Raw genomic sequence first — 256,928 nt, 5'->3', positions numbered from 1 at the left:
ATTAAAAAAAAAAACAAATTGAGAAAGTCCTACATTTCGGGAACACCAAGATACTAATCCATGGAATAGGTGGTCAATGATCCGTACGATACCATACCATTTACGATACGATTCGCAAGGTGTCCATTCGCACGCTTCTCCAAACGTTGCTTTCCCGATGCGTTGGAGCACCATACAACAGCTTCCACTTCAAGTGAATCGGTTCGATTCTCCAGAACGGCTTCCCGGCTTGGCCACAACACCAGCTTGACCCGGATCCCCTATTATCCATGGAGGCCACCATGTTATTTGGGTCACCTGTGCGGGCTACGCCGGTTCGACGTTCTAGCTCTTGACAACTGATTACCTGAAATTTATTGACTTTTTAGGTAGATGTTTTTGAGAAACTGCGATACAGCAGAATTGGAGGCAAGCGTTATTTGAGTCAACCCTCGTTTTTTTTAAAGCCTGAGGCTCTTCCACCGCCTTGTACTTTGAGATACAAAAAGCTAAATTTTATATGGAAATGAGCAAATCGCTGCGAAATCGACGTATAGGGGGCAACACTGTCACTTTTCTAGCTTGGATAACACGCGGGCCGATGTTTGGAGTTTATGGTGGTTCTTCGTAATTCTCGTGTATATTCACCGGAAGATCACTTGTGCCGCGATGGTACGACACTGTTCGGTTCCCAATGTTCCACCTACTGCACTGAAGGCGGAATAAACGTGGAAAAGCAGACGACTCGTCCACACTACGGTAGTTCAACGTTTCTCCGCAGCGCGCCGACACCGTTCGATATCGGAGCGAATAACTACGCACTTCTCGGGCGCAGAAGCGGCATGACCTTTGGCCAATCTGGGCCGGAAAACTGCCATCAGATCAGGGCCTACACCAATCAGCTCCATTGCCACAAAACACTTGGTCTTCCTATGCGAACGGCCGTCGCTCCTTTTGCGCTTGGCGTGGGCGTGGTTTCGGGATCTGCTCATTTGCATAGCAAAATGCAGCTATTTATGTCTCAAAGTACGTGCTGGCTTTGAAATATTTATAACAAGAGGGTGGATTTAAATAATAACTGGCTCCCATTCTGCAATCTCACACTTCTTTGAAAACGTTTAGTTAAACAGTTTAATGAATTCTAGGTAACTGGTCGTCCAGTAGTTGTATACAGTTTCCGACAGCCTGTCCGCCTACCTGCATAACACGCCTGTGAAAACCTCCTCTAGGTAGATCTCATGGGTTTATTATAAAAACTTGATAAAGCATAGAAAAAAATTAAAAAAAAACTGCGCCCGGTATATAGAGAATAGAATACCTGAATGGAACACAGAGCCGGAAGTACGTCTAACTGTGGTGTTAAATTAGTAATTCTATGTCACTAGACATCTTATTCAACCTTAAGGTGTTAGATACAGATCTCCAAAAGCTAGCCTATGAAAATATTACTTAAAGGTATACACCATTGAGTGGGAGATAGTTCTCACTTTGTTTGAGCATAATATGTTTTATTAAATGCATGCTAAAATGTATGCAAACCCAGCAGCTACAAGACAAATGGAAACATGGAAAGCCTCTGCCTTTGTAAAGAGAAAATGCTGCAGACAGAAATGTACACCTAATTTGGCAGATACACGTGAGAAGGGCAGCCGCCCCGGGCGTCTTCCCTGAGGGGTGCCGGACGGCAAGTCTGGTCAGCACGGTGGGCAATAAAGCGACAGCCGGCATTGTCACCCGCACCTCCCCAAAAATGGGTTCAGTGTTCCTCCTATAGACTCTTTTCGTCTGACGTCACTGTCGCAGACGGCATAGCCTTTCCCAGTGCTTGTGGCAGCCATACTTTTGTGCATGCTACCAGCATTAACTGTGGCGCGAGCACGTGCGAACACAAAAGTATGGCGGACGGGATGAGGTCAGTGAAAAGGGTCTATAAACTACAAAAAAAAAAAAAAAAAAAAGAACAATGAAAAGAAGAAGAAAGGAGACTACCTTTCTGGCACGCGACTGCGACGCACGCGACATCGGCGACGGTTTAGCCTCTGTCAACTGCCTCCTCATCCGTCTTCACCTCAGAACACCATTCTGTCTCAAGCTGAAAGGCGTGGGGGGAAAGGGGGGGGGGGGCGCTTCAGGTTTATCGTGCTCCAGGTGGACTTTGACATTGCGACGGCTCTGGTCACGAGTATCGCAGGGGGAGATCGTGCGTCCCGAGCCGACTTTGCAGGGAACTGTGCCGCCATTTGTCTTAGAGCGTCTGAGGAAAATCCAGGGAGGACGCCCAGACGGATCGTTCTCGCTAGCAGACGATTCTAGGCAGCCAATAAAAAGGACTCCGCTGACCTGACGCCACCACAACCCGAGCGGTAGCTATGGGTGAAGTCGCGCCGCTGCGCGCATTCTTGTATACACTAATTTTCTTGGGAAAATCGCACTTCCTACAGGAAATAGTGACAGTTCCTGATGGTAGTGTGTTCATATCATGCGGTAGAATATACGTTCGAAATGCTTTCCATGCCCCTTTAATGGCCTCCTTTTCTTGGCAACTTAGGCGACTTAGACATCCTCACCCCAGAGTGGTGAAGACACGCTTGTCGCTTCCGTCGTTGCTGAGCGCGAGCGCTACGGTCAAGAGGGTATGTTTTTTTTTCTAGTTCGGTTTCAGCGCAGCGAAGCAACTGTGACTATGAGTAGCGTACAGACGAGGACAGATGGAGAGAGGACAGCAGGGAGGAGTCAGGGACAGGAGGGGGGGTAGTATACGTCCTGGACCGACTTCAAGGGCATCTGTGCCGACATTCGTCTCGAAAGAGTGCCGGAAAACCCTAGACTGCACAGCCGGTGCGGGTATTCGAACACGCGTCACCTCCCAGTCTCGGCGTTGAAAGCGGTCATCCTTGCCACTATCCACGGGAGCTGGTATTAATGAATTTCACGCATCTTTTAGTAGCATACTTTTTTTCGAGAGGATGTACGCCTTGCCGTAGAGCTGCAAAAACGACGTCTGTGCTGCTCTCATAGCTTTTTAATTAAAAAATATGTAAAAAAACACCCTGTGTGCACGCCACAGCTACAGAATGATGCTCCCGTAGCAGTTAACGGACGCCTCTCCACGCAGCAGATCCCAATCCCTCGGCTGATAAGGCCTGATCGCTTTTCGAACTTTCTGTGATATCCGGCATGTTACGTGTTATCAATTGCGATAACGCAGACACGCTGTATTGGGACGTAACCAGCGCCAGGAGCACGCGACGAATCCTGTGCACTACATAAGGAAGATGTACTTTTCTACTTGTTGATTAAACGCTTGTCTCTTGGAAGTGACGGTTGGTGTTCGGCTGCTTCTACAAGGTGTAACACTGGCTGCGACGGAGCTCCTTCAACCAGGAGTGTGTTACGGCAAAGGCATCAACGAATGCCGTTCCTTGGAACTCGAAGGAGTTACACATGTGGGCAGTTGGCAATCATCCTCGGGGCAGCCACGATGGAATATCACAGGCAAGCGTATAAGATAAGCGTGCGTATAAGAGGCACCGGCTTGTAGAACATGGCCACCTTAGGTCGCATAGGAGAATTTAATGACAAGGCAGAAACATTTGACTCGTACTTGGAACGTTTTGAGCACTTTTCTGATAGCAAATGAAATTGCCGTGGCGAAGAAAGTACCGTATCTGTCTTTTTGACTGTAGTGGGGCCCGGCCGCAGGGTGCCGGACATGCCTTGACCGGAAGACTTCAAGAGATAAAACGCTCTACATAAAGCTCTTGCGGGGTTTGTACAGCCCTAAAAAATATATAATTACGGAGCGCTGCAAATTCAACAGAAAAAGCAAGTTGGAACAGGAAATCATCTCTGATTTCATTGTAGAACTGAAGCGTTTGGCACGAAATTGCGATTTTGGCGCTTTCTTGAAGGAAGCATTGAGGCCCTGACGACACATAAAGTCCCAAGGATGTCCCGTTTCGGTCCCGTCCGCATCTCATGCGGGATAAATTTCGGATTACCAAGGACGTCCTTCACGGGACACGCTACGGCAACTGTCACGAGGATATCCGCAGGCTATCCCGCCGGCGGAGCAGTTTGACATCACGCCGTGCAGTGTCGCTTCAAACGGCGCGCAATATCGCGCCACCTTGTGATGGGGTTTCGTGTGTCCGTTTCCTGTCCCGGAAGGAAAGTTACGGGACGGGCTGCCCACGCAATCTTTCGTTTGTCCGCACATGACTTCCTTGTGATGTCTGCTCGGGACCGGGACCTTGATGATCTGTGTGGGAATTCTATGGGACGGCATGTTCTGTCTGGGGGATGAGCGCAATCTTTGAAAAAGGATAAAGTAAATGAGTGAAAAAAAGTCATGGCGAACCTTCTTTTTGATATCGCGGCTGGTAACAGACAACCTTGCTCGCTCGGACACCACTGTTATTCGAAAAGTTGTTTTAGTAGAGTGAAAGGTAGATTTCGCATTTATACCCCTCTCACGTCATATTTACTCCCTCATAGAAGGACACAGAGATATTTTCCCTTCATTTGAGAGGAAGGTGTATAGGAGGTGTACGAACCTCGTGGAGAAGTGGTAACGCGCGCATTTCCTGCTTACACCTTACACCTTCTCTCCTCGACCGCTCAGCCGCCGTGTACTTTCATCCGCGCATATAGCAGTTCCCGATATTTTTAAACATTTAAACACATTAAATATCAAATGTACATTTCCGTGATGATATAAAATGGTCGTCAGTCGTTACCAACGCAAGCAAATTATTTGTGAACATGTTTGATTCTGCCGCATTCCTTGTACCCGTACGCGATCTTTCACGTCGGCGTGGAGTGTGGCGAATGCAGGTTTGTGTGGTGCAAGGTTTTCACTGTGGCTGAGACTGTGTGATGCTGAGAGTTATCAAGGAACTGATACTTTTCGGAAGCGTTCTTCGGACTGTGAATGCACTCGGTAGTTGTCCACCCACAGAAGTGAGAGATGTTCTTGAACACGGTAAGGCTAACAAAACCATTTCGTAGTCATAACCTTTGTTCCAGGGAGTCAATGCAGCGAATTCTGTATCATTTATTCTTTCTTTATAATTTTCAGGTCGCATTCCAGCTTGACTAGTAATGAGACCTGTCACTGAAACACAGGTAAGGTCATGCTGCTTTACGGGTCCTTACATTGTTTTTGTGGTGAATCGCTTACGACGTAAGTCTCTTGTTTTGCAGTTTTATCGTACAAATTGGACTCTGGACGTTCGAACACTGGAAAAGATATGCTTTCGACGAAATGGTGCACAGAGGCGTCGTGGTGCTAATGTGTCGGAACTTGCTGTGGTTTCTGTAGGTACTGTGACTTTTCGGATCTGCATTTCGTTTTGCAGTGTGCGGTGCTCGATACTGGACACTTCGACACTAATGGTCAAGCCGGTTTGGATTCGAATTTGGACGCATTTCCTTCCATATTTGTACCTGTTTTGTGCCTCTATGGCTATAACGAATGCGTGTTACAGTTCACATTCGTCTTTCAGTGATGTCAAACTGGCGTGTTGCACTTCTCTCGTTCGGTATTTCGTATATGTCACTCGTCATTTGGTATATTATGTGGGCTAGCCTATCGAAGGAGTGTATCTCTTATATCGTGAATATCTACACAGTAAATCCAAAAACACCCTTTCTGGGTAACAAAAGGTGTTTTTAAGCAAATACACCTTTTTTAATTCCACAAAGATAACCAAAGGCCGAAAAAAGGGTGCTAAAAAAGGTGTATGAGAAAATACACTCTTTATTACACCAAGTGCTGTATCAAAAAGGGTGTTTTTATGCGTTTACACCTGTCTTTACACCCTTCAAGTAACACTGGTGTCGAAAAAGGTGTTTACGTTATATACACCCTTTCTACACTGGTGTTGAAAACGGTGTTTTCATTCGTGAGAGAAAAATTACATTGGCTTGACAGCTCCGCTCATTAGGTAATCACATTATAGACGATAGCTTGAGTTGAAAACACAATATTTGGCAGGGAGGGATGTCAGGAAGCTCGCTGATATCTTGACTCGTTACAGGCGTACGTGTTAATTGCAAAGACACATGTTCGTCACCGTTACAGACGAGTTTTACCGCACTAAGCTTAGCGAATATACTCCAACGAACTGCATTTCAGTATATGATCAATCTGGTACGCCAATTTAGGCTACAGACGAAGCTCGGAGCCGCGAGACTTTTCCGCCAGTGGCGGGCAAGACGTGCTCGTGAGAGCCGGGAGGAGATACAGCACCTCCAGCAAGTACTCTCTATCTTGCGTCACCCAGGTTCGAGGGGCTCTGGAAACGACGACGCTATTCAGGACGTACTCAGGAGGATCACCTCTTTGAAGTTACGTGCCTGGGACCAGTTCGCTGCTTCGCAGTCGGTCGAACGCTGGTCACGAGAAGCATGTTGCTCTCGTCTTCTTCTTGGCCGTTACTTTCGCCGCCCTCGAAACACTGTCGAGGAGCTACTGGCGAGTGATGGGTCAGTATTGACGGAGCCTGACTCCGTGCGGTCACTCTTTCGTGATCACTTTTCCGCCCTGTACGAGTTGGTGGTACCTCCTGATGCAGGACACCAGACTTTTTTGCCACAGCCCAAAGACTTCGTTCTGAGCACAGCCAGATTTACTCAGGATGAGTATACGGCAGCTGTTAAGGCTTTGCGAGCTGGTAGGTCTCCCGGCTCCGATGGTCTCCCTGCTGAATTTTATAAGTGTTTCTGGGGGGTACTTCGACGCCCCCTGACCGAGTTATTTAACAACTGCTTAGCTGCCGGCCTCCTCTGCCCTTCCATGAGGCAGAGTATAGTGTCTATGCTTTGCAAAGATCCCACACGGAGTCGTGACCCTAATGCCTACCGACCGGTATCTCTTGTAAATACAGATTACAAGATCATTTCTACCACAATTCTAAATCGAGTTTCTCCAGTCCTGGGTTCTGTCATCCCTGCTTCACAGGCCTGCGCTGTCCCTGGGCGGTCCCTTGTGCTTCACACTCAGGCTTTGCGAGACGCGATTTATTGGGCTCATAGTCGCCACCAGTCGGCAACGCTGGTGTCTTTTGACCAGAACAAAGCTTTTGACCGAGTGAACCACGAGTACATGTACCGGGTGTTGGGAGCTGTCGGTTTTGATCGCGCGGTGGTATCTTGGATAAGGGCTCTCTATGCTGAGGCCTTTGCCTGCATTGGAGTCAACGGGGGAATGTCTGATACCTTTTCCATCAAATCGGGGGTGCGACAAGGTTGTCCCTTATCTCCTGCTTTGTATGCCATGGTCTTTAGCCCGCTCTTGGAAGCGCTCGCAACCTCGCTTCGTACTCGCATGCTACAGCTGCCGGGTTCCGTAGCCCTGCCGTTGTTTGCATATGCAGATGACTTATCCTTAATCCTTAGCAGTGAGGACGCGATAGGTCAAGTGTTAGCCACCCTGGAGGCCTACGGTAGAGCATCGAACGCGCGGGTAAACAGGGATAAGAGTGCAGCGCTCTTTATCAATTCAGTCCCCTCCTGTGCGTCTCCATTCGGGATACCAGTAAAAACTGAATTACGCATACTGGGATACTATTTCAATAGTCGGGGAATCGCAGTATCATCGTGGATGCGCATTCACCAGCGTAGCATTCCCGTGCTCCGTGAATTGAAGGGTCTGGTTCTTCCACTTACTTGTAAGGCCCGGCTAGCGGCGTCGTGGTTCTTAAGCAAGTATTGGTACCATGGTACCATATCGCTTCCGCCACGCCAGATCTTTCTTACTGTGACCCGTATTGCTTTTCAGTTCGTATGGGGTAACAGTGTGGAATGGGTGTCGCGCGCGCGTCTGTACCAGTCGCGTGAGGTTGGTGGCTTGCGAGTGCCACATGTAAAAGTGAAGTGCCTTGCTTTAGGTATAAAGGCAATTTTTGATGCCCTGAGTGAGCCTAACCATCCCGCACACGACCTTTTGCACTACCTTCTTGGCCCGGAGATTCGTTTCTTTTGTTCCTTTCAGCAGAATAGGCCGCGCTCAGAGTTTACTGCTCCCCACTTAAAAGAGTACGTGTCATCAGTCCGTCGCCTCCGCGAGAGCCACGTGGACGCTGATCTTTCTACATGGTCAGTGAGGCGGTTCTATGTGTCCCTGCTGGGCTTACTTCCGGCACCCACGGGTGTACCGGAGCTATCTGTTCCGCGTCAGATCGCGTGGCGCTACGCTACTGCAGGATGGTTGGACTCTCGTCGTGCAAGTTTGCAGTGGAGACTTGCGCACGATGTCCTGCCGCTCAGGGATCGTTTGCATCGTTATGGTCTCACCTCGCCTCGATGTCCTTTCTGTTCTAGCCATGAAACTGCGCAGCACGCTTTTCATGAGTGTCTCGTTCCCGACGTTTTGTGGCACAGAGTTGAGGAGCTGTATGGGGTTCCACGGATTCGCTGGGGCACCATTCAAACGCTCCTTCAACCCCCCGTTCCAATCCGGGATAGACGACAGTTCATTCTCTTAGCCGTAGAGATAAATTACCAAGTGTGGATTGCGCGCTGCATAGCAGTACGCGGCGGTCGCGCTCGGGGGACGTCACACGTTCTAAGCCTCGTTCGAGCGGGTGTTCGCAGAGTCTTACAGAGGGAGAGAGCAGTCCTCGGTGCTATGGAGTTCGGAAGACGCTGGCTAACTTCGTCTGTGCTATTCGAAGAAACGCATGGAAGGTACGTTGTTCATTACTAAGCGTTACTTTCTTTCGTGCCGTTATCCCGTACGCAACTCTCCGCAGTCTTGGTCTGTTGCATGGCGACGACAAGCACGAACAGCAATCCTTAACGTGACGTGATTTCACAAGCAGGAGTTGGCATTGCACTAGTTCTAGTTTTAGTCCTAGCTTGTTGAGATAGTTATATGGGAGCCAGTCCTTGTGACTGGTCTTCCGCCTCGATGCCAATACACACACCGAGAGTGCTCGGGCTCATTACAGGCATCGTCTGAGGATGGCAGCATCGTAACGCCGCTCATTTCACGAGCACGGACGGCGTTACGATGTTGCGATCTTCACCTCTTCTCTTACATATGTTCAACTGTTTTTTTTTTCATTTTATTTGAATTGTTCTTTTTTTTTTTTGCTCACTCACAGTGTTGCTAGGACGATGAAGTTTGCCAGTGACGCGCTGCGCTCCAGTTTAGGTTCTGCTGTGGAACCACGGCTGGAACTGTGCCGTCGCTAGGGTGGTTGTTGCCATACAAGCAAAAACGTCGGACTGCATGGCTCGGCATGCTGCCGTGGGAGCTTACACCCTTTCCAAAGGGTGTAAGAGTGTTAAACACCCTCCTAAAAGGATGTTTAAACAGGTGTTTTTTGCACAATACACCTTTTTGAAAGGGTGTTACAGTTGATGCGGTGTAAAAAAGGGTGCCAGCCATAGGACAAAAAGGTGTAAGCGGTTTATACCCAAAAGGGTGTTTTTGAATTTACTGTGTAGAAGTGGTAAAACTCCGGAAGGGGGGGTATATGTTTATTCACACTCTGGAGGGATTCGCTATGGGACAAGCAGTTTACTCCCCTTCCTGAGTTAATGTGTATTTTTTTAGCATGCGCGCACGCATGTCCAATGTGTTTTATACTTTTGTGGTACTGTTGCAGTGTATGTTGAAATGAATAAATATTACAAGAGCACTTGGTATTTGATCGTTTTCTTGAGCGTGTACAAAAATAAAGAACCACATAGAATGGTACCAAACACGTCCGAGATATGAAATAAAGCGACTTCGCCAGGATTTCCCGCGGACAACCCGGGATGTGCCAATTGGACGTCTGATGCCATCCAAGAGACGTCACAGTTAGCTCCCCAGGATATCTCCAATGTCCCACGCAGGATACCCTTTGACGTCCGTGGGATGTGATTGTGTTGTCTGAGGGGACACACATAGTTGCGCGTCTCCGCAATGCAAGCAGTCAGCGGTTAGCAGCAGTCAGTAAGGTTATGCGGAGACTATAAGTTCACTAGTAATCCTGTTCTAAGAACGGAACATTACCCTCTACCTCACCCGGAAGAAGTGTTCGCGATTTTAGCTGGGAGTAAAATGTTTTGCGTCGTGGATTTAATGTCTGTGTATCAGCAAGTGAGCCCAGAGTCACGCAAATTGTTGACCGCGAACGCTCCCATGGGCTGGTATGAATACCAGAGGCTACCTTTTGGCATAACCAGTGCACCCGCAATTTGTCTCTATCGGATGGCGTACTGCAGGGCACATCTAAGGTAGCATATGTTAATCGACGATGTGATTGTTGCAGGCTCCACTGTAGACGACAGTGAAACGAACTTAGAAGTGATGTCTGAACGCCTGAAGGACCATAACATAACTATGGAGGAAGAAAAGTGCAAATTCTTCGCTGGTTTTGCAGTGTATTGGGTCATAAAGTTAGCGCTTATGGCATATCTACCAAACCTCAACGGCGCGCGAGCCGAAGAATGTTACAGAACTGAAATCATATTTGGGTCTACTTGACTTTTAAGCTCAGAAACGTGTCAACAGTGGTGAAGAAAGGCCAAAGGTCTAGCTGGTCCCAGGAATGCAAGAAAGCGCGAAGACACTTCTTGTAAATAGTAGTGTATCAACGTATTACGTCGTTAAGAAGCCCCTGGGATTTATGTGCGATGCTTCAGCGTATTGACTTGGAGTTATTTTTCATGTTACACTGGTTGGACAAGACTGCAGTTGCGTCTCGTAAGCTGACGCCTACAGATTATTCGCAGTGTGAAAAACAGGCGCTCCAAGGTGTCGAGGTAACAGTGAGACATCAATCTGTACCGTATGATACTTAAGTGAATACAATTGCTCATCCCCAAGTCGCACAGATAATTAGAAACTAATATTTTACTTTGAGTGATTAGGCGCTCATCCCCGGAAAAGCAGTCCAGCAACACTGGGGTTCACCTCACCGGTATTCCTCGTGTGCGGCTTCCTGTAGGTTTTGCTTTTACCGCTGCGCATAGTTTAGAACGAAATCGAGGAAGCAGATGACTGGTCATCCATGTGGCACGAAAAAGTTACAAAGCGCGTGCCCGAAAAACAGCCAGTGGCCCACACGAGACTACCTGTGACGTCACGCATGGTACCTTTAGAAGTTTCGGTTTCGTTTTGAGCTTCCCAGCTCTTCTGCCATAACTAACGAGTCCCCGACTGCCAAACCAACTTTATTTCTTATTTCGGAAGAACGTATTTACACACCATTAGAATAGTTTCGTACTGTCCCGGAGTCGAGTTTGAATAGAGCCTTCCTTTAAGGCAGACTCTCACAGGGTTCTCGTAAACCTCGATCAATTTATGCACGAAACAGGTACCGGCGTGTTTCTTTTATTTAGGGAATGATTAAAGTGCTACTCGGGACTCGGAAAACAGTGTTTATTTTATTTAGACCATGAAAATGTGCCTCCAGCGATCGATACGCGAAATTTCAACCTTGTTTACGAACGCTGTGCATTTCTGAATTTTTGAAGATTTGCTGAGCCTCCAAGTTTCGATGACTCGACGAGCGAGTGACGTAATAGCATGTTCTGGTGAGGGCACTCGTCTCCTAGCAACGACGCCGGCGTACGGTGAAAGTACGTCACGTGGTGAAGTCATGTGAGGCAACATCACCTAGATAACACAAGGCCTCTTCATGCACGCCGTGGCGTCACGCTAGTTCTCCCTCCGCTGCTTCCCTCTGATACTTGGACGGTCGCCAGAGCGTGCCTAAACAAGCGACGTCGCGCTCTCGTTGTTGAAAGCGATGTTTTAACGAAGGTAATGGAATTTAGCATTAACTCAAGAACAAGCCAACTGCTAAATGAAGCACTTCTAAGTTTATATATTTATCCGAACGTGAAAATACTACTTTACTCCTACGAACACTTAAATGTTACATAAAACCTTAAGTGCGATGATGGGTTGCTTTCAATGTGAGAAACATCACCAGAGGTGGGCGTTTGTCCTCACGAGCCTGGCCCTCACCCCAATTTTCTGGGAGAAAATTTTCCGCACCTCACCTCACCTCAGAAATTTTTTTAGAATTTTTCTTCACCTCACCTAAATTTTTTCAAGCTATTTGTGTATTCGACGTGACGTTTGCAGGGATTGAAGAATCTTCATAATTAAAGTCGCCTTGGCTTTGAGTGACTGCCAATGAACTCGTGAAATTGCTTAGTCAATGTAACGTTTTCTTTTCTTTTTTTTTTCTGGCAGATTTGGCCTAATCAATCACAGAAAACGCTTCGTGGAACGATTGTTATACCCGTAAAAGTTGCGCGTATTACCGGCGAGAGAGGAGGACAGTCCCCGCCCAGGTGAGAGACAGAAGCTGCAAAAAGAAGGAAAGATATCCCGTGTACGCGCGGAAAAAGTTTTCATCAAGTGCGCGTTCATAAAGTTTTCCTCACCTCACCTCAAAATGTTTCTTGAAAATTTTCCTCACCTCAAACATCACCAGAAAAATTGGCCCTCACCTCACCTCAAATATCGTGAGGGTGCCCACCTCTGAACATCACACACTTGTCGGTCACACTCATTGTCCAAAATTGGTGTTGCCTCCTAACTTGCTTTTTAAGCACCAAGTAAGTTGTCATACTTCATCATCCCCCTTCTCTTCTGGTTCCTAGTGAATTTTCTAGGGCTTTCTGAAGGGTAGTGTCGTTCATCCTGGCGCGTTTGGAGTTCCTGGATTCGCTACGAGCACGCGTAGATGACATGCAGGCAGGGCAGTTTGAATAACTGAAGGCACAGCACCTGGCACCAGTCGTAGTCGATCGCTTTCGATTTCAGTCGCCTTTCCAGTGGCCCAAGCGCTGTGCGTGAGTTTCGCCGCAATTCCGATTGCTGAAAATGCAGTTCGCAGACGTGCGAGAGAATGAGGACGACCGTATTACAATTAACATGTAACCAAGATCCCAGAGCGCATTCCAGCGGCAGGCTTACATACCTTCGAGCGAATGCTCGGTTTAAAATGTGCTCGTGGAATCGCCTTCAGCGATTCCAAAGAGGGGGAAAATGGGAGAGATGTCTACTCCCTCCTTTGTGTTTTCTCGAAGGTCGGATGATATGTCAGGTGGGGCTCCGCTAACGGAGTGCAAAAAGTGAGCCCCCCCCCCCCCCCCCCCGGAAGACTAGTAGGGCAACGACGTTGCCAGATGAGAGCCTGCGCTCCGTCGGAGCACAACAAGATAACACAACAAAACACAACACACATATCAAAACAAAATAAAAATTAATTTTCTCTAGCTTTTACGTCACGTAGCACCAAAAAATTTTGCAGGAATGCAAAGTGAGACAAGAAGGTTTCAGTAACATAATCTGGTAGGATTCTGAAGACACGAGATTTAGTCCGTAGTGCGTTAAGGCTTTTTATGCTCTAAGGGGGTTTTTAAGGTTTGAAGCGATTCAATGATTTTTGATGAATTAAAGTTTGTCAAATGTTTCTACATGGGAGTCTATGGGAAATGCAAAAAAAATCTCTTCTCTCGGTACGCACGGCCGCGATATCTGGAAGAAAACGATGTCATTCCCTACAGTAACTGTCTAGGAATTGATTGCAATCAACAAATTCGACACTTACTGCCAATTTCCAGATCCCTGCGTATGAAAATAGTGGTTTTCTCGTTTGCTAGCATGTTCTGCACGCTAGCGCCGATTACGTCACTTCCTTGGAGCGCAGGAGGAAAGCAAAACAAAGAAAACAATTTTCCGACGGTGCCGCCATCCCTCGCCGGAGCCGAACGTAAACTCGATCGCATGAGTCAGTCTTAAAATGATTTCATCGGTATTCATTCTGCCGAAACTTTTCGATTCACACTGCTCACCAACCATTGCTCGGAAAACTGGACCACAATGTGGTGTTTCTGCATTTGCGGTCGCTATAGCATCCGCCGGTGTCCGTAATCTTATCTAGCTATACGTTAAAATACCGCAGGGGCAGAGGCGGACCCAGGATTTTTCAGGGGGGGGGGGGTTCTTGCCTTGGACAACATGCTATTACACCACCAAGATCGATTGAAACGATTGAAAATCGATGGAATTGTAACGACTGAGATTGAGGGCGGTCAGAATACCTCCCTCACTCTCAAGAGGACCCCCCCCCCCCCGTCTAAATCCGCCCCTGCGCAGGGGTCGAAACGTGGAGGTCGCTGACGCCTTGTCGAGTCTTCCTTTAGCCAACAGTGAAAGTCACAAAAATCTTTAATGTCTAGCTGTTTTTGAGTGCTTACCTTTTACAGGTGATGGAACTGGTAAAAGTGACTAAATGGGGTCCTGTGTTGAGGAAAGCGTCGTATCACACGTTGAACGACTGGCCTATACTCAAGCACGCGAGGGCGACTTGGCACCCTATTTTGCCCGTCGGAATGAGCTTTCGCTTGAACAGGAGTGTCTGCCCTGGGGTTGAGAGTGATTCTACTCGCAAGGTTAAGGTTGCGTCATATGAAAATGCTCGCCCGGAGTTTTGTATCGTGGCCTTGCATGGATAAGGACAGAGTTGCATGTTCGTAATTGTTCTATATGTCGAAGTGTCCAATCAGCAGCTCAAAGTACCGCTTGAGCGGTAGGAGGACTCTGCCCATTGTTGGCAAGGAGTGTACAGCTTCGTCCGAACTTAACATGAACACAGCGCCGGCCCGCGGAGGAAGAGGGACAACACCCTAGCGGCTCTAACTGGAATTATCGGGAGGGAGCATTGAGGGCTGACCTACTCGCATCACGGGGGCGCCAGTCCGTAAACTGGTGCTCTGCTTCGAACGGGCGCTGACTTTTACGTGGATATTTGTTATCTACACATCGTTCCAGTCTGTTCTGGAGATTGCTGCGGGCGATTGAAATCTTCACCATCTGATCAGTGATTGTCCGCGCCGTTAGCAACCATGTCATTGGTATGCGTCATATTGCTGTAGTGGCGTCACATTGATTTTTTCATTTGATTGAGATTTTGATTGAGATATTTGGTTGATTGAGAATGAAAGCAATGAAATAATACACGTAAATGCATTGCGCTGGAAAAGATTGTTGCTTAAAGCACGGCAGAATAAAAGCGCTAAAACACGAGGACGACGGACACACAGTTAGCGCACTAATAACCTTTATTTTTCAACAACGACCGTTCCTTAAAAGAGCTCACAAATTCCCTTTCCTTCGTTGTCGCTTTCATGAAATGGAAATCAGCTTTAAGGCACAAGTGGACCCGGTTGATTTGCTTGTGGGGATCTGCGATAAAGTTCTGAAGTCCCGGGGGTCTGAGAGCCTGATGTTGAAAGAGTCTTTTTAAGATAGACTCATAAGAGAAAAGTTAAGCATGTTAACTAAATAATGTGGAGTAGACGGCGCTCTTATGAGTGCTACTTTTTATTTATTTCTTCAAACAACAACGAGGATGAGCAGCTTGCTATACGTCGAAATAATTTAGGGTAAAGAAAGCTTTGTAGAACGTCGTAAGAATGGAATTTTCCATGCGACATTACAATGTGGTTACTCGCTCGCATTATTCACATATTCACTGTCCATTCCCACTTCCATGCTGCTTCAAGAATAACTCGGGTTCGTTATGCGAGTGAAATTATCTTGTAGCGCTTAAACGCACAAAGCCTATCTCGCGCAGTTAATAGCAAGGAAACGGCAGTTTTGAAGCAACTGATGTTGCTTCACAGCTATCAGCGATATCTGCTTGGGAAACAAGCTGAAGCTTTGGATCTCCTATCATTGCCCATTCGAAGCGGAGCACCAGTGCTCAGACGGGTGTCCCCGTTATGCGAGTAGGACAGCCCTAAACGCTCTCTCCTGATAATTCCAGTTAGAGCCGCTAGGGTGTCGTCCCTCTTGTTCCGCAGGCCGGCGCCGTGTTCAAGTTAAGTTTGGACGAAGCTGTACATGGATTATATGCGAAGGACGAACTTCTTGGTGCTCGTCGATGCTTATTCGAAGCGGACTAAGCTTTTTTCCATGACTTCGTCACTGCAAACTATTGAAAGACAACCTGCTGTATTCGCGGCTTATGGTTTTCCGGAACAGTTAGCGACAGCGGCCCCCAATTCACGTGTGAGTTTACGCATTTTTTGAGAGAGTGCGATGTACGACACACGACCATTCTGCCTTATCATCCGGTTTCAAATGGAGCTGCAGTGCGGTTAGTACAGGCCGTAAAGAAAGCGCTTGATAAACAAGTAACATTGAAAAGGATTCTGCAGGAGAACTGTCACTGCAAGAACGCGTTGCTAATTTTTTATGGCATATCGTAATACGCAGAATACACAATACAGTGACATGAAAACACAATCGAAAGTATTTTTGAGGCGACGATCGCGAGTGAAGCTCTCCTTACTGAAACCGAGCTTCGCAGATAACATGGAGAGACGTGAACTGAAGTGTCGACGAGACACCAAGCGAGGGTGCGAACGTTACATATCTAATAAAAATTGGCGGCGCTGTTATACGGTTCATGCATGCGGACCAACTTCATACTTTACCGACTAGGTCTGGTTCTAGCAGTGCTCTGCCGAGGGACCTGCCCTTGCCTGTGGCTGAACTGGGCTCGACGAGCAACGATAACACCAGTGTGACGATCGCCAACGGTGACTCATCATCTTGGACTACACATCAACCACAACCGGGTGACGCAAGCCTCCTTTAGGAAGGCTGACCTTCCTACCCCGAACTAAGGAAGCATGGGGCAACACGAGACGTGGCCACCCACCCATCTTGCGCCGATGCCAGAGACAGTGCCGCCGCGTAGGAGTGAGCGTGTTCGTGTGCCTACAAAGAGATACGAGTCTGTGGACTTCAGAAACAAGTGATTTTCGGTGACCTGTTAATGCATGTCTTTTTCCTTATTTGATATTGTAATGCCTAATCTATCATAGAAATCTATTCTGTAAGAAATCTTCCGTTAACTATTGAGCACTGTGATGCACCGATACCTTGCTGCGTACCAAACTTAAGGGGGAAGGTGTGATATCGAGCATGTTGCGTGTTATCAAATGCGATAAAGCAGACCCGCTGTACGGGGGCCGTAACTGGCGCCAGGAGTCGTGACGAATCGTGTGCACTGCGTAAGTCCGTTTCACACTAACGTTTTTCTCGTCTGTGTTTTTCACGGAGCTAAAACGGACCCATGGACCCTACGGAGCTCTATTACCCGTAGGTTCTATTTTTGAAGCAAACTGACGACAAACACGGTAGTGTTAGACAGGCCTAAGGAAGATGTACTCGATTATTTCTTGATTAAACGCTTGTCTCTTGGAAGTGACGTTTGGTCTTTGGCCGCTTCTACAAGATGTAACACTTCCCATAATCCTAAGTAGTTCCAACCACCGCTATGCTTTCAGCGCTCATAGCGATGTCGGTGAGCCATCACCAGCCACTCGTAGCCACATATTTCTGCGTTCGTCTGTGGTGGAGGGCTGGATGACAACGCGGCTTTGTAGTCGAACCTCGTAAATACGGCTTCTCCCATTCATGACCCTTTTCCTCAGCTTGTGCCATAAAGCACCAAAACACCACTTTTTCCTAGGAAACCGTTCCCTCCCAATGGCCTCCTCATCTAACGCTTTTTCGTTAATGATATTCTCCGCACAACTAGGGGCGAACACGTTTGCTTTACTATACGCGTATACTATATATGCGTTACTATACCCTCGTTACTATACTATGACTGAACCAGCGGTTCTCCTAACCTACAACGGCCAAAACGTGGGCCCGCTTTCGGGGTGACTTATGATGCCCCCGTCTTGGTCATACTGTCTTAGTGACCTGCTGCAGTCATACGGCATTCATCGACCATGCGCACACGAACAGAGCTGACTGCCGGAACGAAGAAGCAGATATGAGTCAGATTCAAGGAGCGACCATGCTACCACGTGCCAGGATCTCCCCGACTGGGCAAAGAGAGTTAGTTATCTCTGGATATAGTACGATCTACAATGTCCATGATACAGCTTACGTAAAGGGTAGGTTATACGACTCGTAACACGTGGTGTTCGTTAATATGACAATTCGCTTTCGGACCGAAATCCGCGGGAACAGCGGTATTCACATTAACGAGTTTGGACTGTATACGCACAGAAGGGATATGAGAAGGTATGGAGTAGCCTTTCATCCAGGTGGCGCTGCCTCACTTCATAAAACATCAGAGAGATATAACATGAGAAGCCAACGCCACCTAGATATAGCAAGCCTGTTTTAATGACTCGTGCCTCCAGCAGCCAATAGGCTACAAGTGCATGCGTGTGCGGCTGGTAGCAGATCGTCTCCACATATAGCTACGCCCGCCCAAGCGCGGTCGTGATCGCGGACTTTTAGTGCCTTTACTGGCTTTTTCTAGGTGGTGCTGGACAAGCGCAATAATTTTGTACCGCTATGTTACACTTTTTCTGAGCCGGAAGGACGGGCTTTTTGTTGGGGGGGGGGGGGGGGGCGTTTTCTTTGTTCTTGTCGAAGTGCGTAGCGGGGGAGGGGAAACTTAACGTTTAAGGTAGCTAATTAGGAAGTAGTGAAGCGAGGACGACAGTGATGTGGATATTTCGTTTTATTGCTGAAGCACTGTGCGCAGGGTATTTCGTGTGTTGCAGGGCGCAAAGTCCAACTTCCTTAATGATGCAGCAGGAAGAAAAGCAATTAGCGTGACAGGTAATGCTGCTGACAATAACAATTGATATGTACATGTCAGGGGCGGTTCAACCCTACCTTTGCTGGTCTATTAGGGAGAGTGAAACAAAGAGTAATCTTCCTCCCCCATGCAAGGTCCCCATAGACCCCTCCCTCCCCCCGAAATAATTATCTGGCTACGAATCTGGTACACGTGGTAGTGCAGCACACAGGGGCGCAGCAGTGTTGCAGGTTGATGGGTGAGCCGGTTCCAGCGCAGGTGCCTTTATCGTGGGATGTGTGAGAGGGCAACAGACGCCGTTTCTGCGTCTGATAGACACGTTAGTGAGAACTTTCTTAGTCTCTCCTTTCTTCTTTTGCCGCTAAGTATTCCGTGCGGCGCAAGTGTCTTTCGCGTGTGCTTATCAGTGCGCGCTTTTTTTTGGGCACTACGCCGCGTGCAAGTGGAACACTGAAGGTAACAAAACTTGGGAAACGCGACGTATTTTTATTGACTCTTTCCTTGGATAAACATCACAAAAACGGCATCTGTGTGCATCAACAAAGGGGAACAGTAACAGCTCTCGCGCGAGAAACGTACCGAGCAAAACCTTGTGTGCAGTCACTTTTTTTTTCTTCCTCTTTCGTGTATTTTTGTAGGAGAAATAGCTTGATCTTGTGCGGCATACTTGAAACCTGCTGCGGTTCCATTTTGAAACACTGGTGCTCTTGGAGGCATGGTACCGTGTTCCGATACGGATGCTTATCTACATGTACAAAGGCTGGCACTTGATGCTGGCGACGGGTAGGTGAACAGCTCTTTGGGTTTCTGGCTAGCCCTTGTGGATTGAAGTCGCACGCAGAAGCAGACGGTCGGGAACTCAGGAAGGAAATATGACTCTGGACCAGAACTTCTCCTTCTTTTTGCCATCGTTCTTCTTCACTTCTTGTACTTGCGGAACTGCTGCTACGACAGGGATTACCTTGGAGTTCGAAGGGTGGCCCGGTTCCTCTGTCGTGGTCTTTGATCGAAATCTGAAGAAAGGGCATTGTAAGCGGGACGGCTTGGGTTCGGGACTCTCCTGCTGAAGTCGACTCAGTTCTAAAGAGGATTCGCGTGCCGATTGTGGTTCCGAGTCGGCGTTCTCGAAAGATCCGTTTTTCTTGTCATTCTTGCTTTTCTGGCGGGCGGCCTGCGATGCCCGCCATTTGACGTTGAGAAACGAGGCCTTTGTGGAGGCATGTTCCTGTTCTTCCGGCGAAGTGTTGTTGGTAGCGGCAAATTGCGCGGTGGCATCGATGGCGTTGCGGGGTTGGAACAGCGGCGAGCGGTCAGGTTCCTTCGGGAGTAAGGCTGCCTGGGTTGGGGCTTCGGCGTTGCCGCTGAACTCCTCTTCGATCTGAAATATACGAAACACAGTTTATCGGCAGACCTCAACCAACAAATGAAACAATGTTATTTATTTATTTACTTTAGTTATTTATTAATACGCTTTCTTATGGAGGCTGTTCAGGAAAACCATGTCTAGTACGGCGTCTAGTACCATCTATAGACGTGGTTGCGATTCTGTATAAACCTCTGTACGGCGTTGACTACTCATGATGTACAGAAACTAGCTTTCATGAAACCTTCATTACATAGTCTCGAAACAAGGAAACAATTAGAGTAACGCCAGGGAACAGGGAAACAAGGAAAGCGACGCACATGACACTGCATATACGGAGTAAGCAAAAATACGAAAAAAAAAAAGCAAAACACGAAAAGAGCTGAACAATAAAAAATCCGGGACATTTATCATCTTCGGGGAGCCCACGAAAAAAAGAGACGAGGAAAGACGCCATATGGATCGAATAGGTGCATGCTCGTTCCGACAATCGTTTATCGACTTTAATCCGCCCTATGCACCACTACGGTTTTAGAAAAGCCGTGATAGCATTAGACAACAAAATTTTTTTCAGACGTCATGCTTCAAAGATAAATGCGGTGTCCCTTACGGATGCCGAAGTGCTGAGAATGAACACTACAAAGGAAACACAAAATTGTCTACTGGTTCTCGAAAACTTTTTTATTATCAGTTTTATTATCTCTGGATTACCTGTTTTTTTGTCTATTTACTATATGCTTTTTAATGTTTATTGTCTATTTGACAAAAGGGATGGGTAATCATTGGAAGATTTATGTAGCAAAGGGCCACTTGCGAGATATTTCTGACGATGGGATCAACGTTTACTTCTTTGTTTAAAAACGTGCCCCAGAGGTCTACAAGGACTTCGTAGGGGGGTATGGCATAATGCGCACATTATAATAACCCGCGTCGCTACAAAATTATACCACACACACACACACACGTTGTACAAAAATGATAGAAAATTCGGAAAGCCTCTAAGGAATTGTTCAGGGAAGAGCCTTAGGACGAGAACCACCGATATTGGGGACAGAGGCTGCTCTTCTGGGCACCGTCCTCATCATTGACATGGGTATTATCACGGGTATTATAGATATGAACGCTTTAACACATCATCCCTAACCCACTAAGTATCATGCCAGTGATGGGGACGTTGCCCAGAACAACAACAGTCTCTGTTCGAAATATCGGGGTCCCTCTCTCGTCTTGAGGTTCTTCTAAACCTTTTTTGGTATACGTTTACGCACCAAGCGTTTCTGGAAAGTTTGGTAATCTATTTTGGCCAGCTCTAAGGGAAGACTATTTCAGTTCTCTTGCAAGAGACCTCTACCCGAGAAACGTCATCATGACGTTGGTAGACAAACTGAAACCGAAAGAAATCTGAAGGGGAGGGCTTCGTTCCACGAATGGACACTTATTCGCTGCCTCCTACTGAAAGAAAAGGAGGACCGGAGGTCGCGTCCCTTTCAGGAACCAGAGTAATCCCCTCAAGACCATGGCTTCCGGGCGCAACCTTGTTCGCCCCCTTAGCTTCGAACGTAGTTCAACTCTACCAAATTGGTGGCGCTGTCGAACACTAGGACATCACTTGTATACAAACAGGAAGAGGTCTATTTGTGCAGCACACAACAGGACGGTGTTGCACTGATTGCTAGTTCAAATGTGTGCCGTCAACCCGGTCAAATTTTCACGGTTGCCACAGCAGTCTCGCTGAAGAAAGGTCCAGAAAAGGCATCAGGTGGACATTCAGAACGGTTAACCTTGAACCGCGGTTGTCAAATATCAGAAAGGTGGTATGAACCCATCCATGAGAGAGGGTCAGTCTTGCAAACGGCACTTGCCTATAGGATGGGAAGCAGTATCTGTTTCTAAATTGATGTAACAAAGATGTAGCAATGGACCTCTCCCTGTTTGTAAACAAATGACGTCGTAGTGTTCGACAGCACCACCAATTTGGTTGAGTTGAACTAAGCTCGAAGCTAGGGGGTGAACAAGGTCGCACACGAAAGCCAAGGGCTTGAGGGGATTACGATGGTCCCTGAAAGGGACGCGACCTTCGGTCCTACTTTTCTTTCGATAGGACGCAACGTACAAGTGACCATTCGTGGAATCCAGCCCTCCCCTTTCGATTTGTTTCGGTTTCAGTCTGTCTACAAACGTCATGCTGACGTTTCTCCGGTAGAGGTCTATTGATGTACCTTACGTGTAAATCTACACCAATTACCTTATTGCTTTTTTATGTAACAAAGGAGTGCCTTAATCGGGTTACATTACGTTCCAAGATAATGCCATAGCTCCTGGTGCATGATGGGATCGAAGAGAATTTCAGAGTTGCCTACATCGATCACTACGGATCACACAGGTAATCCTGATAACGAGAGGAAATACACGTAACCATGTTTTATGCGTAGTAAGCCGTGGACCCGTGGTCGCGCGGCTGACCTCTCGAAACCCAATGGTCGTGGGTGAGACAAACTTCATGGCCTTGTCCTTGTTCAGCTCATTAAAATCACGAGGAACATAGGCCTCCTTCACTTGAGCAGTTTCATTGGTTGTCTTCGATGGTAATTGTGCGCACATCGTTGCGTCCGAAGCTATACATTACATGTAGAAAACAGCGTTGGGAACTGCAATGAATAAACTACACGACGGAAACCGATACAGGCCAACGCACATACAGTTCACGCTGTTTTCATCGACAGCTGGGGTTGTCTAAAGGTTATTAGGAAGGAGAAAGGCAGACCGAAAGGGTGTGCTCGTTCCAAAACTACGGGAGTGGCCGCTATACGCACGATGGATATACAGACGGGATGGCAGAGATGGTGGTGGGTCGGCAAAGTGACGAAGGCAGTGGTGGTAGATTCCGCTGGGCAGGCTAACCATATACCTGTCACGCACTCGACCGGGAATCATGAGGTTTGTGGTTCGATTGCCGCCATTGTCTGGCTTTTTCGACGGCTGCCATATTTCAATTGTTCACGTTCTCAGGAGGCTCGTGTTCTGTTCGTTTGTTGTGCGTTTCAGCCTCACAGCGGTTACTTTCCATCCCGTTCACCAGATGCCGCTGCCTCGTACTTGCGTTGTATGTATGTGAGTGTATGAGAAGAAATGTAGGAGAGTGTGTGAAGAGAGTTAGTGCGTGTCTTGTTAGTTGAATGAGGCCCCTTCCTTGGTAAGTCGTCGGAAAGTAGATACCAGGGTAGCGTAACTGGTTAGCGTACCAGATCGGCGATCGGGATCCACGCGCTCGTGCGTTATGCGGTTAAGTCTTGCGACGGAGGGAGTCCAAATATGAATATCACAGTTGTGCCTTCGCCTCCCGCCATGTCTAAGACGGTCAAACTTCTAGCGAAGTCTCGTATTTGTGTAAGTAGTTGCGTTTCTCCGCAACCATGCAGGGAGGTACAATGAAGTTCTCACTATCTTCAGTGCTGTTCAGGTTCGCAGCTAGCACGGAATTGACTGAAACTCTAGTCGGAGCTTTCTGGTCGGTTGGTAACACAATTAAATTCAATTAACGGGCCTTAGCGGCCCATATAGAAACACTTGTACTCTTACTTTACCACAGGATGTCCCTTCAGGTATTGCACACTCGACGTTCCATTACCATTCTAGTTAAAGTAGAAAACGAGACTATGCGCCGAGTTTGAGCGTCGAAAGGTGAGCCGATATTAGAGGAGGCGGAAGAAGGAAGCTTCCTGGAACATCCTGTACTTGTCAGCTGATTTTCTGGCTCGGTCAGGTGCGTGGTCTGGGACAGCTTGTGAGGCGTCCGTGAATGACTGATGAGTGACACCAGCCAGCTTCTGTGGAGGGGCGGGACGGTATAACATTGTTATAGAGGGGCACGTCTTTGTGGAGTGTACGCAGTGTTGAGGTGCACAGTACAGCGGCTCCTGCATTGACATATTGCGACCATTCGGCAAAGTTCTCGAACTGTGATTTGCAGCTACTACACGGCAGATGTAAGGGCAGTGATGGCTGGGTCTGGTACTGTTTGATGCATGTGGAGGAATGTCGTTAAACGGAACTGAAGCAGTGTATCGTATTTGGCCATGCCACAAGATATTGCGATAGCAGACGACAGGAAAAGACGCTGAGGGTGTCATCTGACCGGGTGGCTGGCTAGGCACGTCCGATGTCTAGTACTGTTGCCCCGGTGGCAGTGAGGATTAATACAAGTCTTTGCACAGTAGCCATCCCAGAAGGTGGAGCTCTCAACAGTGGTGCCGCCAATGGGCCGCCGCATCCACGTAAGGCTTGCCCACACCTGTTTAGTGATAAGAGTTGCTGAAACCAGTGTTATTCTGCTATCACCATATCATATTGGTTTTTAGCAGGTCGTATACTGTGCGTCAGCTGGAAGAGCAATAAGCTCCCGTACCTCGGAGGCTGCTTTTGGAGGTAACTGTACAGCGATGTAGGCGAATTGGGTGCTTTTGTAGGCGACCAGACGTCCAGCGATCCGAATCGCTACCTGGTCGAACGTACGAGGGGTGTTCAAGTCAAACCGGGACTGTCTGTCTCCTGAGTGTACATATGGCTCGCGCTACTTCTTTTTCGTCATTTTCACACGCGACAGGCCTCCGCATTCACCACGTGGGGGTCCAAAGTTTGTGCAAAACAGAAGACACGTGCTGGACAAGATGGCCGACAACGAGGTGAGCGCGCACATCGAACAGCGAATTGTCATGAAGTTTCTCGTGAATGAGGGCGTAAAGTCATCCGAAATTCACACAAGACCTCAGGCTCAGTATGGCCACGATACACTTAGCCGCAGCAAAGCGTTTGAGTGGCATAGCATTTCACTCCTGAGTCTAAACGCGCATCAAAACAGTGGAAGCATCCGGGCTCGCCAGCTCCCAAGAAGTTCCGAAGCACCCCGTCTGCGGGTAGGGTCATGACCACGGTTTTCTGGGACAAGGCTGGCGTTGTTCATGTTGATTTTCTGCCCAGTGGTACCACCATCAATAGTGCATATTACTGCCAGGTTCTCAGGGATGTACATAATGCACTGAAGCAAAAGCTGCCGGGACTCATCACCAAAGAAGTCCTCCTCCTACAGGACAATGCACGCCCGCATACCGCGCATCTCACGACACGCACCTTACAGGAACTTGGCTGGGAGTTGCTGCCACATCCCCCTTACACTCCAGACCTCGCCCCCAGCGATTTCCATCTCTTCGGGCCACCGAAGGCGTTCCTTGGGGGCCACCACTTCAGCTGCGACGACGAGGTCAAGAATGCGGTCCGATCATGGCTGCTGCGCGCCGGTGAGGATTTCCACCAGTTGTAACTATGGTTCAGAAGGTATGCACTGCGTGTTACGTCGAGCTGTTCAGTGCACGTAGAAATACAAGCGTGCTCACCCGCCGCGTGATCACGCACGCTCCTTGTTTTCATCGACAGCTAGTGTGATTGCCAATACCGCTGGAACTTGTTGCTACACACATAAACGGATTTCGCTGACAATACTTCCCACTTCGCTACAATCTTCTCAGACTTAAGCCCAAAGCAAGAACAAGCTGAGTGCGATGTTTAGTAGATTGAACCAGGTGTGTATGTGTGTGAGAGTCTAAGTAGGTATCCGAAAAATTGGGTGGTAAGGTTATACCACCGAATTAAGACACAATTGCGTTGCTGCACAAAGACCTCACCCTCTAATGTGCGAGTGTATCCCCCACGAACAACGCTGTCTACACTTTTGTGCGATTCCCTCAAAGCTCATACCGTTAAGAGCTCTAAAAATGACGAACACAGACGAAACACAACAACGAGCACCTACTGTCAACACTCCGGACTCAGAAAACAGCGTTTATTTTATTTAGTCCATGAAAAGAAGGCGCCTCAAGGATTCTATACGCGAGATTTCAATCCTGTTTACGAACATTGTGCACTTCTGTCAGTTTTTGAAGATCTGCTCCACAAGTTTCGATGACGCAACGAACGAGTGACGTAATCATAAGCCCACAAACTGCAATGATATCATGTTCTGGAGAGGGCATTCGTCTCCTTGCAGCGACACCGGCGTCCGGGGAGGGTCACGTGGTGGAGGAGTCATGTCAGGCTGGTCGAAAAAGGGGAAAATGGGAGAGATGTCTTCTCCAAGGTCGGAGCGGTTGGACGGTATGTCACCTGGGGCTCCGCTACTGGAGTGCAAAAAGTGAGCCCCCGGTACACTGGCTACCCCCAGAAGACTCGAAGAGCAACAACGTTGCCAGATGAGAGCCGGGCGCGCTGTCGGAGCATAACATGACGTCACAGTTATCAAAAATAAAAATTAAATTTCTCTAGCTTCCGCGTCACGTAGAGCCAAAATATTTTGCGGAATGTAAAGTGAGGCAGGAAGATTTCAATAACATCACTTTGGTGGGATTCTGAAGACGCGAGGTTTAGTCCGTAGTGTCACTTTAATGGACTGCCATACACACAATATACTTGTAACAGTACAGCAGGAATTCCCTTTCCATCTCTGATAACGCGATTTTTAGCCAGATTTTTAGTTTCAGTATGAGATCCGTGTACCAACAAGGCCAAATGGAGGTTCGAGTGAAAGGGTACGCTAGCCAATAACTAGCCAGACTTTTGAAGGTCTTTGTCTTTCAGATGGCACGTAGAATCAAACTATACAAAAAAAATGCAAGCAAGTCAAGGCATAATGTCCTACCTGAGGTTCAAATGAAGTGGAGGCACGGTTTGTATTCTTTCTCTCCGGCGACGAGGAAGGGGATAGGAGCATACTGTCTTCTTCGCTGGCTTTTGCAGTTTCTCTGAGGAGCGTCCTACCAACGAGCCTGTTATTTCTGCGGTCCGACACGATGTCCACCAGAAAGCATTTGTGCGGGAAGTCTCCTATGTCCAGGTTCTCTTCAAACGCATAGTCGTGCCTTATCAGGTGACTGAAATTGATGAGATGAACTTCAGCTGAGTGAGACACACACACACACAAAAAAAAAGTAGCGAAAGATTGCTTTCGAGTAGCAAACACACTGCTTTAAAACAGAACTTGACTGCATAGCATGCTCCTAGCGAACCATCATCCAGAATGGCGTCGTTCTCTCCTCTGATTTGTGGAAAACGGGAGGCGTGCGTCTTTTTGCGACATTTACCGTGTATTCACATGAGCGACATCCTCACAGAATATTCTAGTGGAACAAAAAATGAAAACACTTTTTACGGAGCCGAATTTCTGTCCCGTGTTATGTTGAGTATTCACACGGTGCCGGAATATCGGGAATGGCGTCACACTTAGCAGACGACACTTAGCAGATGTCACCGCAAGCGTCTTCTCCTGTCGTCTGCTACGGAATATCTTGTGGCTGTATCGCAGAATATTCCCCACGATTAGCGCTGTACGTGAAGACACGACGTTGAGCCAACACCACCTAGACAAAAGACCAGTTCCGCGTAACGTCATCCTACTCGGATGGGCGTCGGCCATTAGGGTTTATCCACATGACGTCATCCACAGGAGAGCGCCACTGTCGCTACCAGATTTGCCGCCATAATGTAGGTCCGTAGGTTGACTGTCCATGCCTTCAGCGACTTCGCATTCACAGTATATTTGGTGTTTCAAAGTCACTGTACTGTGTGAATATTATTTGTTCCACAATCCAAGCAATTTCCATGTTTGCCATCTAAAAAGTTCATGGCAGTAAACGAAAACTGGAACCAAACTTCGGGGGACCTACATCACGGCGGCGATTTCGCCTTTTCGAGGCTAGCGCCCTCTGGAGGAATGACGACAGTGAATAAACCCTATTACATGAAAACTGTGTTCAGGCGAAGCAGACGACACGCGCTTCATTGGAGAGAAACCATCCGAGTAGGTTGACGTATCGCGAGGGCGAGGGGATATTAGAGAGGCATTCTCTTCTATGTGGTGTTTGGTCAGCGCTCGCGATCACGTTACAGCAGAAAGCTATGACGTATTTCGCATCTTCCGCTGTAGCATTGTGGGGAATGTCGCTCATGTAAGTACACGGCCACGCTCTTGCGTTAATCGTCAGAAAAAGGCGGATGTCGCGCGGCTGCTACTGGTCGGGAGTGATAACGTCGCCATCCTGTGCAGTGATTGGCCTCCAGCATGTTGACGAGCAAGTCTCTGGTACACGATCATAAATTTTTAAGTTCTCCGTACATACACATACGGGGTACTTGCTAACGCGAATTGGAAAGATGTTTTGCATTAGTATACATGAGCAAGATGTTCTTAGCAGATGAGTGATTCCTTGAAGGGAAACATTTCTTTTTTTTTTGCGTATTAGCGCCGCGAAGCAACTGTGGTCATGAGCGGCGTGAAGAGAAATCTGGATGAAAATCAGCCTTAGTTCGCGTGGGACGTGCATGCTGAAAGATTTCTTGGATCATTCTGTGCCAGTCATGCAACGTTGTTAGGAAACGCGACAAGACAAACACACAAAACACTTAAACCTCACGGCGCTCAGCTGCGTATCACGACGGCATTAAATGAAAATGTGGTAATTCGTGACTTTACGTCTTGAGACAGCTATGATCATGCATGGCGTAGAAAGTACGCTTAACCCCTCAACAGGCTAGCAATTATTGCGCTGCCAAAGAAAGAAACGTTACGCTTGTGTATCTCATCTGTTCGTAGCTTTCATTACTTGTGTTGTTCCCGTTACGTTTCCAAATAAAAGTAACAACCCTCCTCGCTGCGTTGCTCTCATTTGAACAATTTTTCCACAAACTTTGAGCGCAACGGAAATGTGACGTGAGTAAATAGGTTCTTGCAATGCAAGGGTAATGAGTTGCGCTCGTTTTCTTCATACTATTTCTCTAATACATTTGGCCCTGAATCAAGAGTTTAGAAGATCAGTGGTCACCAATTTCCACGCAGCCGGCCTACAACCGTGCTCAGAGAATCTGCATTGCAACGTCATTATGCGAAATGTTTCGTCATGCACTCAGTCCATATTCCAGAGCATCTATGCAGACGCGCTGGTCACGGTTACGCTGCGCTCACTTTGGAAAATGCTTCAATACAGCCACACCGAAAAGGAGAACACTCCCGAACGAATTTAACGCTCAGAAGTGACGTTCGGACTACTGCGAAACCCTTAATGCCCCTAATTTTTGCGAACTTCGCGAATTTTAAGGGCGCGCGAAAATTTCTAGCAAGCCTTTTCGGCACTTCGAAATATTCCGGCCACACGTGCTCGAAAAATTACATTACGTGCTCAGTCCTTTACGCCTTAATGTCATCCGTGCGGTGCCACACGGGGATATTTAATGACAGTTCCTGCTCAATGAGATCACCACAACTCATTCGCCAATGAAATGCCTATACACTCTCGCTTCCATTGTCTGCGCAGAGTGACAGTTTTATTCTTGCATAAAACCACTTTGTACCGTGCAGGACAAATTAATCATTTCATAATTTGAGGTTACACGAGTATCCTTTGATGAAGGAAAAGGAGTTGTTTGAAATTTTTACCGACGAAAAAGAACGCATGCCGGCGCCAAAAGGGCGGCATCGGTATCGTGACGTTCAATGTCATTACAAACGGACGTGTGGCACGACATTAATGGATAATGCCATTCGGGACCCTAATGGCATTAGACGGTAACGTCACAGTGCTGCCCGTGCGGAACAGAAGACATTCCTTTCCACCGTTGAACGTGCTAGTTGGTGGTAATAATTTAAATTACCTTACAGCAACAAGCATGCATTGTCGCTGTTGTCAAATGCGATATGTGTAATCCCGGGCTTATCACTAAGTATAAGCAAATCGAGCCACAAATTTTAGCGTGCAGAATTCGCGATATTTATATGTGACCAGTGCCAGATTCGCGACGAGCTGAGGCTGAATGTGGAATTAAGGGGTCTTAGTTGTGTCTCCCCATCTCTCTCTCTCTTTGTTTCTTTCTTTCTTTTGCCTTTATAAATTTCAATATTCGGTTAGAGACAGAGACGTTTGCTCAGGGGAGCAACTGGGCCGCGAAATGACTTTTCCAGCTTCAGTTAGCTTTTATAGAGGACACATTCAAAAGAAAAGGAAAGAGAACACGTACGAGTACGTAAAAAATAAAATAAAAATAAAACGTTAGCTTGTTAATGAGCATGGTCTTAGCTAGAACAGTTATAGACAGGTCAGACGTACGCTATAACAGCTGACACTATACGGGAAGGAATTCCGCTATTGAGAACCAAGCTTTCCTTCCGGAAACAAGACAAAATTTTTCTTCGATATTGATTGTCTTCTTGAGCACCGACTTCGGAAATGGTTTTACTTCTTCTTTTTCCTTTCGCGCAACTAATGGAAGGCGGAAGAGGGAGAGCGATAGGAAAGGAGGGTGAGAGAAAACAATCGGAGAACACAAGACACACACAAGCACACATCCAGCGAAGCATCTTTACTAGAGAACATTTCGGAGACGGATTTTAATAATAAACAACTAGAAAGGAAACTGTAATAGAAAAAGAAAGCGGAGAGGAGAAATAAGAGGAGGAGTATAGAAATTGGTGATAACTGCTCCAAGGCGGCTGGGCATTGATTCATCACTGCAATTTTCCGGGCTTACGATTCGGGATTGGGGTTCGTACTTGAAAGGTGTTATACTTTGGAAGCTCCCGAATTCATTCCCGTCCTCGCGTTTGTTGCCTTTATGATGGATCGGTGAACATAGGAGAGGCGGGATACTTAAGATGGTGCTTTTTGTCGGATCCTGTAATGGTGCTATCTTGCACTGAATGCCGTGAGTGTTTGTCGTACGGATTCTGCGATGTATACGCGGAGTGAAATTGATTTCTTTTTGTCCAATTGGGAGTGTGCGTGGATATAAGTGTAATCATGTGACGCGGTGCGTGAGGTACGCTGTAAAAACCCTTTGCGTGCAAAACTAGAGTTTCTGGAGTGGAACTTCGTTCACGTCGTGTGCTCGAAGTAACGGACTTCAATGCCTGTCGTTGCCTGTATTTCTGTAAGCGGCTTTATGCTACCGCATTTATGCCTGGATGGACAAAATAAATGCGCGACAGGATGTTTGCTGTAGGCTATACACACACGCTTGTAACGCGAGGAGTCCAACCGCCCTTTCACTGAGTACACAGTGCATAAGAACCCGTAAGACGGTAAGAAATGCCAGCCAGTAATGATGTTTCCTTATCTATGCAAAGAGAAAACGTGACAAAGAGAAAACTCGAAGGCGGACGTGAGCAAACTGGGATATGATTAATAGGACAAGGCTAGAGGGTTCCGTGCTCATTCGGAATTTAATTTGCGGTAGGAATAAGGGAGATTGGTTTCGGATATATCTTGGAGTTGTTACCCTGGCGTTTGCCCTGTTGCGCATGAGGAATCTGAATATTACCACCAGACGGGTTTGGCCCGTAAGCTATTCGTGAGTTATCACTGTACAGTATATATTTCGTGCATTAAACAAATTTGACTTCCAGTTATTTTCCTTTTGTGACTTTTGAATCATTACATTCGAGGCACGTGCCCAAATCAAGTGGATGGAGAAGTAGGCAGAGTTATAATACGTTATATCTCCCCCTTCTTGTGTAACCGCATTACTCTGAAATATTTTGTTACTGGTTTGAACAGCGCTGTTGTGATATTGTGCTTAGTACGTTAACGTTCAAGGGCATAATTCTCCGCACGGTTGAAAGGTGAAAAATTATTTTATCACACATAATTTATCGCTGTGGTTGGGTGCCTTTTATATCTTGTTCGTACTTTGTTTCTGGTGGAATCGGCCTGCAGTACATTGTGCAACAAAAAGGGAAAGCGGTGGCCAACCTGAACCAGTTCCTCGTACTACTAATACGGCTACAGTCTACTACTACTACAACTGATAAGTTATTGTTAAGTTGATAACCTTGGCAATGGCTGCGCCCGCCATGTATAAATACAGACGCAATAAAGCTACAGTGAGTCTGCACCAAGAGACAATTCTTGCAGTTTCAACCAAAAGCACGCACTTGAAGCACGCACGCAAGAGCACGCACTTCTGAATGTATATTCAGAAGTGCGTGCTCCGTCACACCACGGATGGTCTTCGGCCGCCGGACGGGTTGGTTCTTTTCGGCAACGTATCTGAAAACTGGCGCAAGTTCAAGCAAAGTCTGCAAAGTCTGGAGTTATACCTGGAGGCAACGGAAACTGACAAGTACTGGACAGAGCAGCGAAAAGTGGCAGTACTTCTGCACGTTGCCGGGCTGGAAGCAGTTGAAGTTTACAACACCCTTACGATATCTGACGAGGAGAAAGCCATCTACACGGTCCTTGTTAGGTAAACTCGAGGAATACTGCACGCTCAAATGCAACGAGACGTACAGGTTGGGACAAACGTTTACGGAATACGCGGGCGGCGTACTTTTTCTTCGGTGCGACACCCTATAGCGGCGGTCGGAAGCGGGTGAGTTCACTGTTTTGGAGGGGTGGAATGGAAGGGTGCGCTATTAGCGACACACAGCGGTAGCTTCCCTTCCAGGCACACCCAAGCGACACCGGAACTACCATTGTGTGGCGCTAGCGGCGAGCACTTCCACCCCTCCGAAACAGTGAACTCTCCCGCTTCCGGCAGCCGCTAGGGCGTCGCACCGAAGAAAAAGTACAACCGCTTGCGTGTCCTGTAAACTTTTGTCCCAACCTGTAGGAGTGCTACATCTTCAGGTCACGGATGCAAGATGAAGGCCAGTCCTTTGAGTCTCTCCATCGCGACATCCAGTTTAAGACACACTACTGGAATTTTTCGACATTAACGAGTTTTTATTCGGGACCAAATCGTGTACGGCGTTTCTCACGAGAGTCAACGTGAAAGACTATTGCGTGAAGGAAAGGTAACGCTCGAAGGGGCGGTGCAGTTGTGTAACGCCTCTAAATTGACGGCGGAACACAGAAAAGTGTAGGGTATTCCAACAAAATCAGTGGAGCCCGTGTCTAAACAGAACCGGCGGAAAGCTAGTCAGGAGTGCTCGGACTAACATTTCATTTTTTTCTTTTACAAATCAATCAATCAATCAATCAATCAATCAGTGCAGCAAGTGTAATGGACGGCACGAGCAGAAAGGAGTGTCCAGCATACGGAAAAGTATTCCGAAAATGCGAAAATACGAATCATTTTGCAGCGTGTTGCAAGGCCAAAGTGTCTGACATGCTGTGGATGGAAAGAGGCAATGCAGACGACTTTGCGATTTTAGAAGTGAATGGCAGCACTAGGGAGGATTCAGTGGTAGTGGCGTCTGTGGCTGGAAGAGATGCGAAAATGAAGATCGACACAGGGCCAACAGGGCCGCAAGCTAACATTCTACCCTTATCACTCTTCCGGAAGGTAAAGGGAGGCACAGCAGATAGGGAACACGTTGCACAGTTCTTCGTAACTATATATACAGCGGAGGTGTTATTGCTCACGTAGGTACAGCAAAGCTGCGTACTACGACGCCAAAAAATCACGAACGCGGGGAGTTCATTCAAGACTTTTACGGCTTTCGGGACCCTTTCGTTCACACTATGCTTCGAACGCCGGGGATGCCGGCACAACCGGTCTCCGCCTCAAAAAAGAAAAAAAAAAGCTCATCCGGTTAATTCTTCGTTCTGTAATGAAGGTCCGCACGTGTGATACGTATAACGTCGCTGCGATAAATCCAGATAACAGTTGCAAAACTTATACGGTGCAGAATGTAAAACCCCGAGACTAGGGAACACGGAAGGACAGACACAACACGAAGTGTCATACTACATATCAGATATACATGTCGACATATTACACGACGGTTCAAAGCACATCACCTCACTTCCATATCTCCATTACGCTTGAACACTTTTGTCAAACTGTGCACACCTTTTAGTGACTTCTGTGATGTTGACTCTGGATGGCTTTGATAAGCTTTCCGTCTTGTTTGCCACTGTGACAGTGTTACCGAAGAGGCAGTATCGTGGCATCGTCATTCCCACGACTCCGGCTGTCACGTATCCCGTGTGGATTCCGATCCGCATCTACAATGAAAATGAACACAGTTGTTACTCTTAAACGGGTGTTGTTCAGTTGTAGACGGTGGTGGTGTCATCTCTATGTTGACATTAGAATGAGGTTTTTTTTTTGTCCTTTGTGAAATATTTTCTTCAAATCTGAGAAACTCGCGCAGAGGATTATAAAAAGTGAGAGGAGGGAAAAGGTGGGGGAGTGACATCTCTCTCAAGTCTACATCTGTGCCGTGATTAGACGAAGTACAGTCTGGACATGTCGTGTGAAGCAAACGGAAGAGCGTGCACTCACTGAAAAATCATTCCTGCTCATGCTGCTATAAAAAATAGCGATTGGGATGTGATTAGGAAAAAAAAAAAATAATAAATAAAAGGAAAACAAGTCCTGTGACTTTAAAATTCGGCGAGTATGTTGTCATGTTAGTGCCCCTTCCTATCTCAACACCACTTCCCCGAAAACTTACGAAAAAGAAAGATGTTTGCGCTTGGTCTGTCATCTCTCTTTTTTTTTTCGTGATTATTGTACGTGAACAACGGATGAATCTTGTTCCTTTTTTGTGTGTTCCTTTTATAGTGTTTTCAAGGTAACTCAGCACCCTTCATTCCGCGACTGGGAAGACATGTTTGCACTGTGCTCCTTTAATAAGATATACTCTTCCCAGGAAGCATCGCGGGGAAGCCCTCCGCGTTCCCTACATCCCTTTGAATTTTTAGAAATACACATCCCACCGCTCCCACAAAATTCAAGATCTAACCATAACATTACAACCGGGTAAATGAAGCATCGCCATTTCGATTCTATACAGGGCAAAAGACGTGCGACGAATAAATTGCTTTCCGTCCGTAATCCCGAAACTGACGAGAAAGTCCCTGGAAGGCCGTCTTTTCTACTTTCCACGAACTTCTTTTTCTGCACCGGGGAAGCCAATTTTGTTCGAACCAGCTTCCTCTCAGCCTAAGCCTCGCTTTCCGATCATTCGATACATGGAAGCGCCAGTGCGGAGATTTGCTCGAATGATTTAGAAATGAGTGGGACATAAAGCCCGTAGTTGAAGCAGAAATACTTTCTCGCTTTTTCTCCTGTACGACTCTCAGACCGTACAGCGGTGTTATCGAAATTGGTACGAAATAGCGTACAAGTTTCGTTTAAAGCGGGACAGGACTAACACATATACTCCCGGTATAAATGCGATAGAAGGAGGAATACGACAACAGATTTTTACGTAAGCTCTTTGACGCGTTAGACGGACTAAAGCCTGTAGGATGTTTTTGGAAAACAGTAGCACGACAGAACGCGTATAACGTCGAGGCGCGACTGTAACGGATTTGACGGAGGACGGTAGCAATGTGGGGGAGGTAACCATTGGTTCCAGCACCGCGCGTGTCGGAGATTTCCGGCGCGCGTGAAAAGAACCCCAGGTGGTCGAAATTATCCGTTGTCCTACCCTGCGGCACGTGCATGTCGCCACACTATATGGTGACACACCTTAGGTGTAAATCAACTCCAATTCTCGTCCTTCATTGAATAACCGAGAGGCGGACGAGGAAACAGACTTGTCACTTTTTTACTTCTCTACGTTTTAAAGTATAGGGGCACCAAAAATTTCATCGTTTCGTTGAAAGAGAACGGTTTAAAGTTTTCACAGTTGAAGTATGCAACTAGGCGTTGTGAGGCCTGTGTTATATTTGTCCTTTGTATTTGTCCTACGTTTAATTGCCTCTTCCACTACAACGCTATAACGAACAAGCGTTCGTTTACTTGTATGGTGTAGATAACGAAGTTCATAACGAGAAACACGTGAGCGAATTTTAGTAGATAGCACGGTGTGCACTGGGTGTGCGGTGAGCGGTGATGTTACAAGCACCTTGCCGTTGTTGGTCTCGCAGCTGTGGGCAGTGTCACGACTATAGCAGAACGTGGTGATGATAAAAGATGAGGGTGTGAAGTGAGCAAGATTTTTATTGTCCCGCACTAGAAGGTCGAAAAGCGAGTTGGACCTCAGACGCCATGGAGGCCTCCGAGGCAGCCTTGTTGCGCAAAGAAAGCGCCCTAAATTCTGGGCCACCGTGCGTCTCGCGGAGTGCGAGCCGCTGAGGTAGGCGGTGACCTTCAGGGTATCATTCTTGCAGTCTGCAAGAAATTTTTGGCACGCCCCTTCGCACGCGCGAAAGCATGTTGGCTTCAAACACGTGAAAATACAGTCACCTTATTCCTTAAAAGCGGTCGTCACGTTGCTGATCTTTGATTTGCAAACTTCCTTTATCGTATGTTTACGTAGAATGTTTTCCAACCAATTAAAGCTCCTTAATCACTATAATTACGTCCAACGTTTAGCGGGACCCACAGATGTCCGGGAAAGTTGATTTCGAATTTCGAGGCAAGCAGGACGTGACGGAAATTTAGATTCATATATTATCGCGTAGACACAGGCATACTGGTTGAGGAACTGCATATAGCGAAACTCTACAGTTGTGTTCGCGTGCTGTCTCTGCGTTTTTTTCCACACTCAGGCTTCCTCGCTATGAAGATATATAGCTACTTACTTTTATGGATCCTCCTGTCACAGGATTCTGTACCGTATCAGTAGCTGCCACCATGTCGAGGCCCATACTGATGAGTCTGTCTGCATGGTCATCCACGTGCTCTGGGACGCCGGCGACAACCACATACGCATCGCCGATGGTTTCCACCTGTTGCATGGAACCGAAAATTAGTAACTGTTTGTCACAAAAATTACTTATTGGTATTATCAGCATCCTCTTTTTCCGCAACGTCCAATAGAAATTTCTGAAACGGAATTTTTCTCAATAGAAAGTGCAGTGTAAAAGTACTCAAAGTAAGCTAGGCACTATTCCCTAACGCCGCGCGTTATAAAATAACACGCCAAGAAAAAAGAATAAAAAAGAAAACGAGACATTCGTTTGGTTGTTATTGTCGCACATCTGGTACATAGGGGAACGTGAGGCACAGTGAGACGAAAAAGTTAATCGATGTTTTGTATTTTTGTACAGGAAAGAAAACTTTGCATTTCTAACTCCACTGGCTAGAACAAATCTTGTTGTATACTGGTCATACAAAATAAACCTTACTTTTGAAGAGATACTCCGACAAATTGCGAAAATATGGACAGCTAACTCTGGTATCTGTGCCCCCAGGCTCGGGCAGAGTGTTACAACCAGTGGGAGAGTATGATACCAAGAGCGTGCAACAAATTAATTGATGCAAAGTCAAGTTCTAACGTGTATCAGGGCTCGAGGCGTCTGCTGGCGGGAGCGCACCGTGGTGTATAGGCAAGACGCCAACAACATCGCTCCCATTTAGCAGCGCCACATCAGGAGCGTCGGGATCGACAAACAAATTCGGTCTTTTCTTGCTCTGCCTCAGCAAAGGAAACTTCGTGTTCCCCCGCGGAATTCTCTCCTGTCAGAAATCCGACTTTATGTAGAAGCCGTACTATTCGCCAGCTTGGAATAATAACGGTACCGTTACACGCAAGGCTTGTCTGCGCAGTGTGGTGACATGTTGCACGTGTCGTAGGGTAGGACTGCGGATAATTTGGACCACCTGGGGTTCTTTTGACGTGCGCCGGAAATCTCCGACACACGGTGGTGGAAGCACCGTTTAATTTTGCGGGGCTGGAAGCACCGCAGCAATGTTTACCATCCCCACATTGCTGCCGCCCTCGGCCCTGGAGTACACTGCTTCAGTGTGCCCCCATATGCTCGTGCCAATGTGTGCCAGCTCGCATGACTGGGTGGCTAGCGTGCCTGCCATATCACGTTGAGACTGGGGGGTACCCGGGTTCGAATCCCTGGGGTTTTTCCTGGGTTTCTCTGGGTTTTTCTTCGGTTTTCTTCGGACGCTGTAAGACATGTTGGCACAGTTCCCTTGGAAGTCGGCTCAGAACGCACATTTTCCCCAGAGCGTTAGTCGTGACGTTGCCCACCTCTCTGAGGCTGACAACGGCGAGCTTTTTCAGCACTATCACCACCACCACAACACACGTGTTCCCGTAACACCGTGCCGCACCACCACGGAGCCCACCGCACAGCTATTGAGATGTGCGTATGAGCACGTGGCTGTACGCGAGCAAACAGCATGCCATCTTTTGGTTCCAATTCTGAGTGATTACGCTTTCATCTACTATACAGTCATAACGCGTAGGATTCAAGTCACTATTGTTGAATACCACAAAGAAATGCCATCAAAATATTTTTTTTTCCTCGTCGAAATACGTCCGCCAATACGATTTGCCTACCTGACAAAGGCTCCACCATTTGAACTGTGTACTGATGACGATGTCGCACTGTTTGACGGACAAAGTTACAGTTTCGCTTTTCTAAGGTTCCCCAATGAGACAGGCATCGGCAATGTGACACCCTGCCCCATGCCTCACTGTGCCTCACGTTCTCTAATACATGTGGTAGATTTAATGCTTCCTGGTTAATGTGATATTAATATCGGCCTACAGATAGAATACATGGTGTCTATAGACCTATAGGCGAGGAGTATTTGTACCTTGTAGACGCCGTGTATTCCACTGAGATGATCAAACTGCAAGTAGAGCTTGTTGAGGAGCCTGACGATGTCCATGGGGGCGCAGCTGCCACACATGTTGGTGAAGCCCACAATATCCGAAAAGAGGCAGGAAACAGTCTCGAATTTTTCTGCAGGCACAGGCAGGTTCTGACACAGCAGTTTGGCTACCTGAAAGAGGTTTCGTAACTTTGTCAGTGCAGCAGGTATGTTGTCAATATCCATACCAATAATATCAATACCCGCGTACCACGAACCGTAGAGGGGGAGCTTGAGGAGTTCAAGCTGGAGCTCGGGCTTGCGGAGCTCAAGCTCAAGTTCTGTATGAACGTTCACAAGGTCGCCGCCATTTTCCACCACGTCTCACATGCGCAGCGATAACTTTGTTTGCTGAAACTGTTACTGAGGGCGCCACTGTACTTAGCTCCAAGTTAAGACAGAGGACTAATTACAGGGTGCACAACAGAGCAATGTCAGATTTCGTTGTAAAGCAGGTCCTCTTCTTTAAATGTGTGCAGGGATTCTCCCAGAACCCCCTCACACACCACTAACTTCCAACACCCCCTTAAAGAGAAAATCCCGTGCAAGTCCCTGAATGAGTGGGTACGGTAGGGACCCAGGGGACGTCATTGCTCATAATTTGGACATTGCATTAGGATGATTTACAAGTATAACACCGTGGCGCGTGTCGTCCTGCACGGACAATTATGATCATTCATCAAAAATAATTCCCCCTAAATTAGCCCTCGTAAAGTGGGCCACTGGACGCATTTTTCCGCTTCATCATAACACCGTACCCAGGAAGAAAAAGAATCTGACAGCCTCTGGACCGACCTAAAGCCTTACATTAGGAACCGGCAGTACCGTTGGCAGCAGCGTTGGGATACATTACACTCGCTGCGAAAGATGACCAGTGTGTGTAAAACGCGTAAAATACTGCCCAAAACGAAAAATTGAAGGACAAGTTTCAGGGACGAAGGAGCCCTTAATAATGCCAGCTAATTCGCCGTTTGAAAAATGACCCAAGCAGGATAGTCGCGGTGCTTAATTTTGCACAACACGCAACCGCCTGGCTTTATTAGTCGCCGCATTTCTTTTCCCCCCTCGCAAGTCTGCGGGCAGGCCAAGTTTTTGAGTTTCAACGTCAACCAAGAAAAACAAAACGAAGCCATGACAAATATCGGCGCGCGATCAGAAAATTGATGGCAAGTTTGAACGTAATGGATGACGGCTTTAGAAAGTGCGTGTTTTAAGTTATGTCCAGACTCTCATCCAACCATACAACTCAGATGCAGGCAAAGATGAAAAAAAAAAAAAAAAGTAAATAGAAAGAGAAAAAAAAAAGATTAAGAAAGGAGCGACGGCCAGACAATTTAACGTTGTGGCCGTGACACTCTTTATTTTTTGTTCATGCGCAACGTTGGCCGGCAAATTGCTCGTTTGGCAACGTACGGGTACTAAGCTATAGCGCGCCTCGCGTGGCTCTGCTCATATTTTACGAGCAAGTGTTTCATCGCGGTCTAAACTTCTGCTCGGTGGCTTGACGTCGCGAGATAACTATGATAATGGGCGACGTCGTAGCTGTCGGCGGGCGTACGATTTATTTTGTTCGCATCGGAGTGCCTTCACAGTGCAGATCGTGTTTGATGTCCACCGCTGAGGACAACGTGCTTGAGTCTCGAGTACCATATCACGAAAATGACGGCGTAGTCAGCCAAGACGTCGTAGGAACGTCTCTATTCGGCTCTAATTGGAGACTGACTGATAGGGCCCTGCCCAGCAGCTGCGTGTGTCACATCGTCATCTACATTCTTCCCCTCAAATCTTGAGGTCGCACCGGGATGGACGTTTGCGCACTCTTCCTGGGGGGGGGGGGGGGGGGGGGGGGGGGGGGGGGCTACCATGGTGTTTGCAGCGGACCTTGTTGTTGGACGTACTGTTCTTACGAAGCCGATTAGTCTGTTTATGGAGGAAAAATGGTAGTTTGTTGCAGATTACGGATCAGATGACTCAGATAAATTCGTTGTAACCCTGGTCTTTATTTGATCGGCATGAACTCTTGTGGCATTGGCCATCGGCTGAGCGAACCTCGTCAATAACTCTGCCTTTTGGTAACGCTTCCTTCCGTCCAGTTCAGCCTGTCTTATCGGCAGTTCTGGAGGCATCTTCAAAATTTAATACTTCATTTCTGTGTCTTGCTGTCATGATTATTCTGCCTATTCCTAATCCCTTCCGCGTGCTAGTTTTGTCTAGCACCCGTCCTGTCTACTTCTCCGTCCTTGTGTTTTTTTTTAGCCCTGTTTTCGTCATGTTTCCACATAAAGGACACGCATGTACAGCGGCGTGCCGGCCTCACCTGCTTGTGCGATATAAAAAGTCAAATTGTCAACAGTGGCGTGTCGTATACTGTGGACACTACACCGTGAGTGTCCAAGAAACGAAGTTGTTTTTCCATCCGCGATACGCAAACACGTGCAACCTTTCACCTATAAAGCGACGGAGAATCGGCATGTCCTCGTAAACTCTGCATTTAGTTCCTCACTCGTAGGGCCGACTCTTAGTGACGCCACGTAAAACAGCAAGCCTCAGCCCTCAGTGCTCTGTCATGAGACTCTGAGACATTGTTAGTCACAACCTTTTTCGCATTTCTGCAGTTACACTTAGCCAAGTTTTTAAGCACACTGTTTTTTCCAGCTTGGCTATACAAAATACTAAAGCCGAGGCCGTGCGGCCGACTAACGGCGAGCTCTTTCTTTAGCACTACTGCTCTAGTCCACCCAAACTGCACACGTTGTAAGAAGTCCGAAGAGAAACGACCAAGACCACAACTTGCGAGGACCTTACACACTATACGTAGTTCTGTCATCTCATTCTGATGGAAGAGCCCGATTTCCCTTCCGCACGTGACACCTCTTCTTCTCTCTTTTTTTTTTTCTTCTCCACGCGTTGCGTGTCAGTCACCCATTAGTGGCCTTAACGGCTTCTCTTCGCCACGCTCTCTATGGCGTCCTAAGCGAGACGTTACTGCACGTCCAGTGAACGCTGCCGATCATACGCACGTTTCACGGCACAAATGTTCAGGGCGAGACCAGGATATGACGTATTCTTCCGGTCGCTTGGGTCTCTTAACGAGCCCCGCGATACGTCGGGCACGTTCACGAAGACTGAGGACGTGACATCTCGCTCGAGGGGGGCGACGTGATATTCTTTCCGGTATTCGCGGCCCTTACTATGGCGAGGTAATGGAATCCGCCTCAGTTTCTTCTTGGTTGCTCTTTGTAGATAACTTCACGTCTCGATGAGGGCCTTATTCGCGAAAAGAATGTACAGAAAAAAAAAAAAAAAAGAAAGCAAGGGGAAAAGACGGGACGAGAAGGTACGACTGGATCGGAAGGTTCCTTTTTTGTTCTTCACGGGTTACTGCTGTTTCGAGCTGATAGATAAATTGCACGTTGCATTCAGTTTCTTTCTAGTTTTATTGGTTATTTGCCCCAGTTCAACAACATGCTTCTGTACTGTGGATTCAGTTATCGTAGTACTTCTATATAGTCACGGCTTTGCGTGTGCTTCTGTACTTACTTTCATTGCCCTCCACTTTTCCCACGTGTAGTGTAAGTTTCCTTTAAGTGTGTAGTGACTATAACCAGATGCCAGTGACTTTGCACGGTTGTGTGCGCCGTTACACGTAAACATTTGGGCGCGGATCCCGCCTATCAGCTGTTTAGCCAGCGCATTGCCATGGTCCGCAGCTATTTTATTTTCATCATATACGGTTGTCTATGGCTACCATGTCGCATTTCACATTATGGTCTGGGTATCCATTTGTTTTGGATCATCACTCTTCTCCCCTTATAAAGCATAAGCAAGCAAGGCGTGTTTACGGTGTGTAATCATGAGATAGCGGAACTAATTATAGCCCTAAATGTTACGAATAATAACATACAAGTATGCAATAATTTCGTCCCCACTGGGAAGATGCATGATGTGTTTGTATCAAAGCGAAAGGCACTTTACAAACTTGACTTCAGAATTATCACTCTAAGGAAAAAAAAAAAAAAAGGAGTAATTTTACTCCTTCCGGGGACTAAATGCATTGCCACAAAAAATAGTCCCTTTCGGGAGTAAATGAATGTCACAGAGGGGGGTCTACAAGTATCCCAGGTACATAATTCATGTGCATGAATGAAAACACTTTGAACTAAACCGTCAACCGTGATATAGCCAGTGATGTAAAGCTTTGCGCTGTCACACATGTGCCGGCACAGTTCCATTAGAAGTCGGCCCAGGACGCACATTCCCCCAGAACGCGTTAGTCGCGGCGTTGCCCACATCTGTGAGGCCGACAACGGCGAGCTCTTTCAGCCGTACCACCTCTACCACCATGTGTGGCATATCATACCGTTGGTTTGAGTTGGAATAATCTCCGCATTGCTTTTTGTGTAACAGATTCTACGTGTACACTCCAAGAAAGGTTTCACTGAAAATGTACACCTAGATACCTGTATGAACTAACGCGGTTTAGTACCGCCTCGTTCATAGAACACCTATACAGGGCTTTTTTTTTTAGTTGCATAAAAAAAAAGAAAAAAAAAAAGAGGAATTGAATTAGGAAACTTTCAATTTTGTCATTAGCTTACCTGATTTGGCGGCCATTAGGAATAAGGTTGCTTGTGCAGTAAGGTGACTAATTAGCAGATATTTTAATTAACTTTTCAATTCGATGAAATGTAAGATAGCAGAATTGGAGGCATGCAGTCACTAAAAATACTGAAACTCACGCGCTCATTGTGATATTCATTGCCAAGTTTCGCTATGCAAATGAGCCGAAACCGAAAGAAAGCGCGTCTGAGCCACGAGGAGAGCAGTATTCATTAGACGTCGGAGGGTCACGTGCTTTGCAGAAGAGAAATTGATTGGGGTAGGCGCTGACCTGCCGGCCAGATAAACCGCTTGCCCAGATAAGCTCCCGTAGGCCAATGCCGGGTCTTTTCCTGTGCTTCTGATGTTCGTGGTTTCCGCTAAGGCACATTTGCATAGCAAAATTACCATTACATTACCATGCCATACCATTACCATGCCATTACCATTACATAGCCATCTCACTGCACAAGCAACCTTTTTCCTAATGGGTGCCAGGCCGGGCAAGCTGAATGTGTTCTAATGCAATTCTTCTTATTTGTTGTTATGGAAAGTTTGGAGCAGCTAAAAAATAATAATAATAATAGAAAAAAACACACCCTGTATAGTAAAGTGCTATATTTTCTTGGAAGAGTTGGCTCAGAAGCAAGCAAGCTGGTGAAGTTGATGCATAATGTAAAACCTCGAGACTAGGGAACACGAAGGGACAGACAGTTGACAGACGTGTTATGTCTGTCCCTTCGTGTTCGCTAGTCTCGGGGTTTTACGTTATGCATGCTTTCTTGTTACATGCAGTGTTATGACCACGTGACGGGTTGTTACGAGCTATGGCCACGGGACGGCCCTATAAAGTTACAGCATTTCAAGGCGTTTGGCACAATGGCCACTTTTTCCCTAACGTTTCATCTGACATTCACAGCTAACTATGGTCTAATGGGCTAGAGCGCAACAAAGTGTGTGTAGATGTGCAATAAATTTTCACAGAATAATTACTGATACGTCACCGCCAACTTATGTCACACACCAGAAGGCAAGAACACCAGCACCAGCATCGTACATAACCTCCTTGTCCTGCAGTAAACAAACGTGTAGACACGGATATCGACTTGCATGAGGCGAAGGCGGGAATGAAGTGCACAAGGGCGGAAAAAGAACGCTGTGAAGCGAGCCTCTTACTTAATTGGAGTCCCTTTTACCGCAATTAAGTGAACGCCGTTAAGCGGCTTCCCGCCCGGCAACTCATGCAAAATGCAGGTCCTCGGACGCGGCCACTGAGCCGTATACCTGTGCTCCAGGCCTAACGCGCAACAGTTACACGGTGGTGCCACCGCGTTCCTGACGAGCTCAGCAAACACACACGGTCGATGAGAACTCCGAGAACGAATGCTAAGCCGTTCTTAAGTAGCAAGTCGTTGCTGATGCTGTCTAGTTTCTAGAGACTCAGCAGAAAGATTACCGGGATCGGACCATGTGTTTCTTGAGTATAGGGTGTTTCTTTTGTTCTGCAGCAAATTTTCATAAAAATGGGAGTTGCCTTAGGACGCTTTTACTTTTGTCATTGGATTAGTCGACGGGGCTGCTACTAGGAAACCGTATTTTTTCTCGATAATGGGACTAATTAACAGAGCTATTCTAATCAACATTTTACTTATTGACTTTAGGGAACACATAATTGCGATATTAAAGCCTGATGTCCACATGATGCGCTCGAACCACTGATGAAGCACAAAAGTAATCACGTCGTCATCAGTAGACGTCGATATCTCGGTCCTCACTCCGACGTCCCTAAAATAAGTACGAGGGTGGTTCCATATGTTTCCGGCCCGAGGTAGAAAATACGCGCGAATTTGAAAATGCGAGTAAGGACGCGTGGCGCCATCTGTTGGAAAGTCGGAGCACCACATCTCAACCCTCTCCCTGGTTTTGTCGGTTGGAGAGAGGCATTTCAAACAGCCAGGGTGCACTATTCAGTTAAAATGGAAAAAATCGAGTACCGCGCTGTGATAAAATTCTTGACAAAAGAGGGACTTCCGCCTAAAGAAATTAAAGCGCGACTGGACAACGCGTACAGGGAAGCCTCTCCGTCGTAAACAACGGTAAAAGACTGGGCTAAGTAGTTTAGACTGGGGCGAGAGTCCGTTGAAGATGGTCCACGCGATGGTCATCCAGTGGAGGTGGTGACACAAGAAAGTTTGTCTCTTGTCGAGGAGGATGTGCTGAGCGACAGACGTCTGAAGGTGAAGGAAATCTCAGAAAGGCTGGGGCTTTCCAAAACAACCGTTTTTCGCATCATCGGCTACGGCCTTCACATGAAAAAGGTCAGTGCGAGATGGGTGCCACGACTTCTCCCGTCAGTTCAAAAGCAACAGCGCGTCGTCTGTGCCAAAGAGTTTTTGGAGCTCTGTCAAGAGAACGAAGAAGAAATATTGAAGTCAATTGTCACAGGGGATGAGACTATGGTGCTCTACTATGATCCCCTTTCGAAAAAGGAGTCCATGGAATGGCGCAAACCAGGAGAAGCACCCCCAAGAAAAGCCAAGGTCACACAATCCACAAAGAAGATCATGGCAACAATATTTTGGGATTGTCACGGGATCCTCCTCATCGACTTCAAAGAGAGGAACACCACAGTGAATGCGACTTATTATGCTTCACTCCTGCACCAACTGCGAGACGCCATCAAGGAAAAGAGGCGCGGCAGTTTGAGTCGAGGTGCCCGGTTGCTCCAGGACAATGCCCCTGTCCACACTGTTTCCGTTGCAAAGGCTGCACTGAATGAGTGCGGCTTCGAAGAAATCCACCACCCACCCTACAGTCCAGACTTGGCACCGAGTGACTACTTCCTGTTCTCAAACTTGAAGAGGGATCTCAGAGGACGGAGATTTCAAAACGATAGTGAGGTGCAAGAGGCAGTTTTAAATTTTGCGGACAAAACTTCGGACTATTTTTTCAAGGGTATAAGAATGCTGGTTGAAAGGTGTCAACGGTGCATCGAAGTTAAGGGTGGCTATGTCGAAAAGTGATACACTTGTTTCGTGTCTATGACTATTAAAAGTTGGTCGGGCCGGAAACTTATGGAACCACCCTCGTACATGTTTGATTTGAAGCCGTATCGTCATCACTGCACGAAACGCACCCATTATGTAAAGACATTACGAATAGTCTGCGTTCCGATTTCGGAAGTGCTTCCGAAACTGTGGGTCGTGACCCCCTCGAGGGGGGTCGCGCGGGGGGGGGGGTTCGCGACGCTATATAATCTATACATTTTATGGGTCGCAGGATAACAGAGTTCGGGAACCACTGGCCTACAGAGTCGGTGGTGAGAATTTTTATTGTTTTTGAAAGATTTTATTTGCGATCACCGCTGACTTATGGAAGTCTAGCAGGAAAGACTGGTGCACAGCGCGGTCAATAAGCCCTAGATCATTCCTTCCTATTTGACCTCCCATGCTCCATAGACCTTAATGTCTCTTTTAAAGCGATAGCTATAAAGGGTCAAGGGTCAACCACGGTGTAGAGTTGTCCGTAGCTTAATAGAGTCACGTGATCGCTGGAACTGCATAACCCCGACATGCCCTATAAACAGCGTCTGACTTTTTCGGGTTGAATGCTTTACCGGATTCGGGAGGGAAAAATCGGGTGCTATTTTTGAACCTGTAGTTCGGGGTTAAATCGGGTGCGACTGATACACCCCGGTGTTATAGAGTTCTTACGTTTTAATTTCTACCGAGCAAGCCATCCGCGGTAAAAGTGCATATATTCATCAACCATAGCTACCTCGCGACAGGCACCACATGTTGTAACTCCATACGGCTCTTGTCTTGGGCACATTAAGGTATAGCCTCCCTATCCAGCATGGAATCTGCCCTACCCAAAACCGAGAGCTTCTCAACCTTCGAGCCCACAGCCTCCGTGTCTGCCTAGGGGTCCCTCGGACAACGGAGACCTACTCTGTCCTCGCAGAAGCTAGAGAACACCCTATTCCTACGCTCCGGGACTCAACCACACTGCGCGTATACACCCGCTGTCTGACCCACCCTTCCCATCCCCTTCGTCAGATTGCAGAAAGCTGCCCTGCTTCCACCTTCAGTACTGCCATTGCACGCCTAAGGGATTATCTCCCGCCCACGACATCTACTCCCCCCTTTGCGCCAGCTATGTGGACCCTTGAGCGTCCCCTCCATTCAACCTGTAATCCCGGACCTTCCTCGAAAGCACGAACCTCCTCCAGTAGTAGCCCATCAGCTCTTTTTGGCACATATCAACTCTACCTACCCTTGCTGTCGTCAAATCTTCACAGATGCATCGGTGACGCGTGACACATCAGGGGCACCTTTTACGTCACAGATACGGACCACGAACAAGCCTACACGTTGCCCTATCCGGTGTCCTCTACTGAGGCGGCACTGCATGCCATTCTCGCAGCCCTAGAATACATTGCTGGCATGTCCAACTGAGAAGTCCTGGGTTGTCCTCACTGACAGCACGGCGCTCCCCCCCTTCTTTTGTTGTCTTCCGACCCCGCCATCATATGTGACGCGCCCAGCATGATCATCCAGGCATACAATCGGCTCTGTGCAAATGGTCCTTTCTCTGCAGTGGATTCCCGGTCATGTGGGCTTATACCGGTAACTCACGCGCAGATGCGGCTGCACGGCGTGCCGCAGAAGTTGTGACTCGTGCCCCTGTACATCTGTTCCTTACTGTTTGTGCCTGTCTATACGCGCCGGTGTGCTTCTCGCTCGTGCCCAAGCGTTCAGAGTTGAGGCTGCCTCATACAACAGTCACCTTCAATCAATCGACCCCCCAGTGGACTTCTTTATTACGTGTCGTTGCACTCGTCACGAGGAATCGCCCCTTCACCGCCTCCGTTTAAACGTCGCCCGCACACCGCTGCATGTGTCCAAGATGGGTCAATCTAGCACTCCCCTCTGCAGTTGCTGTGGTGTGGTGGGTGATATTCCCCACTGCATCCTACACTGCCGGCAACACCTTCTGCACCGTGACGCCCTCAGTCGTCGTCTTTCCCAACTTGGCTACGGCACTATGACTCGGGGGGGGGGGGATATACATTTATTAGAACGAAAGGTACCTATGACACTGGCTACCTTACTGGGTCCCGTTCTTCAGCCGACCCAGTGGGCCATCACCACTGCGCTCCTCCGCTTTCTCCACGCTTCGAACCTTGTCAAAGCCTTGTGATTGTGTGACCGTGTGTGTGATATTTCAGTTTTATTTTTGTGTTCTTCCTTTCCCTTTTCTTCTTTTCCTTTTTCCTTCTTTTTCTTTTCATTTCCTTTTCCTTTCTTCCCCCTTTTTTGGAATAGCAAGCCGACCTCAAGCCTGCTTTTTGTGTTCCTCCTTTTCCTTTTTTCCTTTTCCTTTCCTTTTCTTCTTTAACTTTTCCTTTTCCTTTCTTCTTTTGCTTTCCTTTTCTTTTCTTTCTTTTCTTCCCCCTTTTTTTGGAATAGCAGGCCGACCTCCGTCTGGCTGACCTTTCCTTTCTTTTTTCTTCATAAACATATCCGCCCTCAAATGTGCTTCGCATACTTATTGGCGCACTCAAATAATACATACACCACACAACAACAACAACAATTATACGAGGGGTGTTCAAGTCAAACCGGGACTTTCTGTCTCCTCAGTGTACAAATGGCTCGCACTACTTCTTTTTTGTCATTTTCACACGCGACAGGCCTCTGCATTCACCACGTGGTGGTTCAAAGTTTGTGCAAAACAGAAGACACGTGTTGGACGAGATGGCCGACAACGACGTGAGCGCGCAGTTCGAACAGCGAATTGTCACGAAGTTTCTCGTGAATGAAGGCGTAAAGTCATCTGAAATTCACAGAAGACTTCAGGCTCAGTATGGCCATAATAGACTTAGTCGCAAAGCGTTTGAGTGGTGCAAACGGTTCCGAGACGGCCGTACATCCGTGCAGGACGATCCCGGCCGGGGCGGCTCAGAGGCCAGTGTCAGTTCCTGAGAACATCCAATTTGTGGAGCGCATGATACTCAAGGACCGACGGATAACATGTCTCGAACTGGCTCTAAAGACGGACCTTTCTGTGGGAACATTGAAAACTATCATTCATGAACACCTCCAGTTTCGGAAAGTTGGGTCCCGAGGAAGCTCTCCGTGGTTGACCGGCAGAGAAGACTGGAAATCTCCCAAGAGCTAAGGTACCGTTTCGACACTGAAGGACAGCCGTTCCTTAATCGGATCATCACGTGCGATGAAACGTGGGTGCACCATTTCATTCCCGAGTCTAAACGCGCATCAAAACAGTGGAAGAGTACGAGCTCGCCAGCGCTCAAGAAGTTCCGAAGCACCCCGTCTGCGGGTAAGGTCGTGGCCACGGTTTTCTGGGACAAGGCTGGCATTGTTCATGTTGATTTTCTGTCCAGTGGTACCGCCATCAATAGTGCATATTACTGCCAGGTTCTGAGCGATGTGCATAAGGCGCTGAAGCAAAAGCGGCCGGAAGTCCTCCAATCACCAAAGGAGCCCTCCTCCTACAGGACCCGCATACCGCGCATCTCACGACACGCACCTTACAGGAACTTGGCTGGCAGTTGCTGCCACATCCCCCTTACAGTCCAGACCTCGCCTCCAGCGATTTCCATCTTTTCGTACCACTGAAGGCGTTCCTTGAGTTCCTTGTTCCACTTCAGCTGCGACGACGAGGTCAAGAATGCGGTCCGATCATGGCTGCTGTGCGTCGGTAAGGATTTCTACGCTGCTGGCATCCGAACCCTCGTGAAACGCTGAGACAAGTGCATTAGTGCAGCTGGAGATTACTTTGAAAAATAAAACTAATTTCTCGCCTGTAAGTTCATTTTACTTTTGCGAAAACTGAAACGTCCCGGTTTGACTTGAGCACCCCTCGTATTTTGACGATGAAGTGCGGAGGTTTCCACTCTAGGAGTGGAACGCTACCCCACAGCTAGGGCGTCTAATATGAGTGATGGCGATGATGATTGGAGTGGCGATGGCGATCATGATCGTGATGGTGGGAATGTGCGAGGGCGCTGTCGGGTCACAATGAGCCCCTTAGTGCACGTGACACGTGGTACAACCTGATACGTGAATGGAATCATCGGGAACAATCGGGCAGAATCGGGTTTAACCCCAAAAAGTCAGACCCTACCTATAAATGGTCCACTAAGCTCCCTCTAAATGCCTTTGGCGCAATGCTCAACGATGCAGTGAATTTTCTGTTTCAACAACTGCTAACGACTAACTATTTTTCTCTACTTGGCGTCGGCCACAGTGTTGTTACAGCTACTTGCGCATTCTCAACAACAACTAACTAACTTGTTTCATTGGATTTGCTGTTGCAAACCCGCACACGTAACATTTTGGTCCAGGCTGTGCCATCACCCTTCTTCCTTGGCCCGGACGATAAATGTTCGTTGTCCCTGCATGCGCGGCTTCCTGCGCGGGAAAATGGTATCTCCTAACACCGATGAGAGATGATATGCCAACGTGGTCGTCTCGGAGCCGCAGATTATACGGTCGGTTTTACGGCTCGTCCCAATTGCGGCTGTACAGCGTATTGCAGACGTGCATGCAACTCGTAAAATTCCGTTTTCCCCTATCCTTCGATAAGCAAACTGTATGGCTAGATAGCCGTAAAAATGTTAGATGGGCTCTGGGTTGCCCGGTCCGAAACGGAAATTTGTTTTCCTATCTCGTTTTCTAACGGTACTGTCCTATCTTGGTTCTATTCGAAGCAGTATTTTTCTGCTATTGTAAGATATTTATGTGGCTTTGCAACGATGTCAGCTACTTCAACTGCTCTGCTTGGCATGAGTAATGGTTTGTAGCCGCAGTCGATTTAGGTGATACGGTTCCATGCTTAATATTTTGATTTACAATGCAACCCTTCGTGCAGACTACTTTTTATGCCTTCTTTTTGTACAAACAAAAAAGGTAATCAGAAAACTGACAGGCACAACTATACCACCGGTATAGTTATGTCTGTAACTGAAGTTGTATTTGCTAGCGACTAGAATGTTAAATTTAGAATAGTCCCGTGGTTGACAGGATAAAGAAGAATGCTTCATGTTATTGATTACAGTCGTGTTCAACTTAAGGAAAATAAATCTAGTCCGTCAACTACATACGCCGTTGGAGATAAGGAGACAGAATAGCGTGCCAGGAGGGATACTGCAGCGCCATCATGCGCCATATCAGCCATCAGTCGGGGAGCGCACTTTCTGCCGCAGCGTATATATAGTGTCATGCGGCCTTCACAGCCAATACGGAAGCAGAGTGAGTACGATGGATTTGGAATCCATTATCTGGCGCAGGAGGGAGCGTGACTTCTCTGTGTTCAGCCATCCTATCTCCAGCGCAGTAATATTTTGAGAGCTGACAGACTAGATTTCTCCTCCTACAACACACATGCTGTTGCTAGGATCGATGTAGTTGCCAAAGAAAGATAGACAGATAGAGAAAAAGGACATAAGAAGCAGGGGCGAATTGAGACGGTGGGGTTTCTTTCTCGAAAACGCGTAGTAAGGGAGGGAGGTGGGAGACCTAATTTATAAACTCAGGCTTTGGGGGGGGGGGGGGATAGACCAAGCGCCTCCACTTCCCCTCGGATCCGCCAGTGATACGAACGGGCCTGACTTCCACGTTGATTTACTCAAACAAGAAACGCCAGCAGCGCTACTGAATCATCAAGGCTGACACGGACACCTGGTTTCATTTCACCCAGAGAGAAGCACCAAACACGCATATTTTCTTTGCCACCTCCGTCTTCTCATCCTGTACCTTCCTATTCCCGTTTCTATCCACTTTCACGATGCCATGGAGACCACCAGCGCCGGAAATTAAGGCTCTCCGCACATATTTATTCCACAAACCCTATCCACAAGATCCCCACCACGCGTGCCGACCCGGCAGATGTGCTTTCGATGTCGCATTCTCAGCCACCCTCTACTTCAAAAGGGAGCATCTCAACACTGATCTGTTTACACATGCCTCGCGCACCAAAACAGCGAGCCTTATTTTGATGGAATGCTCCTAGCATACTATCTAGAGTAACCGTAGGTGATCCATTTGGGGTGTGCTAAGCCTTTTATGTGCTTGGAAAGTTCGGTCACCTCCAAGCCCGTTATATTGAGCGCAGGATGGGGGACCAGGCTTGAGAGATTCAATATCCTAGTATTCTCGCCTTCTTTTTGTTTTCTTTCTATATTTTTCTTTCTCCCTTGTTGTTGTAAAATGTAAGTTTATGCGCGTGCACGTTTTTCTTCGAAAAGTTTTCGGGTGGCAGAGTCGCGTACTTGGGGAAGCAGTTTGTTTTGTCGGCCTCGTTTCAAGTTGTGTTTAGAAGGAGAGGCTTGAAATGAGGTTCGCCTTGGGAGTTTATGTGCGTGAATGTGACTTAGGAAACGTAGTATGTACGAAGAGACGTTGTGCAGTGTATAGTGGCGGCTGTCGCAATTTCGTTTATCGTCGTTTGGCACCGAATGGACCATTTTCCTCAGGATGCACAGCGCATGCATGCGCGGGTCTCGTTCTGGCAGAAAACTGGCGAAACCATTACTACGCTACAGGCTGAATCAATTATAACTTAATGCCGGTACGGGACTGCGCTGTGTGGGGTTTGTCCCTGGGTTTTCATAATAGACAGTTGAAAGGCAAATGTCGGTACAGTTTCCTGTGAAGTCTGCCCTTGACGCATGATTGCCACTGAACAGCAATACGCCATATCAGACAGGCAAACAATTCGGCAATAATGCCATCATCATCATCACCACCACCATCTACAATTCTGATATGCGGAAAGATGACAATGATGAACAGGGTGATGAACGTGATGATGTGCATCTAATGTATCGTGTTCTACCGCCGACTGACCGCCGAGCAGTTGCCAAGAAGTGGGAGCCACTGTACCACTACGCCACTAGCCAGTTACTACGCTTTCTACACGCAACTATTTCTCACCGACAGACAAATCCCCTTGATCACATTGTATTACACAATATGGTACAATGTGATGATAAATAAAGCCAAAAATAAAGTTGTTGTTGTTGTGGCATTGATACCCTGAATTTAGAATGTGTCTTCCGTTCGAAACCTCATGTCAACGATTTTTCAGCCGGAAACGCTTGCATTTGACAAGGCCTGGCATACCGCGCCATAGGAGTGCTAGAGGACACTGAACGCATACTGCTCAGCTGCGAGCAATTCACTGCAAGTCGAGAAGCTCTCCGGGATGCCTTGGTCAGACATGACAACAACTCCCTTGACCTCAAGAAGGTACTCGGTGACTGGCCAGCAGCCCATAGACATATTTCACACTCTGTGATCTCCTTCCTGAGGGCTGTTGTGGAACAAACATCCTTTTAGACTCCTTGATAGCCAGACCTCGCAACCATAAGCGTACATGAGTAGCCAGCCCAATGTAGAGTTTGGCCAACATCTCCATATTTTTCTTTTTTTAGCCAAACAACCGTGCCACAGAAATGACTTTCGAAAGGTTGCACTTTAGGGAACCAGGATCACTTCAGGGTTATCGTATGTAGGAAACATTTAGCTATGCACATGCAGAGGAACGTGCTCGACTGACACAAATCCCATCGTCGACGTCCAATCACTGCACTTGCCTCTTTGGCACGGATGCTGGAATGGGACGTCAAGTAATACCGTATTTACGTGCTTTTTGAACGCGTCCCGTGCAGCGTGCACAGTGTCTGAACACGCGTGCACAGAACGCACCCCCAACATGAGTGCACAAATTTTGGTAACTTTTGTAACCCGGGATACAGTTCCCCGGCTTTAGAGTGGCACGGCCATACTCGTATCGCGATACGTGAGGCAACGTAGCGAGCGCCCGCGCGACAGGAGGAATGAAGCAGAAAATGAGGAGCCGTAGAGGGGGGGGGGGGGGGGGGGCATTCCGTGATGTGTTCCCTCGTCGGTATTTTCTTTGTATGCTTAGCCTCTCCGAAAACAACCCCTGTCGTTTTGTCCTAGCGGTAGCGGCCTGCCACTGTATCTCCCGGTTGTCTCGTCTTCGTAGTTGACATAATCGATTCTCGGGCACTGTTTCCTCCTGTTTAGAGAAATACTCGCGCGAAATAAGCAGGCTGACCGCACCGCAGCAGCGGCTCTCTATTCAAGCCGACTCTAGTAGACGGACGAGTGTGGCAACTGCTGGCAGGTGACCGTCATTCCACTCTTCGACGCTTCGTGGAACCCGCGCCCTTGCACCAATGGGCAACTCGCGTTCCTTCCGCATCCATGCTTGCGATAGTTGATCCGTCCGACCATAGAGGAGGCTATGATCCAACGCTTGCTGCTCTCCGGATGCCACAAAACATCTCTCGTCAGCAAACTTGATTCACACTGCTGCGTTTACGGTTGCGCTTACGTGCGCTGACAGCGAACCATCGCAACGGAACATCCTTCCGGATGGAGCGAAGGTACACGTAAGATCTAGGTAACCGAGGTAACACGTAGGTAACCGAGAAGGTTACCTACGGGGGGGGGGGCGCTAACGGTGTACGCAGCCGTAAACGCAGTAATGCGAATCAACCTTTACTGCTTGGTTACGTTACCGTATCCGATAAGTAGATTCACCAAGCTGCAATCCAGAGCATCCTTCACCAATGCTTGCGCTACAAACATTTCAGGACTACACTTACGGTGTCTCTTAATCATCTAGATTCTCGCCCTCTAACTACGACGAAGTTGCTTGGTCCCTGGGCAAATCGAGCTCACCAACGCCTTTGCGCTAAGAGAACTGTTCACCCTCCCTGTACAATGTACAGTACTTCACTCCTCGCTGTGAGGTTTATCTTCACCATTTCCACCAAATTGCCTCGAGTGATGGGAAAAAGTACTGACCGTTGCAATGAAACAACCACATCATCATCATCATCATCATCATCACCACCGCTATCATCATCATCATGACAATCATCAAACTAAAATAAAGCGTTGTCGGCGTTAGGGAAAAAAAATGCCCTTAACTCTTGTTACTATCAGCATAGTTTTGTTTTCTATTCTTTGACTTCAAACACATGCATTGTGTACGAATATTGCATTCATGAGCCACGTGGTGTGCCCCACCGTATAAACAACAAGCCGCTCAGTCTTGCAGCAATCTTGGGTCCTTGTTCTAACCATGTGCACTCATTCTATCTGTTCTTCACGTCTACTAGCCTGCTTGAACTCCTGTGACCTCAGAGCTTTTGCCATGAATGCGGAGATGTGATCTTCACAGCACTACATCTCCGGTGGCCGACCGGATGAACTACTATCCCCATCAGTTACGACGCACCGACGAGTGTGTGATATCTCATTTGCGTGTGTCATGTCTGTGCGTGCGAGCGTGTATGCCCCATCTTTTCATCGTCATCCCACTCATATGTTAACCCACATGCACTGAGGTATGGTACCGCAATTGTTGCGGCGGATCACCTCATCACATCGTCATTCATGTAGTAGTAGTTGTTTTTGTACTCCACTGCTTAGGGTAAGAGCTTCATTCATTGAACGCACGTATTAGGCATACAGCAGGCTTACCTTCGAAGGAAGAATCGAATGGAGCAAGTCCTCCGTAATTTTCTTATCTTCATCCAGCTTCGATTGCAGCATCTTTAGACGATTGGTCGCTTCATCTAGCTTCTCCACCAATTCCCTTTCCCCTCTGTGGTGATGGGATCGCAGGAAAAGTTCCCTCGCCGGGTCGTGGATTGCGAGATCGCTGAAGTAAAGTCCGATCCTCTGCATGTCGTCAATATCCTTGACTCTCGGGGAGCACAGGAACAAAATGCAGTTGGTCTCGTCCACGGGAACCATTTGTCCCTTGAGTCGCAGGAGAGGAAGTCCAAGTTCCAGGTCCTGGACGCCGTTCGGGTGAGGTCCTTGTTCGGGCTGCAAGACGTTCTCTCTGGTTTGTATGACGAACACCTGCGAAAAGTACGGAATTGAAATTGAATTAAAGTAGAGACCTTTGTTCGCAGGAAATAGTTTATGCTTGTCATTACGCTCCAAAGTACTTGGCCCATGGAGCTCCCCTGCGCATCAGTGTCGGGCTCTTCGCTCCCTTTTTGCTTTCATGCAGGCCACTGGACTCCTCGAAGAGCTCTAAACAGAACTCCGACCTGCCGTCGCTTCGTTCTCACCATAATTCATCCTCTCATATTAACCACTGTGAAATCGGGTAGTGTCCTGTGGCTACCACGGGGAAACATCCCATGTCATCATCACTTCATTTATTGTTGTTGTCATTACGCGCCACGCGAGAGCAGGTCAACTGTCAGCGAAGCTCCGCAAGCGCGACTTCGTTCGTTGGACCTTCTCCCTAATGAGGGATACCGCGGGCCAAAGTGGGACGCATCAGGCCTTTCCTGTGAAGGGATTCCCGAAGCGCACCCTACGAGCATCACCTTATTGCTGCCCTGTGATTGGACAGAACCCTTGCCCAACGTCCCCTCTAACCCTTTGCACTCCCTTTGGACTCACGCACCCTCTTCGCATCTCCACCCTTCATTCTCCATCTTCTTTTTTTGTGCGTGTGCTATAGTCGTGACGATGCTCACTTCTGCGTGGCCAACAACGGCGAACCGGCTAAGACATTACCCTTCCCCCCTCTCGCACTTTGCCTCCTCTCATGTGCAGTGACACACAGTCACGGTGTATGGGCGTTCCTGGTATAAGCTTTCTGGATGCAGACACTCGTAGTTGTGCGACGCTACAACATGTTTCTTTTCCAGTTCGTTATACAAAGAAACGGTTCGTTTTATTTAGGCGAAGCAGAACACACGTAGTGCAACACTGGCTCTGTTTCCTGCCTTATTTGCGATGCGGGAACACATACGTCGCATTTCCTATTGAACTGTCAACGATACACCGCTTCTCGTGTCTCTGTCAGACGGCGCATGGCTAATCTGGGATGCTTTCTTCTTCTTTTTTGGCGACATTACTCGGCCCTATACGGCGGACCCCCCACAGAGGCATGGGACAAAAGCAGTCGACACGCATCGATACGCTCGTGTCGCATTTATGTGAACGCAGCTACATAACTTATGAATATAGCCTCTGAATAAGTGAACAGCATGAGTGACGAATTAGTCTGGATCAGTGACGAATCACTAGCGTCTTTTTCTTGCTTTCTTCTCATCTTTATCCCCTCTTTCAATTTCTTTCATTTCCTGATATTCTTTTTTCGATGGAAAGCAAGTCGACCTTGCGTTCGACTGACCTGTCCGCTTTTTTTGGTGGGTAAACATGCATCTCCGTCCACCACTGTTTCATAAAGTTTTAGCAAGGTAGACGTTGGGGACACTCTCGTGCGTGTAATGGTTTCAGCGCCGCCCAAACTAGAACAATGAAAGACGACCAGTATTTGTGAGTTGAATACCCTGTGCAGGTTCGATTATGTTGAGAGTAAAAACGCCTCAGGTTAGGTGTTTCATTTTCTTCGGCAGTCTGCGCCTTTATGCTTTACTTATCCGTCATGGCATACGAAAGCAAGCGGAACAAAGAAGGGCAGGAAAAAAAAAGAAAATGCTGTAGGCAAATTTCTAGGTTCATTAACGGTTAGTTAATGAAGCGGCCACGTAAAGTCATTCATGCAGCAAGAGTGAGAAAGGTAGAAAATTTAATAAACGTACATACAGCGACAGTACTGTATTATATGTGCTTTATAAAATGCAGAGACAGTTATCTATAATGAAAGAACTGCACATTTTATCCGGATCAGTCATGAGTATCGTGCATATTTTTAGTTTCATTTCAATTTAATTTATTTCATTTCTGTGCTTAGAGAAATGTCGTTTCTAGGTTGAAAACGCAGTGGTGGTCCCGACTAATACAAACATTGCAGTAACCATTGATGGCCCTTTCTTGCCTAATAAGACCAAAAATATGCCTTTTGATCAATTCTATTTATTTATTTAGGTATTTATTTCGTACACTGTAACCCTTTCGTGTCATTACGGGAGTAAAAAAAAAAAAAAAAGAGAATGCCTGACAAGTAGCACCGAGCACATAATTAGTACATAACATCAATCGCATCTCATTTTTGCAGTGAAGTCACAAGAGATACGATCCGCGATCAACAACAACAACAACAACAACAAATAAAGTATCTTGGCAGCCTGTTCCATTCTTGAATTGTTCCGAAGAAGAATGCGTATTTAAGGCTGTTCACACTAATCTAAACTTTCCTAAGTGGGTCATACGACAACTGTTCTCAGTACGACAACTCAGTTACTTATTATGTTGTCAAAGCTAAACATTGCATTGTTTACGAGCTCTATATAGAGGTATTTGCGGTATGAGAGATGCATCGTGAAACTCATTTTCGCATGGAGACCCTAATCACGCAGTTCTTCTGTTGCAAATAGCGCTGTGGAGGGTGAAGCCAACTTCGAAACCCGTTCTCTCCTTTGACAATAGGCGTCCATATGAAAAGACGGTGGTCAGAGGGAAAATGGAGCGCTTTATCGCTCCTTCGCAGTTCCTGGTCCCCATATTTCAATTCACTCAGCCGTATAGCGGTTCTTAATTAAGCTAGAGCTATTCCCCACTGCAACTTGTGTACGGGATGGCTGACTTCGGTCTCAGGCGAGCAAATTCTCGTTTTGCTGCAGAGTTTCTTTCTCTTTCTTTTTCGTCAGCGCCTTTGCTCATGACCATTGGCTAATCGAAAGAGGTGAGGGGATGGGGGTGAGGGGAAACGGAAGTTAAGATGTTTCTCTTGCACATTCGTGAGTGAGTGAGTGAGAGTGAAAAAGTAAACCATGGGGAAATTGGCACCACCAACGTGCACATCCATGGCTCGGTGTTCACTACTGGTTTTCTCAGTATAAGCAGTTATGGAATGAAACAGCGTGCAATTTTGAATTTAAAAAAGAAAGAGCATTTATGTTGGGGATATTTTGTATGCGGTAGCTTCTCAACGTCTTTTTTGGTTCCGTGTTAGCACCGCGAAGCAACTGTGGCTTTGAGCGGCGTACAGACATGGACAGATAGAGAGAGGACAGCAGGAAGGAGTGGGAGACAGGGAGGCGGCATTAGTGTGCAACCTGGGCCGACTTCAGGGGGAATTGTGATGACATGTGTCTGGAAAGTCTGCCGGAAAACTCAGAGAAGACCTCAAGCACAGCACAGCCGGTGGTAGAATTCGAACCCAGCACCTCCCAGTCCTCAGCATGACCTTGGGTACCACCCGCGGGCAGATGTCTTTACCTATTCGGTTTTACCCGTGCATGACGCTGGTTTGCATAGATGACAGCGTGGAAGGTTGGGATAGATAAAGTAGGAGGCGATTTCTTGTTCAAAAGTAAAAGGAACATATATATCATGAGCGAAGTTAGCAGTCGTTGAAACTGCTTTTTTTTATTATTCTTTTGTCAAATTAATGAATTAATCTGGCGCTCAAAAGCTAAGAGGTCTGATGTTTTCATCAGACCTCTTAGCTTTTGAGCGCCAGATTAATTCATTCCCCCTTCCCTTCCATAGTGGTCGTCTTGAGCATCGTCCGCACACTTCTTTATTTTCTTTGCTTGCCGGTCCTCGGACTGAACGGTGAAATGTCCAGCTCAGTCCATTTATCACGAAACTTTGGGGATGCATTCGGTAGCCACCACCGACAAAAACGGTACCGAGAGAAAACATAATGCTGACAACGGTGGAGGGCTACAAAAAACAAGAAGAAAGAGAGAAGGTAACTGATGTATGTCCGCCTGGAGGAATGACATGTGATTCCCCAGATATGCTTCACATATCGCGCCGTGTGGCAAACGATAACCGACGTGAACCCATCTAAACCTTAACCCAAAGTTGTCCACAGCGCAATGTGTCAACTTCCATGACCTAACGGGGGACGGTTGTAGCGCCTCTCGAGGAAGCTGGGGCTGTCGCAGGCGCTGAACATTGCGACGAAACGGTGTCGCTATACGCGGTGATGGTGTCTCCAAGAGGAAGTCCGTCCATGCTCAAAATGTCCGTCGAACGACAGTTCGGACAAACACAAACTGGAATACAACTGACTCGCATTTGCGGAAATGGAGCTGTGTCTGATATAAACTTGGGTTTTTACAGACCGCAACTCTTGCAAGGTCTACAAAGATTGACGAAAATCTGACTCCTGGAATGATGCCAATCCTCGCACGCTTTAATATCTGAACATCAGTGTGTTCATCGGATTCTTGCGCACTCGTTAAAGTTAAAGGTACTGTTAAGACATTTTTTCCCACAGATTGTGTGTCCGCGCCTATAGAATCTCACGGCATTCCCTATTCTGGACCGTTTTTGCGAATCAAACATGACAAATGACCGGATACGTGCAGTGTCCCTCAAATAAAATGAGCCCTATCGTACAGGAAAGCACGGCAACGATTACGCAGGTAACCTTGAAAGGTACGAATCTACTTATCTGTGCTTCGGCATCGTACAGTATTGGTACAAATTAAAAATAAATACGCAGATAACATAATCATAATAAAACAAGAAGTGCGTGGTGTTGGTGATAACTGGCATGAAGGTGAATACGCAGGGAAACACGGACGTGTATTCACACTAGTGACGCTCCCCAGAATACTCCATCGGAAGATGCGAAATACGTCATAGCTTTCTGCAGTCACGTGAGCGCGAGCGCTCAACCTCATGTCTTCACGTACACTGCTAACCGTGGTGAATATCCTGCGACACAGCCACAAGATATTCCGTAGCAGACGACAGGAAAAGACGCTGGCGGTGTCGTCTGCTAAGTGCTCAATACGCCACGCGCGATATTCCGGCACCGTGTGAATGCTTAACAAACGCGGGGCGGAACTTCTGCCCCGTGAGCAGGGTTTTCGCTATTTCTTCCACTACGATATTCCGCGAGGATGTTGTTCGTGTGAGTACACGGTGTCTCTCGTTTTGACCGTGCCACCCTGCGTTCATCATCATGTCCAGAACATAATCATCATTTTCGAATGCAGAATACATGCCTAGCCGCACAACAAGACGAGCTGCACTCTGGTGAGGTATTTTTTAAGTCTTCTTCTGCCAAGGCAGTGTTTTATAGTGAAGATATTTTACGAATTGGAACTGAAACGAAACACAGCACAGCATGTTTCGGATCTGAATTTTCCGTAACGGTCGCCCTATTTGTTTCGTCTTCGTTTCGTAATAATAGTGTTTTTCAACTAGCATCTGGAAAAATGAAAACTAGCACACACTATCATGTTTTGCGTAGCTCTTTCTAAAAGTATCAGCTGGGAAGCGCTAGACTCCGTAATACCTGGCTGCAAATCACCTACCTCCGATCTGCTATTACAAAATCTGGAAGCGGTTCCCGTGCTTTCGAGAAGGAAATACATAAACGTATTTATTTTGCGAAAGGAAAGAGAAATAAAAGCGGCGATTTTCTTCTGTAGAATCGATATAGGAAGCAGGTTGAAGAGCCAGGAGGTAAACTGTCTGGGTAGTTTATCGCTCTACCTCTCCTCGGTATGTTGTCAATATCCATTTGAGCACTTCCGTGTTTCACGATCTTTAAAACGAGGACTATATAAGATATTTTGAAAGTGTTTTGCGTTTGAATAAGAATAGTAAACGCTGTCGCTGATCTACAAGTTGTGAAACAGCAGTGTTACTCCGGTTAAATTTCGGTTAGGCTTGTATTTCCTCCATAACGTCGCACTGTCGCACGTCGCACTGTCTTCGTCAGTCCTGACGAAGACAGTGCCACTATCGAAACGTCGACAACCCTTTTAGCATTCCAAGTATCTTAAATGTAAATAAATTATCCCTTTTTTCTTACTTCCCGTACCTTCGTAGTCAGTGTTTCAATTTTCATTTCAGCTACATATATTCGCGGTCGTCCGAACCCCATTCACCAAGTATATATATATATATATACACAAAGGTGGAAGGCCGATTATTTATATACAAGGTGTTTGCTCTAACGTGTTCAGAAATTTTATTTAACGCGAGCGATAAAAGGGAAACGAGCGCTTCTTTTCGGCTACTTGACTAAGAAACAGGTGCTAATAGTGAAGCAGTACCTGTTTCTTACTCAAGTAGCAGAAAAGTACCACTTGCTTTTCTTTTATCTCTCGCTTTAAATATGATTTCTGGACACGTTAGAGCAAACACCCTGTGTATGTATGTATATATATATGTACACTCATGGAACTATGCGACAGCACCAGAGGACACGTGTTTCGCCGTGTTTGCAGCTCGTCAGCTCTGGGTAGCTGCGCATCGTTCGGAATTGGCAAACCAGGGGTCGCTCAGCGAGCGATATACACCAGGGAGGGTGACTGAGCACTCCTCAATCCCGCAAGAAATCCCACAGTGCAAGCCAGTGCATTATAATGAGGGGAAAAAGCCATTAAAGAAACAAGTAAATGACACTGCCAATTCAAGTGTCATTTACTTGTTTCTTTAATGGCTTTTTTCCCTCATTATATATATATATATATGTATGTATGTATATATATATATATATATATATATATATATATATATAAAAGTGAAATAATAAGACTTGGACTACAGATTACAGGAACGTTAACAAAAACTAATTTATTTAATGGGCATTTTAACACATAGATTAAAAAAAGAATCGTCGACGTTTCGACAGTGGCACTGTCTTCGTCCTGACGAAGACAGTGCCACTGTCGAAACGTCGACGATTCTTTTTTTAATCTATGTGTTAAAATGCCCATTAAATAAATTAGTTTTTGTTAACGTTCCTGTAATCTGTAGTCCAAGTCTTATTATTTCACTTTTATTCAACTTCGTAGCCGTCTGATATATTAACCTATTTGTTCTATATATATATATATATATATATATGTCTATAAGTCCCAAACGTCGCCACACCAGCATTGGACAGCTGTTTCGGCCTTATTGGGCCTTCATCAGCAATGCGTAGGTGGGCGACGTTTGAGCGAGCGGCGTCGGAAGGTCACGTGGAACGTGATGTCCTCCCGTCAGGGTGAGTGACTCACCTCTGAAAGCCCAGTGCGAAGCCAGTAAAGTATTAAATGACGAAAAATAGCATACGCTCTTTGGCTGCACGTTGAACATATGTCTATAAGTCCCAAACGTCGCCACACCAGCATTGGACAGCTGTTTCGGCCTTATTGGGCCTTCATCAGCAATGCGTAGGTGGGCGACGTTTGAGCGAGCGGCGTCGGAAGGTCACGTGGAACGTGATGTCCTCCCGTCAGGGTGAGTGACTTACCTCTGAAAGCCCAGTGCGAAGCCAGTAAAGTATTAAATGACGAAAAATAGCATACGCTCTTTGGCTGCACGTTGAACATATGTCTATAAGTCCCAAACGTCGCCACACCAGCATTGGACAGCTGTTTCGGCCTTATTGGGCCTTCATCAGCAATGCGTAGGTGGGCGACGTTTGAGCGAGCGGCGTCGGAAGGTCACGTGGAACGTGATGTCCTCCCGTCAGGGTGAGTGGCTCACCTCTGAAAGCCCAGTGCGAAGCCAGTAAAGTATTAAATGACGAAAAATAGCATACGCTCTTTGGCTGCACGTTGAACATATGTCTATAAGTCCCAAACGTCGCCACACCAGCATTGGACAGCTGTTTCGGCCTTATTGGGCCTTCATCAGCAATGCGTAGGTGGGCGACGTTTGAGCGAGCGGCGTCGGAAGGTCACGTGGAACGTGATGTCCTCCCGTCAGGGTGAGTGACTCACCTCTGAAAGCCCAGTGCGAAGCCAGTAAAGTATTAAATGACGAAAAATAGCATACGCTCTTTGGCTGCACGTTGAACATATGTCTATAAGTCCCAAACGTCGCCACACCAGCATTGGACAGCTGTTTCGGCCTTATTGGGCCTTCATCAGCAATGCGTAGGTGGGCGACGTTTGAGCGAGCGGCGTCGGAAGGTCACGTGGAACGTGATGTCCTCCCGTCAGGGTGAGTGGCTCACCTCTGAAAGCCCAGTGCGAAGCCAGTAAAGTATTAAATGACGAAAAATAGCATACGCTCTTTGGCTGCACGTTGAACATATGTCTATAAGTCCCAAACGTCGCCACACCAGCATTGCACAGCTGTTTCGGCCTTATTGGGCCTTCATCAGCAATGCGTAGGTGGGCGACGTTTGAGCGAGCGGCGTCGGAAGGTCACGTGGAACGTGATGTCCTCCCGTCAGGGTGAGTGACTCACCTCTGAAAGCCCAGTGCGAAGCCAGTAAAGTATTAAATGACGAAAAATAGCATACGCTCTTTGGCTGCACGTTGAACATATGTCTATAAGTCCCAAACGTCGCCACACCAGCATTGGACAGCTGTTTCGGCCTTATTGGGCCTTCATCAGCAATGCGTAGGTGGGCGACGTTTGAGCGAGCGGCGTCGGAAGGTCACGTGGAACGTGATGTCCTCCCGTCAGGGTGAGTGACTCACCTCTGAAAGCCCAGTGCGAAGCCAGTAAAGTATTAAATGACGAAAAATAGCATACGCTCTTTGGCTATATATAGGTATTCAATAAAGATCAGAAGTGGAGACGGTGCTTCTACAGGACAAGGAATAACAGGGGAACTTTATTAAAAACTAAGAGGGGGTATTCGACGTTTCGACAGCAGCGCTGTCTTCAACAGGAATGGGATATTATGGTGACGCAAGACAATTGCAAAGAATGAGAGGGGAATTATTCCCCTCTCATTCTGTATCACAGTATTTCGGAAGCCACGTTATCAACGGTCTACTAAAACACACTTATATTGCCCCCCATTTTCAGTGCATATTCCCTTTCCCCTCTTGTTTAAAGCAGTCGGAACCGTTTTCTTTTTGTTGTTTTTTTTTTAATCCACGCTTCCTTTCTTTTTTTACCTTCGACATATTTTGGAGTCTTTCGCGACGCAGACACCGAAAGTTATCCCACCCTTCTTTTTCCCTTTGTGCGCGTTTCATGTTTCTGACGTCGCGATCGAAGTCCCGCCGATAGAAAGCAAAGGGAAGAAGGCTCGTTTGCAAAGATTCCTTTTGTTCTCTGCCCCTTTTAGAGTCGCGGAAATAGAGGAAAGAACTCGTAAAATGACCACAGTAAACGTCCTTCTCTTGGAGCTTCAAAGAGTTCAAAACACCCTCTCTTTTTTCCCCCTTACTGTACGGGGAAGAAAGCGGTTGCATAACTTTTCAAGTGCTTCGCGTCGTCGGTCGCCAAATCAATTATTCCGGGCTCAAATTTTGTTTCCAGCTAACTCGTTTTTCATTCGCCGCTGACGAGGCCTCGTGTTTCCCCTGGCGTTACTTTTTTCCGTTTTTTGTCCATTAGGAGTCAGAGGTAGAACGCACATAATTCGATGAATCGCGTTGATGCTGATTTGCGAGATTGAATTTACGAGGATGCGAGCAGAGATTGCGAGTAAAAAGAAGGGATGCGAGCAAGGAAATGAGGATATTTCTTTTGAAGTTTCTGTTTTGGATAGAGTTGAGTGGGTATCGGTGCAGCGAAGCGAACTGGCGTAATTTATCAGAAAGTGGTTGAAAGAAAGGTTATATTCAATTTGTTTGTGCCGTCAGAATTTGAGCGTCAATGGGCCATGGTGTACACACACGCGCGCAAAAAGAAAATTGTGGAGGAATTGCAGCTTCTAGTCTCCTAGACTACACTTTCTCCCCATTTTAGTCCCCTGACCCTGTAATTTGCTCTCTTAATAGTCCCTAAACTTTACATAACTGCCGTGCATTACTCCCCCAAAGGACTAAAAGTTGTTTTTAGAGCGTGGGTTACGAAACGGTAAACTCCAAAAACTGTTGCTAGGGGTACAGTATAAAAAAAAACAAAACAAAAACAGATAACTGACTGTATTACTTCTGAGAGCTGAACAACTATTTGTGTTTGTACGGGGGGGATTGATTTTTATGGCTTCAGCCAACAGAAAGTTGGCTCCATTCAGGCCGCCCGAAAGCCTATGTAAGCATGTTGCGGTAAAGAGATCCAAGAGGGCTACTAAATTTCTTAACGCAAATGGCCCTCGTTATCGAGATGGTAATGTGACTCTGCGACACTGTTGCGCGCCTTCGCAAGATGAAACATTCGTGATGCGATTGCTCCATTTTGGGAAAAGTGAGAACTGCGTCTTCTCTAAATTCCCGTTCAGCGTGCGGATCAGGTGATCGAGGATGCGTGCATGGTGAAGAAGCTGGAACCACTGTGAAGAACCGTTGCCACTGTGAGGACCGTTCTGTGATCCTGAAATGGATCACGTGTGCGGTATATTCCACAGCATCGTTCTTGAAGGCCAGACTTCTCCGCCCTACAATCCTTGTTACGGATACTGGCTCCAGTTTCATCGGCGTATGCGACATGTCGTCACTTCGACGTGTCTTCGACTTCAACGTGACCGCTTCACGCAGTTCCGCAAGGTGGTGTGCATCGCCATATAGTGCGTATACTAGTGCGCTTTCACGCGCTTATTCCTGAACCCCAACAACACCGAATATCCTCTAGATGTACGAATAACGTCCTAACGAATTCGTACATCTAGAGGATATTCGGCGTTGTTGGGGAAGCCTACCGGAACTACAGCAAGGGACACCGCGTTCTAATGAGTGTCAGGTCAATCTAGGTATTCCTAGCAATGAGGAGGAAGACCAGGCGACATTAAGCGCTCTCCGCATTCATTGTCCCACCCCATCCTGTCGTCAAGAGGGGATCGCCGATCTTCAAGAAAATTCACAGGGAAGATGAGGACTCAGTAGCAGCATGACATCACGTCGCACTTCTTGTTATATATGCTCTGTAACAGTTACTTTCCCTGACGTTTCCCCACCGGTTGCCACATCCATTTGCGGTCATCTTTCGCATCATCTTTCGGTGAGCGTCGCTATTGTTGCGGTGAATCACCTCATCCCATCGCCATTCATGTAATTGTTGTTGTTGTTCCGCTCAACATGCGGCATGTCGTGCGACTTGCAGCATATGCTCATGGTGTGGCGTGTGTCCGTCTCCACAAAGAGCGCGAGGCCACGAGGACCAGCATGCACAAAGTCTATCACCGACCGTTCGCCCCTTTGCGAACTTCTGGACCGCATCTCATATACAGGGTCTCCGCCTCTTCTGGAACTTCTTCACGACGACCGAGCTTACGAGCGACCAGTGGTCGACTAATATAGTCTAGTCATAATCATGTCATCACTTCAGACGGCAGTGGGGCGGTGATGATGATCATCATCATGATCGCCTCTGTATGTGTGTTACACTTTCCGCAGGCAATTCTGACTAATCAACGTTGGAGGGGTAATGCATTAGACTCCGGCAGCCCATATAAAACCCGCAAACGCCAGATCGAGAAACAAACAAACAGCCCTTACCTTAAAACATGGAAGGTTGAAATATAACAGTCGTCGAGAAAGCCAGACAACCGCGCTTGCGTTGTGTTCATCTGGTTGTGCGTTCCTTCCTCAGAACATCTTCTTTCTATCAAGTCCTGTGTTTCTCATCTATAAGCGCTCACTGATACGTAAGATACCTGTAGCCACCCCGTGCACCTGTGCTCCGTATGTCGTCTGCCTGGGATGGGAGAGTTTGCATTCACGTAGGTTTCGAAATGCATGCAATACGTATCGTGAAGAGAGGAATTCCGAGAGTGGCTGAGCTAGAGTAGTGATGAGAGGACACAGTTCGGCATATTGCTACAAACAACGAAACGCAAAAAAAAAAGGCACTGCATTTAAATGCCGTAGCTGTATAGGGCCATCGTATGCGGTACATTTTCGGCCATACCCTTTCTTTTTTGTTTTTCTTTTGGTTATTTGTTTTCCTTTTCTTCGTTTTTCTTTTTGTTTGCCTTTATTTTTCCCCTTTTTTCCTGGGAATAGCAAGCTGCCATACCGGTGGCTAACCTTTCCCTCTTATTTTTATATATATATAATAAACATATTCCCCCCCCCCTTTCTCAAATGCTTTTCACTTTTGACTGAAAGCGTTTGAATGTGTTGTGGAACCGTTTAATTTTATTTCGTTGTTACTGTGGTGGGGTTACACGATTTCAGCGTATACCACAAACACGGTGTGGCGATCACGTGGTGGTGTCACGTGATCGCCACGGGCGTACGTACACGGCGGTTGGCCCTGTAAAGCTGTCGATTTGAAAGAAAACGAAACAAAAGGAATACAAAATTGGGGCATCGTAGGTTTCGAGGAAAACTCCGCAACTTGTTTTTTTCTCTTGAAATATACTGGCATCTCATTTCTTTTAAAAAACAAAATATTGTAGAGTGCACAAATAGTGCCAGCTTTCCAACGTCGCCCGCGTCTTTACTTTCTAACAAAAAGTAAGGAGAAAGAAAAACGTAAGACGAGAAAGTACGAGATTGTGGAGACAGAAAGATTTCTCTAAGCCTTTCGATACACGAGAGGCGACGGAAAGACGAAAAGAAAAAAAAGATAACACCGCTAAGCTGCTGCACTTAGAAAAAAAAAAAAAAAATCACGTCGTTCAGTTTCGATTCCTGCGTTCTTTTTTTTCTTCTTTTTACATTCTTGGCAAACTGGGACGAGGACCTCTCCATTCTCTGAGGCCGATAACATAAATCGACCTGTCTTCCTCCTCTCTGGCACGTTTTTCTACTAACGCTGTGTTGTGAACTGGCTATGCATGGTTCTATCTGCTCCTCCAACAGAAGCGCCGCTGTTCCTTTGAGCAACAGGGTTCTTTTAAAAGTACCGATTGGGCCTGATACTGTTTTACGATTTCGTTCACGTCGGAAAGGAAGCACCGAAGTGCACATGTGTCTCGCGCGGGTACTTTTATGTATGTCGGTGTCAGGATGCTCTCCTAGCAGATAAAAGGTAGATTTGGATGATTGCTTTTTTTTGCTGTTGTTGTTGTTGTTGCTTCCTTACGATAGAGTTTCAGTTTGCAGGAAAGCAATGGAAAGCGCGGTGAAAGGTAAAGCTGCATTGGTGAGCCACATATGCCTTACGAAAATCAGGAGTGGATAGTAATAGCTGTAGAACTGAGTAACTGAGCACTTCATTCTCATATCTCACATCACACATGTTTCGCGTGTAATGGGGTAGTGTACTGCTCTCCAGTGGTGAATCACCCCAGGTTATAGTCACGATTTATTTGTTTTTGTTGTTGTAGAACTGAGTGATACATAACGCAATAAAGTGGGATTGACTACACTCTGGCCTGTAATAAGTAAGAGGGAATGAGAATGACAGTGAAAGATGATGATGATAAGGTGATAAGTAAATTCTTAAAAAATACGGAGAAATTGAATTCGGCACCCGACCACCGACCAATTGTGCAACTGAACAAAAAAGTAAAAAGAAAAAGAAACATGATGACAGTTCAATCGACCAGTGGAGAGACCAGTGGAAATGACCAGTGGAGAGTACTTACTGACTGTCCGCATGCACTTAATGGGGGGGGGGGGGATATGTTTAAAAGAAAAGAAAGGTTAGCCTTGCAAAGAGCCGGCTTGCTATTCCAAAGAAAAAGAGGGAAACGAAGGAAAAAAAGAAGAGAGAGAAGGAGAAAAACGAAAAAAGAGAAGCATAACAACGGAAAACAAAAAATAACAGAAGAAATATAAGGACGTGACAAAGTCACATAACAACGTGCTATAACAACGTCACCAAGTCACATGTCGTTCATGAGTCCTGAGGCTCTGAGGAAACAGAGAAGAGCGGCAATGATGGCCCACTGGTTGGGGTGCAGGACGGGGCCAAGGAGAGTGCCCAAGGAAAAGTCATTACAGCTAATCTGGAGTAGACTGCAATGGAGGGTGTTCTGATGATGAAGGTGCTGTTGACAATACATACGATTGAACACTTCATGTTTGGCCGGATAAATGTGAAACATGATGACTTTCATTTCGAGTTTGACAGTGAAGGGGTTATAGAAAAAGGTGAACGCGGATAAGATTAACAGCTTGGAGGAGGTGGTATCCTTTTACATGAGTCCTGATCGCAAATGCTAGAATGTGCCGGATGCCCTGGGGTGGCTCTTGACCCGTGGCCTCACTCCAGGACTGCGACTCCAGAACTGAAGCTTCTTCTGGTGACGCGTGTCGGTAGCTGGGTGACTTTGTCGTTGTCCACGGGCCGCCACATCACTCCCCCCTTGAGACGGAAAGCGGCGACGATGATGAACAACAACCTCGTGTTAGCCGCAGGCGGTGAGCAAAGATGACCCAGGGCGATATGAGCTACCGATGTCGTATACAACATCACCGTATCGGCAACCTCTCGGAACCCGAGCATGTAAGATCCGCAACCGCGATAGTTGCAACAGCTGTTGCCGCAGGGCGGGAGAAAGCCGCTCCCACTTTCCGCCTTTCGTCGACGCTATTTTAGCGGCGTGCCGCACATTCTCGACCTGTCGGAGGCGGTTTAGCGGAGGCGGCATGGATGCGCGCGGCAAGCTGTGCAGGCACATCTTTACCGCATGTGTGCGCGCAAGGGATGGCACACTTCCACCCCATTTTGTATTCAATGCGTGCTCTTGGTTATGACTCCCCACAGGGGATATCGGCAGAAGTAATTTTGGGGGACAGAACGCGGATATCTACGCACACGGCGGAGGCGTATATAGTACCCGCGCGGATTTTTATATGTATCTACAAACAAAGGATGTCGCGCGATTAGCCGCCTCTGACGTCACGGGAGGCATATCAGTGAGTGAGACGACTGCGGGAGGTGTCGTGTGGTTGCGAGAGGCAATAGTAATGGCCGAGGTACTCGCTCCTCTGACGTCACAGCTTGACACCAGGGATTTCTATTATTATTAGGGTCTGGATTCTTATTATTATAGGCATTTCTACTACTACTATAGGCGTTTTATTACTAGGATTTCCTTTTTCTCGTTGCGAATAGATCTCTTGCGCTATTCTGCATTTAGATTGAGTCTTTCTGTAAAATGTCTGCATAAATCGCAGCCTAGAACTTTCGACATTCTCTTTCGACACTCTGACGTCAACGTCCCTACCTTTCCCCGTCAGTCGCATGCTATGTCCAACGTGTGACCTGCATTTGTAAGGCGTTGTTTTCGAACAAATTCTTTTTTTTTTCTTCAGACATTCAGAGGTATGTGCTAATTATTCAAGCAGCAAAGAAGTGTATATTTAACATCGCTCGAAACTTTGTTTCTTTCATCAAGCAGCCCATTAGGAGCCACTAAGCGCAATATTTCCGCTGTGCGGTGTATTGTCACCGACTATTCAAATTTACAAAAATGCCGCGAGAAAGCAATCATCGACCCGGCCCGATCTCTTTGCCTGACGTCAACAGGCCCTGCGTGGCACGAGGCTTGTGCTCTGCTCTCTGTGCATGAGCTCTCGTTGCTGCTGCTACGGCGCTTCACCCGCGCCGGACCAGACATCAGGAGCCACCTGATTCGTCCTCCCACCGGGACTGGGAACGTCACGAAGTGACGTCGACGTCCCTCTCCCACTTACACTTTCGTTGAAGGAGTGGTGCGTTTCCAAGGGGTGTTCAAATCAGAGGTCCCTATCATGCCGTACAGGTCAGCTGCGCTCGTCGTTCCTTCGCAAGAGCTCATGTTATTCGTTTATTTAATTCATTTATTTATTAATACTGTAAGTCTTCAAGGGCAAACGCGCGTTTCTTTGCGCAACACGCCGCATCCAAAGACGAAAAATTTATGGAGGTGCACTTCACTGCTCCTTTAATGATTGCACAGTCCACACGGAGCACAAAAAGAAAAGAAAAATGTATGTTTCGCAACGAAGTCTCTTTCATCGCAGCAAGGGTAATGGAAGAAAGGTTCATTAAAAGAAATGCAGTCGGCATGCACTTTGGTGTTTGTTGCTGTCATCTACATAAAAGTACCTGTGCAAGTAGATGTTTGTTTACGCGCGGCTAAGAGCACTTCCAGCTCTCATGCGTGCGTAATTACTGCCGTTTGGCCATTTGTGGCACGAAAGCAAAACCTTCAGTAATTCCGGCCGTGCATTGGGAGTACTCTCAGAAGTAGTATCCCTTTCCGGTAATGTATGTTTATGTTTATGCGACGCAAATCCGTATAGGCTTCACTCCAGACAGAAAGTACACAGCACTCAAACTACACTGACTACATGCACTTAAGTAAAGGGCACTCCAGGAGCGACCTCTAATGGTCTTTTTTTCGTTGTAAGCCACACGGCATTCAGTAATGAGCGTTTTAGGAAGGCACATATGTTGACTGAGAAGGCTGATTAATTATGATAAGATGCGTAGCGAATGATGTCTGATCTCATCGGGGCCAAAATGGTTAATGCATTCGTTTTAAGCAGCGTCTGCCGCGAATTATTAAGCGTGCTCTGTGTCCTCCGTAAATCATATCGGGTAATGATGGGTAACAAAAATGAGTTAGTGTTGTAAGCGGACGAAAGCAAGAGATAATTGCTTGGCGGTTAATTATCCGAGCTACGGCGGTTCTTTATTAATTGGTGCGGAGAAGAATGTGCCACTGCACGTTCGGTGGGCGAACGTCGTAAGTGCTCCTCCCTAAATAGGGTCAGTTTCGCGCGAAAATTGAACCGAATAGAGTATTATCTCACGGGTGGTTGTCACGGTAAAGACTGGGAGGGGGCAGGATGGGGTTCCACCAGTGGCTTGAGCACTAGAATGTGTTCTGTGCCGTCGTCTCCTTTTGCCTCTGCTATCAACTCAGCGGCTCCGTCGTCAAAGTCCCTCGTGCGGGATAAATGGGGAGGCGCGTGGTTTTAACAGGATTTTATCCGGACTTGATGCGGTTTTAACAGCATTTTATCACGATTTTATTCAGTTTTAAGAGCAGTTTATCACGATGTTATTCAGTTTTAAGAGCAGTTTATCACGATGTTATTCAGTTTTAAGAGCAGTTTATCAAGATGTTATCCAGTTTTAAGAGCATTTATCCCGATTTTATGCGGTTTTAACAGCATTCTAGCACGATTTTATTCAGTTTTAACAGCATTTTATCACGATTTGATCCGGTTTTAACAGCGTCTACCCGTATTTGAAAATGATATATTTCTACACGCAGACCAGGATGTCACGTGGATACCCGTGCCGAAACAACCCCACACACATGGACCTCTAGTCATAGTAGCAGGAGGACCACGCGGGTCGTCCTGTACTTTGTGGAATCGCATTTCAGCTATCACCCTAAGGGGAAAAAAGAAAATAATTTTACTCCTTTGGGGTCTAAATACACTGTCACAAAAATTAGTTCAATTCGGGAGTAAATGAATGCCACAGAGTGGGGACTGCTGTGTTCTAAAAGTCTCAGGTACATAATTCGGGTGGATGAATGAACATACTTCGAATCAAACCGTCAACCGTGATAAATATGTCGAGTGACATAAAATCTTGCGTCATGCATTGGGCACAATTTCGCGAGAAAGAAACGCGAACTATTTCCTCCTCCGCGTGGGAGGAAAATTGCCAAGTTATCTAAAACTTGCTATGTTGATCTCAGTCCATCAAATTCACGAACAGCACGTATTTACGTAGACTGTTGCCTTCAGAAGATCATTTGCGAAGGTCAGTGACCCTTTGGAGTTCTGGGGACTCAATTTCATGGTCAGGGGACTGAAATGGGTAGCAATCTAAGGGAAGTAAAAGCTGCATTTACCTAGTTCTGTTCTTTTAGAGTGTAGTTGGATGCACCGACAGAGAGCGTTTCATTTCTCGCCCATTTGGTCGCTTTGCGTCACACGCATTTTATAAACTGAATGTCATCGCGGGCACTTTACCTGATTGCAGTAACTTCTTATCGACTCGAAAGTGCAGTCGATGACTGGTCGCGTAATTTCGAACAGGTCGTTGAATTTGAGTGGTTTTCCTCTTTTCGCCTGCCTCCAGAGGTGACTGGTGATTCGTAGTAATCCTTTGCCGGCTTGAACGATGGAGAAGTTTTTCGTGAATACCACGTGGAAAGGGAAGGCAGCACACATCGTCTTCACACCGATGGGAAGGTCGTCGGGACGGTTGCTTAATGTGTCCGCTGCAGTGCTGGAAAGGAAGCGAGTAAGTAATGACAGGTGTGCAGCAATATATTTACAGTAATACACGGCTATACTAATTACTGTCAGAACGCGCAGTAATGATCTCGGGTGTGCCAACGGTATCTAGATAAAGGATGTCTCGGCGCTTAAACGACGTGACGTAATCATTAAAGGCGCGTTCCCAAGCACGTGATTTGCGAGAGCGACAGCAACAATTTTTTTTTTTTCAGTTCCGCGCAGGCGGTAGCGACAACAGGTTTCTCGCAACCGCATGGCTTGGTTGTCGCCATTGCTTCCGGTTCCAATCGTAATCGCATGTAAATCGTTCAACGAGAAGCCGAGGCAAGAAAAAAATTGTCGCTGTCACTCTCGCAAGTCGCGTGCTTGGGAACGCGACTTAAGAGTCCACCAATCACGGTCGTGCTTTCGGCGGTCGTAGCTGTGGAGACGAATCGCAATCAGCCGCATCGGCAGCCATTAGAAGCCACGGGAGGACAACGTTTGAAATCGTTTGTGGCGATTAAGTGCCGCACACGAGATATCGCGACAGGGTGTTACACGAGAGAGTGACCCCTAATTATTAAATAAAATAAAATAAAAATAAAACCTGCGTCAGATAAAAATGGGAACCCTTCTGAATGACACCTTGTGAAGGTTTTTGCCACATATACAGGCGGTTTCTATCAGTGTACGTTGCTAATTAGGCTTATTTGATTAATTCAACTCGAAAATTTGCCAAGAAAAGGTAACTTTTTTTGCGTTAATTAGAAAGTCCGTTGCCACCACATGCTAATGCTAAATGCTAATTTAAAGTTTCTTAAACTATTCCCTAATTATTTGACACCCGGAAACTTTCCATCCCTGCAAGCGCACTTTCGCATTGCGCAGCGCCCAGAGACACTTTCACTGCGCATGGAAACAGCATGAGAAAAACAGAAAAAAAAATGTAGGGCGAGGACCGGGTGCAATCACGCATTTTATCTTCGCAAGCTTATCTGTTCGCAGTCATCAGTTACTGATAACCACCGACATCGGATGTTGTTCTAAACGGAGGCGGCAAAAAGGGGATGGACCTGGCTTCTTACTGTCTTCTGCATTGTCCTTTGCTCCTCCCCATACTTTAGGGGGGGGGGGGGGGCAACTTGACCGAGAGCGCGCCTTGACGAGGACGGGCGACGGTTTTTCTGGCGGTTGTTACGTGTTTTCGCGTGTCAAATTTTTCTGGAAACGTTGTGAAAGATCCTGCATTTGTGACTGAAATTTTGTGTTGTGGCCACGGGCTTTCTAATTAACGCAAAAGAAGTTACCTTTCGTTCGCAAATTTTTGAGTTCAATCAAGCTAGTTAGACAAATTAATGAGGTACACTCATAGAAAACACCTGTTTGAGTAGCAAAAACCTTCACAAGTGTCGTGCAGAAGGTTTCCAACTTTTATCTCGCATAGATATTTGTTTTTCATAATTAGGGTTCACTCTCTCGTGCAACATCCTGTAGGTCCACGTGGGGAAGGGGTGAAAGGAGGCATTAAACAGGCCTCCTGTATCTAGGTGATGCTGGCAGGGCATAGTGTCCGGAGAATAACCTTACGCCTGCCAGGAGCATTAATTAGTTTCTGCCACTGGAGGCGACAACTAAAGAAAAACGGACCAGTGGCTGTGTGGTTAAGATAACCGCTGTCAGCTTCAAGACTGGAAGGTGACCAGGGTATGAATCCTCACACCGGCTGTGTGTGGGGGGGGGGAATATGTTTATTGCGAAAAAAAAGAGGCAGGTAAAAAGGAAAGGTCAGCCAGGCAGGAGCCGACTTGCTATTCCTTGTAAAAAGAAAAGAAAGAAAAGGAAAAAAAAACAGAAAGGGGGAAAGACGCAAGCGGCACATGGGCAGCAGAGGGGCATGAGTACACGACCGCTCAGAGGCAGTCCAGGAGCCCAGTGTCACCCAGGAAGCATATGAGCGCTCTGGTAACAGCCCATTGCTTCTGCCCTACGGGGCCCAGTAGGGTGGCCAAAGACAGGTCTCTGTGCCCCAGGGCAGATAGACGGTGCGTGAGTGCGGTCCGAGGAGCGGCATATCTTGGGCAGGTCATGAGTAAATGATGGGTGTCGGCGTCGGTGGAGCAGGAGGGGCACGCCGAAGAGGGACGCTGCTTGATCTTGAACAGGAACGATGGAGTACGGGCGACATTCAGGCGAAGACGATGCAGAGCCGACTCTTCCTTTCGAGACAGCCGTAGCGACACACTGAAGGCCATCTTCGGGTCAATGCGGTGGAGGAAGGTGTTGGCTGCGACAGTGTTTTCCATGAAGAGGTGGGTGTCGAAGGAAACGCGCCGGCGGATGTGTATGCGGCAGACGGATGGTGATAACGGGATGACAGTGTTGCACTCAGCTGCGCCATGAGCGCGCTTCGCTGCTGTGTCGGCACGTGTGTTTCCCGGCAAGCCAATGTGGCTTGGCACCCACTGAAACCACACGGAGTGGCCGGAGGTGACGAGGAGGTTGTGCACAACCAGGATCAGTGAGCGGATGTCAGAAACCACTTGCGAGCGAGGCGAAGACAGTGCCTCCAGCGCCGACTTGCTGTCTGTGAGGACTGTCCAGCTTCCAGGTGGACGAGCGGATACAAGCTTCAGTGCTTCGTGAATGGCTACAAGCTCCGCTTCGGTGGGCGACGTTTCGTGGGGAAGCTTGAAGGCTTGTTCGATGTTTTCGGAAGGGAGGAACAGTGCTGCTGTGGAGACGCCCGCGGAGACCGAGCCGTCGGTATATATCTGCAGTCGCTGGCTGTGTAGGGCGTCCAGGTGCTCCAGCACGAGGTACCGCAGGACAGGCGGGGGATGGTCGTTTTTGCTCGTGATGCCAGGGATATGTGTGTACACGGTGGGTGTGACCATCGACCACATTGGTGGGGTGTAAGACGAAGTAGACGCAGTTGATGGGACCGACACCTTCAGTCGCCGGACAGCGGCACCGAATGCCGACGCAGGGCAGTCATGGTCGATGTCCCGCAAGTGGTGGGCGGGATGACGAGTAAGGTATCGTGAGTAGGCGCGGAGGGTTTCCACGTCGCGCAGAATGTGTGCTGGAGACTCCTTGCCCTCTGCTAGAACCAGGTATGTGTCTGTCGTTTTGGGAACACCCAGGCAGACGCGCAGGCTGCGGGCCTGGATGTTGAGGAGCTCGCGTTCATTGGCTTTGCTTACGGCGTGGAGGACTGGGAGGCTGTACCTCAGGGTTCCGGTCACCAGGGAGGTGTGGACGAGCTTAAGGTCGGTGCAGGTAGGGCCCCATGACGTTCCAGAGATCCGTCGCAGGACATTGACGAGGACAGACAGCTGGGAGGACAGAGCTTTGATATGTTTGGACCAGGTGAGGCCCCAGTCGATGGTAATGCCCAGATACTTGTGGTGTGGCACGAACTCCACCGGCAAACCTGCAACCCGTAGCGGGAACTGGCGGAATGACCTGGGCGTAAACGCCATGGCGACCGTCTTGGATGGTGAAACAGACAATCCCCGGTCGGTTGCCGCTGTCTGTGCGCTTCTCTGAGTTTCCGTCGGAAGCTTTATGAAACATGGCAGCAGAGTTCCCTGTCAAGTCGGGAGGCGCTATTCCCGTCCCACCGAGCAGCATACCGTCGAAATTGCAGGCACGTCGCTGAGTAAAGGAACATCGAGAGAGAGAGAGAGAGAGAGAGAGAGAGAGAGAGAGAGAGAGGGAAGCTTGAGAGAGAAGAATACGGTCATGTGATATCCTTCGTGAGCTGTACAGAGAGGCCAGTTCATGTCTGTTCCTGTTGACAGATTTTCAGGACAAAGGTGCTCTAAGGGAAAAAAGGAGTACATTGGCGAGTAACTGCAGCTTCTAGGCCACTAGATTGCAATTATTCCTTATTTTAGTCCCTAACTCTGAAATAATTTACTCCCTAGCCCTGCTAAATGTCCCTAACCTTCTATGCATTTCGCAAGAAAAGGAGGGGATATGTTTATCAGAAGACAAGAGAAAATGGGAAAAAAAGAGAAGGAAAGGTCAGCCAAACGGTGTGTGAACTTGGTATTCCGCGAGTAAATAATTAGAACGAAAAAAAAAAAGAAAGGCGAAAGAAGGATGAGAGAGACGAACATTTCGTACAGCACAAAGAATACTTTCAAAGGCCAGCGTGCTTGAAAAAAAAGTCGTGGGGGACCGCTTAGTCGACCGCATTCGTTGTCGATGTGCCTCTTCAAAGAAGTGCAGCTCCGCGAAATCTTCCCTTTCCTACTATGTTACAATGGTTGTGAGAATTCTGTCACCTGTTCGGTCTTCTTGGAGCGCATTGTCGACCGAAGCGTCGAGACAATCCGCTAAGAAGTATTAACTCGGGCCGTTTTAATTCCCGCAAAGTTTATTTTCATTTCTAATGACTCTTTTTTTTTTGTTACTGCTACGAGGTTCTTCGGCGGTTAGACAGAACGCTACGGGAAATTGAATTTTCCCTCCAGGGACGATTCGCGGCTATCTAAACGAGGTTCTTGCCTTAGAAATAACGTCACTGTATACTTTGCCAGGCGCTGGTGAAGGAATAATAAGGTGAACGAATAATCCATCAGAGCTGTTTTTATGACGCAGTTTCCTGTCATGCGGCGGTAGGTATAGGCCGCCTTGACAGCTCTGTAGAACCGCATCTCCATACGCACAGGGTGTTCACGTTAACTATGGACACCGGCCTGGGCGGAACAGTTGGTGCAGCACCTTTCGTGCGAAAAAAAACGGCAGATTTGGTGGCCATTTTTGTTGTACCACCATAAACACGCTCTATATTAAACGAGTTATTTGCACGAAAATCCTCGCTCTACTAGAACCACCATTCGGAATGATATCGTTTCCGTTCCTAATTTGTTGAAAACTGGCCGCGTACGTCCTTTTGTGACGATTTGGATACGCGTTGATTGTCACAAAAAGGCGTTGATCCCGCTCTCCCTTAAAATCAGAACTGTATCATTCAGGCGCATTGGTTGGCGTGTTGTGCAGTGAAGCTCTGATTTTAGAGTCCATCATAACATTCCCTATTTCTGCTATAGAAGGTGTAGAGCATGCTGATCGTCATCATCTATTGTTGTTGTTATTGTTGTTGTAAAGCATGTATTTTAAAACTGATCGTGTTAGGGTGCACTGAATGCGAGAACTTGAACGTTGTCCGACGTGTCAGTCCCTCTTTTCAATGCGTTCTAGCATCATCAATTTCTGTTGTTCGCATCTCATTTATTTTGTACTGATGCAACAATATGCCTTTTTTTTTTACTTAGCGATTTTGTGGAGGTAAACACGGAGCGAATAATAACCCCCAAAATATTAGAAACCCAGAGCCACGCGCACAAAACAGAACAGGAACTCCGTTCGTCTCTTTAATGTAATTTCCCATTCAGTTATTCTCCAGCGAACGTGATTGATGCTTACCTGGGAAGCAAATTGCTCTTCCCCTCCTTATTGGCCTCCGTTATTTCCAGGATGACGTGCGCTCTGTCTCCGAATTCGGAGACCTCGGATATTTTTGCCGTCACTTCGGTGCCGAAGAACTCTTTTCCGACCACTTTGACAATTCCCAGCACGATGGGATGGAGAGCTGCGGAAGAAGCATTCATTATTCAAAGGAGGTAGAGTCAAACGTCTCGATGTCTGCCTGTTGCCGTATTACGAGTGTGGAATTTTATGGACGTTTACTAAAACGACAGTTTGTTTGTTTGTTTGCAAAGAAAAAAAAAAGAGGAGGAGAAATCCAACTTCTCAGGTGCTCTACTCGCAAGTTCGCTACCGACAGAGTATTTGGCCTGTAACGATACCCTTCAGCCTTTGCGGGATTCACCATGTATTTTTAAAATCATATAGCCCTTTGAGGAGTTGTTTGCATGAAATATATATTGGCTCGTATATGTCGCTGATCTCTAGTGCTCAATGAGGCTAGCTTTCTCGTTGTTGACTTTAGAAACTTTGCTACTGCGCTCGGGAGATGACAAAAGATCACATTTCGTACTTGACTCGCTTTTGTGATGACTGACAAAGTAAGGGTGCCTCGAACGAGAGTTCTAATCTAACGCTAGATTGCCTGATTGATTTGTAAAAGAAAGAAAAAAGGAGATGTTAGTCCCAAGCCAATCTCACGCTAGAAAAATATATCTTCGCGAACGAAACCGTTAGTTTATAGCTTCCCTCTTCTCTCCCTCTCAAGAACAGCGAAAATGCGGAGCGTCCTCCCGTTGGTTTCCTTAAACGATCTCCTGCGAGGATTGGACAAATCGTTTGAGGACACCAATAGGAGGTCGCCGTTGTAGCGTCTTTTTGAGGAGGAGAGACGAGGCAAAGCGCATGTTTACACATAAATCACGGACAACGCGACGAACGAATTCCGTTGCTTTTGTGTTGGTGTCAAGGTAACATAATCTTTGATTCCGCAAAAAAAAAAGAATGCACTTGAACTCCTTTCTAAGATATCGCAGATTATAAAAAAAACAACGCCAATACGCAATGCAGCCGCGCTGGAACCTGCCCGCGATTGCTATTTTTGTCTCACATTTCTTGAAAAGTGACTGCATTGCGATCACAGGGTTAAACGCTCTTACCATATATTTAGTTACCTGGGAGAAAAGTACATGGTCGAGTGAGTCGAGAGCGGAGGTACGGCATAATAAAGCGAAATGAAATGGAGTCATGCAAATTGAACTTGTGCTGTCCGACTGATCGAATACTTTATGTAAATTCCCTCGACGAAGCTGAATTGTAAACGTTTCGAGCGCATTACTTGCGCATTCTGCGTAGCTACGAGGCTTTTGATTTTTTGTATCGCTTTGAATGTTGAGGCGTGATTACTTGGTAGAATAATTACCCGTCCGTTCAACGAATGGGTGTCATTTGAGAAATTTGTTCCCGTTGGAATTTTGTTTCCGAACATTTTAGATTTGTTTCTGGAATAGGAAGGAATGAACGCAGGCAGATCGAACTTGCACCAGCTTGTATTATTTATGGTTACTCTGTGGAATGTAACGCGCGGTGAAAAGCTGAAGATCGAAAGGCTCGAGGGCAAAATGTAGCGAACTGCAAAGTGTAGGAAATTGAGAGATAGCCGTTGGAGAATGTTCAGGGGCAGGTACGCATAATTTTGATGAGTGAAAGTTTTGCTGTTGGCTGAAACGTTATTGCACTAATCGACATTTTGCGTCCACCTGTTTTACTGTTAAGTTTGTCCAGAATACTGTACGTAGCATCGTGCATCATTCACTTAGTCCGTCCCATCCCGGGCTTTCGTGAAGTACGTAAGTTACTCGGCGGCGAAGTACCCTTCCTTATAATCCATAAAAGCAGAAAAGTAAATGTGAAGTCATCTAAGCAGCACAGACTTACTGAAAGTTCAAGTGCTTAGGGGCTGGTAGTAGACCTACCACCAGACCCTGTGGATTAGGACTTCAGTGGATTAAAGGACACCCGTGTCATTTAATCGAGTGAATGAGGACAAGAAGACGAGGGACAAGAAGATGAAGACAGGTAGCACCAAGAATGAGGACAAGAATAATGGGGACCTGAGCTATCTGTCCTTTTCTATGTACTTGTGTTTTTAGTCCATTATGCAGCCTTGCACCTTTAGAAATTGCACGCAGCATGGTTTTTAACGATACCGTTGAGCGATGGTTCTTAATGAAACGACGTTTAGCACTGCTCGAAACCCTGGTTCACTCATCAAGTAATCCATCAGAAAACGCAGTGCAAAATATTTTGCACATATATACGGGCTCTGAAGGTTTTAACGGGGTTTTTATATTAGATTAGATATTTTTATTGCTTAGAAACAGTATAGTTCAAATACATGGAAAATTGGGCTGAGAGGGCAAGCCCTGTTTCTAGAGGGTGTGCAGATAAGTCTTCACTCTCACGCTAGGGGTTAGCTATGGTCGTCGTCGTTTCGCAAGAGCGCTAGAGTGCATGTTATTTCGTTGCTTCATCCGCCGTTATCGAAACAGAAAAATATGTAGTGCTCCTTTTAATGCATAATAGGACACTCACCTTTGCGATCGCTGTAGTAGTGAAGTAGAATTTCCCCGTTCGGGCCCGGCATCACTCGAAAAGATGGGGCCCGCATTCCCGGATAAGTTGAGGCTAAATGGTCGTGCAGGTTGTCCAGGTTGGTGAGAAAATCCGCCATGTTTGATCCCAAGACGCGCAAGATGTGGTCGTAGCCGTGTTGCTGGCAGAAGTACAGGAAATGCTCCCCGAATGCTTCGAGACAGGTATCCAGGTCCAGACCTTGACGGGAAAGGGGGGGGGGGAATATGTTTAATGCAAAGTAAGAAGGAAAGGGAAAGGTTAGCCACGGTGTGGGCTTGCTATTCCCTAATGCTTTCAAGCAAACAGAAGAAAACAGCTGGGGTACAGAAAATTATAAAAAAATACAGAAGTAACAGCTCCTTCACTAATCGTTGCGCATCAGAGAATGCCCAGGAGTTTAGATTCCCGAAGGAATCGTGTCAGCGCAGACGTGACTTCAGCGTGCTGGGTAGGGCCAAGTAGCACCGCGAGGGAAAGCTCTCGGTAGCCTAGATGAGCAAGGCGGCGCCGGAGACTCGATCGGTGGACTTCGTACAGCTGGCAGGCAATGAGAATGTGTGGCACATCGGCTTCTACGTTGCACGTTGGGCAAAGAGGTGATGGGTGCTGATTCATCTTAAATAGGAGGAGAGGAGTTCGGACCACATTCAGCCGCAGCCGATGAATCAGCGATTCCTCGATGCGCGGGATGCGGCCAGGCACAGCATATGTCATTAAAGGGTCAATGGATTTGAGGAAGGCATTGGTGCGTATAGCTTCTTGCTGAAAGAGCTGTGTGCGGTTGGCAGTGAAGCGGCGGATTTTCAGCTGGCACATAGAGTGCGCAAGGGGAAAGACAGTTGGTTGCTCAGCCTCGTGGGCTTGCCGAGCAAGAGCGTCAGCACGATCATTGCCTGAAATTCCGACATGGCTCGGGATCCATTGGAACACCACTTCGTGTCCCAGTGATACAAGTTCAGAGTGCAGGGCGATGATCGTGGTATAGGTGTCACTGATGACTGCGGCAGAGTAAGAGGCCAGCGCCTCCAGAGCCACTTTACTGTCAGTGAGGACCGACCAGGCCCTGGGCGCACACGAGGAGACATGTCTCAAAGCTGCCAGTAGTGCGAATGCCTCGGCCTCAGCAGATGACATCAGAGGGAGCTTGAAGCCGTGCTCAGCTCCATCCTCTGGGATGCAGAATGCAGCAGACGACCCAACTAGAGAGACTGAAGCATCGGTGCGTAAAACCTAGGGAAACCTCAGACAGCATAGCCGAGGAGGTACATGTTACACAGCAACCTATTGCACAAAAGAATCTCGTTTCTATTCACCCGTTTCAACAGACCCCTTTCAGGTATGTGTCAAATTCTTGTAGAAATCTTGTGAAAAACCCGTGATTTTGACTGGAATAGTGTGCTAAGATCTCTGCTTTGCTAACTTGCGAGTTCAATTAACAAAATTAGCCTAATTAATGCGTGACACCAATGCAAACGGCCTCAATCTGTGACAAAAGTATGTATGAGTGTATTCCAAGTAGTTTCATAATTTTCTGAAGTAAAACCTATTTTTAGGAATTTAATGACATCCTCTCATGGAACACCCTGTATAGTTTAAGCGACGTTATATTTGACTCCATGCTTACCTCTAATATCACCGTCATCATTATAGTCATCTAGGTGTATGAATCATAGGGTGAATCATAGGGTGAAGTTGTGTTCACCGCCGTCTCGCTGTACGTAGCTACGTAGGCTGTTCGCTGTTCAACGTTGTCATGGCCTCCCCAGCAGCTCACTTCCGAGGCAACGTCATGTCACCATCTACGCCGACGACATATGCCTGTGGACCTCCGGCACGCGCCGTGACGCGATTCAGCATCGCCTGCAAGGAGCCCTCGGTGATGTTGTCCTGTATATTTCCGACCGGGGACTGTCTGTTTCACCATCCAAGACGGTCGCCATGGCGTTTACGCCCCGATCATTCCGCCAGTTCCCGCTACGGGTTGCAGGTTTGCCGGTGGAGTTCGTGCCACACCACAAGTACCGGGGCATTACAATCGACTGGGGCCTCACATGGTCCAAACATATTAAAGCTCTCTCCTCACAGCTGTCTGTCCTCGTCAATGTCCTGCAACGGATCTCTGGAACGTCATCGGGCCCTACCTGCACCGGCCTTAAGCTCGTCCACACCTCCCTGGTGACCGGAACCCTGAGGTACAGCCTCCCAGTCCTCCACGCCGTAAGCAAAGCTAATGAACGCGAGCTTCTCAACATCCAGGCCCGCAGCCTGCGCGTCTGCCTGGGTGTTCCCAAAACGTCAGAGACATACCTGGTTCTAGCAGAGGGCAAGAAGTCTCCATCACACATTCTGCGCGACCTGGAAATCCTTCGCGCCTACTCACGATACCTTACTCGTCATCCCGCCCACCACTTGCGGGAAATCGACCATGACTGCCCTGCGTCGGCATTCGGTGCCGCTGTCCGGCGACTGAAGGTGTCGGTCCCATCAACTGCGTCTACTTCGCCTTACACCCCACCAATGTGGTCGATGGTCACACCCACTGTGTACACACATATCCCTGGCATCACGAGCAAAAACGACCATCCCCCGCCTGTCCTGCGCTACCTCGTGCTGGAGCACCTGGACGCCCTACACAGCCAGCGACTGCAAATATATACCGACAGCTCGGTCTCCGCGGGCGTCTCCACAGCAGCACTGTTCCTCCCTTCCGAAAACATCGAACAAGCCTTCAAGCTTCCCCACGAAACGTCGTCCACCGAAGCGGAGCATGTAGCCATTCACAAAGCACTGAAGCTTGTATCCTCTCGACCACCTGGAAGCTGGACAGTCCTCACAGACAGCAAGTCGGCGCTGGAGGCACTGTCTTCGCCTCGCTCGCAAGTTCTTTCTGACATCCGCTCACTGATCCTGACTGTGCACAACCTCCTCGTCACCTCCGCCCACTCCGTGTGGTTTCAATGGGTGCCAAGCCATATTGGCTTGCCGGGAAACACACGTGCCGACGCAGCAGCGAGGCGCGCTCATGGCGCAGCTGAGTGCAACACTGTCATCCCGTTATCACCCTCCGTCTGCCACATCCACATCCGCCGGCGCTTTTCCTTCGACACCCGCCTTTTCATGGAAAACACTGTCGCAGCCAACACTTTCCTCCACCGCATTGACCCGAAGATGGCCTTCACTGTGTCGCTACGGCTGTCTCGAAAGGAAGAGTCAGCTCTCCGTCGTCTTCGCCTGAATGTTGCCCGTACTCCACCGTTCCTGTTCAAGATCAAGCAGCGTCCCTCTTCGGCGTGCCCCTCCTGCCCCACAGACGCCGACACCCATCATTTACTCTTGACCTGTCCAAGATATGCCGCTCCTCGGACTGCACTCATGCACCGCCTATCTGCCCTGGGGCACAGAGACCTCTCTTTGGCCATCCTACTGGGCCGTGTAGGGCAGAAGCAATGGGCTGTTACCAGAGCGCTATTATGCTTCCTGGGTGACTCTGGGCTCCTAGACTGCCTCTGAACGATCGTGCACTCATGCCGCCCTGCTGCCCACGAGCCGCTTGCGTCGTTTTCCTTTTCTGTTTCTGTTTTTTCATTTTTTTTCAAGGAATAGCAAGTCGACTTTTGTCTGGCTGACCTTTCCTTTTTGCCTGCCTTTTTTTCTTTCTTTCGTAATAAACATATCCCCCCCCCCCCCATAGGGTTGCGGATACGGGGGTTATCCGTGTTTACTATTACAGTTTCAAATTCGTCCGCTGGGTCACTGGAGGATTGACCTCTTGCGGACAACACCCGCACCATCATCCGCGCACACGCGCGCATGCGTATATGATGGGGCAGGCAACCGACTAACCTAGACAACGTTACGACTGTATGTACATTGGAACCTCTGAATGTGACGCTCGGCTCTGTTACATTTCGAAGGCCTCTTCCCTTCCTTTGCTTACGTTTATAGTTAGACGATTCCGTTCAGATCGCAATTTTGATTTCAGAAAGAACCATTATTGTATATGCGCAACTATACTTTGTCAATCGTATTCTCAGAAACCCATAAACCACGCTGAGGTCACGTCTACGCTGAGACGATTCCTTCGGGAAGCTAAACTCTCGGGCACACACTAACACCTCCTATATGATTGGCTGCACAACGGTTAGTGAAGGAGCTGTATTTTCCTGTATTTCTTCTTAATTTTCAGTGTCTTTGCTGCTTCTTCTTCCTTTCTGTTTTGCTTTTTGGAATAGCAAGCCTACATCATGGCTAACCTTTCCCTTTTTTATCAGCATTAATGATATCCCCCCCATAAACGTCGTCACAGCTTATCTAGTCCTTGTTTAGGATTCACATGTAGCGTGTGCTTTGAAAGTATCAAAAATTGCCGATGTGTAAAGCCAAGTTTTACAGGGAGAGTTCAAATATGGCAGTCATCGAAAAGGCAGACAGCGGTGGGATTTCAACCACGCACCTCTACCGGTTGTCTGGTTGGTTGGTAAAAAAAAAGAAAAATATGGAAATATGGATTGTCTGGCTTTTTCGATGGCTGCCGTATTTCAACTGTTCATGCTCCTAGGCAACTTGAGGCTTGTGTTGTGTTTGTACCTTTGTGTGTTCCAGCCTCAGAACAATTACTATTTTCATCATGTTTACAGGAAGCTCTTGATGTTCGTTGCTTCTCTATAAATAAAATTTTACTAGGCCACCCGCGTGATATGTTACGCAAACAGTGTCGTTCAACCTCGCCATCGCCGCATTCCTTGTTGTCACAATGCTACAAAGCATTTCCAATGCGCTCGACGTTTCTAAAGGATTTCGCATTATTGGACGTTCGGAAAGCTCGGAACCAAAATGGGGAAAGTCACACTCGTCTGTTCTATCGCAGGGAAACGGAGTGCATCCCGTTTATCTTAGTGGCATTCGAATCACGTTCCTAGCTTATCACGCAACACAATGCTGCTACCTTTCTTTGATTGCGACGTGATGCGAAAGGATTCGATTTCTACTAAAAGTTTCACACCGCGGAACGTGGAGCACAGCGAGCGAAGCATTCAGAGAATTCGAAATTTTGTGATTGTGGAATCGATATCGATTGGTCATGAGAAGAGCTGTTGCTCCCAATTCGGGAGAAGGAAGAAAGGCATCGTCTTTTAGCGCTGCTTTAGAGCTCTTTTTGTGAAGACAGGCGTTGCGCAACACATGGCGTTGCATCGGCCGTTGTCTGAAGAGAAGTATATGTGGCCTTATTAGAACTTCGGTCTACGTGCTCCTGTAAGCGAACGAACGACTGAAAGCTACCGTTGCTGTGCTTTTCGGTACATTCCGGGGTTTGAGTTTCCAATTAACAGTCTGGTTCACTTTCTGAAGCTAAAGTGCGATGGGTTACTTTTTTTAGCCGTCTAGAACAGGATCATGAGTTCTACCTACTTGTACGCCTTCTTGTAAATGCATGTGTGTGGAGAGCGTATGTTTTGTATCAGTATCCGCTCATTTAAGAGGTAGAGCTGAGTCTCGACTGAGTGTCCTGCGATACCTCTGTGGTGCCCGCTGGGGGCTTTCTACAAGGGCATTGCTTGGTCTGCACCGGTCCCTCATACGACAAATGTTAATGTACCATCTTCCAGTGTTGCATAGTCTTTGTCCTTCGTCTGAACAAGTGTTGGAAACCGTCCTTGCAAAGAGCATGAAACAGTGCCTTGGTGTCCACAAATCAACGTCAACTGCCCCTGTCATGGCTGAAGCCAAGGAGCCTTCGCTGATCTTTATGCGGACGGCACAATCTCTTGGGCACTACATGAGGCTCTCCACTCGCCACTACCGTCACACATTAGTGCGCGACATTCTTCGGCGACCAGCATCCGGGTACTGCCAAGCCGTTTTAGCTCACCGCAGCCTCATTCCAAAGCATAAAAAACTGGTTCTACCCGCAGTCCCTCCATGGGCCCTTCAGGCACCATCTGTGCATGTCAATGTCCCTGGCTTGACTTCCAGAAAATCGGCTACAACAATTGTTCTTCGCCAACTCACCCTGAGTCTGCTTCATCGCGATGAAGGCAGAATTAAAATCTTTACTGATGGCTCATCGACACAGACCGGCTCTACCTGTGCATTCGTAATCCCTGAGCTGTCGATTGAACGAAGCGCTAAGCTGTCGCACCCGACGTCGGCTGCTGTGGCCGAGCTGCATTCCATTCTTATGGCGCTTTCCTTCATTGTGTCCCGTCAACCACCGATGCACTGGACCATATACAGTGACTCCAAAACCGCCCTCCAAGCTCTGCAGTGCACCCTGGGCTCGAGCTCCCTCGCTCCACTGGTGTGTGACGTCCTCAGGGAGTATTCATGTGCTGTCACACAGACACATAACATCACCTTGCAGTGGATCCCAGGTCATTGTGGCGTCCCTGGGAATGAGGCTGCCGACCTACTTGCGAGACGGGCTCATGTGGCACGAGGCGTACCGACGCACCGTACGTATTTCACCCAAGCGGACGCGAAGCAAGCAATTGGTGCTCTCATGGGACGTCTGTGCAGTGAACACTGGCGCAGAAGTGTCCCTTCTACGTCGTTCCTGCGCAGGGTGGACCCAGATCTCCGTTTTTATATGCCGTCAGCGCTTCCTCGACCCATCACGTCGCTCATCTACAGGCTTCGCCTCAACGTGCCATACAGTGGACGACTTTTGTTTAAGCTCGGCATGGTCCCGTCCCCCAACTGCAGTCTGTGTGATGTAGTTGAGGACGTGGATCATATACTCCAAGACTGCCCGAGGTACAGTGCACACCGATGTACCCTTGTGTCGTCCCTGTCTCGCCTGGATAATCGGCCATACTCCACCGAAAAGGTTCTTGGGTGCTGGCCAGCAAATCAGCTCATACCTGCCATGCGCGCCCTTGTGCAATTTCTTGTCTCGACGGACCTGTTTGACACATTGTGACACTCTTTGTTTTTAGTGCCTTGAGACTTCGCTTTTGGTGACAAGCTCGGTGATGATGTTCCCATTTATTCTTTCAAAGCGTTTCAAAGCGTCGAGGTTAGTGTAGTTTCCCTTTCTTTTATTAATAACGCGTCCTGGAGTAGCCAGTCCCGAGTGGCTCGAGACTACCATCTCCATTTTTTTTCTTTTAAAATCAATCAATCAAGACTGCACTCTTACAGTTTTTTAAGGTCCGTGTTTGCGCCGCGAAGCAACTGTGGCTATGAGCGGCGTACAGATGTGGACAGATGGAGAGAGGACAGCATGAAGATAGTGGGGGCAGGGGGGTTAGTATGTGTCCTGGGCCGACTTCAGATGAAACTGTGCCGGCATTCGTCTGGAAAGTCTTCGGAAAACCCAGGGAAAACCGTTCCGTGAAAAGGCAGTCGTTATAAACTTAGAAGAAGACAGTTGAGTTACAAGCAAACAATATAGGCATGACTTTTGGTAGATTTGAGTTTTCGTTCAGGAGATGTTTAATGTACTGACACACGCGTACAAGCACTTAGAGATTTTGAGCTTTTGAGTTTTTATTCCGTATCAGGTTTTTTCTAGTTTCGAATCCTGCCTGCCATAAGATTCAACACACCGTTATGCGCACGACGGCTTCTGTACTTGACTAAGATGTCTTAACAGGAAAAAAAAAAAAGAAAAAAAAAAGAAATCGATATCAGTGTTGAACGACTAAATCTTGCGGAAGCAAAGACTGCACACAACCGTTAAAGCACACCTGCCACTGAATCTTCCATACAGACTTCGACTGGACGTACCTTTCGATCGCACATTTTTCTATAAGACTGAAAAGCTGAATTCGCTCAATTGTTAGTTAGCGATAATTTTGTTTTACCTTTAAAACAAAAAAGAAAAGAAAAACTCTTTATCTTGATTATGTTCATCCTGCGAAGAGGTGGTCGACCTGTAACTATTTTCCCAAACTATTTTCGCTGGGATCATTTCTCCATAGGTATAAAAAAAGTAATAGTTATTACTTGACGTATAGCTTAACTAAGCACCACCTTGGTCCCTATTTTGTTGCTTAGAGATGCGGTTCACCTCCGGCTGTAAACGAAGCTGCTTCTATCGCCTTATGAGGATATCCAATAAATAAATAGGTAAAGTAAAATAAATAGATGATGACGATGAGATTGGGTGAGAATATCCTTGATATATGTTGCTTACCAAGCACTTCGCACGCAGCTCCGACGAGCTTGAGGGTCATATCGTCCGTGTACACTTTGTGCATCAAGAATGAAGCTCCGTGCATCGTGATACCGGACTTCTCTCTGAAATATATATATAATAATAAATTAATAATAATAATAAAACAATTAAATAAAAAAAATATATAATCTGAATATAATATTCAACAATATGTCTGTTACGCTGGACACTTGTAACCAATCACATTATGAAGACACTGTAGATGACTGAATACCCAACACACAATATAAAGTTACTTTGTTTCGGAACCCAGTGTAAACAAATATAAACAGCGTAAATGGTAAAGTTTTCTGAGGCAGGAGCACACAAATTGTGCCTAAGTGCCTAAGGGCGTGAAATTCCCACTTTTCCCGAAATATACAGGTGAGAGGATGTGCTTTTGCAACTGCCTGGCTTTTTCGACGATTGCCATTTCTCAATCTTACAAAGAATACTTCCCAATATTTGGGTTCTTATTTAATAACTACGAAACACGCGCGAATCTCGCGACCTGCATTGCAATAATGAATTGTCACTACGAACAACAGATCCAAATTGTGTTTGTGCCGGGATTCATTTATTTTCGTTAGGTTGATGCAATCGGGCTTTGATTCATTTAGTTGATGTAGCTGTGTATCGTGAACGTTTCCTGAAAAAATCTAATCTTGAAAGAGGTAGAAGGGTAGGAAATCCAGCGATCGGCCGGTAAGGAAATGTGAAGGGAATTGCCTCAGGACGAGAGCCGCCGATATTTCGAACATAGTCTTTTCTTCTTCTGGGCACCGTCCTCATCATTGGCGTGGTATTTAAAGGGTTAGCGATGACGTGTTAATGGTTCCTTGGTATTGTGAGTCGACAGCCCGGAGGGTAGGAAAAGTCCATTGCCCCTTTTACGACAGAGGTGAACGGACTGCGTCCGTAACGGACTGCGTAAGCTGCTTTGTTCGATTGCGGAAGGGAATTACGTGAATTAAGGCATCTTTACACCAGAGAACACCAGAGAACAACGAGACAATACGAGACGGGATGACAGACATGGGCGAGCGTTCCGAAAGATAAGGTGGCTAGCGGTTACCTAAGGAAGTCTCCGAAGCATGCATTTTTTTTATAATGTATATATTTGTAGCGCGCAATTGTGGCTTGCAATAAAGAAAGTAGCGGCCATGCAAAGTCATGCACCGTGCCATGCCACGTTCTATCAACACTGTTATGCTTTCACATGGCCGCTACTTTAGTTATTGCATGCCACACTTGTGCGTTACAAATATATATGTTCTAAAAAAAAAAACGCATGCTTCGGAGACTGTTCCTTTTCGGAGGACGAATAGGAAGAAGACAAAAAAAGTCGTCACTTGGAAACCGAGATCGCAAGATTTGGCAACGTATAATAAGATCATTGCGACAATATATGCCTACACAAAATGACGGTGGTTTACGAAATGCAGCTCGCATCCGACAAATATTACCATATTCCCCTGTATTAGCAGGCAAGCTGTATATTGTTCTGCAGCTGTTCTAGTGTGTGTTTTCTTCTTTCTTTCCTTTTTCTTTTCCGTTTTATTGTTTTCAATTTTTTGGAATAGCAAGCCGGCTCTTTGCCTGGCTAACCTGTCCTTTCTTTGTTTTTTTCTTCTTAATAAACATATACCTCCCCGTATATTGAAGGGAGACCAGGCTTCGAAAAGCCGGTCTTCGCCGGCACGCCGCTAAAATAGGGACCGAGTAACAGAGATAAATAGTGGTGTCTAACACATAGCAGACTTCACTTTTAGCCAAACTCGAATTATATTAATTCGTGCTTGCGCCAAGCACGGTGTACGTCGCAATTGTTTCACGCAATCTGTTGTGCTATAAGTCCGCATCCTGATGCTAACGGATCACTGACAAAGATGCGAACTGCACAAAATTAGTGCTAAGTTAGAAGGAACGCATTGAGCAGGAAGTTTGATAGAATGACGTGAAAGGAGCTCTCTTAAATACTTGAACGTCGTACAGGCGCTATCCAGTGTCGACGACGTTCCTGCTCATACTACATGCGGCGGAAGGAAGGACGAAAACTTGACGGCAAGTTGGCCTCTCTTTTACGCTAACTTGGCTGTCGCGGCAGCCTACCACATGGAATTAGTTTCCATTTTTCCTTCCCTTTTGACTTTCCATGCAGGCAGCTTCAAATTAATCGCTCTTTTCGAATGGCCAAACTGGCGCAACACTGCTTGACGCTCCTGGCTGGTACCAAGCGTTTACGCCGCGTTTCCCCTCGAGGGGTCTCTGCCATCGACAGAGACCTCTAGCGCGCGGTGCCTATGCCAATGAACCCTTAATCATCCCTAACCCTGCCATGCCAATACCAATACTATGCCAATGATGAGGACGGTGCCCTGAAGAACAGTCTCTGTTCGAAATATTTGCGGTTCTCGTCCTCAGGCACTTCCCCTTCACTTAATTTTGAAAGCGATGTAATGTTTCTCATCAGCGCTGTCAGTTGCAAGACGTTACCCGTTAATGACAACAAGGAACCTCTAGCCACGAAGTATCTATTATCTACGTTTTGGTTTATTAATTTGTAGAACGGTTTATTTACAAACCACAAACGCGACGCATTGCGTACGCGTTCTGTACACTGCATAAATGCACGCTGAGTCGCAGTAGGAGGTGCGACTTCTGCCGTGCAGTTTTGTACAGGTTCAAACATGTGTAGAGGGAATATGGAATTTTAGTAGACCGGAGCGTGTTTACAGTAATCATTCCGAAAACACGATAAGCAATCACCTTATTCAATCACCGTGTGACTGACATAACGCTGCTGATCTTTGAATTGACACCTTTTTTTATGGTATCGTTTTCGTAGTGTGTATAAATCCTCTACCTACCGCGCCCATTCAACGAACAAGATTTTGAGTCACGTAGGCTGACGTTAGTTCCCGAAGGTGCGATATCCCCATGGCGACGTTACGAACTGTCTGCTAAAGCAGCCTATGAATCATTTCAGCGCATACGAATGGGAAAACACGGTATACTAACAAGAACGACATCACCCTCCATGGTCACCTAGCGGCTGTCCCGCGCTATGCATTAGGGATGGGGGGCCACATTGCGTATTCTGCCCCATTCCTCATTTGGCCTAATGAAGCCGAAAGTATTAATAAGTGATGCGATCTTCGTGGAAATAGAAAGCACCCGAACGTAACCTTAGCGCTATCCGATTAACGAAGGCACATTACGTGTACTGCCACAGGACAGATTCGTCGGTTCGCGATATGTATCGGATTTCTTGCGCCTGACGGAGCTGCGAGCATGTTTCATTAGGCGGATCGGTAGTTGCTGCGCGTAGCTTTTATGACCCGCCGAAATATCCGTTCTCTAATTTGATCGGGAGTTGCAAATTTTTCTGCCGCGGTCGTACACGTTCGAATATGAGTCAAATTTTTCTGTTGATTGTAACCGGCTACATCTCGAAAATTTGATCACTGATATTTCCTCATGTTGCTCACGGTAGAGTGTCGCGTTAACGGTACTCGGCTTATGCTTCCGTAGTTCTACAGGTCACTGTTGGAGGTCTTTTTCTGCCAATCCGGCACGGATAATTCTTTGCAGACATTTCTTTGTAGATATTTGCAGAAATTAAATAAATAAAACAAAACTATTCGGATCCGCGTTTTGCGTGACTTTTAAGAAACACCGCAGGAGGATGCCTTGGTAGGACGAATTCGAGTAGAACTGCTAACAACTGTTGGTGAGAAATAGACTTCCCGACCAACGTCGTTTTTATAAAAGAAGGGAAAATTAAATCAATTGCGCTGGCGCAACGGGAGTGGCTCAGATTGTAAAAGAAACAGGCAGTTCTCCTTTCTATTTTATATTATTCGCCCTCTATTTTATATTAACGGAGAATGCGTTCTGCATATAGGGAGTGAAGTCTGAGAAAAGCCTGTGCCCGTTCGATCGTCCGTGGCATATCCTGTGAAGCGCGCGTTCACTGCATTGAAAAAAAAAAAAAAGCAGGCAGGAGAAGCAACCAAGCAATAGAGTGTGTCGATAGTGAAGCGTGTTTGCTTACATACACATTACGTGTATTGTAGTTTCACTGCGTGCACGTTTGCTTAGTTTTCCGTAACCGAAGTGTGGTAGGATGCATTGTGCACACACACATTTGGTTGCGATGACCATGATAAACATATGCACTTTTTGTTTTTGAAACCGTGGTAGGATTTCTTCGTCAAATTATTTCAAGAAGTTTCAAAAATTCAAAGAGCTTTATCAAAGAAGCAACGCGTACTTACAGCAGCATTTTCCATGTTTCTGCTCCAAATTTCTTGGTTACCAGGTCCTCCAGGGCGCAGTGAATGAAGCCGTACTGGAATAATAAAAGACAATCCAATTTCAGGTGACATCCGTACTGAGCTTCATGATGCATGCAGCCCGTAATGTACGTCACTAGTTTCTTTCGTATTTTCAATCAGAATATTTGCTAACATATGTTGGATGATGTATATTGAGGGAAACAGATTAAAAAAAAACATCTCAAAGATCAAACATATGCAACATCCGTCGAGACGTTACACGACACTTGGACTTCGCTTGGAAGCTTGCTCGGGTGATATAAAGGTCAGTCCCCTGGCGACGCTGATACACAAATAATGAAAGTTGATATCCTCTGACGTAGGCAAAGAGCTTAACTAGGAATATCACATTTGCTTTTGTCTGCGCGGTTCGGATGGCAGGTACCATTGCGTTTGGTAGGAGCTACTGGCACTGCAACCCTTTGGCACTCGTTTGCATCCATGTGACTTGTGCTTCAAGAGCGTTTGAACTGACGAGGCAAGGAATGGGCTTGCGATGGGTGGAGTAAGTGATGTACTGTACGAAGGATCACATCTCGGCCTCTTCATTTAGTCACTGTCGTATCGTTCGCTATGCTTTGACATTCCTCGTTTTAGATTGTAACGCATTACTGTCTTGCCGAAGTGTGGATCTCAACCAACCCGGTGGTATGGGTTCACTATCATTACGCTCCATTACAACAGCGCAGAAGCACTAGGTTTCTTCGGTAAGGGATATGGGGAAATGCATGTTGCTTGTTCGCTTCTCCTGCGTGCAACAAGCCAGTGCAGTGAAAGCACGCTTTACAGGAGACTTCACGGAACGTGCAAAATCGCATTTTCACGCAACGTTACAGTCAATAAATATCTATCCCCCCCCCCTCCAGCCGCACTATTCGAAAATTATGCCTGATCCCAAGAACCGCGTTTCAAAGTCGATTACGATGTTAACGTACTGTTGAGCCTTCCATGCGATCACGTGACCTTATCTGCAACGCGGACGAGACGAATCCACCTATAAAAATGAATTCCTGCTTCGCGTCTAACGAGCATCCTTGTTATCAAAACCTTATCACCCTCACCGTCTAGAAGATCAAGTGTTCGAATATATCCCACCCCCCTCTTTGCTCCCTTCTTTTCGCATCACCTACTACACGTGGAAGAAGGAACATAGCCTTTTCTATCTTTTTACCTCGCTCTTCTCTCGCTGCAGAGGTCAGCTTGTTATGTATGTGCGTAAACAGCGATAACTTTCTGATAGATGATGACGGATGGTGGCCAAGCCGCAAGTCCCACTGTCGGCGGTGCATTTGCTGTTTTGTTTGTTGATGTTCATCTTTTGCTCGGTCCTGTGTGTGTTGGTTGATTACTGTCACTGCTGCGCCGCCGCGAGATATAAACGGAGCATAGAAATGCGATATTGTGCGCCACAGAGAAAAAGGCATTTCTCGCGCTCCGCGGGCTATTTTTTCTGACGTCTGTTATCGCTTATTTGCGAGACGTACGGAGTTCTTTTGTATGTGGTATCGAAAAGTAATCCGATGTGTTTGTTGATTTTGCGCGCGTGTGTGCATACAGTCTTTATTGGCTCCGTTGTGTATTCGAAAGGTATTTTAAACCCGCGACGCAAGAGTGGTAATATGCGTGTGAAAATTGTGATTGTGAAGAAAGCGTGCGGGACGTAGAGCGGTAAATATGAGCTTGTTAGTTCACATCGAGACGGAACTGCTTTTTGCAGACGATGACAATAATTCTGTTGTGTGCTCCGGAAAGTGTTGAGAAGCAGCAGATGGAAGCTTCGGCACTTAGGCAGCGCATCCGATCGATGCTGTGACTGGCATTTCTAGAGTGGCATTGTCCATACCAGCAGATGCAATTTAGAAGTTATACTCGATTCGACACTTTACGAAGTATTGATGACGTTGAAGGCAGCGCTGATGATGAAAAAGAAAAATATGAGAACAGACTTTTCAAGCACGTGTACATCAACTATAGAACAGCCCTTCAGAGAACAGAACAAAACTGCAAGAGCAGACGCGATGATTGGGAGAACTTATCTACAAGATTCCGGACAGGCCTCTGTAATGCGTGGATGTCGGAAGTCACCCAGAAGGGGGGGGGGGGATATGTTTAATGATAACAAAGAGGAACGAGGGAAAGGTCAGCCAGACAGGGTGTCGGCTTGCTATTCCCAAAGAATAAAAAATAGAGAAAAAAATAAAAAAGAATCGAAAAGTAAAAACAAAGAAAAAAAGGAATCAGAGAGAGAGTACCCAGGCGGGCACACCCAGAAGCTACTTCCACGTATTTCGCAGTGTTGCACAAATGCAATCTTCAGACGCAAAGCGATACAAAAGACCGATATATTATACACCTCAATACGTCAAGATAGCAAAAGTCTCCAAAAGAATGCCCAACGAACAAATTCAACGTGGTGCAACGGTCATTGGTTACACAATTTCCTGGTGCTTTGTTTGTCATCAGTAATCGGTCTCCTAAACTTCTAAGCTCGCATTGATAATGTTGAGAAAACTAGCGTAAAGCGTTCCCAACAGTCTCGTAACGCAGTCCTTTGTACGAACTGTCACAGCCATATGGGATGCCGGAGTGAGCCCATTATAATATAGGACACGACGATCAAAAGAATTTTAATGCACATCTGACCACCTGTCATTCACTTTGAAAATCGTCTTCGAAGGCATCAGAGAAAACATAAATTATACTTGCATAACTCAAATCTTTGGCTAAACTGCAGCTTTGTCGGATGACAGCCACCTCACGCACTTTAGAATTTGGGGCTTGTCAGAGAACCAGCAATGTGACGTTTGGTAAAGGGCGATCAGCGGTCAATAAAGTTCCGAGGCGGCCACGCATGTATTTTACTTAAAGTCTTAGCGCATGTTATGATTTCCCATATTTATCATGCAGCGCTTGCAGATTTTAACGCACGTTCGAGTATCTTATTATAAATTGCAGTAAAACCATCGCAGACTGTAGACGAGGAAGAAGTGCCGGTTCGATGACGTGGACCGTTTACAGTTCAGCGCCTTGTGCGCCCGTCTTTCCTGTTCCACGAGCACTGGGGGTTTGTATTATTTTTAGCCATTTACATTCTATAGAAGCAAAGTAAACTGTAAGGTGAAATGAACTTTCTTTACCCCAGAGTAGAGATGTAAAATTTCCAGAAATTTTGAACTGCAGAAAAAACCCTTTTTCGTGTTTCTTTTCGGGAAAAAGGCAAAAATTTCACTCTTGTATACGGCTTACATCTATTACTGGACATTCAGTTCAGTTCAATTCAATTGTTTATTTCCCATTCAGCGATGGGTGGGGCCGGGGAAAAAATGCGCAAAGTGCGGCTTGTCATGTCACATAAGAGGACAAATCGAAGTAGTAGAAACTCTAGATGCATGTTATAGATTCATCTTCATAGTTTTATTTTTCAGCAAACCAACCGATCAATATATACAGGTTGTCTTTGCTAAGCACACAAAAAACGAAATGTAACGAGTTTAGGTCAATCTAACCATTAGTGCAAAGCTCGACTAAACTAGGAAACCCGCAAAGTCGCTGATGTGGAGATGCAAAATTCCCGATAATTTTAACTCGCTGAAACAGAAGATGGCAATGAAAAGAAGATGGGTTTCTTAGGTTTTCTCTGTGGGGGACATTGAGAAAAACAAAGCAAAAAGCGACTGGAAATGAACTGGAGATTACGTAGAGACCGACCGTCACGTGCTTTTTGAATGTCGTATTTCAAGGGTGTGAGTTTGAATATATATAATTCAAGAAATTTTTGGCAATAGACCCCCGCCGCGGCACGTCACATCAAGATTGACATATGAGATTGGGAAAGAGTGGATAGTTGGCAAAACAGGAGTACGTGGTTGTTGCCGTCGTGTAACTTGGTGATTTTCGCGTTTTGTGAGGTGGAGGTCAGGGTAGTATCTGCCTCGCACATGAAGCTTTCCTTCGTATCACCTTGGTGCGATAGCACCCATAATCGGAAACAACCATCAAAACAACGCATGTGATCGGCGGCTGCCAACGGCTTTATTTTGCCAACGACAGGTCGCGACATCTGTTGTTGTGACGTAGACTGTTTGCAAACAGCGGGTGGTGTATTAGTTCGGCAGCACACAGACATCGTCTGCCCAGTGCCAACGCCACCTAGATAGAGGAAGCATTCTCACTCGTCGACGTGACGTAACAGCCAATCACGTAAAGAATTAGAAGAAAAACGTAAAGAATCAGCCAATCACGAACGTGCTTCCGGCGGCCGTAGCCATGGAGACTAATCACCGTCGTCTGCGAGTAGTGATTGAGCGTCCGCGCGTACTAAATGGGACAACTTTAAAATAAAGCGACACAACAACAACAACGACAACAAATAAGTTAATGATAATGAATGGGGAAATTCGCCACATAAGGTGCGGCCCACTACCCCAGGGCACAATGGTGCAGGATGGGGCAAGCGCAAAACGGTTCCATATCTTAGTGAAGATTGATTTTCTCAAAAGCGTGTTGCACTTTTTGTCTACAGATTCAAGTCTACAGGTTCTAAGTTAGCTGCAATCATTTGAGAGTTCTTGAATTCGCAGAATGGCGAATCGCCGTAGCAGACGAATTCTGACTTTATATGTCCACGTAGCGAAACAGGGAGAGGAGACAATAAACAGGCCTTCAGTATCCAGGTGGCGTTGCCCGTTCACAGTCGTGCCGCTGCATTAGTGCATTTGTAACAGCGTGTGGGTCACGTTCTCTATATGGGCGACACGCTGTGGTACAGCGTCCACGAAACATCCCTTTGTTCCTACTGATAAGGAGATTGCGAGTCAGCATCACCAAGATCCTGCAGCAAGACTTATTCGCGCAAGGAGGGGAGGGTTCCCGGCGTCGGTGGCGCCATAACCCTTACATTAACATTCACGGTGCATATGTTTTATGCAATTTTTATGCGGTGGCTATTACGAGCCAAATAGAGCACCTGGAAACGTAAACACAGAGAAGAAAGGGCATTATTAAATACACGAACAAAGAAGTGTAGGAACATAAGATGACTTATGCGTAGGGATCCGCGTTTTCGGCATTTGCCGATAAATGGCGAAAAACACCCGCCGAATATTTTTCTAGAAATTCGGCATATTTCGAAAACTTCCGGATACGCTCTTGCATATGGTGCCATATGCCCAAAATGCCGGTACCCGATTGCACTTTTCTTCCTCCGGGGCATCGCATTTTCGTTTTCCCTTCATCTCGTTGCGGGAAATACCGCCCTGCGGAGCTGCTAGCCTCTACCTTAGAAAAAAACCTTCCTCTGTAACACTGTGATCAGTGGGTCAAGAGGGTTTAAGTACACGTGGACCGCTCCAACAACGGAAAATGTTGGCGGAAAATGTTAGCGTTCTCAATGTCCTCCTACCAAGCTGTTCTCCCTTCATAGTCCTTCTCCCTAGTGATTATAGCTGCCGATTTTTCGGCATCTATTTTTGGCGCAACCGTTTTCAAATGCCAAAAATATTCGCAGCTGACAAAACACATAAATGCCGAAAGCGCGGAACCGTACTTATGCGGTGCTTAGCGCACGAGCATTCGTCACACTCTCTAAAGCACCTTAAACACGACATTTCACGCAATGCCCCCACAAAATCGGCGCAGCCTGGTAAGCGAAAGTAACACATAATATACTAACTAGTCATCAAATTACTGTGTGCTGAGGACTGCTTATGTATTTCGTTCATAATAAATTTTCCCTTAACAACACCTCTCGTTACTTGCCTTTTTTTTTTCTCATTGTGTAGCGCGTACATCCCCTATTCCGCGCGGTCTTACGTGCCTAAATCGTATTACTACGGTTCGCTCTGCTGAAGCCCTCACGTTTTGAGATTTGTCTCGCGTTCATCTGAAGTTACGACGAAACGCACGCAATGGGCTCGTTTGTCCCTGCATTGATTGGGATTCTGTGCGAAAGGTTACCTGCTACATAAGACGATACAAATGCTCATGCGTGGCGGGTATTTTATGTGAAAGATAAGCGCTCCGTCGCGATCATCGAGTATTAATTAGTCTGCGCTAATGGCGGACGTTAATTACGTAATTGGATTTTGTAATTAGATCTGGCCACGTACGCCTTCCAAAAGTTGAGGAAATCAAGGTAAAGCTACAGGAAGAGGGGAAAATTATCATTATCAAGGAAGCGAGATTCCCTGAAGGGATTCTTATGCTGTTCGTTTCTTGGGGAACGTTTTGAGCCGACGACTGGAATAGCGAGAGTGGATGGGGTTCCTAATTGGTTTCGTTTGGTTAAGGCTACGGTGTTTGTTCAAGGCAAGCTCACGGAACACGAAGTGTTTACGTGCGCGCGCGCGCACGGTTTAGAATGTGCATCCGATTGATTTGGAGTACGTAAGGAAAGCTGCGAGTGAAGTGATTGAATGAATAATATATTTGAAGTAAATAACATGAAGTGAATTTGTATATGCCTCTTTCCTTTTTGGGCGGCCTTCTCCTCTTCATTTGTTTTCCCTCTGGTCTACCTTTCTAGATCTGGGATGGCCCGAAGATTGTTGTTCTACACACTTTTTAACGTTACGTTTTCTTGGTATTGTGTATTTTGGTAAACTACATGCCAAACATAGTTATTGACAAACAAACGAGCACTACTATCTGTAGTAGGTCGCAGCTCCGAGGAATCGTGCCGTGGTCACGTCGCAGGCGCGTCGTCGCGGGCGTGGGGACGTACGCCGTTCGTGAGCTATGAGGAAAACGAACGGCAATGTACGCTTTTCCCTCAGTCTGGTCTTCTTGTTCACTGCCCCAAACTTCTTCTAACTCCTGTAGGTATGCCCACATGACCAGGTACCCACTGTAACGCTACGCAATGGCTCACGTCCCACAGCTTCTTGTAAGGCTCCAGCTCGTCAACAACAATGGACACTCGGGAGGTCCGCAGATTCCCAATGTTGCCAGACACTGGAGTGTAGGCTTAGAGTCTGTGTCGAAGAGAAGACCGCAGGTCGAACCGAACGCTGCTCAATCTTACGCATCGCAAAAAGTAATGCATGCATCTCAACACACGTTGAAGACGTCGGGTGCCAGAGACGGGCACTGCCAGTCATGTCTTCGGAGGCAATAACATAGGCGCATGCGGATCTGGGTTTGGTGGGTGAGCCATCCGCAAAAACAGGAGTGAAGTCCGCACGCCGTACTGGTAGCTCATCATACCCAGAGCGAGCGCTTTGAACACACCTGTAGCAACGTCACACTTCCTCCTCAAGACGGGAACGAAAAGCGAAATGGATGATTGAGCGAGGGTTCAAGGTGGAGTCGAACTTGCTTGTGGTAAAGAGACTGAAACATTGCGGAAAAGTTGCTATTGACGTGCGTGGAATTGTGTTATTTACTAATATTTTCCATTATTTTCCGTTCCTCTGCCTGATAGCTTTATTCTAGTTGCGGAACATATCTAATCATTGTAATCTTCCCGTGGCAAAGACAGTGCTAAATATAGCGCATGAGAAAAAGTGAATGTATGGGGGGAATGTTTTTTGCTATGAACGTTTGAAAAGTTGTGAAAATAGCGCGTGTCTTTGTCGAAAGTATCGATTCGCTACCGTTCCACCACGCTTGCTTTCGAAATAAAGCGTAGAAAAGGTTCCATATATATCTCTTCCTGTCTCCAGTGATCAGCCGTTCCTGTCAGGTGACGACAACCTATTAGAATCTGCGGAAAGAACTCGTTTGATACGCAGTGTTTGAGAGAGGGTTTGGCGAAAATGGAAAATATGCATAAATAGCAGTTGTACGTTCAGTAATACAGAAGGATAAAGTTTCCTGTGCATAAGAACAACACTACCACGTATGACTGCTCTCTAACATGAGTGCGAGAGATGGATGCACGAATTCCTTGATAGCAGAGAAATTGCGCGAACTGTCGTGTTGTTCAGAGATGGCAATGTTTGCATTAATGCACGGACACATTTCTTTCGATAAGGTAAGCTCTGTCTCATACTATATGCTTTCGTACCGAGCGAAAGTTTAATAAGGTTTGGAAAGAAAGACTGGAGTGTCTGTGTATGTGTGTGTGTGTGTGTGGGGGGGGGGGGGGGGTTGCATTACCTTTATTCGGAGAAATATTGTGTATATCAAGAAGACTCTGTATTCTCACTGTATTATCTGGGATCTTAATTAAAATGGAGATAAAGGTATCTCCTGCTCCTACTTTGGAGAACAACGCAGTTTGTGAAAGAGCTTGCTAAGTGGGGAGAAGCTGATAGATTATTCTGCATATGCATGTTATAGTAATCTGATTATATCTTCCAGTATGTACCAAACATGTTTCACGACTTAAAGAAGCGCAGTTTTGATTTTGCTGCGGCGGATGTGAAGAGCGATGGTCCAAGTGCTATGCCTTCCCATTCGCCAGTCCGACTGATTAACTTTGTCTCTGGCCAGACCGATATTTATGGCTCTATCTGTCTCGTCGCTACTGTGTGTGTGTCATCGCCACTCCCTATGGCTCGTGTGACATCGTCCGGTTGAAGCTGTCGAGACAAAGTTGATTGCGTTTGTGCATTCCTTGTGCGGTGATATTGCAATACGAGATTCTTCCCTTTGGCTACGCACAGTGTCGTGCTGAACGCAGTGTCTTGATTTGGCGCTGTAGGTTTCTGATTTCTTGCGGCATGCATGAGCATATTAACAGACCCAGGAAGGGTATTGGTTTAAAGGAGCAAGAAGGGGGCACTTAATACGGTTCGAGACCCTGTTTCATTCTTAGAACGGTCTATTAGCAGTCACCATAGACAATATTTCCGTGGTGCGGTGTATTGTCCTCGCGGGACGTCAGCAAAACGTGCGAGCGATCGTAAGCGCTCGTTGGTCACCGAAAATTCGTCTGCTACGGCGCCTCGGCCGCGCCGCCCAAGTCACGGGTCACCTGATTGGCCCTCCCATCGGGGATGCGATTCGTCATGAAGCGACATTTGCTGCACACCACAGCACTAGCCCTAGTTTCCCAACCCCGGGAGACAGCGACAGAAAATTGGTCATCAATGAGATAGTTCATATGCAGCACCCGGTGATCCGGGACATCCTGGAAAATCATCGACTTGACCCCCGCTGAAAGGACTTTCCCGCAGTTCACAAACTCTGCTCTTCAGGTTGCGAACAAGAAGCGCTTTCACTAAATCACAATTATTCAAGATTGGCTCTCTAGACAACGCAAACTGCATACATTTTGTCAGCAAACTGAAACTATCGAACACACCCTGCTGCATTGCTGTGCATATGCTGCGGTGCGGGAGAAATATCTTGGCCATTGCAGGAACTGCACGGTTGATGATGTCCTACATCCCAAAAGCTCTTTCGCGGAAAGACGCTCCAAAATTCGCCGCCTCGTCTGCTTTCTCGAGGAATCTGGCCTCGCTCAAAGGGTATGAGCACTGCTCGGACTTCTCACCAACTCCGCAGTGACTACCCTAGATCTTAACTTTCGGTCGTCATCATTCCTTCATCTGTTATCACACCATCTCATCTCATCCTGGCTACAGTCGTAACGCAGCCCACATACGTGAGGCCAACAACGGCAAGCCGGTTTTCGTCACCGCCACTACCATCACCACTACCACCACCACCACCACCACCACCACCACCATGAAGCGACGTCGACTTCCCTCGCTCACTTACACGCTCTGTGAAAGAGTGGAGGGATTCTGAAGGGTGTCCAGATCAGAGGACTCTCTATGACGTGCTACAGGTCAGCTGCACCTTAAAGCTTGTGTTAGTCTGTTTGTGTTTCAGTCTCAGAATAGTTACTATCCATCACGTTCACTTCGCTCCTACTGGAAGCGGTCGTGCAGCTTGGGCCAACTTCACAGGAATGTTACTTCGGCTAAGGAAATACCAGGAAAAGCACACGGAGGGCACACTGGATTCACAGTTTAAACTGGGATCACCTTCCAATGCCGGCTCCAAAGCCGGTTATCGTAGACACACAGCCACGTCGTCGAGCGCAGCACCCTCGAATCCCTGGTGCGCTATTAGCGTCAGCTCGATGCGAATCAATACACCCCATGAATTATGATTAGCTTCCTGACTTTTTCGTCACGAGGTGCTTCTGTCCTCCGGGATGTTCGCCTCGCGCTTGGGCTGTTTCGCTATTCGTACTGCGTGAGCGAATAGGGCGACGCATGTGGGTTGTTATCGCGTTGCGCCGCTATTTTTCAATGGGAAGCCCGCACGTAAATAACGCGGGATAAGGGTGGGCTATAAAACACGGGAACTGTGATATCGAGTCTCAGTAGTACAGAATCTATATTTAGACAGCCGAGATGGGAGGTCCATTGAGGTCGTTTATTGTTAGCGAATCTATGCAGGATGTTGGTTGCACTCGAGGAAGCGAGGCTTGCTTGGAAGAACGGCTAATGGAAGCAACGAAGGAACCATTGCTTGAGTTCCGTACCGCGGAGCTGACCTGGAAGGATTTTAAAGCAGAGCTGGAATAGCTACGTCACTTCAAGCGCGTTGTGTACCGAAAGGTCTGGTGAGGGATGAAAGTCTTGAAATCAACGCGACAACGTACGTCACCAACGTACTGGTGTACAAACGTTATGGGACGTTTCATCTTCCTCGCTTTTCCTGCATTCCCCATTAGATCTCTAACTAAGTAGCTAGCCTTTTAAACTTTTTGCATTCATTCGTCTTGCTTCCCCATAAGGAGAGGCACAATTAGACTTGACCGACATACTGAAATATGATTTTCATGACATCATATTGGCAGACTCTCTGAGAACAATGATGACATGATAAATGACATATGACATGACAAAATGATGTCGTAGAGCAAATAATTTTTGGCGAATAATCAAATAAAGTTAGAGTAGTGTGCTAACAGCTGCGCCTAGTTTAAACATACATACTAACGTCACCACTCTAAAGGTAGAACAATAGCTGAAGTCAGCGTGTCGTCTAAAGCACCGCGTAAGGTTCCTGGAAGGCTGGTTATATATAATTCGCATATACAGGGGTGCAGATAAAATGCGAGGCGGTGCATGGTATGCTAACGTCTTACAACATACTGGCAATAAAGCGATAAAAACATTTTTTTATCTTTTAACACTTGTGTTGACACTACTGAATTGACTCAAGGTTTCCACATTCCCCGCTTGCCACCCCTATCTTGGTAAACAAGAAACTAGCCCGTACTTCAGAGGCACGGTTCAGGGGTGACACAACGCGACGGGGCAGAAACATCGGCAGAACTAGTCGGGAGACAAGTTCAATTTCTCCCTGGTCTTCTTTTAAATAATCAATCAATCAATCATCTTTCGCACATGTCCAATCAGCTGGTGACCCTGCAAGTGACGCGTAAATGCCTCCAAGTTCTTTTGCTGCCGACTCTTCGTTATTCCATGGATCAATGACTTCAATGATCAATGACAAGCTTCGTAGTTAAAACAGAACAACTTAAAAAAAAGCTTCCCTGTTAAAGCAAGAAGTGTCTATAGCAAAGCGTTTACAAGAGGCAACATGTGGTGTGCCTGGGTATTACGTGCGCCTGGGTATTATTATTCTTATCAGCAAGGAGGAGGGAGACATCTAAGGGGCAATAGCAAAGCAACAACAACTTTATTATGATGATGGCTGCGGAGTTTCATCGCCGGAGGCGATAATCTACTCCAATAGCAACAAATTCCCGGAATCTGGCTTGATGTTGAATCTGGAATTTTCAAATATTTGCCGACCAATTTGACATGGGCGCTCCCAGAACTGGCTGAAATATTTTTATATTAAATGTTTCATACTTTACATTACCTACCCTGTTGAATGTGTCGTCCATCAGTGCTTGGTGGTTACCCCAGGTGGTCCAAATTATGCCGCAGTCCTTACCCTGCTGCCCGTGCAACATCTCGCCACACTGGGCAGACAAACCTCACGTGTAACATCACGGTACCGTTATTATTATTATTTGGTGGTCAGCCTTACACTTCTGGACGTTAGGGTAAAATAGCTTTGCAGAGTTTGTCTGACATGTACATTTGCATAACAGCAAAATGCTCGTTCCCCCGAAATGACCTCCTATTTTGTTCTCAACTGGTGTTCCCTTCCCTTCTGTTTGTATATATTTCTTGTTTGTGAAGTAAAATTTTTCAGCTGTGTTTGAGACTTCGCGTTGTGTCTGTCCCTTCGTGTTCCCTAGTCTCGGGGTTTTTACATTATGCATTAAGCAAAATGCTGTTGCAGAAAAAAAAAAAAAAAAAAAGGATATCATGCTACAACGGACACATTCCTAACACGGGAGTGTGCAGCTGCTCAGCTCAGATCAGGTCGCACAGAGCCTAATTAATACCACGTGCAGTGGCAAAGCGCGCTTTCTTGAAAAAATCTCTTCATAATCTAATTAGTAATCCCTCTAAAGCAGATGCGCTAAAAAAAGAAGAAGGAAAAAAAAAACTCTGTCCACTCTGTCGTATCAAATGTAGTCTTCGACCGAATTCTCGGCTTATGAAGTGCTCCTGCTAATTAATGCCGAAGTCCAGCGTGCCAACGCTTGCATAACGTTGGTTGGACGGACTCCTGCTAGTCTTGCGTGAAAATTAGGGGACCGTGAAATCACGTTACATACTTATAATGTATTTTAAGAACACCTCGAACGACGGTCTGTGCCGCCTCCCTTCATCCATCGTAGATGCGAAACTTCCGTTCGCTCCGTAGGCTTTTTCGACTGAGAAACTTTGCAGGTGTTCTAATGAATTCAGGGTACGAAATAATTTTAAGGCATCGGCGTGCGAAGGAGGAGGCTAATTGCACGTTCTCGAGGAGTATCATTTGAATAATCTTAACGGTTTATCAATATCGCAGACGGTGCAAAAAGAAAAAGAAATTAGCGAAGGGTACGAATAGCATTCAGTTAAATACATATGTCCTGGACATCATCATGAACATTAACATCATTAACAGGTGTTGTTGAAGAAGGAGCATAGAGGGTGCCGTAGCTTGTCAGTGGCTGGTTGGTTTTCTCAACGCAGGCGACACTTTCTCATACAAACACCTTCTAGATTGCGTTGGCTCCCTGAACAAAACAATTTGCGTGTCTGGTAGTACGTACGAGCAAGCAAAAAAAAAAAAAACATAAACTGAAAATATATTTCTAATCCAAACAATGGATCGACAGGACAGTGGTTTGATACACACGGTAAGATATATCTGCACTTTGATGACATAACATGTTTTCACAACGGGGAGCAGACTAAGGCAGCGTTCGCACGGGACAATTTTTTTCACCAACTCGAACCAACGTCTTTTGAGCAATTTCGGGACTACGTTCACACGTAGGAACTCGGTAGCACCACCCACAAGCAACCTTTCGGCGACCGGAGAATGTAGGTTCGAATCGAAGTGGTGGTGTCTTTCCTTTAGCTGCTATTTATCAATTATTATATCAGTTTATTACGCCAAAAGATCATCATGATCTATTGACATGTTTGCGTGACGTTAGTAAAAAATAAAAATAAAAGTTATTTCTCAGCTGCACCTGCGGATTTGAACCCACGAACGAAATCGCACCACGCGCCGTCGGGAGTCACGTGGCAATGCTTCACTCGCTGATTGGGCGAGCAACTTCTCAAGTTTTCAGTCAGGGAGCGATTGTGAGCAACTCGAGTTGGTGGAGGTAGTCGGTGTCGGCCGACTGCCAGCAACTCGAAAATTGCTCATAGTTACTGGAAAAAGTTGCGCCGTGTGAACGCTCCGATTGCGCCAGCCATAACGATAAGAACCTATTGTCAGATTAAACAGAAATAAAACAATGAAACATGGAGGTGAGGTAAGAACACAACATAAGCATCGCAAAGCCCAGTTGCATTCTTCAATTGAATAATGGCAGATGAAAGAAAGTGTACCAGCAGTGGGATTAGAATCCACACCCTCCGATTTCTGGTTTGACATGCTACACACGACTATAATGTGTTCTTCTGTGTGAATGTGGGAGTGTCTGGCAACAATGTGAAGGGGAGTGTAATCGAGAAGAACAGAAGACTGGGGTAGTTGGTTCAAGTCATACCTTGGTTGGTTCAGTCAAATCTTAGTTGTTAAAAGGCAGTTAACGTTGTGCTATGGTCGTTTACGTTTCTGCCAAAGACACGAGTGAAGAGAGAATGTGTTGAGAGCGAGTGCGTGTCCTCGTGTTTGCTAGCGTAGCTTAAGGCTGGTTTAGAGTCCGACGTAGTCTTCGCCCATCGCCACTCGCGTTGCGCGCTGATAGCCAGCGTTCGCTACGCCACGCTTCCTCATCCTACCGGGATCATAGTCTGACGCGATTCGGCGCAGCGCAACGAAAACACTTCCGGAGATTTTCACATTTCGTAGTGGGAAAGTAGTCATATCTGGCAACTGTACCCGCGTGTTGGGATCCGACTAACGACAATCCGTGTTCCCATCGTATGTTTCTATTACTGTAATACGGTTGGTATCCCCCAAAATGGACATTGAATTGAAGAAGAAAGTCGCACGTCTTCCCAGATGTTCTCTCTCTTTTGCTTGTCTCTATGGTCCATCCGGCGTGTATTATATAGGCACGGATGTTCCTTAACAGTTTCGATCAAAGGCTCAATGGACGACGCCAAGTTTGGAAATGCGAGTCCACCGGAGCCCGCGCCGTACACAGCTCGCTGGCCACCGCCAGATGTAGAACATTGCTCTACTTCCCCGACGGCGGCTGACGTAACGCGCGTTGCTGCCAGGCCGCGCTCCGCCGAGTGTCGTTGAACTACGAACTCACCGACGGTGGCTCGCGATGCGCGGCCGAGCGCTGCGCGTCGTTAGGCTCCGCTCCGCCGGACTCTAAACCAGCCTTTATGGCGAATTCGGGTGGTCACATCATGGTAACACGGCCTAGCGGTCGGAAATTGCTAGGTCGGCGCCCGCGCTGGGTCACCTGACCGTTGCCATCCGAACGTGAGTGCCCGGAATCTAGCGGTTTCAGACGCTTGGATCACCAAAGTGCAAAGTTGGGGTAGTTGGTGTGACATTACTAGTTTAGGCTGCCAAGGGGGACGTCGGACAAAGTAGGAGACACGACAACAGAAACAGCTTACTCTCAACTGACGAAATTTAATGCAAGGAACAAAAAAACATCAGAACTACAAGATATGATGACGTCAACAGCAATGACAGCAGGGTTAGCACACTCAGACGGCGATATCACGATCTGTGCGACTGTCAGTTAGATAACCACATTCCGCAGAAGACAAGGCTATTGAAGGGGAGCTAACACAATCGGGACCATGCTGAAAAATGTTGAAGGCCTCGTGTATCTCCCTCACTGTCTGATTGGGATGCTTGGCAAGCGTGCACGTGCGGTCAAATAACGGTGTACAACCGCAATCCCTTACATGTAGTGCAAGGTGACCACTGGGCCGCATGTTGCATTTACACCAGTTATGAGGCAGCGACTTGGCCGTGCGCCCTCGGACCTTTGTGCAGCATGCAGTGTGCGTGCAGACCTGCACCACCTACTTATGGACTGCCCGGACTACCAGCGGGAGCGTGCGATATTGCAGCACGAACTGCATGCGATCGATCATCGCCCCTTTACCATAGGCAAGGTGCTGGGCCCATGGTCCAGTCCAGCTCATACACGCCAAGGTCTGCGTCACCTCTGGGACTTCTTGTCATCAACAGGCCTCTCCACCCTGCTTTGATTACCGGACCCCTTATCATAATCATCATCATCTCTCATCACGTACAAGTGGCACTGGGGCAGCGCCCAGCCTGCTGGCCGGCATCAGCCCCATCTCATCATCGTATCTCTATTTGTGTGTGTGTGTGTGTGACCACTGGGCGTGTTTTTTAGTGCAGCCGCATGTTCAAGTAACCTAACATTAAGGCACCTTCCAGTCTGCCCTATATAGTACTTGCCGCAGGTCAAAGGGATTTTATAAACCAAAGATGTGTCACATTTTACGAAAGGCCTCTTATGCTGGACTTCACAACCCCGGCGTGGCTTGGGGTTATTGACTCTGGAGCACAGCTGTTGTAGCTTCACCGGAGCGGACAGGACCACTGGGACACCATGTCTTTCGGCTACTTTCTTGATGTTGTGCGAAATTTTATGTACATAAGGAATGCAGACTGGTCTTCCTTCGGGCCTCCTCCTCTCTGTGGTCGAGGCCTGCCGCATCTCGGTGATGAGGGTCTCTGACACAGATTGGATGAGGGTGTCCGGGTATCCACCAGCTGCCAACTTCCCCAGCTGTGCTTGGAAGCTGTGCTGCATCTCATGTTCACAAGACTTGTTGAGCGCAGAGCGCAACATGGTTCGAACAATGCCCCTCTTGACAATTTTGGTATGGCAAGAACTAAAAGGCAGTACGGCCTTCCTGGACCTCGGGTGGTAGGACCAGCATTTGTGAAACACAGAATCAACCATTCTAATGTCCAAAAACTGAATGCAACCTTTCACAGGCAATTCGAAGGTAAAATCGAGGCCCCTGGCGTTGGATTTGAATAGATCTAAAATATAGTGTGTATCCATCCTCGAGGAATCCGAATCTGTGAAAAAAATTAAGTAATCGTCCACGTAGCGAAAAATCCTAAAGATGCACCTATCCTTCAATGTTTCGTAGACCTGATTGTCCACAGCGGCCAGGAATATCTCGCATAAAACCGGTGAAACACACGAGCCGATGGGAGTTCCTTTCTTCTGAATGTAGAACTGTCCAGAGTTTTGAACTACGGTCGAAGACAGGTAAACCGTGAGTAGCTCCATGAACGTCGAAATGGAGACTGCCGCATTATTCTGGAACCGTACTCCTCCCGAGCGCTCGATGATATCCTCCACTGACTGTAGGAGTTGGACTGTGGAATTGAGTAAAACAGGTCGACAACATCAACTGAAAAAACGGTCATGTTGTTCCTTGACTCTCCCTTGAGGTAATCCACAACAGGTCCGGAGTTGGGTATAACGAAAGGGTCCGGAACATCGAGTTCAGAAAGATGACGCTGCAGAAACAACGACACACATTTTTGCCAGGTCCCATTCTCCGAAACAATCCAACTCCTACAGTCAGTGGAGGATATCATCGAGCGCTCGGGAGGAGTACGGTTCCAGAATAATGCGGCAGTCTCCATTTCGACGTTCATGGAGCTACTCACGGTTTACCTGTCTTCGACCGTAGTTCAAAACTCTGGACAGTTCTACATTCAGAAGAAAGGAACTCCCATCGGCTCGTGTGTTTCACCGGTTTTATGCGAGATATTCCTGGCCGCTGTGGACAATCAGGTCTACGAAACATTGAAGGATAGGTGCATCTTTAGGATTTTTCGCTACGTGGACGATTACTTAATTTTTTTCACAGATTCGGATTCCTCGAGGATGGATACACACTATATTTTAGATCTATTCAAATCCAACGCCAGGGGCCTCGATTTTACCTTCGAATTGCCTGTGAAAGGTTGCATTCAGTTTTTGGACATTAGAATGGTTGATTCTGTGTTTCACAAATGCTGGTCCTACCACCCGAGGTCCAGGAAGGCCGTACTGCCTTTTAGTTCTTGCCATACCAAAATTGTCAAGAGGGGCATTGTTCGAACCATGTTGCGCTCTGCGCTCAACAAGTCTTGTGAACATGAGATGCAGCACAGCTTCCAAGCACAGCTGGGGAAGTTGGCAGCTGGTGGATACCCGGACACCCTCATCCAATCTGTGTCAGAGACCCTCATCACCGAGATGCGGCAGGCCTCGACCACAGAGAGGAGGAGGCCCGAAGGAAGACCAGTCTGCATTCCTTATGTACATAAAATTTCGCACAACATCAAGAAAGTAGCCGAAAGACATGGTGTCCCAGTGGTCCTGTCCGCTCCGGTGAAGCTACAACAGCTGTGCTCCAGAGTCAATAACCCCAAGCCACGCCGGGGTTGTGAAGTCCAGCATAAGAGGCCTTTCGTAAAATGTGACACATCTTTGGTTTATAAAATCCCTTTGACCTGCGGCAAGTACTATATAGGGCAGACTGGAAGGTGCCTTAATGTTAGGTTACTTGAACATGCGGCTGCACTAAAAAACACGCCCAGTGGTCACCTTGCACTACATGTAAGGGATTGCGGTTGTACACCGTTATTTGACCGCACGTGCACGCTTGCCAAGCATCCCAATCAGACAGTGAGGGAGATACACGAGGCCTTCAACATTTTTCAGCATGGTCCCGATTGTGTTAGCTCCCCTTCAATAGCCTTGTCTTCTGCGGAATGTGGTTATCTAACTGACAGTCGCACAGATCGTGATATCGCCGTCTGAGTGTGCTAACCCTGCTGTCATTGCTGTTGACGTCATCATATCTTGTAGTTCTGATGTTTTTTTGTTCCTTGCATTAAATTTCGTCAGTTGAGAGTAAGCTGTTTCTGTTGTCGTGTCTCCTACTTTGTCCGACGTCCCCCTTGGCAGCCTAAACTAGTAAAGCTTGGATCACGCTATAGGGGCATCGAGGTCGAGGATGCTCGTCTTCGGGTTCCGTCGTCTGCTGACGCACGTGAACTTCGACGTGCGGGCCAATGAGGGCCTTCGCCACCCTCGCGATGCGGATGTGACGACACCGGATATATTTCGGCAATCCGCTGCCCGGTCGCTTCGAGGGCGGGCGAAAAAAGTGCAAGCTGGCAAATTCCTGGCGTTCGGAGGGCGCCACGAGAACATGCGAGATCTGGCAAAACTGGCGAGAACAGGCGGGTTCTGGCGGGCGGCCCAGCGCTTTTCAGACCATCATCCCATTTATGTGTGTGTGCGCGGCAAAAAAAAAAAAAGTTGCCTTGAAATAACCGCCCCAATTCGCCATTAGTACGTCTGGCATATGTCTCCCAGATATACACATAACATCTACCAGGAACATCAGGGACTTACTGAAGCGCGCGAGACGCCTGTTCCTGCTGTATTGCTGTATCTTCTGCGGGAAGCTGATACCCTTCGAGCATATACTCGCTATCTCACCCGTCATCCTCACCACTATCTCCGCCATATTGGCGACGACTGCCCAGACTCCGCTTTCGGAAAGGCCATAGCCCGCCTGAAGGATGATCTCCTTCCTCCTCATACGCTCCCTCTTATGCGCCAGCAATGTGGACCATTGCCCGTCCTGACATCCGCCCCTTCATCGCCGGTCCTCAGCGCAAGCGTGACGCTCCCGCACCTGTAGCCCTTCAACTCGCTCTCGACTTTCTGTACTCCACGTATCACAACCATCGCCACGTCTATCCGGACGGCTCAGTCACGGTAGACAGCTCGGACGCTGCATTTTATATCCCTGACAGTGACCTTCAGCAAGCCTTTGCCCTCCTTTACCAACGTCCTCTATGGAAGCAGAACTCCTCGGCATCCTATCGGCTCTAAAGCACTAGCTCGGCCTGCCGGCAGCACAGTGGGTTTTTCTGACTGACAGCAAAGCTTCTCTAGATCTGCTACTCTCTTTTCACCCCAGCACCATATGCACTCTCCACGCGTTCATACTTCAAGCTCCTACCTAGCTCGCGGCCACTGGCCATTCTGTGACGCTTCAGTGGGTCCCGGTACACGTAGGACGTCTTGGTAACAACCTTTGGGAACTCTGCTCTGCTTACTTGGCTTTTGCCACCCTACTCGGCCCAGTCCTGAACAACCAGGGGAGGTTAAGACTACCCTCTTGCGCTTTCTTCATGCCTCCCGCCTCTCGACCAGCCTTTAACACGCCCCCTTTTTTTTGTGTGTGTCCGTTTCTTTCGTTTTTTACAGGAATAGCAAGTCAGCCTACGCCTGACTAACCTTTCCTCTCTTTCTTTTTTGAATAAACATATCCCCCTTCTGCTTCTGTTTCTTCTCTTTTCCATCAGTTATCTGGTCCTAATGAAGCACCCCGTTTACACAGCAAATCCTCTTGCGAAGAGAGGTCTAAGAACGTCCAATTTCCTACGGCATATCGTTTCACGCCCAAAAACGCAAGAAGCAGCTTTCATAAGCGAAAATGAACCCGGGTGAAATACCGGACTGGCGAATGATTTTGAGTCTCAGACACGCTCAAGTGATTCGAGAAAATGACGGGATATTTCTACAATCGCCGTATGCAGAATACAGGGATCTCAATCTTGGAAGCGGCGCATCCTTCTAAGAAGATGATCGGTGAAGCGCACTGTTTCCTAGAGATTAGCCCGGTCGATTTTGCGTCGGCTCGCATGTGACGCAATACGTTTCGAAGCTTAAAACGCGCAAATGCGGGTTTGGATGGGCGGATGTTATGAGGGAGTTTGAGTTTTCATTGTGTGCTTTGGGAAATGCCTCGCAGAAAGAGCGCTTGTTATGGGAGGATTGAAACCGGCTTACCGGCGGTGCGTTTGAGTGTGATGGATGTGGTGTTGCTGTTGCTAAATTAGATATACCTGGCACTCGCGTTACGGGTATTTTGGTTATGTGGCAGTTGCAGCGCCTAGTGAATGTGGTTTTCGGTCATTTTTCCCAGTTATTTGGAACATTTTGCCTGTTTTATACTCTATCCGTATTCAATATGCGACTTGTTTGTCAAGCTGCAGTTTGTGAGGCTAACATCTCTATAGTTTTCTTTATCAGTAGAACCGTATGGCTCCCCTGTCCCCCACTCCATCCTGCTGTCCTCTCTCCATCTGTACACGTCTGTACGCCGCTCATAGCTACAGTTGCTTCGCGGAGCTAACATGAAATTAAAAAAAAAAGAACCGTATGAAAGGTTTTTGCTTTATATAAGGAAGTTTAAAATATAGCCCAAATATTTCAAGCCATCGTACGAGGCATGCAGTATTATATATCTTCCAGTAATGTCGATATTACGTAATTCCAACAGGGCTTCGCTCTAGCGGTCGCTCCGGGGTTCGTGCTTATTATGTCCACGAAAAATAACTTTGCTTTACATAATCTCATTTTTTTCACTTATAGTGCATATGGCTATGACCAGCACGCACAGTGTCACTCTATGCTCTCAATTCATTCTATCTATCAGAGTACTCAAAAGAGCACGAACTTCCGCATCATGCGAAAGGGATTAGCGGGGACAAGGAGTGTCGCGTTTCCTTCGTAATAAAATATGATGATACCTCAGCGTCTTAGTTTACAAACCACACAATCTAAACTTCAAAGGTTTGTATTGAAAACAAGCAGTTATGCAGTCTCTGACCTGGGAAGGCGACGTCACTGTCCAGACCTCGCAATGCCTCATCAGAAACCGTATAAATAAAAATGTTTTAATAAAAATCTCAATCTTGGATTATATCTCAATCTTGGACCTATGACGCCGAGATATCGCATATTATTCAAAAAGAAAAAGAGCCTTGTAACTGCTACTTTTTGCACGCAGCTTGCATGCAGCTTCTAGCTTGCAATTTTGTGCATCTACTTGTTGCATGCTATCCCCAAATGATGCTATTGAATAATTAGGGTGTGTGGTTTCCAGCAGTTTCCGAAAAATGCCGAAGAACACCCGACGAATATCTTTTTTTACGAATTCGAAATATTCCGAAAAAATCCGAATGTATGGCCTTAAGTTGCGAACTGTATACCGAATATGTTGGCATTGCTGGAAAATGTAGGTGTTAGATTTCTTTCCTTGTCTAAAAGGACAGTAAAAAGAAAAACCTGTTCTTTTTTTTTCTTAATAAACATATCGCCCCCCCCCCCCCCCACACACACACATGAATTCCACAAAGTGAGAACATGGCTCCTTGCATCATCAGCACCTAGCAACAGCGTGCGTCTCCGCTCTCCGCCCCAAGTTGGAAGACTGCCAGCCGCTGTGGAGAGGAGGTGGAAATCGACCTTGGAGGAGCAATGTCGTCAGACCCGCTGGTAGATTGGGTACCTCGTGACGTCATACTTATCGCAACTGGAAATAAATTTTATCATACTTCCGCGTCACATGGAGAAAATACTGCGTGTTGGTACGAAGATTGCACGGGACATAAATTCCGCAGAATTCTCTGAAGACGCGAGATTTTATTACGTGTTGGTGGGGAGGGCGGGGGATGGGGGAGTTATCAGAATATCTACACCTCGTGCTCCCTTTTCTTCGCATTATTCGTTCTAATACGTCTCTTGACTATGATACTATAGAAGGTAATTATAGAATACGCGACTATTCTATAATTACCTTTTATAGTATCATCCTGTTACCCTTTGTTTGTTTTTTTAAAAAGGAACACACTAATGGACAGCCTTTGAAAAGTCACAAAGACGACCGAGGGAGCGTGAGAGAGGGAACTCCTTAATGGAGTAGTTCTTTCGGTGGCAACGAACTTCTGAAGTCGCCACAATAAGATTAAGAAATAAGCCTGAAGGTGAAACAAGGATTTCTTTTTCTTGTCCCGTTTTCCTCTTATTTGTATTTCGATTCGCACACATTGCGGTGAATGGAGAAAGCTGCTTTGATATACGGTTGCAACATCCTTTTTATTCCGCAGCAAAAGCTGCTTTCGGAGCTCGTCTTACCAGTACGTTCTGCTAAGCAAGCAAGCGAGCGAGATTCTCCGGGCTGCCTTTGTTATCCGTGACGCATTAGCTGATGCGAATGAGATGAGCGACTGATTATGAAAAGTGGGAGATCTCGTTTCGAGGTCATGCTTTGGGCCGCTTTCTTACGCTGTCGCCGCTACAGCTCTGTCTGTTTTCTATTGGTCCAGTTTCTTTTTTCTTTTTTCTTTTTTTGCAGGCGTGCTTGATTGCTATTCGTTCGCGGTATCCCTGTGGTCAAGGGTATCCATTTCAAAGGAACGACTCTGGCCCAAGTGCGCGTTGTACTGGAAATGCGAGTGCCTAGGGAAGGACCAGTAGATCGATCTACTCCAATGACCATTACGCGTAGATCGAGATTGTCTTCAGATTCTTCTTCTTCTTCTATTTCTGTAGAATCCCGTGTCCTAAAAATCATCATCACAGATTGAGCGTAGATGTATGACGTGGTCTCAGGCAAGTGCAAGAAAGCTACATTTCATTGACTGACATGCAGCCGATCCTTCGTGAAAATACTATACGAGGGTAGCTCGTTGCTTTTTTTTGTTTAATTCCGTGTCAGCGCCGCGAAGCAACTGTGGCTATGAGCCGCGTACAGCAGATGTGGACAGATGGAGAGAGGACAGCAGGAAGGAGTGGAGGACAGGGTGGAGGGTTAGTATGCGTCCTGGGCCGACTTCAGAGGGACCTTGGGGTGGTACACTCGTCTGGAAAGTCTGCCGGAAAACCCAGGGAAAACCTGAGACAGCACAGCCGGTGCGGAGATTCGAACCCGCGTCAGTCTCGGCGTGAAACGCGATCATCCTAGCCACTATGGCACGGGACCTGGTAGTAGCCCATTGTGTATCGCTTGTTTTGTACTCTGCCTATGTTTTTGCGCCATTTAGACGGCTTGTGTTATGTTGTGCATGGGGAGATGAGAATTATTCACCAGAACAACAACAACTTTATTTCAGGATGATGGGTGGGGAGTTTCATAGCCGGGGGCGATACTCCACCCCATTGCTGGAGGTGAAGCGGGGAATGAAGGAATGGGTCCCGTTACAATGAGGATCGAAGTCCTGTGGCGTCCAAAAAGGCGAAGAGAGCCTCGAGGACAGAGCGTTGGTGAGCTGGATGCGGCCAGGGGCCAATTACTCACCGGTTTTTATGTACGTATTACCAGCTTTATCCTCTGTACCTATTAAAGCTTCTGTGTATGCATGTAGCAAGCAATATACATATTTTTCCACGTGGTGCATAAGCAGGCACAGGGGAACCTTTCTTTGAGATTTCTTGTCGTTTTGTCCCCTTCATGTTCCCGAAATAGGAAAAAAGGTAAACTGAAAATGGAAATTTTATTGCTGAGGAAGTAGCGCACTGCCGCTACGCGAAGGTAGACGACGACAACGACAACAATGACGCCAGACGAGCTATGATGGTGCACGCTACGTGCAATCAATAATTCAATAATTCACGATCTTGATTTAAACACGTTGTTGTCAGTGAACGCTAATCACACACATCGCTACTACACGTCGCACCGTCATCAACACTAAGGGTACATTTATGCTGCAGCATCGCTGCTGGCACATGGCACATCGCTGTTTGGCGATGATGAAACAAACACATGTATCTCTGTGGGCGCGTTCATGCTGCAGCATCGCTGCTTGCCAAAGATGCACGCCATGATCATCGCCACAACAATGCTGCCAAACATGTTTGAACATGCCCGGGGACTACCTGACTTCTGGCGATGACAGGTCAAACACAGAGCTTTCTGTTGGTGCATTTACCCTGCAGCCTGGCTGCTCGCTTATCCTCGCCGCTGCTTGCCGCTCCGCTCGCTGCACCTAGGAATGTAAACATGTTTGTCTTCCTGGTATCATTGATGACTGGCGTCTTGAAATCCGACCTGCGATTGGTTGTGATGAAGTCGGTTTCCTCCTTCCCACTTTTCCTCGTTTCCATCCTTCCACAGTGAACGCTGCTAGGCGACTGATATAGCGAAAGCGAGCAGCATCTTGAGCAATCTGCAGGGTAAACGCACCCTAGCGGTTATGCGAGCAGCGATGTGCTTGAAGCTGCAGCGAGCAGCGAGCAGCGATGCTGCAGCATAAATGTACCCTAACAGGCATCACATAACAGAAACCACGAACTAAGCGGGCAGCCGAAATTCCAAAAGCTTCAGCACAATTCTCCCCTCTTTCTCCCGATTCACTCTTCCCTCCCATCCCTCTCTCTCTTTCCTCGCATCGCTACAAGAAAGCAAAATCCCATAACTCGCCACCAACCGGCTAAAACACGAAACGGCGACACAACAACACTTAGCTGCGGAAGCAAATCATTCTGGCAACAGCAACACCCAATGCACGTCAGTTCCGCGTCAAATACCACCGTACGACCTCGTTGCTTAGCTCATAACGCACTCACGTGCTCCTTACTTCGGACAGAAAAAAAAAAAAAGCCTCACCGGAAAGGCTATCATTACGCACACGGCGTTCCTCATCCGTGGTGCTTGTTGCAAGCAGGTTGCTCATATCTTCCGCCGCCGTTCTGTTCCATATCGCTGGAACAAACAAGGCTGTGGTGCAAGACCCCCCCGTCGTAAATCTCGTAGCTCAGACAGGTAAACGCGGGGTAGAAAGAGAACAAGGCATTTGTCACCTTGCCTCGGCAATCTTCTGGGGTCAGCGGAGTATCGATATATGTCTCTATTACTCCTTATGAGTTGGGTTCTTTTATTTTGTGCCCGAAGGAGTTTCGCTCATTTTTTCTGTGCGAACGTTTCTCGGACTGGGAATTCTCTTTCTGCTAGGTTTGAGATTTTTGCTGGGTGTTTGGTGGACGTTGATGCTTGTAGACGTGACGTATTTTCGGAACGAAGGGGGGTCGTTATATCGAACTTTGCGCAATGGGCGCAAGAATGAGGCAAGAGTGCTAGCCGTTGCGATTGCACCGCAAATATGTACTTTCAAAAATCTGCGATGCGTTGGACAAGAATAACTATTTATTAGCTTTTTTGTAAGGGCATCGTTATGTTGAAACAGAAGCAAAAATGGATCATAATATCACCTCGCACATTTGGGTGTCTTTGAAGTTGTGAGGTCGTAAGAATCGACGCCTAGAGGGAAAAGATAGTGCGCAGCTGAAGAACGCACTACTACACTCTAGACGGTTGGCCACTAAACGGATTTAAGAATTTACAGTAGAATTTGAAAATTCCCCAGGAGCGAGCTACATGCATCAGTAAGCATCATTCAAGATTTTTTAAAGCACTTATGTTCGCAGCTGGCGACACGCGATCAACTGTTGTTGTTCACTTCCTTCATTTCAGATTTATGTCCGATGGCTTGCGCGTGCATGCTGGGCGCTTTTACCACCTCAGACTATACTAGGTGTGACCACCAGCCTCAGGAGACTGTGCTTCTCTATGGTGACGCCTTATACGTCGCGTGTGGTGGCCACTTAAGACTAAAGGAGCTTTGACTTCAGTAGCTCGTTGCCTGATAATCTGGATGCAACGAATCCCCGAGTGAATTGTTTGAGGGAACCTAGATATTCAATAGTTTCAGGATGAACGTGAGCTTCTCTCGTTGAAAACCCAATTTCTCCCGCAATATTTTTGTCGTGGCGGTTTGATGATTTTGTAGTGGACATATGCCATGTTCTGGGTACTTGATCTGACATCACCTGAGCTGTTTGAGTCTATGTAGGCACATACTCTAGGTACGCTCCCAACCACGCTTCAGTTTAAAATACCATCTCGCCATTGACACGAAGCACGCGTAGCTAAGTTACTTTGATCCCAGGCAGCGTCTCACCTTCAAGGGCCGAGGAACGGCTGACCTCGCTCGCCCGTGACGCCGCTGCTGTTCCGCCTTTTTTTCGACGCAAATATGTAAAATTTATTACGAACATTCGGAGGGCAGGAAAATAAATATTTCAATGCTGTATGCTGCATGCAAATGGGGAGACAGACAAAGCGGCGATGTAAAGCGTGCTTTCGCTGCAGTGGCTCACTGCATGCAGAAGGTGCACCGGAGCAATACGTTTTCCTCCAGACCCTCTCGTAGTGATCTGTTTCTGCGCTGTTGTGATGAGTGTTATAATAGTGAGGCGGCGTCTTCGGGTATGCTTAGCGATATCCGATGCAAAAAGTACCCAATCGAACTCCACCTAATTGGCTTTCTCTTTCGCGACCGGTTCACGTGTACGATACGAGAGAATGCATTTTGCATGCGCATATTTTATCGGGATGATCAAAAAACCCGTGCAAATTTTTATGTACTTTTTTATTTGTACTTTTTTTACGTTTCTGTAGTATTCAGCTACCAGCTCCTGTGGCATAGTGGTTAGGATGATCACCTTCCACGCCGAGACTGGGAGGTGACACGGGTTCGAATCCTGTCACCGGCTGTGCTCTCTGAGGGTTTTCTCTGGGTTTTCCGACGAATGTCGACGAAGAATTCCAGACGAATGTCGGTACAGTTCCCCCTGAAGTCGGCCCAGGACGACTACTAACTAACTACGACTACTAACCCTCCTGTCCCCTTCCAATCTGTACGCGTCTGTACGCCGCTCATAGCCACAGTTGCTTCGCGGCGCTAACACGGAGTTAAAAAAATGTAGTATACAGCTGGGGACTTTCGTGAAACACACACTCAAAGTCTTAAATATTCATGAGTAGTCCAAAGAATACAAGGAAGACAGAAAAAGAATGCTTAAACCGTCGTTCAAAGCCGTATAGACTCCGTTCGATATCGGAAACCCCCTGTACTCGTGATGAAAGAAAAAAAGAAGGAAAAAGAAAGAAAGAAAAGAAAAACAAACAGGAAAAACAGATAAGGTTTCTTGCAAACAGATCCTCTTTCTTTGCTGAAGTTGATGGCCATAAAACACAGACCCCGCCGCGTAATGCCACAAGTCCAACAATCACATGCGGGGTCACGTCTGGGCATTACAAGAACAGGAACAAACGTAGCGGACAAATGACCTTCGGCTCCGCCTGTGGACCGTGAGGCAATAGACCTCCGATTTTCTTTTCTCTCCCCGGAAAAAAGCTACATTAGTGATTTCCGTTGCGGCTGGAGATGTCCACCATGGGAGAAGTTTCTTCCTTTTCTTTCTTTCTCCTATTTGAGGATCCCGGGTTTAACCTCGTTTGCTTGTTGCTGGATCAGAGGTGCAGGTAATGTCTCCGCCTGGTCTTTGTAGTGGTCATGTTAACTCTTTTGCGGGAGCATTCCGTGTTCGATATGCCAAATATCTGTAATGCAAATCCAACTACATGCGGCCCAATGGCCGGTTAACTCGCCACCCGAAACCTGGGACATTTATTTGATTCTCCTCCTATTTTTCGTTTCTCCGGTTGTTTATGTCACTAAAATAGAAATTTCATAAACGTATTGTTGTAGGGATAAATCAATTAAAATTCCATTGAATTCGGGCAATTACGTTTTAATTAAAAAAATCAATAATGCATGTAAAGTTAATGCTATTATTTAGCGGTATAACCGTAATTAATAATTAATTACTAAAATAAAATCAATCGAATTGAAAGTCAATAAAGTAAATTCTGCGTCGAAAACATTGCGGACTTCTTCAACGGCGATAGTTATCCTGAATTTTTCTTAAGCGTCTCTTTCTGTTATTCTTCTACCGAGTCGCCGAATTTTCTAAGGTGCCAACAAGGTCCCTTTTTTATTCTTATTGTACACATCGATCCCAGGCCTCCTTACTTGATTGCGTATTGTTTCTTTTCTTGTAAGAATTACGCGTACACAACAACATGTATTTTTTATTACGATGAATTATTATTATTATTACTATTATTATTCCACCTAAATGTTTTCGACATCCTTGTTCGTTTTCCTATTGCTCCTTTTCGCGTCCATTCTGCGTGTAGATGTGTACCACTGCATCTTTATCTACTGAGTCGTGGGCTAACGTCAGGGTCCTTGGGACCGTTCTTGGGTACGAAAAAAAAGAGGAAAGAAAAGATCTATAATTATTGTTGCACATTAAATAATTATACTCATTGCGTATAAAACATCAACGAATGATAGAACGACAAATAAACAATGTCATTATAGTAATATATATATAGTATATATGTGTTATATGTAGTATATATATAGTATAATAAAAGAAATAACGCTAAAACACCGTTACAGTGATGAAATAACAATTAGAAAAATTAACATCGCATAACCAGAATGGTTATCGTAATGGCCACGCTCGCTGTGCGCGTACGCAGATAACACGTGCGAGTGCTACTAATAACAAATTTAGTAATGATGTTAACGGGGTCCTGAAACACGGGGCGACGCCCATTGTGTTGTTGAACGAAAGCGTAGATGAAGATGAATTCTATTAGGGATAGCATATGAGTTATGAGTCATGTTTTCTGCGTGTTAATTTGCATGATGGGCGCCATACTCCGAGAATTGACATTGTTCGCTTGTTCTTTGCAGTAAGGATGCTTGCCGTGCGTGCGCTATTTGGCGAACGAAAGAAGGGCTCATTCGAGAAATCGGGTTACGTGGCTGCGTATGAACGAAGGAACGAAGGACACACTTTTTTTAATATTAAAGGAACTGTAACGTGAAATATAACCACAGAGTTTCAAGATACTATCATGTAGGACCCGGCTGTGTGATCACACAGACAAGTCATCACCTCTCAGTTCTTCATACTTTCCGCACTAATTAATTTTGAACACTTCTAGAAACTGAAAGGTGGCGACCCTCGACGTTCGCCGGGGACAAAATTGGAGTCGGCCCCCTGATTGGCGGACAGATACCACCTGCTATTGGACTACTACGTAACCCAGGTCCCCCAAACTCACCTCGGAAAAGCGTGCAACGAAGAAGGCCGCCACTAGATGCCCCACTGTTGCCGTTCCGGATCACTTCAGCGCGCTAAGTTTAGCGGCAAAATGTTTTTGTTGTTTCTGCGAATGAATCTAGTCTTTATATGTCCAAATAAAACGCGTATAACAACTTTCTCTGTCGTGTTTCACTTTTTGGTCCCGTTTTTAAACGTGTTGAGCGATCGGAAGGATCAAGTGCACGGCTGCGTGCATCACATAGCGTACGTGTCGTACCAGGCGCCGCAGGCGCTGCAGTCGTCCATTTCTCCTTCGGTGACTTGCCCTGACTTGGATTGTGCTTCACCTGGATCTTTAGCGCGCTACAATCCACGCAAGCCAACGTCTGGTAACAATGGGGTATCTAATGGCGGCCTCCGGCATTGCACGCATCGGGATAGGAACAAATACATTGGAAAATGGCGACCTTGGGGGACCTGACGTAACCCACTTGAGACAGGTTACTCTTTATCATTAGACGTGTTTTGAAGAACAACAGCGACTTTTCAGAAGTTCGGTTTAGACTGTTAACGGTTGCAACATGTGAGCTCCGTGGCTATGAGAAATATCTGTGCGATCTGCGCCATCTGTTGGCCTTCCACTGTCTCTCAGCGTCTCTGTGTCGTCTGCTCGATGCATCGCTGCTGTTTGCAAAACCTCGTACCCAGGTGATTTATACGAATGTCTGGCTTACGTTCTTGTGATCCGGGATGCACAACGATTAGTGAAGGAGCTGTTTTTTTTTTCTACCGTATTTCTTCGTAATTTCCTGCGTCTCTGTTTTTTCATCTTCCTTTTTGTTTGTTTGTCTTGGCTTCTGGGAATAGCACGCCTTCGTCATGGCTAACCTTTCCCTTCTCTTTTATCAGCATTAAATATATCCCACCCCTCCGTGCACCTTCGACGATGAAATGTGCACTGCACTCGCGAGAACCGCCACGATCTCGCCTAGTTGCTTTCGTTTTCACTAGACGGCGCGCGAGTCGCCTCAAGGTTGGCGCGTCTGGAGTCCTCCGAGTCCGCTGAAGCGTCCAAGTTGCAAGCTTTCAGAAAAGCGTACACTGTCTACAGGTCTGCCATTCACCATACAGTTCCTTTAACACCTTGTGGTCGCTGCTTCTCGGTTGCGGTCCGCGTTTCTGATCGTTGCAGGAAATAAGTAGTATATAGAAACTTTATATCGCATTAAAATAAAAGTACGGAATCATGACAGTATACCTTTGGAGCACGTGGTGTTCGCGTTTTATACCTTGAAATGGTAGGATAGGAGAAACCATTAATACTTGGTCTCGTTTTTTTCTTATTAGAGGCAGTTTTTTCGGTATTTCTTTACTCTACCTAAGGAGTGACTCAGTTTCACTAATTTTCCCGTATTTCTTCTTTAACCTAATCTAATATATCTACCAATTTGCTTAGAATTTAAGTGGCGTCACCAAAATAACCCGCTATCAACACTGAATACGTAGTCTCATTGTGTTGCTCTGTGACGCTGCTCGGGAAAGTTTATTCACTGTGAAATCACCACCGCATGCCTGGGTTGCATCTTCACATCCCATCCATGCCGAGAATTTTCGAAAATCGCCACTTACAACGGATGACATTCACATACGCGGTTGAGAAAACACGTCGAGCTATTTGTATGCAAATGCAGTGATAACAACGTGCCCGATATTCCACGTGCTACCACTGCGCCTGCATGCAAATACGTCCATCGGTGATTAGGTTCGAAGAGCGGGTGGAGTTTTAAGATGCTTTGTACGTAGCGCAAGATCAAGTGCGCGGTTTGATGGAGTGCATCTTCTCGCGAACGAACTTCGTGTAAAGTTGCGTCGGTTGATCCACTACAAACGCATAAGTGAACGAGCAAGTTAGGGCTCTTGGGAATTTTTCGTTTTGTGTTTTGTGGCGGAGTCCGGGCTATTAAGGCGGAGCGCGTGGCCTTAGTTGACGGCGTCGAGACGACTTCTGTGGAAGCGTCGTTAGAGCGTAAAGTGAGCGTTTAGGAGCTGCTTCGTGAATTAGCATAAGGTCAGCTGGGGCAGGCAGAGTCGTCGTCGCTTTTGGAGATAAATTACGCGCTCAGTTTCCCTTTTGGTTTCTCTATATGTTGTCGCGAGAGTAATCGTAAACTGCCTCGCGTCCTTGTCCAGGAGGACCGCCTTGGATGTACGAGAGTCACGGGCTTAAATTTTAATCAGGGAGTCAGATGATATTTATCTTTGTACGATGTATGATTGTAAGATATAAGCGACCAAAGAAGAGATTGATTGGTAAAAGAAAAAAAAAAAGATACAGGACGGTTACCATTGTGTAAGGCGAATTTCAGCGGTAGTCATTGTGTGCGGATGTTGGCACACTTTTATTGCTGATATATGCACAACTACTTTAGAGTGACGAGTACTGCCCCGTGATCTGTGAAGTGAGTAGTGATGTGTAGAGCCGGGATCAGCGGGACAAAAATATCACTAAAATCGGGACACAAGCGGGACAGGAAACGCTGAAAAAATCGCGACAACGTGCCCATCACTGAGTATGTCGAAACTGCTCTTCTTAGCTTTAGATTATTTTAACTTGTTTTTCATCACCGAAACCGAAATCGAACCCGAAACCGAAGCCGAGGGTTTTGTGATGCAGCCATAGTGATTACCCGAGACCTTCGTGTTAACAGCTACCGCTGTAAAATGGAGATGTTAGACCCAAACTACTCGGGACTGGCTACTCCAGGACCAAAGAAGAGAAAGCGGTCTATAAACGCAACCGTGCTGTCGTGCACACATACAAAAATATAACAAAAAGAAAGAAAAATGGCTGCATCCTCGCGCATCGTGCCAAATGCGTTTAAAAGCGTCGTAGGGTCTCTTGGTCTTCCTGATCTTCGGTGCTTCCTTTCGGTGCTACTGTAATTGCTTCTTCCTCTCTTATTGTCTCACCACAACTGTTCTGGACGGACATACGCAACTATCGACGTTTCTGGACCCTATAAAGCACTGACTTTAAAACAACGCAGACTGAAGACAGATGACGTCCGCAAGGGTCGCTGATAGGTGCCTTATCAGCCTAGCTCTTCAATCCTCTACATTGGAGCTGTAGGACGAACGGATAAGAAATAGATGGCTCATAAACCATCATGCGGGTCCGTGATTAGACAGCGACGTTTTGCACTTGGTGTGTTTTTTACTCATCGTTCCTTTCGTCAGGGACTCTTTAATAAAAAGAGGGCTTCTCATCCAAAAACTCGGTCTCAGAGAGAATAAGGTGGACAGAAGGGGGATGTTGAACACACCATGATTGAGACACGTCACGATGATGATGAAGCCAGTTCACTACGTTCAGCTTCAACCCGTATGTTATTTGTCGATAACGTTTTCCTTTTGCTTGTCCTATTTTCCCCCATTTTTCTCGCACTTTTTCATTTGTGGTTACATGTAGGCCATGAAAGGCCTTTCAACCAATTTCCTTCATGGCTCACCGAAATCATTTTCTCTCTGGCTTCTTTTTCGCCGCTAGGGATCTCTGGTAGCCACCAAGAGCCCTGCCTATACAGGGGAAACCTTGCAAAACAAATTCTTCCTGTAGGTGCATAACCTAAACTATAGAATGCGCAAGAAGCTGACTAATTTATCGCGAATGATGATAATCTGGTATCTGTATTGTAGGGATGCGACAGGTCATCCCAGGCTATCCCAGATAAACGTAATAGACGGTTATTTGCGTCGATGTGAACCTGCATTGAAAGTTTGACAGCGAAGAGGGTAAAAGAAGCTGAGAAAATGGCCACCCTGAATATCGAAACTCATGCGGCTGTGACATCACAGCTCTCTCCGCCGCCAGTGAGGTAGCGCAGGAGAGGTCACGTGCTCACGACTGCCAATTGTAATGAACGCAGCTCTGAGCTCTCTGTCGTCTGCTGCTCGGGAGTGTGCTCGACGGCTTGTATCTCGCTAAGTACGACACGTAGGAGAATGATTCTTTTTTCCCTCAGTATTCTGGGCGTGCAGTACAATGCGTCCACGATGTAATGAACCACACATATGAAAGTGTCCCAACCCCTTTAACATAAAGAATGCTAATTCTCTCGGGTGGTGAGTATTCTCAAGAAAAACATAATTGTTGCAAGTGTGCGCTTGGTGTGTCTGTGGCTTCTTCGTGTTCTTGTCCCGTGTATTTGTAGCGCTTTTACCTCTTGTTAGCATGACAGACCAATTAGGCCCAACGCGATGTTTTAGGCACTATCAGTACTTCACGGTTTCTGTTCTTCCAAGCAATCAAGCTGCCAATTCGAGATCAAACTTGCTGGTTATGCTTTATTGTATCTCTAGACAGCCCTCACTCAGCTCTATCTCGGTCGCACACTAACGCGAGACCTGCGCAAAGGTGCAGTAGTTAACGCTTACGTCATAGTAAAACCAAAACTAGATGTGCACACGTGGTTGGTTTTTCATGCTTATCTCAAAGCGCAGAGCTGGACGCAAAAAAAAAAAAAAAGAAAGAAAGAGAAAAAGAAAAGAAAAAGTAACATGCAATCTACGGGTAACATACAGCCAAAAACAACTCCGATTTCAAAATCACCCGATGACTTCAAAGTTCCCTTTAGAGAAGTCATAACCTTAGCTGTCCTGCGAACTAGGTTGTTGTTTACTTGCAGTTTTAAAGAGTGTCCCACGATTCTCTGGTGGGTGTCCGTTGAAATATATGCTGTCGACCTTCCGGTAAGCTCAAATGTTAGCTGCTTCATCGCATTCCTCCAAAATTGGAATCTTCTCTCAGAAAGGGCACTATAGGGCTGTTGCAGTGAAGTTTGCACAGCTCCATTTCGGGCCCAAACGGCCGCGGATCCTAACAGTAAGGCGTTCCATCAGCGGGTTTTGCATGGTGTGTCAAACGGTATGGTGCCAAGGAAGCTACAAAACCTGTAGGAAATCAACAGAAAAAGCGGTGCTTCTTGAAAAGCGCGAACAACTCGAAACCGTGTACTTGAAAGTGCCACGTCGTCTGCTAAACTAGGGAGTGTTGCATGATTTGGGGCGCTGATGTTGCTGCTCACTCGCGCCACCTGGCCCAGAGCAACAGGCCCATACGGAAACACAATCTCCTCATCTGAATGCGACTCGACGCGGAATCTTCGGCCTCCTCGTACAGCTGAGAGGAGGTAAAGCTGTAAGGTTTGTAAGACCCGCGTTGCGCCGGGTGCCAGTATGATTATTCCGCTCGGATTCGCCAGTCCCGCGTTACCAGCGCAATGTCAGGTTTGCTGCGTCTCCGCAACGGGTTCCTCATGCGTTAGCACCGGTCAGTGTCTGACGCTTGTTTGTGTCCGCGTTACGTTTCTGAATAACAATAACATGTTTCATGAGAGAACCGGCTATTCCTGTGCAGCAAGGAGCAAGTATAACTTAAGCAGTGTATATTGAAGGAAAACTGGAACTCGACAGTAATACAACACGGTTCTTGAACTTCTTTTTCTCGCGCACACTCATAGAGTGCAAAGATCTCCTCCAATCCCTGGTGAGTACAGCTGATCATTATACATTCAAGATAGACCAGAAGCCGGGGGACGCCATGAGTACACACACTGTAGTGGAAACAAGGAAACTTACACACACCAAGATTCAAAAATTTTTTTGGGAATCTTGACACATTCACCGTGATGATAACACATGTAACAGTCACAAAGGACCACTACCTGATTGCTACAAGGTCATAACTTAGCTATAAGTAGAACTCGGATGGCGTACCGTTCTTGTTTCATTCTGATGATGATGCCCGAACAGGCATCGAAAAATTGTGTTTCATTGTTGCGTTAAGCCAGTGTGTGTAAGTTTCCTCATTATACATTCAAACATGAACTAGCACTACGCATTGGTATGTAATCTACATTAGTCCATACACACTTATCGCTTTTACATTTGTGTTTAGGTATAGCCATGGTGTATATTATAGGAGGAATAGCTGGACGTCTCTCCCTAATCTCCCTAATTTTTTTTTCATCAACATCGACAGCTGGGCGAGCGCCGCCGATATTTCGACAGAGACTATTCCTGTACTTGACCCAGTGGAAGAACAATGTACAAAGCAAATAATTCAGCTAATCCAATTAAGTACATTTCAATTATTTCAGCAATTCACACTTCAACGTTAGACGTGAAAACGAAAAAAAAAAAAAAGTTCTCTCTGAGAGTTCTTCATGGTGCAAGAACCTTTCTACTGAAACTTTCCCATCCTGAAGAACGAAGGAATGGCTAAGGTGCTTCAAATTAGGACACCACGTGCGCACCTGATGATTTTGAAGCTCCTTTCAAAGGTGACAAATATAGGCCAGCTGAAAAAAATGAAAAAAGAAACGAAATATTTTTTTTCCAGCGGTCATTTCTCTCTGTGCGCCTTAACCGAACCGCTGAATTTTCCACTTTTCTATGTTAAACATTTATTTATTTATTCAAAGTACCCTACTTCTCCACTTACTGTGGAATTGCGTTGGGGAGAGGGAAATACAACTGATAACAATGTCAATCACTATATCTAGCTGACGGAAACTCAGTGCTTTCTAAGTATCAGGAAGACTCAGACATAAATAAAGATTCATGGAGAACCTGTTTCTACTGTTGGTGGCAACTAGGTCCCGTGGAAGGCCATTCCATTCTGATATGGTTCGCACGAAAAATGAATCCTTAAAGACCGACGGCCGGTGCCGATACGGCTCGACGTTGCATGCGTGATCCAGCCGTTCCAAGATAAAATGGGGACTTCGCAAATAATCGTATCGGCTAACACCCGTGTATTCATAGTACATGTCGAAAAAAAGTTTCAAACGAGGCACCTTGCGGCGATTTTCCAGTGATGTCCAGCCCAAGGCTGCTTTTAAATCTGCTGATCTGACATCCTGAGAGTAATTGTTCGTAACAAACCTTGCAGCTTGATTTTGTACCCTTTCTATTTTCTTCCGAAGACCAATACCAGATGGGTCCCATACTGCGCTAGAATATTCCAAGATCGGGCGAACATACGACTCGTAAACTGTTATCTTGATCTCTTTAGGAGCTGATCTAAAATTTCGTCGCGGGAATCCAAGTGTTTTAGTAGCTTTACTAACAGCCCGTTCGATGTGTTTGTCCCACTTTAAATTCCTGCTCAGCGTGATTCCCAAATACTTGTAGTCTTCTAGAGTTTGAAGGACTGTGTTATTTAGATTATATGTTAGAGTGTGTATATTCGAAGAAAACGCGATAGATTGACATTTAGAGATGTTTAATGTCATGCCCCATTCTCTGCACCAGGTCTCGATTTTGACCAGGGGGCTTAATCGCTTCATCTTCGTTACGGTCGTTACAAGCTAACGAGTGGCGGGAAATTCAAAAAGGTGGGCACGTGATAAAACACGTGCACGGCGCTCTTCGCGCGATACGTGAAGGCCATGGTACATGTCACGCGCAGTGTGTCACGTGCCCAACTTTTTGAATTTCCCGCTACTCGTTAGCTTGTAACAACCGTAACGACGATGAAGCGATTAAGCTCCCAGGTCTCTCTGTAGGATATTAATGTCATCTGCTGAGTGGATTTCCCGATATACTACCACAATCGTCAGCCTGATGCAAGAATCCACGTCTTTGGCAAGGTAATTTATCAGGAACATTAGTGGCCCCAATACGGATCCCTGTGGGACACCAGATGTTACATCTACTAATTTTGAAACTCCACCATTTATCACCACAGATTGCTTCCTACCTTTAAAATAGTCATTCAGCCAGTTCAATACCACAGGGTCCAATTTCAAGAACTGTAACTTGTGAAGCATTAGGTTATGATTGCCAGTGTCAAATACCTTTCTGAAGTCGAGAAAAATGCAGTCTGTTCGGATCTGATTATCGAAATTACGTGCAAGGTCACGATAAAAGCAGACAAGCTGAGTTGTACATGACAAGTCTTTGCGAAATCCGTGCTATGATGGAAAGAAAAAAATATTGAGAGATAAGTGAGACACTATACTTGAACAAACAACGTGCTCTAAGATTTTGCCACTAATGCATAGGAGTGAAACAGGTCTGTAGTTTTCGACGTGAGTTCTGTCACCTGCCTTAAAGATCGGAACGACGTTCGCGAACTTCCATTCCTTCGGGACCTTAGCCGTCTCCAACGAGCGTTTGTAGATCACATAAAGATATTCCACAATAACACTGGAGCACGCCTTTAACAAAATAGGAGATATACCATCAGGTCCCGGACTTTTTTGGGTGCTTAGATTTCTAATCTGAATTAATATCCCATTTTTTGATAACCTAAGACTGTCCATGCAGTAGTCTAACGACACAACATACATTGGTTTGCGTATAGCAGCATGACACGAAAACACAGATTTAAAATGTTGTACATTGTAAACATTGTATAGATTCGCTTCACTGCGTGACGTCATAGCGATGCGGCGGCGCTGCTGTCCTGTTTGGTGGGCGAAAATCGCGTGATCATCGAGTCACTGATGGGTGTTTTCTGTCGTTATTAAAGCCAAGCCACAAAGTAGTGTAGCTGTTGGATGTGCTACGCGGTACAGAAGGGCCGAGTACGCCGCACAGACCATGAGGTTTCCTACTCCCTTGTGGCCACCAGCGACGCCATGCGCATACGCAGACGCGCCCTCTTGTTACAAATAGAAGTGGATCTATAGGTAGTCACGTGTCGTGGTTTCCGTTACCCTTTTACTTTCTGTACTGCGCAGCCACCTCGGGCACTTGAATCGTTCTGTGAATTACTTGACTGATTCCCACCTCGTTCCCATATCACTGATCTAATCTAATATCTCGCTTGTAACGGGGTAGGGTACCGCATCTCCACCTGCGAAACACATGTCTTCAGAGACACATGTCCCCAGCGTCCCCTGCATTAGGCGTGCAAGTGCATAGGGCTGAAAGGGTTTCCGCCTGGACGTCCTTCTGCTCCGTCCCAACCGCAGAAGGCAGCGCTGCACTGGTGCGTCGGACCGAGCCTACCAGCATATACCAGGGAACAACAACAACAATAACTTTATGTTAGACCTTGGAGAGTGGGGAGTTTCATCGCCACAGGCGATATATACCAGGGACTGAAACCGGAAGGGAACCGAAAACCGCTTAGAACCTAATTTTTTTTCAAGAACCGTAACCGGAACGTAACCGCGATTCACCATCGGCAATTAACCGAAACCATAACCTGAACCCAAAAATATGATTTCGGTTACCGGTTCATATGAATCGGTTCAACAAACAATTTTGGAGCAGCTTTGGATGCGATATTTCTATCGCTTTACAACTCTGATTAGTGGTGTAGTACGTCCTTCTGTTAAACAACAACAACAACAACAACAATAAACCATTGAAAAGTGATAAAGACGGGGGATGTTTCCCCGTGGTAGCCACAGGACCCTACTCCACTTCACCCAGATTAATATCACACAGGTAGGTCTCTTCGTCGTGTGTGTAGACAACCTCAATAGCTAAAGCAGCCGTGGTGTCAACTTCGTTCTTCCTTGTGTGTTTCTTGCTGCATTCAACAGTATGTCAAGATACCAACTACCCCAACTTCGTACACTTGGACAATCTCAAAACTTGTGTAGACAACATAACATCTGATGGGCTTGGACCCATAATCGGATGGAATACGCATCGTATGACATGTATTGCGTACGTCCCTTGTCAGTTATGAACTGCACTATTGTGATCAGATTATTGTGGTTATTATCAGATATGTGACTATTGTGATAAGATACGAGGCGTTGCACGTCTTTTTTTTTTATTCACGTCTGTGAATAAAAAAAACGGCGAATCCCGTAACCGAAACCGCTTTCAGAGTTCTGACATTAACCGTAACCGAACCGATATTCGTTTCGGTTTCAGTCCCCGGCATATACAGTTGGGGTTTCATGTGGCTTTTATGCCTTGCTGATTCTCCTGTCTGATTCCGCGTCTTGGCCCTGTTTCCTTTATCTGAATTCCACACGCACTTCCATAAGTAAACTCGGAGTACCTTAAACAGTAGAATACTAAAGTACTACTTACGTACTTTTTTAAGTAAAGTGATGAGCCGAAGCAAAATACGAGAGATTGTTCTTTTTGTTCCGCAGTTACCGAATAATTTATTTATTTGTTTACCTTAAGGGCCCGAAGGGGCGTTACATTAGAGGGGGCCTGATGCATCCAAAATGAACAGCAACAACAGAAAAATTTTACATAGATAACACAAAGATATAATATAAGTGTTAATTAAATAAAGAAATCAGACAAAGCAGCCTTAAAAAGTGCTGCATCTTTAATTGTGACTATGGAAGATGGTAATGTGTTCCCGATTTTGGCAAATATACCAGTCGTAATAACATATCCCATCCGGTCTCTCATCGAAGTTACTCACTTCGTTTTATCACCTAAGGCTAGTCACGAAATTTAACGCATTTCGAATAATAATTGGCCATGAAATTGGTAACAATGTTAAGAAAGTATGTAAATATAACATGCGGTACAGCTGGAGTTTTTTCAAACCTAGGAATCACACTGTACGTCTCAGAAGGCAATAATGGCCGCTCGTCTTGCTGCTTTGCTCTCTTTTCTGCGAATTTTGCTCATCAAATGAGAAATGCCCGTCACCCATCATAATAAATAGCACGCAAGCATAAAGAAACCCACGAAACAGCTAATGTCGAAATTTAGTTTCCACGGAGCCATAGCATGCCCAGACGACCCCAAAACATTCCATTTTACGCTGCATGAAACGGAACGAAACACTGACAAAATATATTCGCTACGGTACGTTTTCATTTGAAGTTGCTCCAACTGCAGCGTCGAACCGCGAACGAACGTACCGTTTTAATGGCCGTCCGTAATGAGAATTTACAGCAGGACAATTCATGCCGCGAATCCCTGAAGAGAGTGGTGGTCGTCGTTTCATAGACGCTCCAAGCGGAAATGGCCTCTGCTGCCGTGAGTAATTATTAGTCATTATAATAATTATTACACCTTTCCTTATGGGCGGATGGAATGCAGTATGTGGGGAAAATTAAAGAGGGAGGAGACCAACGTCTATAGCCAGCAACTTTACTAGATGGGCAGGCAAAAATTTGGTCAGAAAGAAGAGAAAGAGAACATTAGACTTTTTAAAAAAAAGAAGACAAATATAGGGAGGTCGGCACAACTTTCGATTGGGCCGGCTACTCCAACCAACACCACCTAGACTCAAAACGTGATTGGTTAAACGACGTGACGTGACAACCAAAGAGTCCGCCAATCGCGACAGTGTTTTGGCGGCTGTAGCTATGGAGACAAGTCATCGCAGCTCTATCAAGTCACCATCAGCCGCATGGGCAGCCACTGGTAGCCAAAGCCTGTGTTGCCTGTAGCGAAAGTCTGCGTTTGAAATTGTCTGCGGCGATTGGTTGACATCCCGAGCTTATATGTCCAGGTGCGAAGGAGGGAGAGGAGGCATTAGGCAGGCCTTCTGTATCTAGATGGCGTTGCTGAAGCACGCTTATGGTGGCGGGATTCGCTGACATATTCCTAGAAAGATGTATGTTCGAAGAGAGTTCTCATGAAAGGTGTCACAGAGTGGAACACAGCTTGTCCGATAGCCGTCTGGCCAGCCACCGAGTACTTGGCGTAAGAGGACCGTTGACGTACCTGTCCAATGCACTTCGTATCACTTCACGACTTGCTGTGTACCGTTCAGCCGGAACCGGTGCAGTAGTGATTCCAGTGGCATGAGCATCCTTAACGATATCCTATATGCGAGGTAGGAATCTATCCCGCGGTGAATGTGACGTCGGTTCCCTCGCGTTCGCCCAATCATTTTTGTCAGTCGGTTTCACAGAAGACGTTGAATACATTTTTTCATATCGGGGCTGGTAAAATAAATTCGCTATGTGGGCACACGCAAGAGAAAAGACAAAAGAAAGAACATTGAATGGCTCAGGCATCAACTGTTCTCCTTTCAGCGGTTTATGAGCGGCAGTCCCTGGTACATGTTAACGGAACAACAAACAAGAGAAAGACAGAGAGAGCAAGGGGTGTAGAGGAGCTCTCTTTTCCGCTTTACATCGCAAACGGCGATAAAGGAGAAAAAAAAAAGCAGGAATGGAACAAAACGAATTATCGTGCTCGAATATTGAGTTCATAGAACTCTCTTTTGTCCGGCGCTGTGAGTTTAGACGAAATTATTCCACCTAGCGTTTGTTAGTGACTTTCGCTTTCTTTCATGCTTCCAGATTTCGTGCATTGGAAGTTGTGCCCGTGTAGGTTGTTCTGTAATGATACTCTATGACATTAGTTCGGTCCTTGGTTTATAATCGAGAAAGGGCGTAGACAAAAGGGCAGGCCGCGTTGTTTGGGCATATTTTTGTTGTGCGTGGCATAGTTTCAAAATGGATAGCCGCGTCGGCAGTGATCGTGATAAGTACACTATGCTTCAACTGCGCGAAACCTTTCTAACATCGATCATGCAACGAACATTCCGGAAGGAAAAAAGTGCGAAGGGCGAAAATATCACCTGCATTGTGCTTAGATGACAACCATGTATGAACAAACGCTTTCCTTCTCCCTCCCTCCCTCCCTTTATTCTTACCCTTTCTTCTTACTAATTTCTTTATCTCTGTTTCTAATTTCTCATTTCTTTTAATTTCTCGCCCTCTATACTTTCTCTTTTACTCGCCCTTCTCCCCTTCCCCTTCCACAGAGGAGTGAAACTTGCCGCCTTGTCTGAGCAGGCAGACCTCACTCCTCTTCCTTATAACATCGCACCCTCACCACCACTAACACACACGAGGCAACGCCTTCGAACAACTCTCGTGTGTGTCCGTACGTGGTTGTCCTTTCGATCTCCTCTAAGCCCACTTATGTACGCTACAGCCACATCTTCAGTTCTGGTTCCATTTGCAGGATGTAGTTCCGTGTCTCGGGACCGCAGTTTCCTTTTTCTTTGTTTCCTTTTTATATATATATTTTTTTTTACGAAAGAAAATGAGCAGAAAAGAGATATACATTTACCTGAAAGAAGAACAAATAACCAAGGAAGTGAAACAAGAATGAACGTCATATGTTGCGTGGAAGACATAAAAGTTAATTTTTATCGTCGGCTCAGGACCGTCTGCCGTGTTTGCTGAAGAGGCAACGGCAGTTCCGAGGCACAGATGTCGACACCGTCTTCTAGAGGTAGCAGTCTGTAGCTCTAGGGAATAGTTCTTGTGCAGTTCCGAGCGGCTGCAGTTGAAGACAGTCGGGTCTGCCGTATCGGGCTTAGGACTGTTTTTCAACTATCCGGTGAGTTTGCCAATAGACGTTTTCAGGAAATCTAAGTGCTCCTTGCGTACGCGTTGCGCCCTGGAAGATTATTGTCATGAGGAAGGGAAACGTTTCCTTCACGTTTCGTTTTCGCTGACCTTGACACCTCGTAGACTATATGGGCAAAGAGAGAAAACCGAAACAGTTTTGGAGGCCTTCTCCACCTTTCTGATAAGCAAGTTCCTATAATTCACAACGGTGCTAAGCTCTCTGATTTTCTAAAGTCGTCTATTTCACAAAACGAAGTAGAGCCCAGACCTCGACGCCATGATTTTGCTACTCCATTCAACAGTATCCTCCGAAACCACACCTCAAGTGCATCTTACTACCTTCCTCCTTCATTTCATTCTTCCTTTCCTTCTTCTTTTCTCTTCGTCCTCCTCTCTCTTTCTCCTTCGATATACTGGCCGTGATCCACAACGGGAGATTCTTCTTTTTCTCTCCGCCTCCTCCTCCAGCTTGTCGTCTTCAACACTCTACAACAGCGGTTGATATCGGGGAGAGAGCGCAAACTGGCTCGTTGGTACATGACGACAGGAAGAAAAAAACAGCGACACGGAGACAAAAAAAGGGACGGGGTAAATAGGGTGGCTTTTGTTCAGTAAATCGCCGCTGTGTTAGAGAAAGTGTTGGTATTCGTCCCTTTTTTGTCTCCGTGTCTCTGGTTTTTCTTCCTACAACAGCGGTTGTCTTCTTATTACTCGTTGCTTGCCACTTTTTTTTATTATTCGAAAGACTACCAATATACGAGCATCATGGCCGAGTCAGCTCGTCGGTCGTAGTTCCAAGGTCGTGCTAAAGACTGGGATGGTAAAGGTGATGGGTACGAGCCCTACCACCGGATATGGTGTCTGAGGTTTTCGGGCAAGCTTTACAGACAGATGTCGGCACAGTTCCCCCTGAAGTCGGCCCAGCACCCCATGTCTTCCACCCCTTCCTGCTTTCCCCTTTCCACATTTGCGCGCTGCTCATAGCCACAATTACCTCGCTGCGCTTCAGCACGGAATAAAAAAAAAGAGAAAGAACTGCAGCACGGCCGATGAGTATGGTCTGTGGCATTTCCATTTCGTCTACTAATCCTTTCTCAGTTTGTTTTATCATTCTGAAGAGCTGCTTTACAGAGGCACTCACTCTCTTTTTTTCTCTCTCTCTCTTTCTTACTCGACCAGTTTCAAGATGTCAGCAGGTAGTTCTAAATATTCTAAACACGTAACACCCACCCAACATTTTTTTCTTCTATCTGGATATTCTGTCTGGACGGTCATGACAAAACCGGCAAGTATACCGCCTGCAGTTCTTTTCTTCCCCCCTTTTTCGGATCAATTCGAACGCTAGACGCGATACGTTTCCGTTATCAAGGGACATAGACACTGCAACAAAGCGCACTTGTGCTGCCCTCCCCGCATAAGTAGAGAAGCTTCGTACAGTAGCTATACAGAAAGCATAGACCTGGTTGATATGGAAATTCGGTGTCCGGTTGTCGTCTGCATGGTTCTGGCCCGCTACCGCTCGACTTACAATGGTGGATCGCAGTCGGTCCCTCGAAGCAGTGCTTCTATATCTGGCAGTAGGACTCAATTGAATCCAGAGAGTTCGATACACGTAGGATGGATGTTCTCGTAATTGTGCTGCTAAGTACGGATGTAATTCTATGATCGTGAACTCATTTACGGTATGCATCTGTTGTAGACGAATCCTTGAAATCAATGTAGCAAAAAAAAAAAAAGAAAAAAAAAGAAAAAAAAAATCAGAAAAGGTAAAACACCCCAACAATTATTCTTTCGGTTACTTTAGATAGTAGGGAGTTTTAGCAGACTGGGAAGGCTCCACGAAAACGATAAGATAAAGGAGCTGACAAATCTAAGATGAGCGACCTGATGTCAGCCACATGAAAGGAAGCGATTGGCTTATGTTTTCGGAACCTTATCTGAGGGACATTCCGATCTGTCCCTGTAAAAGTCCTGTAAAAGTCTCTGTTATTGAGTTCCCGTTATTTTATATATATTTTTAGTGGTGTATCCTGCATACCCGCACTGTTTCCAATTTTATATTTTCGTCTTTACGTTGAATGATTGACATATAACATAGATTTGACTCCGTGTCGTCCGGTTCTTCTGTGCCTCTTTGTACCTTTCGTCCTGACCCGGATCTTCTGAAGCGCAAGGAGGCGCGACTGTAGTCGCAATAATACGCTTGCCTAACAATATTATTAGAAAATAATACAAAAATAATTTTCGAAAGAAGTGTTCAGAAACCAAGAGTCGATGACGACGGAGCCTAGCGCAGGATTAAGGCGTTTATGGCGCCATAATTCGGATGTCGAAGCTATTTTTGAATTTAGGGTTCCTTCTGCTGTATCTCTTCCCGAAGCTGCTTTGTCTGGTGCAATTATGCGTCCTGAACTCCTGATTAGCCGGAATACGACGAGAGCGCAAGAGATGAGAGAGTTTTAGTATACCGTACGCTATCGCATTTGCGTACGTAAGGGATAGCGTTGATGGTTCTGCGCACGCCCGTAACAGAAGTAGCACTTCGCGCAGTGCGCAGAACCAGCAATGCTATCCCTTACGTACGCTAAGACGATAGCGTACGATGTACTAGAACTGGATTGGATTGGAAAAGAAAGAAAAATATGGAGAGGTTAGTCCCGACCCAGTCAGAACTGGCTACTCCAAAACGCGTTTGTGGGTAAACAAAAAGAAAGAAAAAGGTCAGCTACGAAAAATAGGACAAACAAACAAACAACCAAGCAGGACAAAGCATAAAGGAAGACGGGGGAAAGGAAAGGGGGAGACGTTCGACGCCGAGAAACACTCACTGCACAATGTCAGATATAGTGCGAACACAATGTCACCGAAGCTTTCACAGAGTGTCCAGCAAGTCCGAAGCGGTAAGAAAGTCCACAAGAAATGTACTAGAACTCTCTGTTCACCTCTGGGTTCATTGTCCACATATCGTAGAATGATCTACTTCTTAGCTGAATTCCTTAATCTGAGGAGTCGTGTTATCAGTCGCTAAGCGCTATATGGCATGCTACCAGCAGGTCTCGTTGATTACTAATCTTCGTTCTCATGTGTTGGCTTGTGTCCCGGAGACTGTTTGTATGCGGTCTCTATAGCGCTGAATGTATTACTATGAGAGGTGCCGCACAATGTTAACGTAAAGTACGTGTTGTGTTCATATCTGTATAGTGCAAATGCATCATTCTTCCGCACCGCTATTGTAGATATCATTAATTACATCATAATCCACCAGCGGCATAGCCGGGTGGATACAAGTGGTGGTGGGTTTCAACCTTACCACCTGCTCTGCTCTGACGTTTTCCCTGGTTTCCCAGATTTTCCAGACGGATTTTGACAGCGTTCCTCTTGAAGTCTACCCAGGACACATACTAACTGCCTTACCCCCTCACCTTCCTGCTGTCCTTTCTCCATCTATCAACGACGGTACGCCACTTATAGCCACAGTTACTTCGCAGCGTTAACAAAAAAATAAAAGTAAATAAAACACACACACACACACAATGAAAATGGGTTCGGGGGGAGAAAATCAAAAGAACACAACGAATTGAGCCAGCTGCCGTGGCGTACTCGATAAGATGATCGCCTGTTCTGCGCCGAAACAGGGAGGTGAAGCACGTTCGAATCTAGGCACCGGCTGTGCTGCTCGAATGTTTTCCCAGGGGCTTTTCGTCGGACGCTGTTACCGCGAATGTCGGCATAGTTCTTCACGAAGTCAGCGCAAGACCCAATATACCCCGCGAGCAACATGCCCCCCATATCGGTAGGCGGACCGTCTGGCAGCGCAAACGCCACCAATAATCCATGATGTAGGAACGCACGCGAGAAAGCCGTTGTACATGATGATGGGGGTAGCTGTAGGAAGTATATGAAGATGTAGGCTTTAGGTGTACGTGCTCCCGAAGAAATTATGAAAACCTTCGAAATAAAAAAAAAAAAAAATGAAGCGCACCGTTAAACCTGAAATTGGGAAAAGCAAAAAAAAAAAAGAAGAAAATGAAGCCATCATGCGTTTTACTTTGAAAGTCCCCTAGATCAGGGGTCCCCAAAATGTGGTCCGCGGACCCCTGGGGATCCCCTAGAGTGTTCGTGAGGGTCTGCGACGATCGAAGACAGCAGGAAGACCGTTTTGGCGAGCGCCGGTCATTAGCGCATTGCCTGCTTGACCGGACGAACTCCCGGTGGCGCACAATGCGACGGCGCACTTATGCGTCACAACCAACAGAAACATCACGGTAACCCAAGTCTGCGTAACGTAGTAGGAGTCACGTAATCTTTGCTCTACGTGCATTTCGAATGGGCTATAGCGGGATATCAAAAAGGCGCTCTCCGGAGAGTTGTGTGAGGATACCGTTAGGTGCGCTAACGGCACAGAAAACGAAGTAACAGAAATGAGGCTCCACGCGGGACTTCATTTCGGTTTCTGGCACCCCTAGCGGTAGATGGACGCAACTCTGCGAGACCGCCATGTCCCATTCGACACGCCCTGAGAGCAAAGTTTGCGTGACTATATTTTTGTTATGAATAGTACCACGATTTTTTTATTGGTTTGGTAGCATAAATGCGTCCTCATGTGCCAACGGAAGTTCGTCCGGTAAGCAGGCATCGCACTAACGCTGTTAGAAAAATTTAAACCTTTTGGGGTATGAACGGCTGGTCTCAGGGCGCATACCTTTTGAGGTATAAACGCTATACCTTCCTCAAGGCATACTACCTTTATACTTCCATGAAGGTAATTTGAATCTCATGATATAAACATATACCTCATTGAGGGTATATTTTGAAGACCGTGTGGTATAATTGCGGGAAGCGGTAATATTCGATTTATTTCAGCGTCATATCCGTGTGGCGGCTCCGAAGCCCCGAACTTCCACAAACTATTAAAAAAAAAAGGACAAAAGAAACTATAATGAAACAAGAAAGTAACTGGACATACACACTCGGACACAAACTCACAAAGCATGGATATGAATCTGAGAGGACAGAAATAAAGTAGCGATTAGCATCAATTTGGAATCCAAGAAGCAACGCCAACAGCAGCATATTTTCAGGAGCAGTTGGCATTTGCTGTAGAACATATATACTTGTACAACACACCGCGGCTTCGCATGGTGGAAACCATCCTTCGCCCGGGAAAGTAGCCCGAGGGCACGTGTGGACTTTTTGGGAAGAAATAATAGGCTTCCAGATGTCACTACCCAACCTAATTAGAGTGCTACTCTATTGCCGGCTACGTTTTTTTAAATTAACTTACTGTTTAACTGAGCCACAAATTAATTTGATCCCATACGTTACGGAGGAAAAGGTATACAAAACGCTGGAGGTATCAACCTAATGTAGAAGCACCTTAAGTGGTACTTTGGATCTGATTTATACCTTTTTTATACCCTTGATATACCTTTTTTTCTAACCCACTTTACCGACACACGCCCTGTACATAAGCACATGAACGGGAGACCGGTGTTTAAAAAAGAAGAAAAATGAGAGTGTATCTTTACGCTTATCTTTTCCCTCCTTTACTTTTGTGTTTGTGTACCAGTCTTTTCTCCTTGTGGGCTTGGACCCCATAAAGCTCACGTCAGCTCCAGCAAGGCACGTGTCACACCTGACTGGTCCTCTCCTTTCTTCCATGTTTAAGCGAAAATATATGGACTCGCCCCTCTCTCTCTTCCTTTTGTGTTATGCCCGCACGATCTCCCTTCCGCTAGCATCAGCGATTACTACTGCGCAAAAACACTCTGCCTTAATTTCTTTCGCACCCTTCCTCTCATCCTGCCTCCCATTGTCCCTATTCCTCACGTGACACTCTCTCCCAACGTCTTCGATATATGCCTCTCTGCTTCCCCTATACTCTACCTCTCCTACCCTCTTCAAACCCTCACGCGTTCGAGCGCAGATTATTCGGGAGGGAAAGAGAAGAAGGAGGTGAGGGGGGGGGGAAGCAGGCTAGTTCTTCTTCCTTTTGTTCCCCTTTCTGTTACAGTCGATTTCTCGTAAAACTATTGTATCCTGGAGTCTAGGCTCGAGAGCTCTCATGTTTTTTTGTTTCCCGGAACGGGGGGGGGGGGGAAGAAGAAAACGAAAGCGGAGTTGTTTGCGAATCGAAAAGAAGATCTGGTCGGCTGTATATGCGCCGCATCTTCTGGAAACGATATCATGTGGGTGGTTTATAAAGAACTCAAATGGATATGGGGATAGGTTTCCAAGTGCATATACTTTAACGGAAGCGTGCGTTTACGTTTTACTGTTGGAAACTTGTTGTACGTTATACTTAGGCAGTAATAGGGATACTGGTCCGAAAAACAAAACAAAACACGAACAAATTATACAATTCGAAATATTGTCATCGTCTTATTCTGAACTCTTATAACAGAGGTGGGGGTGGTGATTAGGCGGGGGAAAAAAAAGAGGGGTGGGTGGAGGGTAATGACTTGATCGGCCCGCCGTTGTTGGCCACTCAGAAGTGGGCATCGTCACCACTATAGCAAAAGGAACAAAAAAACTGAATGGAGGATGAAAGGTGGAGATGCGTAGAGGGTGCGAGAGTCTGTCGGGGAGTGCAAAGGGAGTACAAAGAGGACAAGGTTTCTTGTTTAGCGGAGCGTTTGGCATAAGAACCACCGGGGTAGAGGATGTCCGCTAGCGTGCCAAAGCTGGAGTGAAGGAGGTGGGCTTCGCGCGCAGAATGGTATGCTCGGCATTCTCGCAGGATGTTTTTTTTTTTTAATTCCGCGTTAGCGCGGGGAAACAACGCGGCTATAAGCGGCGTGCAGACGTGGACAGATGGAGAGATGGAGAGAGCACAGCAGGAAGGAGTGGGGGACAGGGGAGTTACTGTGCGTCCTGGGCCGACTGCAGGGGGAACTGTGCCGACATTTGTCTGGAAAGTCTTCGAAAACCCAGGGAAAACCTCAGACAGCACAGCCGGTGACAGGATTCGAACCCGTGTCACCTCCCAGTCTCGGCGTGGAAAGCGACCATCGCAGGATGTGCTCGACTGTTTCAGGAAAAAAGAACTTCACCACATAGTACGGTAAAGGCCACCCATTGCACAGAATGATATCGTTATCACTCCCGATTTGTGGAAACGCGGAGCGTACGCCCGCGTAAAATTAGCATAACTGCATAAGTGCCACGAAAAAGCATACGCCTCTTGTTTTTAACCAATCGGGAGCACAACGATGAAATTCGTGGGGGGGTGGGGGTGGCTAAAAACGTGCAATGCGGTGAAGTTCTGAGCGATTGCTGTGCTGTCTGGGTGTTGTCCCTGGGTTTTCGCCAGACGCATGAACGACAAATGTCGGCACAGTTCCCTGTGAAGTCGGCCCAAGACGCACGATCACCCCTTACGCCAGCCTAAGCGCGGCCCACTACGGCAAGCAGTGCCACCACCACCACAACCATCGCCACCATCATCTCTGTTATAAGAGTGTATTTCTCATTGGAACAGCAAGCGTGACATTGAAAAATTGGAAGCTTCTGAGAAAGAGGGAGTGTTGAAACTGCATTGTGAAAGTTTTGCGAAATTGCTTGCGGCCTTCGTTTGTTTTCGCTCCCGGAACATATTGTCTATATTATTTATGAAATACGGATATTCGTCCAGTTGGTTGCGACATTTGAAACCAGAGATCAGAACAACAGCGAGGAAGGTTATGGAAAACAGCTGACCCCTCCTGTGTTATATAATTGCATTATCTCATATTGTCTTCGTAATATAAATGCAAATTCCATAATAATAACAATAAGGATAATCGGTGCCATACATCGCGAGACAGGCACGCGCCGTAAATTTCCGGATAAATTAGTATACTGTAAACAGATAACATTTTTGTTAGTCTCAACAAACGCCACCTTTTATATTCATCCGGTGGCGTATGCCTGCGGTGCATGTTCTGACCTGTCACTTGTGCGTGCGTATGGGTCCGTCGATTTCATTCCGATGTCATTCAAGTAATACGCCACATATGATGGAGCAGTGTTCCGCAGTTCCAGCGGTGAATCACGCCATGTTATGATTATCATAATGTGTTTTTTTTTCTTGATACTCGTCTTGCTATTTTGAAGGGAAAGCCAAGAAAATGAGCTGTGTTGCGGCATTTTGGTTGCGATATTGAACTGTCAAGCTGAATGTATTCCATTGTTTCACCCATCGTAGTTTAGGATGTTTTTTTCTGCGCTGGGGCACAAACGACCAAAAAACCCTGTTAGCGTGTTTCGAAGGAGCCTCGCGTACGAATGAAGCATTTATGTATCGAAGCCGGAAAGCATCCCGCCTTATTTCTATGCAAATAAAGCGTGTTACAAAAAGGATAAGATCAGTTTTCCCTAATTTACATCGCTTCCTGATACTGTTTTCATATATTACCGCTCTCTAGTGAGAGTGCAGGTATAGCGACTTTAGAGTTCCATGTTTGTAGCAGTCGTTTGTGCTTGAAGCGTACTGTAAACTGTAAGCTGAAGCTGCGAACTGTATGTTATGAAGAACAAGAGGCTTCCTGCTGATCATCCGTCGTGCCTCACACTAGTGAAGCCGAAATCTCCGTTTCTTAAAATCAAATCAAATGAAATCAAATCGATCCGTCGTGCGAGAGCCGTCGCGGTGCATGGGGAGCGAGACCGTTGCGTTTGAAAGGTTTGTTCTAATTTCGTGCAACTGATCATTCGTTGTCTCACGTGCTCCAGAAATACTTTGAAACCGGATATAATTTCACGAATACATAATCCTGAGAGTCCCCGTAGATATCACGAGGGTACAATAGGACGTCGTTTGTTGTTTCTCTTCCTTGAGATACCACATCCAATGCCTCGCCTTTCCTAAACCTAGCTTTCTATTTGCTAATTTTCGAACCATCTACAGGATTTTTATCTAGCAATGATCACGTGGGTACAAATCTCATGATATACGTACCGAAGATGTGATGTGATGTGATAGAAAAAAGAAAAAAAATGAGAATTTAAGTCACGACAAAGTCAGACTGGCTACCACAGACCACTTAGGCGGTGTTAGTTGAAATAAATAAAAAAAAAGAAAGGAGAAAACCCAGTAGTTGGGGGGGGGGAGACAAACATCCCGAACTAGTGGGAACACTTGTCACAAACGAGGGACCAGAAAGTCTCACAAAGTGTCAATCAGATGCGTTTCTTCGAGGAAACGTAGGAGCGCTTTCAATGCAGCGCTTGATGATTGAATGGCTGAGGACCCAGGAGCTTTACGAGGTCGAATGGCCGGGCGTCCACGCGAGCCAGACTTGCTTCTTGTGTCCTGCGACTGTCAGGATACTTGGAGCACCTGAGGAAGATGTGCTCTGTGTCCTATGCACAGAAGTGTCTTCACTGAATCTCGAAAATTTGCAACAGTAGTGCAACGTAAAAGAAGATATGCCAAGTGTTTCCATTTCTGGGCCGTTCTGAGGGGAAAGCGACACTCAAAAGGGTTGACCCACTGGCTATACTATATAGCTGGTCAAATGCAGCTTGCAAGCGTGAGGGGATGCGGACTTGATGCTTGTAAGACAATCCTCTAAAGTGCGCTTCACCTAACGCTTTGACGCGTGACATGATGCCCATTTGCTGTTTCTATGACAAACCTGTAAAGCAGGCTGCACCTAACGCTTTGAAGTGTGAGGCGAAACCGACATCGAGACCGGCCCTTCTGATCGAAAGAATGCCTTGTTGTGTTGTGTACAAGAAATTGTAGTAATTCTAGTGGTGGTGGTGGTGGTAGTAGTAGCAATTGTGCATAAGCGACTGTTATAGCGTTTCGTTAAATGTGCTTTGCGTTGTCACGTAGCTGAATAACAGAATATCCTCGATCACAGCTTAGACGAACGCTCTCGAACCCATTTCCAACATACGTTGCACGCATATCAAGCACTCTACAAAGAGAAAAAAAAAGCACAAATAATTTGGCAACTAGCTTAATCTGCGAATAGCTGTTAAGAATTGCTAGTGCACCTGCACATGAGGCTTATGCTGGCCTCCGTCTCCTCTAGTGGGAGCGCGCATGCGTATCAACAGTGAATGCAAACAGTGTCGTTCGTGTGTCTTCATAGACATTCAGTTCGGAAGTGCGCCCCCTAATGTTGAGGATGATATGTTACAAGTAACTCGTTACTGCAAAAAATTACCTTTCGGTTACTTTCAATTTAGCTCGTTACTACCGTGTTCCCGTAACTTTTCGATGAACTTTGTTGGGGTAAGTTGAGGTAAGTCTGAAGTTAATTTTGTTCGGTTGTGGCTCACAAATAACATGAGTGCCGTCCTCTTTTCTCCCTCTCTGATGAGACGGCAGTCGTGCGCGCGCCAGTAGCACGTGCACGGCGTCTTCGCGTCCAATTCTGCTCCCTTGTTGTAGCGCAGTGAAGGCTACGAATTCAGTTTTAGCCCCGCGTTCGGGAACTCGAGTGGCTGGGCGGTCATTGTACAGTGAGTAGTGTATTTCTAATGGCGAGGGGGCATCGTGTAGCTTTAAAATGGCACAGGTGGCGGCGAGGTTATACGAAATATGTGAAGAGCATGGCAACATAAAACTCCCGCGCCTGCTTTGTGTTCCCTTGAAGAAGTGCATTACGGAATCAAAATCACCGAACTCCCAACATAACGAAGCTCGTAATCGTGCGGCTTCTTTTACCATGTTGAAGATTGGTGTAAGTTTGATGCATCAAACCCAGTGCAAGACAGATCTGAACTAATTATGCAAAGGTCACATTAGATAACAAGTAACTTGAAAGTGACCCGTTACCTTTCCAAGCCCAGATGAGGACTGCAAGATAATTTTCATAAACGTCTGTAACGTAGTCACATTTCTGAGCAGTAACTCAACTTGCAACGCTTCTGTCGAGTAACGTTCGCATCTCTAGCAGGCCCCACGGGGACGGAGCTGGCAAAGGTCATTATGTGCTTTTGTTCTTTACGTGTGTGGTTTCAATTTAACGTGGCCCGGCCTTCATATATAATGCAAGGGACTGCGATGAAGACCGACGTCCACCACGAAGGATTCCCACTGGTCACGCCTTGGAATTGCACTCTACTTTACGACGTTCCTCGTTCGCCGGCGAGCTTTTGAGAGTCAACTTGCTCCTCTGGGCACTTTAAACTCTCGACACTTCAAACTTTCTACACATTGTAGGCAGCATCACAATACCTCAAATCAGGCCTTTTCCCGGTGGAGCCCTTTCGGAGTGGTCTCTGGAGAACTGTATTGCTTCTACAAAATATAAAAGCGATGCGGTTTAAGGAGTGACGCTCCGTCGCGAATGCACGTCCCTCCAAATTGGCGACCGAGAATTTGGAAGGTATTATAGGAGTGCTAACCGTGTATTCGCACGAGCGACATTCCTCAGGATACTCCAGCGGAAGATGCGACAAAACATCATAGCTTTCTGCTGTCACGTGATCGCGAGCGCTCAATGTCGTGTCTTCGCGTGCACTGCCAACACCACCTAGATAAAGAAAGCCTGCTTACTCGTCGCCGTGACGTAACAACTCAGCCAATAAGCATCGTGTTTTGAACGGCCATAGCCAATCGCGAACGTGCTTTCAGCGGTCGTTGCCATGGAGACGAGCCACCGTCAGCGGAATGGGCAGCCACTGTCGTCTGCGATTAATGAACGTCCCCGCATATTAAATGGGAAAACAAAATAAAGCGCAAAACGGTCCTATATTTTTCTCAATACTTATTTTCTGCAAAGCGTGTTTCATTTTTAGTCGATAGGTTGAAATATGCGAAGTTAGCTGCAAACATTTGAGAGTTCTTGAATTCACAGAACAGCAAGTCGCTGTAGCAGACGAATCCTGACTATATGTGTCCACGTAGCGAAGGAGGGAGAGGGAGCATTAAGCAGGCCTTTTGTATCTGGGTGGCGGTGACATTGCTAACCGCGGGGAATATCTTGCGACACAGCCACAAGATATTCCGTATAGCAGACGACAAGAAAAGACGCTGACGGTGTCATCTGCTAAGTGTCGTCTGCACGGGAAGAGACCGAACTGTGCTCGCAAATGATGGCCCTAATTCCACGAATTTATTGCTGCTGCGCCGTGGCGCTCGCGTTCCCTCGGAGTACCTCTCCGGAGATTCCGTTGTGGCAGTGCAATGTTTTACGCTTTAATGCTCTACACTGATGCGCATAGATGTGGAGTTTGTTAAGTAAACATGCATTTTGAGCCCTCAGAAAAAAATGACTGTTGTTGTAGCTGGCTGGATGCGTTGTTGTTTTAAATATTTTATTCACCTTTCTTTCTCGATCATGATTGAGAAGCGGGAAAGACCGGTGACTAGGCTAGTTGGAAGAAGGCTGAGCAAGGGCTGGCATTGGCTGAGCAAGGCTGAGGCATTGGCTGAGCAACGCAGCAAGCAGCAGGAAAATACAGACAAATATCAATGACAGACGGGGACAGTCCGCGTCAGAATGTCCTAGTCTGTCCTCTACCTTCGTCAGAGTTCTCTTACAGCGCTACTGAGTCAATTATGGCATAACCGTCCATACAAAGGCGTAGTCATCCCTCACTTCGCAAGTGCTGGCTCTGGGAGGCACTTTCTGAGACTTTTGAAGCAATTACATGCAGGTTCGATAGTGCCAGATGAAAGTATCTCTTTCCTGACAGAAAACAAGTTTAGAAAAAATTGGAAAAGTGAATTTTCCCTGACACACAAGCATCATGTTTATTTATCAAAATATTCTTAATGTAGGTACCAAGTGTATTAGCGGAGATGAAAAAAGGCATTACCAATGCGTAAGGTCGGAGGAGCTACTCTGCCACGGAACAGGAGCGCCGCGCTGCGGCCACAAATAATTGGTAGAATTAAGGCCCACACTTTCTCAGCGACGCCGTGTTGGTGTTCGCTCTCGTTATTTCTCCTCCGTGGTCGTCTGCTAAGTGCCGTCTGCTAAGTGCGCAGTACGCCATTCCGGATATTCCGGCAACGTAACACGGGACGGAACTTCGGCTCTGCGGGCAGCGTTTTCGCTTTTCCTTCAACTAGAATCTTCCGTGAGGATGTAATTCGTGTGAATGCACGAATGCATGGTGAAAGAAAGGTGCCGTTACCTTGACGATCAACACAAAAGGAACGGGATTCATACATTGCATCGTTCGTGATTTCATGGGCGAAAGAAGCCGCCGTTTACGCTTTCCCCTCTCCCTTCCTTTCTCATGGCGCGCGACAGTGCGGAGAGGCTCGGATTGGCCTCCTCGAACGGTTTGCCGCGCTGATTGGACAAGTCGTTTGAGGAGATCCGAGAGCCCGCTCCGCACTGTAGGCCTTCTTGAGAAGGAGAGTGAGAACGGAAGCGAGACTTGCGGTTTCTTTCGTCCATAAGTCAAAAGGCGACGCAATGGATGAATGCCACACGGGAGCAAGACGTGGAAGTCGGTACTGATTCCTAATGCCGTTCATAATGCCGCGCGAGGATGAATCCAGTTCCTTTTGTGCCCAGTTTGAACTCACGTGAAGGTCGCTTCTCGGCAGTTAGGGAGTGTAGTAGTAGTTCTGTGCGCTTGAGAGCTCAGAAATCAAATCGCGCGCGTTGGTGCGCTCGCCTCGTGTCACGTGGTGCACTTTCTGGTTTCTCCGGGCCAGCAAAAAAAAAAAAAAAAAAGAAAAAAAACTCCACGTAAGGCGTACGCAGTAGAAAACAATTGCGATTGGTATTTATCGACACGTTCTACAACTTTTTAATTCAAATCTCAACCCTAAGACGAACAATTAAAAATATTAGCTAATTAATTGTACCTAATTAGTTATTAGGCTACCATGAAAAAATACAGGCGGTAGGAACGGTGTACGCGACTTTGCACGATATTCTGCAGTTTTCATTCGCCTATGACACACCGGGTTTTTTTTTTAGACCCCGGTGCACGTTAGCCTGGACACCCTGTATATGCTGCACATGTGTTCAGTTCGGTTATCTAACTATCCGCTTCATATGTGCTTCGGGTTTTAAAAGTGCCATTCGCACCTCCCTAGAAACTAGTCTAGCAGGTGCCAGAATTCGAACGTAGCTGCCTCCATTTCGCGCCGCGCATGACGGTCATCCTAACGGCTCCGGCACGAGATGTTTTTTTTTCTCTTTTTATTTTGAACACGTGTGAGAACGCCACTTGAGCTGGTAGCTCCAGTGTAAGAAGAGAAACACCTTTTGCATTGTCATAATATAGGGTAAGGTGGTCTATGTTGAAGACAGTCGAGCTATTTTGTTAATAGTAGTCAGAATAATCGTCTAAATTGTAGCATAATTCGTTAACTGAATCCCCAAACCTTTGATAAATGATGCACAAATTACTGGGGTGCTAAACCAGATATTTATTTCGTACGAGCCAAAAATGACAGGCTACGTATGTTCATCAACTTACCCCTAGCCTATGGGTAAGTTGAGGACATCAAAAAAATTAATGCCGGGTTTAAATTTTGTCTTTTGTTTCGGCCAGCCACGAGTAGTGCACATGGAAACACAGGGCAGTGGCACAGCATCATAACGGTGAGGTCATATTTTATTAGCCGAGGAGCAGAAATGAGCAAATTTGAAGTCAATGCTCGCGAAAGTTACAGATAGAATGAGAAAAGGCCCCTCTTACCTCGACCACATCTGCAAAACAGCGTCTCACATCTTTCTAAAAAGCCACGTGCAGAACGTCAACACGTTATTTCAAAGCCCAGGAAACGACTGTGCTCACCCTGGTGTCACAGACGAGAGAAAAATATTGCTAAGAAAATGCCACGCGAAACTGTCTTCAACTTGCCCCCGTCTTCAAGTAGCCACACTTTACCCTATCTAACAACGCAGCCCAACGCAGGCCTTAATCACCAAGATGATGATGATGATGATGACGATTCGTTTTTTTTATTTTTTTTTTGCTGATATCATGGACCATGTGCGTCTATCGGACCTGTATTACGCCGCTCGTCAGCGTACAGAACATGAACATAATAAACACGTTACACAGAAACGTGGCAACGATGTCCAAAGTTGTTTCTCTAGTGCACCAAAATCCGTCGAAACACCAACAACTTTAGTGTGAGATGATGAATGGGGCAAAACGTTAATGGAGCTAACGAGCTGGAAATTGCCAAGATATACATTAAGAATGCATCACCTTGTTTGCAGTAACATCTCTCAAGTAAACGAATAAGCATAGGGAACTAAACACCCGCGTGATGACACTCGGGCTGCTTTTGATTGTGGCGGACATATTACTCATGTGATGCAAACCTTATGGTGGAGGGGTGCAGAGTGGCGACGTTAGCTACAAAGCACACTTCAGAGGAACCAAAGTCGGGGAAATTACTTTTATTTTGCTATGCGTAATCATTACTTATTATTGCAGTTCTGTAAAGCAATGCATTACATTGCGCATTACATTTTGTGCTGAGTAATGCATTACTTATGCCATTAAGTAATGGCATTGCTTTGACATTACATTTTCTCAGCAGTCTCTAACACAGTCGTATGATGATGTTTGAAGCACGTACCTGTAGAGAGACGTGGTGGGTGGTGATGTTATAAATAAAACAAATGGGGATGTGAGCAGTGACGAAGCCTAACTGGATAGCCCAGGACGCTTACACACAAAAAATAGAAACAGATCAACGGGTTAAAGGGGTCCAACATGTAGTTCCAAAGTTTCAACAAAGTGAGTGTAAAATCTTGGAATCGCTGAGGGCACACACACAGTACACGCTCAGCGAGTCGTAGAATGTCCATAAGCCCGGTGGTATGTAGAAAATCTTCAAGTGCCCTCAGCGTCTAGTCGGACGACCGAGGACCTAACAGTTACGCGATGTCGAAGGCTTGGGAGTCCACACGAGACAGGCTCGCCTCTAAAAGCCTTAGAGTGTCAACGCTTTGTCTACACCTGAGTCCTGAGCGTCCTCTACAACGCCACACTCACCGCAGTTCAGGAAGTCACGCTTGCCCAGTTTGAAGAGAAGACGTGCGCTGTACGGTACATTGAACCGTGGCCTATGTAGGATAGTTGTCGTTTGTCCCGTGTAGGAAGGCGGCGCTCGAAAGCGTAACTCTGGGTCGACTTTGTAAAGAAGCGAATGCCGAACAGATCCTGTTAGCCAGCATGTGCTGCACATTTGTTGTTTGAGTTCGTTCAGCATTCGGCCAGCGCCACCCCTGGTGAAATAAATGGGCATCAGCTGGACGTGCTGAGTTGAAGAGCCCGTCCCGCAGCACCATCTGCAGCCTCGTTGCCTGTAATACCACAGCAATTTTATGTCATGACCTACTAAAACTGCGGCATGGTGTGTGTGCAAGACGTACTGCTGATGCCAGAGGTCCCGTAGTGACCATAAGCCAGAGTCTGTAACGCATGAGTCACTATCTATCACTATCTATACTATGTCACTATCTATACTATGGGAGTAGATAAAACTTGGTGAAAAAGAGCACCCCATGAAGTTCAGTGGCCGAAGCAGAGGTGGTGTGAGACAGCCGCACCGCTCTTTCGATATTCGCCTCCGGGATAACAAACGCACACGAGGAGCCGGATGATGTGTAGTTCCTTATTTGACCAGACGATCTTTTGTTGAAAGTATACCCCTGCAGGCTTTCCTGTGAAAGTCCGCAATCTCCTGCGGCAGTGCAACCGGATCTCTTCTAACACTGTGCGAGAACGTAGCGGGGGTATATTTATTATTTCTCGGGGATTATAGGGGATTATATTTTCTAGGGGATATATTTATTAGAACAAAGAAAAAAAGAGGGAGGAAAGGTCAGCCAAACGGCATGTCGGCTTGCTATTCAGACAACTTCTGGGGAACTACATCTGGAAGAAGTTGTCTCGCGACGTAAACCCCCGAATTAAATCCAGATGTAAATCTGGAAGATGATCTTGCACAAACTTATATTGCCTAATAATCCATTTATAAAAATCTGGTGGGTTTTCTGACGTCGGATACACATTGCCAAGATACCTAAGTACGACCGAAGCAAAAGCCTTTGCTGTATATATTATTTGCTCTGCGGTGCATATCTTCGTCGACACCAAGAGCGTGGACTATTCTTTCGGACAGTAAGTAGTCCTTAGAGGCCCTGGCGTCGTACTCGCCCAAAGTGATCAATGGCGCCTACACGGAGATCCTTTGCCTACACGCCACGCTGTCGTCTCTAGGCCACAGTATGTGGTTCCAGTGGATTCCGGGACACGTTGGTATCTCGGGGAATGCGCTCGCCGATTCTGCGGCCAGGTGCGCCCTTGCAGCTGGGTCTGTCACTTCCGTACCGCTTTCCCCTACTGTCTGCCGGCCAGCCGTTCGCCTGTACTGCACGAATAGCTCTTGGGCATTTTTGCAAGACTCCGTCAAGACGAACTTTTTTCTGCGCTCGGACGACCTGACGATGGCCCACACTCTGGTAGGCCGCTACTCAAGGGAGGAAGAGTCCTTGCTCCACAGGCTTCGACTGAACGTGGCGCGAACACCACTGCTCCTCTTTAAGATGGGCCACCTTTCATCACCTATCCGCCCCATCTGTCATGTTGAAAGAGACATTCCGCACGTGCTGCTCCACTGCACCCGTCCAACACCGTCTTCTCCAGCGGTCCCGCATCGCTCCCCTCAGAATCTCGGATTTTTCCATCGCTACGCTGCTAGGCCCCACACAGCATAGTGAGGTGACGAAGGCACGTCTTCAGTTCCTGCGGGTCTGTGGCCTCCGGGATGAACTGTGACCACTTCCGTGTTTGGTTCTTTTTTTTTCTGTATTTCTTTTTCTCTTTGATGCGAATAGCAAACGGCCGTAGCGCAGGCTAACATTTACCTCTTTCTTTTCAAATAAACATATATCCCCCCCTCCAGGTGCAAGAGTCCTGCGCTCGGTTTGGAGCCAGTACATGATTAAAGGGGGCGCCGGTGAACCCACTTGGTTAAATATGCCTCTGGTGTTTCTCAATGCAAGCAACGTTTTCACGCAGGGGAGGCTCCCCCCCTCTGCTTCTGGCCTCCGCAACACACGATAATAAGCGCTTCCTGTCATTCCAGAAGAAGTTAAGAGATTAATGTGTTCATCTTCCTTATACCTTTCTTTCACGTGCTTTGCTTTCTTATAGTGTCTTCGACTGGCTGTTTCCGATCGCTCTAGAGCGCTCTGTAGCGACGTTTCATCTTCAACTGGTAGACACAGAGCACTCTCACTGCATTTTGTCTGGTTCATTTGGAGCTCTTTCCGCCATCTCGGCGCACTCTATAGAGTACGCTCACAAACGCCGTCGGAGCGCCTGCGAAGTCTGGTTGGGTTCCGGTCACGTGACTGCGCCAGCTTCCGCTGAGTAGTGTTTCTAGTGTTTCTGTTTCGCCATACCTGTCATGTTCTTCATTTCGCGCCGCCGTCGTTCTGACTATGAGAGAAACAACGGATGTTGCGTGAGTTAACATTCCCTTGAGTAGCCAGTCCCGAGTGGCTCGAGACTACCATCTCCATTTTTTTCTTTTACAAATCAATCAATCAATCAATCAACATTCCCTCTCCGCTCCTCTGCTCGCACCTGCCGCGTTCGGCTTCTGCACGGTTCCTCCGGCTCGGAGCTGGAGTGAGATGCGGACTGACCGGCTCCAGCTCGAAGTATCGGGACGACCAGTCGAAGAAGCGAATTAATTTGATGCGCACTCTCAAAGTGGCCTGGAAAAGTGCAACACAGCCTGAGCATTCCTCCGCACGAACATACCTTTTGACCCTTTCTGCTTATTCTATAGCCCATTAATTTCCGACTGCTAATAAGTGATTACACGTTGACTGCACGTGGAAGGCGCCTTCTTCAAAGCTCGCGGGTGCCAATTAATGAACCGTGGATGAAGCCAGCCTAGTCTGTGTAATGAATGGTTGGGAGAGCAACGAGACCCGCAAATAATGAACAAAACACCGAAAGCAGATGCTTGGAAAGTTTGGTCAAAATGCACGCGAATCGCCAGTCGCTTATGAGGGGGCGGATTAAAAGGCTCGCTCCGAGTGGCTTTATAATTAGCGACGTTGCGAGAGGGACGCGTTAACTGCACATTTTTCGTGGTGTCGATTGTGCTGTGTACGGCGCAGTTGGCACAGCGTGAGAGTCGCAGAGGTATTACGCTACATATTTAACGAAGGTGCAGCTTCGATATCGCCGAATACTCGTGAGTTATGAGAGATCCGCCTGGTCTGAACTGATATGAGCCGTTAGTACTGGTGGAAAAAGTGATCATGCATAGTTAAAAAAATTGTAATATGACGTGTCCTCGCTAAGGAGTCAAACGAGGAGAAACTTATTGCTTAGTTATTTCTCCTACATAATACCACTGCAGTGAAGGCTAACGTGACAGGCACCGTTACGGATGAACACCTGCTTCCTCTGACTTCACTCCCTATTTGTATTTTATCCTCTGTATCTTCTGTATGCGCATCATGTGACGTGTTCTCTACTTCCTACGTGGCATTCAAGCGTGACATTACCTCCTCTGTATCATAGTGTATCATAGTTTAATGCGGTCTGAGTAGCTGTGTTATCACAGTATTATCATTGTTAGTATCATCATAGTTTAGTGCATTCTGGTTACCTGTATAATAGCCTAGCGCATTGTGGCTACCTGTTATTATAATTGTTAGTACTATCACAGTTTAGTGCACTCTGGTTACCTGTATACAGTCAACCCTCGATTTATGAACCTTCGATTTATGAATTCCCTCGTTTTATGAACACGAGCGCGAGGAACCAAACTTTTTACATACATTCTTCCCTCGTTTTATGAATCTCGATATCCGAATAATGAATGGAATTTCTGGGAACCAACTAGGAGTTGCCCACCGTTTTTGCCCTCAATTTATGAACGGATCGTTCCGAGGTCAACAGAAACCTTCAAAGGGATTATTCCGTGGTCTTATGAATGACGCCTGAATGGACAAAACGTTTTCTAGGTATTGCACCCTCGGTTCTTAACCCTTCGAAATCCGAATAAGGTGACCGCTGTCACCCGGAGATTTTAATACGTAAACGGATGTTAAAAATCCCGGAGGAAATCCGAGACCGGTCGAGTGCGAATGTGCTGACATCTCTTCTTTCCAAGATTGACACAGCGGAAGGTCCAAAGCAAAATTAAACAATTTAGTATTGCATAATAAACAGAGTGTGAATGTGCTAAAGTCTGTTCTTTGTGAGATTGATACAGCAGAAGGCGTGGTCGAAAGCGAAATTACACAATATATTACATTATAAACACAATCCCAACTCGGAAATACTGTTCCATTTTCTCGATAGTACTCACTTCACGGATTTTTCGATTTATGAATCCCTCGATTTATGAACAATTTTTCGGGGAACCGAGGGTGTTCATAAATCGAGGGTTGACTGTAATAGCCTAGCGGATTGTGGCTACCTGTATTCTCTATTGAGTCTTATTCTTTGTCTATTCTTTATTGATTCTCTATTCTGTCCTCTTTTACTTACTGATTGCTACCTGTACTGTCACGATTTCATTCAATATCATTAATTCACTCATTGTTTATTTGCGAATACTCACTGTGTTGTATTGTATTGTGGTGTACGATGTAACGGTATTGTGTTGTGTTGTTGTACGTTGTTGTACGTTGCGCGTTTTGGATGTATTTGCGGTATTTGCACTGTGTGGCAATTGCTATTTCTCTGCCTCTCTTTATGTGCGCCAACACCAAGGCCCTTGTGGCTGTTCTTTGGCACGAATGAATCAATAAATCAATAATGAATGCCGCACTAAAATGTAACTCAATCAATCAATCAGTCAATCAATCAAACGTGATAAAATCGGACTTTGCTCGTACTGCAAGGCAGGGCCCGCGCTATGACAGTTCTCCGGTTTGCTTGCTCTATATAACAACAACAACATAGATGAATGGATGATGATGATGATGTGGGACGTTTCCCTGCGTTGAGTGCAGGACCCTACCCCATTCCAAAAAGATTTGCATGAAAGGATGACGAGGGAAGGAAATGCCTACAGTTCGTGAAGGAGGCCGGTGGCCCTCAGAAAGGAAATAAAAGCGCCAAGTGCACGACACTGATGTCCAGGGTTACTCCATGGGCCGAGAACTTTGCAGATGTTGAATGGCCTCTGATCCAGCGTTTCAAGTTGACATTTAAAGGCCCGTCGCTCGCGTACGTACTGGCTGCAGTCTTCGAGAATGTGTCGGATTGTTGCCGGGAAACCACAAGTTGTACACAGTGCCGTGTTGCTGTGGCCCAGCCTATACCGGAGTGCAGGGGTGAATGCGACGCTAAGTTGTAAACGACGCACGAGAGACGTAAAGAGGCGAGGGAAACCGCCTGGCATTTCAAATAAAAGCGTTGGGTCAACAGCATACAGAAGCGACCACCGGGTGATGTCATGACACCATTCCTCATGGGCCCAGGGCGACGTCAACGCGGACAAGAGGGAGAGCCTATCCCCATTCGAAAATATGATGGACACTTAGACACAATAGACTTTAGGAATAGCAGGATGGCATACAACTCCGCAGAGATGGCCGAGGTGCGGTGCGATAGGCGGAACCCACGTGAAATTGACTCCTCTGGAATTACAAATGCCGCAGATGAGCCGCCAGTAGTGGAGGAACCGTCCGTATATACGGCGGTTTGGTTTCTGTATGCAGCGTCCATCCACTCCAGAGTAGCCTGCTTGGGGACTGGAGCAGGGGTTTGGCTCTTCGGCCCCTTGATCCCCGGGATGTGAGACGAGATGGATGGTTTCGGCAGTGTCCATGGTGCTACTGAAGAAGCGGTAGGGGCATCAGTGAAGGCAGGTATATGGTCCGTTAGTTCTTGCGCACACTGCGCGATTTTGCTGCGGTTCCGCTTACGAAGCTTCTGTACCAGTGGGTGGCTGCGATGGTAAACGCGCAATCGCAAATAGTGGCGGAAAGTTTCTCTCTTGTGGAGGACGCCAATTGGGAGTTCCCTGGCTTCGGCTACCACCATCCTCGTCTCAGCGCAACGCGGAACGCCAAGACAGGTCCGCAAGCTGCGCGCCAAGACGCAACGGAGCTTGTGTTCGGACGTCCGTGATAGTCCGTGCAACACAGGAAGGCTGTAGACTACTGAGCCTCGAACAAGCGCTTTGTGAAGTGCAAGAAGGTCCCGCTCAGTACATCCCCAGCGCAAGCCGGCAAAGTGACGTATCACATTTCCCGAACGTTGCGCCTTTGAAGTGAGATAGTCAATGTGTCTTGCCCACGACAGGTTGCGGTCCAACACAACACCGAGGAACCTGTGGTGCCTGACCTGCCTTAACGGGGATCCCCCGATGTGTACTTGGAACCGGCGCATCTCTTTCCGGGTAAACGGAAGGGTAGCACTTTTCTCAGTGGAGATGTCCATCCTTGCGTTCAGGAAGTAGGCATGTATGGCATCAAGTGAGCTCTCGAGCCGACGCTGAATTGCAGGGCGGGACTTGCCAACCGTCCAGACGCAAATATCATCAGCATAGATGGACAGATACACTCTCCGAGGAAGGCACCCCTTGAGGCCCATCAAGACAGCTCTATAGCAGACTGTGTGTATGTGTCCTGCTGTGCGCTCTTATAGTGAGGCTCGATCGTGTGAAACCAATATGATATTACAGGTTTAACCTAGGAATCGCTTACGATCGTCCACCAACAATCTTTAACTAGGGTTTCATGATCAACCCCGAAAATGTCGTACAGTACAGAGTCTTCATAGAAATTAACAATTTTCGGAATCTACTGTATTCATCGTATAGACGACCCTCTGTTTTCAAACATAAGACGTCACGAGAAGACCGGTACGAGGTTATATTTTGCTGTGGTGGGCAAGAAGCGGGGAAAATACCTCGGCTGATAGTCTGATAAAGCTGATAATGCCTACCAGCATGCTTTGCGCGGTGGCGTTACGTAATCAGTAAACAGGGCGCAGGTCGTCTTTTGCATCAAACTAAAATGCGTGGTGGAAAATAAAAACATAATAACAATATAAAAATTAAATATCCCAGACTTCAACGTAAAAGTATTGTTTTTTTTAGATCAAAGTTGTTCTCCTCTAAATTAAGCATGATCACATTGTCGTCCAGAGGACGTGACTGAAGCCAATGGGAGCAAACACCGCTGACTGGGTCTTGAATCATTCATTTATTCACAGAGCGAATCATGTTCGTCAAGTCTCCTTGACGAAGAAAGTAACTAACGCTTAGAGAACCAGTCGTTTCAGCAACCCAGGTAAAACAGGATCAAGACTTCGGGAGAGAACTGTGAGAGGAGACCAACTGAATAAAGTATAAGCTTCTCCTGATCACTAGCGAGTAGCGCAGGGAAGAAAACTTGCTAATGGAATAGGCATTCATGAATATACCTGGCCGCTTTCTTCCTTTTATTTTTTTTCCTGCCGGAACCCCGGAAGACAATTTTCTTAGCAAATGAGCGCCATTCTGATTTTGTGAGGCCCACGGGCGACCGTAAGAGAGAAGGTCCTCTTTATACCGCGCGAAAGGCGATACTACGAAGCTTATTACGCCAGAAGGAAGAGACACTGAAACAAGTAAACGAGTTGGAAACGACAGGAGAAGAAGCAAGGAAACGAATAAAGGCTACCAACCCAGGGGAAACAAAAAGACAACTTTCAAAACTGCCATCTCATTGAGATGAAAAAAGAATTTTGGAAATATAACGCCATTCTTGCTCTCTTTCATTCTGTTGTTTCTCTAATCTTGTTTAGCTCCGGGTGCCTTTCGAGCGAAAATGCTATCCTTATTGTTCTCGGGCCTCTCTGAGGACGGTGCCAAAATAGATCTCGTTTCCTTTGCAAAGCAACAAAATCCACGCCGCCAGCCATGGGAGGGATTCAAATTGGCTTATAGCCTTATGAGAGAAAGGTCACTCTGAGGCTATTAGAATCCAAGAGAAGCAGGATTTTCTTTTTGGCTTCTGTTATTTTTTCTGTATGGGGCTTGATTCTCTTTTCGGAACATAATATAGGAGTATGTTGAACAGAAAAGGTTCAGTGGATATTATGCACATTTTGTAGTCTACACACGACTACATGTAATCCTTTTGGTTTTCCGTTGGTGGCAGTGGTGGTAGTAATCGTTAGCAAGCGGTTTTCCTGCCGATATAGCATGGACGGTATGCGTCCAGGTCAGACTTCATGGGACACTGTAGTGGTTCACCTTACTGCATCTGAGAAAGAAGCAGGCACAGGGAATGCAAAGTACACAGACTGCGTAGCCGATGCTGTGCTTTCAATTATCAGCATTCGTTTGAACGCATCATGAATTGAACCTGACTTAAGACGCGATATAAGCTAGGCTGGGGGGGGGGGGGGAGTATAACGTTGGGTAGACGAGCGGTCTGCCTGCTGACCCAAAGGAGAGGGCCCACAGCTGACGTTTCGAGCTCGCCGTTATTGACCCCACGTGTGTGGGGACTGTCACTACTATAGCTGTGATGAGTTGAGGTGACGTATGACATCCAGTATAAATTATGACAGTTAAGTCGGGATCAGTCCTGTTTTGCGAAGTATATGGAGCAGATTTCGAGTAGTATCCACAGTAGTATCTTCGTGTAGGGTGTAGACTTTAAAATGGAGCTTCTTCGCATGGCACTCTCTCTGCTAGCCATCATTCCGACTGGTTATAGTTCTGAGAGGTCCCTTAGCTCTCTCCTGACTGGAGAACAATAACAATACGACACACATAGGCAACGGTCGTTAAAACCATCTTAATCAAACATGGAGATGTTCTGTTCTGGGGGGTCCTACACATGCTCAGCATTAGATGCGCGGAAAGTAGCGATGCAAAAATATCGATAGTACTATATCGATACTATCGATATTACTATCGGAAAACTATCGGAGAGCAGACAAAAATAGAAAAAGAAAATGCGTGACTCTTACAAGCTTTACTATACAACTCGGAGCAGCTTTCCCTCCGACACTGACCTTGAGCTTCTAATGCCGCCCAAACCAACCGCAAGGTCATTTGATACTCCCTGAATTTGATTGATTGCAGCATTCCAGTATTATGAGCGCGATGATTACGATGAGCATCTTCTTTCGCTGCTTGCAGTGCATCATTCATACACTACAGCTAAATCAACCAACGGCTACACGGAAAGAACTTGACGTCGCACGTGAGTGTGTTTACGTCGTAATTGCGCCAGTGCGGAAACGAAGACGAGAACGAAAGCAACGCTAGTGAGAACCAAGTCTAGGTATCGATAGTAAAATGCAGAAACCCACACTGAATATTTTTGTTTAGGTTTAACTGATACTGGCTTTCACGTATGGAGGACCACGCTTCTTCAGCGGATCTTCAGGACCTGACTCCCCTCGTCGTACACGCTTGCTATCGATAGTAAAGGAAAACGAAAGGACAGTACTTTCTATAGTCGATTATTGTAAAAGTATCGATAGCTTTTCAACACTATCGTTAGTTGATTATCGATAGTTTTTCGACACTATCGGTTTGTTTCGAAAAAAAAAAAAAGAACTGTTGATAGTATTGATAGTTAATTCATCGATAGTTTTGCATCACTAGCGGAAAGACAGAGCAGTGCTCCCACACATGAAACGTTCAATCTGCCTTTTCTAAATTCGTCTCATCGCTGATACCAGCCTTCGATTGTACGCGTATTTCTTTCCTTTCTTTTTTTTTTTTTTGTTCTGTCAATTCGTCTGTTCCCAGGACGCTTACCACGTCATCGTTGCTCGGAAACTCAACCCGTGCACGTAATACGTACCTTCCGCGATGTTTCACTCCGCAAAAAAAAAAAAAAAAAAGGAGAAAGAAAGAGAGAAAAAAAAAAAAAAAACACCCGAGGCGGAATGAAAACGGAAGGCAATAATAAAAACACCTCCAATCATTTCAGCACTCTTTCCTTTGCCTGCGAAACATGCATCGCCTGTTTATTTCGTTTTTCCGCTCTGCGTAAGACACTGTGTTCCGTTCATTCGTAGCACGCGTCTGTTTTGTTCTCTCCTGTCAGTGCTTGTACGGAAATGCCCGTATAGGCGCTTTATCTAATTAGGAAGCAAGGTGCTACGCGCCGCCAGTTCCGCCCAACATTCAAGAGGGAAGAGCGTTTGCCTGCAAAAGTTTCGTGCGAAGGGGGACGCGAGAAATTGTGCCTCTGCGATTGTTTACAGAGCAAATACTGTCGTCTGCGCCAGTCACCTCGGTGGTGTTGTCCTTTGTCGGTATTTTAAGCGCCGGGCTTCCACGTTCGTAGGCACCTTTTTTGAGGAGGTGTCGTCTGCAATTGAACCCGTGGATGCAATAAGGGGATGAGTCGAAAAAATCCCAAACCGAGAAAACTTGGAGTGAATATTTGGTAAAGTAAACTGCAGCTGGGTTTCCTCGAATAACGCGAATGCAAAATGCGTAACATATATGTACGTGTCAACTCTACGTGCGTGTCCATGTTAGCATCGTTTCGGGGTGGGTGATTTAGCATAAACTGAACAAAATATGTACCATATTAGAAGGCCTGCGCGCTCTTTATGGACAAGCTAATAAAACTATATAAAACTATATATATATATATATATATATAAAATCCAGGAACATAACTTATCTCCTTTTCCTGGGGACCGGACATTCTTGGGACTTTCTTTCGTGTCTGTCCTGCACTGCACTGCGTGCCTGTTCTTCTTTCATTTTTTCCTTTCCTTTCTTTCTTTTTGTTTATTCTCAGTTTCTTTCCTTTTGTTTATTTTTCAGCTTCTTTTTCGGAATAGCAAGCTGGCAATAGCCTGGCTGACATTTTCATTTTTTCTCTTTTTCCTTTTTTTTTCTTTCACTCTATTAAACATATCGCTCCTTTTCCAATATAACACTGCATGCACAGGGTTTTGTAGCAGGAAAAACAAACAAACAACAATTTTCAGGAGTCAAACCTTGCTGACTGAGTAATGCCAGGTAGGATGAGGTCACCCATGTGTAGTGGAGCAGCCATGATCGGGCTGATTGTGGTGCCAAACGAGCACACTCTTGAAAATAATGTCTTAAGATGACCAGCATAATGCGACTTATTAGCATAGTGCACACGTTTCTCGGATTACAATGCTCAGTAGCGCAGCTGACACGGTCAACTACAACAAAAACAACAACAGCTAAATGAATTAATAATGATGAATGGGGAAATTCGCCACATGGAGTGCGGCCCACTACACCATGGTCACGCCATGGTCTACACCATGTGTAGAAAAGGGGCCTGATCTGACTGTCCACCCCATTGACACACATGCGTTTCCCGTTTCTTGCCCTCCTGTAACGGGTCAATAAATTGCAAGACGGTTCTAAATTTTCTTTTGTCAGGTACGTACTCGTACGTAGATGTCATTGCAACAAAAATACTAAAAAAGGGGATAAGTCGACTTATCCCTTTATCTACGGGTTCAAATATGATTTCTGTGTAGCATTACGATGGATTTTCCCGCCTGCTCAGTTCTTCTCGTCGTCTCGTCGAGTTTAACCACCGAAAGGGTGCCGACATTGGAGACAGAAACACGAAATGATCCCTGTTAAATACGGTAAACTTGCGGGTATGGCGGGCTAGAAGGGCTAGAAGAGCTAGAAGAAGGGCTATTCTAGCCCGCCATACTTGCGGGATAGTGTGAAAAAAGTTGAAGCGCTGACCAGTGTTGCCAGACCAAGATCGTGAGAAGCCATCAATTCGCAATGAGAGAGTAGCCAAAAAACGGCAAATTTCCCGTGTATATAGCAAATTGTGTAGCTAGTGGTTTGTAGGCATCATGATGAGCTGTACTCCTCAAAGGTAACCGTATCACGAATGCGCAACTGCCGTCTGTCCTTGAGCACATGCGATATTGAACAATTAGCAAAATCTTCGGGTCGATTTCTTGAGGCACACGATACTTTGAAAAAGAAAAAAAAAAGAAAAAAAGAAACACTGTCGTGTCGACATAATTTAAGTTTCACGCGAAACATAACGAGAGAATGAAACACAACCAACTTATAGTGGGTGGCCACCAGCCTAACCAATGAGAAACCTTATGAGCTAACTCGTAGTAATGATAAGCCGGCGTAGTACTCACTCGTTTGTGCTAGCCACGGTCGTGCTGAAGACTGGGTGGTGGTGGGTTCAAATCCTACTACCGGCTGTGCTGTCTGACGTTTTTCCCGGGTTTTTTCCGGCAGGCTTTCGAGACGAATGTCGGCACAGTTCCCCCTGAAGTAGGCCCAGGACGCACACTAAACCCACCCTTGTCCCCCACTCCTTCCTGCTCCGCTCTCTCCATCTGTTCACGTATGTGCGCCACTCATAGCCGTAGTTGCTTCGCGGCACTAACACGAAATTTAAAAAAAGCCGCGTCTGTATGTCACCAGAGAACTGTGATCATGAGCGGCACTATACAGCGCAGTGTCGGTGAATTATTTGCGCTTAATCGAGGTATTTTTAACGAGTGCTAAAACCCCAGTACATAAACAAACCAGTCCTCAGGACACCGTAACGACTGAGAGAAGACCGACCACCACCAACAACAACGACAAAACACACACACACACACACACACAAAAAAAAAAAAAAACAATTACAGGACAGTTACGCCTCGTGCGAGGCGAAATTCAGCGTCAGATGTGCGTGTGGTGAAATGAGGCAGGATGAAAGTGTGTTCATAAATTTATTTTAGCGTGATGAGTTTTTATTTGTGGTCGCTGAAATGGTTGACCAGGTGAGTGGTGTCCTGAACGAGGGGGCTGTTCTGGAACACCAAGTCTATGCATGAGCCATGTCTAGTTGTGGGTAGTGTATGTAACGCAAACGCATGTACTTTGCCATTAGATGTGCCGCCACAACAAAAGCTATCACTTTCTAGGTCACAAAAGTCTCAAAGAGCGCGAAGAAATATCTGCAAAGTAGCCAGGAAACAGCGAAGTTGCATTCGCAAAAATGTCCTCGCCACGATAATCAGAAAGTAGCCAATTTGGGGCAAAGTATCACTTTTCGGTATCACTACAACCCTAATTACTTGGATTCCAATCAGAAGTATCAGTATTCCGTGCTCTGTGGTTTCCTGGCGTCTAGGACAAAATGAATACATCAGTGCGTTGTGTGTAACCATTGCACTTATAATGTCCGCTTTCTTTTTCTCTCTCTCTTTTGCAGCTCATTCCCGTGAGTCGCGCATGATTGCTGGCATTCGATGGCACTAGACGCATCATATAACACAAACGAGAAAATCGAGGCGATTGATGGACATTCCTCGATCTCCTTTTCTTTATGATCGTCTCTATATTATTGCGAAGCTGCATTAGGATCAGATACGGCGTTCCGACCGAGTACTCTTGCAGTCTCTTTGATCCCTGGGAGATCTGCTCAAATATAACTGTCTGAACTCGTGCTTCAGCGCAAGACAAATATAGGTCTGAGTACGGAGTTTATCTTGGAGACGTCATATACTGTCACAACGGGTGTATGTCTTTGCTTAGGTGATTGTGCTTCCAGTAGGTCTTACCATGGCTACCCGTCTAAATTGTCTGGCGAAAGTACGCTGGGGATACATGTACGCGCCGCGCTCTTGCATTTGGACTTTCTGTTTCTCAAAAGTGTTGTTTCCAGATTATTTTACGATGGTTCACAGCCAGATGAACAGGAAGAGGTTTGAGTTTTTCTACAGATAATCTTTGTTGAGAGAACCAATTGTAGCCCTTCCAGATAGCACGCGAACAAGGAAATAACAAAGAAAGACATAGAGCCGAGGCAAGCGCCTTGTAGGGACCTAGCGTCTCCACACGTCAAACGAACGATGACGTTCAGTAACTCACGCCAATTAAAAGCCAGTGTACGCCGGCGCCACCATTTGTACTGGCGCATCTGTTGCGCACATTACGAGAGCCTACCTTTCTATACCGAAACTAGGTTCTCTCGCTTGTAGTATTCCTGCCAAAGTCATAACGTCTGTGGATACCTATTTGGTGTAATTGCACTTCTGTAACACGTGAACTGATATTTGGTTTGGCATTATAAGAAACATTAGCATTATTAATTTATATTATTATGAGACGTTATGAGGCATTATAAGACATTACAAGAGACGTTTAGCTTCTACGCGATTTCTGCTCTACTATAAAAAATGCTGCTTTATGTCGCACAACATGACTGCCGGAGATTGTCGCCGTCGCATATAGCATCCTGTTCCTCGTTTGCCATGTCGGTAAGCTGATTGGGGACAGCATACGGGTCAACGTTAAGCCAAATCATAGCGCTGTACGCGAGCTCGACTTGTACGGCTGCCTTTTTTCTCGTTGACGCTCCCGAGTCAAACTCGAATACATGCATTGCTGGTATATTCGAGCAGAACTGCGGTTCCGTTCAGCGCAATCAACTTGGAAAGAAACCCCGTCTGCACAGAGAATAACATGCGGGGATCGCCGATTACACGCGTAGTGGACAACGCTCCGGAGAATGTAATACTAAAGTCACTAAAGTACATAAACTCACATCCAATGACATTATGTAACACAAGGGCCCGTGGTAATACCCACAACGCACCGCGCTCTTTCGCGCTGCCTCCTGGGATTTATGCAAGTCGTCTATTCACGGCAGGTCGACGTGGTGCAATTGGAATAGCATCAGGCGTAAAATATTGTGTGCGTGTAAAATTGCAGATGAGTATAACTACCAATAAGCAAAACGACGGCCGAGACACAAATAATACATTTTTTAAAACATGTATCGTATTAATAAAATTATTATAATTAGTAATATCCCCGATGGGAAATCAGGAAGATCTATAGGTTCTAATCGTAGCGCTTGCACTCATTTGCCTTTTTGGGAAAATTACTTCAAGTTCAACGAACTTCAAGGGAATAACATTTCAGCCCTTTCGGTCTAACGAGAATGAGCTACGTTCCTAACTCCGTGAAAAGGGAGATTCTGTTCTGGACATTTAATTTCGCCTGATTGCTTCATGATGCTTAGGCACGTCAATGAATACTTAATTCTTCACTCCCATCTTACGCAAGCATATTTCGTGCACGTCTCATCCTTCATTCCCAATGCAATTATTTCCTGTCGACGTGGCAAGCTTTCTTTCAGTTACGAAGGAACCTCGACTATGCTTTCAGACTTTGTCCGGATGAACACATCCCCCTACCGTGGTTGAATCAATCTTAATTTTCCGGACTCTCCTATGGATCAGTTAACCGTTCCTAATGCGATGTTGATGACGTCCGTGTGTCGCGATATCTGCTTTACAGGACGCGCGTCGGACCCCGTGCCTAATGAGGCGTGCAATTATGTCCAGCTTTCTGTGCGTCCGGTCGCCGCCAGTTATCCTTCATCGCGCGATGGGTGCTGCGTTGCAACTTCCTTCGACGACGACGAAATCATGATCTGAGAGGGAATTGTATTCTATTGTATATACGATGATGTAGACTGGCTGTTCGTGTCCGCTGTATTTTGTAAAACGTGCGAGTTTAGTGCAGTCCAAGCTCAGTGTATATTTTTTTTTGTAGTTCATGTACAGCTCCCGTCAGCCTTAATAATAGCACTGGAAAAAAAATCGGTCTCGTTTCTGAGCGCGATTGCAGCAACCTTGGGGGCACTGGGGGAATGTTAAATGAACACAGTCCTTGCGTTAAACTAACAGAATTAATTTTGTTCAACTGAGATTTCATCATCACCCCAAGGGTTGCTGTAATCGTGCACGAGAACGAGACCATATTGTGTGTGTGTGTGTGTGTGTGTTATTATTAAAGTTGACGGGGGCTGTACGTATGAAACGTGCGTGAAACACCGTATCTGTCCAAAAAATCTATCGCCGCTTGTGTGCAAAAATAGCACGTCATCCAACACGGCTGCATCCATCTTGCTGCGCAGTGGGCTCAACACGAAAACAAAAGCTCCACTGACACCTGCGTGACAGGCGGGGACGGTACCGCGGAGGCAGCTTCCGCCAGGTGTGCTGCGAAAGGCTCATCGCGAGACGATCACCATTTCAAAATATTCATCTCTTTAGGCACTCTTGGTGTTCCTTCGTAATCTAATGCTGCTTTTATGTCCCTCTCAATCAACAATCAACACTCTAAGTACAATAGTATACAAGTACAAGTACACAAGTAAACAATCTAACACTACCAGCATAGCGCAATCGTACAAATGTTGAATGCCGTGTGACTCCCAGTCACATTGAAGATGACATTATTCTCCGCGAGGCGTCACTGGAGACGCCGTTGGCCCCCCAATCGACATCTCTGTGACAGTGGAAGTCTAGTGACGGGTGCAGTGTATAAATGCACATGTATGCTTTCATGCGGTTAATAGGATGACCTCGGAACAGAGAATATTGATATGTTTGTCAAGTCAAATGTCAGGTAGATTAACCTAAACAATTGGAGCCCGAGAATGCGCACGGGAATTTGGTTTCTCTCGTCGTTACCTCCCACGAATTTTGTTTCCGTTTCGTTTTCTGGTAGTCGAAAGAAAAATAGTTTTGTTCCGTTTCGCTTTCTGGTAATCGAAACGAAAATAGTTTTGTTTCTATTTTCGTTCCTCGTGAAATATGGGTTGTTAACGGTTCTTGTTTCCGTTTCTGTTTGCGGTAGCCAACCTTGGTTTTAATTCGTGAGTTTAATGACACAAGGACACTATAGCGGAGTTAGGAATGTGGTAAGGCATAATAATACGTTAGATGTAGGAAAAAAACGAAGATGAGAGATTGAATTGAATTCTTAATAAGAGCGCTTCATCACTCTTACTGGCAAAACATGTTGTAGTCAGCAGATTATTCTTCTTAGACACGAAACCACGACTTTTAATTCTTGTAGTTAGGCTATGCGTAAATATTTTTCGTGAATCCAAACGCCCCAAAATTCATAATTCTAGCTGTTCGTAGAGCATAATTGTGAAACGCAAACAATACGCGCAAAATCCAGGTTACCACTACAAGCATACATTTTATGATCGTATGTAAACATTTACTGTCTACTGAACCAGACTGAACAAGGAATAAAATAAAATCAGCAGAAAGCGTGACTAGTACCGTTTAATCGCAGTGAGCAATGACGAAGAAAAAGGGGTCAATTGTGCGCAGTGAAAAGAATGATACAAGATGATAGTTCAAGAACTTGATGAGGTTGAACAGAGGGACGGTGTTGTCTCGTCTTTGTCCCGCCTAATTTACACTCCGAGGCTCAAGTTTCTGTCGTGATCGAGTTTAATCTTCGGCTCGTCCCTATTTACGCCGCTTTGAGAAAAAGGGTGAAGTGGCAACGTTTAATCTTACAAGGGTCGCCATTCAAAGGGGATGAAGTCGGCAGGAACGAAGGTGGGGCTGTAAAGCGGACCATGATTGAAAGAGCTCACGAGAAAGGCAATAACCAGGGGTGGAGCGTCACTGGGAGGGGCTTCACATGTTTACTTTACTGAGAAAATACTGGGAGCTACGTCAGATAACGTGAGAGGCACGGTGTTGATCAAAGGGTAAATGAGGCATGACGCTCAAAGGTATTCCGAACTCTAGCTTCAGGACGAACGTACTACATGGTGAGATAGATACTGATATCATTAAACGCATTTAATTGCACTATGGTTACTCTAAGGGTCGGTGAGTAAAAGGTCGAGAATGGAAGAGATGCAGACGCGTGTGTCTAACCGCATGTTGGACAGGTGTGTCTCAGTGGACGAGCAGGCCCCCCTTCGTTGCTTTTTAGCGGCCGTTCATTCACCTTACACAAGAGGGCCCTGATGAAAGGATGAATCCGGTATTTATCGCGATGCCGGTGTCAGAACTGATAAGCATGCATGGCCCCCGTTTACTGTGTTGCATCCCTGGTCTATGGCTAGCCTTTTCCAGACATTTATTTATTTATTTATTTCAATATACATCCAAAGGTCCCTTGAGGGACATTACTTTACATTACATTCTTCCTAGTTATGCTAGGAGGCTGCGCTATTTTGTCCCACAGGAGTTGGAGTTGGAATAAAAAGAAAAATATGGGGATGGAGGCTCCTACAAAAGACAGGAACCGGCTACTCCAAAACACTTGAAGATAAAAAAACCAAACGAAAACAAGTTGATTAGCAGGAGTTTGCTGATGGCGTCTGCCAGGAAATCCCACGAAAAGTCATGTGTGTGTGTGTGGGGGGGGGGGGGCTATCGTTCCCCAAATCATTGTGTTAAATATTAGGTTCGTCTAGTTCTCTCCCCTCTAACGCCATGCGCTTCGACAAGCCCCCCCCTCCTCTTCCCTCTCCCCAAAGTGAGAGTCTCGACCCGCCCCTGACGTCAGGTTGCTCTATTTCCGAGGTTGTTGCACCCTTGCGGCGAAGTCGAAACCGTAGAAAGGCAGGACTTATTCCAGAACTATTCCATAAATGCCTCAGTAGAACTTGACCAATTTTGAAACAGATTGGATGTCTTGATTAAGATTTGCTCCATTCTTTTCTAATTATCGTTTACTTACGTATTAATTAATGGATTATAAGGAAGACACAGTCATTCTCTTCCACAGCGCAAGAGTACACGCATAATTAAGTAGAAATTACACACCCCTACCTTGATGCTTGTTTCAAACCCTACCTGTAGCCCTGCCTGTATAAGAAATGTCTCTTCGTCAAGCACATAATACACGTCAGCACTAGCGCAGTATTTTCAATTGACATTATTTATCGCTTTACGTGGTATCATATAATATTATTAACGTATCAGGAGAGAGGAGTTGTGTCACCAGGAGTAGTGTTTACAAACTACCATGAGTTATTGCGAAGAGAGAGAGAGAGAGAGAAAAGGGCTGTACAAACATGGCGTGAGGGGAGTATGCGGTAAGGTTGCTAGCCGATATTAGGACCTGGAGGGGGGGGCATATGTTTATTAAGAAAAAAAAAGAAAGGAAAGGTTAGCCAGGCAAAGAGCCGGCTTGCTATTCAAAAAAAAAATCGAAAAAAGGGGGAAAGGGAAAACGAAAAAGAAAAGGAAGGAGAAAGAAAAAAACAAAAAGGGGGAATCGAAACAAAGGAAGGAAAGAAAAAAACAAAAAGAAACAAAAAGAAAGGAAAAGGAAGAAATAAACGAAGAAGAGAATAAACACTAGCACAAAGTTACATGCAGTTCACGAGCGCCTGAGACTCGGAGGAAACCGAGGGGAGCGGCAGTGACAGCCCACTGGTTGGGGTGCAAGACGGGGCCAAGAAGAGTGGCCAACGAAAAGTAGTTACAGCCAATCTGGAGCAGACGGCAGCGGAGGGTGTCCCTATGTTGAAGGTGCTGCTGGCAATACAGGAGCTGGTGTGGGATGTCAGCTTTCACTCCACAGACATTACAGTTTGGTGAATTTAACCGACCCATCTTGAAGAGAAGTGAGGGTGTACGGGCGTGCGGGCGGGTGTTAGGACCTCCTTGTACGCTATACTTCCGCGTTTGTGCGGTTTTTGCAGGCAAAAGCTGCAGAACACATGTGCTGTTTCTATCAGTAGCGCACAATCCTCACCAGTCAGCCACGTCAGCCACAGACATCACTACAAAAATACAGCAAAAAAAAACGAGAAATCCATCTCGTGTTCACGGAGAAAGGAAAACTAGTGCTTCGCTGGTCGTCGAAGCGCTCGGATGAATCGGTTGACCCACGACCCCAAAAGACCTTTCAGAGTTAACTGCCCGGTGGTGATCTCGCTTACAACGAGGCATAAACGAGAGGAGTGGTTCATCAGGGAGACGACATAGGGCAGAAAGCACAATCATGAAATTACCCCACCAGCTCCCGTGGCATACTGGTTACGATGATCGCTTTCCACGCCGAGACTGGTGGGAGGTGACACGGGTTCGAATCCTGTCACCGGCTGTCCTGTCTGAGGTTTTCCCTGGGTTTTCCGACGACTTTCCAGACGAATGTCGGCACAGTCCCCCCTGAAGTCGGCCATGGACGCTTACTAATCCCCCGTCCCCACTCCTTCCTGTTGTACTCTCTCCATCTGCCCACGTCTGTACGCCGCTCAAAGCCACAGTTGCTTCGCGGCGCTAACACAGAATTAAAAAAAAAAGAAATTACTCCAGAGGCGTGGCTGTCCGATTCTGAGCGGGTTCGCCGGTGCGCTGGTTCATTCTCCCATAGTTTTACATGGGGGATTTTCAGGGAACTGCAGGTGCTTCCCAATTCCCACTCCCTATCATCACCGTTCAATCAGAGCATTGCGGGTTGAGTAGTGGAAGGATGCGTTTTACGAACGGTAACTGAAAAGTGTTCTTTTCTTCTGTCATAGTCACGATTTATTTGTTGTTGTTGTTGTTGTTGTTCTTTTCTTCTCCGACTCCTTCTTCGAGTGTATACGAGTAACGGCGGTCGTCAACAACGACCAGGGGAGAACTGATGTTCAACATTTGCCGCTTGCGTCGATCCCGTCGTATGAATGTGTGTATGAGTGAGGAAAAATGTAAGCGTGAAAGGAGCATGAGTGAGAGAGAGTGGCTGGTTTGTCCCTTCAGATGACGCACCCTTGGAAGTCGCTGGGGAGGTGTGTTAGCTGAGCTCAATTGGTAGAGCCCTGGACCGGTAATGCAGGAGATGTGGGTTCGAGTCCTACAGCTGGCTAACCTTTTCAGTGACTTTCATCTTTCGTCAACAACGAGTCCACGGGTTCCAGGAACGAGCCGCACATCCCACCAGAGGCTTCATGGTCGACGGCGACCCCCTACTTGAGGTGTTGTTTAAAACTAGATTTGAAATAAGAAAAAAAAAAAAGAAAAAAAACTTAGGCGCAGTTAATAATAATTCTTACTGCTATTACCGGCTGCTGTCCTTCATATGACAGGAGTCGTAGCGTATGATGCAAGGTGTCTCTGCTAATTTTTTTTCTTTCTGTCGTCACGTTATGAAAAACCTCAAGCTGAAACTCTAAAACATTTATCTAAAACTCTATTGTGAATCAGGGAAGTGCTTAGGAACTACTAAACACGATCAACAGTGAATACTGACTCTATAGCCGCCGGCAAAGCCATGTAGCCGAACGTGCAAGGAGTCACGAGGAATAATAATAATATTTAAAAAAATATACGGTACACAGAATTCGATATGGCGACCAAGTTTCCCCACGGCCTTTCTCCTTGTGCTCTAGCCTTTCCCTTTGCGCTCAATTTCTTCTTCTTTTCTCTACTCTTGATGCTGTTCTTTTTATCTGTCCTTCTCTTCACGTATTCCTTCCATTCGAATTGCCTAATAGCGTATCTCACTCAGTATACTGGACAGGGGTAGAGGTATATAGATGGGAATGCTAAAGGCCCCAAGGACACGCTGCTCTTTTATTCGCTCGCATCCCCTTTTTGGATTCTTTGAGGCGCCCGTGACGAGGGGAATTCCGTATTTATAAACATGAGACTGGCACCACCGCAGAAGAGCGTCTCAAAGGACATATAAATATGCAAATCCAATCGGACGCCTTCTAAATGGATGTGTGTTGCACTAATTCCCTTCTCGGAGCGTCTTTTTCGATGTCTGCTCTTTTGTTTTTTCTGAGATGCAGCGCGCTTTAGAAGCAACACGTTCCTGGTTTCCCTACACAAAGAAGATCTGAAGGACGATTTCGAATTGGTTCGCCCGTTCTTTTTGTGGAGTTATAATTGGTACTTAAACGAAGTATTTAAGCTCCCTGCGCAGTCGTTCGCCGGCTTGTATTGTGTGGCCGAGCGTAAATTAATTTGCCGAGCGGAGTTCGCGTCGAATTTAAGTTTGTGGCGACAAGAGTGAGTGGGCAAATTGCTTTTATGGTCACCGAATTGCTCTGAATTGCACCGAATTTCCTTGATAGAAGAAGATCAACAGATTCTATGTTTCTATTCTTTCAAGCGATGCGAAATATGTTAACGCTCTTCATCGTTAGGACGTCTTGTACTGCATTCATGAACAAAAAGTACACTGCTGTTGTAGTCAACTGGAGTTACCTTGCAATTTTGCACCTTCCATGTATGTGTCACGATTGTAAAATCTTTTTGAATGCTGGCTGCGCTTTGTGTGTGCCTACCATGTGAAGTATTCCAATGTAACTTTATAGCCTGCGTTTTTCCAGGAGGCAGCTGTTTAGCATTGGAAATCAGCACATTTGAGTTCCGTTTTGAGTGACAGTTGGACCAAAGAACATCCTGGACAGACAATCTCATTTTATATAGTCTCCCGAAAACGGAAAGCGTTCTCTGCCCTCAGGCCTCGATCTCGAGCAAGAATGGGAGGTTTATTTCGTCATGTGAGGAATCTGAATCACCGCAGATGCGCTGAATAAGCAGGGCGGAAAACTGATTTTGACTTCAGTGTCACAGACGTTGCGGCAGAAAGGAGCCACGCGAGAATTGTGGGTTCAGTACATGGGATGCGTGATGATGATCATGAATTGAATGAATCACACGTCAGCACCATGTAATGAGAAGGGGACCGGATATTATTTTATTTATTTATTTATGAGAATACCTCACGTGCCCTCGAGGAGCGTTGAGTGAGGGGGGGGGGTTACATCAGCAAGTCAGAACAGAACAGAACAGATCAGAATCATCAGAACAGATCATCAGAACAGAAGCAATTGAACACTTTGCAAAAAATACAAAAAAAACACTTATGTGAAAACGTTAAGAAAACATATGCGATGATAATGAAATTAGACACCAAAACTGGCAGCTAGCTGGCTGCGAAAAACTGAAAAGTCGGAGTTAGCTACGATAGACTGGGGAAGGTCGTTCCAAGCACTGATGGTTTTGGGGAAGAAAGAAAATTGGAAATGAGATGTACGACATGGAATGTGGTCGATTTTATGGGCATGATCGATCCTAGAGGAGATGTAGTGGGCCATCTGCAAATCTGCAAATTAGATCTGCAAATTAGATCTATCTTCCGATCGAAGCATATTTTTAGTGCAGCTTGGATGGTATAGTTGTACATAGTCCACTCATCTTCGTATTAGGTAACAAGCGATGCAAATGATACATTATTACTTCATTCGATACTTCCGATATGAACGAATGAAGTCATCAGGGGAAGTATTTCCCTGATATTGAATTGTTGTTGGAAACGGATAAAGTTCAGAAAGAAAGAAACAAGGAAGAAAGAATACAGTTTATTTGTTACACAAAAATATAACATATAGTTGGGTTTTGTGTACCTTCCCATTATTCATAGCATTGGTCAATGCATAGCACGGGTTATGGATTAAGAAAGAAAAGACAGGACAGTCTCGTTCAGCTTCACATAACACCGTACCCTATGCGTATGCCGGCGCACACGTCATACTCCCCACATTTTAAGCAGAGCCTTGGGGGCACCGATACGACTGTGCTGTGTTGGCAGATATCAAGCATATGATCATGGTCTCCGTGATCTGTGTCACAATGCGAGTGAGGTACTACGAACGAGACCGGTTGAATAACACCACTCAGACACATGATGATGATGATGATGATGATAATGATGATGATGATGATGATGATGATTGAGGTTTTATGGCGCACAATCAACTAAGGCTATAGTGCGCCGAAACAGTGGTGAAAATTATGACATAGTTAAAAATCAAACGATTATGAAGTGCCCATGACGTGTGCCCATAAAAATTGCACAGCTGCGACTGTCTTGCGGTTTACACAGCATGCACGCCTTAAGATGATGGGTTATTTCCCGCTCGCTTTATCTTGTTTTTAAATATCCACCACCAGTAAGCGTTCTATTCGGTTCATGTCCACAGTGAAGATTACGAGAGAGAATGCCTATGAACACCTACTTGCCCCGGTCTCTGTGACAGTCCAAAGGTTTTGACTGTACCATCGTATAAACGTGTTTATTAAGTTATGTTTTGTGCCATTTTTTTAGGCTGGAAAGTAACTCTTCTGAGGCTAAAATCACACACAGACAAACACAACACACGCCTCAGTGCCTTATAGAGCATGAACGGTACAAATGCGACGCTGTCTGGCTTTTTCGACGACTGCCATATTTTTCTTAGGGTTATGTTTTGCTATGTCACATGTGCAAGATGCCGCATTAGTTCGTCGAATGCGCCTCGATGTGGCTTTTACAGCGCAGTGGCGTTACCGCTTGAGGCAAATTGACTCTCCCCACTGCAGTCACTGCGGTGCCGTAGAAGATCTAGAGCACATTCTTCTCCATCGCCCACACTACCAACCTTCCCGAACCGTCCTCTCCGGATCCCTTAACGAGCTAGACTCTCGCCCCCTCTGTCTCCCCAACTTGCTTGGTCCCTGGCCACATCCAGCCCACCAACGCTCTGCCCTCAAAGCTCCATTCACTTTTCTGGATACCATAGGGCTTCGATCCTTATTGTGAAGGGGCTCATTATTTCATTCCCCGCATCACCACCAGCAGTGGGGTACAGTATCACCCCTGGCGATGAAGCTCCCTATTCACCATCTTGTCATCTTGTAATAAAGTTGTTTGTTGTTTGTCACGTGTGAGCTATGGCCAGTATCCAGAAGAGCGAGCCAGGAACAGAAAAAAAATAAGCATAAGCATAAACAAAATTACAATCCTCCAGACATTTTTTTTTTGATTCGCCTTTATTGCGGATATGTCCCCGGCATTTCATCGCGAGACATGCGAGCATTTGCGTGCGGTTATGTCGCTGACACCCTGCACATATCTCGCCTACGTGTCTTTCGATACATGCACGCTGCTGCGTAGGTCTGTTCAAGATATTACTCTAGTTAATTTCGCCTTAATTCCGACTAAACACGTAATTAATGTAGCCGAGACCTGGCTAATGAAGGTTCACAGCTTGAATTAGTCCAACTCCGAAACCTACAGGCCCGTTGTGGAGTTTAGAAAGGCCCATATTGGTGTACAATACATGAGGGCGGCGAATAATGGCTATTTAGGGCATGTGCTGCCTTGCCTTAATTTAATTCAGAAGAACGTGGGCACAATAACGTCAGCACCATGTAATGAGAAGGGGACCGGATATTATCTGCAAATTAGATCTATCTTCCGATCGAAGCATATTTTTAGTGCAGCTTGGATGGTATATAGTTGTACATAGTCCACTCATCTTCGTATGAGGTAACAAGCGATGCAAGTGATACATTATTACTTCATTCGATACTTCCGATATGAACCAATGAAGTCATCAGAGGGAGTATTACCCTCATATTGAATTGTTGTTGGAAACGGATAAAGTTCAGAAAGAAAGAAACAAGGAAGAAAGAATACGTATATACGAAAGAATAAGAATAAGTTTATTTGTTACACAAAAATATAGCATATAGTTGGATTTTGTGCACCTTCCCATTGTTCATGGCTCAAGAGGTCATAACGCAATATTAGAAGACACGGGTTATGGGTTAAGAAAGAAAAGACAGGACAGCCTCGTCCAGCACATAACACCGTACCCTATACGTATATGCCGGCGCACACGTCGTACTCCCCACATTTTAGTACAGAGCCTTGGGGGCACCGATACGATGGTGTCTGCTTAAACTGTGCTGTGTTGGCAGATATCGAGCATATGATTATGGTCTCCGTCATCTGTGTCACAATGCGAGTGAGATACTACTTAGGCCGGTTGAATAACACCACTCAGACACCGTCCACGTTGTCGTCGGTACTAGGTAGCTGGTCTTGGTACCTGGTACCTGTGCCCGCCTGGGTACTCTCTCTCTGATTTTTTTTTTGGAATAGCAAGCCGACACCCTGTCTGGCTGACCTTTCCCTCGTTCCTCTTCTTTGTTATCATTAAACATATCGCCACCCCCTGGTCTTGCAGTACCGCCACAATACCGTCAAGCATTCTCGCTAGTCTCCTTGACACACCTTCACTGAACCGGGCTTACGCCTTTGGGCGCCTTTGATACTATCTGGTCATCAGATCAGGTGTTCGTACTTCCTTAATGCAGCGACTTTTAGGGCTGGGTGTGTTATGGTCGTTGTGCGGCATTGCTGAGGTGTCATACAAAGGAATTGGTTATAGTCTCATTATTTACTCATGTATGCACCATGTCGCATATCTGATAGTGATCAGTGTGCTCTGTGGTTTATTAACTTCGGCTCCGTCCTATAGTGACACGCTCATAAACAGACAGTGAAGTATCGCGAAGATGTCGCTGCTTCATGCGCTGCATGAAAGGCAAATTGACGAAAAGCAAACATTACCGACGTGTTTCGAGAGAAAAATGAATTTGCGCTCCGTAGCACAGTGCTATTTCTTATAGTAGGCTCATAGTGTTCATTTTATGTGGTTGTTCTCATGTACCGCTCATAACAACATACAGACAAAAAGAAAAAAAAGAGAAAACTAAAGGGAAGAAAGACTCGAATGTAATGGTATGACGAAACTCGAAGTAACATTTTACATGCCGGTCGTTTGCATTTACGTGCTGCGCTTGTCTCCTTTCACAACCTGTGCAGACACACGCTTCCACAGGCAGTTAAAATTTTATGCGGTAGGATAAAAAAAAATCGTTGGACTGCTTCAAGCGCGCTGCAAACAACTTTCTTCTTCAAAACAGCGTACGTTCAGACAGTATTTGCGAACAAACAGAGCCGAGGGACTGCTGGCCACTCGCGAGAATAAAACTCCCTCGGTACACTTTACCGATCGCCGTTTGAACGCGGATTTGCGGAAAGTGTTCTGGTTTGCGACGTCGAGGTCAGCTGACGCCTTTTAATGTGTCGAGTTTTGCAACATATTTGCAAATACCGCATATTCTGTTTTCTTACCGAGAACAATAAATAGAATATACCTCTTAAAGTGTTTCCCCCCCTTCTCCTTGCGCCACAATACAAACACATTAGCCATCACAAACCACGGCCCTTAGCCTGAACAAAGTGACGCAGGCTCAGTGCGCACGGTGTCACACACTTGTCTCCTGGAACCACTTGATGCAGCAGTTCTTCGAGATCGTCTTGAGGATGTTTGCTCAAGCAGGAAAAGGAGGACTTCTCAGTCGTTTTCCTTAATGAGTTCCTGCTGCGCGTGAATGGGGTCATCTTGAACTGACATCGGGGAGGGGGGGATATATTTATTAGCACAAATTCCCCCCTCCCCACTTCATAATCTGTTACAGAATTCTAAAAAATGTAGTAGCAAGCATGAACTGATGTATTACAAAGAATGCAAGCTACAGACATAATCTGGGCAATACAGACGTTACTATAACCCTGTGACAGACAGTAGACATATTACTTGCAGTGGACCTACTTGTGAAACTACTCCTTTGTAGTTAAAAATTGCAGTTACTATTAGTTAGACAACATTTTCTGCTAATTACATTGTTAACTGCATTGAGGTCACTGCAGGCAACAAGTTGATTCGTTTTACGTCTTTGCCTTGAGCCTTGCCCCATGGCTTTAGTTATTCTGCCAGAGAAAATTAAGAGCGGTAGGAAAAAAGGAAAAAGGTAGGAGCGGTGGGAAAAAATGGGAGGAGGAAACGAACATCGAACTGACATCGGGCTTTCCCAACTTCCTGGGCAGAGCTCATTCCTCACCATCCCCATCCCATCCCATCCCATCCCATCGCCACCCCCATCCCCATCCCCATATCATCGTATTCTTGTATCTCTCTCTCTCTCTCTCATTCCTCACAACCACAACAACTTTGGCTTGATGATGATCATTGAAGCGTTTCAAAAGAAGGAGAACAGGAAATAAATAAAAAGAGGCAGTGACTTATTGTGACTTATTGACTTATTGCACTCAAGTCTTGTGACTTAAGTATTGGGCCGGTATTGCCAATTTTGAACCAATATTTGGCAAAGATGTTGTGCTGCTTGGCTTAGTACTGGTTTTAGGGTAGAGTGTTGACGTGCTGAATTTGACCATGGACCAAGCAAGTTTGACACAGTGAGAGGAGTGTAATTGTGGTCATGAGGGCTTGGTCATGTGGACAGTGAAGGATGTGTTCCAGATTTTCAAAGACACCACAGTGTTGGCATCTTGGGGAGTCCACTTGTCGTGCGCGGTAGGGCCACAAAGCAAAAGCTTCCATTTTTAGCAAGAATCACTGACCCGAATACATATATATGGAATTTTTCGAACTTGCGAATGCGTCGATTACAAGCCCTGGGACACACATACGCACAAAAACTACGGGTGCAACGTGTAGTCCTGGAGCGCAAGAGAGCTTTCAATCTCGCGGGTCAGAAAACCTGCTCTCCTCGGCCGCCAGTCTGCAGGTCACGTGCCTCGCCAATAGACCGCTACCCGAGAAACGTCGTCATATATATATGACGTTGGTAGACAGTCTGAAACCGAATTCAAATCGGAAGGGGAGGGCTGGGGTCCACGAATTGGCACTTGTTCGCTGCCTCCTATTGAAAGAAAAGTAGGACCGAAGGTCGCGTCTCTTTCAGGGACCATCGTAAGACTGTGGCTTTCGGGCGCGATATCGTTCGCCACTAGCTTCGAGCGTAGTACAACTCTACCAAACTTTCCTTTCTTTCTTTCTTTCTTTCTTCTTGCTTTTCTCTTTTGGGAATAGCAAGTCGGCCTTGGCCTGTCTGACCAGTCTCTCTTTCTTTATCTTCAATAAACATATCCCCCACTCTACCAAACTGGTGGCGCTGTCGAAAACTATGACGTCATTTCTTCACAAACAGGGAGAGGTCTATACTGAGGCGAGCGACTTCTTTTTTCTTTCTTTCTTTTTGCAGTCGCGTTTCCAGCCGCCCCTCTCGCGTCTCGACTGGTCGCTCTCGCTAGCAGACGATTCTTGGTGGCCAATCAAAAATGCTCTCGTCACATGACGACACGAGACGCGAGGAGACGCTTTGCGGGGTCGTCGCCGCTGCGCGCTCTCTTTCAAAGTAATTTTCTCAGTAAATTTGCACTTCCCAAAGGAAATATTTTGCATGACAGTTCCTGTAGGTAGTATGCTCACATGATGCAGATGAAAAAAAAAGAAAAAAAGAAACTTGTTCCAAGTCTTTTCCATGCTCCTTTAACGCTGGGCGCAGTCCATCTCGAGCACATCATTCCGTGACAGTCAAAACAGTGAAATCTCATCTCCTTCAAAGTGGCTTTCCTGACATATGCGTCCGTTCCTTTCTCCCATAATGACGTTTCGTTCTGCAAATAATAGACTGTGTGCGATTCGAATCTGTTGCCGGAAGCGAAAGTACGTGTCATTCCTTATTGAATTTACGCGGCGCTGCGAGAAATATTCGTAACTATTCATCTCTGTTTTATTCAGTGTTGTTTTGTAGTTGCGAATATTGAGTACAATACATGGTACTCGAAGAATAGGTGACAAATAAGCCAGAAAATCTGCGCTGTGCAGGGCTCTCGTTTTATTATGGGAGTAGCAGAATTTGTCGGGTGACGAATTCAATTTCTTCCTTTTTTGTTACATTCAAACGCGTCATGCATGTTGAATATCTCTTGTGTGTCCAATGGATGTTACTGTGTTACCTGGTCACTTGTGAATACAAATTTCAAATAGAATGGGACATCATGCAACATTTTTTACAAAACAACCTAAGCCACTTTCATCGCTACGCGCATTATATGGCAGTGTGTGCTTGTATGATAGGGAATGAATGAGCCTTATTTGACAAGTTTGCGGCACGAGGAAAAAGGCATCATATCGACTTGACAAGTTCACAGCTCAAGAAAAGTACAATTGGCATTAATAGGTAGCTGTAGTACAACAAGTTTGTAAATTGATTTACCTAATTCGGACATTGGAGCAATTATCCAATATCCAATATTTAGAGCAAATATTAAATTCAGATGTTGACGAGTACCAAAAACCACACACCAATGACTTTAAACGAATGAAAATGAGAGTTAAGAGAGTCTGAAGGTAGTAGTCTACGATATGAGAGCTTGCAATATTTATTTGGGGATGGTCCTCTGTCAAACTGCCGTCCGTAGCACGTTGGTGAAAAAAGAGAAAAAAGAAAGAAAGAAAGAAAGTAAAGCCGTTGATGTACAATCTCAAACCAGTTTATTCAGTAGCGTAAGGCCTCAACACGTCTCAATGCGTCTCAATCACAATGATAGTCTCTTAGAAAATTCCAATTGAAAATTGCGGGCAACACTGTGCCGAAGTAGACACTAACTTCCCATTGTCCGTCAAGTACGGCGGCAAAACTACATTGCATGCGCATAACACAAGCAGCGAAGACTACGGTGCGCAGCGTGGTAACCAAAAACGCAAGAAAAAAAAAAAAAAAAAGGCTGGATACATAAGCGCCAATGTTGCCCGCAAAAATGAGGGTCGTCTCACATTAGACGTCACTTCGACCGATTCTATCGGAAATTTTACAAAGAAGTAAAACATTTTATAGCGGCATATCACGGGTGTACTATGTTGCGAGGTGTTTATAAGCAACAAAGCCCTAAATAATACAAAACGCGCAAGCTGCTTTCGTGTTGCTTAACAGTACCTATTTAATATGGCGGTTGGATGCAGGGGATTTGATGAGGGCTATGTAGTAAGTTGTCATTTTTTTCGTTCAGAGTTCTTGATTTTTAATTGTTAGCTCTCTCGAAGAGCTAACTGTCTTAGACTTCGTCCGATGCCTCTTTTTAACCCGCGTGATCTATATGTCGCGATTAGTTATTGAAATTTAAGTGTTTGTTTCAGTTCAGTGTTGAACGACATCAACTTTCTTTAACGAACGCTTAAGACCTCAAAGAAATCGGCTGCAATATACCTTACGCGCTTTAAGCGCGCTATTTATAATAACGACTGCATGCACAACAACAACAACAAACAACAAGAGCATCAATGACGATGGCATGAGGTGATTCACCGCAACATGACTAGGTAGATTATTTCAAAACGCGCCCAATATGCCAGCACTTGCATTTACTTATTTAGTCACTTCGGAATACGGCCAAAGGTTACAGTTAGGGCATCAGAACGTACCGTGTACAATATCAATAGAACGAAATACGGATCAACAGAAACATTATATTCGAATGGCAGAGTCTAAAACCGTAAGTACATTAGGGAAACAAGATATTGCAAAACTGAGAGAAATCAATTACGAAGTAGAAATGCCACAATGAAATTCATGAGGATCTCTTTTCTGTCGTTTAGGGACTATGATCACGGTGATGATGGCGGGAAGATTATTCCACTGCAGCGCGATGCGGGGAGGAAAACGGTTTTGCATAAACGTAAGCGGTGGCGAAAGAAGCGGTTGATCTGGGGAGAAATGAAGGTGGAGCGTTTAATCGACCACTGCAATAGAGGTCGCCCACAATAGAGGTAATGTTGGGAGGAGATTGCGACAAAAAGCTAAACGTGAGATAAGACGTCTTTCTGAAGAATGTAGTAAAACAACATTGTTAATGATGAATCTCGTCGCTTTATTTTGGACGGCCTCGATGCTATTGGTTAAATATTTTTTATGCAGATCGTATATTGACGATGCATATTCTCATTTAGGCCGAACTAGTGCGAAATAAGCGAGCCGTAGGTTGGTGCCGATCCAGGCCTACCTCGAATGAACAACAACAACAACAGATAAATTAATGATGATGAATGGGGGAATTCGCTACATGAGATGCGGCACACTATACCCCAAGGCACAATGGGCAGGATGAGATGTGTCCTAATGATGAGGTGATGAACGACGCTGAATAAGGGTCGATAGTCAGTGGAGTCAGTGAGACATCAACAGAACGCCAGGCGAAAGCACAACACACAAAAACACACACACAGCACACAGGTACGCAGCCATATCACAGGGTTGAGAGGACGCCGGCGTCCTGGAGAAAAATCCGCAAGTGTTCAAGAGCTCGGCGGCTTCGAATGAAACAGACCGACTAGCTTGTGAAACTATGTTTTCAATGTGCTTATTCCACGTTAACTCCGCCGACAATTGAACGCCGGGACAGTCACGGGAGTGTTGTTAAGAGTGTAGTGACAGTGTGGGGAAGCATTAATTAAAGGGGGGATATATTTACTAGAACAAAGAAAAAAGGAGGAAAGGTCAGCCAAACGGTATGTCGGCTTGCTATTCCTCAAAAAAAGAAAGAAATATACAAGATATAATTAAAATAAAATATAACGAATAAAATGAAACGAAAATCATTAGGAATCAGAATTAAAGGTCTTGAAAGTAACGAGTGAACACTTCGTTACAAATTTAGTGGCATCTGTCTCCGCACAGCTTGCAAGCTTCGCATAACCATTGGATTGGAAATATAACTTTGTTTTTTCGGGTTTTATGTGACTTTTTTTTTCTAAATCGGGGCAAAATCAGGTTTTATTTCAGGAGCCGAAAAATCCGCAATATTTAGTGAAAAAGCAGAAAAAAGAACAATAAAGCCATTCTCACATAAAAAAAAAATGAAGATATGAAGACGACTTTCTAAGTGGCTGTGCTGAATGCATGGTGCTTAGCGTTCTCCAGTGCCACTGGGTGTTCTTCCCTGGGAGGTACCCGGATTCGAATCGCGGTGCAGGCTGTGCTGTCTGGGGTTTTTCCTATGTTTTCCTCAGACGCTTTCAGACATATCTCGGCACAGTTCCCTTAGAAGTCGGCCCAGGACGCACATTACCCCAGGGCGTCAGTCGTGACGTTGCCCACCTCTGTGAGGCCGACCCTTTCACCACCACCACCACCGTTCTCCAGTGCCCATATTGGTGTCTGGATTTGCAGTCTTTTTCACATTCGGGTATTTCCGGGTTCTACCCTACGTGGCGACGAGGTCAGATCGTGAGGTTTGTACCGGATTCAGCCCTAGAATACAGGCTGGAATTATGGACAAGTCAGTCTACGGCGTTAGTCCTCCTCTATTAGTCCTCCTGTTCTTTCTATTTTTTATATTCTGTTTGATTTTTTTTTCAGTTGCAGAATTGGTCGGGTGCCGAATTAAATATCTCAATATTTTTTAAATTTACTTATCAACTTATCTTCTATGAATAACAAATTTTGCGATGCATTAGTACACGCTAGTTAGCAAACAGGGTGATGTGTGATGAAATGTTGTTAGGGACTGCGTTAATGTTATTACACCTCGTTTTCACTTTCCCTCTATTTTTCTGTCATAACTTATATCAAAGCCAGCGTGCGTCAACGAGTTCTTTAATTACGCCACCCTGTTTAAAGCCGAGTACCTTGGAATGCAAACAAAAGCAGTCTGAATGCCCGCATACGCACAGCAGATATTACAATTATACCTGGGGGGGCAGTGAGATTTCTGTTCGTCCACAGCAATAAGCAGCACAGCGTGAAGCCTCAACAGTCGTAAAACGTAGAACGGCATAAAGGGGGGCGTAATGGTCCTTTCCCTTAGAATGCGTGCGCATTCCTATGCGGTGTTAGAAGCGAATTTTCCAGACGATCGTTATGGCTACCAAAAATAGCCTCGTATAAAGGGATGTGAGATACTCCACATAGAATGGGTAATTTCAATTGTGTTGAAGCTTGTCAAGATCCTCAAATGACACTCGCAACAGTCGGCATTCGGAGGCAGTGGGGGCTTTAAAAGCAGCGACGTCCTCCCGCACTTGATGCAACGCTCTTAATGTGCCGTAATAATGTGGGCGGGAGTTGAGGGCGCGGAAGACTTTTCGTGAGCGGAAGGAATTGGAAGGGATTTTCCTCGCGGACATGAGTTCGCGAGCGAGTGAAGTTGTTCGCTAGAAGGGTCGTAATTGCTAGATCGCGAACAAATTTGATTTCCCCTAAAGTTCATTGAACACCGACAAGCTGAACGGGCGTTCAAAATGACATCGCCCTCTCTTCTGATCTGCTGAGGACGAGCAGCTTTTGCCAATTTGTAACACTTTGCGTAAATGTGCGCGGTGCTTTTAATATGTTAGCATTAGAAGCCCCATTTCGAAGAGATGCTGGCGTCGTAGCGGGGTGACCGAGGTGTCAATCTACAGCGCGGCACGTGGCGGAGAATAGCGAAGCGCGGAGCGACGGCAGCTCGTAGCTTGAGGCGCCGTCAGTTGCACCTCGTCTCTGGACGTGTTCAGACGTGTCTTGTATGTTCTCCGAGAGTTTCGTGAGCGGCTGAGTTTGTGTATCATGTTGTGTGGCTTATGTCATATCTGCATGTGCTGTGGTGTGGTGTGGTCAATGTATGCATTCTGTATGAGGAGCAATTAGACGTAAGACGAATGTCTAATGCTAGCCCATTGTCATCGCATTTTTTACAGAAATTTACAGATATTCTATTAAAAGAAAACTATGAGAGCAGCATAGGTATACCGCCTTTGCAGTAGTAGCAGAGTTAACGGGCGGCGGACATCTTGTCGAGGAGAATATCTATCTACCGGGTGACTAATTATCGAAAATTCATTAGTTATCGCTTTAATGAGGAGCCTTTCGGGCAAAAAAACGGCACAGCAGAATGGGAGAGAATCCTCGTTGAAAGCCTTTCTATTTCTTTTTACAAATCCAGGAAAACAAAACACAAGACGTGTTGAAATATCCATCGTCCAAGATTATTAAGTGAATGATTCGGAACACCGCGTCTCAGGGGCGCGTGACCTTGGTAGTTGATCCAGCGGTTGATCCAGCTAGCAGATCAGTACCTACTCCAATCATCTCCATCGCTCCAAAGCGGGTGGCCCTCTGACGTGAAGTGAGCACAACCCTCGCTGCACTTCTGATGCGCGCGGTTTTTATTTTGGCTCATTTGCATAGCAGTATTCGCAGTTGGATATTTTAACGCACGTGCTTGCTTCACGATAAAAAAAAAGAAGAAAAGAAATGCTTTCAACGAGGATTGTCTCTCATGCTGCCGTCTCACTTTTGCCCGAAAGCCCGTGATTAAAGAGTTAATTAATGACTTTGAGGTAATTAGACATACACTAGTAACTTCTAACTAGTCTGGCCGCATAGCTCACCTGCAAAAACGGTATCTATGCTGCTCTCATACCTTTTTTTATTAAAAAATCTGTAGAGTGAAAAAACACACACACATACACATCCTGTATAAAGTGTTACAGAAAAAGCACACGCCTTCCGTTTTGAGCATTCAAAAGGCACTTAGCGTAGGGATTTGGGTTAGTTGGTATGGATACACAGCGCAGAACTAGAGCGAGAAAACACACAACGAGACAGACAAGGTCGGGCTTGCCTCTGTCGTCGTGTGTGTTTTCTCGCTATTTTCTTTTTACGCTGTGTAGTCAGAAGACAAAGCGGCACACACACACACACACACACACATAAAGAGACAGTGATGAGATGAAGCTGATGCCGACCAACAGGTTGGGTGCTGCTCCAGTGCCATTTGTAGATAGTGAGAGATGATGATGAAGATGAGGATCCAAGTGATCAAAGCAAGGTGGAGAGGCCTGTTGATGACAGGAAATCCCAAAGGTGACGGAGACCTTGGTGCATATGAACGCTACTGGACCATGAGCCCAGCATCTTGCCTATGGTAAAGGGGCGGTGGTCGACTGCATGGGCAGAGCGGCATCTCTTGCAGCCACTGAGCCTTTTCAGACAGTTCCAGCGTGCGGTATGCCGAGGCGTACCTCACTCTAATCGTACGTGCCCCATGTTTCATTGCCTCAGTAACTACCACGCACGACGGCTACCGTACCTCCCGGAAAGCAGGGCTCATCTACTGTCCGGTAATTCTAGTGCATTTGGCTGCGAGCGGCGTGCTGCCTCCGCGCTTTCCTTGCCGATACAATTTCGGAAGGCGCGCCTGCGCCCTTCATTGATAATGGCCTTCTCCTAATCACCGTTGCCTCCGCTGTTGCGCTGAAGGCAGCAACTTTTAACGCGAAGGCGCTATTGTGGAGCCCCAGCCAAGAATTGAATTCAAGTTGCACTACGACACAGAATTCGCTGCGCGCAATTCCAGCAAACTTTGCGCCGAGTTAACGATGAGAGTAGCACCCGGAAGAACTTCCGGAAGCAGCGCATTATGGCAGAGCACTATATGCACGCATGCGCAATTCAGGGAAACCGGCCAGGAAGCTACCTGCGAGAAGAAGTTCGTTGTCTTGCAAACTTCAAGCGTATAGTCTGACAGGGGTATGAGAGTTGCCACACAGATCTTCCTACGCGTGAATCACTTTCTAGATGGGGTTCCTTGCGTAACAGTACGCTAGACATGCATGTTTCTTGATGACGCAACACGCCAGAAACGTTACTCATAGAATGTCTGCATCGTGATCGACCATACAGCTACGAGGTCGTCGAAATCCGTCTGCCGATGTTTCACTTCCAGACACCGGATATTCAGTTAAGCAGAAGGGGAAAAAAGAGAGAGACAAATGCAGGGGTGTTCTGGTCGGCCTGAACAAATCTGTGCATGCGAATGCATTAAATGTGTAGTTTCGCCTCGAAAGACAAGGCCAATATGCAAAGAATTAAATTATTTAGGTCATTTTAATTAGTTTAGGTAACCTTTTATGTGCGCGGTTTTGGATGGCGAAGTATTCTTGCGTTCGTTGGCCGTTCCTACCACTGGAGCGTCTAGGCACTCGTTCAGTGCAATGTGACCAGCGCTTCGAGTGTGTTTTAGCTGTTGGTGAAGATAATGAGCTTCTGATGACAGGTGTTGACTGATGTACTGTACACAGTTTGAGGCCATGGCGTCTTCATTTAGTCCTTGCTGTGTTGTTGCTCCGCTTGCGGCCTTCTTTATTTTGAATTGCATGCATTACTGTCTTGCCGAGGTGTGTATCTAAGCAGAACTGAAGGTCACTATTGTAACACTTACAAGGGCGAAGATATTGCTTCGTCGCTTCCGCTGCGTACGTTACGTCAGTGCAGCCAAAGCACGCTTTACAGGAGACCACACGAATGTACACAAGCTTTCCCTTCGCTCTTGTCTGTACAATGCGAATGTACTCTGCTGGACGTCCAGATTGATTATTTTGAATTGCATGCATTACTGTCTTGCCGAGGTGTGTATCTAAGCAGACCTGAAGGTCACTATTGTCACACTCTATTACAAGGGCGAAGATGTTGCTTCGTCGCTTCCCCTGCGTACGTTACGTCAGTGCAGCCAAAGCACGCTTTACAGGACACCACACGAATGTACACAAGCTTTCCCTTCGCTCCTATCTGTACAATGCGAATGTACTCTGCCGGACGTCCACGTTGATTATTTTGAATTGCATGCATTACTGTCTTGCCGAAGTGTGTACCTAAGCAGACCCAAAGGTCACTATTGTCACACTCTATTAGAAGTGCGCAGATATTGCTTTGCCGCTTCCCCTGCGTACGTTATGTCAGTGCAGTCAAAGCACCTCTTACAGGAGACCGCAAGAAACTGACACAAGCCCAAGGGACTTCGCTCCTATCTGTACAATGCGAATGCATTCTGCTGGACGTCCATTGTGCCGTAGATTTTTCTAATACGTTCCCCTACAAACCTTTTTTTTCTTTCGCGTATCTTTCCTCGAAATGCAAACGGCATGTCGAACACGCGGACGTGGTGACGTCCATGTGACGTCCATGACGTCCACGTTTGGTTCCATGAAGCTGGAACCGCATGGCGCGTATCTCAGTGCTGGAAACGTTAAAATACTTCGACATTTCCGATTACTTGAGTTATGCATAATGACGTTGAACGACTTCATTGATAGCGCCGATTACTTTCCAATTATCTCTAAACTTCGCATTTCGTTTTGAGCAACTCATGTTTTTTCAACTCAAATTAGCTAGTAATAAGACAACTCGATAGACCTCGACCTCGATAGCTCAATGTATCTTAGATTAGCTCAAATTGGCGACAAACTCTGCTACAGACCGGAGAATAACGTTCGTGGAATTGTGCGATGCCTAATCCTGGGGCCTGTCGTATAATACTAGGCATTCCGCCGGGCACGGAAACTGGCTTGCTGAGTACATCAAAGGTAATCATCCAGGGCTTAGGGCTTTGAATTTGCTGCTGTCTGCAAGGGTACCTCGGCGCTTCCTATGAAGATTGTAGGCGAACGGGCGCATTGATGAGCGGCAGGTGCGCTACTTCTTCATTGCTTTGATCTTGTATGAACTTTTGATGCTCACAGGATCTTACGGAGAAGCAGCCGACTGTTGGTACAGAACAAATAATCTTGTCGATGCGAGCGAATCCTGCTTTCTGCCTCCTCGATGTCGCGTAGTCCGTCTCCTGGGCGATGGATGTTGAACATAGTTTGAGCGAATATAGAATTGCTGCTCTTCACTTACTCGCACAGCTTCTTAATACTCCTCAAGATGACAAATATGTGGACTGTCAAGTTATGGCGCTTCAAACCCTCATAGTGAAAAGTAATGCATGTGGCAGAAGCATTTGATCCCAAACTACTCTTCTGTAAGACGTTTCGCTCGAAATCTTTGTATTTCCGAAGATACCTGTATTTTGCCGTGAGAGCTTGCAGCGTGTTCAGATCCACAGCGAAGAGAAAACTTTCTCTCTCATCCGCTCGAAGAATCTCTCATCCCCTTTCGTGACGTTGCATGACGTTCACACTGGGGCGGTCACGTGGGCGCGAAAGTAACAGTCAACAGGAGGTCGCTGCCGCTGCCTGGGCTCGCGTGACCAGGCGATGGGTGGTTACGCTTTCGTGACGTCCGCATGCGTCTCATCGCCTCTCCAGCTGGCAGCTCGACACCTAGCGGACCCCAGCAGTAGCACTCAATGAATGATAGTAACAGCAGACGACAGGTATATTTCGCGCTGACCCGAAACTGCCGCTACTTCCTTCGTGTGTGATGGAGATTCCCGGCTTACAGAACTCAAACAGCAACGGCACTGCTCAATTCCGCAGTGCAAAGCTACTGCGGAGAATATTCATTGTCGAGAAGGGGAAGAAGAAAACGATACTACCACAGGAGCGGCGTGAACGAAAACAACGGAGACAGTAGGAAACTACGCGCGAGTTATGTTATTTGGTTAGTAGTATTATATATATATATATTTGGTTATATGGTTATTACGTTATTTGGTTTGGAGTTATTTGGTGTTGTACAAGTTTTGAAGCGTCTCTCGTGGAAGAAAGCAATGAAGCAGTGCGATTTATGCATCGGCAATCATTCTTTTCTCCGCCATCTTGAGGACGACGCGAGCGCCTCTATAGGTGGTTGGAGAGGCCAATAGACGACCCTCACTTTACAAACATGTGACGTCACGAGAAGACCGGTTCGGGGTTATATTTTGCTATGGTGGGCAAAACGAAGCGGGAAAAGCGCGTCGGCTGATAGGTTGATAAAACTGGTAGTGCCCACCAGCATGCTTTGCGCGGCGGCGTTACGTAATCGATGACGTACGGGCTCGGGTCGTGTATGCGCAGGAATTTCAAATCGCGTGGATTCCAGCGGTTTCGATACTAAATTGCGTCGTACAACCTTCACGCAGAGTAACGCAGGACTCTGATGAAGCAGAAACTGCACTATGCCTTTAATGTATGCGGCGTCGAGGACTTAACCGAGTCGAACCCTGTGATTTCAGCGAGTGCTTTGAAACGCATAAAATTTCACGTTTTCTGCTGACACGTGCTGCTGTACGCCAAGGATAAGAAAGTCGACGAGTTTTTCGTCGTAGCGTGAAGTATCACTATCGCTGAACGTGGTCACCCCACTACTACAACGTAACTGCCTAACTCAGCGTTTTTGTGCAGCGCACATTACAGGAAGGACACCGTTATACTGTAACAGTGTGCTGGTTTAGGTTTTGAATTACATCCAGATTACATCCGTGCATGCTGTGCAATAATAATCCGCGCCGGCGACGAATATCGTCAAGCTACAATAACATAACGTCGAACTCCCTACACAGGAAAACCGACGTGTTCAATGGTTAAGTGTTCCGAGTAGTGTGTCAGTTTAATCTGCCAAGGCATTTTCTAAGTGGTATTCGCGTCATAGTCTGTAGGCAGGACATGCGCACGCGAGCAAGAGATAACCTGCCACGTCCAGAAAATAGTCTATTAGTCCAACGGTCCAATAGTCCATGTCTCTTATTGTTCATTTTTAAATCCTAAAACCTCCAGTGCTGGGGGGCGGGTGTACGTTTATTAAGAAAATTCGAAAGGAAAGGTTAGTTAGGCAAAGAGCCGGCTTGCTATTCCAAAAAAGGAAAAAAGGGACAATATAAAAAAAAGAAAAGAAACAGATGAAAAGAAATGAAAGAAGGAAAGACGCTTAAAAGGGGGACGAAGCTTTTAGCAATGCACAACCATCCTGCTCAGATTTTAACCTTGTTTATCTTCTTGTTCCTCAGAATCAAAGAAATGTTGTCTATTTCACCAACGCTCCAGGTACCCTGCCTTCCCCTTACATCGTTTTCTTTCTGTTACCTCAAAGCACCTCCTGCTACGAGCTTGCAAGTGACTCCATCTCGAGCTTTAGCACTGGCTGTGCTCCCTGCGGCCTTCCCCCCTCTGTTTTCCTATGCTGTAGTATGCACATCGCAGGGTCCATAATGTTCCAGGTAGCTGCGGGTTTTCGTAGTTTAGTGGCACTATCTCTTTCCTGTGGTTGGGATGATGTGGCCGTGTTATCAGCAAGCTGCCGTGCGTGTAGCTATCTGTTTCAATGATGTTCATAGTTTTAAGGAAACTTACTGAACGCTGATCGCAGGACCATGTGTAAGTGAAATTTCCGTCATTATAGGATACACCCACAACTTACAAGCTCCCAAATGGTATTCATCTGAGGTTTTTTGCACTCCCATAAAAATCCTATTAAGTACAAATCGTTTTTCTTTTTTTCTTTTCATAATAGAAGTAACATCAAAATCACGGTACTTCCACGAAGCCCGATTATAATGCAGCTGAATCAGGCATCTCTACCTCTATTTCGCAAATCGCGCCATGGAAAAGCCTCTAATGATGAATTCCTCTGGTTGTTTTTGTGCTGCACAGTGTGGTGCGTCGATGCGGGTTGAGTGTTGAGTGTAGATGGTGGTGGTGCTGGTGACGAAACAGGTTTGCCGTTGTTGGCTTCTCTTATGAGGTCAGCGTCACGTTGCAGCCAGGACGAGATGAGATATGTTAACGTATGTTGAAATGATGAGGGCCGAAAGTTAAGATGCAGGCCAATCACTGTCGGGATTGGTGAGAAGTCCGAGCAAAGAAACTTATCTTTGGGCGAATACAGGCTCCTGGAGAAAGCAGATGAGGCTGTGAGTTTTTGAGTGTCTTTCCGTGAAAGAGCCTCCGTGATGTAGGGCATTATCCAGCGTACAGTTCCTGCAGCGTCCTAGGTATTTTTCCCGTACCGGAGCATATGCACTGCAATGAAGCAGGTGGCGTTTGATAGTTTCGATTTGCTGACAGTCTGCAGTTTGCGTTGTCCAGAGAGTCAGTCTTGAATAATCGTGGTTTAGTGAAAGCGCTTTCCGTTCGCAACCTGAAGCTCAGGGTTTGTGTACTGTGGGAAAGCCCTTTCAACGGGAGATCAAGACGATGATTTTGCGGGATGTCCCGGATCGCGGGGTGCTGTGTCAGTACTATCGCATTGAGAAAAAAAAAAAAATCTCTCGCTGTCTCCAGGGGTTGGCAAACTGGGGCTAGTGCTGCGGTGCGCAGCAGATGCTAGTTGGTCCGTTTTGTCGTTGCCACCGATGCTTACGCGGGAGGGGATCTATTGCAGAGAGATCTCTCCACCGATTGACTTGTATTGGGCACACGATGTTCTGATACACCGGGCTAGAATGCTATTGCACGTGAGATTCATCACCATTTGGAGAGCGCTATACTCAAGTCCGCGAGAATGACAACCTTGGAGATTCTCTTGACCTGCACTGCAGCTGCTACATGTAGCACCGCCAGCAGCTCGGCAGTTGTAGAGCATATAGGGAATCGAACTGATTTTCCCTGAGAGAACTGATGTTCTGAGGCTCAATGAGCTCAATTGGTAGACCCCTGGACCGGTAATCCAGAAGGTGTGGGTTGGAGTCCTATAGCTGACTAACCTTTTCAGTGACTTTCATCTTTCATCGTTGATTTTCCCTGCCATGCCACATTTAAGGATGATATATAGAAGGAGGAGGTAGCGCTCCTACACTCGGCGTCGACGGAGCCGTCAGTGAACACCAGCGTGTGTGCGTGAAAACTGTCACTGATTAGGTCCTCCTCAGCAGCTGCTTTGGCTTCCAGTGAGCTGGATTCGCCCTTCTTTCTTGGCTCCGGAATGTGCAACGAGATATTCGGCAATATCTTACGCCATGGAGGAGTAGCAGGTCGTGGAATACATTCGTCGTACGGTAAGGGGCAATTTGGCGTGCGGCCTAGTCAGACGGCCTAGTGACGTGGTGAGTCTGCCTTGAAGACCAGTGAGGAGTTGCTTCTTGCCCAGAAGTGTTGCGTTGTCTATGAACCGAAGCACTCTGAATTTTTATTGGATGTAGTCGGGCTTTTCTTTTGACTTCAGATAGGTATAGGTAATGCTGGAGGAGTTGGGTAGACTAACCACTGTTCGTATACCGGCCCGATGGAGACGCTCGAGATTCAGCCACTGTGTTGGCGACAGATCAACTTACGGCGTCGCATACAGAGTCCGAGATAGAATAAGAGCTCTGTGCAGAGTGAGCATGGACCGTGCATTACTGCCGCTGATTCTATTTGTTGATTGTAGAGACGAAAGACGAACGAACGGAACACTGAAACGCGACGCATCTACACTAAAGCGGCCAGTTTAACATGCACACTCAAGCCAGTGCACTACAAGACCCCAGCGGTAAAGTGCGCTTCCCTCCTAGCTTGCAAGAGCGACTGTCCTTGTTTTATTATTTTTACGATACCTGCTTTTCCTCTCCGAAGCTTTGGGGCTGAGCAGCCTGTTACAAGCAGATACATGGAATATTGTGTAATATGCACACGTCAGCTCGCCGAGCTGGAGCGTGAAAGTGCCGTTATTAATCATCTCTAATGTGTGTACGGGACTACGAGGCGTTTTGGGTGGCGTGACGAAAAACAGCTGGCAAGCGCTGCCCGGGGAGCGCGCGTTGTTCATAGAAACGTTTTAACTTGCTGCAAGAATAATCTGACCACTATATATGAAGACATCACATGCAGGGTGTCCCAGAAAACGTGTGCATTGCATGATATGCGCACTGCATTGTAATAAAAAACTACACGACCTAGAATCATGCGGTCAACGGCATTCATTCTTACTAGGATTTTGCCACCTCCTGATGTGAATGCCATGTAACGGAAGTTTAACTATGTAAATTTTTGCGAACTGAACTCGGAAACTCGACAAGTAAAGGTCAGTTTCTTGCCCCATCAATGTGACTAGCGTGCCGAATTTACTCAAATTAATGACTCACGGTCCCCCCCAACAGCGATAGTCGTGACGTTTGTCCGCCTAGCGTGGCTGACTACGGCGAGCTGTTACATCACCACCACCACCAACAACAACAACAACGCTCGCAAGACCTCACAGATTGTTGATAAAGTTCTTTGGGATCAACTAAAGTCTGACGTAACTGACGTGAAAAAAAAAAAAAAAAAAAAAGAAAAGAAAAAGAGAGACAGAGAATTTTTTTCTAGATGCATGAAAAAAAATCAAGCTTCTTAAAGTACAATTCGAACGCCGTATTTTTTGTGGTATGAGCGGTTCAGTTCTTCTTGGCTTCTTTCTTCTTCATTGGCCATAGTATGCTAATTATTCTTTGACGAATATCGCCAAAGGAAGCTCACAAACTACAGCTTCTAATCCCCTAGGTTGCAGTTGCTCTCTATTTAAACCCCTGACCCTGAGTAGACTCACCAGGAGTAGAAGTAGTCCCTAAACTTCGCACAAAACTGACATGCCCCCGAATTGAATCCCGTAAGCGACTAGCAGTTGTGGCACTGTATCTAGTCCCTGAAACTAAGGTTACTCAATTTTTTCCTTAGGGTGTAGTCGCCTGCGCTCGATCAAACGTAAATTTGTCACAGTTATTACGTAACGATGTTTTACATGCGAATGCATAAGTTTGGAAAGTTTCCACACAGAGGCAAAAAAAAAACAAAAAACGAAGTAAAATAGAAACGGCAAAGAGTCGCTCGTTGGTCAGATCTGATCAGCTCAAACTCGCTAATAGCGATGTTTAGTGAATAGTTTTCACTCAAACGGTTTTGCAGCCACCGAATCAGATGATTACGTTCTGACAAACGTTCTGTTCCGAACCGTTTGAGGAAAAACGGTGCACTAAAACTCGCTATTAGCTATTTTTGGTAAATAATTTTCTCTCAAATGGTTCAGGAACGGTTTTGCCACGAACCAATCACGTCATTACATTCTGAGTAACTTCCCCTCCTTCGTTCGTGCACCGTTTGAGGAGAAACGATTCACCAAAACTCGCCGATATCGTACTGAAATGTACCATAAAGGCATAACGCACGAAGCGTACGGCTGACGCGATCCGATCTAAGCTAACGTTGCAGTGGATGAGACAGATAACTACAACACAAGCCTCACAACGCCCGGTTGCGTACTCCAATGGAATGATGTCAGAAGTGGGATTCGAACCAACACCCTCTGTTTGCCGGTCAGAGTTCAGAGATACTGAGATCCAGAGATACCCACATGGCGCGTATTTCATTCCGTGAAACGCTCTGTGACAACAGAGCGCGTGATACGCGGGGCCTGGATACGCAGCGCGAACCACATGGTGGCGTAAATATGTGGTACTGCGTGAACGCGAGAAACCGCGAGCCCCGAGGCGGCACTACTACTTCCTCTGCTCAATCCGCGTGATACGCGGGTGGTCTTCGGTTCGACTGGCCACTGCGCGTGCGCCACTCTTATGAGCATCGTGAAATTCGGAACCCTATTGAAGCTTTGTTTCACCTACAGAAAACTGATTCTGTGCGTGAAATTCTACGCCGTGCGTGTTGCGCGCTGGAATACGCACCCATGTGGGTCGGTGTCTACACCATGCTAGTTACCCCCTATTCAACATACCAAGGCACGCTAAGAAACACGGGGACGCGTACTCACCCTCGACACACCAACAACAATGTAAGAGAGAATGCGTTGAGGGTGAATGCGTGTCCCCTTGTTTATTAGCGTGGCTTGGTAGGTTGAATGTTCGTCTTCCTTCCTCCTCATACACTCCCTCTTATGCGCCAGCGATGTGGACCTGTGTGGACCTTTGCCCGTGCTCATATCTGCCCCACCATCCCCAGTCTTCAGTGCAAGTGTGACATTCCCTCACCTGCAGTCCCCAAACTCGCTCTCGACTTTCTGCAGCTCACGTATCGCAACCATCGCCACGTCTACACGGACGTCTCAGTCACGGCAGACAGCCCGGGCGCTGCCTTTTTTATCCCTGAGAGTGACCTGCGGCAAACCTTTTCTATCCCTTACCCAATGCTCCCTGTGGAAGCCGAGCTCCTCGGCATCCTGTCGGCTCTAAAGCACTTGCTCGGCCTGCCGACTGCAAAGTGGGTTCTTCTGACTGACAGCAAGGCTTTCTGGCTCTCCTGCTGTCTTTTCGCCCTAGTACCATATGCACTCTCTGCGCACTCATACTTCAGGCTCACACGGAACTCGCGGTCAATGGTCATTCTGTGACGCGTCAATGGATCCCGGGACACGTAGGTGTTACACCCGCGTAGACACAATGGCGAGACGCGCTACCGGAGCTCACCTTGCCACTCCTCTACCCCCAACGGCATCTGCCTGTTCCCTGGCAATCCGCCGTTGGCGCTGTGTCCGTATCCGACAGTTCCGAGTGGACACTACCTCATATGATCTCTTGTTACGGCTCATTGACCCGATAGAGGACTTTACTATTTGCGTGTTGTTGCAATACAGCAGAATAACCACTTCTCCGTCGCCATCGATTCGAAAATGAATGTTGCGCGCACACTCTCACTTCTAATAAAATGCGCCAGTCAAACTCCCCCAGATGCACAATTTGTTGCATGGAAGCCAACATTCGGCACAATATTTTATCCTGCAACCGATATCTCCTTCAATGACTCGTTCTCCAGCGCCACTTACGACAACTTTGCTACCCCATAATTCTTCTGCTCGTCCCAGTCCTGCACAACCAGGGGGCGGTCACGGCTACTCTCTTGAGCTTCCATCATGCCTCCGGCCTCTCGACCAGCCTTTCAGGCCACACTTTCTTTTTCTCTTCTGTTTTTTTTAAAAGTCCAGCCTCCTTTTTGTTTAAATAGCATGTCGGCATGTGCCTGTCTATACAGGGTGTTCCATTTCAGAGATCGCTTCGATCAGACGCACCTTTCGCGCGACGGAGAAAGGTCACGTGGTATTTTTGGAAGCCCGCGCACATTTTTTGGACACGGGAAAAAAAAAAATAACGCGTAACAGGTAGGGTATTGTACCCATTGGCATTCGTCACCTTATGTCAGCATCCACAACTTCACTATTGAAAACTTTTATCGAATCCTAATAATCAAAACGTTAACGAATTAATTTAATTTTAATCAATTAGATTAGATATAGATTAGGAATAAGAAAAAATAAGAGTAAAGGTTGGAACTTTCAGCAGCCATTAATGGCGCTACCTGCTTGATTGCCAGGGATGCGTAACCGCAGCACACATTTACCGCAGTACGCTGCAGTTAATTAATTAATTGGGAAACAAATATTATGCTGAATATCATGTAAGGCTGGTAACATTATGTAGATGGTGTCGTTCCCGTGCGATGCGCCGCTTTTCTTTAAAGGTGACGGGGGTTCAACTTAAATGAAACACCCTGCATATATGCCTGATATATGTACATGTCAGTGAACCATCTGAAGCAAGCGGTAACATTTCCTTGAGTATTCTACGTGTGTTCCTCAATATAAATGAACTGTCGCCTCTCTCTGCAGATGCTTATAAATTTATAAAAACACATATGGCGTATCGAGGACGACGAATAACATTCCTGACTTTGTCGACTCGTTATGGCGTGTCGCGGAGATTTTTGTAGTCGTAACATTCGTGCTGAGTAAGGGAACTACCTCCGTGAGGAGTAAAACTATTACGTAAGCGGTTGAGAAAGAATCGTCTAGCAGCGTGTGCACCACAAACAGCGTAGTCTTGGTCCAACGTTGAAGTTATAGTGAAATCACTTTGCTGGAAGTGAAAGCTCGAGAAAAGGAAGAAAAGCAATGACCAGACGGCGAAATGGAGTCTCTGAATGAGCTAAATATATATAAAAAAGAGTAAAGTTAGAAAAGAGAACGAAGTCTACTTTTGAGTTAAAATGTCCCGATTTGTCACGGAATCTTCACTCTCACCCAGGAACTTAAAGTCTCTGCAAGCTCATCATCATCCCATTTATGTGTGTGTGTGTGTGTGTGCAAGCGTTATGATTGCAACGGATCGAGTGAAACTTCGACGGAATATTATGGTGGTATAGACTGACTGAATATACAAAAATAAAATAATGTTTTGCTGTTTGTCATCGGTCTGCCTATCGGAGGCATCAGTCGCACTGCATTGCTTCCTGTCCTGCTCTGTTGTGTGTGTGTTGTTATCGGACAGCACGTGACTCATACAAGCAAAGGGGACTTTTCATTCACCCATTTTATCAGAAATCTGTACGTCCGTTCCACGAAAAAAAAAAGGAAATGTCAGCCAAGCTATTCCCAAGCAGCACAATGTACTGGAAGTCGAGTGCATTAGGGGTGGACGGTATGCGTCTTATCAATGTTCTCTAGTTTCATGAATCTGTTCAAGGCCTTTCATCTACCCGTCCACCCCTATTGCACTCGACTTTCAGTGCATTTTGCTGCTTGGGTTGCCAGCTTGCTATTTCGAAAAAGAAACTAACAAATAAACAAAGAAAGAAAAAGAAAGAAACTGAAAATAAACGAAAAGAAAGAAAGGAAAGGAAAAAAATGAAAGAAGAACAGGCACGCAGTGCAGTGCAGTGCAGAAGCAGGGGCGTAAAATGGCCGCAACGCGAATGCAACAAATGGTCGAAAAAACGAAAAACGTCGAACATGGACACAACATAAAAAAAAGAAAAAAAAAAAGAAAAAGAAAACAGCGGTATGACCGAGCGGGTTAAGGCGTCCCGCTCGCTGGCGGTAGCCAAGGTCGAGCTGAATACTGGGTGGTGGTTGGTGCGAATCCTACCAACGGCTGTGCTGTCTGAGATTTTCCCTGGGTTTTCCGAAGACTTCCCAGACGAATATCGGCACAGCTCCCCCTGAAGCCGGCCCATGACGCATACTAAGCGCCCTGCCCCCCACTCCTTCCTGCTGTCCTCTCTATACATCTGTCCACATCTGTACGCCGCTTATAGTCACAGTTGCTTCGCGGCGCTAACGCAGAATGACAAAAAGAAAACATAACGGAAAGGAAAGAACAAAAAGCAGTCAACACGCGCCCAAAGCCGTCATCCCTCCCGGTCAATGCCATAGAGCTTCAGTGAACGCATTGTTTCCGTAAAAAGTGATAAATAAAATGAGGTATAAAATCGAGTCACTCGACGCTGAGGACACCGATTATTTTGCGGCGGATTTTTCATGCTGCCTCTCATCAAAATGGATGCGACATTTCGGTAAGGCTTTTGAATTTTTTGTTTGATTTTGACAAGATTTATTGTGATCGAAATCTCGCAAAGATTTTCGCCAATCCTTCGCGCCCATCTATCTTCGCTATGCGCTTAGGAATGCGTCCCCAATTTTGATTCTTTTTCGCTGTGCCACTTTGATCGGTGACTTTTGCGGCAGGTGTGAGCTGGCTTTCGGTGGCGTGTGTAATGTTGTGCAATGTGTGGAATTCGCGACGTGTCTCAACTGACAATGGGAAAGGAAGAATAATGCGATAAGGGCAAAAAAGAAGTGTGACGTTTCGCCCTGGCTAGCGGATGTAGCTGTAGGTTGTGTTATGCTTTTGTGTTGTTGGAAAAGTTCTTGAAGCACTTGCCTACCAAGAAGTCCTGGTGTGTTAGCACTGTCTACTTGTTCTTGCTTTTTTTTTGCTATTTGTTTTCTTCTGTTTTATTCAATGAGAAAGAGAATGATAAGTTGCCGCAGAAGTATAGCGCGCGTCAAACTTTATCGGTTTGTGTATCTAAGTCTACTCAAATTGTTTTCTCGATGCTCTAGCATGGTAATTTAAGGTAATCATTGTCCATACCTTACCGTCTTACAGTATGAAGTCGTGTCTAAGTGGGTTTCTAAACATTAGTAGCACATTACAATTAGTGAGCCCCAAGCATCACTATGTCGCTATATACAGGGTGTCCCACGAGAGGGTGCCACTCAATTCCTAAAAATAGGTTCTACTTCAAAAAAGTGATGAAGCTACTTGGAATACACCCATACAGAGTTTTGTCACAGATTGAGGCCGTATGCATTCGAGTCACGTATTAATAAAGCTAATTTGCACAATTAAACTCGAAAAATTGCCAAACAGAGGCAGCATTTTTCTTCTTGAATTCGGAAGCCTATGACCGTAACACACTGTTCCAATGATAGTTACGTGTTTTTTCACAAGATTTCTACAAAAATTTGACAGCCGAAAATTCGTCGCTGGGCGAAGTATGCTCGGTGCAATTTGCGTTTGCGGAACTCTTGGCTCATAGTGGCGACACCGTTTTATTCCGATCGAGGGCCCTGTCGCGCTACCCATCATTATCAGTGTCTGGCGACTGACGATAGATACGTTGATATGGACGAAAAATGTAATTGTGGCGTGGTTTGTTTTCTTCTTGCAGAGGAGGGAAGGAGGGAGGGTATTTGGACGGAGCCAACAGTTCCGCAAACGTAAATATCAGCGAGCGCGCTTCGCCCAGCAACTGATTTTCGGCTGTACATTTTTGTCTAATTCTTGTGAAAAACCCCGTGATTTTTGTTGGAATAGTGCGCTATGGCAATAGGCTTCAGAATTCAGGAAGAAAAATGCTGCCTTTCCTTGACAATAACAAGGAAACTAGGAAACAAATAAAATGGAGATTGTGGCTTCACAAGTGTGAGGCCTGCAACTGCACATCACTTGCACCAGTTATTTGGTGGAAAGCTCCTGTAATGATGAGGTTAAGAGTTTTCGAGTTTCATTTTGTAAATTAGTTTAATTAATGCGTGACACGAACGCAAAGGCCTCAATCTGTGGCAAAAGTCCATATTCCAAGTTTGTTTTATCATCTTCTGAAGTAAAACCTAGTTTTAGAAATTGAGTGGACATCCTCTCGTATATTATGAATCACTCAACCAATTCAAATGACGTTATGCAATTCAAATGGAGAATTGGGTTTTGTTTGTTACGTAAGTGCGATTATTTTCCTAAAGTGGGACGTTGAGGTACGATGATCGTAAAATGAGGTACATTATATACGAGAACTAGATACATTAAATACATGTTGAAAAGTACATCTCGCGCATTATTGTTGTACTTTCAGGATTTTAAACCGGGCGCCACAGGGTATAACACCACAACCCCGTTAACTTGGACCAGTGAGAAATGGTAAGATGTAGCAATCGTGAGTCCCACATTTTCATTCTCAAACAGGGTTGCGGAGTCGCGATTCCGGAGTTGGAATAATTTCGGGCTCATTCCAGATTTATCAGCCCCTGGAATAAAATTGGAATGGAATGGGAATGGAATGATAATGGAATTAGGCATTTTTTTTCTCTGGAATGCAATTGGAATGGAATGGTCTGGGTGCTCCGGTGGTAGTTTTGATTTCAACCAAATGGTTTCTGTACTTTCGAAGAGCGCAAATTGGCGGCAGCGCGCTCTGATCTCCGCAAGAAGCGATGCCAGGAGGCCATGTACTTGCCCTTTCACTTTTCATTTTCAAACCTTCTTCTGATAACGGCAGCACAGTTGCAACGCAAAGTTATCTGAAAGGAGAAAGAGAAGGAAACAGGAAGGGGCGGGTGACCGTTTTCATACTGGCGTTCATACTACATTCAAATCACTGTGTACCTTCAGTGGTACGGTGAACACGTCACAGGTGGAACCTTTGTGCGCGTTGTCCACAGAATGGTTTTCAAATTCCGCTAATTCCGGTGTGGGTGACGTTATGCACTGGAATACATTGTATGTTCGTGAGTCTGGTATTTACCTTTTCCGCTTTATAGCAACTACTGGAGCATCTTTAATACTCGTACGATAATTACTCTTTGCCCTTAATACTCTGCATACTATTGAATGATTGGAATACTTTTCTGAGTATTTGTTGCTGTGACACTAAGTACTTGGACCATACGAGCGACTGAGTACTTTTGACTTTGAGAATATTTGTGCTCCGTTTTAGTTACGTCTTGATTTTGGTATTTGGTATCCTCTATTAAATACTTATTTGAAGTATTTTGCGGACGTCTGCTTCACATCAGCCATCTCTGTTTCGTTCCATGCCACCGCTCTTCTGTTGAACCAGGCCTCTTGTGTACAAATTAGTGTTGAAACGTCAAAGATCTACAAAGATCATTTCATGAATTTTTTATTGAATACCAGGATCCTGTCAGGAATGGCGCAGATATAATTCCGTCCGACCGTATTGCTGTCCTTGACGCGTGTGTACAGGACGCCGCACATCCCGCGGACAGTGTGCTACACTGCTACAATGAAGGACAATAGTTGAGCATATCGGATGTCGAGAAGATCATTAAGGAGTCTGCATACAGGGTATCGGAAACACTATCTTCCAGCACAAGTGCATATGCTGTGGTTGAATAATTACACCTATATATGGATGTGGAAAGGATGCGGCTGACGCACGCGGTCGATATCTGAAAATATCTTGGCCTTGCATACAACTCTTGGCGTTCCTGATGTGAATTAGCGGCACTTAAGCATCTCCGTTTCATTTTACTGCACTGTAGGATAATACGAGGAGGGAAACGTCAGGCGAATACAACCTCTCTAGGCATTAATGTCTTAGACACTAGGGTATTACAAAACTTCGCTTCGCACCCATCAATCCGATAGATACGAATGTCACTACGGGAAGTTTCACTTCTAACAGTGTAAAAGATATCTCAAGGAATATCAAAGAACAAGAAAGAGAGAGAGAGAGAGAAATGGGAACATGTGACTCTTCCCTTACACTTTGTGGGCATTACTCTTCTCCTGCATCCGTTGCTACGGCTTGCTCTCACAAGAGTTTCTTCCCTATAGATACTTCGAATTTTTCTTTTAGTTGTGCATAGTATTTCACGCATTTTGGGGGGTTAAATTGCAGAAAACGCAGTTACTTCAGTAGAAAACCTCATAGCAAGCGCACGATCTGTTATGAATGACCATTACTCCTATTACCTCGCCGTTGTCGTTGCGCCTACGTGAAGGTACCCCCAAAATTTCCGTTAATGTATGTACGATTTTCCCTATGTATGTATGTGTGCTCTAGCACACGTTTAAAGTTCTTGTGATTGAAGCATAAAATAGAATAGAATAGAAAAAAAAAAAAAATGGAAACGTAGGTCGCACTGGTGCGACCAACTGTTCCAGGACGCTTGACGTGTAAATGCACTGAAAAATTTAAAAGATTATTTCAGCACGTATGTCCTTGAGGTAGTTCGTCAGTGCACACAGCGCAGGTTGCTGGTGCTGCCTTGGCCAGCATGAAGCATAGATTAATGGCATGTTCTAGTATTACATCAGGTATACAGCGATATATAGGAAAACACAGCGACTTTTTCTGGAAAGCTAGTTGGCAGATATTGCCAACGAAAGACAAACTGGCCAGACGGGGTCTTCTCTGCAGCCCCTCACGTTCCCACTGCGGCGCCGAGGAGAATAGTGACCATGTGCTACGAGAGTGCGTCACAGCAAGGACTCTGTGGACACTCGTGTGTCGCCGCTTTCCCATTCGGTATCGGCCTATGCAACATATGAGGACAAGGTTCGAAAAGCTAATTATGATAATGACAGCTTTTACGCTTTGGAAATTTCGCTGCACAGCCGTAGCTCAGAATAGGAGGAACCGCCTGATGCATCCTGGGCTCCCCATGGTGACTCAGCTGGTAACAGACTACTTAGAACACATACTTTTTTTGTTGGGTGAGCAGGAGTTCTTGCGACAGTGGTCCTGCAGCCATGTTGCTCTTCACAACGGACATGTACGCCTAACGGGCCTCATCTATACATAGTATAATTCTCTTAGTTAGGGAGCCACAAGTTAATGCACGTATAGTACGTACCTTGTATTTCTTGTATACTGGGACTGGAGAAGGTAAATGACATTGTTTTGTTTCTAAAGGGCGGCGGCCGTGTGGCACACAAGTCCGAGATTTTTCAGCAGTCAGGTTTGTCATATTTTGCACATTTCGTAGACAAGTGAAATAAATGGGAACCGGTCCACTCGTCACAATCCCATCCGTTGCTGGGGCGCGGACAAAAGTTGAGAGACTCACCAAGGTTAGGTCAGGAGAGCATTTTACGTATTTCACACGTTGGGGAGTGGGTCAGTTCATGTAGAATATGCATCCGTCGAGACTGACCAAGGTTAGATCAAAAGAGCCTTTTACTATTTCACACGTTGGAGAGTGGGTCAGTTCATGTAGAATATCCACGCGTCGTGACTGACCAAGGTTTGGGCAGGAGAGACTTTTACGTATTTCACACGTTCCTCGTTCACCAGTTCCTCGTACGAGATGCCCTGTGACGAGTTGGCCTCCTTGACGAGTTCACCTATGACCAGTTGGCCTGTGACGACCGGGATTGTGACGAGTTCTCCTAAACCCGAAGTAAATATTCTATTCAGGAAAACACAGCTGGCCATGCCAATACAGGCCAAACACGGCACTGGTCTTCAACGTACACTGCACAATGTACCTGATGTGGCGGCCCGTAGACGACGACCACGACGCGCCTCTGCTGGCGCGTGGCACTGCGCCTGCCAGCCAGTTCTACCGGCACCGTCCTAGCGTGAGGTCACGACCATCTGCCTGCTGGGACATTCCATCATCGCCGGTCAGGACTCATGTAGAGGAACACCACCTCCTCTACATTTGGTGACCCGAACAACGAACGCCATCTTCGGCGTAATTCGGCCACTCAACATCCTAAATTTTTCGGCAAACCAGCAGCGAACCACTCTCTAGCAGGCAAGGCGCACCGGGACCACTGTTCCACCGGGGACCCGCAGGGAGACCACAGTAAGCTCAGTCTACGGCCTCCACCTGCTTCGCGATGGTCTTCCCCGGCACTTCTCTGGCGACAACCAGCATTCACGCTCTCGTACCGGTCGCGGTACTGTCGCCTACTCAGCAATGCACTCAGCGCCGCTCAACACAATCGGCAAGCGGTCAAGCACTCAGCATTCACATCTCATCACTGGAACCCGCCCGGATCGCAGCGCTCTTGTTCCCGCCATCCCGCTGCTGCTGCATCAACAGCCACGATCACAAGCCGTGTGTCCAGTCGTCCACCATCCATGAGTCATCCTCATTCTCCTCTTCACGCGGACTTCAACCGCATGTACCGCTCCGCGTCTGAGGGGGGAGTGATGTGGCGGCACGTAGACGACGGCGACGCGCCTCTGCTGGCGCGTGGCACTGCGCCTGCCAGCCAGTTCTACCGGCAGCGTCCTAGCGTGAGGCCACGACCATCTGTCCGCTGGGACATTCCATCATCGCCGGTCAGGACTCATGTAGAGGAACACCACCTCCTCTACATACCCTACTCTTAGGCGGTACAGGCTACTCCAGTATTGACCGAGTGTCCTGACATATTGCGGTGCAGACTCATTTCAGACACACATTTTTCCAACTTTCAACATACGTTTCATTTGTTGCTTTTCGGTGTACGAAGTCAAATGCATGCTCCTAATTTGAATTCGAATAAAAGGGTTAAACACTTCCATAGGGTTTGGTTTTGAAAACATGAATCTCGTGTCTCAGAAGAATATTAAAATCTTCCTGATAAAAACGCTAGGGAGAGCTACGGTTCCACTGCGCGGACTTTATGTCGAAGTTTTTCGTATATTATGCAATAGGCGCGAAAGTCAACACGCGCAAAAACATAGGCACACCCACTTACACCAGTAACACACCGAACAGCCTATTCAAGACTCAAAGAAGTCTCAATTCAAACTATGTCAAATGCAAATGCAACTCACTTTGCATGGAACATAGGACGTGTGTGCATTTTATGCACGTATCATTCAGGTCTCCATCACACAGACGACTCTCTCATCTTATGTGCTCGCATTTCATAGACAGCGCTTCCTGAATGCTTTCAAGTTTTATTTCAACACCACAGCATCTCGCGCTTCCGTGAACCAGCTTTTCTGATTCCGTATTCACGACACAAGACTCGAGGCTGGAAAACGCATTCCGTGCATCCTCTATTGTGGTATAGGTCGGCATCACGGAGATGTTGGCATTAGAGGGGAATCATAGTACGCATTACGTATGACAAACAACATGATGTGAGCGTAACTGTGTTAGGGACAAGGGCGTCTGGTAAGGAGGCTACCCTTATTTGTTGTAGGACACGATGAAACGTACCGATTCTGTTTGCAAGAGTACTGAACACGTTGAAGTAGTGCACGTATTATATAACGTATTTCAGCAGTCGTAATCCGTTACCATGCACGTGCTAAGCCCGTGTGCACAACGAAGAAGAAACAAACAAGATGGGCTTGAATAGGAAAGCTGTTCAGAATATTTTGTTAACATAATTGTCTAATATATCGAATAGGAAAGCTATCCTCTAATTCAGGTCAGTTGATCTTATTTCTTCACGCCAAACCCCGCAGCGCGTTATCTTCCCTAGTATTTTATCGTTTCTCATTGCAGCTATGCTCCTACATTTGACTCCATTACGCGCAATTTAAAATTATCCCCGCATTTTCTTAGCACTTCAACGATTGCTAAGCTTTACTCGTGATTGCATCAGCACGGAGACCGCAGTTTATATTTATTTATTAGATATTTGTTCATGGTGTTTATGTTTGATTAGTGGTTGTTTGTTTGTTATTATTTCGTTGGTTATTGCAGGTGGCTGTTTTTTTTTTTCAATTTTCTTAACCAGAGTCATATACACAAAAACGTGATTCAAGGAATGGGCGCCACCATTAGTGCTGCCACCCCGCGGAAGTCACGGGAACTGTGCACGTGTGGACTGCCGCTTGCTGAGTTCCTTCGTTTTCCCGTGTGTGTTTTCGTTCATTTTCGTGTCTGTTCGTGTTCATTTCGTGCCGGCTCATATTTCTCCAGTTCGGGAACCGGTGTATAGAACAGATATCGCATCGGGCAACATTCCTAAAGTGAACAACTGTGCATATCGCACACGGAAGCAAGCGATCTTCTTTTTTCTTGATCTGACGAGCGTTGATACGCTACTCAGATGTTTACTGGATGACTAGTTATATGGAATGTTACGTTATCGTCAGTCATACTCATTAAAGACGGTGGCCAGCAGTATTCATCCCAATGGGAAGAGCAGTCCACCCCTGTTGTGTCGTCGCTAGGAACGAGGCTAAGGAGCGCACTAGTGGTTTGAGAGTAACGTGACAAGGTCTACGTATAACTGTACATCTAGCCTTATTCGATTGAACGAGAAGACAAAAGTTGAGTAAGTGGAGTTACTTACCTTCTTACCCGCGTGCTACATTCCTTGTACTGTAGGGAACACGGTTGTCTAAAATCAGCACTCCGTGGTTTGCCTCATGTTAAATCTCCAGATGTTGCAAGACTATTTCTTTTGAGTAACAAACACGTGCAGCACATGATCCACCTTTCAAGCGCAACCGAGGTAATATTGGACGGCGAAGTACTGACAGGCGAATTTAGCTAACCGTGTCCCCAGCAGTACATCCTCATGGTAAGCTTCCCCTCTAATCGGGTAAGGATGTCCTCGTGTGTAAGTAATTACATGTATTCAACTTTTTTCAATTATATATATATATATATATATATATATATATTTAGGGATGGGAAGGAAGTGTACCTTCTGTATTCTCTTCGGAGGCGTACGCAGTTAATTAAAGATGAGCCGCACTGGAAGGAGAAAACTTGGAGAGAGAGAGAGACAGAAAAAAAAGGAAATGGGAGCATAATCTCCTTGTCGTAAAATTTACACTATAGGCAGCCACTAAGAAAGTTGGCTAATTATTAATGAACGCCAGCAAGACTTAGTGTCAGTTTGGCGTTAATGAGACAGCGCTTTCTGGGACGTCGTTTTAAAATATCCATTACATTATTATTTTGTTAATGTTCAATGCATGAGCATTAATCTAAGAGTGGTAGGTCATGGGCTGCCGCCTCCTGCTGGCAGCATGCGTTACTTATAATTCTACCTCATATAAGAAGGTCGAATAAACGCATTCCAGAAACACCACGTGAGACCATGGAACTGATTGATGTCGTAACACTGATAAGATGAGCAGTTACACCCACTGAACTTACGCCCACCAATGTTTCCTGTTTTGGACGCTTCACCTTGCTTCTGGCTTTGCCTTTGCCTTCGTTCCGCCTCCAACTATACCTTTGTAACGTTAGGGCCTGCTCGTCGCAGACCAATAAACCGTTGTGTTCAGGAACCGCAGTAGTTCCGTTTCTTCCATGTCGAGTCGCCCAAAGCGTGGTTTGAAAGTGCCTTTCTCAAGACTTCAAGTGCGCTTTTTATTTATTTATACAAACTGCCGCTCCGGAGGGCTACGGCAAAGGCAGGCATGCATTGTACAGGAAATCATTTAAAGTTTCCTAGCAGACTAAAACATCCATTTGGGCTTGTTAGTACATTGACGATAAAAGCACTAAAAACAGTAGCACAGGCGACACAACATAGAGCACTCTAGCGCTTTTATCGCCAATGAAATATTCCCTAGTGGAGCCATATATATTGTTCCATACAGCAATCGTGCGAGGAGCGAGACCGCACCTACATACATCAATACGTGCACGGAAATGTGTAATATTTAAAGGATGCGTACTACGTAGCGAAGAGGTTTCTACGAAAGTAAAATGCGATGAATACTGTTTCAGTACTGTGATGAATACATACATGTGATGAATACTGACAATTACATGTCATAACGCTTCATAATAAATCTGACTGCTTTTCAGCGATTTGATTCGAGTATTTTAACATCTCTGCGGAAATGTGGGTCCCAAACGACGGAAGGGTACCTACTCCAGAATTGGGCCAAGCTTTTAAGAGCTTTAGGAGATACGAAGTGGACACAGTGTGACTGACAGTGTGTGTGAGTGGCTGACTGAGTGTCTTTGTCACTCATTGTTCTTATTGTAGTTAGCCATTTTTGTTTTTCTAAGTGATTTGGAGTAGCCGGCTCTCGAAATGAGTGCCTACTTCTCAATTTTTTTTTCTTCTCTTATCAACTCAGAAGATACGAAGTTGATTTGCTCTTTCCATTTGAAGTCGGACGAGACGTGTATTCCTGAGCACCTGTACCTCTGCAGTGCCGTGCGTCGTCACCAGGACTAGAAATATGCGGGGATTCTGACATTACCGCACTCGTTGTAAAGTTGACCTCTAACTGCCTTGTGTAACACTGGCTATGAAACGTCATGAATGATTTTATGCTTGCAGCTTCGTATACGCATATTGAAACACATGACACATAAAGTTACCTCCCAAAATAGCACGCGGTACATCTAGTGCATCCACACAATTTGGCCTGCAATAATGTCACCATAGTACTATGCACCGTATACCTTCAATTAAACTGCACTACATGACTTTGAAGCTGGACTGCCTTCTCTATTCAAATCGTTTACCACTCGTATGCAGAAAGTTTCAAGATAAACTCAACCCACGTAAAACGACATTTTGACGACTATCAGAACAATTTGTCTCGTCGTCCACGATGAGCTTATTTAATGCCACTCAAATGCATCACTTACCATTGTTTACGGAGCGAACTTCACCAACAGAACAGAGGAGCTTCCTATATCCCGACACAGAAAAATAGCGATGAATTAGTTCTTTCTCGCATGAGACCGGACTTTGAGCCGGTCGCAAAATCCCTCGGAGTCTTTGGAGTCTTCAAGCCCCGCACAATCCTTGAACCGACCTGTCAGCTGACTGCCAACTCAACAGCGTCCTCCCTCTAACAAACTTTGCAACTTTAAAGTAACACGGATCAAACTTCACAACACGGACTGATACAGAGACACCTCACTGGCCACAGCTTGTTACGACGTCCAGTTGCCAGCGACATAAGCGTTTGTCAGTCAATAACCGCGAGTCAAGCAGCAACAAGTTCGAACCGCGGGCGAGTTCTTTCTCATAGGGAGCTCACGGAGCACTGCGAGATCGAGATGCCGAGTCTGGGTTACGAACGCTGACTGAGAAAGGAGGTTGCGACGAGAGGAGCAGGGTGAGGGTGAGATGAAACGGGAAGAAGGATAACGGGAATAAGGGTGAGAGAGAAAGAGAGAAACGTAGGGAAACGTGGCACGCTCGATACAGGGCTCTCAGTCGAAAGTATGGGCTAGATGGTGGAATCAGTACGTTGCGAGTGTAACTCTCCTACTTGGAATGAAAGAGATTTTGCCGCGATAAGAGGTTTAGGATCGACTCAAGAGATACTTCTGGCCAAAAAGGGGGAAAAAAAAGAAAGAAAGAAGAAGAAAAAGAAAACATAATTTCGAAGGGAGTGACGTTTGGACTGCTTTTTTGAGATTCTACGATGTGAGGTTTTGGTTTTTCATCATGGAAAAATAGTTCTTCGTTTCTTCGGACGGCAGGATAACAATTTCGAACGCGATGAGATTTCGGGCTGGCGTACCCTTCCATAAAAGCAGAACTCCACAGGATTGGGTAAAAGATTACCGGTTGGAAATGTATGGGTAACTGCTGGACTAAAATTCAATGCGTGTTTCTGTCACGTGTTCTTTCTTGTGCTTGGCAAACCAGCAAACTGCACACATTAATCACTAATTCGTGCGGACCCTGTGAGGTCACGTTACGCTCTTATGCACTTGTGTGTAATGTCTTCGAATAGCAGTTTGTCATTCTGAGGTATTCACTTTGTTATATATAATTTGTTTATATAATCCGTTCGCCTGCCTTGTTGAGCTACATGAAATATGCCCTTTTCACAATTACTCCAAACTGGAAGACCTTGTGTTTGGCACAGAAAATCCATACGGTGCTGTTCACAGGGCCTGCGGTCGGCTGTGAAAAAGCGTACAGAGGCACTGTACATGATGAAATCTTCTTTGCTATTTTGGGTCGTCACTACCAATTTATATCACTAGTTCCTCTTGGGCGGCGTCCCCACATTAAAATAGTTTCCTACTCTGAAAATATATATATAAAGCAAGTGGAGGTCACTCCTTCAGCTTGACCAAAGCTTGACCATTCTGCTGTATAAAGGAATCGGTCGGGATAAAGCCAATGTGTATGCCGCTACATTGATTTATTTTTATACGGTTTTAATTTTCACTTCATTTATAGACGATTATTTATTCGCTGTTTATATGGCGAAATACTCTCGCGCCCGGTAGGAGTTACTTCTGCTCGAGCGTTCCGGCTCTATAGCTTGGTGCTCTGTAAGTAGCACTGCGGGGATGTTTGAACTAGTGATTTACAGAACGAGCTCGCGGTCGCTGAAGTGAGCGGCGTTGTGTACACAGACTTTGTCCCCGGGATTCATTTAGTCGCTGCCGTCTTGCTTGCTCTCCTTCGACCTGATTCATTTTAAACTGCACTGCATCATTGCCTTCCCAAGGTATGTATTTAAGCAAACACCAAGTTTCCGCTTTGCTATAATCACACTCTATTACAACGGAGCAACTACATTATGTGTACTCGCTGTCATCGCCGTCGACGTGCTTCTCCTGCATACACCGCACGCATGCACCGAAAGCACGCTTTACAGGAGATTCCACGGACGAACGCGCGGAGTACTCTTTCTTTGGCTTAACTCCTTACGCGTTGTTATAGGTCTATTAAGCATTATAAAGCTTGAGCTTTGCACAAAAACCAGTGCGACATAGTTCGGGAGCAGGTGAGGCAAGCTATTATTCGAGGCAGAATGTGACAACTAAATGTGGCCTTACTGTAGTCTACTTCCCTCACGCTATCCACATCAAAATTTTGGCAATTTATTTCATGAAAAAAGAAAAGTCGAAAATAAGTAATTACTTTGTCGATGGATGGTAGATCGTTACATAGGAGATGAAGCTTGCAGAAGATCCTTAATCGAACTTATTTCCGATCTAGGCCGTACCTCTTCTGGACGCAGAGAGAACGCATTGGAACAACAGTGGAAGTGCATGCGTCCTACTGCTGCTATCAATGTCCAGCAATAGAAATTAGTTATACACACATTATCGAGCCCAGAGAGCTGTTTACATAACAAATAGTTTTTGTCAGTTCTGCACACAGGGCCCTTTGTATGAGCAAGCATTTCATTGACCGCCATGCACTGAGACTAACCTCAACTCTTTTGTTTCGCTAGGAGGAAGTTCGGGTACATAGTAACCCGGATACCCAGGGCAGTGTTTGCCTCTCTTGGTGTTTGGTTCGTGGTCCAATCCTCTGGTCATGAGCGACATTGTTATCGACGACTGATGGCAATGACGATAATGGCGACCGTAAGGAAACATTGGCTGCATCTTGGGGCATTGTGCCAAACGCGCTAAAATGCGGTACCTTTGCCACGTCACGTGGTCAGAAAGTCACTGGCGGACCTGCAAGCCATTTGGAGGACGGACATACGCGGACCTACAAAATTATCGTTCGAGAACATGGAGATGCTGGTTGGTTCGACTTATTGTTGAACCGGCTACTGCGGAGCGACGCATGCGCATGAATTCATCAGCAACTTTAGGAATTTGAGATACAACATCACTTTTACTGGCACTGACGGAGGAATTTGAGATAGGACTACGAACGATACAGGAATACCGCTACGTATTTTCATAATCCGTTTCTTAGTTAAATGTGATCAAATGACAAAGGAGAAACTCTGTTTGCTTTATATACTCCGGAGTGTTATTTGAAGCGGCGTTTCTCCGCACAAGAGGGACATGTCCGTTGTGCCGGTATTGGCGAACGCAGGAGCGCACATACTGGACAGAAAATACGAACTTCAAAGCGAGTCGTACGAGAGCTTTCGTGCAGATATAAATAACGATTTTTGGTCCATGGGCAATGGAGTTCAGTTCATGCTTGGCAGATAAATTAGATTAACTGCTTCGCTTGTACAAACTGTAGCTTTGCTGAAGGAAAGCTCGGTATCATGCTGTATTTGTTTCTTGTCTTTTTTTTTTCGTTAAGCAAAGCCCAGGCTTTAGACATTGAAAAATGTCATCTATAAGCTCATAAACTAATAGGAAAGGCAAGCATAAAAGAGAAGGCACGTGGGTGACTTGTATGCGTTGTTTGGAGCAGCAGCTTGTAAGATACATGATGACGTTATGATTGATTGATTGAAAAAAGGGCCTCATTACATCCTTGTGCCTTCTTCAGAAACAGGGATACGCTGTTCTAGCGTTCCGCGCCAGCTTGCGTCGCGTTGTGTGATAACCCAATATTCCGCAGAACATAGCGTGCTATATTATTCCGCTCAATTTAGATATTGCTTCCAACGCGCTTAGAAACAGCCTAAACAAAAAAAAAAAAAAAAAAAGAAAGAAGAAGAAAGAAAAATCTTGTATATCCACCGAATAACCAGAAGTGAAAATCTAAAGAAATTAATTAGAACACGAATGTTTCACGGCATACAACATGTATTGGGAAGGAGGAGGGGGGGCATATATTTATTGAAAAAAGAAAGGAGGAAAGATTAGTCAGGCGGAGGCCGACTTGCTATTCTTTTTAAAAGAGAAAAAGAAAATAAAACAAAAGGACCACGCACACACACACACACAAGGGGACCTTAGAGGCTGGAAGAGAGGCGGGAGGCATGAAGGAAGTCCAGGAGGATAGTCGTAACCGCCCCCTGGTTGGGCAGGACTGGGCCGTGGAGAGTGGCCAACGAGACGTTGGGGTAACCAAGTCGTCGCAAGTGGCGTTGGAGGACGAGCCGTTGAGAGAGATACCGGTTGCAGGGTAACAGGCAGTGCTCAATGTCAGCCTCCACGCAACAAGTTGTGAAATTGGGAAGGGGATGAAGACGTTAATGCCGGAAATTGTGAAAGTCAGTACCGCAGTCAGCATTACGAGGAGCTGATTATAGTTATTGCTGACATACGTGAAACAGTTGTAGCAAGCAGCATAAGCATGTCAATAGCAACGCACACAGTGCTCACAGCAGACGGTTTTGACTCTCGCTTACTCAAGTTCACTCACCGCCCGCCCAGTCCTCAGCTCACTAGCTCACGTTCACTCAACGGCTGCTCAGCTCTCTGCTTGCTCACTCACCGTCCGCTCAGCTTTCGGCTCGTTCACTCATGCTCACTTACGGCCCGCTCAGCTCTCCGCTCGCTCACTCACACTCACTCACCGCCCGCTCACCTCTAGGCTCGTTCACTCACATCCAGCTCAACTAATGGTTTGCGCTGTTTTGAGTTACTTTCTCACCCACGCTCACGTTATTGCTTTCCACGAAGAATCAGTCGTCGCGTCGCCCATGAACAAGCGCTGAGAACGCAGTGAGTTTCCACGGAGTGTACGCGCCATGGGCCACCCCAAGAACACACACAGTCCTCAGGATGTCCCCACAGTGTCGTCGTGTCCTCGTCCTTCGAGGTTTGTCCCCAGAACGTCCCGCGGATAACATTCGGGGACTGCCCGTGAAGAGTCATTAGGGTATGTCTTGTGCCCGTCCCTGTGGGTAGCTAGCGGGACGAGAAATATTACTTTGTTTAGTATACTTGCCCTGACTCCTTAAGCACATTTGTTTTGTTTTTTGGACAGATCCTGAGACCTCATTGACATTTTTCTGAAATACAAGGTGGTCCAGCGTAAACCTCTCTGCCTCCAAAAAGAATGACTGTCTATGATACATGGAGCATTTCTCGTACAAAGGACAGAAACGCGCGATTCGGTCAATGTGCTTTTTGACTTTCAAAGGACCTACCTGAATGTTCCAATACGAGTTCTTGACTCACTCACTCTATTTTCACTCATCCTTCCCAGTTCTCAGCTCGCTCACTCACCGCCCGCTCAGCTCTCGGCTCGCTCACTCACTGCCCGCTCAAATCCCTGAACGCTCACTCACGCTCAGTTCATTGGCCGAATTGAGCGTGAGTGAGCATGAGTGAGAGTGCTCATGAGTGAGTTTTCCCGAGGTCTGGCTCACAGTGTTCATCTCAAGATCACAACGCAAGAGGTGAACCGTACTATGCATTCTTTCGAGTTCAGAAATTACCGTAGTAGTTGTGGTAATTGAAGTAATCAGTAGTTGGGGTAGCGCACGAAACGCTCAAGTCTCACAAGCCCAGCTGCATATTTTGACTGCACGTAGATGCATAAATTTATAGAGATGATGATGATGATGATGATGATGATGTGGGGCTACTGCCTGGCACCAGGGCTGACCTCTGCCACATTGTCAATTGGACGATTGGTGAGATTATTATGGTTAGATTAAATTTAAGCTAAACTATAGTTTGTTTGAGACGCCAGTGGTCGTCAAAAAGTTGCAGAAAAGGCGGAGACGCTGCAGCTGCTGCAGGCTAATAAACCATGGCCCCAGGGGTTTGCGAAATTGTGTGTAGAGGAGGTGTTGTTCCTCTACATGAGTCCCGACCGGCGGTCATGGTATGCCACGGAGAGGCGATGACGGTGGCCTATCTCCATGGCCGTGCCGGTGGAACTGAAGCCAGTGCTCCAGGCGCGTGGCCATCACCGTCGTTGTCCAAGGCCCGCTACATGTGTATTACGTTTAAAGACCTGCAAGAAAAATTAACATGCGGCGTGTTATCGTTGTGTCCTTGTTGCGTAGACGTATAACTTCTTAGTGCCATGTGACCACTTCTTCTTTTCGTTGTCTCTAAGTAATGAGAAGCTGATTTCACTTTTCAGCGCATTAAACGTGAACCAGGAAACAATGACGGTAACGCTAACAGAAGCTATGTATTACGGAAATTGGGGCCATTAACGGTAACGAAAACGGAAACCGTCTTCCATAGGTTCCATTCCTACATTACCGGAAACGTCCACGGAAACGGAAATGGTCGGGTGATCGATTCTAGTAACGGCTAGTACTGCAACGGCGTGAATGACCTTCTTTATTTATTTATTTTTTCTTCTGAACCTGCTATTCCGGGTAGTCGCGTTCCTTGAAGAGCCGCGACAGCATGAAAAACATGAGATCTTCAGTATACGTCCGTTACTCACTCGTCTAAGAGACGTCATTCAGGCATGCGAAAGAAGTCGACACAAGACTCTATGACCCATCAAGCACACGCGCGACGGCGACCTCTTCTTGTGACGTTGGAACGACCCCATACTCGTTTCGCATTGTCCACAGGCTGTCTTCATGATTGCGACCCCCGTCTTACTGTTGCGCCATGTAGGGGTTGATGAAGTTAGAATTTCAGAAGAGCGCCATGGAGGACGCGGTAAATTTTTCAACAGATTTTCTTTTACACACTAACGACAAGGGGGGGGGATATGTTTAATGCAAAGTAAGAAAAAAGGGAAGGGAAAGGTTAGCCACGGTGTGGGCTTGCTATTCCCTAATGCTTTCAAGCAAACAAAAGAAAACAGCTGGGATACAGAAAATTATCAAAAAATACAGAAGAAACAGCTCATTCACTAATCGTTGCGCATAGGGCAACAACACCAACAAATAAGTAATGATGATCGGCACCCTATCCCATTGCTTGAGGGGAAGAAGAGGGTGAATGATGATGAATGTTCAGATTTCACGCAGGAACCCTGTTGGTCCTAAGAAGGTGGTGAGGGCTTGAAGAGCTCGTAGCCGATGCGCAGGATTGACCGAAGGCCCAAGCAGTTGGGGAAGGGCAAATGAGGGTGTCCTAGTGGCTTCAAGTTGGCGCTGGAGGACGCGTCGCTCAGTGTAACACTTCTGACAGTCGATGAGAATGTGCTGGACGGTACTTGGAGTATTACAGCAAGGGCATAGAATTGTGTTAGTATAACCCAGCTTGTGGCGGAAGTATGGGGTGAATGCGACGTTCAAACAAAGTCGACGGACGATAGACGTAACGGTCCGACGAAGGGTAGACGGCATTATGAAGGACAGTGTGGGATCTACTGAGTGGAGAAGGGATCCTCACACACACACTACACACAAACTAGGAGATGTACGATCCATACTAAATAGGACAATATACAGTCTCCAGCCCGTGCTGAGGCTTTTGTCATTTTATTCTGCTTTATTATGCCTTGACTGTATTTATGCGATTTTACTTCTCAACCGCTGGCCAATTAATTGGAACGACGGAGAAATAAGTATTTAAAGAGATTGAAACCTTTATTTTACTGAAAAAGTTTGAAGTTTTTGCTGAAAAATAAATGTTTCAATCTCTTTAAATACTTATTTTATCCACTTGCGAGTGCTAGACGTCTCCCATTTTTGCCTGTTAGTTTCCTTCCGAACGGCGAAGACAAAATAAACGAAACCAAAGGAGAAAACGGATACTGTGACATCATTTGATGACTTTTCTTTCGTGAAGGTGCAGCACTCATGATTGGTTGCGGGTCAAGTAGCGCTTAAACCCTCTTACCGACAACCGGCACAGTTCCCTTAGAAGTCGGCCCAGGACGCACATTCCCCCAGGGCGTGAGTCGTGACGTTGCCCACATACGTGAGGCCGACAACGGCAAGCCCCATCACCACCACCACCACATCTTACAATTGCTACGGGGTCGCTATTTTGCCTGGCCAACGTTTCCTTTCTTTTCTTTGTAAATAAACATATCCCCCCGTTCCCGCTCTTGCTGTAAATTTCCAAAAAAATTACACCTCCCAGAATACCACAACTCATCCACGTGACCATTCTAATACGTATTTCTGGCGCGGATAGGTACACAGTTCACTCTTTATTTGCAATTTAAATATTGTCGTGAAGAAAATAAACTTATTTCTTTACTTTCACGCATAGGCGATTTGGCGTATCACACCTGACAGATTTGGAACATTTCCCCCCTTTTTTTTTCTAGGGCACGTTGCCTCTTTCTGTGACAGACAGACCGCCCTTCTTGAGTAAGATACGATACGGAGTAATCAGCTTCTCTGTTGCAGGCCCCAACAAATCCATATCTTTTGTACTACACCTTACCCCACCTACTTTATCAGGGAAAAAAAATAACGGCTACAAACGATGAATTGAGTCTGGTTCTTCATTTTTGGAGTAGCCTAGATATAGCATAGTCTGCGGGTTTTTTTTTAGCTGTTTGTCCTCTTCGCAAAGCAACGCAACGCAACGCAACGCTGTTAAGTAACGTTGAAGCTCGTTTCGCTACATGAGAAAAAAGCAGCAATAAAAAAACGAAAAAAAAAAACGCGAGTACAAGAGGAAGGAGTAGACGAGACAACGCTGGAGTTTTACTGACGTTTATTTTAATTCAATACTTTTCATCAAATTTTTTATTTTCTAATTTAATTTTCAATACTGACGTTTATTTTAATAAAACTCTTCTACAAAGAGTGCTGCACATGTGCCAGCCACAACGAGCGGCGGAACAAGAGTTAAGCTAAACAGGTTGAACATGCGCCTGACCGGCCCTTTCCAAGAACAGCCCCGTCAGCCCTGCCCCGTCCACCCCTTCCTCTTGTGGTGGCGTCTTCTCGCTAGTTTTCGTTCATGTAACTATTACCACTATCTACCAACTAGCCCATAAAGCAACACTACTCGTTTCTTTGTTCAGTAGTGCTGACATTCAGCAAAGGCATGGCGAATTATTTTCCTCCAGGTTGCGGAATATTAACGTCGTTAGACGTGCTGGTTTATGGGGGTTGCATTTATGCGGAAGAGAGCCTTCATCGGCGGAGGTGGACAGTCTGAGACTGCCGTCCGAAACAGCGTGTCCACTGTGCATTCAGAGCTGCTGGTAGATAGCTGACTAAGCTGGGTTACAGTAACACAATGCTATGCCCCTGCTGTAATACTCCAAGTACCGTCCAGCGCATTCTCATCAACTGTCAGCAGAACTCCACCGAGCGGCGCGTGGACAACTTGCAGCCACTGGGACACCCTCACTTGCCCTTCCTAAACAGCCAACACAGCGCATCAGCTACGAGCTCTTCGATCCCTCATCACCTTCTTAGCAGCAACAAGGCTCCTGCATTAGCTCTGAACATTCATCATCATTCACCATCTTCTCCCCCTCAAGCAATGGGATAGGGTGCCACCTCAGCGGCGAAACATCCCACTACATCATCATTACTTATTGTTGTTGACTAAGCAGGTAGTTGAGGGGACATTTTTTAGCCTTCATGTCTTTTTGTTAACTCGCGTGTAGCAATGGGAGTTCCAATAAATTATGAAGTAGGGTCAAGGAGTAAAGTCCGACCCTTGTCAACCTCTATTTGCGGCTATCCCTCGGCAAAACTCTCTCAAGAGCATGCTCATTCATGCTCGTTCGTGCTCAATGTGTCGAATGAGTTGAGCATGTGTGAGCAAACGGGGGACTGAGCACTGAGTGACTGAGTGGGCATGAATGAGCATGAAAGAGCGTTGCTCTCTGGGATGCTTATCATGTGCAGTGCATAACGATGTGTTCCGTGTTTTCCACAGATGCACACACTGGACAATTTGCTGAACTAGCCCTGCCGACTTTATGGAGACCATACGGAACGTTAAAGGGACTATGAAACGATTTTTTTCTTCGTTTCGTTCGAAAGAAGACATTTTTCTGAGTCTAGAACCGAAATTTTACTTTCGTCGCGCGAGCGGATTTCTCGGGAGCGAATTTAAACGGAGCGGCGAAGGGAGGACAGCTGGCGCCGCGCCGTGGTGAGCTGCCGAGCGGAGACACAACGGGCAACTTGACGCGACCACGGCCGGCTCAGCAACACGTCATCGTGACGTGTTGCCGAGCCGAGGAATCCCGCCAGGAGCATGCGCCGTAGGATCCCGCGTATGCGTTCATCGGGAGTGGAAATCTCCATGACAGCACCTTTCGCGCGATCGGCAGATTCCGGCAGTGGCGGCAGCCACAGCGCGAGCTCGCGGTATTACTTGCCATTGTGCAACACCGGCGACATAACGGGGAACCGAAGTGCGGTCCGTACAGTTACACCATCGACAGGCAAATATGCGCGGGAGAGGAGGAACGCGGAAGAGACATTTCCAGCGCGCGCTCCTCGCAGAGTGGAGCGATTTCGTCCGGAAAAATGTGTGGCATATTACTTTCTCTGCGGGAAGAACAGTTTCCATCGAAAAAAAGTATGGGGGTTCGGGAAATTTCATAGTCCCTTTAAGGCGAACATGATGCAAAAGTGTTTGTATAGGTCGCGGTATATGCTGGACGGAACACGCAATTTCAGCTCTGGGTCAATCTGATGAAGAAAGAATGACCGCCTGTCGACTTGTAACCATTGCCTTCTGCATATGTCTTCTGTCAGCAATTTTAACATGCGTTTCACACCTGACCTGGAATATGTGAATATGTCACCGTGTGTTCCGTTGACGATAGGTGCGCTATATCTGCTATCTCATCTGCAGCTTCGTTACCCCGCCCAACCAGCACAATGGACTGAAAGTCGAGTGCAATAGGGGTGGATGGGTAGGTGAAAGACCTTGAACCGACCCGTGAAACTAAAGAACATTTATAAGACACATACCGTCCAGCCCTATTGCACTCGACTTACGGTACATTGTGCTGTTTGGGCGTATGCCAACATGTCCAGGAATCGACTGAAGCAGTATGTCGTGGCCAGTATCTACTGCTTTCTTGTATGCGATAAGAATGGGTAATTGTGGTGGCGCTGGTGCATGGAAGCGCGGAAGAAGGACGAAGAGAAGCGGCGGCGGCAGTTCCTTGCAGGTGCAGCTCTAGAGAGGGTGCAGACTGGCTTCGCTGGAAAAGAACTGGACGGAACTTCTGGCTCGAACCGCAGACCTTGCAGACACCGGCCCTGGGTGGACTACAACCTCCACTGCACTTCCCGCTCTATCCCAGCTGCCGCCTCACTGTCACGTCGTACGAGGGTTCTCCATCAGACCGGCGATATCCCTGGCAGCCAATACCTCTAAGGGAGGAAAATCACGTTTAAAACCCTCTGTTGTGCCTGTGTCTCGATGTTTCCCACTATGCTCCCCACACCAGGTGTAGGCCAGCTCACCGTGAGGTGAACGGGCTCATTCACCACAGTAATCCAGAAGATGTTCTGATTTTCATTCGTTTAACTGCATTCATTCAACCCCTCAAGGCTCAATGCCATGTTACTCAGTGTCGATACTCACATTCGGGGAAAGCTTATTTTGCGGGAAGGCGTCGAACTTAACTGGGATTTCATAAAACTTGTTGAGAGCGCAAATGTGGGGAAACATCGGGTTCTACCATAAAAGCAAAGGGCCACATGCGAATCAGGCGATAAACGAGATGAACGAGAGAGAACATTGAAAGAGAACGGGGGAGTTACTTTGCAGGTTGTCATGACGGCTCAAGTTAAATTATGATTCGTCCTTTTGCAGCGACAGCTGTTAAGCGCTCAGTTTCGTGAAGATCGGGTCCCCTACGTCGCATCGCCGAAATCCCTCCACTTTATTTGGCGCAAGATGAAGCGACGAAACTAGAAAAGGGCACGCGATGCAGATTGGTCATTTCGGAGAGTCACGTGCCTCAGAGAAAAGAAAGCGGCAGCCTGCGCGTACAAGCTTCTCGTCGTCCGCAGCCGACTGCAGCAGCAGTCGGCAGCAAGCGTACGTACGGAAGATCTTGCTGCGGACCACAATCGACAGGGCGAGCCATGCACGTAACGACAGGCGAGCTCAAATAAACAGCTCAGTCTCTGCCGTTGATTTGATGCCACTGTAGCTTGCCTCATATTTACCAGTTTTTTGTTTGCTTCTTCTTTGTTTCTTTGCTTGAAGTTTCTTCCAATTTTCATTTATTGTGGGGCAGATAGCTTAGTTTCGCGTTGCTTTTAAGGTCGATTTAAAACTCATAGTAATAAAAGGTTTTCACAAAGATGCGTTCCCTTCTGTGATGGCTCCTGATGAGACTAGAATGGTCCACGTTAAGCCCGCCCCTCCTGGTTACCAATTTAAAGTTGTTGAAAACAAGCCAACGTTTCGTCTGACAAGGGCCGCGCGTTAGATCTTTCACAATGCGGGACATCTTTTATTGTTTCGATCCTTTTTTTAAAGTCTTCGGATGGAGTTGTCAACGTTATAATAGGATGTCTGCGCAGAAGCCGTTTTGCCGTGATAAATTTTCGAGCGGGACAGGTTGCTCCCGTAAAGGCAAATTCTCCGCATACCCTATATCATAGGCGAAAGAACAAAAACAAATAAAACAACCAGAGATGCCCGGCAACGCACTTGGTGGAATTTTAGCGGAATGCTCCAACAGCGTGTAATATAGTCGAAATAACGTTTCCGTCTGTTTCAGGCACACGCTAATACCGTTACATCCTTTTGTAGGTTGAACGTACGTCCCTTATATCCGAATCTTCTGTTCAACGCCATGGTTTTGTCGAAATAGTTGTTTACCGCTTTCTAGGTGACGCGTGTACTGCGGTGAAATGAGAGCAGAAACCGCGCTGCATAGACGAGCCTATACAACATTAACATGGAAAAAGCGGGAATGGCACGGAAACGGCCTTCGGGAAAAATCGAGCTTTTTACTGACTCTGTCGTATTGGCAGCAGAGGTTGCAAAGTTCTAAAGCTCATGAAATGGAGCGACAAAGCTCAGCTTCTAAGGTCTGGTACTCCATGAAATGACACTATGGACAACCGCATTGTTGCGTGTGAGCCCAGTGTCCTCTCCATTATCAGCTCTGTTTTCCTCGTATCATTAAACTCAGTTAGGTGACGCCTAGCATAGAACAGTCTTCCGCAGGAATGTCACAAAAATTCATTGTTAGATTTCCTTAAGACATCAAACTGGGCCTATTGGTATTCAGTCGTTGTAGTAAAAGCGCTGAAACCACACAGAAAGACGCCACACGCACGCACACACACACACGCACGCACACACACACACACGCACGCACACACACACACGCACGCACGCACGCACGCACGCACGCACGCACGCACGCACGCACGCACTTCGTCTTTGGTAGCGGCTTTAGCGCTTTCAACACAATGACAATTATTCGATTTATCAGGCGCTCTCGCCCCAGGACCTGACCTAGGAAGCACACAGTGGTATCTACCATTGTATGAAACTTCCCTTCGAAACTTGTAGAAGACAAATAAACTAACCTTTATTAGTGGTAGATTCACATTCTTGTGGATGCTCATATTTCATAAATTAAATTAAATTTTAGAATAAATTTAATATGTCTCCAAATTCGAAAATTATACAATACACGAACACAATATTTTTGTTGTCCTATCTTTATCGTCATAATTCTTCAGGCATACAAGAACACAAGCGAGAGAGGCACAAGAGAAAATGCTCATGAAAGTGAGCTGTAGCAGTCGATTCCACGCTTGTGTCATTCATGTTATTTTCCTTCATGTTATTTTCGCTACAATCCAATCCAACCCAATCCACTTGAACTTGCGCGAAAGTACGACACCGGGAGCCATATTTCTGTGGGCATGTCTTAAGCACTCGAAATTTTTGCGTTTTTATTGACACCCAGATTGTGACTGGCCTAACGCTATTGTGCTACGAAGGGGGGGGGGGTATATTTATTAGACCAAAGGGAAAGAAAGGGGGGAAAGGTGAGCCAAACGGGACGTCGGCTTGCTATTCCGAAAGGGAAAAGGAAAATAAATGAAAGAGGAACGGATGTTCATGTTCGCGACCAGTATCAGGTGGGAAACATGGCGTACCTGGTGTATGGTGTACCTAAGACATTAGGGAATAGAAATGGGAGCAGCACTGTACTAACAAGGCGTCTATAATAAATCAGTGTGGAGACTTGGGGTAGTTGGTACATCACTACTAAGAATGTCAACGTGGAGACTTGGGGTAGTTTGGGGTAGAGATGTGAGGTGGTGGGTGTTTAAACTGGTTTACATGTGAAAAGACGTGTACACCGGTAGGTGGCGGGTTGACTCCTGTAGGTTTTTTTCTTGCGTAGTAAACACTTGGAAGTTTGGCGTTGTGTTGTCGTCATTCTCTGTTTGTGTTGTCTTGGCGCCATATTCTTAGTTGCGTCTATAATCAGGACATTCTGTCGTATTTTCTTCGCTCTATGAAAAAAAAAAAAAATCAGCATGGGCTACTGGAAACTAAGGCTCTACACACCTTAGCTAACTAATAATCACACAAGCCTTTTCCCCTGCAGTTTGAAGGAGCTGGAGTCAGTAATGTTTTTGACACATTACACATGATTTTCGTTTATACGATCACATCAGCATCCAGTGAAGTTTAGCAATTGTTACACCACGTAGGACGTAGAATCAGCAAGCCAGCGAGCTAGGTGGAAGTAGGCGGAACTGTGAGGACGTTAGCATCCCCTTGAGTCTGAGTAGTCGAAGACGTGGACAAGGCGATAATGGACGCAAACACATCACGATAGGACATGATAAAAGCGCTACTCAAACCAGTGAAGTGAGACTTTATTGAGAACACTATGTATAATCGTATAAATTAGGCGTCGCTCAGGACCGCAGTTGTCTCGCGCACGTAAAGCCCCAAATTATTAGTATAAATTAGCGACGAGATCACGATGGACCAGAGAGGTTACTAACTAGAGCCTATAGGAAGGCCAGTCAGGGTTAAGGGGGTTAAGTATGCCGCTGTGAATGGCAATACAAAATGACTGACGCAACCTGGTGTATTTGCTATGTGAAAAGATTCGAGGAGGGTACAGGGTGGTCTTTGGAAAAAAAAAAGAAGAAGAAGGAAAGGGGGCTTTTTCTTGTTGAAAATGGGGCGACCATCTGGGTACGATTTATTGAGACTGGAAAGTTGGGGAGTGTTTGAGTCGTTTTTTTAAACTTATTTATGCGTTCTCTTAATCTGGAATCAATATGTTACGAACAGAGCTATTACTAAATTCCACATTTTGAACCTCCCAGTGGCCAACAGTGGAGCCATCTCAGCAACTCCACGTTGATCAGGAAGCAGAAAAAAAAAAGTAATGACCCCTCTCATTTTAGAGCGTCGTTAACGCCGCAGAAAAGTGCCTCCTGTCACGTGCACCATTAAAAGGAGCTATGGGAGGAAATTTGCTCTACCGGCGGCTAATGGGCATCCATGAAGCCACCACACAATGCGTCCGATCTCGCGATGAGAGGGGAGCATTGAAAATAAGCGTCGCCAACGACGTCACTTCTATTTCGGACGACCGATAATGTTCGGGTAACGCATTGAAAAGACACCTCCAATGCATTGTGATGTATAGACGAGATTGGGGGAGAAGCTGCCTTGATTGCACTCCTTTGTGTGTCCTTTAAAGGTGCATTATATTGTGGCTCTGGAAAGGAGGAGGACTTCCGAGGTCAGTGAAAAAGCGCGGGAAAATTGGAAAAGAAAGGAGTCTAGTTCAAAGAACTGTGAAAGCCATTCTGTCTCGCTCTTTCTCTTTCATATTTCTCTCCCCATAACTTTTTTGTTGTTTTTTTGTTGTTGGTTCTGCGACAAGTACCATGCGTTCTTGTGCAAGAACAATGATCATTGTTCGTGTCCGATTGTTCTAATTATAACTGACTGGTAGGGCGTGCGAGGGGTCTTTGATCCGCTCACGCTCCAGAGAGCTCTCAACTACCTTCACAGAGCCTGGAAGAGAATGAGCAAGGACAACGTCACTTCGTGAAGCAGAGAATAAGATGGATGATGAGAGCTCACTGGCACGCTACGCCGATGGAGCTGGTCGGGTAGGGCACCCAGAGTCACGGCGCTTCTTGCATTGCTGTTTTTGCCAGGCGTTTTTCCAAGTTGCTATGCGAAGTAAAATGACACTGTCCCAGGTTCGTTTGACAATATTTTGTATGCTTGTTCCTGACCTGTATTGTCGATTCCGTTGTCATCGCTTTCCGTTTCCATTCCTGCTCTCGATTCCATTCAGCGCACATGATATGTAGCGGACATTTTCAGCACTCTGCCGTATTCACTGATGGGTCTGCTACGCCGGAATACTCATCGACCGCTTGTATCATTCACTACAGATTCAGTGTCCCTTGGATACTGTCTATCACATCGTGCATCATCGACGTCAGCAGAGCTCAATGCAATCGTATGGCAGTCCTCTGGGCTATGCGGTATACATGCTCTCAAAGGCGGCTCTGCAATGCATTAGCAAACATCGGCGTTCGTGGCTTGCTAGCCCGATTCGTAGCGGGTACCTTGCATCATTGTCTAGTGTATGAGCAACAAAGTCTGCTCCATATCGCTGCTGTGATTCTCGGGGCACGGGAATGGTGACCATAAGAACCAATGCCTGCCAAAGAGCAGTCTCTGTTCGAAATATCGGCGGCTTCTGTCCTGAGGCAACTCCCTTCCTACGTCTCTACCGGTTCGCTGGATTTCTACCCATCTAATGCCTGTTGGTTGTAATTCGGGTTGTAATTTATCGGGAATTAAGAGGCTGACAGAGTTGCAACAACTGCCCACCAGTGCCTGACTGTTGCAGCTAACGACATGATCGGACACTTTGTCTGTGACGATCCGAGCAATCGCTCTGCAGCAATGGTGCCGGGACGTCTGCGGACGTCTCCTTGTCCACGTAAGGCTCCAGTTACGCAACATGGCTAAAGCACTCCACGCTACCTGTCTCGTGGTAGCAAATGAGCACCAGAGAATAATGTCTCGTGTAATCTGCGCTGCCTCAAGATAGAAGTCCTAATTGCGGTGCCTTTTGCTTCGATCCTAATTGCACTTGCAACCTGACGCCCTGTACACGTAGTGCACGAAACCATGCAGGGGAGGCGTGTTGGTTTATGCCTAAACTTTCCTGGAAAGTTTATGGTGGGGATAGACGATACGGCCGTTGGTTAATTGAATTTAGATGGATGTTGTGACAAGCAACACGGTGGCAGTATCCCGCATAAAACGCGTACCGCGTTCACCTAATGTGCGCCGTATTGATCGCCTTCGATTTGTTTGGCCGCGGATAACGTTGCAACGGCGGCAACTGAGAGGATACTTTAAAGTTCCCTGTGTAGGTGTACTGTATTTTTTTTTTTTTTTTTGCAGCGCGTTGCCGTCTATTATGGATAATTGTTTTTGAATGTAATGGGGGCGGTGCGAGACTCGAGAGTCTGAGACGGTACGTGCAAGGTCCAGGACAGAAGGACACACGTGGGGCACGGACAAGTACCGAGTGCTTTCTCACCATGTTCCATGGAGGGCGTTCACACCAAGTCAGTAAGGAGTTTTAAAGGAAAAAAGTAGTGGTTTCACGATAACGTTCCCGAAAACCTGACAAGCCAAACGCCTGACTCATTTGGAGTGGCTGTAATCACGTTGCAGATATCTGATTAGATGACAGCGATATACGTAGTCGAAATCGGAGGGCGCTCACGGTTTCCTAAAACTCCCTAACGAGTACAGTGCAGGTCCTTCCACTTCACGCGGAAGAAAATTTAAAAAATCAGGTGACATTGCACACAGAAAAAGATATCCCGCAGGTTGCACACTATTGTCATTGTGTGAAGCATTCACGAGAAGATGCTTGGGCGTCTATAGTGACGTGGTGAATTAAAACTTGCACGAAACTTATTTTGTGCTAGTTTGTAGTTGAACAAAATGTTGATATGAACCATGCTGAATAGTCGAAGGCTGCCACTTCGGATCAGATGGCATCGCAAATAATTAGAGCCCACCACCAGCTATGCTTCTCGCCGTTGCAAATGAACACCTTGAGTGATGGCAGTCTTGAACTGCTTGAATTGCCACATCCACTAGAGCGTGAACGCTTTGAGCCGCGCCGAAGGGACGCGCGCGTTGTTACGGTTTGGCAGTCACGTGGACTTGATACGAGGACAACATTTCGTTTGGTGGTGCTGCTGTTGCTTCTGAGAGAGCTCTCAATTGTCGGCCTCACAGAGGTGGACAGCGTCTGGGGGAATGCGCGTCCTGGGCCGACTTCTACGGGGAACTGTGTCGACATATGTCTACGATGAAAGATCTGTCCCCTCTATGTTGTTCCAGCCTCAGAACATCAGTTTATCTCTTGACATATGTCTGACAGCGTCTGAGGAAAACACAGGAAAAACCCCAGACAGCACAGCCGGCACCGGGATTCGAACCCGGGTACCTCCCAGTGTCGACGTGACATGCCCGTTATGTGACTCATGCTGCTGCTTTGTCCTGCAGGTCAGTCACTTATCGGCTACGTTTCCTGTGGAGTGTGTCCCCCGCTCACCCATTATCTGCGTGTACGGGCAACAAAGTGCAAGTTTGGACCGGTTTGCCTCCTGTTGAGTAGTTTCGCGTGGGTACGACCTGTCGCATTTTTCACATCTGGTAAGCGATCTCTTCCACGAGCAGAACAAGCTAGATCGTTCTTTGCGACGATTCGGTTTGGAGGAACTTAGGATTAGCATAAGACAGCCGTTGAAAATGCGAGACCGCGGCGTGACCCGAGCTCGCACATCTTAATTACTCGTACCCCAACACTAACCATCTGATAAGCCAACACCCGAAGTAAGCTAACAATCAATCACAGCACGCTGGAGCCTAACATGCCTGAAGGGGATACACGGAACTCCGTAAATGTCCGCTGTTCCCCTAAGAAGAGGTACAGGAAGAGCACACTCTGCAAAGGCGCGTCGTAAAGTCTCATTTCCGCCGCAGATGGGACACAAGGGGGATATCGCATAGTGCCAGACCGGTCACTTTGTAGGCGGATGAGATTCTTGGTAAAGTAGCACATGAAAGGGGATCAGTAGCGCCCCGCAAATCTCTTCCACGATAAAGGTGCGGTATGTCTCGCACTCTAGGTTCTTCCACACCTACACAGCGCGACTTTGTCTTCATGCAGACGGTAGCTTTTCCTGGATCCCCTCCGGTTCCCCTGCAGGTTCCTTGTCTCCAGGGCAATGTGCCTTTAGACAGGAAGGCCGCTCGTATACACCACTCCATACCCACACGGACACACGGGGTTTTGTGGCGCGCGGGTGTTGTCCAGTCTAGGGTGCCTCAATACTAGCTCCCTCTGTATAGGGTGAAGACAACCGCGTCGTCTGCTACGAATTTCCGCCATCTTGATGCCCACGCACAGCTCTCGATGCGCTCACAAAAGTGCAGCTATACGCATAGCGACAAACTACGGGTGCGTTTTCTTATTCAACCCGAGTAGCCAGGAGTTGGGTGACGACGTCAGAGCCTTTATCATCACCTGACTCCAGAGTAGCCACCTTTGACCGTAATTTTCGAACGGCTAGAGTTACTCTGCGCTCAAAATGGCGGACTGGCCGGACGGGCGAGACGATGTGAAAGTGGCGGCATACTGTCTGTTTAACGATTTACCGCACATGCGTGCACTCTAGCAGATTTTGAAAATGTTCGACAGTTTTTAACCAGTCCTACATTTCCAAATTGAACACCACCGAAATTGCCTGTCAACAGGCGACGCATCGTCGTCTGCTGTCTTGTGTGTGACGTCAGAACGACGGCTACCCTTCTTCAGAGCAGAGTAGAGAATAGTTGTCACTCCCTGGCTAGTCTGGCTAATTTTCGCCGCAGAGTTCAAATGCCAAGAGGCATTACATGAGGGGGTTAACAGAAAAAAGAGGGAACAAATAGTAACAGAGACGAACATGAGAGAAATAGCACGCAAACAGTTAAGAAACAAATCATAACAAATACAACATTTCGCACTGCTTCACAAAATGTTCAAGAGATGCTGAAGCTACAACATTCGCAGGGAGGGCATTCCACTAACGAATGGATGTTTGCATTGGGGAGTAATAAAAGTAATTAGTGCAACCAAAAGCTGCTTGCAGTTTACATAAATGATCAACTCGGCTTCAGGTGTGATGTGCCATTTGCAAATAATGAGACCCATGATGGAAAAGTTTATACATGAATGAGAGTCTCCGTATTAAGAGAGGGATGGGGGGGGGGGGGGGAGTTGCATTTTGTTGAAATCTGTGCTACTCTGCCTGTCATATTTGTTATATATAAAACGGACAGCTTTGTTCTCAATGGACTCAAGCTCATCAATGAGGTACTTCTGATAGGAACTCCATATAAGCGACGCGTACTCTAATTTAGAGCGTACCGCTGTACACAACAAATTCCGGGTGTTTTGTAAGGAAAATATCAAAAATTGCAGTTCCCCCGAGTGTACTTACAGACAACCTGTGTTAAGCTAAATTCCTCACAAATATGTAACATCGATGTACACTCCGTCTAGTTACTACACCCGGTGTGAGGCCTATTATTCTGCCAATCAATATCAGGCAAATTAAAATCACCACCCAGCACAACAGGGTTATTCGGAAAACGACCGTATAATTTGTGAAAACACTCATCCAGTTTATCAAACAATTCTATTCCCGCGTTAGGAGGGCGATAGCAGGATCCGATAATAAGATACATGTGTTGCAACCTGACCTTAGCAAAACCTACTTCAAGGTCGCTCTCAACAAGGACAGATTCTGACATAAGGTTATTTCGAATTGCTACAATAACACCACCTCCCTGTCTGTCCGATCTGTCTTTTCTGTACACTCTAAATTCTTTACTACGTAATAAATTATCACTCCTAACCTCTTTATTTAACCAGGTTTCTATCCCAATTATTACATTCGCAGAACATGGCTCTACCAGTGACAACACAACATCTTCAACTGGTAACAAACTTCGAAAATTCAATACAAGGAAAGACAACTCTGTGATAGTGTTTCTTAACGGTCAAACGTCATTAGAGATCGCAGGCGAACTAGTAATACGTGGATTATTGCAGACTTGCACAACCCATCAAAGCTTTATCAAAAATGTATACCGAGTCATCAACGTAAAGTTTATCGAAAACTAAGCGCACTTTTTATTAACATCACGAAAGCTTTTGCCAAAGTCTCTAAGTTCTTTTCTAATCTTCTTAGTGTGTGCTGAGAATTCTTCAATCCAAACTTTTGGAGACGCTACGTATTTGAGCTTAGGGGCGGATTTAAGAGCTGCTTCCCTTTGCTTGTAGTTACAAAACTTGGCAATAATGGGTCGAGGATTCCCATCACGTGTTGTTTTCCCTAATCTATGCATTCTCTCAACCTCGCCCAACTGCATCCCGGGATGCTCACTGATATTCACGGAGGATATTCTCAGTCTCCTGCGAGGTTTCCAAGGGTTGTTCGGGTATTCCCTTAAATATCAGATTATTACGACGCATCCTATTCTCAAAATTATCTATGCTGGAGAAACACCTCTTAACGTCAGTCCTGATGGCGGGCAACGCTTCTTGAATGTCACTCATTTCTACACAAATCTTCGTTATATCCGCTTTCAATTCGTTAATTGCAGTAACAGTATTTTCAAGCTCTTCGATGCGAGTAGCAAGATCTGTGACACCCTTAGATATGTCTCGTAATTTGAGAGAATTCTCACGCTGGAATTTGGTCACATTAGTTGACAAGGTTTCAACCATTGTTTGTAGCCTGTCCAACTTTTCAGAATCCATTGGGCCAGGGTTCAATTCAACGTCTCCCGATAAGATCAACAGGAGCACACAGAAAAAAGCATATAGAAGACTTGCGAACTTATTTGGGATTAACAACGAAGGCAGAACAAACGAAAAAATACCCGGTACAAGTGGCAACACACCGATACTAATACTGAACAATGCATAGGACATCATGCCTATCAGAATATTGGCGCAACAAGGTCGTCGTTTGTTACTGACTAGACCGTAAGGAGGAGGAGCCGGCAGAACTAGTGTTGGTTCGTACAAAATATTTCACTAACCTGTGAAAACATAGGTACATGTGAAAAAATGTTCGTTCGATCTCTACAAAAAGGACATCCAAGACGACCGTGACCAGGAACCAAAACAACTTTATCGTCCTCAATGTTGGAACAACTGGATCGACCAGTGACAGTGCGCCACGGTCTTCTTCTTCTTCTTCATCCTCGGGGAAATGGCCGTTATCCACGGTCATAAACGTATCCGTGCACCCCTTTTTCTACATCGCCCTCTTTCTCGTCTCAACCACAACCGGGAAGACGAAGTTGCTGACACCTTACTAACAAGCCCAAACCAAATACTAATTCACTACACACTCCCCCGGGAAATGAGAATTCTTATTTGCAAAAGTACTCAAAGTCATACCTGTCCCACCAACGAACTAGTAACCACACAACTCTAACAAATCTCTCAGGGATAGAGCAGTTGCACTGGTCTGCGCAATACTGTTTTGTCCGACAGTCTTACTGCGCAAGCGCGAATGTTTTTGTCCCTGCCTGGAAACACCTCTGTGATGCGTCCGGTCTTCCACAGGTGACGCGCTAGTCTTTCATTATGAACAATGACTAAGTCTCCCACTCGTAGCGTCGGTTTTCTGCTGGACGTCTTGGCTATGTGCGCTGACCTAAGTTGCAGAAGATGTTCTTCTTTCCATCGTTTCCAGGAACGATCTAGTAGGAGCCTCTGTTGTTTCCAACGGGCCTGTAGATCCTCTGTCGGCTTCGGTGTGCTCCCAGAGAAGGTTGGTAACGAAGTAACCCGCTTGCCGACCAAGAAATGCGCTGGCGTAAGTGGTTCTGCTTCAACATGAGCAAACATTCCGTCGGTAATGCCGGCTCCTAATCCCAAGTAGTCGACAGTGCAAGCTGGTATAAATGACAGATCCAGGAAGTCACGTGGATGATTGTTGACAAAGCTTGAAGCAATTCCGGTCGAAGAAAGGTTGTCTTTCTCGGAGCGTAGTGCCCATCGAGGTGCGTCGAAACACGTTTCCCAAGTGATATGGGGTATCGCAGTGGCTGGTACAAGAGTTGATAGCAACAGGAGCAGCTGTGAAAACATAGGTACATGAGCAAACATTCCGTCGGATATGCCGGCTCCTAATCCCCATGACGTCATTTCCGCTACTTTGGCTATATTTTTCGCCGGCTGAAAGTAACTCGGAGTTGCCAGAGTTGAATAAGAAAACGCACCCTACATTTTCGAGGTTCAGTTATTGGGTCATTGCATTATGAGGTCTGCGTAACTCGATACCCGGACCCTGAGCTGGCAAACATGACGAAACCTCGACAGCGCAATCATGTGAGCGTGAAGTGTTCGAGCTGGCATTCTGTTACGGCGAGTCGCTGTATTTGAACATTCGAGTTTTCGAGACGAAACCAACAGTCGAACATTCCACATTTAGGGCTTCATTCCAAGTACACATGGCACAGACGCAATTGAGACGAGAAAAGTTAGAACCTTAAGAAGTGTTGTTCTTATAGAGTTCGTACAGGCTCTACCGTTTTATCTCCGGAACTTCTTTGTCGTCGCTTCAGAATACACTAAATAAGTATTATAGGATTATTCTGTCATAGGCCCGCGACAGGTCCAGGCTTAGAATGGCAGTCACGTCACGATCCTTTCCTTTAATCTTTTTGTGTGCTTTTGAAGTCGGCATAAACTATGCCGCCTGTAAGACGACGTAATATACCATTGTTCATGCTCCGCGATCACAATTTGCCACTGAAGCAGGCACTACCTTTTTTAGACGCATCCATGCCAGGAATAAGTGCTTCGTAACTGATTCACGGCCCTTCTATGCATCAATAGATAACTCGCTTGACTTACTATCGTCCTCTTTATTTTGGCCATATCAGGCACATCACCTAGCGTGCCTCATACAGCTCTTACGTAACGAACAGCTTGCTTGGCCATATGATATCGATGAATGACCCTAGGGTGCGCTTCTCGCATCTTGCACAAACGAAGTGCTTGGTGGAAAGGTTCTTCAGGTAATCGGTAATAGTCCTTGACGAAGCGTCTTCAAGGAAGCGATGAGGGGGCAGATCAATTTCCGTTTCAAACAGTGGGGTTGATGGATGGTGGAGTGGAGCTGATTACATGTCTAAGAAAAAAAAAGTGATTTTACTCTTTTTGAAGACTATTGGCAGTGCTGAAGAGCAAATATCGTGGCCAGGGGAGTAAAATAGGGTGTACTTAGAATCTAGGGGACTAGAACGCCGCAGGAACAGCTCTTTCTTATTGTAGACGGATGTGTACTGCACTGCTGAGACGTGACCTCCTAGACGTGACGTCCTCCCAGCTTTTGACCCCTAGTAAAAAAGTACACTTCAAGAGCAGTGTTTCTTCTTGTGCGATGTATTGTACAATGCTGGACAAAAGTTTACAGGACACGCTCCGGCGCATTCCTTCCCCGGGGTGAAACGCTAGCAGCGAATGGGATCGTACGGACTTTCAGACATGTGCCTAGGTAACCCTGGTCACCTGCTTGCAAGTCCGTACGGTGCCTTTTGCCTCTAGCTTGTCACTCTGAGGGAGGAATGCGCCGAAGCGTGTTCCGTAAACTTTTGTCCAGCACTGTACCAGGCCTCATTCCTTCACATGGAACGCGGATCGCTTTTGTGAGCCCGAAAGTACACATTAGCCAGTTTCTGGTTTTAGTCGCCTCGGTGTCTTCCGCAACATGCACGTCTTCTTCACAGTCCACTATGCAAAAGAAGAGCGGTCTCACACATGACCTCGAAAGTTTGTGTCGTTGACTCGTGCGGAATGAGGGTTCCTAGTAGGACTTAATTAGCGCAAAATTTCTGAGCAAAGACCTCGCGTACTGCCAGACACGCCTCAGTGCCATCGTCAGCCCCGAGCGCGGCAGTCATCTTCAAAGAAGGAGAAAACATCTGGAGACCTAAGGTAAGGTCCTTAGGTAAGGTAAGAACAACAACAACTACATGAATGATTATGGGATGACGTGATTCACCGCAACAATTGCGGTAAGGAGACGTAAGACCGTACCTAAGGCATACGGGTAAACGAAGTAAGACAAGGACACACGACTAATAGTATGTCGAAGACGACGCTAAATTCTTAAACTATAAAATAGTATATTTTAACATTGACTTCTTATTACTTAAGTTTGTGTCGCTGTTGTGCCATTCTACGTAATTTATTTGCGGATAATGATATATGCAATCGGGGATATCAAGGCAGGAATAAGTCGAGGTAGTTGGTACATCTTCTGAACGACCCAATATCCCGTTGCGATATTTATGGGATGTTCCTGAGACGTGAAAAAGTGGGTCTCTTGCTTGGATATTAAAAGACGTCTACGGGCTCTCTGTGCAAATCCCTAGGACATCCGAACGTCCACTTCGGGATGTTACTGGGATATAGCTGGGATGTCTGTGGTTTGCTGGGAGAGATCTATTGAATTGCTTCGTTATGAAGCAGGCGGAGCGTCTGTGGCGACGTCGACATCCGTGTTGTGCAAGTTATATTAATTTCCCCTAACCCACGCATCATCCGCTCATGGGAGTAGATGTTGTCTTTCGCTTCGTTACGTATTGTGACAAGTGTGTCTGGAGCCCGAGGTTAACCTGAGACTTTGCTTGGTATTTTGCTTTCTGGCGCTCCATTCGTCGCCCATGAGCTCGTTGGAGCTATTCCACTGACGGAGATTATAAACAGCTCCGGTCGCATGGTTTGGTTTGGTTTTAAGCAAAAAATAAAATGGAGATTTTGGCTTCACTATAGTGCCCGCAACTCCACATCATTTGCACCAGTTACTTTGGTGGTGGAAAACTCCTGTAATGATGATGCCAATGAAGGTGAGGAGGATGATGGCGATGATGATGGTGATGATGATGATTAGTGGTGGTGGTGGTGATTCGGACAGAAAACAAGTACACACACTGAGATGGCACAGAACGCGCAAACACGCAACACACAAACAGTCGAACAGCAAAACCCACAAAACACACACAGGCTTACAACTCGTTGTCTGCATCAATGCTGTTGTCTTGTTGTTGTTGTCGGTTGTCCAGTCGCATCTTGTACAGTACACTATAGAGAGTAACGTTTTCCCAAACATGTAGACGCACATGGTCGCGTTGCCAATAGGCTGTAACCTAAGGCCATTTATGTGCCTTCAAATACACACATATAGCAAGAAGGCGTAAAGGTAATGAAAAATTATAGCCGGGTACGTCACCTATTCAAGCTCTGGAATTACTTCGGCTCTCCTGTGCCTTCCTCGGAAGCAGACCGGAACTTCGTTGCTTTATAGTTAAACGTAGAAATCCCAAATGGCTCCTTTTTCTCTCTTATATCCCGTCTGGCTCAGTCGCAGAGGTCATAACTTTTCGATGTCGCTCCTATGAGTCTTTGCTGATTTCGTGCCCATGTAATTACAGATACAGGATATACATCTCGAAGAAAGACTTTAAAAAATATTATTTGAATCAGGGTTCTGTTTTTTTTTTTTTTTTTTTTCGTTGAACTCTGAGTAAGAACGAGAAGTCTGGCGTCCGGCTACGACAAAGGAAGTTAAAATGAAATGTGAGCATGCGCAAATATTCGAATTTTCCGAATACCGAAGCGAGTAATTCTAGATTCCCTTTAATTTCTGGATCAGATAGGGAGTTCTATATTCGGATTCCGAATGGACTCGATGTTTCTTCCAAACTGAATGTATTGGAATAGTTCCGAAGCTCCACACGTACGGCCGAAATCGACACAAGAGAGGGCATAAAACAAGGTAAACGCTACTTTATATTCTGATCCCTATGAATGTATCATGTATACATGCTGTACACATAATTTTATATGCGCACATATGCTGCATGTGCGTACCGTGCGGTTATACGTAGAGGATAGTGCGGGGCCGGTATACCCGCGGTTACCCGCAAATACCCGCGCAGTTTAGGGATTTGCGGGTAACAATTAAGTGTCGCTGTGGGTTGCGGGTAAAATGCGGGTGTACCCGCGATGCACCCGCGTTACCCGCACTCATTAAACTTGCCATCCGAACTTATTCATTAATTTTGGCATTTCCCCCTGTTTCCACTCAGAAAAACACCCGCAGCGCCTTTCGTGACGAACGAATGGCGGCTTCCTTGTTGTAGCGCTTCCTCAACAAAGTCCGACCGCTCTGGGCACAACATCCACTTCGCCGGCCACAAAATAACTCTGCAGTGGATTCCTGGACATGTGGGTATAGGAGGGAATCAAGCTGCAGACGAAGTAGCGGTCATAGCACACCTATCTTCAACACTCCATCCGGTGATATACTCAAAGTCAGATGGGTCATTCTTGCAGGAAATGTGCACACAGCGATGGGTGCAATTGCAGAGTGATTCGTCGCTGCTACATCGCATATACATGCGGAGCTGAAGTTCTCTGTTCCGTCTACGTTACCGAGCTCTGTTCAGACGTTTTTACACCGGTGTCGGTTGAACGTGCCTTATGGCCGTCATTTTCTTCATAAAGTTGGAAGAGCCGACTCATCGAATTGTTCGGTTTGTGCAACGGTGGAGGATAGTGAGCACATTATAACGCACTGCACTAGGTATGCATCTCAAAGAGCTACACTGAAAGCTACACTTGCTCGACTAGACAGCAGGGTCTTCGATATAGTGAAGGTGTTGGGACTTTGGGCACCGAACACGAAGGATGCTGCCTTGGCGGCACTTGTGAAATTTGTTCAGAGCTGTGGGATGGATACAACCCTCTAGGATTCTCTGTGCATGGTTTTGGGATAATTGTGGACTTCTAGTGAACATGTGGAGAGTGGACATCTGAATAGTGAACATGTGAATAGTGAATAGCGAACTTGCGAGTAGAGCACCTGGGTAGTTGTTTTTGGGAGTGGGCGGGGGGGGAAGGGGGGTGATAATTTATGTTAGGAGTAGAAGAACAGGTCGGGAGAAGAGTTCAATTTCTCCTCGTTGTTTTTCCTTAGAAACAAACAAACATCCACTTTTTCATCAACCACATAATCACATCACTGGTCAACACCGCAGGGCCGTAAAGTGATAGTTCGCTCCCTCAGCCAAATGAAAGAAATCTACGGTGCAGAAGCATTTGACTCTAAATAACTCTCCTGTAAGACGTACACTCTAGAGTTATCGTGGGAACGAAGATGATAGCCAGCAGGATACCGCGAGGCCACTGCCACTGCCAACGCCACATATCACTCTTAAAAATGGGTGTACTTTAACATGAAAGAACTGATGTTCTGAGGCTGGAACAACATAGAATACATACAAAGCCTCAATTGCCTAAGAAATTAACGATGAAAGATGAAAGTCACTGAAAAGGTTAACCAGCTGTAGGACTCGAACCCACATCTTCTGGATTTCTTGCCACATATATCAATCCCTTTTGGAGAGTACAATTACCTCTCAAAAAGCAGTCTCCTCACTCCCTTCAGACCCTTTAACTTCCTACTGGAGAGTAATATTACTCTTCAGCAGGGAGAAAAAGAGTATCCTCACTACCTGAAGAGAGTGAGGAGACTCCGTTTTGAGAGTAATTGTGCTCTCAAAAAGCTAGTGATATATGTGGCAAGGAAAAGGAGTTAAAGTACACCAATTTTTTAAGAGTGTACATACAGAAGGCCTGCTTATCGCCTGCTCTCCCTCCTTCGCTACGTGGACATATATAGTCAGAATTCGTCTGCTACTGCGAATCGCCGTTCTGCGAATTCAAGAACTTGCAAATAATTGCGGCTAACTTGGGACCAGTAGACCTGAACTTGTAGACAGAAAGTGCAATACGCTTTCCAGAACGCATTGACTACGCGGGGACGTTCTATCACTACTCGCAGACGATAGTGGTTCGTGTCCATAGCTCTGACCGCTGAAAGCTCGTTCGTGATTGACTACCGCCGTTGAAAACGCGGTCCTGATTGGCTGACTCCTAGTTGTTACGTCACGTTGACGAGTAAGCTGGCTTTCTCTATCTAGGTGGTGTTGCCACTGCGTGGCCTCGCGTGGCCAGGCGATGGGCGGGAACCCGTAACGTCACAGTGGTCTCACATGACGTCGCGCATACGTCTCTGCGCGCGGGTATTTTCCAGTGCTTTACGATGCCGATATCAAATTATATAGCGTCAACTTCACGCAAAGTAACGCAGAAACTTGGTAAAGTAGGAAATGCACTACACTTTCCAACAAAAATGTACTATCTGATCCGTCAAGAGCGAACTATCCCTTTAACAGTAGTTGACATTTCGCCCATCGTTATGCCGAATGAATGTAAAGGATGGTTACGTGCATCGACGTGAACCAACATTCCATGAAAGAACTGATGTTTCTGATATTTCAACATTCCATGTTACAGCAAAGGACGTATAAGGGAAATAGTAAATCAGCACTGCAAATATCGAAACTTATTCGTCTCTGATACCACAGAAGGCGTTTCCGCCAATGATGAGACTGGTCACGGAAGAGGTCACGTGCTTTCGAGAACCCCCAGTGGGAATGGCCGACGTTCTCGCTTCCCTGACGTCCTATTTAGACGAGGGGGGGGGATATGTTTATTATATAAAAAAATAGGAGGGAAAGGTTAGCCACCGCTACGGCGGCTTGCTATTCCCAGGAAAGAAAAGAAAGGAAAAAAGGAAGGGAAAGACAAATAAAAATGAAACAAAGAAAAATAAAAACTAACAAAAAGAAAAACAAACAAAAGGAAGACAAACAAAAGGAAGACAAACAAAAGGAAGACAAACAGAAGGAAAACAAACCAATGGAAAACAAACAAAAAGCAAAACGAACAAAAAACAAAACAAACAAACAGAACGGAAAACGAACACGAAATTGGTCACAGTTCTCCCAGAAGGCCACTGATCCGTAGAAACTGATGAAGTGCCTTTGTCACCTGACTATATTGTGTGGGGCCTAGCAGCGTAGCTAGGGAAAAGTCCGGAATTCTCAGACGAGCGATGCGCGACCGTAGGATAAGACGATGTTGGCGGTAACGGGTGTAGTGGAGCAGCAAGAGCGGGATGTCTCCTTCGACATGACAGGTGGGGCACTTGGGTGACGAAAGGTGGCCCATCTTGAAGAGGAGTAGTGGAGTACGCGCCACATTCAGTCGAATCCTGTGGAGCAAGGACTCTTCCTCCCTGGGGAAGCGGCCTACTAGTGTGTGGGCCATCGTAGGGTCAATCGAGCGCAGAAAAAGGTTCGTCCTGACAGCGTCTTGAAAAAAGGCCTGAGAGCTATTTCTGCAGTAGCGGTGAATGGCTAGCCGGCAGGCAGACGGCGTAAGCAGGACAGAAGTGGGAGACCCAGTTGCACGAGCACTCCTCGCCGCAGAATCGGCAAGGGCATTCCCCGAGATACCAACGTGTCGCGGAATCCAATGGACCACACACTGTGACCTAGCGACGACAGTGTGGCGTGCAGGCAAAGGATCTCCGTGTAGATGTCGTTGATAACTTTGGGCGAATACGACGCCAGGGCCTCCAAAGCTGACTTACTACCCGAAAGAATAGTCCACGCTCTTGGTGTCATCGAAGAGATGTACCGCAGAGCAAATAAGATAGCAAAGGCTTCTGCTTCGGTTGATGACAGCGCGGGCAGCAGCTTGAAACCGCGCTGGTATGCCTCCTCCGGAATGTAAAATGCAGATGATCCATCGGACGCCACCGAGCCGTCAGTGAAAACCTCCATTCGATTTGAGTGCACGGGGTGGAGATGTTGGAGACCAGGACCGTATGTGTGTACGGGGGGCAGACTTAAGGTCCACAGCGGCTTCGTATAGGAGACCAAGGTATGCGACGGTGGGATTTGTCCTTGTAGGCGCAGAATAGCTTGGCCGTACGCAGAAGCAGGGCAATGCTGCGTAACATCACGAAGGTGGTGACATGGGTGCCGTACAAGACAGTGTGTGTAAGTTTGGAGGGTTGCCGTGTCCCGGATGATAAGTACGGAAGTTACCCGCGCTTCGGCGATAGCAGAGAAAGTTTCCGTGGTCTTCAGGACTCCCAAGCAAGTGCGCAGGCTACGAGCTTGAAGATTAAGCAGTTGCCGTTCCTTGAAGGGGGAAATATCGTGCAACACAGGCAAGCAGTAGCGTAAAGTGCCCATAATGAGAGAGTTGTGTACTTGGAGGAGATCGGTGCAGGAAAGACCCCAAGAGGACCCACAGAAGCGGCGCTGCATGTTAATATAACAGCCTGTGGTGGCACAGAGGGCAGTAATCTGTCGAGACCATGTTAGACCCCGATCAATGATGACGCCAAGGTATTCGCACCAGGGAACAAACGGCAGTCTTGATCCTGTCAAGAAGAGGGGGTAGCTGCAGAATGAGCGCCGCGTGAATGCCACAGCCACGGTTTTGGTTGGCGATAACGATAGTCCTCGATCAGCGAGATATGACACAGTAGAGTCTAGAGGAGATTGTAAGCGGCGTTGTATAGCATCCCGCCGCACAGCAGAAGTCCATATGCAAATATCATCCGCGCATATGGTGATGTGGGTATGGTTAGGCAGTTCAAGCGGCAGGTGCGCCATGATGACATTGAACAAGAGGGGGCTTAGAACACTGCCCTGCGGAACCCCGCGGCGCACAGGGAACGTGGCGCTATCGCCCTCTCGCGTACGGACAAATAAGGATCTGTCCGAAAGAAAATCGCGTAGCCATGAGAGTGTGCAGCCTCTTAGCCCGGCTTCCTGAAGCGATACTACTACGACGCTGTGAAGAACACTGTCGTAGGCTTTCGGGACGTCAAGAAAGAGGGCAGCACTGAGGAGCTCCTCCGACTTCGCTTGTTGTACAGAAGAACCGAGAGCTATCATATTGTCGATAGCTGATCTTCCTTTGCGGAATCCGGCCATTACCTCAGGGCAGAATTGTGTGGTTTCGAAGTACCTGTTCAGCCGGGCGTACACCATGCGCTCCATAACCTTCCCGACACAACTGGTAAGAGCAACTGGGCGAAAGGCGTCCAGAGCGTGCGGGAATTTGCCGGGCTTCAAGAGAGGCACCACCATCGCACGCTTCCAATTATCTGGGACTACTCCATCTCGCCAGCAATGGTTGTAGATCATCAACAGTGCTCTGCGGGCACACTGGGGGAGATTCTGGAGTGCTTTGTAGGTAATGAGCCGACGAATCCGCTGACAGTGGTATGGCGGTCCCGGTCCCTGTGGTGCGGATGGCACAATAGTCATATGCAACCTGGCGTTCCGAGCGAGCGGTGGCAATTGCGAGGGCTTAAAATGGGTGCCGCTGGGCCACTGGTGTCGAAAGCCCCTTAATCACTTTCCATATTTTTGATAGCGGTGTGCGCGGAGACAGAGATGTTGAAAAACGGCGCCAGCAAGTAGCGGCAAGTTTAACTAAGTGACGGTGTATGAGTTTCTGGATTCGTCGAGCTTCAACAAGGTGGCAGCGGAGACCGGTGCGGCGAGCCTTCCGTTCAGCACGGCGACGGACAGCACGCAATCTGTCGTATTTAAACTCGTCGGTAAACTGGAGGAGTGGACGAAGGGCGTTCTTGAAGTCCGCCACTGTGTACGGCCTCCCGGTCACGTCAGAGTGTAATACCGTGCACAGGCTTAAGTCCAGAGATGGAGGAAAACGTGGCAGAAGGATTCTGTAATCAGTAGGCACGGGCATTGCAGTAGGGAGAATATTAGAGCAGGGTACAGAGACATAACCTTGGTAACCAGGCCTTGGGCCATTGGAAATGCGGAGCTCGGGGATAGAGCGGCCATCATTCACGCGAACTTCTTCGCTTAGACGAGGGATTTAGTTCAAGGATTGCGAACTATGAACTCCATATTTTCCTCTTTTTCATTTTTTTCCCAAACAATCGGTGACAATGACACGCGGGAAAATGCTTCCTTTTCCTCAATACACGCCCTGCGTGTTGTACAATCCATGCGGGGTTTAATGAACTACGTCCTCCAGCGTGTCTCAACATTTTAACTATGTTATTGCGCGACAGTTAACCGTATTGACCCAGACTAGGTGCATGCGCATTCAGTGCAGTCCGACGCTTCTCGCTATAGTATATGTTTCCCCACACGCGACGTTTCAAATTTCATAACGTGACAATGTTTATTGAATCAACACGATGTTGCATTCCTCTCAATGCGGAATGCCCGAGAGCATTTGTTGTGGTGCAGCTTTCGAGCATATTCCACGACTGCCAGCGGCATGGCCGCTGAAATCAGTTCGAAAAAAAACCTGCATGGAGACGTGTTGTTGCACCTACACTGTGCAGGTGCTACGTGGAGCTGCTAACTGGATTCAAAGTATTTTGTATGGCTCCTCGGCAGAGTTAGCACTGGCGAACGTGCTTCTCCCTGCTTAGCTCGGCTTTATGCATGAAAATAACGTCTATAGAGGCGGCTAGCGCGTTTTATTGGGAGGCCAGCCCCGACACAGTGAACGCTCGCTATATATATATTTTACTTTTTTGTCGTTTGGCGATGTTGAGTACATTCTCGGTGGTGCGTCGGCGTTTTTTTCTTACTTTCGTTGCTTACCGTTTTCTTTCATTCGTCGAGGCAACGTCAGCACTTTCTCATATTGCGTGGGAATATCCTGAGAATTCCGCAGGGAATTTCGCTATTACCCCAGACGAATCAATCATGGCTTCATTCCAGCTCGAGACGTGATGTGCAGGACAGTATTTACCGTCGACGCCCGTGCAGGCTCACATAGGCGTTAAGAAAAAGCGTCGGTGGTCGGTTGCACCGCAGTGGCGTGAAATTCGTCAGGAATCCCATCGTAACTTTCCCGGAATATTAGAAGTTTCACGAAACCTCTTTACGGTGCTCATGTCTTTCAATACAATAAGTTGTTTCGGTATGAGTTGTCTTGGTATGAGCTGTCTTGGTATGAGCTGGGTGTTCGCCTGGGACAAACTCGATTTATAAGGTTTCTGCTGGAGATGAAGACGAAGTTCATCCAGAGTGGACGCGCATATCACGGCTTCGTATAGAATATTTGACTAGGTTTTCATGGGTATTACTATAATAAGGCGCGTCTGCGCTATCCACAGCAAGATAGACGAACGATTGACCATCGCTCTTCACCGCTGCGTTTGGAGCAGTGGCGGCAGAGAATACGCCATGCAACTCTTAAAGCTCCTGGTACTGTCTCAGGGCCCACATTATACCAGCTCTGCTCTGAAGATTCACGATCAAGATGCAAGCAGCCCAGGGAGGACATAGATGATGAGGACCTTTCTGATGACTCAATGAATCATGCTGATGCGCAAGAGTATTCGAAAGTAATTGACGAAATTACCCTTGACGCTTGGCCGTTCCAAGTGATCACGTACAGTAAAGACCGACCTAGGGGTATTCCAGGTGGGTAGAAATCCAGCGAACCGGTAGAGATGTAGGAAGGGAGTTGCCTCAGGACAGAAGCCGCCGATATTTCGAACAGAGACTGTTCTTCTTCTTCGCCCAGAAGAAGAACAGTCTCTGTTCGAAATATCGGCGGCTTCTGTCCTGAGGCAACTCCCTTCCTAGGGGTATTCCAGTTCTTTTTAGGAACGTCAAAGGTCTGCAAGGTAAACCCCAATCTAATTGCTAGTGACGTCATCAGGGCAAACCAGGAGAGTATCATTTCCCGTGGGCTAATCTGGAAGAGGGCAACCTGATTACTAGTGTTGCATCAAAAGGGGCAGCGAAACTCCTCCGTCACTTGACGAGTGTGACAGGATTCCAGGTGGAGGCCATTATACCAGGCTCCTGCCTCAAGTAAATGGGAAGGATTATGAACATCCTAAGATGGTACCGAGATGAGGAGCTACAGCCGTGCTTTGTTACTTGTGTAAGGCGTACTTTGTTACTTGTGAAACTATTGATAATACGGAGGAAGGTGATTTTAACTACACCCTACCATAAGTTCAGTGTTACCCTCACATTCAGCCCAATACATGTCTTGCCGGCAAAGGTCAGTTTAAGATCTGCGACCCACATCGTAAGTGAACATATGGGTCATCAGGAGGTCGCCTGCCGTACAGCACTTCAACTTCAGCTACCGAACTTCCTTCATCAATTCCCGCCCTACAAGCTTTCGTTGGACCAACTAGACTGATCCAAGAAGTTGCTTAGAAGTCTTGGCGTGAATGCTAATATAATAATAATTTGTTGAAAACGGGAGGCGTGCGCCTTTTTTGTGACAATTATGAACAGCATAAGTGTCACAAAAAGGGCGTACGCCTCCCATTTTCAACAAATCAGAGCAAGTAACGATATCATCCGAGATGATGGTTGGCTAGGAGCGTGCTATGCGGCGAAGTTCATTTTTAAGAGTGTAATAGTACAGGACCTCCCAAACCGATGTAATTCTGCAGTCAAAAAAATTTGAAGGAATCCCTGGTCACAGCGGCATAGCGGAGACTGAGGCTGCGGATGCTTCTGCACGCCAACATGGTCACGTCCTAGTAGTATCAATTTATTAGGCTAAAAGCGACGCTACATGAGTTGTCACGACAGACACACACAACAAATATGCAACGCTTCCCCGGCTATCTGGAGCTGCACGGAGCTAAATGGAGCTGTGCAAGATTGACCCAGACTTATGGTCCCGCCATGGCCAACCTTCACTCTGATGGCCAACTGCGTCCATCCTACGTAGGCCACGACTGAATGCCCCTAAGGTCCCGAGTCTTATTTAAACCGGAAGTGTCTGCTTCCCCTAACCGCAGTGAGTGTCGCGTCGTAGATGACACTTACTCCTCCTTGTCTTTCCTACACTCTTAGAAATGAACTTCACCGCATAGCACGCTCGTAGCCAACCATTATCTCGAATGATATCGTTATCTGCCCTGATTTGCTGAAAACGGGAGGCGTACCCCATTTTTGTGGCAATTATGAACAGCATAAGTGTCACAAAAAAGGCGTACGCCTACCGTTTTCAACAAATCAGGGCACATAGCGACATCACTCGAGTTGATGGTTGGCTAGGAGCGTGCTTTGCGGTGAAGTTCATTTTGAAGAGCCCTTTCACCACCCACCACCACCACCACCATCATTTTGAAGAGTGTAGGTACGACGACAGTCGTGTCCTGGAAGCCACTTTGTCACGTCTGGACGCTCGGCCTGTCGACGTCGTTAAAATTCCACCAGATTGGGTTGTTGGTTGGGCTGTTGCGCCACCAAATGAGAGTGCTGCGAGCGCTTGGGACACTGTTGGGTACACTGTTTTTCTAGCCATTTTTCATTATCTGTTACGGCAGAGTAGGGATATCGAGATAGTTAGGTCACGATCTTGTTGTCACCTTTCTTCTTGTTCACATCATCATCATCATCAACAGCAGCATAACGTTTCTGCTAGATAACTACAATGTTCTGTTTTTCTCCGTTGTTGTCAGCGCTCCAGCAACACTCTTGACGCGAGTACAACACGACCTTTCGAAGGTTTAATGCGTTCTACGATTGGTCACTCCAAATCTATGGCATACAGCGATGTATCTTGCTGTGCGATGGAAGCAAGGATTCGCAGAAATCGTGTCGACCAGCGGCACGACCGAGCGGGTTAAGGTGGTGGTCAATGTCATGCTGAGGACTGGGAGGAGGTAGATTCGAATCCTGCCACCGGCTGTGCTGTCTGAGGTTTTCTCTGGGTTTTCCGAAGTCTTTCCAGACGAATGTCGGCACAGTTCCCGCTGAAGTCGGCCCAGGACGCGTACTAACTCCCGTGTCCCCCATCCCTTGCTGTTGTCCTCTCTCCACGTGTCCACATCTGTACGCCGCTCATAGCCACAGTTGCTTCGCGGCGCTAACGCGGAGTGAAAATAAATAAATAGAAATCGTGTCGTGTCGGCGACTTCCCTCGAAGTCACTCCAGTGAGGTCGCGTAAACTTTGTCTGCCCGTATGCACAGAGTACCGTAATCGTTAAGGGAAATCATGTATATGACTCTGCAGTCCCCGCAATGATGATGATGTTAAAAAAAGGAAAAAAGAAAATGGGGATGTGGGTCGCGACAAGGTCAAACGAGGTACCGCAGTGCTCCTATTTTGTAATAAAGTAATGAGAATGAAAAAAAAAGAAAGGAGAATCGGGACGAAAGTTGAACCAGTGGAGTTTCTGTGACATGTTGTAAATAGTACCGAGTTTTACTAGATCATAGCGTATTCGCCATATTGATCCCGTAAACTAATCGCTCATCCGCTGAAGCGACTGGTATCACACTGCTGAAATTTGAACAGCTTCCATTGTCGTATTGTTTTCGCAGACTGCGTTCGATCTACTCAGACTCTCTGAAAAAATTAAATCTGCCAAAGCGAAATACAGAGAGGTCGACTAAATGTTGCCCGACCCGTTGGACAGGAAAACGTTATTCTGTATGAATACAGTTTCGCTGTATTCCCCAATTCGAATAAGTACATTTTGATTTATACGATGGATGAGAGCCGCTGATAATCAGAGCGCACTCATTTTGTCTAAGAACTCATCATTGTTCCGAGGCAAACCGCACTCCGCGATACGAGCGGACATGTGGGAACTCACATTAGCGTCGCCAACACTGAATGGCGGAGGCGCCACTGTGAAACCTAACTTGGCACGTAAGAATGGTTCCCGTGAAGAGATCAAGAAAGAGAGCGTAATTTTCCGCGCATTAGCGACATTGCTGATAAGCCGCGAGGCAAAAGTTATGACGCATAAGCCGGTTCGCGCGTCAGATAGTAAGCCACGCTGCGCACACATAATGCATTTGACACATAAGCCGCGCCGTAGCTTTATAATGCAAGACACAGTGGACACACGGACTACAAGCGAAACATGCTATAGGTTGTATAAATTGACTTCCAAAAGGCACTCACACCTATCAGTACGCAGTATTTTGACCACCCAAGCAGCACAATGTACAGAAAGTCGAGTGCAATAGGGGTGGATGGTATGTGTCTTATCAATGTTCTTTAGTTTCACTAGTCTGTTCAAGGCCTTCCACCTACCTGTCCACCCGTATTGCACTTAACTTTCAGTACATTGTGCTGCTTGGGCAGGCAGTAACAGGAAGCGCTCTTCGTCGCATAAATCGTTCTCTGCACCAGAGGCATGGCCAAGCGGGTTAAGGCATCCCGCTCCTTGGTGGTAGCCAAAGTCGTGCTGAAGACTGGGCGGTGGTGGGTTCGAATTCTGAGGTTTTCTCTGGGTTTTCCGAAGATTTTCCAGACGAATGTCGGCACAGTCCCCATTAAAGTCGGCCCAGGACCCATAGTAACCCCCTGTCCCCCACTCCTTCCTGTTGTCCTTTCCTTCCTGCTGTCCTGTCTCCATCTGTCCGCATCTGTACGCCGCTCATATAGCTACAGTTGCTTCGCGATGCTAACACTAAACTAAACAAATATCGTTCTATGTCATCCAAGCTTCAGAGTCGTATCGTTTTATCCTTTCCGATTGGAAGGAAGGCGGATACATGAAAAAGCACGTGCTCCCTTGATGAGCTTAATCGGAGACAGAGCGATATCATCCGCGATGATGATTCGCATATTGCGTGCATTGCGGTCAAGAGCGCCCTCTGTTAGTGCCTAAAATTACGCTTTCTAGTGATCACACCTGGCATCATCGTCCTGCGCTGAAGAAGATAGGCCTGCGTGACTGTCGCCTCCGGGCAGAGGATCATCTTTGCCCGTCTTAAAAACGCCTTGCATCACTTCACTTGAAATATTTTTCCAGAACTGTTCAACACAGCGGTAAACTTGAGCGTACATCGCTCGGTGGCTCGTCCGGTTGCCGTCAAAAGTTTGTCACCCCTTCTCAGCGCCGCATTGGAGGCTAGCGGTGGCGCTACTCATCGGCCTGGTATATCGCTTCCTCAATTTCTACAATACTTTGTACTTTAAATTACCTCTGAATATTTGTACAAGCGGTGGATGTCCACGGGAGATGCTTCTCGCTGAAGTTGTTGTCGTCATCATTCTACGCGTGTTCATATGAGCTGTTGCTGTCGTCTGCTACGGTTGTCGTACGTCTGCTTCTGCGCGTTTAAAATTAAAATTTCGATTGTCCAATCATGATGTAGATCTCGCGGGCCGATGAGTAGCGCCCCTAGCGGATCGTGTCGAACGGGCTCCTCATACGGGTTCCGATTATGACATGGTTGTTATAATCTAATAATCGCGCCCTGAAAGACCGTTTAATAGACGCACCGGAGTAAGTGGGACAGAGCACACCGAGCGCGTTGTGAGGAGTCTGCTACTTAACGCGCCCACTAAAATTATCAAACAGGACTGTGCTCAGAAGTATGGAATGATGACATTGGGGCTAACAGGTCCTTAAAAGTGCGTCAGAATGGAGATACGGATGGCATTCCCTATAGGCAGCTTTAGCCCTCGCAGAGGTCCACTGAGCCTACTAGACGAAGAAGAAAGATGACGGAATGGGGGTGAGTTACCCCAAGAAAGGCATGGGTGACGTACAAAATGGTTCGTCTTTTGCCAGGTATTGCGGGAAGAAATTTCCAGAAAGAATATGCCGTTAGATAAAACGCACGTGGCATTACAAAAACAGAAGAAGAATATAACAAACACACACACACATAAATGGGATGATGATGTGGTGGGTCATTCTCCGCCGTTATGGCGGTACACCGCCCCATTGCGCTTGTGGAAGGGATGAGAAAGTGCTGATGATAGGAAGGTGTCCTATTAGAGTTCGTCCATTAGCCCAGTGCTGGAGAGGAACTCAGCAACAGCTCGTAGGCCTTGCATCAGAGGTGAGGGGTCCGACCATGGCCTGAGAATTTTGGCTAAGTCGAACTGGCGTTGATTGACGCTTTGGAGAGCAGATTCCATGAGGGAGGGCTCGCGATCGTACTGTCCGCAGACCAGGAGGACGTGATGGATGTCACCGCGCACAACACGTGGAACAGAGGCTGGACGCGCCGACACCGAGGAGGTGTTTGAAAGCCGGTGTAAAAGTCACAATCGAGTCTCATGCGGTGGAAGCCTGTGGTAAAGGAACGCGGCCTTCGGCGGGGGAGAGCAAGGGACAATGTGGGGTCAACAACGTAAAGCAGAGAGTGGGTGGTGTTGCCACGTTTCCATTGAGACTGCATCATGGGACCAGTGAGGCTTGAGACGTGGTAACGGCGATCCCACCGAGACAAGACGATGGGGACACGCCGGGTGTACTGGTGCGCGCTTGCGGCTGTTCGATCTGCGTCCTCGTTTCTGCTGATGCCCACATGACCCGGGATCCACAGGAAGACGATAGAGTGGCCCTGTGCGCTTGCTTTCTTGTATACTTGTAGAATTTCAATGACCACAGGACTGAGGAAGCCGCGAAGTCCCATAGTTGCCACACACTGCAGCGCAGATCTGGAATCCGTAAAAACGACCCAGGAGCGAACGGGGCTGTCAGTAATTTTCCGCAAGGCGATAAGAATAGCATAAAGCTCAGCGCATGTTGACGATGTTTTATGTGAGAGATGATGGCCATCTTAAATTGTCTCGGAGGGAATGGCAAAGGCAGACGACGAACTTTCCCTCGCAAATATAAGAATATAAGTCGCGGCTTATACGCGTGAAATTACGGTATTTCTGCGGTGTTGCAGCAACTGGCCGGGTCTCACATCTCGACGCCGTTTATGCGATTTGGAGCACCGTGGAATAGTCGGATGGCGTGTCGCAGTACGCACGGGAGTGCTAGGTTGCGCTTGCGTGAGGTGATCACTGAATGCGGTGCACTTAACGATGCGAGAATTTCGCCCCCTTTGTTGAGTGTGTGTATGACGAAATTCTACAACGCGCTAATGGTGTGTCGTTGTGAAAAAGAACAGCATGACGGCGCTTTTGTAATATGCGTCGTGGCATGCTCATTTAATGCAGACCGTTTTGTGTTGTATCCAGTGCTTTAAGGAAACGTTTAGTGCCTGCGCTCATCTGAATAATAAGTGCTTACGCCTGCTTTTAATGGAGATACAGGCATGGTGAACGTTGCGTATTCTATCCTGTATAACTTTATTGTAACATTCTTTCGCTAATCGACGTTGGTTTCGCTGAAAGGTTTGCTAATGCTCTAATATGAACCTCTAATAATCCAAGTAATTCACGAAAAGGCTAATGAGGGCCGGCACAATTAATTGAAACCATACCCTAATGATTTCAGTTCAGATGCGCTACTAATCACACCATATTGGCACTGCTCTCTTTTGAATTGTAGAGCCTGGCGTACGCCTGGGCATACGTCGGGACATATACGGACGTGTCATTCACAGTCGTCGCATTCTCTCTTACATGTTTTCGCACTGTGTCACGCATTCAGACACAAGACTGGCGGCAACTTGACATACAGAAAGACAAAGGGCTGAGGCAACCTCCATCCTAAGCGTGACTGACCATGGTGAGCAGCTTCACCACCACCACCAGAACCACCACATCCTCCTCCTCCTCCTTCATCCATCCTTGCGGCGGCAATCATTGGCTTTTTCGTGAATCACTTGAATTTCGTCGTTCGTTAGGTGTTTGTCTGGCTGTGCTGTCTGGGTGTCTTCCTTGGGTTTTCCTGAAGGCAAATGTCGCCACAGTTCCCAGTGAAGTCGGCCCAGGACCCTGCGATTGCCGTGACGTTGCTCGCCTGATGCGTGGCCGACTAGTGCAAGCAGTTCCAGCATTGCCGCTACCACGTGCAGTACTTAGAATGTGTGGTCGCGAATTTGATGAAAGGAACGCTGCGTCACTAAGCTTTCCTGTTAAGCTTCCTAGAATCATGATCAGGGGTGAAATCTTGCACTTGTGGATTCCCTTCTATGGGCGCATTCGTTGCCCTTTCATGTCTAATGCACAGAGAGCTGACCCTCACGCGGTGAGTCAGTCTACTGAAGATGCAAATTTTCGCCGTGTATGCCACTTATTATTTGGAGCACAAGTACACCATGGTCTTTACTTGTGTCGTCTTGGTACGAGTTTCACTCGGGCAAATTGAGCTTCTTGAAATCATAACCTGTAGACCAAGGGAAGCTTTCTGGCAACAGCAGTTGCATTTCTCCTCTAACAATAAGGCTCCAGTACAAAGACAGACAGCGCGCGCTGGTTCAGAGAGGGCGCTCACGGAATTCTTCCAGTATTGTCCGCTATCCCTTCCTCTAGCACTGTCAGTGGGAGGTGGTCGAGTATCAGTAATCACACGGTTTTCCCCTGGCAATTTGAGATTTCAACCCTCGATATATGAACTCGATTTACGAATTCCCTCGCTTTATGAACAGTGTCCTCTATGCTGTTGTGGTAATTGTCACAAAGAAGCGTACGGTCCGTGCTCTTTACCAATAAATCAGGAGTGATAGCGGTATCATTCTGTGCAATGACTGCACCCCCCCCCCCCCGTTACAAGCTGCAAAGGTGTTGAGATTCTCGATACAGATGTAGAAATGACGGCACACGCACGCACGCCAAACTGAGAGAGAGAAATTGCTTCGCGAATGCCACTTCACCTCTCTTTGTTTATTCGATTACCTAAACACGAAAAGCGGCAACGCGGAAAACATTCACGTCGAATAACTAAGAGCCAGCGAAGGAAGTTCGTGCTGAGCTGCGCTAACGAATCACACCGGATTTCGCTTGGCCCATCTTAGCTCATTAGTCGCACTGAGAGAGTGGTCCCTTGTACACAGCTAAATTCCCATGGTGACAAAGGTACGGGGCGTGACCGTTGGATTAGTCGGCTGCGAGCAAGACTCTCTTTTGCAGTGCAGGTCGGTTGTCGAGGCATTTGTGCTCGGTTGCAGAACGTGCCGCGGGTTTCCAAGCATCTCAAATCGACGTACTGGGGAAACTTCAATGCTGGTTGCTTGACGAATCCATCAGATTCGCGTAGAAAGCTGAATCAAAATGATATGGTAGGCTGACAGCGTTTATAAGGGTGAGCGTAATCCTTCTATATACGCTCAACAGAGATGTGTCGGTGGTGACGTAGTGTTCGCCTGGCGAATCTCGCTTCACGTTGGTGGGCAACATCACGACTTGCGCGAAGAAGACGATGGTAAATTATATTGAACAGGATGAGGAGACTAAAACAGAACCTCATAAGAATAACGTTTTATTACGAAATAACGACATATAATATGCTTGTTACACCCAACCTGTGTTCTGATTCGCGCGATGTGTATATTCAAATCGTTCGTGAAGATGCCTGCCAGACCCCAGAAAGTGATACGACGACGGTGCTAAACGCTGTTTGTACAATTTTATCTTGGTGGCCATCTTGATGGCCGATTGATTTCGAGCAAAACTTGGTGTATATTCTCTGTCCAACGTTTGTCAGCCATACTTTGTCGCACGTACAATGGGTATGATTATCACACGTCACTCAGGTCGACCCGGATTCTCATGCTGGGTGGTACACCATGGTGATGACAACTACTGATTTGGAGTGTACGAACCTTGTCACGATCAGAAACGCCATCGCCGCTCCGATCATCGCCGTCATCTCTCATCATGGTCATCACTCATGTTAGATCCCCTAGCTATGGGGTAGCGTTCCACTCCTAAAGTAGAAAACCTTCCCACTTCATGGTCAAAATATAATTGTTCTTGCTGTTGTTGTAACTCTGGAAGTCATCAACACGAATTTTTCTGTCCACGGTGGTTGAGAATAAATCACTATCCCTGCAGCCCTTCTCTCGGCCTCCACGCGGACGTCAGTGCCTGAACAGCGCAAACCCTAAAGCACTTTGCCGCATAAAACGCCTATCACATAACCGCCTATCACATAACCGCCTTCAGTATGGCTGTCACTACCCGCATTGATCCTCTCCTTTCTAAATACGGCGATGTTTCGCTCCGTCATTCACGTACATCGCTACATGTTACTCTTGTTACACTTCCCGTTTATCACCTTGCAGAAGTAACGCAACTTCCCCCCGCGAGATTTCTCTCGATTTCCCGATATGTCCCGTGTCAACAGCTTTGAACCCCGTCGTGTTGATGCCCGACAGCAATGTCGGCTGACGTTGATGAGCGATAGATAAACGTCGCGAGAACCACGCGATAAAGCATCGGCCGTTTCCCCTGGCGTCAGTGCGAGCGTTCGAGGTGGTCTTAACGTCGACATCTGTCGGTTTGTTCCGGTCGGCTACAGTCGTTGGTAGCGGAAACGGAGGCACTATTTATCTTCGCCAAGTCACCAATTGCTCCTCAGAGGAAAATGATGTCTTATCGCTGTGTCTTTCCTTTTCTGCTTCCAAGAATAAGGAATGGAAAGCGCTCCTTCGGAACAGTTTTTTTTTATTATTATTACACGTCTTTTGGGTGTATTATTTACCTGTAATCGTGTATCTTGTAGAGTACTTCAGTGAGACTTGAGCAGTGAGCGTCACGTTTGGTCACGTGCGAGAAAACATAGTCACAGTAGGAGGGCATGCCGTTAGTTGAAAAAACGACGATAAAACCTGAGACACGGAACATAAAAAAGGAGACAACACGACACGTTGAGAACGTGCCGTGTTGTCTCCTTTTTTTTCATTTGTCTGTTCCGTGTCTCATGTTTTAACGTCATTTTTTACAATGTACCAGCTCGCCTGCACCCTTGCACTTCTACCAATGCCGTTAGTTGTTGCGGTGTGCGTGCAATTACGAGGGGAAAATTGTAAAAGCACACGCGGTTGCCTCATTTGGCCCGCGGTATGACGCCTGTGACGCATCCCCGTATTTTCCCGAGTCACGTGACTCAAAGGCGCTCTAAGGCTGCGCGTGACGTCATCTGCACGAGCTTCATTGTACGTGGGTAGGACTCAAAGCGGAGGCTAACCGGTGCGACATGACGAAAACTAATCCCGATCAGAGCTCTCGTCTTTTTAGGCGTTTTTTTTTTTGCTTTTTTTTTCTCTCCTAGACCTGGGGTGTAGCTTGTCCCGCGGTGTGCGAGCTCACATCTCCATTTTTTTTCTCCTATCATCATCATCATCATCTAACCCAGAGGCACAGGAGAGTGGTCGTCTCTGTGTCCCTCTGTCTTGGGATAAAAAAAAAGAAAGAAGGAAATGAAAAAAAAAAGTCTCTCTCTCTCACTCCATTGCACAAGTCCGCGAGGTCTTTGCGCAGAAGTTATATTCATTTAATAACCATAACCCTACACCAAACCGTAACGCGAAAGTGTCCCTAGAAATTTGTCAACCGGCAGTCACATAACGGACGTATGTCGAGATTTCAGTGCACGTTAAAGAACCCTCAGGTGAGCAAAATTAATCTTT

General features: G+C 46.5%; 1 protein-coding gene and 1 long non-coding RNA gene across 3 annotated transcripts; one reads left to right on the top strand and one right to left on the bottom strand.

Annotated features, from left to right (window-relative positions):
* The first annotated feature begins 3,227 nt into the window (after nucleotides 1-3,227).
* On the top strand, nucleotides 3,228-17,217 carry LOC135394632 (uncharacterized). The gene is made up of 2 exons (XR_010422951.1): nucleotides 3,228-3,474; nucleotides 16,463-17,217. It is a non-coding gene; the product is annotated as an uncharacterized LOC135394632 (long non-coding RNA).
* Nucleotides 17,218-19,050: 1,833 nt separating this feature from the next.
* Nucleotides 19,051-212,152, bottom strand: LOC135394628 (guanylate cyclase soluble subunit beta-1-like). Of its 2 annotated transcripts, XM_064625460.1 has the most exons (12): nucleotides 211,763-212,152; nucleotides 94,538-94,611; nucleotides 90,237-90,340; nucleotides 82,058-82,297; nucleotides 79,463-79,628; nucleotides 73,775-74,033; nucleotides 55,638-56,024; nucleotides 38,434-38,622; nucleotides 36,459-36,605; nucleotides 33,772-33,926; nucleotides 26,630-26,861; nucleotides 19,051-19,956 (listed from the first exon to the last, which is right to left on the bottom strand). In XM_064625460.1, the coding sequence occupies exons 1-12, from the start codon at nucleotides 211,763-211,765 to the stop codon at nucleotides 19,438-19,440; spliced, it is 2,475 nt and encodes an 824-aa protein (XP_064481530.1). In that variant the 5' UTR covers nucleotides 211,766-212,152; the 3' UTR covers nucleotides 19,051-19,437. The 2 variants fall into 2 exon arrangements, with proteins under 2 accessions (XP_064481530.1, XP_064481531.1); XM_064625461.1 differs by lacking the exons at nucleotides 90,237-90,340; nucleotides 94,538-94,611; nucleotides 211,763-212,152 and adding an exon at nucleotides 85,558-85,645.
* Nucleotides 212,153-256,928: the final 44,776 nt, after the last annotated feature.

The sequence above is a fragment of the Ornithodoros turicata genome, chromosome 5 (assembly GCF_037126465.1).
Source record: "Ornithodoros turicata isolate Travis chromosome 5, ASM3712646v1, whole genome shotgun sequence".
Classification (NCBI taxonomy): Eukaryota; Metazoa; Arthropoda; class Arachnida; order Ixodida; family Argasidae; genus Ornithodoros; species Ornithodoros turicata.
Note: the sequence above shows the minus strand (reverse complement) of the source record. Positions and strands in the feature narration are given on the sequence as shown.

What these genes read in the sequence shown, in the direction of transcription:
- LOC135394628 (XM_064625460.1), bottom strand. An exon ending in AGCTGCGTGCGAAGTGCTTG is followed by an intron (nt 82,298 to 90,236) that starts GTAAGCAACATA and finishes TTTCCCGTCAAG; the next exon opens with GTCTGGACCTGGATACCTGT. An exon ending in TAAGAAGTTACTGCAATCAG is followed by an intron (nt 56,025 to 73,774) that starts GTAAAGTGCCCG and finishes TACTTTTCGCAG; the next exon opens with GTGTTCGTCATACAAACCAG.